Source organism: Lonchura striata, chromosome 4, assembly GCF_046129695.1.
Source record: "Lonchura striata isolate bLonStr1 chromosome 4, bLonStr1.mat, whole genome shotgun sequence".
NCBI lineage: Eukaryota > Metazoa > Chordata > Aves > Passeriformes > Estrildidae > Lonchura > Lonchura striata.
In genome coordinates this window covers 23,326,177-23,580,063 of record NC_134606.1, presented here as the reverse complement: position 1 = coordinate 23,580,063, position 253,887 = coordinate 23,326,177, and the positions used below count along the sequence as shown (strand labels likewise).

The 253,887-nt window shown below is 39.7% G+C and overlaps 3 protein-coding genes and 1 long non-coding RNA gene across 14 annotated transcripts; 2 read left to right on the top strand and 2 right to left on the bottom strand.

Annotated features, from left to right (window-relative positions):
• Window positions 1-21,291: 21,291 nt before the first annotated feature.
• On the bottom strand, window positions 21,292-26,350 carry UCHL1 (ubiquitin C-terminal hydrolase L1). The gene is made up of 9 exons (XM_021540102.3): window positions 26,203-26,350; window positions 26,076-26,087; window positions 25,283-25,411; window positions 24,272-24,422; window positions 22,983-23,068; window positions 22,860-22,907; window positions 22,418-22,487; window positions 22,030-22,088; window positions 21,292-21,717 (listed from the first exon to the last, which is right to left on the bottom strand). Exons 1-9 carry the CDS (start codon window positions 26,233-26,235, stop codon window positions 21,631-21,633), a joined length of 675 nt encoding a protein of 224 aa, XP_021395777.1. The 5' UTR covers window positions 26,236-26,350; the 3' UTR covers window positions 21,292-21,630.
• A 14,118-nt stretch (window positions 26,351-40,468) lies between these two features.
• On the top strand, window positions 40,469-206,196 carry APBB2 (amyloid beta precursor protein binding family B member 2). Of its 11 annotated transcripts, XM_077782813.1 has the most exons (17): window positions 40,596-40,611; window positions 72,566-72,676; window positions 95,541-95,629; window positions 105,169-105,277; window positions 118,721-119,521; window positions 142,729-142,937; window positions 147,826-147,888; window positions 148,336-148,421; window positions 148,538-148,598; window positions 162,179-162,325; window positions 166,635-166,762; window positions 198,000-198,114; window positions 198,653-198,740; window positions 199,803-199,886; window positions 200,383-200,498; window positions 201,251-201,430; window positions 202,008-206,196. In XM_077782813.1, the coding sequence occupies exons 4-17, from the start codon at window positions 105,232-105,234 to the stop codon at window positions 202,173-202,175; spliced, it is 2,292 nt and encodes a 763-aa protein (XP_077638939.1). In that variant the 5' UTR covers window positions 40,596-40,611; window positions 72,566-72,676; window positions 95,541-95,629; window positions 105,169-105,231; the 3' UTR covers window positions 202,176-206,196. The 11 variants fall into 11 exon arrangements, with proteins under 11 accessions (XP_077638938.1, XP_077638943.1, XP_077638944.1 ...); XM_077782812.1 differs by lacking the exons at window positions 40,596-40,611; window positions 72,566-72,676 and adding an exon at window positions 40,469-40,523; XM_077782817.1 differs by lacking the exon at window positions 72,566-72,676 and having other exon boundaries at window positions 40,521-40,611; window positions 142,732-142,937.
• A 497-nt stretch (window positions 206,197-206,693) lies between these two features.
• Window positions 206,694-227,348, bottom strand: NSUN7 (NOP2/Sun RNA methyltransferase family member 7). The gene is made up of 13 exons (XM_077782821.1): window positions 227,278-227,348; window positions 225,470-225,573; window positions 224,384-224,743; window positions 223,796-223,854; window positions 222,354-222,484; window positions 221,025-221,177; window positions 219,599-219,782; window positions 217,375-217,585; window positions 216,628-216,771; window positions 215,975-216,076; window positions 215,359-215,476; window positions 212,025-212,142; window positions 206,694-209,109 (listed from the first exon to the last, which is right to left on the bottom strand). Exons 3-13 carry the CDS (start codon window positions 224,694-224,696, stop codon window positions 208,657-208,659), a joined length of 1,986 nt encoding a protein of 661 aa, XP_077638947.1. The 5' UTR covers window positions 224,697-224,743; window positions 225,470-225,573; window positions 227,278-227,348; the 3' UTR covers window positions 206,694-208,656.
• A 171-nt stretch (window positions 227,349-227,519) lies between these two features.
• Window positions 227,520-236,047, top strand: LOC110484959 (uncharacterized). The gene is made up of 4 exons (XR_002467853.3): window positions 227,520-227,674; window positions 231,698-231,762; window positions 233,415-233,502; window positions 235,915-236,047. It is a non-coding gene; the product is annotated as an uncharacterized LOC110484959 (long non-coding RNA).
• The last annotated feature ends 17,840 nt before the right edge of the window (window positions 236,048-253,887 follow it).

Below are 253,887 nucleotides of genomic sequence, written 5' to 3'. Positions count from 1 at the left end.
TCTCTTATTTAAAAACAAGTGTTTCAGTTTAACTTTTTCTATTTACTTTTCAGAAAAAAAAAAAACTCAGGCCAGCACTTCAACAATGCTTATTAACACACTCACATCAGTATTTATTACACAGGGGAAAATCTATGGGGGTGCAGGTATCAGTGTCAAACTACATATCTTTGTTCAGGTTCAGTTACCCTTCCCAAAAGCAGACTGTGCCTGTGCATAAGTAAAGTAACTGTAGAAAATGCACAATATAGTGGTTATAGGAGAAATGCAAAACAGAGAAAGAAGGTCCTCTCTGGTTTGCAGGGATCTTTCTGCTGCTGTGAACAAATGGAAAAATAGAGGCTATGAGGAAGATACCATTTTAGGTATTCAGCTTATATTAATGGGTTTGGTCTTCTACCTTGTTTAGTTTCCTCTGCTGGAAAGAGGAACTCTCCTGTTTCTTTCTGTCTTCAACTAGCATCTAAAATTGTTAAGCCTCTGGAGTGGCAGGAGCAGAGGTTTAATAAGGCCTGACTGCTGTTATGGCAGGCCTGATCTTATCCCATGGCAGAGCAATGAACAGCTTGCTTCAAGGAAGCTGTGTCCTGAACAGCTTCTGCCACTATGATCTGTCTCTCTGAATGAACAGGTCTGGTGCTCAAGACCAAGTTCTCAGCAAAACTACTCCTAGATGGTATTTTTGTACTCTTGCTAGTCTTTCTGGTTGTATTAGTCTGACAACAAACCTTTTTCTTCAAAGCCAATCTGTCCCAAATGCTTCCAGCAACATGTGTAACCTCCATTTGAAAAACATTTCTTTTACCAAAAAGCATGGCACAGAGAACAAATGAAACAATCAAGGATTTTGTATTCTATTTTGCCTTGCTCATTTATCTTTTCTTTGTAAGCTTTTACCAATGTACCTTAAACCAGCAAGGTCCCATGTCTGTTTAAAGAAGTTATCCTGCTGGCATCAGGGCTTTTTTGCCACCTTCTCTCCTTCACAATCTGCCACTCTGGGCTGAAATTCTCTAAGCAGTATTTCTTTTTTCTCCAGACCATAATGGTGATACTTTGGGATGTTGCACTGTCCTGGGCCAGATCTCAGAGAAATCTGAGCTGAACCATAAGCATGCTGTTCTGGCTAAGTATCTTCCCTGTTGTTTGCTCAAGGGCTTCTATGCATTTCTTTGGTTTGCTCGTCTTTTTTTGTGCCTTTAAGAAATCACTGAATATCATGCAGAGAACTTGAGGTTGTATGGTATTTATTGTAAAAATTGTGTTTGGAATTCCTTCATTTTCTAAAGCATAAGCCAGGGGCAGGCACACCCAGCACAGCTCAGTTTAACCTCCAGATCACTGTGGAGCTGCAGTGTCTGGAGCTGGCATGGGCCTCACAGTGTTGCAAAGAGCAGCATGGCTGCCTGGCGGTGCTGCAGGAGCTGGACAGCTCTGGCAGAAAGATGTTGGTATTAATTCTTCTCAAGATATATTAACCCTGCCAGAGAGTATTCAGAGATTTTTTTACTGACTTTACTGATTTGACTTTACTGACAATGGCGGGCTGTGCATTTTCACAGCCTGTCCTGTGTGGAAGGGTGAGCTGGGAGGTGAGCTGAGTGAGCAGGTGAGAAGAGCCCTTGAAGCAGCATCTATCAAGGCAGAGGAGGGTGGTGGAGGAGATGGTTACCAGGAGTTAGGAATTCTCTTCCTTGATAAAACTAGATTCAGAGACAGTTCTACTCTCAAAGACATGCAATCTATCTTGGAGAGAAGGCTGGTAATAATATCCATTTGGAAGCAAGACATAAAAGATCCCTACTTTTGAAAAAAATTACTCTTTAAATGAGCTTTAGTTATTTTTAATTCTCATGAAAAATCAATGAATCTGTGAACATAAGAGCATTTTGGTTTTTTCCAACCACTCAGACAAATGTTGTGACTTCACATTTTATTTAATCAGGGCAGCTGCTGTGGTATATTTGCAGTGTTCAGCATTTGGCTGACAGCATCTGTTTGTTTATCCAGGCCATGCTGTCTTCTGTCACAGTCACTTTCTCTCTGGTACCACTCATTCAGCAACATATTGTCAGGCTTGGCACTGATGTTCTGTGTCATTTTGGGAATTGCAGGAGTAGATGGATCATCTGAATTTGCTCTTTCCTAGGAGAACAGCATGATTATCCCTTCTCACACTGTCCTGGAAGAGGGTGAAACCCTTCTGTGAAGCAGTTTTTCTCTATTTTTGGACTTATATATATATAGATTTTTGAAAGCTAGTACAGCCAATTGTCATCTGGTAGCTAAGCACCATTTGATATTTTCCTATTTTTCTGTCTTTGCATTTTATTTAATTTTTAGATTTTAAAAGCTGTTGAAAATCCAGGTTTGGATATACCACGTTGCTATTTAAAGAGCTATAAGCCTAATGAACCTGAGTGCAGGTGATTCAAAATGAGAGCTGACATGCATAAATGCATGTAAATATTCAATGTCATTTACAAGCTGTAATTTTGAGGGAGTTCACCATCCTCTCTTTTCCCTGTCTAAGAAATTTGTGATCAATATCTCTTTGTTTTAAATGTTGCTGTGACTTTAGTTGTGAAGTTTTCCTGCCCGGCCTTCCTTTCTGGCTCTGAGACTTGCTTCTACCTCTCCTGGAGGCCTCCAGATCCCAGGCTGATAGTTCTGCTAATGGCACAGAGCACAACCACAACCATGGTCAATTTTCCTACTCACCTAAACAACCATTTCCTTCCTTCTTTTTATTGTTCTCATCAAGATCTGCCTTTCCTCTGGTATAGGAAATTCCTATATCTAGCCTCCTCTTTAACAAGCATCTTGTTTTTTTTTCCTCTGTGAACCTGCTTTCTTTTGTTCCAGCTTGTCATAATCTTGTGTCTTTCACCTCCAGTACATATCTTAGGTACTTCTCACTTCCTCTTGTTCATATGTCATATGTGGATGGAAAACCCAACACATAAAAACCATTAAACACACTAGGAAAGAAAGCAGAGAGAAGGCCTGTGAGAGGAGGAAGATCACAAGTGATAACAAGTTACACAAGGTTAAAAATACATAAACTGGGTTGACAAGTGAGCAGTAATACAAAAAAAAGAAGTGGAGGAGTGGTGAAAAGGAAGTGAAGGAATCCAAAATAAATAGCTATCAAGGTAAAGGGAGAATAAATCTGAGCACAGAACCATTTAATTTGTCAGAGTATCCTTTCATTCTGTATTCATAGCTACCAAGCATTGCAAGGTCCAGGTCCACATATGTTCTTTCCAGATCCTCTCATAAAATATATGCCATATTACAAGAGGAAAATGTCCATATGCCCAGACCAGCAACTGAAAGGATACTCTGAAGGAATGAGTGTCCCTTCCACCCTGCTCTCTGCTCCCAGAGCTGTATAGCTCTGCCCTCTCGACATGTCAAGCCTGGAAAAGGATGTGGCAGGACAATGGGTCTTTCACCAGCTGTTATCAAAGATCTTTTTAGTCCATTAAAACAAAAGTACATTGATGGGGAGCGGATGCTCATAGGTTTGTATACCTGCCAATATGACATCCTGTTTCTTTAATGTAAAGACAACAAACAGCCTTCACTTCTCTGCTGAGCTGGAAGTGGCACAGAAGCTCAAAACAATATTTCTCCTCCAGTATTCTTTCAATTTTGACTGCTTTTCAGCTACTTTCTTAAAGTCTACTTCATTCAAGACTGGAAGTATGTGTGTTCTTCCAAACACAGTCTGGTCCAGAGCAGGATTCCCACTTCCAGGATGTAACTGCAGTAACCTTCCAGTTGATTTTGCACTCTGCTCATTTGAATGCAGCATCTTCCCCTGCTGCCACAGAGCCAGTATACATACTACCTACTCCCTTTTTCCATCCAGAGTAAATTGGCAAGCACATGGAGCTACTAAAAATTTTCTCAGTGAAGAATGTGCTTAGAGTGGTTTTAGTACCCTCAGAGAGATGTTCCTCAACACATCTTTCATTGTGCCACCACCAAGAAAGGGGTCTTTTAAGTCAGCTAACATGCTCAGAGAGCACATGCCAGCCTCAGGTTCCATAAGTGCAGCTGAGTCTGACCAGGCTCAGTCAGACAAGGAAAGACAGGGAGCCAGAGCAGGTGGTTCAGGGCTCTACAAATCTCTGCAGAAAGATGTGGCTTCAAATGAGTGCTACAGAGTTGTGGTATTTGGGGGAAGGGAGGGGGTGTCATGTATGAGACAGCATGCAAAGAATGCAGTCAGAAACTCTTGCCAAACTGGTGAAAAATGGGATGAAAACCAAAACCTGTATGTGGAAAAAGAAGTTGATTTGAAAACCAAGTCCTAGCTTCCAAAGTAAATTCCTGGGTTCCTTTCTCCATTTTGTTGGTGTATAATACATTTTATGTAGTGGTGGCATAAACATGTAGTTCACCAAACCACATTATTTTCATCAAATTTGCAAAAAGAATAGCAAAATCTACTCTCACTGATGTTAGAACAGCTATTTGCTAGGTAGCTGCTTGTAAAAGTTTGAGAAATGTGGGAAAATCCATGTCACAATTAGCCTTTATTTTAGCAGTGACTTGCCTCATCCAGAAAGAACTGGTGAATAATATTTTCCTTCTCCTTTTCTTAGTAAATATTCTTGTGAAGCAGATCAAAAGGTAAAACCTGTACTTGGACTTTATCCAAACTTGTTTGGAGTTTAGCTGGTTTACAGGAACTTGGCATATTCATTCACTCAAGATAAAGAAATAGGCAAACAAAAGTGGAAAATGGAAAGAGAAGCAGGGTCAGAAAACAAGAAAACCAATAAAAGGCTTACCTCCATGCAGTAGGACAACAATATGTCTTATTTAGCAACAATTAGTATTTATTTTCATGACACAAGAATATTAAGGGTGGGTTTTTCTCTCTTGATTGAACATTTAAAGGGCAGAATTTAGCAAAGGATCATGTTCAACTAGGAGCAAGAAAAAGAAGTGCAGTGTAGGATATATGTGAGTTTTTTCCCTGTAAGCAGGTTCTCTTGCTCAGTGATCTCTTCTGTCATGGCAATTCTTGCAGAACAAGACACTCATCAAAGCCTGTGAAGGTGCTTTTGTACCACAGGTTCCATTTCTGGGACAGATGGCATCTGCTGTGCTATCACAGACATGGATGGTCACATATTCATAAGAGTCGGGGAGTCAAAATCAGCCATCAGTCTACATTCTATTGTGTTTTCTTTATTATGTTTTCTTTGTTTTGTTCTACCCATCATTTCAAAAGATGGAGTATAATTTGTAACCCTGCCTAAATTACTACTGTGAGCTATGAGATAATTTCACCACTTAAACACACATACCAGCTAAAAATTCCTTTAAAGTAATTTTCATAATTTTCTTTTATTATTACTTCTGTAATTATGTCTTTCTGTTTGTCCAGGAAAAGGGCCTGAAGTTTTTCCCCTGTTTGGAGGCCCCAGTGCTCTTCTATAGGCCTCCACAAGAAGCCCAAAGGTCAGGAAAATCTCAAGTGATCCCTTAAGGGAACAGAAAATACTTTCTGATAATCCACATTACTAAAATGGTTGCTGATACCTGTTGACTCTTATTCTCAGGCACTTTTTGGCTTCTGGTGGGACTGTCTATCACAGGACCTCCTGATCTAGCCAGAAGAAAGGACAGACAATCCACAGGTTGCAGAACTGTTATAGTTATGGCTGACCCAAGCTACATTTTTTCATTAATGATAGCTTTTTAAAAGGCCCATATTTACTGAGCATTTTTTTCTCCTTGAAATGTAGCACGCACTCATTGTGTGCTGATGAATTATGCCCAGGAAACTGGATAGGGATTTTGATAAGATGTTAAAGGAGTTGGATGCTCAAATCTCAAAAATGAAAGGGGTCAAGCCCCTAAGTACCATCCAATTAAAGAATTCCAGTCCTAAGACACTGGTGACCCCATGTTTGCATAGCATGCTAGTAGGTGAGCAGAAGGTCAAAATGAGGGTGTACCTCTAAGTGACTGGAGTGTTACTGGTAAGGAAATATTTTGGAAGTCATGGCTGAAAGTTCAGGTCAGACAGCACAGGAAACATTTGAGTAATTAATCATTTGGCAGATTTCAGAATCAAGGTCTTCTAAGGGACAAGGGGCCTTCAGTTAACTTTAGACAGCATGTAAGGTGATGTCTTCCTGAGAATTAGTCCTTGAATCAGGTTTCTACACCGAATTAGAATATGCCAGATTTGTGTGTGTGAACTGCTTCCAGATTTTTCAGTCAAGCTTCATTGCAAGTGTTTCTATTTATAGAGCCCTTTGCAACCACAGGGTAGCAAAGATTGTTGTGCAGGAAGAGATGATCAACCCCTGGAGCACTTTATGAGGCTGGTCAGCATCTTACATGCCTCAGTGAAACTGGGAAACCATGAGCCTGTCAGGAATAAAGACTCAAACCTTGTAGACAATCAAGACCTGTGGGATCTTTATCCCTGTGTGTAAGGGAAGTCATGCAAGTGGTTCCACAGAGTGGAAGGTTTTCTAGCCCTACAGAGGGACTGAGCTATCAGCTGTGCAGGCTCTTGTAACATAAAGCTAATTCTACTTTGAGGTGGCTGGTGTCAACACAGCACTCGAGTCTTCATGATCTAAACCTAGAGGAGGGAGACATGTCTGCAAGGAAAATGGAGTCTCACGTGTGGAGTGAATGACATCTTAGAGGAACAATGGCTCTTCAGGGCACATACAATGTCAACCTGTGGGTAGGTCCCAGCATCATCAGGTGGCTATAGTCTTCCCTTCCACTTTCCAGAGCAGTTATTTTCTCCAGCTTCTGAAATGCTGTGAAAATTTTTGAGTACAGAGCACTGAAATTGGCCTAATAGGAGAAGCCAGCTGGAGACCATCACAGTGTGCATAATCACATGCTGGAGGTGCTGTGCAGAAGAGTTAGAGCTGTACATATGCTCCATTAAAACTGACACTTCTTAGGGCTGCTTCATTGCAAATACTGTGATAGCTCTTATTTTCTGAGGACTTGAAAGTGCCAGGGCCTCCAGGAGCAATGTGGGGAGAGAATATTCTGTGAAGAAACTCCAGCCCTGTGGCAGGTGAGGAGCTGTGAGGGAGGGAGAGAATCTGTTTTTCTGTAGGTAGATATGGACTTCTGTTTATTTTTACTAATTCTGCTGCACTCTCCTTGTGAACTTGGCAAGAGCACATAGACTTTCTGAACACATTTATATTTTTCAATGCTTGTGACTGTGAAATCCACAGAAGAGAGAGAGATGAGGTTTCTGCACCCTATCCCAGAGAGGAGGCTAGACAGTGGGAAGATTGTATCCTAACTTCTGGGATCAATTTCTTATCTCCGTCTAAAACTTCTGGTCTTCCCTGCCTGAATTGAAATGACTTAATTGAAATACTTTGTACTTAAAACTTTTGATAATACAAAAAGCCATCCCCTGACTCATCTCTTCTTACAAAAATACTGTGCAGAAGCACAGGATTATGGAGGGAGATGTTTACATCAAGAGATATCCTCAGTTTATAACACGGTGAATGAATATGAAACTTAGGACTGACTTTCCAAACCTGTTTCAGTGATTGTAATGCAGTTAACACATCCTTTACAGAAAACATGCACAAAAATAAGGAAATGAATGCTTAAACACATAATAAATTTCTTGCTCTCCACCAAATAAAAACACTGTGGCTAACAGTTATAAACCATGGCCTATTTCTTCAAAATTGTAACCATAAATCTGGCTCGGTTACTGTATGCACGCTACTATCAGTTTATTTAATTTTGAAGAATACTACTGTAAATTCCCAAAGATAAAGGTATTAATTATTTTCATAGATATTTACAAGTTATTAGTCTGGGTGATAAAAGCAGGAGAACTGTCAGAAAGGAAGTTATATAATGACAGTTCACTCTAAAATTACATTTGCAACAGAAGTTGCATCTGAGATTGAAAATACAATGTGATATTGCTTTTGTAACATACATATAGGTATATATATATTGAGGTTATTGGAAAAGGAACATGAATTTTTGGGGATCATGATTGAAAGAGTTAGGAAGAAATATTTCTTTCATTAGACTTTAAACGTTTGGTGTGAATGTGTAACTACATTTTACTTTGTTTTCAGTGCTGCAGTGGTTATTGGTGTTACAGTAGCTCTAAAGCTGTAACATTAAAAAGGCCACTTTGCTGTAATGTGAGCTCCACATCCTGAGGAAAAGCCAGGCTGCTGGGCTGTCCCTGTGGATTTCATGAAGTGTTTTGACTCTGAATCGAGGTAATTTGTTGATACTCCTGTAAATTTGATGAACAAATTTTTCTATAGAGGTTGTTTTTATTCAATGTTATTTTTAGAAATGTTCAGTGGTTACAAACAGAGTTTATTGAGTTGGTGTATTTGACCTGGTTTTATTGACAATGATGTTTGCTAAACTACCAGTGAGCACTAAGGATGCTGACAGTGCCATTTATTCAAGGCAGTGTTGAGACAAAAGTTGTTTTGTGCAAACAGAAAGATAATGGAGGGAATCACATATGACTTGTCATGTATGAGCAGCTGTTTTTAGTTATCTCCTGCTCCTAATGATTATAATTTCCACATTAATTCTTCAAATGTCTTACAATGCATTTGAATTTATGTTCACTCTGGAAATATTCAGAAGTTATGTTTCAACCAGGATCATCTGATTTGTTATGAATGTTTAAAGTTTATGTGGGTGCAAAAGCAACTAAAGAAATTCATGGAAGAAAAATCTGTCAAACACCACTATATGTTTAGTCTCCTTTGACATTCTACCCCAAGCTTGTATTACTGACCATTCACAGATCCTAAACAAGGATGCTTTTTTATGAGATCCTATAAAATGCTATAATCCTCTTAAGACTAGAAATCACACCTGTGAGCCGAGGTGCACCTCAGTGTTACTGATGGCTTTGAGGGATTTTTTCACCCTCAGTGTGCTTTTTGAGATGGCATAACGTTGACAGCATCAGAAAACAGGGCAGGAAAACAAAGCATTCGGTAAGTTCCAGCGCCATCTATAGAAAAAACACAGCATCAGCCTGCAAACTGGGGTCTCGCTTCCTTCAATAACCTTACTTTACCTTCAGCAACCAGGCCACTGTTTTAACCATCAACTGGGACTAAACATTAAATCCAACAGGAAACTCTGAGTATTCACTCAGTCTTTAGGCACTACTAAAATCCTCAGTAAACTTGTTCAGCTTTCCTGCCTAATGCAGCTTTCCTGCCCTTAGGCCATATTTTTCTACTAGTGTTGTCACAGTTTTGCATTTCTTTTTTTTCTAGAGGGTCTCCATCTCCTGTTAACACAGAATTGCTTGGTGATCTGAGTTCAGGGTCAGGGAACTCTTAAACTCAGTCTTCTTCTTGCCAAGTGAATAGGCTGGTAAAGTACTTAGGTGAGGCTTTTCACAGAACAGATTTGACTAAAGTCTTGTAGTTCTCAGAATGCACATCTGTTATCACCTAGTGGGAAAGGCTCTGATGGGTGGTCAGGGGTCTGCCTCCAGCTTCCTGGGTTTTTTCATCTGATGCTTATATGTTTTAGGAGCTGTATACCACCAGCAGACTATTACCTTGTACAACAAATTGTACAGATCTCTGAAATGCATTTTGCATAAAGAAACTGGATATACATTAAGGCAAGGAGAGATGTCAAGATGTTGCCTTCATGGAAGAAGTTAGAAACGGATGTGAAAGAGTGAGAGTCAAATCTCTATTCCAGGGACTATTAATTGCTTTCAAATGAGGGGCCACTGCAGCAAGAGAGACCCATTTATCATAATGGGCCAGATAGTAGTTAAACTTAGTTAAACATAGAGTGATTCAGTATATGTTTTGGAAACAGAGCTGAAGAGAACACCTACCAAGAGAAGTGACATAACACAGGACAGCCTGTCATGTTCATGTCTCCTTTTCTCATTCAAAAGGACACCTAACCATAGGAGATTATTCACTGTAAGAGTATTAATCAGGGATAAATATCTCTTTCTCACCATCACAATATGTTTAAGTCCTTTTGGGGAAAAACTCTGTCTAGATTTAATATTCCCATCACCTGGTTTAAACAACACCCTCCTCTGTAGGTTTACAACTCTGTATTCCCCTGTATTCCATAAGCCCTTTGCTCTTCCCATTGGTTTTGTAGAGGATCATACTGCCTAACTGAAGGCTGAGATTTCCTTGAGTGACAGAATGTGTTGAAGCAGGGCTTTGCTTGTGCAGCTTGCTCAAGAACAGTGTGGCAGAGCAGGGTGTTGAATGTAAGACTCCGGTGACCTGGTCTGACCACCCAGCCCTCCTGCTTTTTCTACCAGTTGTCCAGAGTACTGTGGCTTGTCAGTGAGCATCCTCATTGCTTTGGATAATAATGGCTTTCTTGCCTCTTATATGTCTGTAGATTTTTGTTAGGTGAGTAAAATAAGACTCAGGACATAAGCAGTACAATGTGCCATTCCTGGGCACTTGGCCACCAGCTGGCTGGCTGGCTTAGGAGTTGGGTTTATGACCCTGTAGGAACTGGATGAACTCTTCTTAAGCTAAATGAAAGGAATGTTTAACTCCACTAATTTTTACTGTCTTCTTGCCCAAACTTGCTTCATTCAAACCCTGATTGTGGAGGACATAAAACTGAAAAAAAAAACAGCTTCCCTGTGCAAGTTAATTTCTTGTGCCTGTTTCATCAGTGTGGTTCAATTTTCAACACTGGCAAAACCCTACTTGCAAAACAACTCTGAGGAAATGAAAACAAAAAACCACAAACCAAAAATTAACAGACATTTTCAAAAGAAAATGTTAAGTCTTTCACTACTGAAAAGTACTCTTTACCTTTATTTGGTATTCATGAAAAAGGCTGTGTTAACTTTCTAAAAGCTGTGGACATAAGCTTGGGGAAAATACTTTGGATGGGCAGGGAGAATCAAAATTTGTCTTCCAGCAGGGCTAATGGCTATGATCTTAGACCCAGGGAGGTAAAAAAATCTCAGTTAAACCCAAAATCTGATTAGCTCAGATGAGAGTCTATATGCTTCCATTCCAGGAACACGGACCTGTAGTTCTTTCAAAGTGATGTTTTTCCTTTGTCTATCATCTCAGTGAATATTTTCTTTTTCTAAATGTCCACCAGGCTGTAGAAAGTAGTTAATACTCAACAAGAATAAGGGCATGACAATATAATTGAGATGAGAGTTCCAAGGAATCTCTTGAGCAGAGGTACTTTTTGCACAATCGAGAGAAACCGTCACTCTTTGAGATAGGGTGGGAATAGAGAGGATATTTTAGGACAGAGACATTTTAGGGAAACATCCACTCACCAGTGGGTGCCAGTTAAACTCCAAAATAGCTCATGTTTTGTGGTTGCTTCGAAGAAATGCAAACCTGGACTGCTTCTGTCCATCTGTTATGTCTCACCCTGAAAGCTTCCCAGACTACACACTTAGAGATGTATTAAAACACATCTGAGCCACAAGGTGTAGGTGAAACTCATTACCAATTCAAGTTCAAAATCTGGGTACAGTAATTTTTTACATTAAAAGACCAGTCCAAACCCTAAGCATTTTCTCAGATTAGCTACAGTTCTAAATTAACTATGAAATGAGAATCATGGCCTTCTGTATGTGGGCTGAAGTTTTATGCCTGAATACCATGAGCATGCACTGGCTGTAGTTTGGGAAGCCTTTTTCCAGTATCCCATTCCAATATTTTCTGTGTCCTTTCTTTTTTTTTAATGCAGAAAGGTCAACTGTAATTCCCTACAAGAAGTGGCATGAGTTTCAAACCATTTTTCCTACACTATAGGTGATTTTTTTTCACAGTTTACAAAGTATATGCACATTAGTATTTGCAGTTGTTTCTTCCAGCTAATTATCTTATATATGCTGGACAGAGCTTCAATGGTGCCACCACGTACCCTTTTGTTTTGTTATAAATTTCACTGTCCCTGCTTTATTTGCAAACAAAAAGTACAAGGATTTATTTTGCCCCAGATAAGAATAAATATAAATAAATAAACAAACAGGTGTTGAAAAGTCTTTCTAGTGCTTGCATCTGTTATTCCCTCCTGAAACAAAAGTCATTCTGAAAGCTTTACTGAAAGCTTGCTTTGAAAGTGAGTATTTTTGCAAACTGCTGACTGCAGTACTACATTTGCTAAAGAGATGCAGTCACACAATGGTTTGCTTCTGTATTATCTAGGTCATGGGCCAGAATTCTCCTGGGTGCTAACACTTTCCATTAAGCTGAATTTGTTGGTGCAGAGTGCAGCTATTTTCCTTTTTAAAGCTGGTCCTAAAAGGGAATGCTGAGTGACCTGCCTAGTTTAACTGGTTTTGGTTACATATAGCCAAGGAGTGAAGTCCTTCTCCTGAGGGGCTGGCCACTTATTCTGCCATGGCCAAGCACAAACCAGGCACTGAAGTTCCCTATTTATGCTCCTCTCCCTACACATTCACCACTGTTGATTTTGACAGTGTTTGTATTGTGATCCCTGAAGGGTTTGCAGTCATCCATAAAGAAAAATAGTTCAACAAAAAATAGCTAAATCCAGTCTCTTTGCACAAATTTTAGGTAGCAAGAGCCTAATTTAAAACCTAGAAAGGCAAACCCTAGAATTTAAAACCTAGTGCATTTCAGAAGTCAGTGTATGATAAACTTCCCCTCAATTCAATGCAGTAATTGTTCTTACTTTTGTTCCTAATCCTCTTCCTCTTACATGTGAATATGCTTGTGAGTAGTAACTCTATCTCAAGCATTTTAAAGCATTACCATACAGGAGGTATTAGCTGTATGGTTTTATGATTACTTATTTAACCTTAAGGTTTTAAAAATCATTCTCTATATTATTATGATCCATTATATTTTTATTCTAATTTTATTATTACTATTATAATCCATATTGGATGATGCATATTTTACATAATGTGCATTAAGTCTCTTATGTACATAGGAGAAAATAATGAATTTGTGTCCAGTCAGTCGTTTGTTTAGGACAGCACAAGAAAATCTAAACTGTGTGACTGGTTCTGGCCCTCATTGTTGCTAGATCTGCTCTTTTCTCTAGAGAGAGCCTTTTCTTCACCTGTTGGTCCATATTGTATGTGAGGTTATTGCACAGATATAGTAAGTATACCTTGGCCTGTCTGCTGAAATACTGAAAGGACAAATATTGAGATATTGCCATAGCCATGAAAAATACTGTGGGACTGGATATAGCATATCCAACTTGTTACTGTTTTATTTCTTAAGAAGCTTTATAGAGCTTATTTCTTAAGAAGGTTTCCATTAGCATTCTTATGGAAAAAGAAAAAGAAAAAGAAAAAGACCCAAAAAAAAACCAAAGAGAAGGAAGTTGCTCTGTTGGTGGTCACTGCTGGTGATAAGTCCAAAAATCTCCTGTCTGAGAATGAAGGCAGAGACAGCCCACACAGGTCTGCATTCTTCTAATACACACAAATATTATCTATTGTATTACAGTGTGCAAATAAGCTAAAAATGCATACATTATTTATACAAACTCATGTTACTGCCATGGTAAAAAAGTATTTGGGAAAGAAGTTGAACTTGTGAATGCTTGCATTTCAGACTATAATTACATTGTTGAGATTCACATTTTCTGGCTTGTTATAATTTATAAACTTTGGATTTAGTCGGGGTAAATCTTCTTACAGCTTAACTGTAATTTCCTGTGCTAAATGGAATCAGATGAGTGAGGATATGAAATCTTGGAAAAGTATAATCATTCCAAGGAAAGTTGTCCCACTTGATGTAGTAGAATTGATATAATTTTGTAAGGACTGGCAGTTTGTTAATTCCCTGTCCTGTCCATAGTGAAAAATACCAAGTGAGGGGCTTCTTCTTGACAGCAAATGGACTTTTTCCCTCCTCATATGACAAGTTCAGGCTCTGAGTCTAAACAGATGTGGAAATATCATCAAGTGTCTGACTGAGGAAATCATTTCAACCTATACATAAATTCAACCATGTGCTAGAGCCTCACTGAAGGCTTGATTTCATTTGAGATCATGGACTAGCCATGAGCTGAGGCGCTCTGTAAAATCAGACCCCAAGTGCTACACAGTACTTAAAAATAAATTTGCCTGTTGCAGCCTAGGAGCTGAATTTAGTGAAGGTATTTGAGCAGAGAACGTTTCCATGCCCCATCAAATCTAATTAACCTAATGACATTTCCTGATATGCATGTATCAAATGAGTAAGGAACAAAACCAATGTTGCTGTGAAGCTAATGGTTCGAATTTTTGAGCAACAGTATTTATTTTTCTTTAATTGCACAGGGATTCAAGTGCAGTTGTGTATTTTGCTTCCAAAAGCTAAGTTATAGGGTAAAAAAACCCCACAAATTGTTTGATGCTGGCAGGAGAAATATCTCAAGTTTTGAAAATCAAAGAGATTTTAAGATTATTTCTTCCTACTGTGTTTTAATCTGTCAATGAGTGTGTGGTTCTCAACCTGCAACATAGCAAGTGCATTCCCTGCAGGAAAGACAGGCAGTGGTCCCAGGCTCTCCTGGGACCATCCCCTACTACAAGCCTCAGGAGTGACACTCACAAACTACACACATCCACGCTGCAGCTAAGCAAAGGATTAAATTCTGTCACCTGACTGACATGGATCCCTGCACAGCTGTGGCAGACAGACCATACACATTGTAGAAGATCCCTGACTGCTTAACCAGCAGTTTCTCATTGCCCTGAAACACTGCACTTTCACAAAGAGCAACAATTTTCCTAAAACCTTATAGCTCGACCAAGGGCCATGAACATGCATCGTACTGATTCAAACCTAACAGGATTTTGCCATCTTTGATAAAATTCTTTGATAAAAGAATTCTGTTTTACAGGAAAGTTTGTTGTCACTGCTGCCAGTACTGATCATTTCTAAATCACAGCAGAGATTACTTTATGACTTTCTCTCAGAGGGTTATGAAAACCAGGTCCCAGACTGTATTTAGGAAAGATCACGTTCATAACAGCACTGGGCTGCATCAAAAACCTGTCCCTTTTCTCACATTCAGTTCAGTAAGAACTGATCCTGAGAAATGTGTTGTTTATTGACATGACTTGACCTTCAGGGGGCATTGTTCACTGAAAGAAGAAAGAATGGTTAGTAAAGTCAGATAAAGCATATTCTTTTATGAACCATCCTGTTCCTTCATCAATACTTCTTCTAACCATCAGGAATATGGCCACAGCCTTGCCACCAGACTCTTCAGTTTGTCAGAAAGCCTGAATACTGCAAACACTCTTCATCTAATCATCTGAAATTTAGATTTTTGCATAATCCTTAACTCCCCGGTGCTGCTAAACATTTTTGTGGAATGGAAAGGGGGAAAAAGAAGGAGAAAGCAGTATTTCTTGAATGTTGAGTTGCAATATAAGTCTACTGGAAAAATATCTTCAGGCATTATAAGGGGACTCACAGGATTATGTATCAATACAGACCTCTTTTGCAGATAGACATGAGTTCACCTGGTTGTTCTCTAAGTCAGTCAAGCTGAGGTTAGTCTAACACTAAGCTTTAGCTACTAAGTCCAGCTGAGAGGGAGGTTGTATGAACTAAGGCCCAAAGCCAAAGTAAAGTAAATATAAGAACTCTCTGAAAAAAAAAAAAAAATCAGGGAATCTATGTCTCCATGCCTTACTTGCAAAGTGGGGATAGTTAAGCTGCACTTCTCCCACCCTCAACACACTAAGAGTAGAAGCTCTTCTTCTAAGATGTTAAATTAACATGCATACATAACTTGAAAAGAAAATGCAACTCAGTCTGGCTACAGCACTGTAAGTAATAATACCTCTTAGTATGGTATTGAGTGTTCCTAAGCAATGGACTAATTGACTGTCATGTTTTTTATGGTACCCTGCTGGAAATGCTAAACTAGCTGAAATACCTTTGCCTAGTCTTGTTTCTCCAACATCATGCAGACCTCACTTTTTGTATCTTGTTGCAAGCCTTGCAATATCATCTAACCACATCTGAAGCTCATCTCAGCAAAAAGTACAGAAGTTTCAAATCAGTTCCACATAGCTCACTATTTGCTCTCTGAGCTTCATCTAGCACTACATTTTTGATGCACAATTATTTAAGGGATTGGGAAACTTCATTGAACAGTCTTATGGTACTGCTGGAAAGATGACAACTGAAAAATGTCCAGGAATTCTCTCATTTTTCCATTTCCCCCATCACTCACTGCTCTTTTTCCCCATAGGGTACCTCTAGGGATGTTGCACACATCCTCAGGGAGGACTCCTCATACTTCAGTTTCTGATTCATTGACTGTGTAAGTGCTCCCTCAGGTCTTTCTTTGGCCTCTGCCTTCCCCCAGTCTCTGTGAAGTGACAGCCCTCCCCATCAGGAACAAAACCTGCACCTCCCCCTAGATGCATTGGCTGCTTTCCTGCAGCCATTCCTTCCATCCCAGACAGAGAAGAAAACCAGCAGTCAGCAGCATCAGCCTCCAGCTCCTCCTCCAGGGAACAACCTCCCCACACAAAGCATTTGTGAGTTCAGTGGAGATTAACTGGGCAAGCTATGGTCCATTTCCCTGCACTTCTTGTCATCCCATTCACTTTTGTTTCCACTTGGTTTCAAATTTTCTCTTTTTTTTTTTTTTTTTTTTTTATTTCAGTTCTTCAATTTTTTCTCCTTTTTGTTTACCTTTCTTCATTGATTCAGAATTTGCATTGGAGTAATTTTGGCAAGGTTTGGTCCTTTTCACTGCCCCTCATTTCCTCTCAGTCCACTTAGTTCTAGTCACTCTATTTCCAAATTTTCTGGGTTTTTTTAAATTGCATTTTTTAAAGTCATCTCTCCAGAGTGTTTGTTAGTCTTTGTTCTCTGATTTCAAGATTTTATTCCCATTCCTGAAAGGGAATGAAAGTTCTGCAGTTCCTCAGGCTGGAGCAGCACTGACCACTGCTCCAAGTTTTCATAATGTAATAGGTAACCTCAGGCAGTTTGACAGAAGCTGGTTGTTAATTTCTGGTCCCTTACACACTTTCAAGGATGAAGATGCTCCCATTTTCCTGATGAATTGTTCCAGTATATTACTTTCCCAGAAAGAAATACTCTTCTTGTTTCCAAATGTCCTGAATTGAACTTTCTGAGCTGCAATCTGGGGTTACCGCCATTTGATAGAACCATGTCCTACTACCAGGACAAAATATAGCTTTGTCATCTTTGCCCTTGATGTATTGTAAGCTACAATTAGACCTTGCCTTAGTCTCCTCCATGCCAGATGATATATGCTGAGCTCCACCAGTCTCCTCATAGGCCACGTGCTCCCTGCCTCTGTAGCCTGCTGCTGGATGCTCTCCAGACTCCTCCACATCATTTTTTGGACTGAGTGGGGGGACCCAGAACTGAACCACTATTCCAGGTGCAACCTCACCAGTGCCAAGGAATAATGGGTAATCACTTCCCTCCACCTGCTGGTCTTTTCTTCCCAATATGACTTCCAACACAGTATGTGATTTGCCTTACAGGAAGAGCACTCAACATATGGGCTTATATTCAACTTGGCACCTGCCATAACACCCAGGCTGCAAAGGCTGAAACTCAGCCCATCACCTCCCAGCCATAGGGTGGCTCTACACCTCACCATGTTGAACTCTTTGAGGTTTCTTCTAACCCATCCTCTCATCCCTTGAGATTCCTTGCCTTCAAAGCATCTGGAATGCCAACCAGTCCCTGTAATTTAATAGCATCCTGTACAATATGTAAAAAAATTAAAAATGCCAGTGATATTTATGTCCTTTGGTCACAAAGGAACTTTAATGCTATTACTCTGCTTCTGGCTGCATTTTTCTCAATTTGTGTTTGTTCTCGTTTAGTTCACAGTTTCACTGAGCCAAAGTCCTGTCACCAGCCTCTTCTTGGCTACTGGCAGCACCAGGAGAGGGATCCTGTGACTACAAGGTTTATTGCCAGTCTCATTTGCTCCCAATGCCCAACACAGGCCCTGCTGTATTTGCATTAATGGTAGATGATATAAGTGTATCTAGTTCCTTTTTCAGTTAACTGCTTCTCCATTTTAAATATTTGATATTGATAAACTGGTCTGTGCGTCAAAAGCTGGATGCTGTTGGAGTTAGTCTCACACTTTCCTTACTTCCCCAAAAAAAAGAATTCTACTTAGTATGGAAATAATAGTGTATATAGTGCACAGCAGTATATATTGGACAAAAATTGTGCATCTGCTGCAAGTAAACTGGGGGTCTAAGCCAAAGACTATTCATATGTGTAAGAGGCTTTGCATGTTGCATTATGCCTAACTTTTAATTAAGATAAGGACTGGCTATTTGGCTCTGAAATCAGAAGTGTGCTTAAGCATGTGAATGATCCCACTGAAAGCAATAGGACTAGTTATGGACTTAAAAATTAAGATAGCATCTGGATCTGTCACTGGTCCTAAATCAGACTTGCTCTAAGTTTCCCAATGCTGCCATCTACAGAGTAAGTCGACTACAGCTTTCAACAGGCAGGCAACTAAATGGTTATGAAAAATATACATTGCACACAGTCAACCCTGGTAGAGCTCTCAATTAGCTCTAAATGTGCATATCTAAACAGAAGCCTAAAATCCTACCTTCGATATTTCTCAAATATTTCCAAGGATAGTTCTATATATTAACTGTTAAATGTCCACCTCTGAAAGGCAGCACAAAAATGGCAAGAACCTGTTAATTCAAATTAATTTGCTTAATAAACTCCTCTGTCTGGAAGAGAAGCAGTTTCTTCAGAGTGGGCATAAAACACAGCAGGCTTTGTGAGGTCCTGCCCTTTTCAACAATTTTCACAGGGAAAATTCAGGAAAAACATGAAGGGCTTTAGATGAGATGTAGAGAGGGTCAAGAGAGTTAATTTGTTTAAGAAGGACACAGGAAATCAAGGAAAAGTAACAGTTCCAAATTAAACTATAACTATAAGAACAAAGAGGAGAAAACAAGGAGGGACAAGAAATTACCCTCATTTCAGATAGATATGCCTAAGAAAAAATACTAAATTATAAGAGCATCTTCTCATGAGAAGTGTTTTGATACATAGCACTCTAAAAAACAACCCGTCACAAACATTTCTGCCAAAGCGTGAAATAAAGATTAAAATTTAAAAACTGGCAAGTAGGTAAAATAAGCTAGAAATTATTCATAAGAAAAAGCATTTATTTTGAGATTATACATGCCTGATATGGCTTTAAAACATCTTCCTGGTTTTCTGTTTATGGCTCATTCAATAGAATTTCAAGTTGTCAAATACACACTTCTATGCATTGCGACTTTTTTTTCTGAATGCAGTAACACATTTGGAACATCTGCACTGCAATATTGCAACATCTTCCATCTATTCAGCTTACAGGTCACCACCCATGGTTTGAGATCTCTATCCCAGTTCCCAAAATCTTTGCCATCCGAAATAACTCATCTTCCTGTGTCTGAAACCCAAGGTGCTTTAAAGTAAAGCCCAGCTGTTTCCTAAGCCCTTGTCATCATTTCTGCAGGGGACAACAGCCTTGCTAGTGGATGTTATACATAAATAGATAACATTAATTCTTTAGTTTTTATTTTTATTTCCATCCTTTGAAACGATACCTGGGACCAGAATGTGAGAAAATAAAAGAAAAGTCTGGCACAAACAACCCTTTCCCTGTTTTTTCATGATGTCTAAATAAAATGTTTCCTTTTGATAACTTCAGTAACCCCATTTGTACTGCTAATTAAAACAAAAAGTAAACCACAAAATATTGGACTGCCGCAACCACTAAAAATATATATAGTAGTATCTCAAAGACATTTTCAGGTTTCTTCAGCATTGACTCTACACAGGCACAACCACAGCATGGTACCCTCAGTAATTGCCCTAAGGGCAAGGAGAAGGTCCTCTGCAGCACTAAAGCTCACTGCCCCAGGTAAGGCAGACAGCTCACTTGGCACTCCCTGTGCTCCTCCTCCTGTAGCTGGTTTTTACTGGACTTTCCACTCTCCCGTGCTCATGCCCCTTCCTGTCCTCTGCTGATGGCTGTGTTGCTAAGTAGCCTGAGCCACAGGCATGGCTCCCAGCCTGTGCTGGAGCAGGGCTACAACAGAGATGCCCCAGGAGGCCTCTCCCCTCACCTTATGACAACTTCCACTAAGAGGCAGAAGCTTATGCTGTTGTAGAGGGCAATGACACATAACAGTGTCATAGTTATATGTCTTTGCCATAGTTTTCACCTCCCTGCTAATAGAAGCTGAAGGCACTGGTGCTTAGAATTGGTGTATGCTGAGGTTCAGCAAATTCCTAGACTTCAAATTAAGAAGTGTTGCAACCCTTTGTCAGCTATCAGGTAATTACAAGCGCAATAACAAGACCCAATACAAAACAACTTCAGCCCACACAGAGCTTTAATAAGAGCTTGAATTACCCTTCAAAAAAGCCCTGTGACTGTGTTACCCAGCATTGTATAAAATGGTTGCCAGGGACAGACTAGGACTGCATTAGAATAACAGACCCAAGTTTAAGGGTGTTTTATTCCTGCCTACAGCTACCTGAAGTATCAGCAGGGAGCTGCAAGATCAGCAAACAGCAACAAGACTCAGGTAAAAATAGTTTCTAAAGGTCATGGTTCATTTCCAAAGAACATATATTATGGATTAACAGATACCTTTCCCTTGAATCCAAAATTTCATCCTGCTAATAAAAATTAATGTAGTGTGGGTTTCTCCTTTTTAGGTAATTTTGGATGGGACAGATAAATACAACCTCTTTAAAGGTCTCCATAACAGAATCACAAGTTAGTAAGCACACATGGCCTAACCCAGGATTGTGTTCTGCCTCAGCCAGCAGGTTTGGTTTAGCTACACATAGGGAAAATACCTGTACCTGTCCCCTATAACAAAACACATCAATCAACTCAGTGGATATTCTGTGGCTTGTAGCACTAATACAGACCACATTAAGGTGACATTTGTATGTTAATTTATCACACTTTACCCCTCCCAAATCAATGTATTCAGGGTGGCAGATTGCAGCTGAGTTTCAGACTGGACATTAGGAAAAGCCTTACTAGAAGGGTAGCGCAGCATGCAGCACTGCAACATGTTACACAGACCAATGTCTCTCCATCCTTGAAAGCCTCCAAGACACTAGAAAAAACAATTGCCCTGCTACCCAGAGGCTAACTTAACTTTCTGCTCAGAGGAGAGCTTTGAGCATCTTTTGAAAACAAGACTTTCAGAGGATGCCAGCTCAACTCCTTTTGGAGAAAATTAGTCATCACTTCAGTCCATTTAATCTTCCAGCAGAACATTTTATTCTCATTAAGGACAAGGAAATATCAACCAACAACTCAATTAACATAACACAGATCAAACAAGCCCTGTTAAGCATTTTCTACTTAACATGTGGAAAAAGAGTCTAAAGGTATCTGATGGGTCCAAACTGTTCACATTAAAACTTGAGCTCATCCTTAGCATAAGCTCAGCTGATGTTGCTTCTGTGTATAGCAAAAGGTGGAAATAATTTAAGTTACCAGAACAGCTGTGTTTAACAAGTACTGAAGCACTGGAGTTTAAACTGCATTTACTGGTGTGCTATTAAACTGCTTTCCGTGCATCTCTTCAGAGTCTTAGGCAGACTTGCAGAAAGCCACAGCAGAAAAACGAACTTCTCCTTTTTCACGCTCTGTAAATTGTCTGCAGATCTTAGCAGAATCCTTGGGGATGAAAAAATACAGCTGCTTAGACCAACCAAATACACTTCCTGTAGAGAACAAGTCTTTGCATTTTCTCTCCGAGTTCCACCAATTAAGTTACATAGACTTATAGAACCAGCTAATAAATACACTGAACAGGTATCTAGCTCTTAGGGACAATACCTTTAGTAGTCGTAAACTTAGAAGATATAAGCACAGACTTGTACAGCAAGTAGGTACAGCCACTGTACACCACATGCAGGCTTCTCACCTTTTTAAGACTTTTAATAAGCCTTGTTTTCAAGGAAACAAGCAGCAAGGGAGAAGACTTACCTTCAAGAGCAAGTCATCCGAGCTTGTGCCATGGTTTACAGGAAATGGCATACGGCCATCTGTGAAAAAAATACTTCTGAATTAGAAGAAGTGAGCATAGTAGACCCAAGAACTACACATATGATGATACTGAGGAAGTCAAAACAAATTGTCAATAGTCTGCATGAGACGGAAACAGTGCTCTCGGCTACACCAGTGACAACATGCTTTAGGCCTTCAGTAAAACCCATCATCAGTTAAAATCTTCAGATGAAGACACAAATTGTGTTTTGGCTCCAAGAGCCTCAGCAAACAGTTTAACTAGCAAAAAGTATCTTGCTTGAGCCCCCAACACTGCTGTGCAGTGTGAATTAGGCCCAGTCCAAACACAGAATTCAGAGGACCTTACCCAATTCATACAGGTGTCCATCCACATTGACAAAAAGGATGAAATGGAAGTTCACACTGTTGTCCTCAACCTTAGGAGACACCATAAGATATATTTGTTAGATTGAAGCCAGCACTGCAAACCCTATTTTGACTACAGAACTGAGAAAATTTCAACAAGAAAGCAAAGGATTGAAAACTTAAGTTCAGTGGAAGAGGCCTGTGGCAAGACTTCTACAAGGTCAAACACCAGAAATCCTAATGAAAAATGATATTTTACAACTGGTCTTGATCTAAATTTTAAATCCATGTTTGAGGAAGAAATCCTGAACAAGCATTCACCCATGAGTCACTCATTTCTCCTTCCTCATAAACTGTAACAGCTATCTGACAAGCAAAAAATAAGCATTGCTCCACCACCTTCATTAAGCATTTTCCCAAGATTTTACACATTCACATCTTACCCGACATTGTCCTTCTTGCGCAACAGAATTGTGGACTTCTTGTATAGCCTTAAAAGAAAGCAGGTACAGGTTACTACATCTTTAAATGCTCATAACTGTCAGCAGTTTTTGTAGTTCATATACCTTATTATTTGCCAAATGCTTAGCTCTCTCTTCAGGAGACAAATCAGCTGTTTCATCAAGAAACTTCTTCAGGGCAGACCCGTCCTCTGCACAAGATGAAACATTTTATTCAGTATAGGTAAAACATCAGTCACAGTTTAGATGCAGCCCACTGTAATCAATACTTTTTGCACTAACTACAAGTTATTTCATTCAGCCTGTAACTATCTCCAACATAAGAACATTATAATTACCACTTAAAGTAAGCTATTAACACAGAAGATATTAGTAACAATCTATACAAACAACCAGAGTTTTTTAAGGAAGAGTGCTTCAGTGTACTCGGGATTTTGAAAATAATTTTCAAGTGGGATTTAGCTTTTCTGATTTCTCCACTGCACATGTGGCAGAAATGTTCAATCCTGTTTTGAAAAAATTCAAGAAAAGTACCAGCTACAGGAGACATAACTAACAGAATATGGGTAGATGAAATTATCTTGCTGCCTTCAAATGAAGGCAACTTGCTCACGACAAGTTGGTTTCCCCAAACATGAATTAATAGTGCAGTACTAAGATGCACATAAAAGATATGCTGCATCATTGCTTCACTCATTAAGAGTGTTACTCCAGTGAATCCTTTTTTTAAGAAGAACAAAGCAAAACTGTGCTTCAATGCTCACTATGACTTCCACATGTTTTTCTTTGTATAAAAGGATCCCACGCCACAGAAAGGGTCCAAGTTCTCTTAGAATAATGGTAGTTGTATTTTGCAGATCTAGTCTCTGAACAACAAAAGAATCTTTATAGTAAAGAAATCATCAAAACTGTTACCTTGGTAGGAAAAATCTTACAAACCTTCATCTATACAACTTCTCCAACAAAAAAACGTGTTTTAGACTGATTTACAGGCTACTCTGAGCATATCAATTTATATTAGATGTAAGAAGCATTAAGAAATCCATCTCATATATTGACATCAAGCTTAATGTCAATAACTACTTCTTATTACAGTACTTCCTAATTAAAGACAGACTTTGGTCAGTCTTGCTAAGTGCCCTTTTCCTCTTGCATTGCTTACTAGGACAATACCTCTGCAGTTAGCAGAGAGGCGTCAAAGCACATTCCCTTCTGTGTTTTAGGCAGTCCATATGCTCCTCTGCAAGAGCTGGAAGACCCACTTACCAACTGAAACAGTACACGATGCCTTAACTTGGCTTGCATAAAAGTAAGCTGTCTCCCAATAGCCCATATCCATTCAATCTGCTGTAAAAAAAATAGAAATTCAAGCACTTCAGAACATTCATACTCACCAAGTTTCAATTTGTCTTTGTTATTAGCAACTGCATGTATCAGACCAATTGTCCCACAGGAGTTACTGACGGTCTGCTTCAGGAAATACACTTTAGAACTGATCTCTTGGTCCTTTATTTTCTCAGTCTGTTGCTTCCTGAAGTTTTCATGCTGTAAACACAAAACTGTTTTAGGCATTTAATCACAGTCCTATCCTTGTACTGTGCAGTGGACAAGTAAGTATCAGTATCAGAACTAGACAAAGATTTATTCAGAAAGTCATATCTGTGGCACCAGTAAAGCACCGTATGCCTAAACTGGATTCAGGCCAACGCTTAATGGACTGACTACCTGCATGGCTCAGTCATATCCAAAGACACTGTTCTTAGCGTCTCCATCTGCACCACACACTGGAAATAGCTTGGGATGGGAAATAATATCTTGGATAAGCTCTTTTATATCCTCTCTCAGTTGCTTCAGTCCATTGAACAAGGCTACTCAGCATGTCTCTACAATAGGCCTTTTAGAATTATTTGCTTTCATGAGCACCTCCCCATCAGAACAATGTATAAACAACTGCAAAAGCCACTGCTATTGGAAAGTTGTAATCTTTCTTTTTAAGAACCTGTTAATTGAATTTGATTTCATCTCATTCACTTCCTTAGCATCAAGTAAATTGAACGTATTTTAAAGAAGCAATGTAGGCCTCTCCAGATCCAATGATTCAGCATGGTAATGGAATTGCTATTCCTCACACTCAAGATCACTCATGTTTTTTTCTTCTCAGTCTGATATATAAAGCAAAATCTCACAGGAGCAGTGGGATGGAATGAGAGCCCTTGGTTGGTTGGTCTGCTCAGCTGAGGCTAATTTGGAGGCTGGGTCTGCATCTGAGGCTATTTGGAGGCTGGACCAAGCACAGCACCGTGCCAGTGCCAAGCCCCATCCACGCCCAACCATCTGATGCTCGGGGGATGGCAGCCGCACTCCAGACGGCGGCCAGCGCCACCCTGCCGGGAGGGGACACCCACCTGCTCAGTCAGCGGGAACAGCAGGAGCAGCGCGCAGGCCGGGGTCGGCACGGCGCGCAGTGCCTCATCCTCGAAGCCCAGTACGTCCACGAAGCGCCAGCCAGGACCCACCCCGAGGCGGGACAGCACCTGCACGGGGCACAGAGAGCGGTGGCCCGGCCGCGCCACGCCCGTCCCCGCGGGGCGCGGCGCCCCGGCCCCGCCGCGCCCGGTGACACAGCACAACGCGCGCCCGCCGCGCCCCCTGCCGGCCGCGCCGCCCCAGGGCGCACGGGCTCAGCGCCGCTCCGCAGGTGCGGCCGCGCCCCGCGCAGCGGAGCCGCTCCGCGCCCGGCGGGGCGGGATGCCGAGGGACGGAGGCAGGAGCCGCTCCGCGCCCGGCGGGGCGGGATGCCGAGGGACGGAGGCAGGAGCCGCTCCGCGCCCCGGCGGGGCGGGATGCCGAGGGACGGAGGCAGGAACCGCTCCGCGCCCGGCGGGGCGGGATGCCGAGGGACGGAGGCAGGAGCCGCTCCGCGCCCGGCGGGGCGGGATGCCGAGGGACGGAGGCAGGAACCGCTCCGCGCCCCGGCGGGGCGGGATGCCGAGGGACGGAGGCAGGAACCGCTCCGCGCCCGGCGGGGCGGGATGCCGAGGGACGGAGGGAGGCGCCGCTCCGCAGGTGCGGCCGCGCCCCGCGCAGCGGTACCGCCACCGCGGCTGGCGCTCCCCGGCAGGGCGGGATGCCGAGGGATGGGGGGGGAAGGGCCGGCGCCCTCCCGCCCGCGGCGGTCCTCCGGCGGCGGCAACTCACTTTGTTCAGCATCTGGAAGACAATGCGGGGGGCGGGGGGCGAGGGGGAAAGCGTGAGTGCCGGTGAGAGACGGCGTCCCACCACCCGCTCCGCAGCCCCAGCCCTGTCCCCGCTGCCCCTCGCGCACCTCGGGGTTGATCTCCATCGGCTGCCAGGCCATGGCTGCAGGGCGGCGGGAGCCGGGAAGAAGGCAGGCTGTGCCCCACGCACGACGATGTCCCCCGCGGCAGTTCCGCTGCCGAGCCGCTGGCGACGCTGGGGCGCGGAGCCGCCCACCCGCTCTTATATAGGGGCGGGCTGGCCCACTCGGCGCGGCGCGGGGGGAGAGGGAGGAGCAGGGCCGGGGCGGGGGGGCGCGGAGGGCCGCGGGAGCGCGGCCGGCCGCGGGGCGGGTGGCGGTTCCGCAGGAGCGGGCGCGGCCGGCAGCCAGGGGGACCGCGGCCTCCTGACGCTGCCGTAAAGAAAGCGCTGGAAGCGGCCCGGCAGCGTGGGCAAGCGGCTGGCATCACCCAGGGCAACAGGTTTCTCCTCCGCCATCAGCCCGGCCCCTGGGCTCCTTGCATCCCGAAAGCCCAGTGTCTACATTTATGCGCCTAGCCGCTCCTAAGCATCAGACCCTGTTCTGTGTACGTCGCGTAAAGTATACAATGGTTTTGATATTCAACAAAATCATTAAACACTTATTTTTAAATTTCCAGTATCATTAATCTGACATGAAAGTCTCCTGCATGCTGATTGTATCTCTGCATTTGGACCAGCCCCTGAACCAGTCCAGTGAAGGTGGTTAAAAAATAGCCGACTTTTTATCTTTTATTCATGACCTGACAGTTTCTGTGCACAATGTCTTTGGACTAGAACATATGTGAACAAGGAAACAAAACCAACCTGCTCAAAATACTAGAAATCACGTGGACTCCCAACAGCTTTTCAGATTTTACTGGTAAACAGCCTGATGGGAGCCTTGTGGATAAGCGAGATGCTTCACAGTTGTCTTTCAAACAATGCAAATACTGAACAAAAGAGTCAGCTGAATGTCTGCAGTCTGTTTGGTTTTGATGACTTTCTTCCTTTGGTTTTTCACCGCGTTTCAGAACAATTTGGGCCCCAGCACATCAGAATTTCTAAGTGCCTGCCTCATTTCAAGCACATTTAAATCACCTTTAGATCTATTGCACTGTAATTTAGTGGGGAATCATTCACATCAGGTGGTTGCACACATGCGTTTTTAAACTGAGACCTAGTGATCAACATTACTGACTTTACCATTAACTCCTTGGGAAAAAAAGCCTATAGTTTATCTTTGAAATATGGCCATAAAAGGTTCAGGATGCAGTCTCACACTTGTTCTACCTATAAGATGACTTAGTGAAGAAAAAGCAGGATAGCAAGGCAGGCTTTGTGTTTTGTAGCCAAAGCTGGGATATTTCCAGACAGGATAAAGCCTTGGGCAACCTTGTCTGATCTTTTAGCTGGTCATGCCTGGAGCAGGAAGTTGGTCTGCAGATATCCTGAGAACCCTTCCTGAAGTACACTGTGATCCTGTGATTTAGTCTATCACAGTAAAGGGAAGAGCAGCACACACTGTTCAAAACCAAAGATTTCTGGGGAGGACAGTGGAAAGTTTCACAGTAAATCACAGTATCATTTACTTCTGCTTTCCTTCCCCTTTACTGTAGCTGAAAACAGTCTTTGATGCCTATAAGCAAGATAAAATTGGCCCAAAATATTAATCCTATATATGGAATCTTTGACTATCTTTCCTTTTATAATGAACTCTTAATGCACTGTAAGATGCAAGGATATCAAAGCACCATGAACACGTCCAATGCTAATGGTCCCTGACAGATATGTGGGAGAGTCTCCATGCAGCTCCTCTGAGAGGATAGCAAACACTTATCTTGCAGTCTACAAAAGAGAAGGCTAAAAAAGGCAAGAAAATCCTATTTCTGAATTGTGCAGCAGCAAATGGTGGTTATGACTCCAGCCTGCCTCAGCAATGGCAGTACTTAGATCCTCCAGGCTAGCCATCCCTGAGATGGCTCCTGTGTCTAGGCTGTTGAGGGAGACAAACAATTGTGCAGTGTAATTTCAGGCTCAGTATGCCATGTACAGTATGCAGGAAGTGATAGCAGAACCGTTTCTATGGAAGAATCTGCCAAATCTATCAATACACTAATTTTAAAATAAACAGTAAGTGTAACAATATCAGACTTCTAAAACTGCTACTGTTGCATAAAGATGACTTCAGAAAGTCACCTAAGAAGTCAGTCCTGTGATGCAGTCCCCATCCACCTCATTGCACGGATGAAGGAAACCTCTAGACCATCTTTCTTCAGAGAAGATAGATGTGCCTAAGACATTTAATCCAATTCATTTCCATTACTGCAACAAAATTAATACTTACCAGGAAAAGTGACTGGACATACTTGTGAACTTTCTTCACTGTCCAAATGTAATAATAGTACTTGTGATGTTCAACTCTGTTCTCAGTGTTAAGGTTTTGCTCAGATGTCTAACCTAGAAAGAGGAGTCTTTGCTACATATATGATCTTTTGGCAGATTGCTTTCTCTTAGACATGGGACTTGGTGTCAGTATTTACCTTCTCACCTTATTCCAGTTGAACGTTTATGTAAGAACTAGACCTACACATAAGGCATGTTCCTGAGTTCAGAGGATCTCCAAACAAAAGCACCTATAACAAGTAGGGTAGTAAAGGAGGAAAACCTGGCCTTAGACAGTGCAGAGCTCCCAAAATGGAAGCTGAGGCTGTATACTGTTCTTTAGAAAATAATTTTCCTATTGTCCTGCCAAAATCCAAGCCCTGAGGCAGTTCAAGTCAAAATCTTCTGCAGTGTCCTCACCTGCCTAGCAAACATCTCAGACACATGTCTTTTTTTTCATTTTCTTATAATGACCATGTCCCAGAAGAAGGTTTCCAAATCCATTCCTGGAAACCTCCTTAATTCCCTACTTCCTTCCTTCATAACAAACAATTATTGTCCGTAGCTGGCTGACCAGGCAGCAGGATGCAGGTACACGGCTGTGCAGGTGCTGGAGCCACAGGATTTACTGTGTGTTGCCATTCTCCTGGTGACTGCACATTTGCATTTACCCTTCCGTGAGTAGAAGGTGTTTGAGATAACTCTGCTGACTTACTGTAATACCTCCACTGGCTTGGGGGGGAAATCCTGCTTGAGGTAAATTCGGGCTGAGGTAAATCCTGCAGTTAGTTCTGTTTTACCATAGCAGTGTGCAAGAGAGGGATTGATTTACACAAAAATGCAGTATCCTTGCATGTGGATGGAGCAATGTTGATGCAGGGCCATGCTCCCTTTGGCATGCCTCCTGCTGTGACAGTGGCCCTGAAGCTGGAAACTTTGTGGGTCTCAACCCTAGCTCTAATGGCAGCTCTGGGCTGAAGCTATGGCCCAGAGAGAAAGGTGTGGAGGGAACAAATGTGTCCCTGGAATGGTAGGATTATACTGCTCTAAATCCTAATCCTAACCCTCACCCAGATCCAAAACACACCATTATGACAGATGCTATGGAGAAAAATATTTTCATCCCAATTAGAACCTGTACACTGTGTCACAATGTATCAATCATAAAACATATCTGAGGCCACTGCAGGGACAGTGAGTGTTGGGTATCTGTGTAAGGCTGTAACATCCCCCCTTCTCTTCTGGTAAATTGTCCGAAGCACAGCAGCAATTCCTGCATGAGAGTGCCCCAGCCTTTAAGTAGAAAATCAGAGGGATCAATAGGCCGAGCAACTGAGTGCTTTTATAGAGGGGCTGGGTCCATGAAAGATTTGAGCAGGAAGAGACACATCTGTTTGTTTCTGAATTACATCCAGGTTAATTTAAATACTTATGTGAGGAGTCTTGGTGACTGCAAGTCATGCAGTCCAGCATGTGGGGAAGTCTAACTCCAGTCACTACTCAGCACCTGGCTGTCAGCTGCTGCTCCCCAGGTCCATGGGCCAGGAGCTCTGGGCTGAAACATCTCAATTGTCAAGCAGGAGACTTGCAAATGAAAGAAATTCAAAGCAGTCTAGAGCTGAGTTGGGAATGGGGGGGGGGGGGGAAGGCCCAAATCTTGCTTTACTTAATGTGAAGGCTGGAAAATTTATGTTCTTGTATTCCCTTGTCCACAAGAAGCATATGTTTTGTCTAGGAAGTTGAATAATTAAGGGTTTATGAGGTGGAGACATACTGAAGGATGTGATCCTCAGATGAAGACCAGCTGGAGAGGGGTAAGAGAAGCAATGCAGATAAAAGCATCAAGCTGATGAAGGCGACTGCTCAGCCAAGGATTGCCTTTGTGTGTATTGACTGCTAGCAGTGACTCTGCAATTGCTCTGAACTACAGCCAAGTCCACCAGCAGGTAAAGAATATGTTCTACAGAATGAAAGAGCTCTTCTGGAAGTCTGTAAGTGGAAGGGTTAAACTGCTGAAATGTAGCTTTGAAGGCTTGCCTTGAAAGTCTCAGTTTCAATGACTGCAGCCATGGTTTCCTTGATTTCAGATCTGTCTGGCAAGATGCTGATAATTCTTCACTTCATCCCTCTGAAAAATCATGTCCACCAAAAAATTATAGTGTCTACCAGAAGCACAGCAACAGCATGCTTTGCTTCACAGTAGGACAAACAGAGAGTGACTTCCACTTTTCACAAGGAAAGGTAGGAGGAACATAATTGTGGACAAGGGTTGCTTATTTTCCAGGAAATTATATACTATCTCGTTATGAAAGATATGAAAGCTTGCAAGACTTGTCTCAATGGATAAGAAAAACAGTATGCTGGCACCTGGGCAATCACCATCTGTCTCCTTTCCCTCAAATGCTTTCTTTGGTGATGTAAGCCATCTATCCTTTTTCCTTTATAGGCAGGAATAATCCATCTGTCTAGTCCTGTAGAAGAGAACAGTCCCTGCTTCCTTCCTCTTTGTTTTGTTGACTTAAATATTTTTAGGATTAGTGCTTTTATCTAGACATGTAAAATATATATTTCAAAAGGACCATATTCTGTGCAATGATTTAGTATAATACATGTAATAACTAATACTAATTAATTTTCATTTCAATGTAATACTTGGATGATCTGTGATGAGGACTTGCATACCTACTTACATTTTCATCTAGAGAATGCTTTCCTCAGATTAACAAAATGAAACAAGACAAGCTGTATCATTTTAAACTATTGGTTATGAGAGATGTAAATAGCAGCACTTGACTCTTGTAGTGCAACACTGTGCCTCTTTCCAAGTACTTTATGCTAGGCCATCCTGGGGTGACCCCAGTCTGCTTCTCCCCATAGTCTTCAGTTTCTTCAGCAAAGACAGCAAAACCTATCCTTAGATTTGTTTCTGAATGCTCAACAACCATACAATAGCACTCAAAAAGCATTAATCTATCCCTGAGCTCTGGGACTGCTGGAAGAGCTTACCCTAGACAGGATGAGTTTCTTGTGAAACAAAATAAAAGGCTGCTTCAAATCAGCTCTGGAGCAGTAGCCACTTCTAAGCTGGAGGAGAGTAGCAGAAAACAAGGAGAGATGAGAAATGTCAGTCAGCTGAAAGAATATCAAGACATTGACTCAATAGTACTTTTACAGTAGTAGAGATGCACTTCCTCAGGCTTATGGGGTGCTGAGGGAAAGACACAGGCCATCTCCCAAATACCTCTTTATGTCAGCAGTCTCCAACCTCTAGACTTAAACTATTTCAGGGAAAGAACAGAATATACGCCTTAAAGAGCTGCTGAGGATCTAACTTTTGGATCCAGTCTATTGTCACCTGCACTCTCTTTACATGCTAATGTAGCTTTGGTGTTTCTGGGGGAAATGTGAGGAGAAAATGAAGAAATTGGCTAGCCTGTTTTTGGATGAAGAAGAGAGAAGTATGGCTCTACCAGAAGGATTTTTGTGTCTGTTGAAGAAAAAAGAAAAAGGGGTTTATCCAGCTTGCGTGACAACAGAGGCCCCTGTAGACAAGAACTCTTATGTGCAGGGGGTTCACTGTAAAATCTTGTAACTAGTCCAAGTCAGCACAACAAACCATCTTACAATACATCCTGGATATCAGCAATCTTCTTTTTGGGAGAAGGAGAAGCAGACTGATAGTGATGGGCAGATGTAAAAGGCTTTTTATCCTTTTTTATGCAAATTGAGACCTTAAGCAGAATTTAAAGTAGTTGACTACTGAAATCACTGAACAACAAAGCCACTTCATGAAAATATATAAATGAATAAATAATAAGAATCCCCAACCCCCATGTTTGTTGTTTTTTTTTTCAGAATACTGAAAGATGGTTGCTTTTTCCACATAACTGACATGGTCCTGTATTCTTGATGTATCTTATGAATAGTCTTCTGGTCAACTGTCTCCACCTGATCTTTATGTATATATTCACCCCTACGTACAGACATTCTGAAATAAGTTGTGCTCAGCTGAACATGTTCTCTAAAATCTTCACATGCATAACAAAAATGTTCTGGGTAGTACAAGCTACCCTGAACTCCTACACATCAACAAGGACAGATGTAGCACAGTATTTACACTAACTTGTGCCAAAGGATTTGCTGCCTAATGTGCACATTCTTGAGAAGTGTGGGGATTTTGATTTTAATTAGAGAAGTGCTCTGATCTAAGCTTTAGCTACAGACAGTCTATGAGATGTTCAAGCATGGTTCTTCTGTTGGAGCTACTTCACCTGGAGAGTGATGTTAGCACAGAGCTGCTGCCAGTCCAGTGAGTGAAGCCAAGAGCTTGGAGTCTGTGGACCCCAAGCTCTGAGCCTGCCCTGAGCCTGCCTAGCTAGTCCTGTCCTGAAGTGGGCTGCATGGGAAAGATGTTTTCTGCATCTGAGACATTGTCAAACTACCTCTTCTTAATCACTCCTAAAGCATACCTTAGAGTTCCCAGCCTCTGCATATGCTTGGTGTGCAGGCCTGCCAGGGTAGTGACTCAGAAGTGACTCACAGCAGCACAGCTTTGACTCTTTCTTACTGTGACCATGGTAAATAAAAAGCCTCACAGACCTAGATCTGAGCTGCTCTTGCTTGTCCACCCTGTAACAGCATATAGAAGCATTAACTGTATCCCTTAGTCATGCTAGCAGAGTGTGGTTTTTAGGCAACAAGATCTTCAAAGTCTTTACTGTACCAATTCCTGTGTTAAAAACAAATAACTGTAGTTATTCATTTGAACTTACAAGTCGAGACTTTGCTTTCAATATCTGTAAGAATGAGACATTTAACCTTACATTAATAGCCACTTTCTAGAAGTACATGTGGCAGAACATAACCTTTTGGTTAAGTTACAATGCTGACACCAAGTGTTTTACACGTGGTGACCACCCAGTGTCTTGCTAATGCAGAACAGTTGTCCTGTATGTGCTGCTCACACCAGCTGGGCTGTGCAGCAGCACAGGAGCCCAGCTGCTCTGACACTGCTGGAGATGTCACTGGTGGAAGGTTATTAGGCTTGGCTCAAGTGCAAGCAATTAACTTTAAAAACACAGTGAAACAAATTCAGTTGGGAAACATCAGCCCTTCCAAGCTGCCTTTGACCCAGCCACTCTTAGAACCTAATACTACAGTGCCTCCTGTGCATCTTCAGATGCTGCTCTCAGAGCACCAGCTGTGCAGAGAAAGGGAAGATTTTTTTTCCCTCTCTGCTTCAGGAAAGAATTTTTTTCACTACACAAGGAAGAGAGTATTTCCAAACATCCAACTTTAGAAAAGTGTTTAGACAGTGTTTGTCACTGATAGAGAAATTTATTTTCTGAAGATTGGTTTAACAAGTGCTGTTTTGAATTGTTTACCAAAAGCACATATTGGTATGAAGAACACCATCATTTGGACCTTGAGCCATACTGTCTCAGTGGAGGAGTTTAGCTTATGAATATGCATACTGAAACTAATCCCTGTCTCAGTGGAGAAAAATATTTAGATAGTGAGGGAAACTACACTATGGATCAGAAAAACAATGGGACTCTATCACATTCTACAGTTGCAAATATAAATACAAAACATGCTGCTCTTTCCTGTGTATGTTTATACACGTAAGGCAAAATTCCCATTGAGTGCAGTTGCAGCCTGGGCTTTTCTAGCTGCATTTAGGACATTAGGCACTGGACTTTTGTCTCTCTTGTTTCAGAGACAAAGCACTGGCCTTCTGCTGTTAGCAAACCTAGCGTTTCCAACTTTATCTTAGCTCTCTGTACCTCTTAATGTGTATTAGTGGATGTGAGTGTGTATATATGCATAACATAGAATCATAGGATTCTAAAATTTTTTGGGTTGGAAGAAACCGTAAAGATCATCTAGTAAGGATGATAGAATCATAGAATATCCTGAGTTGGAAAAACCCACAAGGATCATCAATGTCCAGCTCCTGGCCCTGCACAGGACAACCCCAACAATCACACCATGTGTCTGAGAACATTTTCCAAATGCTTCTTGAACTCTGTCAGGCTTGGTGGTGTCTTGGTGAATCTCTGGGGAGCCTGTTCTAGAGTCCAACCACCTTTTGGGTGAAGACGCTTTTCCTAATATCCAGCTTAAACCTCCCCCTGACACAGCTTCATGCTGTTTCCTTAAGTTCTGTCACTGGTCACCAAAGAGAAGAGAGCAGTGTCTGCCCCTCCTCTTCCTCTCATGAGGAAGTTGTATCTGGAATGAGGTCTCCCCTCAGTGTCCTCTTCTCCAGGCTGAACAGACCAAGTTCCCAAGATGTTCTTGTATGGCTCCCCCTCCTGACCCTTCACTCATCTTCAATGCCCTCCTTTGAACTCTTTCTAATAGCTTTATATACTTCTTGTGTTGTGATGCCTGGAACTACACACAATATTCAAGATGAGGCTGTACCAGCGCAGAGCACAGCAGGACAATCCCCTCCCTTGCCCGGCTGGCCATGCTGTGTCTGATGCACCCAGGACAGGGTTGTCCCTCCTGGCTGCCAGGGCACTGCTGGCTCATGTTTACCTTTCCACTGACCAGGACACAGAGGTCTCTTTCTAAGGTGCTACTTGCCAGCATCTCATTCTCCAGTTTGTATGTATAACCCAGGTGCAGAATCTATCACTTCCCCATGTGAAACTTCATACAGTTGGTGACTGTCCAGCTCTCTAAGTTTTTGAAGTCTCTCTGCAGGACCACTCTATCTTCTAGGGAGTTAACAACTTCCCACAATTTAGTCCTGTTGATAAACTTAGTTTACTTTCAGGTCCTGCTTCCAAGTCAATTATAAGGATGTTGAAGAGCACTGGCCCTCAATTAGAGCCCTGTGGAACCCCACTAGTGACAGGTCCCCAGTCTGATGTCACCTCATTCACAAAAACCCTTTGTGCTTGATGCATTAACCAGTTGTTCACCCATCCCATGATGTGTTTATCCAGCTGTGTGCTGAACATTTTGTCAGAAGGATACCTGAGAAACAATATGGAAAGCTTTACTGAAATCCGAAAAGATTACGTCAGCTGGCTTCCCTTGATTACCTAGGTGAGCTAAATTGCCATAAAAGCAAATAAAGTTAGTGAAACAGGACAGTCCCCTCATGAAGCCATGCTGGCTGTGACCAATGACCATGTTCAATGACCTTCAACTGTTTTTTAATAACTCCCAGAATAATTTTCTCCATAATTTTACCAGTCACTGAAATAAGAATGACAGATCTGTAATTCCTAGGGTCATCCTTCTTGCCCTTCTTGAAAACTGGAACAACATTTGCCAGTTTCCAGTCAACTGTGACCTCTCCAGATTCCCAAGATTATTCAAAAATCTTTGAGAGAGGTCTCAAACCCCCTGCCATGGGCAGTGACACCTTCAGCTATACCAGACAGGTTTCTCAAAGCCCCATGTATATCATGAGGCTATTCTGGCCTGAAACATGGCTTTCCTGACTGCTTCCCAGGTAGCTGTACTGATCATCATCCTTGGTTGCCTGTTGGGCAGAACCTCAGTGAAGTTCTTCTGGGAAAAGCTCCACGATGCCAGAGCAGCAGGCCTAATGCATAGCAGCTGCTGCCAATGGAGAGGTGTTTTCCTAAAACTTCCAAGCTGTGCTTTATTTTGTGCTGTTTGAATAACAAAATATTTAGAGCCTCAAATACAACCTACATTGCAAAATCTCTGTTGTATTCCTGTTTCTCAGTTGTAGGAAAATATTGCTGATCATAAGTTTCAGCTCCCATCAGGGCTAGAGTTCCCATTTTAAGCAGCCAAGGCATGAAAATCTATCTAGATTTCAGCTCTGAAAGTGTTATCTATTCTCTTTTTTTGACTACCTATAATTATAGGCCTTGCTCTGTGACAGCTTTTGAGTATTTTTGTCCACCAGAGCCACATAAAAGAGTAAGCGGAGTTGCAGAAAAGTCAGCTCTGAAAGCAGCTACTGGCTTCTAGCAGTGCCTAAGCAGCTACTGTAGCATTTAGAAACTCAGCATTAATAGCGGCTATAGCAGCTTTTTTGTTACAAAGAGCAGCTTTCACCCATCTGGCCCTTCCAGGTAGAAGGAAGTTCCAGATGGGCTGTTTACCTGCAGTGGTCAGGTGGAATGCTCTCCTGTTTCACATATGGTGATTGATTGTGAGCGAACACAGTCACCCTGCTTGCACTGCTCAGAAACTGCCTGTAATAATAATAAAAAATGGAGCTGCCCGTGTTTGGATGAGTGGGTGGGCTGGGTAAACCCAGCCACACAACCAAGGAGTTTATATGCCTGGGGACCAATCAGGTCAGGCTACATTTCCTTCAACCCTCCCTGTAGGAAATCTCAATATACTGTTGTGTAACAGGCAGAGAAAGGAGAGATCAGAGAATTACATCCAAACAGATGTCTAAGAGATCATTTATAATTACTTTACAACTATTCCTGGATGCAAGGCTTTGCATTCCTGAAGAGCTAGAGAGAAACTTCAAAACTGGCATGTCAAGGCATGAGAGAACTGCTGGCCTACAAATTGTTCCACTTGTACTTGGTCCTACAAAGCCTTCATTAAGGTAGTGACAATGTGCCTGAGATAGCTAATATTGCAAATGGGAAAAGACTCCATGAGTATAACAGGAGGCCTTGGTTTAGTTCCTGGTTTGATTTAAGTACTGGAATAATCTTATCTGAGACTGATGTCTTGTGGCCTTTGCTTCTCTATAAATGACACAGGGAAGTTTGTTCATGGCAGAATTAACCTTTCACTACATGCTAGCCCAGAGAGCACTAAGGAGACAGGAATTCAAAATAATGGGAGCGACACATTCTTTTGCACTGGTCCTGAGAAGCAATGTGTCTGGGGGACTGAACCCTCCAAGCCTGCTCAAGCCTGTAATGAAAAATTACATGCTATGAGTCTAATTCTTAAATCTCCTAGCTGCGGGTGCACTGTGTGTGGTGGTTTTTGCTTTTTCTGGAAAATTGTTTGATTATGTATTTAAAATGAGACTTTGTATTCAAATGGAGACTAAAATGTAGCTGCATGAAAATGTTATAAAAAGTGTTTCAACCATTCTGCTATAATCGAATTTTCTTCGTTAAGTTTCTGTGTTTAGGATCAGCATATTCAGCCAAAGACGGTGTATGTCTCTCTGTGCTAGGGAAGCGCAGTAGCACCACTAGATGGTAGCCTTGCTTATTTCATAGCCACCGCTTTCCTACTGCAGTCCGCCGCAGCAAGAATAAGTTTCTCGAGTTGGGATCATTGCCTCCTGTGACTATCCCTCTACACGGATTAACCCGTAAGTAAAAATCTACGACACAGAAAAAAGCAAGGGAGAAACGACGAGCTCCTCAGAGCACACTCGGGGCACAGTCAGTCCTGCTGCAAGGCCTGCAAACCCGTGTGGCAGTGGGGAAGGTCGGCTGCTGCATCCACACAGAAATGTTTCCAAGAAATGAGTGTATTGGGCAGCAGTCCATTTAGGATGTATATGAAATTCCTTAATTTGTTTCCCCAACACTTCAGTTTTATGGCACTGTTTACTACACTGCAATCCAAAGTGCATTATATAGAATAGGTAACTAAATATTAATCGTAACTCTAACCACATAGTGAAAACCACAATGCAGTGTTATTACACTTATTTTTATTAAAAGAACATGAATTTCTGAGTATCTTGCCTGAGCATTTCCATCAGGGAAATTTATTAATAGGGCATTCACTAGTCATCTTGGTAACCTGCTAGTTGTCTTGCATCTCTAAAGGAGATATAGTGCTTATTCCAGGGAGAGTTCTTATCTAGTATGCTGTCAAAGCATAAAAGCTTTCCCTCCTGCTGGATGATGTGGCTTGTTGAAGAGGGAAGCAACCTGATTTGCAAATGCTGGAATTTGATGAATCACCTTTGGATGTCTCAGGAGGTCGTAAGTCCTTCTAAAACAGATCACAATAACATGATTTTATTACAGATAATTATAACTATTTAGAGGCTTTTCTGAGCCATCTTCTTAGTCTTGAATCTAAAAATATCAATTAAAATGTGAATTTTAGCTTATAAAAGTGTTAGGAGATTAAATCAGGTCAAATTTTAAGACAAACGGAAAAAGTGGTTACCACTACCAAAAAGAAAAATACATTTAAGAGTAAATTATTAAATATTAAAGTATAATTTCTAGGTGCTTTGCTCTGAATTACTTTGCCTACTTGTTGTATGTCTTCGCCTAATTGTTGGTTCTTCTTGTTCATCAGTGTAGCACTTATAATTACAAAGTTTTTTTTCTGATTTTCAGGCTGGTGGATGTCAATATGATCTAAAAACATAAACACTTTTAATTAAAGATGTAATACTGCTAATAACCTTAATGATCCTTTAAATTTTTCTCAGTTCGTGAGTGTTCTGTTATTACAAGGAACATAATTGTAAAGGCAGGGAACGAAACACAAAGGAAGGTTATGGAATGCATAGCAAAAATCATCTCTTGCAGATAAATAGATCTGCTGTTATAAAAGGTGTGATAAATTTTAGACTTGGGCACTTCAATAGGACTACTAAATGTGTTTACATTTACAAGAACATGTCAGAAAATGTTTGAGATGCCAATTTCATTATTGTAATATCCTTATATGTCCTAGGTCACTCCAATGTGACATTATTTTATTGCTGATTGTTTTGCATCTGCTGTTCCAGGGACCTCCTAAAATTGTTAGAAGGTGTAGAAGTGAAAGGTCTATTATGCTTTCCACTGAACTACCATCCTATGTTGAATTTTTGCTTTAGCAATGACCAGTTTCTTCCCCTGCAATCTCAAAAGCCTAGCTTGACAGAAAAGACAATATTCTATTTATTTGGAAGGCATTAAACAGAAATATCTGCTTACAAGTGGTGTTCTATTGTCTTGGGACATTGCTGTAATTCTCTACTCATCCACCTCAAGATGTGTCTAGGGATTTAATCTGAACCATAACCTATAGCAATGCATGCAGGTTAGAGCAGTGAAGTTGCCTGGCCTGGTTCTTTACTCGTTTGTTTTCTGCACATAAGAACACCTCATTCCTTTCCATTCACACTGGCTATCTGAGTTTTGAGACCAACCAGAGCACAGCTGCCTGGAGTGCTATGCTGATGCCAAGCACACCCCATTAATCCATGACCAGAAAGAGTTTGCTACTGCTCATCAGCCATGTGGGTGTGTAACCCACTGCCATGTTGCTACTTGGTGCCCATATCCAGTGTGAAAAACAATTCTTAGAATCATAGAAACGTACAATTGTTAGGGTTGGAAAAGGTCATGAAAAAAAGATCATGAAATCTATTAATCCACACTGCCAAGCCCGCCACTAAACCACATCCCCAGTACTACATCTACTGATACTCTTAAGTACCTTCAGAGATGGTGATTCCACCATTTCCCAGGGCATTTTCCTTATCCAGCATAAACCTCCCATGGTACAAATTCAGGCTGTTTTTTCTTGTCCTATTGCTTTTTACCTGGGAGAAGTGACCAACCCCGAGCTGTTTACAGCCTCCTTTCACGTAATTGCAGAGAGTGGTAAAATCTTCTTCCAGGGCTTCCCAGCCTACTTGGCTCTGTACCTGTCTCACTCTCTGTCCCTCACTATTGCCAGAGGAGCACTGGCATACAGCAGGTGGCATTTTAGGAGAATCATTACCACTGTCTCACCTTGATATGGTTACATTACTACACTTGCCAAGCACGAGACAGACGCTTCTTTTTTCCTCGAGGAAAAAAAAAAAAAAATTTTTTTTTTTTTTTTTTTTTTTTTTTCCCAGAGGGTAGACCTGCCTCACACACACGGCCTCAGCTCCCTCACAGCGGTACATGTGCTCTGAAGCGAGCTGCTGACGGAGAGTCCCCGGCGCGGGCCGGGGCGGGCGGGCAGCCCCGCACGGCGCCGCGGCCATCGCCCCCCTGCGGGCCGCGGCTCTGGGCGGCGGCCGGGGCGGAGGGAGAGGAGGGGCGGTGGCGGCCGGCGGCCGGAATCGTTTCCTGGGTAAGCGCAGCGGGCTGGGAAGCGTTTCCGGAAGGCTGGCCGCATCCCGCAGCGGCTCCGGGCGCCTCCGGAGCGGCGCGTTGGGCAGGTGCGCTCCGCGGCGGGGAGGGCAGCGCAGCGCGGGGCAGGGCAGCGCAGCGCGTCCCGTCCGGTCCCGCGGCAGAGCCCCGGTGCGCGCCCACGGCCCGCTGCCGGTGCGACCGGGCAGGAGGCCGGGGAGGGTCCTGCCGCCCTCGCTCGGGGAGATTCCGCGCATCCCGGTCTCGGGAGTGCGGGGCCGAGGCCGGCCTGCGGTCCGCTGCCTTGCCCCGGTGTGCAGGAGCGCTGCCGCCGCTGCTGCAGAGCGCTGGCCGAGCCTGCGGCGAGCGTGGGCTCTGCTCCTGCGGGCGGCGAATAGCAGCGGCAGCCGGTCTTGTTCTGCTGGTGGTGATGCGGTAAAAAAGCCTGAAAAATTGTTAAAGTGCCTGTAGAAGTAGTTTGCCTTTTTTGGGTGTTTTTGTTTGGTTTTTGTTTGTTTGTTTGTGTGGTTTTTTTAATTAGTAGAGTGAGCGAGTTGAGCTCTGTGATTAAATCGTACCTCGAGGGTTACGCGGGGGGCTGCGAATGGGACCGTGCAAAAAATACAGTCCTCGGAACAAAACGTGCACCCCATTAATCCGTCGGAAGTTGTCAGGAATTTGCTTGGGTCCCTAGGCAGCTCCCTAGGAGCCGCTTTTCGTTGCGACTAGAGAGATAAAATGGAAAGTGTAACGGGTTGTATTTGTACTTCATTGCTTTTCCTGCTTGTTTGTAATGTTTTATAATTCTTGGCTGGGCTCCTGCTTGCTAGGGAGGGTAAGTGTACTTCTGAGCTTTAAACACAAAATAACAAAACCAAGAAAAAAAAAACCAACTCTGCAGTGGTGATGCGCTGATAGGCTTTGTGTGTTGTGGATGCTACTGGTGGCTGTATGTCGCAAATAGTGTCTGCAGTCAGTTGTTCAGGGTAACAGTATCTGCTGTGAGTTTCAGTGCTTCGCTAAGATCTGCTGTGTTGGCCCAGGAGCTGAGGTTGCTGCTGAGCTCTGCAGGTTTGCTGTGTCCTCTGGCCTGGAGGTGTGCTCCTCCAGCTTTTTCTAGATCCTACATGTTGTCATCCTGCCATCTCGTGCTCCAGGATTTTCTGAACGCCTGAATCAGTGGTGTGTCTTGTGTTTAAAACTATTTTCTGCTGGCATAATTGCATTTATTAAAAATAAGAGTGCAGATGTCCTAGCACTTAAAGGAAGAGACATCCTCTTACAGTGACCTTGGGACAAAATCTTGACTGATTAATTTCCTTGCCTGGAACAGTCATGTGGAGTGTGGATATTTTTGTTCTTCCTTTACTGCAATGTGTGATGGAATACTTTTTGGCTTGTATTTTTTGGGTTTTTTGTCATCTAAGGGAAATCAAGGTCTGGAGAAGACTCTTTGCAATGAGGAGTAATTTTATCCTGTGTTATGAAGAAAACATAACTGTAGTAACAAGAAGGAAGATTCTTGGCTCTGAAGCAGCATGAGTGAACGTGCCTTTCCCAGCAAGAGTCATCTAAATAGTACATTAAAACTGTGGGAATCATTTGCTAGGAGAGGATATGCATGACTTTCAAACCTGGATTTTTCTTTTTGTTTTTCAGTTCTGCAGCTAAGTTGGAAACAGTGACAAAACTGGTCATTTTTTGGTGTTGTGTGGGGCTGACTTTGCTGTGCCATTGGCCAGGAGGGATGGAGACTTTCTTAGGAAATGCCTGAGGAGCCTAGAAGGGGCTGCTGCAGGGTTTGAACTGAAGAGTGTGGCGACTTCAGGAGCTTAAGGGGGAATTTGAGTACTTGAGTTTGACTGCTGTAAGGATATTTAGCAGAGGTTGTGAAAAACTGAAGTGAATCTTGGTAGTTGATAGGTAATGGTGAGTAACTGACTGCATCTCTGTCAGATAGCAAGCTTTGACACAGGATATGAGTCGTACTTGAACAAATCATCCACACTGAAAACAAACTATCCTATACCTCCCTTTCTAGTGGGCCACAAAGTCCTACCTTTGTACCCTGCTGTGAGCAAGGAGCTCCATTACTGGGAGCAGTGGGGCCAGGGATGTGCTGGGTGCACTGGCTGGTCACTGACCAAGGTGTTGCTGCCTTGCTGCTATGGAGAAAGTGAAGGTGATGGTGGAGTGTCTTAGGCCAGGACGCAGGCAGGAGCCGTGGTGGAATGGGTGTGAGCTCCTGGGGAGTGCCAGCCATGGGTTCTCTCACCTGTGCTGCAGGTGGGACAGTGCAGACTGAGGCTGGAGGACAGCAGTGTCAATTATTCCAGAGAAGATAAGGAAAGCCTGGCTTGTTTAGCCTAGCAAGTAAGGCTGAGATGGAATATGATTGCAGTCTGCAAGCACAGCTGGGATATAAGCACTAGGAAGGGAGGAGGATCTGTTTAAGCTAAAGAACAATGTTGGCACAAGAACAAATGGATATCAACTGGCATGAATAAACTTAACCTAAAATTTACACAGTTTCTTCCCTTAATGGGCTCAGGTTCTAGAACAACCTTAAAATGGCGCAAATGGGATTAAGCCCTTTAACTGGCTCTTGAGGATAAGGAAGTTGAGAAAGTCTCAAGTATTGTGTGCTTGGCTGTGGCAGTAGGAGAGAAGGCTTGGCGACTCAGGGAAAGCTTTTCTGTATGTCTGTGTTAACTTAATATAGATTTTATATGTTAGAGTTTCTTATTTTAAAAATCTGATGTTACAAAACTGGTATAAAAATGCCTGCTTTACAGCTTGTATTGCTACATGGTTACAATTTGCTTAGTGGCTGCTTTCTGAAATGTTTTGTATGTTAGTTTTTTTCCCCCCTCTAAAATAATGTATTGTCTAACAACTGCATCTAATTGTGTGGAAAATCTTTTTCCTTAAAGTCCAAGCTGTACAAAAGGAAACTGTATGTTTGTATGTATGAGCTGCTTGAGCTTATTAACTTTCAAGTTGAAAAATTAACTGCAGCAATTCCCCCCACCCCACCCCCCATAAAAAAGTAATTAATATATCCTCTCAAAAAGGAGTTCCTGGGGGGCTGTACAGTAGACTCAGAGAGTGGAAACTGAGACCAGTTCTCCAAAGTATGCTGTGACTGGAAGACCAGAATTAAATAAAGTTAAAACAAATTTGAAAACAAGTCTAGTTGAGCTAGTTGTGCATGGGATTTGTCTCATTTGTTGGCCTGCAGAATAGCTGAGTTATCTTGCATGGTGGTTGCAGTAGTTGAATTTGTATGAAGTCTGTAGCTGGTTTGAAAAATATTGTGTGTGCAACACGGAATGCAGCAAGCTGCAGATGCCGTATGATGGGTACTGTACTGTGTCTGTCAGCCGTGCCTGACTGCTTCTCATGATGATCAGTATCCCAGCATCTCTGTGCCTGTCTCCTTGTCTAATTGTGCTTTGGACAGAGCACTGATCTGTGCTGTCTCTTGAGATTTAAGGAGCAGAGGGTGTTTTTGGAATGTTCTGTCTGGTGTCCTGCTTTAGTTGCCTAATTCTTTTTACTCTTCAGCCTGCTTTCATTGTAATCTGTTGTCTTCTGCAACCTTCTTTCTTTCATTTTTTAAATTTTTTTTTTCCTATTACCATGCAAGCAAATGTCAAAGGAGAAATAAGAACAGGATGCCCTTATTCAAAACCTCCTCTACAGATATTTTCTGAACCTCTGGCTGTTCTCAGCTTGGTATTGGGTTGGGTGCAAGCTTTTTCTTCAAAATATTTGATGGCTTTTGGTGCCAAATGCCTATCTGGTCTGTCTGCAGCCTCCTGGGACCTTGTTGCAGCCTCAATGGCCTTTAGTCAGGAGTGCTGCTTGTCAGTAGGTCTGCTCCAGGCTGTGAAAAGAATTTCTGCTTTCTGCTTGGATTCCTCTGTATCCCTGCTGAGATTATTGTCTCTTTTACCATTTTCCATTCACCTGCAAGGGGTGTTACATGTGGGAGACTGTAGAGCTCTGACAGGAGAATTTGAGGGAATTGTTGTTTTGCAGAGAGTGCCCTGGGGTTGCTGATGACCACTGGTTTATCTGTGCCTCATCTGGGAGGTCCTGGTTGCTGAAGTCTGTTGCCAAGGGTGTAAGAGCAGAAATGAATGTAGGAGTCTGCCCTGACAAAGACAGCAGACACTTGGCCTCCATCACTCTCAGGATAGTGAGTTAACCTTGTTAAAGAAAGTGGATTTCTTTATGCCTTAAAAAGATGAAACTCGATTTAGCTGGAGATCTAAGGTCAGCCTAAAAAGTTCTGTCTCCCAATGTCAAAATAATTTTCTTTCTTTAACTGAAATGTTCTGAGCTTTAGTCTTCCCTGAAAATGTGATATTTGTTTGGGTAAGTATTTAGACCATGACTTTTACTGCTGAAAAAACCCTGCATCTGAGTGTAACACTGATTAGTGCATTTTTAAAGTGGTCTGCATACCAATTTGGATGATTAACTAGATGCAAATATGTGCCTTTATCAGTACTCTTTGTTGCATTTGATACTGAACACTGATCTCAGATGAATGAAGTCCAATGCAGTTCAGTCTAGGAATTCATCAATTTAAACTGCTGACTTGAGTACTAGTGCATTGAAAGTAATATGTAACAGAGGGAGGTTTCCTAGAAAATAAAATATGCAAATTTTTATTCTGATCTCTGTCCCAGATAGCCAGTGTCTGCAACTCTGGTTTATTTAAAGTTATGAATAGTGCTATGGCTGTCAAGTACTTTAAGCAAACTCCTGGCAGACTTATATTTGACAATTTACTCTGTCTGACTTCACAATTTAAAAGCCTCCACTAAAATCTCAGTGGTGTCCTCCTGTAGCTATGCCAAAATGAAGTTCTAACTCAGTGATTTATTATTGTTTGGTTGTTCTTATTTTCTGGAGAAGACTAAAGGGGAATATTTTTTTCCTTTGTCTTCCTTGCTGGATTACATCGCACCCCAGATAATATACCCTGTCAGACAAAGAATCAGCTCTGTCTGCCTTTGGGGAAACCCTCCTGGAAGTACTAGTTATGCTTCACTATGATATGCTTTTAAGAAGTTTTGCATCATGTTTAGTTGTTTTGTTGAAGGTTTGTTTTTCTTTGCCTTTAGTGCAAATGCAGTTTAATTTTCAAAGGCACCAAAAGGAACATTTCTAAAGTACTTCTGCAAATTTCAAGTGTAGATGATGTGTTTAAAAATACCATTTGGATTTAATGTTGGTGTTAAAATATGTTTAATGCAGTACTCTCTTAGTCACAACTGATTTTTCCTTATATCCATTAGCTGGCTATGGAGAGAGGTTTCCTGATGTAATTACTGTGTGTGAAGGACAGATTCCAAAGGGAAGGAAAATGACATGCACTAATGTTCCTTACCTCTATGAATTAACTTGTTTTAACAGAAGAAACTACCATAAGCTTTATATGTTGTCATCTGTTGTAGAAACATGTATTTTCTTTGCAGTGCTCTCAGGATAGGAAGCCCCCCCCCGAAACAGCTGTTAAATAGCAGTCATTAGTGTGTCTAATATTGCCATAAATTTGTTAAGACTTTATTTGGAACCTTGTAAGTATAATTTCTCAGATGAATTGAAGGGAGATACTGCATGGTTCCTATAAGCCAGCTGCAGAATTCAGCAAATGAGGAGCTTGACATTAAGCCATACTGTGTATCTAATATAGAATTTCATTTACCCAAACTACTGCTTCCACTTCATAAGGAAGTGGAAGCAGTAGTTTGGGTAAATGTGGTAACTAATTAATTGCTCTTGTGTTTACACTTGTCTTGCTAATTCTATTTGCAGAGGTTTATTGTAAGCAAGAGGTATTTCTTAGTAAGGTGTTGAATTGTGTTTTTATTGGTTTATTATTAGCAAGAGATATTTCTTAGTAAGGTGTTGAATTGTGCAGCTATGGAGAAAGCTGTGCAGAGAATGACCATGAAACATGAAAGGGAACTGCATGGAAGAGAAATAAGGAGGAGGAATGCTCTTCCTTGGAGAACTTGGCATTTGACAGATCCAGTTTGGATTTTAATGTGGCATAATGGAAAGGAAGTTTAATTACATTGTGTTAGTGAGTTGGAAATACGTATGAGTATGTATAAAATAAATCTATAAACTTACAGCAAGATTCATTTGGAAGTAAATACAGTAGGCAGCCTGAGTGTTTGGGATGCACATGGCATTAAGAAAACCTTCAGCACTGTGATGATCTTGTCTCCTTGGCACCCTGCATGCCTCCTATGTAAGCAGGAGAGGCAGATCTCCATGGTTTTTTGTTGATGGGGGTTTTGGTGGGGTGTTTTTTTTTTTTTCTTTCCCTGATACCCATCTGGGTGTAAAACCTTTGGAGAATGTGAGATCTCACCAGGTCAGGCACTCTGGTTGAGTGGAAGGTTGGGAAATAACTCATATTTTTTAAGTTGTGTGGGAGCCTGCTTGTGGTTTTCTTATTTTTTATTTTTTTTTTTCTCTTCTTTCCTTCCATTTCTGCTTTTCCCCCACCATAATTCAAGAAAACAGTGAAACAGCACAGGAACCATCAGTAAAGGGAATGGTTTAACACATCTGTATGTTAAAAGATACATGTATTCAGACAAACAGGGTTTTTAAGTTTTTGAGACTTTGACATTTGTTCCCTTAAAAAGTCCTCCAGTTTAGAAAAAATGTTTGATGATACTTGTGTATTTGGAAAGAGAAACATTGGAAAAACCCCATATTTTTAATTATTTGAAGTTTACTTCTCAGAAACATTTGAGATTTGACTTACTTTTAGATAACTTTGTAGGTTAAGATGACTAACAAAGGATATTGAAGTAACAAAAATAATGTTGGCTTTAAACATGTGTTATTATTTAAGCATGTGCAAGAGCTGCTAGCAAACAATGCCTAATTATGTATGTGTGTTTTAACCTTATTTTTATAATCTTTGCATGCTGTTATGTCAGCACTGATGTGTAAACTTTTTCAGTGAAATATCCTGTATATTTCCTTTTGCAAGTATGGATTTAAACATGGGTAAAAATGATGATTCTGTATCTGCCAAAATATAGGAGGCTTTCTGGTAGAGTCATATTCAGGGACCAGTAATTATTTTCTAAAAACCAATATAGATATGTCCTAATATCTATATGATAAAGATGGTGCTGTTTGTCAGGGAAATGGCTTAAGTGTTCCTTGGAAAATTTGTCTTTGCAGCCTGACAGCATGTCAATATTGTGATACCCTTGCACTAAAGTGTAACTCTTGATGGCAGATCACAGAAAATTCAGGAATTCTCAGTGAGGGGTGTGGGGGGAAGGGAATCAAGAGGGGCAATTGGGAGACTCTGAGGAATGTCAATCAGGCTTGATGCCAAGAAAATCCTGAAATCATGGGATCCTCAGAGCATGGTTAAAGTGTGTTCCTCAGACAGGAGTCACATTTCTGTTGTTTTCTATCTTGTTTTGGGCTAAAACTGAGCCAGCATATGTTGCATGTTGGTTCTGAAATACAGTCTCCATGCTGTGGTTTTGGCCAGCCAGTATGTAGGAACACATACAATGACATGATATGGTTTTACTTGCTTGTTTTTAGGCAGAAAACAGGGGGATCCCTCAGTGCTTCCCTGTCCAACCAGCAAGTCAGGAGGTGATGTTTGTTCTCCCTCCTTTCCAGTGTGTGTGCACGTGTTACAGGGAAGGGAACAGCTGACAGGCAGGATATGGCAAGGTACATCCCTAAATTTGCTGTTTCCCTGGTAGCAGAGGCTCTGGTGACCCTTGTAGCCTCAGAGATGTGGCAGCTGAGAGCTGTCACTGTCCTCGCCTTGCAGGAACCCCAAGGCTTCACCGAGCAGTCTACCCTGCCTGTCTGGAGAGGCCCAGGAGTTGGTGGCTGGCTGCCTGCCATCCTGCAGCACAGAGCCTGCCTCTGCTGCTGCCAAACCAGCAGGTAGGAGTGCTGGCTGGGCGGAAAACATTTTGTGGGATTTATCCAAAATAAATATCTAATTTTGCATGGGTGAGGCTGAAATTCTTCAGCTGCGCCTTCTGCTAGAGAAGAAGAGAAACCCTCCTTTTTTGTCTCAGTGCTTTTCTAAGCTTCTGTGCATATCCAAGGTAAAGCTATTAATTTCTTAAATTTAAAGTTTGGGTCCTCCTTCCTTGAGTTGTGATGGATGTCTAGATCTCTACTGCCTTGAAAACCTGTTTGAAGACATGTAACCCAAACTTCTCTGAACCTCCCCCAAAAGGCTCACAAATGAGGCATTTAGCTGAATTTTTGCTTCTGCTCTGTGCTTCTACATAATCCTTGAAGTGTAAATATAGAGCTGGAAAAAATAGCGCTTGATCTGGTATCCCAGCTTGCACTAGGACTTAAATTAGGAAATATGAGCTTCTGCTATAAATCAGAAATTTGAGTTTGAAACCCCTTAATTTTTGGCCTGATAAATCCTATTACTCCTCAAATGCTGTTAAAGGTTCATGTCTGTAAGTCCCAAGGTTGTTTTAAATCTGTGGGTTAAATAACACATATGCAAAGGTTTAAAATAAGACTGCCAGCCCACACAGCATGCTGGCTGGAAAACCAAGACTGGACCGTGTGGGGCTGATTCAGGACATGCTGATCTGGCTTCAAACCTAGCTACTGTTGAGCTTTAGCTTCTGCTGCCGATGCCTTTGCTGCAGTACAGGGATAGAAAGTTCACAAGTTGCTGGTGTTTGTTCTAGTGTCACAGTTCTCTCAGAGTAATGGGGTGCATACTTTTTGCACAGTGTCCTAGAGAGCTCTTCCATGGCACACAGTGTGAGCATGTCCAGCGTTCTCCTAGAGCACTCTTGCTTGGCACACAGTGTGAGCCTGTCCTGAGTTTTCCCTGCTGCTGAGTGGAAATACTTGATTCCTTCCTCAGGCAGCCAATGTTCAAGCAGGGAGCTAGGCTTTCCCCATTCTGGGCTTGTTCTTTGAGCTGAGGTTGCAAGCAAATATTTTAAGCATGGGTAGATGCAGTGTGCTTTTATGGCAGGATGTGTATCCTCCTTGCACAAGGTGAGCTTGAAAGGAGATGTTGAAATTCTAGATCTGTGATGGTGCAGGATGAAACTGAATTTGAATAGATTTTAAAAACTGATAGAGGAGATCAGAGGGTGACACACATATCCTGCAATTCCAAAAAAAAGATACTGGTGCTCCCAAAGGCTGGGTCAGGAAAGGCACCTGCCAGAGGACTCGGAGGCAGAAGCTAGTACATAAATAGATGAAGAGGAATTTTAATTACACAGAGAAGCTAGATGATAAGATTTGCTGCAAAATGCAACAGTAAAATAAACCTAAGTCACTTGCACAGAATTAGACACTAACCTGGATGTAAAACTCTTCTGTGGAGCAGTAGGGAGGTATAGTCTGTGCTAAGTACAAATAAATCCATTAAAAATGCTTTCTAGATTTCTTTCTTTCCTCTCCTTGTCTGTTTTAAGGATAGGCCAGAGTTTATCCTGTAAGTTTCAAAGTAACCAAATTTGAAATTAATTGTGTTTTATTTTGCAGAAACTGAAGTTCCCACATGGGAGTTTCATATACAATCTATGTTCCTTTGCATTCTCTTGGCTATTCCTAATGTAGTAGTGTCTGTAGCTTTTATTATCTCTAATCCAGAGTGTAAGCTACCCCAAATGCTTTCACAGCACAACAGGGAGTTTTAATAGGCCATGAGAGATCCTGTGCAAACTTCGTCAAGTAGCCACAGCTGGCTGGTAAAAGTGGATGATTAAAAACTAATGTTTTCCAAAGCCTTGTAAGTTGAGTGTGACAGGCTCTTTGATTAGCCCTATTTCTACCTCTCTCAGAAGCTGTGGGTGAAAGAACTTTTTCTTTGGAACAGGGCAGTGCACGCATGAATGCTTGACTTTTGTGGAGGCTGATACTTTCTTACCTCAATGGTATCTGCACAGCATACAGGATATGGTAGCAAAATTATTGGTACTTTTGAAATGGGTGTTCCCGAGGCTTTTGGCCATAAGTAGAAAGCAACACAATATCTTAAACTTGATAAAATGTTTCCATTTGAAGAGGTAGACTTTCTGTGTGAAGAGCACATGACAATTTTACAAGGTGAAATAATGCAGGTGAAATAGAATGGTTTTACTGGGTGCTGAGGATTGAAAGAGGCAAAGCACTGTAGTGAAACAACAATGTGAGTTGGATACACTCTGATGGGGAGCAAGTATTAAAAAAAAAAAGACAGCTATACTGGGAAGTCTTACTCTAGTGCTGTTATTTTAAGGGTCACCAGGGATGACTTCAGAAACTGAGCTTACTTTAGAACAGCAGCTTATCAGAATCAAGATCACAAAATTCACTTCTTGCTTCCAAAGAGAATTGGTGCTAGGAGGCTTTTACATGTTCGTTTCCTTCATTTACTCCATGCTTTTTCACGTTATAACAATATCTGTGTTTAAAGCAACCTTTTTCTTAAAACATTTATCTTCAAAGAGAAAAGCAAAATGCTTTTCAAATTAGATGCTCTGAGTACAAATTTAAGAAACAGCATGCCAACAGGAATTTTAGATCTCCTGGTTTTCCTGTTGTCACATGGATTTCACCACATCAATACAACTTTTGATAATTACATCCTTGACCCAGTTACTCTTTTTATGCTTTCCTTTCCACATCGAGTCAGGCAAGCATAAGCATTTAATGTATATTAGAAATGAGCAGTTTTGTCTTCAGAAATGAATCACCATGGAAGGGTAGGAGGGAGAACAGCAAGTCTTGTGATTTCTTTTCCTGCATACTAAATGAAATGGTTAGGTAGATGCTTAGGTCCTGCTACACTGATGGGGCTTCCCCCCAAATACTGATTGTGATAGATGAGTTTCTTAAACTGTATTAATTTTTTGAACTGAAAACTTTATATGCAAGTTGCATGTTGCCAGTGATTGCATTGCCAAAGGAGGTCTTTTGATGCCACCACTCAGGCAAGTGGCATTGAACTTTACTCCTGTGAGATGGTAATTGACTGCTGGCCCATATTATAAGGGCAGAAGAAAGTATTAAGAAAAAGACAAGGTGATTTTTAAAAGAAGGAGTAATTACCAGAATAATTTTCTGAGTAGTGCCATTGGTAATATGAAAAGAAACTAGTCAATTCTTTTTTTTTTTTTCTTGAGGATAAAAATAGGAGCTAGAAGTGATGATGGCATGCTAGACACTTTGAGATTACTTTTATCATAGATGATCTGTTTTCCTGAATATTCACGGGTAATCATTATCACTTAGGTCCTTCTGTCTTTGTCTAGAGGAAACAAATCTTATTTTTAGCCTCCATCCTGATTTTATGTAAATCATTAATTGCTTTTATGTTTCATTAAGCTGCAGCCAACCATCATATGTGGGATCATATAATTATTAGGGAACTCTGATGCTTTAATTACCTGTGTGCCACACTTTTCAGTGCTATAAAAGAGAGGTTACACACTGCTTGTGCATCCAGGCAGGCATAGTGACAATTGTACTGGGATTTTTTCTGTGAATTTTTGAATGACTGTTATTAAGACTATCACATGTATGTAACCTTTCAGCATATAGAGTATAAATTACTACTCCAACTAAACTTAGAATATGAAAGCAGTAGAGCTTTACTCCAATAAATTAATTCTCATGCTCTCAGGTATCAAAATTGTTTGAAATTTGGTGGCTTAATTTCAGGTCAGTGACCCCTTTGTATGAACATATACTTGTTATCTCAGTGCAGCAGTGTGGGATTTCTGAGGATAAGCACTGCAAGCTGCCAACTGATCTGAAAGGTCCCGTGTGTCTCTTCCCCAGCATGGAGTGACTTAACACCTCTCAAGGCCTGTGACACAATTGTGCTTGTTTGCAATTAGTTGCTTGACTAATTCCCAGTGTTAGTGGCTACTGGTGGTTACAGAGATAGCATTGCTGTTGCCCTATTCTAAGTATTTTGTAAAGAGCAGAAATTAAAAGGTATATTTTGTTGCAGAAAATGTGGATTTCCTTGAAGTGACTTTTCTTATTGGGAGGGAAAACACAAACTTTGAATTTCTCCTTCTCAGCAGACTGCTGCTTCTTGGAGTAAGTGAAACAGAAGCTGTAGGAAAAGCTGTTATTTTCTTGGGTGACTAACCATATTTTTTATTTTCTGTATAGAATCATCGAATGGCTTGGGTTGGAAGGGACCTCAAATCTCTTGTTCCAATGCCCCTGCCATGGACAGGGATACTTTTCACTAATGCAGATTGCTCAAAGCTCCATCCAACCTGGCCTTGAACACCTCCCCAGGGACTGAGCATTCAAAGCTTCTCTGAGCAATCTGTTCCAGTTCCTCACCACCCTCATAGTAGAGAATTTCTTCCTAATATCTACTCTAAACCTACTGTCTTTTGGTTTGAAGTCATTTTCCTTTTCCTGTCATTATAACCTCTTTCTCCATCTTTCTTGTAGACTGTGAAAGAGAACTTCATGATTTTTGGGTGTTTATTTTAAACCTCTGAGCAATGAAGTACTGTGTTTTCATTCTTTGCATATTTCTTGATTTGGTTCAAATAGACTATAAACATGTGTAAAAGTTATTTATTTTCTGAAGTGGTAACAGCCCTGGTGTGTTAGAAGCACAGTGTGTGTTTACAGAAGAAACAATCAGACTGTTAAGTTTTAAAACAGATATTATAGGAAAGAATAGTTAAAGCCATGTATAGAAAATGGGACAAAATGCAAAATAAGTTAATCAGTTAGTGGACTATGTTAGAGTAAATGACCCTTTATTTTCTTTTTCCTACCTTAAGATGTGAGTCAGGATAAATATTTTTATTTAATCTGGTCTTTAATAAAACATTTGTTATGGCAATCATTTGAGTTACAAAGCAGTTAAGGGCTGTAATAACGGAGAAACAATAGAAGAGCAAGGGAGGTGCCTAGATTGGGGAAAACTAGGGGTGGGATATTATTGCCAAAAATAAAATTGTCAGTCAGAAGTTAGGAGTCCTGAAAAGGTGCATTAATCATTAATTAAAATGAGATGTTGCAGATGTATCTAACCCTTATACAGAAGAAGTAGAGCCATTATACAGTATACTGTAGTGTCTTTCTCTAGGAAGAAATTAACAATTTTAATAATGAGAAGTGAGAAAGATAATTTGAAATCCAACTTGGTATAAGAAGGCTCCTTGTTCTGAACACAAGCATTGGCTTTACTCCACATAGTACTCAGCATTTCAGGGGGACACACTTAGAGATTTCTTGTCCCTTCCTTTATCTGGTCTTTCCCTGCCTCCTTTTCAGCTCTGCCTCAGTTTACATGTTTTTGATCTCACCTTTTCTTTCTGAAGTTGTACAGTACATTTTGCGTTTATAGTTCTGGAAAAGCTAATTGAAACAAGATTTTGCTAATTGTCTTTGGAAGTGGACAAATGACTGTACTGGCTTGCTCAGCCTGGGAAAAGAGTGAAGTGCTCTATAGTTCCTGGCTCTGAGCTGCATGTGGCTATATGGTTTCCCAAACTGTGGTTGCAACTTCCTATTTGGCTGCTCAGAGGTGAATTCCAAAAGATTCAGCAGCATTTGGTGTTTCTTTCTGCAAAAGCTTTGGCAAGGACTTCACTTCTTACATAATTATAATAACAGTGTGTTAAATACAAAAGGTTGTATAATACATTAGTATTTATTAAATACTATAATTATCTGAATTTATAAAGTTCATAGTTGTGTTGTGTGTGACTTGAAACCTCCCAGGTTTAGAGCTTAGTTTGTATATTAGAGTTGCCTGTCCTGAAAATACCAAAGGACATCTCCTCTCCCTGATGTTTTTAAGGGTCAGTGTAGCATTATGGTGTAAGTGATTTGTATTTTTGAACACAGTGCTGGAGACAGAGCTGTGCTAGGATTTTCCTGCTCTCAGCTTTCTCCAGTTTGGGATATGTGAGCTATGGGCTGCCATCTCCAACCCATGAAGACAGGGGATGATGATCCCAGTAGTGTGTCTTCTTGTTCCTTGCAGATCTGCATGGCAAATCAAGGCAGCTCTCTAAGGTCGACAGGGAAGATGTTAGAGCAATAATGAGGGTTGGCTTTTCTAAATACTCCACTGTATTTAAAATCTTTATGACAACAATTCAAGATTTTATGTAGACAGTCAGTGGCAAACCTTTAATAAATGTGGTGAGATCTATCCTGTGTTAGACTCAAAGAACAGTGTAGAAAATAAGTTTTTCCTGTCTAAATGAAAGCATTTGCCACCCTCGTTACTGATAGATGGTATGCTGATTCTGAGTAACCCATTATAATTGGCATGAGTAAAATAAGATGGAGGAGAAATGTTGAGTCACTCATGGCCAGGAGTTAAATAAGGCATTGTGCATTCTTAATTCTGTAAAAGATGTTTCCAAAATTCTTAAAAAACCTTTGGATGCGAATAGCTTTGGTTAGTGCTATTAAATTACAACAGGGATTTTGATGTTCTGGGAAAACATTTTTACCTGCCAGGATAATATTTGTTCATTTCTATTAGCAATATGCAGTTCCTTTGGTTTTGCTTTTGCATTTTAGGCAGTCCTTTAATGTCTTCAGTACTTTGATTTTGGCCTGCTGGTGCTAGTAGAATGGATGTGCTGAAGTACTTCCCTCTGCTAAAAGGGGGCCCCGAATCAGGTTTGAAAGCCATGTCACTTTGTTCATGCAAAATTTGCCTCTCCCTCCCAGACTGGACACTGGGTCTTGACATTGGGTCACTGCACAGCTAGGAGGGCACAGACAGCTTCCTTGAAGTATCTGGCTCTGAACGCTTTGGCTTTAGGCTGACAGTGTCCAAGCATCAGCCAAGTTGAAGCATGTTTTTGATGTTCTTTCCTGGCAGACAGTGAGACCTTTGTAGTTTCAGGATTGTTTTTCAGAGATACGCTTGTAGTCCTAGTGGTTCAGCTGGTACATTTAAAAATTTGATATATATCCAAAACCCATGAGAAACTACTTCTCTGATGAGGGGGCCTGGAGTTTGAATTAGATCGGTGATATTTTGAGATCAAGATATGCTTCAATTGAAAATATTCCCTTAATTCTTGCTATAAAGCATATTTTTTTGCTATAGAGCAGTTGAAAAACACAAGGTGAAATTGCCCTAAGATAAAGATTTATTGACTTTGCTTTTTTTTTTCTTTCCTCCCCTTCTAAAACCATCTGCAGTATGTTGTGAAGTAGGGTAGCTGTGTTTGAACTCAAAAGTGTTTTGCAATGCTTAGCTGGTTGCAGTGGGTTTGATACAGAGCAGCATTCAAAAAAAGCATGGCGTTGTGTGGAAGGCAGGAGCACAGCAACAGACAATTACTAATGGGTTTTGTACATGATACAACGGGAGTAGGAAAACTGTGGCACAGAGCAGAGGAGCTGTAAGCATATGTGCTGTTTGATATTTCATTCTGCTGTGGTGGGTTGGACCATAAACATATCTCCCTGTTTCCCTTTTCGTGTTTTGCTCCCTGCCAAGGCAGATGTAAACTTGCAGTGTTATTTAAGGTTTCTCTGTACAGATGTACCTTTTAACTGCAATTAGGGCAGAACACCTCCCTCCCCGATGGGTAACCTGTAGTAGCATTCCTCCTGTGCCTGTGTGACCAGACATAGAGAGAAAGATTAACAAACACTTCCCTGCTGTAAAACTTTCCCCCAGGTTGAAATAGATAGGAAAGTTCAGTGTGGCTGGTTAGTTCTAATTTGCCCCCCCACCCCAAGCAAATAATTAAAGGTTGCTGTTAAATTCACTTCATTCTCTATTAAGGTCATATTAAACTGCCTTACTTAAGTAGTGTTTTTAGTGTTGGTAGAGGAAAGCATTCTACTGAGAAAAAACACTTCATTGTGGAACAGTTTTAAAATAATATGGAACCAATTAAAAATGTTAATAATAATTTATTGCAACCAATAAAATTGTGTTGCAAGACATAAGAACAAAGGACTTATGAATGTTGTGTATTTGCCATGAAGGTGCCTGCCTTCAGTTCCTGCATAACCTCTTTGTGCTTAATCACGAAAGGATCTGTCTACATTGGCAGTGCTGGGGAATTTAACACATGCTCTGATGTCTAGTTTATGTAAGAATTCCTACATATTTTAAATACTTGGTAATTGTGCTTATGTGTTTTGGGAGAAAAAAGTGAATAGAGGTGGCTTGAATAATGATGTTCAGTTGGTAGTAAAATAGTTACACATCTATCTTTTCTTACTGAGTCAGATTTGAGATATAGATGCCCTTAAGGCCTTGCTTTCCATAGTCCCTGGGGAAGTTTCTCCACCTGGATTCTTAGCACTGGTGTTCAAAGTGCCAGCTGCAGTCTAGTGTTTGAGCATGTAAAAGATAACTAGCATGGTACATATATATACAGGGATCATGTGACATCCAGGAATTGACAGAAGGGAAAGTCCTCTGGCTGCTTGTTGGTCAACTTTTCTTATATTATGGATGGTTAAGTGAAGAAAAGACTTCAAGTGAGTGCCAGGCTATGTCTCCTTGAAAGACTAGTTAACAGATTAAGAAATTATAAACTGCAGGAATTTGCAGCCTGGCAGCCTAAGCCTTTACAGGCTTTGAATAGCATGTGCTCAGGAGCATTTTCCTTTGCCTTGTCAGGACAGCTACATTTTACAGTGGTCATTATGCTCCTGGCAGGGTTTGCAAACACATCCAGTTGCATTTGGCTCGACTCCTGTTGCTGCGGTGTTTTTTTTTCCAGAGTGCCTTTAGCTGCTATTCAACAACACCTTTTATCAATCTGGCCTTACCACAGCATGGGAAAAAGAAAGACTTGCATAGAAAGTCACTGTCTAGCCACTGACTGATGTTACTTCTGTGTTTCATCATCGTCTTCTCCAGCATGGATCTTTTTGACCACTGAGGTACGGAAAGCCCACCAGCTCAATGGCAACATGAGAGGCAGCATTGTCATGGAGAAGTTTTCCCTGTTGCTGAGTGGTGGTTTTAAGTTAGAATGGGGAGACTTTATTAAAATTTAAGTTTTTGTGTGTTCTTGAGTAAAAAGAGGACTTTTCTGAAGTTACCTAAAGCCCTGAAAAATGCACAGTTAGAAGTTCAGCCAAAGTTGTGATACATCAGTACATTTCAAGAAAAAGCACAAAGTGTTCATGGCTAAGGATACTTTTCATGAACTTCCTGTTCAACTCTTTAAAACAAATAATATTGAGTTATTCTGTTCCAACTCCTTTCTCATTGTAAAAGTTCTTTTTTTTTTTTTTTAATTTTTTTGTGTGCCTTGGAACTTCACTCTTCATTCTAAAGGTACTTAAGAATTCATTTAAGAGATGTTAAAACAACAGGCTAAAAGTTTCACTTGTTTTATTTTATTTTTCTTTATTCCGTTTTTTTCATACTCCCTGCACTTCTGAAGATTTGAGGCAGAAAGGCAGAGAAGCTGAGGGAGGTTATGAAGTATTGGTTTGGGGATTAGATGTAAGTACAGCCATTCCATCTGCAGGGATATAAGAAGGGTGCTGCTGTTAGGTCTTCCAAAAGATTTGAAAACCTTCAGACTAAATGTAGTGTGTGGTTTTAGATTCATGCTCTTTTTCAAGATATTCAAGCCCACATCACCAAGCACAGATGAAAAGATTATGTATATGGAGAGGTCAAAGGAAGAATAGCAGGCATCTCACTGCAGCCAGCTGCACTCTTTGGTGCTATCTCTTGCTATTACAAAAACAGTGTGTGGCATCATTGGTTGTAAAAGCTGGTTGTGGAGGGGAGTTGCATTCTGCTTGGTGTTTCTTGCTGAGAACACACATATTGAATGACTGAAAGAACAATTTGGAGAAGATGTTGCTTATGTCACTTCAGTGTTGAGCTGTGTTGGGGTAGTTGTGGTTGATGTATCTGTGATGAGAGGATGGTAATAGCCTTCTTAACTTGAGTAGAAGTTGTGCAACTTAGTACTTCAGAGCTTTTTGGCAATTAAGATAAAAGATATACACTGTGGTTAATGAAGGAATAGTGATGATAGGAAAAGAGTACTATCAGACACTGTTTTAACAGCTGTGGTTTATGTCATAAAGACAAATCCTTTCACATAAAACAAACTGCAGTCTAGTAAGTAAGCTTGTTTTGAATAGAAATTTATATTTAAATTCTGAGAGGAAGCTTTCGTCTGTCTCCCTGAAGCTGTGTGAAATCCTTTGAGGGAGAAGGGAGGCAGTGCTTAGAAAGCCATTTCTGATATTAAATGGTTTCCAAAAAGCTAGGCTTATCAAACCCTGAATTTGGGGGATGAGAGTTAGTGTTCACAGGATGGAAAGCTGTGAAAAAACTTTATTGAGAAGCACCTGATTCCAGAGTGGCAGAGGTCAGCTAAGTGGAGTACCCTTTGTGCCCAGGCATCACTCCTTGTCCCCATTCCCCTGCTGAAGGAGGGGCTGGTGGGGCTGGCTGCTCCCTACAGCCACTGGCACTGCTGCAGCCCCTCTGTGGAGCCACGGTTCTGTGAAACTCAACAAATTCCAGTGGTAGCCAAGCTTGTAATCGATTAGGCACAAGGTGAAAATAACAATGAAGAAAACCAAAAGGTGAGAGCTGAGTGTGAAATATCACCAGGGCTTCATTAAGGGACATAGGATTGACAGCTGCTCAGCATCTTCATCCCTGTGTGTGCAAGGTGAGCCAAGGCTTCCATCACAAGTGCTGCAAAGGCTAACTTGGCTGTATCCCTACATCTAAACATCCTTTGCACATTTCAGGGTGTCTTCTGCTTCTAAATAATGGTTTCTGTATCTCTGCTCTATCTGGTGTGGATGTTTACCTCCCCCTGCTCTCAAGAGCCTCTAGTCTAAACATTTAGTCTAAACCTGATTTATTCAGGTCCTCTAACTTTCTACTTAAGTGGTATGAACAATTTTACCCAGTGTTCTGAGAAGTTGTGAACTGCTGTCACAGTTCGTACTCAGCACACTTTTTTTTTTTTTTGGAAGAAGATAAATGCAAAGAGCATGAATTAGAGTTCAGAAATTCTCTTCCTGCTGTGCTCAATGTGAGAGAGGAACCCAAAATCTGGAGGAAAAAGCTGTTGCTATGGCAGCAGAAATAATTTTTAATTGAGACTTGCTATTCAGATGTCTTTTTCATGTTTCCTATTTCAATCTTGAAAGAGGTCTGTGTATTATATGATGAAATAAATGACTTTTTAATATGTATATAACTAGTATCTCCCAAAACTCTGTAATTTAGGCACTTATGTGAATAATAGCACATGATATATAATAGTATGTTGCCTTCAATTTGCCAAACTCTATTAGAAAGGGCAATGATGCACAAATGTATGGCTTCATTAGGTCTTTATATGTAGTACTTTGCAGCCCACTTTATGCAGATACCTTTATCTGTATTGCAGTGCAATTGAATCACTGGCATAATCTTCTGAGCAGTTAGGCTGCCCAATTATAATTGTTGTGAGTCTGCAGAGATTAATGAATGCAACAACTTCTCTAGGTTTTAATTTTCTTTCCATTGAACAAAGTGTGCTAGAAGGAACAAATGGAAAAATAATCTAGTTTTAACTTACTGGATTAGCATACAGCTTCTGTCTGAATGGAAGCATTGGCTCTTAGCATCTGCAAAGGACAGCTGCCTCGTGCCTGGGGCTTTCCTCTGCAATGTTGGGCTCTGACATCTTCATGCAAGGCTGTTAGTGATTCCAGTTCCCTCCGCTTTGCCTGCAGAGTTGCTGTGTAAAGGGGACTTTCACTCCAGTGTAACGGAGAGGGCAAATTTCCTCACTCTTTCTGGAGAGGACTAATAAGGCTCCTCAGTGGAGTATGTTTGGCTGGGAGTCCTTGAGCACCTTGAGTCCTTGCAGTAGGTGCGATTTCAGGAAAGTCAAAATGTTCTTAGTTTAAGTGCTTTTTCCCCCATTTTCTCCTACCTTTATTTTTTTCTTTTTCTTTCCCTCCTTCTAGTGTACTGCCCACAGTGAAATGTTGTATGCAGTGATGTACAATTTGCCACACAAGTCACCTGTATTTTCCTATTGGTGTCCTGCTTGTGTTTGCATCACCTTGCTTTTTGCAGAAACACCCTTTCATTATAGCTGAAGCATAGATTTTCTGCTCAGACTGTACATGACACTTCCTTATCTTTCTTTTGCAAGTGCTTGCTCTTTGTTTCAGACTGTATAAAGTCCAGACACCAAAATGACATCCTGAAAATACCACAAGGCCTCTGGCTATTTTAGAAGAATTGAAATTGAATTCCTATTTTCATCATGACACCATTAATCATAGGCTTATGTGATGAGCAACTCTACTGTATGTTTGAGTACAGATAGCTGTTGGGAACTGGTCTCTTGATACTTGCACTGCTCCCTTCAAGTCCTTATTTATGAGGTGAAGCTCATAAATCTGGACAAGCCATCTTTTTCTATGAGCTGTTACCTGGAGTGATTGGTCTCTCAGAGAGTAAAATCTACCAGAGCCCAAAGGTGAATGTAGAGCAGAGCAGCAAGCAGAAATGTGCTTTTTATGACTGGAGTTGACGAGTTTGAAGAGGGAACAGTGGAGGTTTTTCAGTTGCATCTCCTTCAGTGATGGCAGTCATATCTTGCAACCAGGCAGACTTGTTGAGTGTTGGTATTTCACTTGTCTGTGGGAACAGGTAGGGAAAAAGGAAGGAAATAGCAAGCTACATGTCTATTAGCATTTTACAGTGAGTATCTGTGTATGCAGCTCCATTATTGGAGCATGGCATTCCTGTAGTTCCATTACTGAATATTCCATCCCTCACTGGGACTTAGCAAAACAGTTTGGTGGATAGTTGGGCAGTAGCTGTTGAGCTTTTGCCCAAGTATAGAGAGGCTTTCCTCATATATAAGAACTTAATCTCATGATACTGATATCAGAAGAGTGAGAGAATCTGGCCCTCATCTTCTGTTTGGGGAGAGATGATGCCTGGACCTTCAGTAGGGAGAGAAAGTGAATGGTGTTTTGCAGACTAGAATGGGTTATTTTTCCTGGGAACGGGTCCTGGGACAAAGGGACTTATTTTAAAAGGAGACCCTGGGGAGAAGGTAGGATTTGGATAAGGTAGAAGTGCTAACCCACTGGAGGAGCTAACATCCTGGAAAAGCAATGACTTGGAAAACAGGTTACCTTCCTAGAATAGAAAGGAAGATGATATAACAAATCTTGATGGTTTCCAAGGACAACTTAATTAACTCTGAACAGCAAAAAAAAAAAAAAAAAAAAAAAAGTAATCACATTTTGGCTTGCAGAGTGGCAGAAAAAGGCATAAAACTTATTTTTTTCAGCTGGAAAGAAATTCATCTGGGCTTGTTTTGAGGGCAGATAGATAAATCAATGTCCCTAAGATTAAATTATCTAAGCGTCAAGCTAAGACATTTTTTCTCCAAGAAAATAGATCCTTGCTCATGCTAAATATATGCTTCCTGAGGTGAATGGGTTGAAAAGTCTTCAGCAGCACAGGCAGTACTGAGAAGATCATTAAGAAATGTGCATGTTTCCAGATGCTGAGCATGCAATTTCTGAAACAATTTAAACTGCACAATTTATGGAGGGGGTTCTGGTGTGTGTATTATGTGTGGAACAACAAGAGGAGGAGGGGGTTCTGTGGCTGGGATAGATGTCTGACAAATCTCCAGATGCACCAAAGTGTCATTTTAGTCAATATTTTAGAACTGTGGAAGAGGTAGGTCTAAGATCAGAAAGCATTCAAAGGAAGGCTATTTTTCCTTCTAGAGAGGTGGCCAGCTCTGCAAAAGGTAAGCATTTCTCTGAGTTACCCTTGTGTACTGTTCATGTGGAGCTGGCCTTCCCTCTTGCATGAGGTTCAGTGTGCAGGGCCTTATGATTTTCTGTATAGTTTATATATCTTGGATTATTTTTGTCTCTTGGTAATGTTTGTTGGTGCTCCCTTGTTTTCCTGAACAGGTTGGCTTTGTATGGGTGGTAGCTAGGAAAGGCTACCACCTTTTATAGGGCAGGTAGAATCATAGAGCCATTGAATGTTCTGAATTGGATTGGAAGGGATCTTTAAAGATCATCTAGTCCAAAAACCCTGGTGCTGTGGGTGGGGAAATCTTATTTTTTGCTAGACCAGGTTGCTCAAAGCCCCATGCAACCAGACCTTGAACATTTATTTACAGGGATGGGGTATCCACAACTTCTCTGGCAATCTGTTCCAGTGCCTCATCACCCTCATAATAAAAGTATTTTGCTTATGTCTGGGTCTAAATCTACCCTTTCTCACTTCAAAATCTGTTCCAGTTTCAGCAGGTACTACTGCTCCTGTGTAGGGCTCCTCTTGTCTGGTACCAGAGCCAGACCCACTGTGGAATGAGCTCTATCTATGCCAGACAGAGTGGAGCTGTTTGAGACTGGGGGAGGTTGTCAGGGTGGATCAGACCCTGTGTTCCTCTATTTTCAATACTTTGTCCATGAGGTGTCACTGATGTATGTTTCCAGAGGAAAAAGTAGAAGCATTTCTGGGTTTTATGTGTATCTCTCCCACTGCTGTGTCATGGTCTGTAAGGTAAGAGGCAGACCTCATTGTTGATAAATGAATCTTAGTAATAAACCTGGTCTAGAAAGAACAATTCTCCTGATTCTGATACCCACATAAAATGTCCCATACTTGACTTCCTGCCAGAATTAGTTTTTGTATTTACATACACACTCTTCTGCATATGCAAGCAGAAACTGCCAGGCTTCCTTTTCCAAATGGTTTTCTGTCTTACTGTACTTGAGTGTATTTCAGCAGATTTGGATTGTTCAGGCAGTGTGTACTTGGAGGGTTTTTCCATTCACAGAGCCAGACTTGTTACCTCTTTATGAAAGAGGTAACCTTGTCTGGTTTAGCAGCACGTTTTGAAGTGACTAGCACAGCATGTTATAATAAAGAAATCTGCACTAGTGTCCTCTAGAAGACCTTAATTAGGCTAGCATTACTCTTCATCATAGTTCTGTTTACGCAAAACTATGGAATTTGAGGTTCTGCTTTTTAAACCATGGCTGTATCTTGAACCTTTTGCTAAGCTGTTTCAAGTCTCTTTCTAGATGTTATAATTAATGGTTTAGTTAAAAATCCTGTGAGGTTTTATAGCTAGCTTAAAAGCTTGCATTTAGTGCACATTTGTTAATACTCAGATCCATGGTGTTTTATTTCTTGTCCATTCATGTCACTTACTTCTCTCTGCAGTCTCCTCATGGTCCTGTCAGATACTGCTTTACATCAGAAACTATCATTTTCTGAGATTCCTACCTTTTATATCTCTCTGCTGCAGTCTTCCTTTCAGCTCATTGAATTGTGCGATACTTCAAAAGACAAGGATGTGGGAGATAGGATGCCACTCTCTGCTCTTGTGCACACTGAACCCTTATTGGTCTCCAACCAGGGTTTGGTATGTGTGCATCTCACCACCTGCCCATCATCTGGTTATCTTGGCAAACCCGTGCTGCCTGGGGAGGTGCATGTGGCAGTCCTTGCCTTCTCCTTGGCTGGGTGGGCAATGCAAAGCAGACTTCATTTAAAATGCATCAGGGACTATTGACTGACAGACCTGCTCTCAGACACCAGTGTGCCTGTTGTGGCTGGCCATGTTACTTTGGAGAAGTTCAGATTTGGTAGTTACTAGTGGTATCCACAGAGCAGTCCAGTACGAGTTCTTTTTGCATTGAATTGATTTTGTAAATGACATCCACATTAATACTACTATGCATAGTGCACTACTTCAAAGAAAGAAGGGCAGTGCAGATGGATAAGGTAGTCTTGCCCTGGTAACTACAGCTATTTTAGAATTAGGAAGAAAAAATTATTTTACCTGAAATTACTTGAAGTGTTGTCTTCTTTGGCCAGTAAATGTCAGTTGCTTTGGAGACATAAAAAACTTGGATCTTGTCCAGCTGTTCTTGCTCTTTTCCTCCTCCTTATTTAGCTTTATGCCAAGAAACATGTAATCTCTAATAACTCTAGCATGAGAGCTCTATTTTCTTTTATTTTTTTTTAGTCCACATTTTATGTACACATGTACATCCTGTTAACTTTTAAATAGGAACTGTTTGGAATTAAAGCTGAGTAGTAGTGATGAAACTCTGTGCTTGATTCCATGGTGTAAAAGCTTAAGAGTAGTTCGGATTTTTGGAGAAGGGGTCCCACCTGCAATGAGATGAATGGGAAGCTGGCAGATGTTCTTGGTTGCTCTGAACTGTGTGAGGAGGGGGCCAAGCCCAGGTTTCCAACTGACTTCCACTACCTCCCATGTAAAACTGATTGTTATGACTTAACTATCTCTAAGTACATGGTTGGAAAAACATAGGTTTTGAAACACAGCTTTCCAAAAATTTCTGTGTAGCCAAAACTTTTCAGGAGCATTAGAGGGATAGTTCAGCATTCATTTTTAGTGGCCCACAATGTCTTATTTTATCTCAAAATGCATAGTCCCTATCCTGAGAACTAAAGCTGTATCACTTTATTAAGTAAAACATCACACCAGAGGCCATGTATGTGGTGAGCTTGATGGTGGCTAGAGTTCAATTTGATAACAGCACGCATTCATGTGTTGCTTTGATTTGGCTGCACATGAACCTTAATTTTCAGAGATTCATATCTGTTCTCTATTCAGATGTTAAAAGAAATGTTGAGGTAGCTTCCAGCAATAAAACTAAACTGACCAGCTTTCCTGTGAAACTTCCAGAACTTCCGGCTTCTGTTCTGGCTTAAAATTTATGGTGTTAAAAAAACACCCTTTCTTCTGTCATTTCCACAGCTGATTTTAGCCTGAATGTGAAAACAAGGAAACATTGTAACAGTAACAGATTAACACTTTAAAATCATCGTGATAACTTCGATTTCTAATGAAAATCGTCTCAGGTTTCTCATTTTGTTTTTATTAAAAAAAACTCAAAGTGTCTTTATGCCTGCCTGTACTTCACATATTAAGATCTTGGTGCATACATATATAGATAGAGAGAGGAAAAATGAGTGTAGGAAAAAACAAGCAGACAAATAAAGACAAGTTTTCTCTAAAAATTACATAATTTGAGGAACAGATAATAAAGTGTATGTTAGTGTGTGAATGCTGTCTTGATGTTCATTACGCAAGCATAACTACTGAGATCAAATTGTGTTTGCAAATTGTGTTTGAGCGTTAATCAATAATTCTGTACACACAGGTCAAATATTTTCCAGCTCTTAATTAGTTTCTGCATATGGTGTGCCGATGGTACTCATCATCATAAAATCATTTTGGTTGGTGAGGATCCCAAGATCATCAATCCAGCACTTAGCACTGTCGAGTCCACCACCAAACCCAATTTCTAAGAACCACATCTACACGCCCTTTTAATGCCTCCAGGGACAGTGGTTCCATCAGTTCCCTGGGCAGCCTATTTCTTGCAAAACAACCCTTTCAGTGAAGAAAGTTTTCCTAATATCCAATATAAATCTGCCTGGCACAACTTGAGGCTGTTTCCTCATGTCTGATGATGTATTACCTGGGAGAAGAACCTGACCCTCACCTGGCTGCAAACTCCTTTCAAACTTGGTCTTCTTGTAGAGAGTGAAAAAGCCCCCATGAGCCTCTTTTTCTCCGGATTAAACAGGCACAGCTCCCTCAATGGCTCCATGTAAGACATGTGCTCCAGCCTCTTTGCTAGCTTTTCTGCTCTTGTCTGGACAGCATCTCATACAGTCTTTCTTGTAATGAATGGCCCAAAACTGAACCAAGGACTGGAATTGTGGCCTCACCAGTGCTGAGGACAAGACAATGACTGCCCTGTTTCTGGTGTTTTTCTAGCCACTCTGTTTCTGATACAAGCTTGGGTGTCATTGGCCACCAGGGCACACGCTGGCTCATGTTCAGCTGGCTGTTGACAGCACACCCAGGGCCTCTTCCACTGGACTGCGTTCCAGCCACTCAGCCCCAGCCTGCTGTGCTGCAGGGGGTTGTTGTGACCCAGGTGCTGGACCCAGTATTTCGCCTTGTTGAACCTCATCCGGTTGGCATTGGGCCATTGATCCAGCCTGTCCAGATCCTTCTGTGAAAGCCTTTGTGTCCTCCAGTAGATCAATATGCCCACCTAACTTGTGTTGTATGCAGACTGTCTGCAAATGCACTTCATCGACTTGTCCAGGTCATTGACAAAGATATTAGACAGAGCTGCTCCTGAGCTCTGGGTGCCACCACTTGTGACTGGCTGTCAGCTGGATGTAACTCATCACCCCTCTCTGGGGCTGACCATCCAGCCAGTTTTCTACCTGAAGAACAGTGCACCAATCCAAGCAATGATCAGCATCTCCAGGAGAATGCTGTAGAAAATTGTATCAAAGGCTTTGCTAAAGTCCAGGCAGACAACATCCACTTCCACCATCTCTCCAAACACACAGCTTACAATCTTATGGTAGGATGTTTCTACCAAATTGTAGCCAACATGCAGCAAAAGGATGGGAAGGTAAGATAATGAAAGCTAAGTTTTAACATCAGGGAAGGAATAAGAAAAGGGTTAAAACAGTAAAATAGTTGTTAGTATTTGATATGTAAATAAGTATAATGCCTCAAGTAGGTTTTATTTATTGAGTTTAAAGCTTGGAAGCAAGCTGACTTTAGATGGTGGTGTTTATGGCAAGATACAAATTCAATAATGCGGACCAATTTGCTGTCTCACTCAGCCAAGTGTTGGAATTTTTCTTGTAGTGATGTCCCCCCCACCTTCTGCACTTGGTTGCTGTGGAAGGATTATCTGCATTGCACATAAATGTGCTGTGGCTATGGAGGAGATCTGAGCTGGTTTTATGCCATCTGGCTCAGTACCAGGAGCAATGTGCCTGAGCTTGGGCAGCAGCGTGCAGCCTTGGCAGTTTGGGCTGGTGCCATCTCAGGGATGGATCTCTGTGCTTTAGAGTCAGCATTGGTGATGTTCCTAGTGTACTCCTGTACACTTATATTACTCTTACTCTGTAACAATGTATTTAAAAGAAAAGGCTTTCTAGATTAAAGAATAATAGTCATCACTTGCAACACCAGTCACCCAACCAGGTATTTTGTCCTTTGCATCTTCACTTTTTAATGTGAATAAATTTATATCTAAACAACAACACTTGGACTCTACTATAATTTTTTATAGCACTATATATATAGTGAATATATATATATGAAGGTCTTTAAGCCTTACTGTTGTATAAATTGGCTTCAGGTTTCTATGGGGAAAATAATGCTGATATATTAATCAAATTTAAGGGATTACGATGAAGAGGAAGTTAAATGCTGGGAATAATGTGTTTAAATTGCAGGAACACACTGTTGTATGGAAGATGTTAGGAAACAATCTGTTCTCTGTTACAGTTTTAGAGATCTCAGTGAAAAAGAGGACCTTTGTGTTTTTACACACCCTGAGGAATGCACTCTGGTAGGTGGGGTACCTCTGAATGCTTTTAACAGCCTAATCAGTGCCTAAACAAAACCACCCCATAGGCTGCTTTCTTAGTGAAAGGACTATGCTTGTGTGGTATGCATTTCTGGCTAGATTCAAGTAAGGGTTTTTTGGAGGCCTTTTGCATTTTTTGTGGTAACCCTCTGAAAAAAATATTTGGAGAACACACCCCTAAGGTGTTCCTAGGTCTTCTCATTTGTCAATGATCTGTTTGAATGTGTTTAGAAGAAAAGTACTTGACTACCTTTCCAAAGTGCACCTTTGACTTATTCCTATGCTCTGCATATTTAGTACAAAGAAAATACTAATGCAATGTGCTCTTAAGGTGCTGTTTGACAGCATAAACTGATAGTTTTGGCAATGCCTTTGTAGTGCCTTTGTAGTGAAACTTCAAGTGTTAGACTGCAGTGTTTGTGGCATGGGTTGCTGTGTAGTCGGACTTTTATATTAGAAGCAACTGGATGTGTTTGTGATTTCTGCAGAGAGTAAGCAGTCTGTTCTCTGGGGGGAATTTTCTTGATTAACTGTCAGACTCTTAACTTTCCAAAAGACATCTCTTATCTGATGATAGAAAAGAATGCTTGACTGTTCAGATTTGTGCTGAGAAAAAAAGAAGGAAAGCTCCCTGTTCCCCTTTGTGCCTTGGGGTGGCCAGGCACCTCAGACTTGTGCAGCATGCTGAGCATCTCCTCAGCTCTGTGTGCTTCCCTGCTGTTGCTGCATTTCCCAACTAGCTCTTTCCTAGAAATGGGTATATGTTCCTTTCTAGCTAGCTTACAGTCCTGCAGATATGCTGACAGAATTATTTCAATAAAGTGGAATAGTTATGCTTTAAAGATACTTCAGACTATAGAAGATTCTAAATTTCTGTAATGCTAATATATAACTGTAGCAGCTTTATGGTGTCTACCATAGACTTTTAATTTTTTAGGTGCTTTTTCTGAAATAGAGAGGGACTATTGCTGCCATCTGATTCCCCATTCCTTGGGAAACTGTGAACGATTGAGTATGACCTTGAAATCCAAACACTTGCTGCAGGACAATGCAGCAAAAATTCCTTATGAATACCTGTGTTCACATTGGGTTTTGTTTGCTGTTGTGGGCATATTTGGAGGTGTTGCAGGCCTAGCTTGGGTTTTCTGTGGTTATTTTAATTTCACTTTACTTTCTTCTGTCTTTCTATTTTGCTTATTTACTTACAGAGGCCAAACATTTAATATCTGTGTCAGCCAAGCTGTGTAGATGTGCTCCCCTTTCTTTATATCTGGATACTAGAGATATTTTTCCAGGAAGGTTTTGTGCCCTTTATTATGTAGAGCCACAGGAGCTGCACAGGGATTTTCAATGTGTTTCTGCATCCTAAGCAACTGCTTATCAGTGACATATGAACTCCATGTTAAAAGGAGTATTGACTGGTTCACATATCAAGTTGTTGGATTACTTGTTTGAACAGAAGGAGCATGAGCTTGATCAAAACAAATTAAAAATCTAGATAAAATATACTGCAAACGGAAGAGAAGAGAGTTGTTTTAAATACCTTAGTCCTTTTAGAAACATTTAGAGCAAAAGCTATCTGAAGTCCTGCCTCCTTATTCCCTTGCTCTTCTGAGCATTTTGCTCTGTGCTGGCTGCATTCCTTCAGTAGCAGCCCCTGTGGATTACAGTGCTGCCTGCCAGCATGGCAGAACCTCAGGGTGGCCAGGATGACAGCTGGGCCATTCAGTCCATTTTTTCTGGTTTTCTTTAGTTTTCTTTGTTTGGTTGGTTGGTTGGTTTTGGTTTTGGTTTTTTTTTCCAATGCATGTTACAGTGTTTTCTCTTATGATGATTTCTTTGTTTCTGTGCTTCCTATCTGTGGAGAAAAACTATTATGGATTTGTGGAGTGTTTTTCCTCCATCACCTCACCTTTGGTGTTCAAAAGCAAGTGCCCTTGCACAGGAGTACCGCTGCAGTATTGTGAGTAGCAGGAGGCTGGCTTGTAATTGAATGAACCAAAAAGGACTGGGTTTCCCCCCACTCTGTTTGGAACATTTGTGTATGATGGTGAACTGCTCAAGACACTTTACTGACATGCATGTGTTTAGTTAGTGAAGGAAACTGTGATGGTGAAGTCTGGAGCACGGGCTGAAAGCAGGGAGATTCCGTCCGGACTCTTGTGTTGCTGTGGCAGTGACCTTGCTCCTGCTGTGACGTTGGGAGGCCACAGCCATCTACAGCTGGGTTCAGCTTGCTCTACTCAGACAGAGCGAGGCAGTATTAATGTGGTTGGACCTGCCCAGCGTCCCATAGCTCAACAGTGCTGTTTTGGGTGGCCTCACACAGGGTGATTCTGCCTTATTAGTGAGAAGGATGCTGTGGAGGATTCCTGTCATTCTTGCGATGGAAATTGGTCTGTGTTTTCACAAAACAAAGCATTGCTGTTTATAATAAAAAACAAAGGTGTGCAATCCAACAGTGCAGTCTAAACTACTCTTGATTCTTGTCCTTGGGACTGTTCTTGCTGAGGTGGGGTATCAATGTCTAGAAGCAGCTGTTTCCTTCACTATGTGATGGCTGCTGGTGGCTTGTGTGTTTTGGATCAAAGTGTAAGTCAGCATATGGGTGTATGTGTGTGTGATATGTGTATATATATGTGTATATATATATATATATATATATATATATATATATATATATGTATGTATTTTTATTTTTTTTCTTAAAAAGCGTCTGGGTGCTTCTTTCAGTTCCTGATCTACTTGCTTCTCCTGCTGTTTCTGAGCTCCAGCAGGGACAGTCTGGGTCTAGTCATTAAATATGGGATGAATAGAGCTGGTCATTCATGGTGTGTTTTGTGAAGATGCAGTAGCAAAGGCCATGGAGTCAGGTTGGGAATCACTCTATAAGTACAAAAAGGAATTAGCTGGCTACAGTGACTATCCCTCCCTAGACCTTAGTCAGCGTGCAGCATGGTGAGTACACAGGAGGTGCATTTTTAAGCTAGTGTAGCCAAGCACAGGACTGGTTGAATACACGGGGATGCTTCAGAGTGGCTTCTCTGAAGAGAATGTGCTAGTGTACCAACTAAATGGTGAGTTGTGGTTCTTTAAAACATGACATTAAGTCACCAGTGTGCCCTGGCAGCCAGAAGGCCAATTGTGTTCTGGAGTGTATACAGCATCACCAGCCAGACAAGGGAGGGGATTGTCCTGCTCTTGTCTGCACTGGTGCAGTCTCACCTTGACTGCTGTGTCGGTTGTCACAGGAGGATGTAAAGCTGTTAGAGAGCTCAAAGAAGGGCCATAAAGATGATGAAGTGTCTAAAGGGGAGGTCTATGTGAGGACCAGCCAAAGCCACTTGGTTTGTTCTTGCAGGAGACTGAGATCTACAGCTTCCTCATGCAGGGGGGCAGAGGAACAGGTGCTGAACATTTTCTCTGGTGACCAACAATAGGACCTGAGGGAATGGCATCAAGCAGAACCAAGAGATGTTTAGATGGGATATTAGGAGAAGGTTGGTGAGGGTGGTTGACCATTGGAACAGGCTCCCCAGAGAAGTGGTCACACCACCGAGCTTGACAAAGTTCAAGAAATGTTTGGACAATGCTCTCAGGCACATGATGTGATTGTTGGGGTTGTCCTGTGCAGGGCCAGGAGTTGAATTCCAATAATCCTTGTAGGTCTCTTCCAGCTCAGGATATTCTATGATTATATGACTTACATGAGTTAACATGTGCAAGCACAGAGTGAGGAAATATTTGAGACCTTTGCAGTGCACTTTGCAGAATACAGATACTTTAGCATAGCTCATACTAAGAAGTTTCTAAGGCAAGATTTGCTGTGGTGAGTGTTTTTTAGGAGGCTTGATGTGGAGGTGCAGAGATGAACATGCTGCAGTTTTTGTTGGCAAGGAGCCTGCCTCTGGCTGACACATCGCTTGGGAGGCAATTGTAACTTCTCCCTTTTTGAACTGGTTAGTTACATTAGATAGGACCATGGGGGAGAAGATGAAGTACTCTGTATTCCTTCAGTGATGTTGAAATTAATGGGATTTATTAGATCAAGGGAGGGATATAAGCCACAGGTAGAAAATTCCTGTTCTACTGTATCTAACAAGCTCTTGTTTTTCAAATTTATTACCCTGTGTAATGTTATGCTTTACTAGTCTGGAGTAATTTTAGTGAAACTGAGTGCTCATTCAATGGCTTCTGCACCCAGTGAAACTAGGGGCTTTGAAGGTGCTTTCTGTTCCACAGAACTTCTGTTCTCTTTAATTTTTTTTACTATTGCCTACCGTTGCTCTTGCCATGAAGTGGTATGCTAAAACAGGATGCCTCTGTTTGTGCTCAGGCACCACCATTTTGGGGGGTGGGAGAAGTTGGTGAGAGGGATCAAGTGGCTGGTGCTTACAGGCCCCTGGGGGAACCAGGCAAAACGGTGCCCATTCATGGGGCTCTAGTAGTAAAAGTGTACTTTCCCCAGTGCTTCCCTGCTCTTTAATTTTGGCTCTGCGAGTTGTCCAAGCTGCAGAGTGCCTGGCTCTCAGTTAGAAAGGATATTTTGGGTAGTTGGAGTGCCTCTGCCATCTTCTCTGTGCTTTTCAGGCAGCAATGAGGGCAAGGAGGGCTGTGCTGTGAGGCTGCTGACGACGTCCTGCTTGTCCCATCGCAAGTGTTGCTGAGCGCAGACTGGCCCGTGCTGGTCAAGCACTGCTGGTAGGTGTCTTTTGTCTTGTGCTAAACAGGTTTGGCAAATGGTGGCTTTTAAATGGTCCTCACTGGTGACCCTAGGTAGGTGCAGAGTGATTGCCTTGGCTGTCATCTGCTGCTGCCTGGCCATCTGTCTGGCTTCTGGGTAGTGGGAAAGGAACGTGGTCATGGAGAGCTCCTGCTGGGCTGCGTTCAGTGATTGCTTTCCTCTAGGCAGTTTTGGGCTGTCTCATGACTAAACCCTCAGTGCTCTTGCCAGAATGCTGTAGTTCTCAAAGTCCTGTGCAGTTTCACTTGGGAATTGTGGATGTATAACAAAACTCACAGGAGATGGGGACAGGATTTCCTCTTTCCTTGATAAAAATAGCTTTTGTTGAGGGATAAGTCACAATTCCCAAAAACTTAACTCAATGCACTGGGCCAAAATGGGCTTGCTGGGGAGCACTTGCTCCAGACTTGCCCATGAGATTTCAGAAGGTAGGGGGTATGGTACCCATCTCTGACAACCAAAATGCTTGGAAGAGAGTGGCCAGATGTGGAATGTGGGAGAGGAATATTCTGTAAAAATCATTTGTCATTGCCAGTGGATTAATTTCTCTGAGGGTTTTGGAAATTACTCATGGATATTTTGAGCTAACTGACTAGTGTCTGGGGCTGGCATTCTCTTCAGAAATCAAGACTAACAAAGGGAAGGAAGTGAATACCTGAGAATACATATAATTTTGATGTTGAAATGGACATACCTTATATTTTGGATGAGACGTAGATTTTTTTCCTGCTTTGCAGTCCCCACCTCAAAAGAAATAAATAATAATTTTGAGTTCTGATTATTTGCAAAACAGAGCAATTATATTCCTTTTCCTGATGTTTTATTGTCCCAAAATATAAGTAGGAGAACTTGATGGGAAAACCCATAACCAGGCAGTGTGGGTGCGGGAGCTGGTGCTACTCATGCTGGCCCTGTAGTGTTTACAGCAAGCACAATTTGCTGTTGGACCAGCCTGGCTATAGTCTGTTCTGGAGGTGTAGGATGAGTGTGGGCTGCAGTACATTCTCTGGCCCACTTTTCAAATTAAATTGGTGTGGTTTAATAGTGAGCATGCTTCCTCCCGTGTTAACAGTACAGTACCCCTGCAGCAGGTACTGGTTCTCACAATGTATGTGGTCCCTGATTCTTTATGTGACAGAGGGAGAACAAACTTGCTTGTTGCTTCAGTGGTTGCATTTTGACAGATGAAATGATGTAACAGCAGAAATCCAGTTGTCACAAGTTTTGCCTGGCGGGTGATGCATACTGGACTGGTTTTGTTACTAAATTACTTTAAAAAGGATAACTTAAATGAATTATTTGTTTGTTGCTACTTCAGAGAACTCCACCTCAAGTTAATATGAAAGACTTGGCTCTGAGTCCATAAAATGTTTGCTTGTTGCTTTTTCTTTCTTGAAAAAAGGTTGTAGTACTTCTGCTAGTTTGGACTATGGGGAATGAAAAAATTCAAAATATGAACTGCAGTCCTCTTACTTACTGGTTACCATAGAAATCTAAATAAAGAATGCTCTGCAAATAGTATAAATATACACTTTAACAGCTCTTACTTTCTTAAAAAGACATACCATTGTTCAGATTTCTGTAGTGACTGATCTGTAAGGGCTAAGGGCCACTGCACACATTCTGAATAAGATTGCTATATAAGTGCTGTATTCGTACTATTTGCAAAGTATTCTCAGTATCAGAAAACTTTTCTGTTACTGATTTTTGATATCAGTTTGTTGTTGAGACTGGCTATGGTAAATGAGATTAGAAAATGCTGCTCTGCATTCATGGTGAGAGCTGCAAAATACTTAAGACTTTATGAATTATGAATGAGTCACCTACAGAACTGTTCCTATTATTCCAGCAAGAAATGTGACCCGGTGACATGCAGAGCAGCCACCTTAAAGCTACAGCCAGAAACTCAGGAAGCAACAAGATGTCTCATTCTCTCTCCTGGTCTGGCTTTCTCACTCAGCTTGTTGCGTAGCCTGAGGGTGGGGAATGGAGGTGAGATGGTTTTTTGTGTGTCTCTGTCCTCTACAACTGGCATGGTCTGACACACACCAAGTCAGTTTGCGGCCTTATATCTTTTTAGGAGCTGAGATCTGTTGCAGAGTAAAACTACTCCAGGTTTCCTCCACTATCCTTAGGAACATGTATTATGCATTTCATACCTGGTGGGACTTGATGGTGTTTTCAGGCGTTTACATTGTTTTCAAAGTAAATAGTGAGACATTATTTTTGAAGAAGTCATTCTGGTTGATCAGTTTTCTTCTGTATTCACTCACCTTATATAATGTAAATCACTTTCATAGTCCATTGCTGGTTCTTTTTCTTAACTTACTTTTTTTTTCCTGGGGCTGCTTAGCTGGTAGTAGTAGCTTCCTTGCAGAAAGATGTAAGAATTTTAAATGAGTTTCCATCTGCTGTTGGTTTTGAATTAGAACAGGAATAAAAATGCTATGCATTTTTACAAAGAAGAGATTTTTTTTTTTTTTGGTGATAAGTAAAAAACTGACTTGAAGAAGCAAAATAGCCAGGTCACCAAGTCATGGCCTTACATCAGTATGCAGCTTAGTGAAACCAAAATCTGCACTACGTGGTGCATGTGCAAACTGGGGGGTCTGTGGGAAAATCAGAGCTGGTAGGGCTTTCCAACAGCTCCCTCAGCAATGTGGCTATATGGCTGAGATGCTGTGCTCTTTCAAGTTTCTAAGTTAGATCTACTGGTCTTTGGTAATTAATCCAAATACAGTTCCCATGTGTACATCACATTCTGGACTGGATCATTCTGTGCACCACTTTTTTGGGTGTTGGTATTCCAAAATCCTGGTGCAGGTTTGGAGAAAACTAGGCATCAATTATGGATGGGGAAGTTAGTGTTGATTTCTTGAATTTTTCTTTTTTTTCCCCCTCTTTCTCACCACTCCTTTTTCTCACCTGGCCCCAGCAGCTGTGGCTGGATGAGGTGGTTGGCATTTCTATCTGGGTGTGTGCTGAGGCTTTTGCAGAACTTGGTTTTGTGGTATTTGTCCGGAACACGTGGATACTGTTTTAATGAATGGGACGAGGCTCCATGAGAGCAGGGTTTAGAGGTCCGCTCTTCTTCCTCAGTGACATTATTTGGTGCTTGTCTGTTGCTGTCCTTCAGCTCTGTGCTCTGCATGGTGCAGAAATGACCACGGAAGGTGCTTCGCCTTTGTGCCACTCTAATCTGAGCAATGTGCTTAGCCTGAGGTGCCTCCATAGGGAAACCACATCGCTTCCTATGGAGGGCTGCCTGAATGTGCCTCTGGAAGTGAGGAGGAGCAACACAGTGAGGAGTCATTCACATGGCTGAGACCATTTCCTTTTGAGGTCAAAAGTATCTGGGGGACATATTTAATAGGCTTTTTTTTGATGTTTCAAGTCTTTTTTTCTTGATGTCCTGCCAAAAAAGAAATAGTTATTTCAGTAGTAATTTTGAAAAATCTTTGTGATAAGAAGCTGACCTGAACTCAAAGTGATTTTTTTGATGGATCTGCAATTTTGCTCTTTTTGTGTGTCCCACTTTCTAAAAACCCATATTCAGCAATTCTGGTGACTGTTGGCTGTGTTTTTAGATGCTTGCAAAACCAGTAAATGGTGGAATTTTAGCTAAGCAATCCTTTCCTTAGATTTGTGCTAATATGGCATTGCATTTCTTTTCCTGTACTAACTCATCAAAATTGAAGGAAGTTCTCACTAATATTATAAAGAAAAGTTGAATTTACATAAAACACTAGAGTTGTGTTGTATATAAGTTACCCAAGTAATTATAGTTCAGTGCACAAATATATGTAGCTTGAAATATACTTAATTGCAATGGAAACTATTTCAGCTGCAAACTAATAGTATGCTTTTTTGATTTCTGATTTATATCTGGTGCTTGACAGCTTTAGCTATTATCTCTACTCTGTTCCCCTTTTTCAAAGGAACAGAGATTCACAGAACAGCACAGAATTGCTAGATTGGAGACTGGAAAATAAGGAGAAAATGTTAGAAGTCCCCAGCTTCTGGCAGGGAAGGTCAGTGTGATACTGGGCAGTACTCACAAGCCATGTCCAAGTACACAGGATGTGCCTTAGTGTGGTGTTGAATGGGGAGGTGGAGTTATGCAGCTTTCAGAGAAACAATACTACTTATTTCTGTATTTGTTTATTTTTTAATTGCCACAACTTGTAGTGTAAAGTGAAATCACCCAGCTTTGCAGCCTTGCAGCTGTATGTAATCCATCAAGTTTGGAGCACTTGAAAAAGAGCTTCAGCTGTTTGGGTACACTGGGAGAAGAGTTCGTATAAACAGAAGAGCATCCTTTTAGCCAAATAGATCTGAGTAAATTGAAAATAAAAATGAAATGAAAATTAATGTTACAGCTGAGCCAGTGAATTACTAGTGGAGGAGGCAATCCTTATTCTTTGAGTTTGTTTTGTGGGATTTCTTTCCCCCCGCATGTTGTATGATGTGGCCTTGCCCTCTTGTTTCAGCCAACGCTGTGGCTTGATTTTATATAACACCAAGTGTGAGTTATATACATGCTTAGATTCACTCTACTCCCTGTGGAGGCTGCTTGAAAGGGTGCCAAACCAGGCTCAGGAAGATCAGGAGGTGTGAGAGAAAAGGTTGCCCTGAGCTTCCTGTGGTCAGGGAGGCTCAGGATGGCCTGAGCCATCTGGTGAGTGGGTGAGTGGGAAACCTGCTGAACAGAAGCTGTCTAGAAATCCAAACTAAAGCATTTCTAAGAAAAGGGGAGAAGGACCTATTTGTTGCAGAGGAGCAAAACTTGTGTAGTTCTATTGTTTCACAGGGCACAGTGATGTTGGATTTTTGGTGCCTTGGGTTGTGTTTTTTCAGAAACATCAAGACTTTATTGCAATAGGGAAGAGATCTATCTTGCCAGCTGGAATTACCCAAAATGAAGAGAGGCATGAAATGCACTAGTGGGTATTCATCTCCATTCATCTTCATAGAAGATAAAAATACAGCTTTCTACTCTTGAATCCTTAATATTTTGCTGTGCATATCACCATTGCTGTTGTTCCTGATCTCTGCCTAAATCAGATATTGCTTGTTTTATGCCTGTGTTGTGGGTGTGAATTCCCAGAGGTGTTAATCCTCTGAGTTTCCTTTCAGAGGTGATGAGGAAGCAGCTGATCCCTGCAGCATGCTCCAAGAGACAGTGCTGTGAGAAATTGCTTCTTGCCTCTAACAGAACCTCCAGCAGCAAATGGTTACTGAACGTATTTTACTCACCCTGTTTGTGTTCCTTTGACAAAGTAGATATATACTAATTATCCTGTTGTGATTGCATGGTGCAATTTTCTTGTTCATTCTGTGCCACTGCTGGCTTAAGGACCTTTGACACTAGTTTGGCCTTGGGTTTTTGCAGACATCAGAAATCTGTCAGAAAAGAAAATGCTGCAAAGCAAGAATAAATGTTTCTAATACTTCCCTAGCATAAGCATCAGCAGTATAAAGCTCCTGTGCTGTGGAAGACAGCTGCAGCTGGTGTGGGGGTTAAATCAGTCATCACACTGACAGCTCTTTTGATAGCTGGGCCTGGAAGTGGAATACTACAGAAGCAGCATCTCCAGAGAGAACAACATGTGCATGAGCTCAGGCCTTTCACTTTCTTCATGGAAGAGTTATCCTTTCACAGGGCTTTGTATCAGTGTTAGATGCTTTTGAAAAGCCTGTACAAGTAGATAGTTGTTCAACTATCAACATTGATCATTATTTAGTAATTGCAGGTATTGTCGTGTAAGAACTGGGTTATTCCTGTAAGACAACAAGCAACTTCTCCTGTAGCTGCTATGGGGAAAGTGTGATTCATGACACCTTAACAATTGATCAGTCTAAGTCTAACTCAGTCAACTTAGTTAGCTGCATGTTTGCTCACAACTCAGCCAGTGTAGCAATGTGAGTGAAGATTAAACCTGCCCTGTTTTGAGACATCTTGCTGAGGGAAGTTGCTCCTTTAGATTGCTATGTTGAGCACTAGTGAGCTGGTGCAGTAGTTATGTGAAAGGCTATCTCTGACTCTTACATGGTCCAGTCACTGACTCAGATGTATACATTACCTTGTATTTTGTAAATTCTTCAGCCTCAGATTTATTGTTGTTCAGAGCTGCATTCCACCAAACAGAGCAACTAAAAGGATTGCTTTAGAAGAAATGCAGTGAGGTCAGGGCCATTTGTAGACCTTTGGGTTTTCTGTGAGTTAAGATTTATTCTAATATTAACTTTGGACTTCACTCAAATGGAGATATTTATTGCTTGCTTATTCTTATCCCTTGGAATGTTGAAGTTATACGGTAGATTTGTTCTTCTATTAGCTAGCATAAATTGCTGCTTTGTTTATCACGTAAAACAAGCAATCTTTATGTAGATGCTTTTTGTTTGTTTTGTTATAAAGGGCCTGAAATTAAGGAAACCATAAGAACACAAAATAACTGTGCAGCTGAGGTCTACTGGTAATAATGTGTGCTTGTGTATTATCTTTTGTCAGTAGCTCTGGATATGTTTTGCAGACTTTTGGCAAGCCTCTACTGTCTTGGAAATTAGGAGTTAAGAATATTAGAAGATGCTAAATTACAGCAGTAGGTGACAGTAGGTTCTTCACTCAATTTGCCTGCATAGTGTGGGGAGGTTTGGCTGAATTCCTGGTCTTATCTTGTGGGGGCTGTGGCGTAAGAATGGTTAGTCTTGAGTCTTCTCTGACTGTTGAGATAGTTTTATTTGTGAGTAATAGGTCACTTTGGTTTTCTTTGTGTCTTTTCATGTCTCCTTTACTGGTTTGTCACTTCTTTGGATCTATGGTTCTCTAGTTTGGAAGTCATGGAACTCCTCCAGCTCTGTGTTTTTGCACAGGCTATACCTCAACTGAGGGTCTCCAAGCATCAAAACAAGTTATTAATACACTTGTAAAGGGTGTTACAGATTCTCTCTTCCAAGTTGTTCTAAGACATCTGTCAAGAAGCCACAGGTACTACATGGGGTGGTTGTGATTTTAAGTCAGTTTGTAAATCACCTTACTATCAGCTTAAGCAATTTGTATAAGGCCCTTCTCCTTGTAAGTAGTGAAATAAAATCCTAGATCTCTGTACTGTTACTCTGTGTTTAGCCTCAGCTATGATTTTTCAATGGCTTATTTTAAAGAAATCTTGTAAATGATGCTGGTTCAACTGATAGGTAAAAAAATAAATACAGATGTTTGTATTACAGAAGTTATATTCTAATTAATACAGCTGTATGGTTGCAAGTGTTTGCTTTTACTGTACTTGAGTGGGAGTGATTCAGCCTAAGGAGTCTGAGGTTTGTTATAATTTCTGTTGTTCTCTCTTATTGTGCAAATGAAGGCAACATAATCCTTGCTAAAAGCACATCTCTGAGCAGGAGATAGAGGGTTGAGAAGCAGGTTTTAAGTGCAAAAGAAGGATCTGATCTTTCCACGATCAGGTGAAATAAAATCACTTGTTCAAAATCATTAAAATATCCATCTTTTCCCAACTGTAATAACTGTTCTTATGTTTAATTTCCTTCAGTAATCACCATCGCTTTTTTCTTTTTACATAAAACTTGATTACCACCTTTACCTTGATTATCCACAACAGGGCCCTGTTGTATCTATGTACTGGTGAATAAGCTGGTCTGTGTCATGGGGAATGTCAACAGTGAAACGGGGTGTGTGTGTGTAAGATTTCTTTAGATACAGTTTCTAGATGTTATTTACTCACTAACATAGAAGAAAAGTGTTTTAAACAGTTATTTTTTAAAGGAAGTTCATTTGTTCTAAGCATGTAAAGGCAGTATAGAGTTCTAAATATTTGTTATTTTGTATCTTTGTCAGGTAAAGACAACCTTTGACTAAATTGGCCTAAATTTTACCATTGGTCTTGTTTTGTGCATCAGAAAATTGATGTTAATTGCAAAGCAACAGTTTTGCTTTTGGAATGGAGAATGGTAAGCAAAATTTTTAGTCACTATTTAAAACCACCCCTTTCCTCTCAACTGGAGAAAATGCAGCATATGTTTGGAAAGAGCAGACTGCTATGCTGTGTATTTGTATTTACAGGCAGATGTCCTTTGTTTAAGAATGAAGTTTTAAAATAGTTGGTTAGACTATCTGCAGTGTAAGTACATTTGGCTTCTCACTTGTTGGATGGCACTGGAGTTCAGAAAGGGCAGGAGAAGGCAGATGTGGTTACTGGCCACAGCCTGGGCTGCTGGGGTCTGGCAGTACCTTGGGCCTCTGTGTGCATGTATTGGGTATACATGGCAAGATTTTGGTAGTGGAGGGCTACAGGGGTAAAAAACAGAGAGATGATAAGAGGTTTTAATTCAAAGCCAGGAGCTTCCACCGTGTGTGACAGAGACAATGCCGGCCAGCTCCAAGAGGGACCCACCGCAGGCCAAGGCTGAGTCCATCTGTGGTGGTGGTAGTACCTTCGGGATAGCAGACAAGAGTGTAAAAACTCTGCAGCACCAGTAGCAGGCAGAGGATAGTAGTGAGAATGTGTGTTACCATTAATCTGGAAACCATATGTTACCAGTAGTGAGAAGATGTTACCATTTGGTAGCAGCTCTGCAGACACCAAGGTCAGTGCAGAAGTTGGGGGAGGAGGTGTTCCAGGTGCTGGAGAAGAGATTCCTCTGCAGCCCATGGTGAGGCAGCTGTGCCCTTGCAGCCCATGGAAGTCCATGGTGGAGCAGAGATCCACCTGCAGCCATGGAAGACCCCATGCTGGAGCATGTAGATGGCTGAAGGAGGAAGGAGGCTGTGACCTCATGGGAGGCCCATTTAGAACAAGCTCCTGGCAGGACCTGTGGTGCTGTGGAGAGAGGAGCCCACTCTGGAGCAGGATTGTTGACAGGACTAGGTCCTGGTGAAGGACCATGCTGAAGCAGCCTGTGCCTGAAGGGCTGTGCCCTGTGAGCAGAAACCCATGAAGAGCTGCAGCTCTTGGAAGGACTCAGGCTGGAGAGGTTTCTGGGGTTGTCTCCTGTGGGTGGGACCATGTGTTGGGGCAGGGGAAGAATGTGAGGAGTCCTTCTCTGAGAAAGAAGGAGCAGCAGAGATAACGTGGGGTGACCTGACTTCAGGCCACATTCCCAGTCCATTGGCAAAACTGTGGGAAGGAGGTAGAAAAAAATAAGAGTAAAGTTAAGCCTGGGAAGAAGGGAGGGATTGGGGGAAGGTGTTTGGTTATTTGATGTTATTTTCTCCATTTGATTTATTTCCTTAATCTGATTTAATTGACAATAATTTACAATTTCCCCAAGTGGAGGTTGTTTTGCCCATGATGAGGTGAGGGATGTCTGCCCACGATGAGGTGAGGACTGGTGAGTGATCTCTCCTGTCCATATCGTGATCCTGGACCTTTGTCTCCCTTGTGCTGTTAAGGAGGTCAGTGATAGAATAGCTTTGGTGTGCACCTGGCATCCAGTCAGTGTCAGTCCCCCCATAGAGACCTGTCTTTGGAACAAAATATACCAATTTGAGTGAAAAGAGTATTGTAATTTTCTTTAGAAGTTATGCCTTCAGAAGTCTTTTTGACTGTCAGCATTGATCTTTCTCAGAATCAGGGAAGAGAGGAGATGGTTTGGGTTAACTTTTTATTACCTGATAGCCTCTCTATTTTTGAGAAGCATAAGTAATTACAAATAAGAAATCAGAACATGCACTGAAACCAGGCCAGTGGCAAAATTCAAATTATTTAAAAGTGTTTTTCACCAAGGAGGGAAGTGGACATGACCCTGGCAAGGAAATGCTGTCTCCGGTCTGGGAGGGTCACTGTCTACTGCACTTGAGAAGAGTAAACATGCCACATGACTTGGGTAACATTTATTTCCTCTCTTGGGGTCTGTTTTATTTAAGCCATCATAATAGAAATCTTTACTTAGCTTATACAAAGCACAGTCTCTTTCCTGGTTGTCAGCATTCACAGAATTGGCACAGTTACTACAGCACTGTAGTCAGCCTGGTCTGCCATAACTTAGCTACTCCATTCTCTTAAGTTTGGAGGCTGTGTTTTTGCTGACTGTACCAGCCACATCAGAATTGTGTTAAGTTTAAGCATAAGTCCTCATGTGCCTGTGAGATGACCAGCAAAGAAGGATGTAGAAATCTAATGGTCTGAACCTCTGCAGTGTGAGTTTTGCATACTGGTATCCCTAATTAGGACTTTGTCTTCTGGAGTAATATTTCATTGAGTGTGGTAAGCTCTTAAAAGTATTCTCTGCTGCTTTAATACAGTGATCTTGCAAAAAGATGACCAGGAAAACCTGTGTCATAGGAATACTTGCTGAATAGCAATAACTGTTTTTTGGGGTTTTTTTTAATTCTCTTTGTTAAGGTTTAAACATACAGCAGCATGCCTGTGCTATAGTAATTATGGATTTTTTTTTTTTTTTTTTTTTGCTAAGTAGAAATAGGTTTGACTTTTTATTTATTTTAGCAGACTATCTTTAAAAGATAGTTCACAGGCTCCTTGTTGAAAGTACAGACAGAAAAGAAACAGGATAAGCTGGAAAGATGATTGGCAATAAATATGCCAGGAGATCAGATGTGGGTGATGACTAGCATGGACACACTGAGAATTTTAAGGCATCCTCTCAAGTCAGGTTTTTAAACAGATATCTGTCTTGGTATATTTTATGGGAAATTATTTTAATAAATTATTTGTTTGTACATTAATTTGTCTAAAGTTTTTGTGAATTTCTGGCTAAATGGATATGTGACTGAAAAGGAATGCAAAAAACCCACTGATCTTAATAATGAATACAGGGTACAGAATCTTAGCTCCACTGATTTCATTTGGAACAGTTTTTGTCTGCTAATTACTGCTATGAACAAAGTTTTCTTCTCAGTTACACCAAAGCATTCTTCATTGATTTAAGATTATGCCTAAATTATTGCAACTGAAAGTACCTTTGTGGCAGAACACTTCCCTGGTTTTTTGTTATATTTTCTTAACTTCAGCTGCCTTTGAACTATAATATTGGTGCTTTCTCAAGCTTTGTCTTTGTTTCTACTCTAATACTATTGCCACTGTTACATAAACTTCAATTTGCAGGGGTACTGTCATCTCTGTCAGGTAAATGCTTCTCTGACCAGGTATGCAGTGTATGGGGACTTGCGTGATGTTTCTCCAAGTGAAACCTGGTTGCTGCTTGTTGTACTCTGTCTCCTGAGTCTGCTGAAGCTCCCAGGACTCCTCCTGGGTATTGCCCAGCCTGGCTGATGTTTCTGACATAAGGTATTTCTTTTAAAATGCTTGCTACTGTGGGCAGTAAATGTCAGAAACTTCTAGATCCTTGGAGGGGGCTTTTGCGTGGCCGATGCCGAGATCACCCTTCCCTTTCTTTCCCAGGCTGCAAGGAGCAGGTCTGTCCCTGGGCCAGCTATTCATCCTCCTTCAGAGAATGAGGATGATCTATTTGGCTGTGCTGAAATTAGATCAGGATGTGCGGATTTCTGTAAGCTTCTGATGTTACCCCAATTAAATTTCTTTCTTTATTATTTTTTTATTCTTCTATTTTTAAGTACTGAAAAAAGAGTGGGCAGGGAAGAGCTGAGCACACTGGTTACGTGTCATCCAAACCATTAGTGCTGACAGTGCTCTTGACCTGTCACATGTGCCAGATGTGACATCTTTCAACAAAATTTAGAGGCATGGTGAAAGATTATGGGCATGGTTTCACATCACTTTGGACTGCTCCAAAATTAATGTTTTAAAAGCTGTTAACAGCAACTGTTTAAGGGTGTCAATCCATCTTCTTCGAGCTATTACAGCATGCCTTGTTGAATCTAGCTGTGGCCCCCTGTTCAATCTGTTTAATTTGAGGACCCAGCTGAAAACTAATCTCTCAAAGAAGATGCATCTTTGTGACATGTCTCTGGGATGAGGAGGTGGAGCCAGTCTCAAGGCTAAGTGCTGCTGAAAAGGACAGTCGGCTTAAATCAGTGTAGATGTAAAACTGTACAGTTACCATCACTCTGCTGGCTGTGAAACAGCAACTCTGACTTTTACTTTCTGCAGCTGAATGTACATAAAATGATTGCTTGTGAGCACTGTCTGTTCATACATGGAGTTTGACTTGTTTAGTACAGGGCTGTATTCTTATTTAAGTTCTGCCAGCTTAAAATTAAAGACTCTTCTAGCTCTTGTTTTTGCATATTTCAAATTTATACTGAGCTTAAATATAATACTAAATTTCACTGTTGCTTTTAACTATGGGGATAAGTTAACTTTAAATTGAGTTAGCTGGTCTTGCAGGCATGTAGATTGTGTGCCTGTGTCCATTCACATGCATACTTATACATATGTATATACACATATATACACTCTTATCTCTGACAGGAAGTCTTGAAGCTGCTAGTTCTCCCTCAGTAGCTCTGAGGATAACCAGCTTCCCAGGTGGCTAAACTGGAGTCATAAAATGGGGGTTATTGTTCTTGTCATTTGTGACTTCAGAAGAGATTGTAGATGCTTACTTCACATACTACTATCTAGCCACTTCTGGTGCCATTTAGGTTTTGAAGGGTCTGATATAGAATTTTAATGTTTTTGACTTTCAGGTGGTCCCATTTCAGCTGTCTAGGTTCAACCATGGCGTGTGACTGGTCAGGGATTTTGTTTCCTAGAGCTGTAATTCTCCACTTGAACACTAACAAGTTCCACTTGGAGGTGACTTGGTGGAAAATTATTTTTAAACAACAAAGAGTTTTGAATTTTATTTTCCAGTTGTGACACAGACCTCAGTCTAAGTTTGGTCATTAAATTTCCTTTGATTTATTGCAGGCCTCCTCAAGACCTTTATCAGTATTTCAGTTCAATTTGTTCTATCATATACTTTGCTTCTTGTTGTAGAGCACCTTCTTTTTGATTTCATAATACTTTACATCTTTCGTCACTGTTTAGCCAGAGAGGATCAATACATAGACAGCCCCAGAACTCTCCTGTCCAAGCCAGCTTCTAGCCTTTGTCAGTACTCATTTTAGAAGCTATCCAGTCCTGCTGTATTTCTTCAACGGGTTAGATTTTTTTGCTGTACTGATTAACTTAACTGTTTTGAGTAAATTTGACCACCTGTGGCTGTTGCTGACCCTACATTCCTGCAGTACCTCCAAGCAAAATGCTAAACATAGCTGGCATTCTTGAAAAGCTAGGACAAAGTACTGCAATACACATCCAGGGCAGTCTTTAGGGGGAAAAACCCCTGCTTCTTATTCTGTCTTAAAATCAATTTGAGCACACAGTGTTCAGAGATGAGATTCCTCTCATTGTGGTTATATTTGACTCCCCTTGGTGTCTTACTGAAATGGATGGTTCTGCATAAATTAGAAAAAAAATCAATGTAATTCTCTGGAATTGAGGCCTTAGATAAAACAGAGAGATGATAAAAGGTTTTAATTCATAGACAGAAATTATAGGGATCTAAGTGAGCTAGAGCAAGGCAATATTATTAGTGAGGAATTATTAGGGAATTTTATTGCTTCCTTCTGGAGCATCTGGTAACACCTGCTTAAATCAGGTCTGCTCTGAGATGGCATTCCTGTCTTTTAATGAAAATAATTTAGCAATGTACAGGCTATTTTACTGAAGACTGCAATATTGAAGTGAAATATTAATTTCTGTGGTTTGACTTTCTATTATTGACATGATGTATAAATATAAAACCATTTGACTGCTTAATTAAGTGCGTGAGATGTCCTGTAGGAAAATTTCCTTTCAATTCAAAGGAAATTAATTTAAAACCTTGTTGATTTAATACAGACATAGATGCTTCTTATGTATTTTGTAAACGAGCTTATTTTAAAAAATAGATAGAAACACAACAGTTGTTAATAAAAATCTAGGTCTTAAAACTTTAGGAGTGAAGACCTTGGAAAGAACATAAATGAATTTATTTTGGGCAAAGCAATATAGGTAATAATTGTTCTGCAGTGTTACTGTTGCTTTTCTATTTTAAAGTGGTTGTCTTTTGGAAAAGCTTCATAATCAATATTGGATTTGTATTTATGAGTAAATGCCACATCAGACTTGTGGACATGCATTGTAGTTCTTGGAGGTGTCATCAAACATGAGCAGAAGTTGTTACTGAGAAATTACTTTTTTTTTTTTAACATCTTTTTAAAGAATTGCTGATTGTGGTCTTGGGGCATGTGGTTGTTTGGATTTGATGATTTGTCTGCAACTGTTGGAAAAGATTTTTCAAATAAATTAAGAGTATGTTTGCATGTTTCAGGGTAGAATATGGTTAAGCTCAGAGGAATAAACTCTTGAAGCCAGTAAGATGGTAAAGGAAAACTTGGTATATTTTGGTAGAGGCATAGTTAATGCTGTTCTGCAGTTTGAGTCGTACTGAGAAGAATGGGAACTCATTGGTCCATGAAGGAAGCAAATGTAGGATACAGGACCTACTTCTCTGGTTCTTGTTATGGGACAGCCATTCTTTGAGTTTTTTCTTTGAGTAGTGGTTCTCTGGACCTTTCTGTACCTGATAAGTTTGTATCTTCTATCTTTTCAATTTCTCTTCCCTGGAAAAAGTATTTTATCCTGTTGTTTCTAGAATAGTTAATTATTCTTTTCTCAGGAGAAACTGCAGGATCTCTTCTGTCAGAAGCCTCAAGTTGGTTAAAAAAAAAAAAGACAGTAAAAACAGTAGAAGTAAATAAATTAGATAAGAAATTTTAGCCTCATACGAGTTTTTAAGACAGTAGGAAAAATGTGAGTGTTTTTTGAAGATGATTGGAAAATTAATCTCATTCTTTTTATCAGGTGATTGCACCTGATAACAGGGCTCCCTATAAGAGGTAGTGATTTGAGAAAATACTGCATAGCACTAGAACTAATGTTAAGTGAAAAAAAAACTGATAAAATATTTTACTTACTTAAGAGATCAACTGTAGATAGTGAATCAGCTCACCAATAAATGATGATTAATAAAGGAAAAAGGTAACTAAAGATTTTTTTCTGTTAACCACTAGTTCTTTTGAGCAAGAAATAATTCCAAGTAGTACTATCTGATCCTGTTTTGTTAAAAAAACAAACAGACCAAACAAAAAGCCAACCCAAAAGCCCCCAAACTCTTAACAGTTGTTATATTTGAGGTGATGGAGATAGAATTAAGGCAGAATCACTATTATAAGTAGCTATCAAACCTGTTCTATTAAGCATGTATGCAATGGTCTATTCCAAACCTTTCAAAGGCTTGCATAAACGTCTTCTAGCGTGGGGCAAAAAAATGCTGTAAATTTTTTTTAAAAATTTTGTCCCACAGCAAACTAGAGTGACAGAGAGACTTGTAAGGAAGATAAGATGATCCTTTTTTACAACTGAGCACATATAGGAAAAAAGTTTTGAATATGTTGCCCTGGTGTGCAGAATCAGTATGATTTCTGTTAGTACATGTTGTTGAAGTTAGAAATTCTTTATTGTCTTTTAGCTAGCTTTGAAGCTGAAATTCTGAGTTCTTGTAACAGCATCATTAAAGTTGATTATGACTGAAACTGGAGATAGACATGAGACTTTATTCTGTCTCTTTTTTCTTTTTGTTGCAGTTATTTTAGGCATGCAATCTAAGAGTCTGCCTGGGCATTAATGAATGCAGTGTGCTTTCTTGCTGCATCAGCTTTCCTATACAGATTTTCTTTGGTATATGAAAATAATGTCCAAGAAATAGCATGCAACAACACAGATGTGAGACAGAGATGTGCCCTTCCAATGGCATATTAGATCTTCAGTATGAGTGGATGCCCAGGTAAGGGAAAAGCTGTGTGAAGGCCAGCCGTGCTGGCAGTGGCTGACTAAGCAGCACACTGAAAGGCAGAGTGTGCTAGAGAAGCCAAGCTGGCATTGCCAAGTGCCTTGTGTCATGATACCTGTTGTCTCTGTGCCTTGCCCTGGTGTGATGGGTCTCATGAATGCTCTAAATCGAGCACTTTGTTGTGTGCAGCATAAGCTGTGGAAAGTACTGAAGAATATCAAGAAGGGTTGTAGAGAAGTATACAGTGGTAATAGTGGTATACAGTGGTAATAGTATTCAGAATAGGAATTAATAACTTATGTGACTTACTGGGAGAATTTGTGCCTTCTTTTATGGAGGTGACTTGCAAATTCAGATTTTCTTTCAGCTTTGCAGTGCACATTTAATAACCTGTCTTCATTAAGGCAGAGTTATAAGTGAAGGCTGAGTGTGGCTCTGTTTTAATTTATCTTAGTTTAGCTAATGCTTTGAGAATTATTGTCTTAATGGTGAGGAAAGTGCATCTCTTGGGAAGTGTCAACAAAGGACTACGTTTTTGGGGAAACTGTTCCTGGTTTATGGAGCTCTTTAACTGAGCAGATGATGTGATATTTTAATATGATCTTGTGAGAGGGTGCACTGCTTTTCTGTGTCCCTATTTCTTCTGTAACTGCTTGTCCTGGTTTGCTGGGTTTGACTTGTTAATGTATATGCAGAACCTGAGGTGAAGAGAGAATTACTAAAGAGCATGCTTGCGCCCTGGAGGGGGAAGGATGACTTAAGTTGAAGTGCTGCCTCCATATCCCATGGGTATGTGATGTGGTAGAGTGACTGGATCTCCTGCATTATTCATTGCCTCTAGCTTCTACTGTGCCGTGGGTGTTTATCACATGGATAGTTGTGCTGTGGGTTGCTGCAGAAGAGGTGTGTGTGTGACCTGAATACTCATCACCCACAGGTCTGTAAGTGACAGATAAAACCTGGTCTCAAGTATGGTGTGTCTGCTAAGAAGTCATGTAACTTGGAGATGTTTTTCTCCCTAGGCAGCTTATGGAAGAGCATCTTTAGTTGCTTCTAACCCTCATGGTTGGTCTCTGTCACATATATTAGCTTTCAATTCCTTCTTCAAAATATGATGCCTGTGTGAAAGTTACTCCTAAAATATACTTGAAAATTGTTTGGTTAGTTGTGCTGCACCCCCTCATGCTAAGAATAAGATTTTTTGAGAGAAATGCCAGACTGCTTTGTTTTCAAATATTGATTCAAGTTTTTATTTCCACTTTTAAGGCTTTTAAAATTCTTCTAAACTCAGCCGCTTAAGTGTTTTCAAAGCATACTTGTTTTGCTGCTGAAGTGCTATCATCAGATTGTGTATTGGGCTTTTGTGAGCTCTAAAATTTGGGTCAGGGCAGATGAGGAAACAGAAAATATGGCTTGATTGCCATCCGCTGGGGGGAAAATATGCTGCAGTGGTACTTGATTGAAGAGTTGCTGTTGATGATAACGTACCCGTGCTGATCGTGCTGTGCTTTTGGCATAACAGCCTGGAGACTGTCAGCCTCAGCCCAGGTGTTTGCTCAGACAGTTCTGTATTAGCAGGAATTGTCTGGTTCTTGTTGTGAGTCATGATTGCAATGATACTGAAAGCTGGAGAGGAGTGGACTCAGGGACAGAAAGGGGGACACAAGGCTTAGTTGTGCTGCTGGGACGATGCTCAGCACATTGCAAACCTGCTTCAGGCAGGGCCCTGAAGTGCTGGAGCTGTGTTCTGGATGTTTCTAAGCTGTCCCTGTTCCAATGGCTTTTGCATGTTGGATATATGTGTGCTGAGACCTCACACCAGAGTAGCATGTGTCTCTCTGGAACAGCTCCTTGCCATGGCTGTCTGGTTTACTCTTAGGAGTCTGAATTACTCACTAGTGAAAATACCAATTCTCTCAGGCTGTAAGTGTAGGGTATTTCCATGAAAGCTTTTAATGGTGAGGTAGTATGATTTGTATGTAACTAGTGGCAGAACACAATTCAAAGTGGGCTTTTTGGAGCATGCAATATGATGGGACCATGTGAACCAAAGTCAGTGCTGTGCACTGGGAGATGTCAACCACTCCAAGGCTGAAGATTAATTCTGCTTCAGTGTCACCCAGTGCTTTGCTTTCTTCTGACTTGGTGTCTGTGCAGCAGACAATAAGACTTGGGAAAAGCAGTAAGTCATGCAGCCAGAGGACTGAAGTAATACCCTGGTGTTTGGGAGCAGTCACTGGCAATATGAAGGTCTGCAGAAGCGTTTTGAAGGCAATGGTGAGGAGGATTTGCTAAAATGAAAATACAGTTTTGGGCCAAAGTAGCATAAATGTTGTAGTCCCACACACATGCGCCACCTTCTGATCAAAACCTTAAAAGGGAGAACAAAAACCACATTTCAGTATCTGCTTTGGATATTTTTAAATAAAAGAATCACTAAAATGAATGGAAGAGACCTGAGTATCCTTCATAAATATTGAGACTTTCCCTCCTCACAGTCTCCTCTGCAGTGAACCCTGGTCAGTCTTCATCGTGGGGAGCAAAGGACACTTGCCCATGTCCCAGGAGGACCAGAGGCCTCCACCTGTCCTTTCCAGGAGGGCGTCCAGAGTATGATTTTTAACCTGGAAGGGGAAGAGAGGGACCCCTCCTGCCAGTAGTGGAACACCAAATCTGTTTCAGTTTCATTGGACTTGTCAGGGTTCATAAATAAAACAGTGCCATGTGCATTTCAGTGTTTTATCCACTAGTTGTGAAAGAAACGCTTCTTCCTGACCTTCAGAAATTTTGGAAGGTAAAACCATCTAAGTGATGCAATTTTCCTTTTGGCCTTGTAGGACAGTAAGTGAATTAGTGTGTTTGATGCCTCTTTCTGTGGATTTGGCAAAAACTACTGCCAAAGAAGGCAGGATGGAGAGAAAGGTAGATGCTGAAAGTGTTGGGGAATTCTTGGGTTGTGACAACAGCCTTCTTCTCCACCCCATGTTCCATGAGTTTTATTAGCCATCATTATGTTGAGTCCCCCATGGTTGTCAGGCTGTTTTGTTGAGGTTTGTTTATTTTTAGACTATTTTCAGACTAAAACCCCTAGAAACCTCACAAAAATTGAAGGTCTTCTTCTCTCCTTTTGGAAACAAACCCCAGCTGCCCAGGTTCTTGGGGTGGTTGCATGAGGCTCACTGGCAGGCTGTCTGATGGACTGAAGTTTGACACTGTTAAAGTACTTTCTAGAAGGAAAGAGAAAAATATATCCTTAAAATAGATGGCCATGCTGTACTTATTAATTATTGATGTTACATTGGATGACTTCTTTCTTCTATTAAGAAATTGGAAGAAGAGGTGAAATTTAATGGAGGGGTATATAGGATCTTGGGATTCCTGTTTAAAGGACAATTTCAGGCAGAGCTCCCTGTCTGATAATGTGAATGTGGCATGCCTGCATGTCTGTGCATGGACAGAGGAAGCTGCAGTATGAAAACTGTCACAAGTTTTGTTCTGATACCAGTTCACTCAGCTCTCTATGATGAATTCTGTACATATGTAATATGCTCAGTCTCACAACTGAGTTCATAATTGTTCTTTCAGTCTAAAAGTGCAGGAATTGTGAAGTCTGTAGTTATTTTTCCCAGAGCAACTGGATTGCTACTGACTTTTACACCCTTTCACCCTGCCCAACAAACAGGTTTGCAGTCCAATAGCAATATATAGCCATCACTGTAATGGATGCAGGAGGAGTACTCCAGAGTGATAGAATTCTTAGAATTGGTATTTCCTGATTCAAATAGACAGATTTATTTCCATATAGAATGAGCCATCAATGTGAAGAAGTGAAAGACTATCTGCTGCTCTCCCTGGACAGATATGCCACCCCCAGGTCCAGTCTGGCAGCTCTTTCCTGCAGCCCATCTGAGAAGCAGTTGCCCATTGGGCAGGGGAAAAGATAAATATTTTTTATGTCAGTTTTTAGATGTGAGATTTAAGATTTAAATCAGAGTTCCTCATTCATCATTGACAGAAACATCTGAAGATCTTGCTGGTGCCAGGTTACTTTATTATTTAAGGACAAAAAGAAAAATACTCTGCGATTGCTGAGCGATCCACTGTTTGTCTAGTGTTTGTACTTCAGGAGAATTTCCAAAGTATAGAACTCATTTTGGTACTGAATGACTTCAGCTGAATTTTGGTGGTTGGAAACCTGCCTCTTTTGTATTAACCTGAACTTTCAAGTTCCTTACCAATAACAAGGAATTGGAAAGGAGAGCTGTAAAACCAGCTACTTTCTTAGCTGTTAGCAGAAAGCCACCAGGCACAAGCTGCAGTGGGGAAGAAGGAAAAATCTGCAGTGATTCCTAGGTTGGTAAATTCCTGCTTAACCTCAAGAAAGTAGATTTGGCCTGAGTTTAAACGTTATAAATCCATGGGGAGTCTTATCAGATAGAAGTCTGTCTCTGTTTTGAGACATGTACAAAAGTATATTGTGCTCTAGCTTCTCAGGAAGACCAATAAATCCCTATTTTTTTCTATGCTGACTGATGTTGTCTGGTTTTATTATTTCTAGCTGAAATTCTGTAATGTGCTCAAGATCAGGTTTCACACTGGCTTCTGTGACATCACTTCATTCTTAGGCTAGGTGAAGACAAGATTGCAGGTCGGTGTCCTATGGAAATCCAAGTACCCAGAAATCCCATTTCAAATATATGTAGCTATCACCCCATTTTTGCAAAAGAAGAAAATAAGGGCAATTTAACTTTTTAAACTTGCACCTATTATTACCTCAACCAGCCAGTTGTTTATTTCAGTAATGGTCATGTTATTTTACTATTTCGTCATCTGTGGGCGTTAAACATTTGCTAATTGCTTCTCTACCAAGGGTATCAGTGCCTGCATGTTATTGCCTTTCAATTTGCTGCTTTTAATAAAGCCCTAAATGAGTTATTCCTGCTTGAATAGGTCTGGGAGGCTGAGCTGGCTCCACTGTTGGCTGTCTGAGCCCTTCTTGAAATATGAAGATTTATAAACAGGATGAAAAAAGATTCCTCTCTTTATTTTCAAGTCTGCCAATTTTCAAGCCAGGCAATGTGGTGAAAATGTGGGTGGAGAAGTGGACATTTTCAGCAGCATTTAGAGGAAAGGAAAAATACTCAGGATGGTGGATTCTCAACTGGGAAATAGAAAATGTTGGGTGTGTGTCAGCACAGTTTCAGGAATTTATGCCATCAGTGTTAAGATCCTGTTTGGTCAGAGGTCAAATATCTGTTGATGGAACTTTGTTTTGCCATTTTCTGCTTGCTGTTTTGTTGAAGAGGCTGGTCATTCCTACCTTTGAGACCTGTATTTTGTATTTCAGGCTTTCCTCTGATCTCAGAACTGGACCTTGTCTTAGTTTGTGTCAAAAAACTGTCTCCTTTCAGAAGTAAAAAGATTTTGAGTTTGAGATTATTTTATAATCTTGGAGTTTATTCAGTTGCAGTTACTCTAGGCGTGGTTTAGAACAAGTTTGATATACAGGATGAAAACAATTAATTAGAAATAAGACAATGCCACGACAGACAGATGCATAATTTTGATTATGTTGGGAAGAAATCCTTTAAAATTATTTGGAAAAGCTGGCATGTATGCTCAGCCTGTGAAAAAGTTTGGGGACTCAGAAAATTTTGTTTATATAAATCCATGTATCTCAGCAAGACCTTGCTGGTTTCTTGGCTTTCCTGGTAGGAAGGTGTTAACAACACATGTGTTCTCTTTCTCTGCCTCTTTTTTTTCCCTGCCCTCTTGAATACTGAAACCTGATAATGTGATACAGAAGTGCACATATGTGCTAAATTGTGTTAGAATATTAGTTTAATGAGCATTGGTATGTTTTCTTCATAAAGGACTTTATTTTTAAGTAAAATTTATTATTGAAAATAAAGTGAGTATATTTTCTTTACTTTTTTAAAAAAAACTATATTTTAAAATTACTTTTTAATCTATCTTAAAAAAGTTCTATTTCCAAGTTTCAAAAGACAAACATATTTTTTAGCAAGAATGTATTTAGCTTTCTTAAATGATCTGTTTTGTCTCAGCACTTTCTAAGATTTATAGTTCTTGGATTTCTGTTAGAACAAAGAAAAATATAAGCCTCTCTTTAAAATGGAATATATTTTGGTGTGATTTAGCCTGGCTTTTGCTTTAACAAAGAAAAAGTAATTGTATAAGCTCTACAGCAGATGAGATTTGTATCTTTGGTCTTGTATATTTATTTTCTCCACATAGGGGAACAAATAGAAAGTTGAGCACCACCCTGAATCCTAGAACATAGTTTGACTGACAGATATATTGCTGCTACTGGAGCATCTTTTGATGGGAGGAGGACCTCATTGTGTGAGGTTTTATATATATTTTGGTATATTTGTGGCATTTGGTACTGAAAAATACATATATATTTTTCAGTACCAAATGCCACAGCATTAATGTAACCACTTGCCATGTGTGAAATGACTGTGATGCAGTGTACAGACATTGCAAAAATGAATTATATACTTGATGTCTACTGAACACAAGCATAATTGAAAACATGATTTTTCATGAACTTATTGTGTACTGAGCACTTGCTGCTTTTTCATAACTTGGGCTCGTGTCTATCATCTGGATCCATTTTCTTCATGATATTCAGTGTTTGTGCAGGGGAAAACTGCAGCTCTGTGTTGCAGTGTGGAGAGATAATTTAAACATGCTTTGCAATGTGTATCTTACAGACCTGAGCTGCCATGGTCTGGCAGCAGATAGTGACACCTGCCAGGTTTGGGAAGATCCCTGCACTGTGATCCATGGATTTTCTCTTCTGCTTTTAGTTCTCCTGTGTGCATATTGTAGAATGTGGATGGCTTTAAGGATGTAAACTGAAAAGTGGCTGCTTGGGTTACTCAGTCATTTGTCAGTGCTGCTCTGATTCCCAGGGTCCAGCTGCTGCTTCTTGTATCCTGCACCTTTGCAAACTCAGTAGTTTTCATTAATCCCTCTTGACTCTTCATAAATTAAAATATATGTTTTGGTTTCATTTTGCAGCTTGCCTGATTTCTGCAGTGACCTGAGAGGTGCTGGTTCTTCAGAGCTTGGTGCTCTTGTACAGGCTTTCCCACAACGAGCTGGGAAGAGTAAGTAACCTGCTCCATGTCTATGGATCCTGGATCCTCTAGGGTGGGGACACTCTTTCTGAACCTTTCATGTCTCACAATTTAAACACTGAAGTTTTAGCACTTCAGTGTTAACGAGAACTGGAGGTACCTGTATCTATGCAGTAGAAATACATACTGAAATATGTATTTCTACTGCACAGAACTGGAGGTTATGTAGACTCTGGAGGTACCTGTATTTCTATGCAGTACTTACATTGTTTATCATGATATTCATGCACAGTGGTAGTCTAGTTCTCCTAGTACTCCAGCAAGAGTTCTTGCTGTATCCATTTTTGCAGATTAGCTGTGCTGTAACTTGCTCTGCCATCTCATGTGGGAAAAAGCTGTACTCAGCAGAGGTGTTTCACAGTAATGCTGTTCCTCTGTGGTTTCGTCAATTCTGTCTGTTAATACAGACACCTGTGCTGGATATCAGTGTTCTGTGCAATCTCCTGTGATGTATCCACATGGTTCTCTGTGGGTCTTGGGGTGGGAAGGAGGCCCATAGCCACAGAGCTTTGTGACTGCAGCTGAGGCTGCGTGTATGGAGAGATTATCTGGTGCTCCCAAATTAATCTCCCAGATGGAGATTATCATGCTCCCCAGCAGCATCTGATACCATGGCTTTCCCTTCCTTCTCACATGAATTTACCAGGCTGGGGATGTATTTTCCAGTACCTTGTATGCCAGCAGGGTTTCTCATCTTCTGAAATCAGGTATGTGAGAAGTCTGGAACTGTCTGTCCACAAAGCAAGTGCTGTTAGCTGGATGACTTGGGCTAAGCATAACTCTTTGTCTGTGCTATACAAGTAGTTGTGCTGGCAGAGCCCTGTGGAGAGACTGTTCTGTTTGCTGATAGAGGCAGGAAGATTTTTCCATCAGTATTGCCCTTCCAAGTTTCTGAAATGCAGCAGCACCCTTTTGGGCTTTTGCTGTTGTGATCCTTACGAGGGTGTTACTCAGTACAGTCCTAATGGATGGAGGTGACCTGGCAGAGCTTTCAGCTGTATGCCAGCCTTGTCAGCCACTGAGCACATCCTACACATGCCATAAGTTCTTGTTTTACTTGTGGGATGCACAGCTGCAAACTCTTACCCTGTAGGTTTCCTCTTTAGCTGGTTAGTTAATATGCAGAGAGAAGATATTATCATAGTACCTAGATACTATGACAGAAGATACTATGAAAGAAGGTATTATCATAGCAGAGAGAAGATTTTATCTAGTACCTAGACCTTGATTTAGCAAACGGTTTTCCATGGTGCACATTACTTTTCCTAGAGAATTTTCTTACTTCTCACTCAGAAGCATTTTACAGGTCTTTATTATTTTGGGCATTTTTTTATGGTTTTGTTTTTATGCCCCTGCATAAAGCTACACTCCAGTGACATATTTCTTTTTAAATTAGTCTTTGTGCAAAGAGAATGATGGGGCTCCAGCCAGCAAGGGCTAGTGTTGTGCTTGTATGTAGTTATGTGAGATGGGAATGTTTTAGCCAGTCCAGTAAAGACATCTTTTAAGGGCTTCTGGAAGGGTTCAGGATTAGTCATGGTCTTCATGGTTTTCATGAATGTTAATCAGGCAGACTCACAGTCTGAGATACATAGGAGGCTGGGCTAAAGATGCAACTTGTCTTTCCAGGTTGTTGTTTAGTCTCCATACCTACTGGACAGACCCTCAATTTACATGGGAATGGGACAGTATTCTTCTAAAACATGGAGTTGCCATGCAAGTTATTAATCAGCCCTGGCTATCACAAAGTTCCTGTTATGCTATCGTCTCTTAAAATCACAGAACCATAGAATGATTAGGACTGGAAAAAATATCTGCTTGTTTGTGAAAGATTTGTTATTCACAAAATCAGGTGAATTTTCTGGTGCTTGAATTTGTTAGTAATAGGTTGAGAAGGAAATCCTGGGGGAACTTCTCTACTTGCAGCAGGCAAAGCCTGTGCTTCTGCTCCCAATGCTGCCATCATTCACCATTGCTTTTGCCACTGGTAACAGATGATGTAGTACTGAGTAGTGTAGGACATGATTCATCCTTTTGCACTACCTTAGTGTATGATATTTTCAAAAATAAATAAATTTCTTGCTATATTGGTAGAAGTTGCCCTTGCAAAAAAGGACTCAGCTCTTGCCTTGTGTGGGGGAAGAGGGTGTTGTGGAGAGGAGAGACCTAAAAAGTAACAATTGAATCATAGCTGGTTGACTGTCTTGAGGTGGTATTGTTCCCATACTCAACTGATTTGTCAAAAAATAGAAAAAGACACCATGAGGTAGAAATTACCAATATTTTAGAAAGTATTAAATAAATTGCTTTTTAAATGGAATTGTACAATATTTAATGTGATTATTTATGGCTGAGTTAGGATTATGAAGTGTGAGCAACAACATGAAACTACTCTGATTATTCTGACAGATGTTTAAATATTTAGTTATTAATTTTTTTTTCTTAATAAGTTTTCCTATCAAGAAAGGCAGAACTTTTATGTGATAACTGCAAGTAATGAACCATATGTTGACATGTGAATCAGTTAATAATTTTTTTTTGGGTGCTGAGAATCCTTTTCACTGCATTGTCCCCAGGTAAACATGGCATGTTGCATCTCAGCTTTATGCTGTTTTTTGGCAATTGTCAATACAATGTAGGTTGTAAAGGAAGAAGGCACCCAGGTATATGCTTACATTATTCTAAATTACTGTCATCCTTAGCTTTGCAGAAAGTACCAGAGCCCTAACAAGAGAATGTCTCTATACTAGTCTTCTATTTATGTAAGAGATTTGGGTGACTGACATTAGGATAAAAGTGCATTCAGGATTCAGATGCTTGTCTCTGTCATTTAATATCCAGAAAGGCTGTCTGTATCTCAGTATGCTACATATGGGTTTCAAATACTTTTTCACTTAAGCAAATCCTGCATAATATGGTTTGTTTGTCTCTTGTCTTTGGAGGGCTTTCTAGTATCTGTGGCAGTTAGAAACAGCTTTGGCTTGAAATCCCAGTCTTCAAGCAGTAGTGGGTTCTGCTGTGCTCACTGCTTTCTTGAAAGGGTAGAACAGGGAGTTTAGATCATTAAGATGCAAATGGACAAAATGGATAAACTGGGAATTTTTGTCTTGAGTAACAATGCAAAGTCATTCTATTTTCAGTATTTAATGAAGGATACTAGCAATATCTAGAAGGTGGTATGTTTGGGTTTTGTTTTTCTGTCTGGACAGTTGACAAAATTTTGGGGTTTAGCAGATACATCAGTTTGGAGAGAGAAGTTGTAGCTCTTCACACTAGTTAATAGAGAGCTGGCAAATGCAGAAATTATAGCATTTTTCTGGAGAATCTGGTTCTGCTTTGTCTGCTTTGTCTCAGCTTCCAATTTTTGTATCCATTCTTGGATGGATGGCAGCAATGCTGTGTTGATTCCTACAAGATACAAGGAAGATGAAAGTGGAGAGTAGTGGTGAAATGCTACAACAGAAAACCTAGCTGTGCTTGGAAAGCTTCTCACAGAAAGCGAGAGCACAGTGGCATCTCTAACTTCAGAAGAAATAAGTACCTTCTCATTTAGAAATACTGTTTTTACCAGACAGTCAGATTTGAAAAATACTTTTCATGGATCTTGGTGTCAATGAGATTCAGAATATATGTCTGAAATATTGCCCTCTTGGTCCAGGCTGTATAGGGAGATCTGTGTTACTAGTGATGACTGCTTTGATTGTGTAATGCCTTTGCACTCCTACAGCTCCTTAGCTGCCAGGCTTCCTTCTGGCACACAGCCCAACCTGCTGCAAACCCAGAGGCTCAGAGCACCACAGTTCTTCTCTTTAATAGGCAACATTACTTCTACCTTAACAAATCCTTACAAATGAGCAAGTAAAATTTAGATTGCTAACTGATACCAGTTCAGATAGCTGCACTGAGTGAATGAGGTTAACTGTATTTTTAACAAACTTGCAAGTGCTATAGACAGTGCTTGGTGTTAAAATATATATGTAGTTATGCACAGAATGTCCTGATGTTTTCTGTTACTGTTTGGTGAACAAAATCTGCTTTAAGATAGTATAGAATAAATATAAAAATCATGTGTGCTTTACTGAGAAAGTATATATTGTCTGTGCAGGGGGCTCTGGTCAGGGGACTATGAATGTTTTGAATTCAGCTTGCTCTGTGTGATCTGGCTGCAGAAGAAAGGCTAAATTTCAGAAAAACATGCTTTTGTTGAGTTGGGGACTGTATGATAAAGCCTTAAACAGTAGGAAATTTGTTCAAGTGATTAACAGTGATGATATCCTCCAGAACAGAGTGGGAAATAATAACATCCATCCCCACATGGTGTATGAGAACCTCAACTAAACAGGTGGGTTGCACAGTACCTGGAAAGGGTGACCAAGAAAAAGAAAAGCCCTCATGAAGGACTGCTCAATTATGATTAAGAGGGTAAGCATCCAAATCAAAATTTGTTAGGGGAGAAATTAGAAGCACAAAGGCAGCCAGAAAGTATACAGGACAGAGAAATGCAAGCAAGAATGTTTGCATGCAACAAGAATTTGAGTACTGAGAATTTGTTGGAAGGAGAAATGATGAAGTTGCCAGACTTTTTGGGCAGGACAGGACTTCCAGATACCTGTCAGGTCCAAGTGTGGTAAAACCATAGAAAATGCAGCAGGGCTGGGGTGCAGGCAGGACATCCTCTTGTCTGTGGGACTGTTCTTGTCTTTCCTGTTCCCAGAAAACTTTAATCCTGCACCAGCGAGCGGAGGTGACGGGGGAGGGAGTTGTTTGGAAAGCAGGGTGGCTCTGCCTCTCAGCAAAGGCAAGTGGAGGGGACAGCAGAACCTCCTTGATGTGAGCAAGCACTGCCAGACAAAACTGGAAGAATGAATGAGGTCTCTTAGGTAACAGCAGACTTGGGAAAAAACCTTCCTGAAATTAAAATACCAATTTTTAAAAACTGTTGGTACTTACTAGATGAAACTAATGGTTAGGAATTGTTGATGACCTCCAAAAAGGTCAAACATTTAATGATACAAGAGATGTGGCTAGTAGACAGCATTGTGCTTTCTCCAAGAGGCAGTTTGATATGAGAGATCCATGTCTGATAGCTGTTCTTAGTACAGAAAATGGAAGTGCTGTCTCTGTAGGTGTCTCCTGAAATCAGCAGCACACCATCCTAATGGCCTGGCTGGCACTTTGCTTGCTTGTTTGAATTGTGTTTGGCTACTGTTGTCTAACAGGTGATGCTGCCAGTCACTACTTTGAATGCAGGCAAAGTGAAAAACAATACATTTGCATTATATATATATAAATATGTACACAAAATCTGTGTGTATATTGAATTGTGATTTCTTAAAATGATCCATCCACCAGTCTTCCAGACTGGTTTTTAATTTTTTTTTTCCCCCCAATTAGCCTCTTTCAGTGCCTGAACCCTTTGCTGTAATGGATCTGTTTTGTAGAGGACCTATGGGCTACATGTGCTTTTAAAACAATGCACAGCATTCCTCTCACCCATTCCTTAGCAGACCTATTTCCTGGTATTCAAATCAAGACACGGCAGGTAGGATTGTATTGTTTGCCAGAATATCACAAAGAGAGTGCTGCAGAGTGATTTCTTGAGTAGTTGTCCCCGGAGAAACATCATGCAATAACCTTTTCTTTCCCCACACTGTGTGCAGCAGTTCCTTGCAAGTGTTGAGTGATGTAGTCAGTCACACTTGGATGACTTCTGTAGCTAATTTGCAGTCATCTCCTTTTTTCATATGCTTTTTCTTGGGTATGTGAGGGTAGGCTGTGTAACAATCTGTTGTATGAGATTATGGCAGCCAGTATGAATGTACCTATATTTATGTTTGAACACAAATGTATTTATAGCAAATGTTGCTTCTAGAGAATCAGGGAAGGTCAAGGAGTTAGCTGACATAAGCATCAGCATGTACGAAAAAATAAATATGGGTGAAATACAACATAGCTTTAATGGCCATTAATAGTATGGAGATTGGACTATGAATTGTTTTTTTCTGAAACAAAAGGGAATTAGTTCAAGCAAACTGGATAGACAGAACTCTTGGTTTGACTCGCTCATTGGAAAAAACAAGTCACAATGACACCAGAATTTAGTTTGTCTTTTGGGTTTTTTTTTTTTCATAGTATCAAAACATGAATACAAATAAAATGAAAATTTTATGTACAATCATAAAACCTGAGAAATGTGGAAGAGTTGCAAGAAAAGCTCAGTAAAGAAAATGGCTTAGGAAGATGACAGTCTCAGTTGAAAGTCATGGCATCTTTCCAAGATGATGTCCTCATTATGTGTGATGATGAGTAGCTGGTAGCTCTCACCCAGCTCCTAAAAGGGACTTGGCCTGAGGTGAAGGGCTTTCAGGTGCTCCCTGGGTAGCAGGTATGCACTGCTGGTGCTCAGGTTTTGTTTCCATGGTTCTCTGTAACTGCTGCACCATGGGGATGACCACCTGAAAGGAATCAGGGAAGATTACCAGGAAGGGACCAAAAAAAAAAAATCTTCAGGCAGAGCTAGATCAGATTTTTTCTTGAAGAGAAGCTATAAGGCTATATGTCTATTGTGTCTTATATGTCTATATGTAGTTTTAAATTTAACTATAAAGATAGAAAAATCACTATAAAACAGTTTGAACCAATTTTGCAGCATAATAGTAAGCAAAAAAAAACCACAGAAAGCTGTTCAGAAACGTATTTGTTACAAAACAAATGTGAGCCAACTAAAAACTAATATGAAGACTTGATCCAGCTTATCAGGTACACTCAAATTTAACTTGATTCATGTGGAGCTGTGGATATCTAAGTTGTGTACAGTTAAAAATAAATCCAAACCTGTACATGCATGATATGAGGATTTTTCAAAAGCAACATTTGAGAACTCCTTCCATTTTGTTTTTCAGTCTTATGGATGTATATGGAAAATAAGGGCTAGTTTTCAGATGATTTAGCTATGGGATTTGGGTACCAATGAGGTTGGTCACATTCTTGTAAGAGTTCCCTGAGCTTGCTGAAGAGCAGAAATTCCCCTAAGGTTCACCTCCACTGTGAGTGGATGTGTTTAAAAGCTTTGGCTAGTCTGAACCAGGAAAGATTGTTCTTAAGGAAAAACGAGATAAAACTAAGCAAAAACCTACAAACAGCAATACAGAAAAACCCCAAAACCAAACACAAGCAGCATCTTCATTGTAGTGATCTGGGTATGTCCTCGCTGGTACATACAACCCAATATCACTATTATTTTGCAGAGCAGTTTATCTTCACTTACTGTCTGACACTTACTTCTTAATTGGCCTTTAATAGTTGACTTTAATCCATCTTGTAAATCTTTGAAGTTCACATTTTATGCAGTAACTGTTGAAACCTTTGCTGTAATGAGAATCTATCTTTATGTTATCTTTCCACTGAGATTTATGGAGTTTTTAAATGTGATATTTAAAAATGGTCATACCTCTACAAAGAGTGGTTTGCTCCCAGAGTGGGCACACTACCTTAGGAAGACAATACTGTACTTTATTTCATCTCTTTGAGATCATGATTGTAAGGTTTGGGAGTCTTAATTTTTATCTGTTAGGATTTTTTCTTATGGTATGGTGCAGAAGTCCCCCTTTAATACTGTGGTGCTAGCAGAAAAGGAATCTCAACTGTAGACATTTGATATAATTAGATATAATAGACATTTGATATAACTTAGTGAGATTGCTTTGGGAAAGTATATACCTTTTAGAATGACAACAATGCATTTATGAAAAACAAATAATCATCCAAATCCGTATGTACTGATCCAACTCTTTCACAAGCTGTGGAAAAGAATTGTAAATACTGTCTTGTTACAGTCTGTTTTCCCCTCAGTAATTTTCTTTTCTAATCCTTGCACAGCTAAGGACTGTTTTGTTGTATTTTGTTATGAATTATGAGTTTGGCCCATTTAGGGGGAGGAGAGACTTAATTTTTTTCAACTCCATGGCAAGGAGTTGTCCCATATTGTCCTGCAAAAGAAATGCGAAGATTTTTGAATCAATGTTAATTTTACTGCATACCACTCACTTTTCTTCTTAACAGCAAGCGAGTACTGTCTCATTGTTTCACTGAACTTTTCCCCATTGAGGGGAGTTGAACAGGACATGCTTTGTCAGCACTGATTTGGAAAGCAGTGGAGATCTTTACCTGTTGTTTGGACCATCAGGTATGCATCCTTATAGGTGTCTATTTCAGAAGTAATCTACAAAGGCTGTGTAACAATGTTGCATTTAAAGTCATTTTAAGCTCAGGCTGCTATGGTCCTATTTCTTCTGCTTGCTCTCACTAGCTACCAATACTTGTGCAACCACCATCAGCCATTTTCAGGAGCCTAATCTGATTGAAAATATGTTTGTATATGGAGTTTTCAGCTGTGTTGGCACCCAATCCACATCACTAGAGAATTGCATGGATGCTAGTATATATAATGAGTTGATCTAATTCAGGAATAAGCTAGCATTGTGTTCAATAAGGGAACTGACATACCTGAAGATTTGGGAAGATCTTCCAGTTTCAGTGTAGTGCTATTTTGTCTATGTCCTGATATTTCTCTTTATTTCCTGGACAGAAGTTTGTGCTTGTAACTGCAGCCTGAGATATTAAAAGTCCTTAATGAATAAGGAAAAACAGAATTTGCTGCTTTTCCTGGTGTTTCCAGCAAGGGAGTAAATGAAATAAGAGGGAATGTATCTTAACAAATGATATGGTTAACATTCAATATATATTGATAGACATCTGAGAATATGAAGGCTATTCAGGTAAACTAAGAAAAAGGTAAAGCTGAAAAGCAACTGAAAGTCATATTTTGGTACAAAATCCTACACCAAAGGAAAAAACAATGGGACTTGGTTTTAGACTAAAACATTTCATGCTAGTGATTTGACATCTTCAGTAGCACTTCAGTTAAGACTTTGGATTTGTTATTCCAAACTGACCATAAGATGTGCCATGCAATTTTTTGTTTGCTTAGGGTTTTGATAGTGCGAGAAAATTGATACATGGGTTAATAGCCTACATTCCTGCGAAAACAATGCTGGATAGAACAGAATAGAACAAAGCAGTCAGTGTTGTGTAGCAAGGATAAGTCTTGCTTCTATAGTAAACAGTTCATAAATGATTGCTTAATGATTGCTTCACAAAATTTAAGACAAACATTGTTTTTAAATCTCACTTTCTGGCTATCTCTATTAAAAGCCAATAGCAAGTTCTTTCTTGCAGTGTTTGTTTTTCTCTGTCATGGACCAAAAGAAGCTACTGTGTGACCTGAGATTTCTTTGTGTCTCAAAATTTATGTGAGCGTATTAATGGAGGCCAACCACCAATACTAAATTTGTGCTGCATGTATAGCACAACAGTTCATCTCCTCTGACATCATGACTGAATAATTTATAGATGTAGTTATCCTGGAATTTGTAGGGATCATTAGCATTTTAATGAAAAAGATACAGCTGTTGTACTAAATCTTCACTTTTTTTTTTCTTCTCCCTCAGTAAGGACTTCGATCTGCACTCTGGAAGCAGCTGGCAGCGTGTGGGAATGTGCTGACTGGCACTATGGGCAGGCGGTACCCAGGGGCTCACTATCGGCCAAGCAGCTCATGTATGTATGCAATCAGTCTAATTTATTTGTTGCTTTATTACTTTTGAAGGCTGCTAAGCCTATCAATTTTGAAATAGTATTTATAAAGAATGCTGACTTATGCTAATCGATGGCAGCCCTTCTGTGTGCATACCCAAATGGTAACTATATTGATTTATGTTTAAACTGCAAAGGTGCTTTCTAGAACTTTAAAAAGTGGCTTGCCATGTGACTTGACCAGATCTACTGCAGTGTGCTGTGGTTTGTGCTGTGGTTTGCATTCAAGGTCTCCAGCTACATTTATGATAGAGTTCTAAGGTTAGCTGCTGTTCCTCTTCCCATCCATCTCAAGCTTTTAATACCAGATACCTTCAAATTAATAAGCTACTGGAGCTCAACCTAAAATGTCACTGTGCACTGTGGCTTCAATTGCTTACAACTGCAGCTAACATCCCCACTTCAGATTATTTATATTCTTGAGTTTAATATTATTCACATTGTTTCTTTCCTCTGAATTGTATCCTATTGGAATATATTACATCATCCCTTGCTGAAGTTTGTCTTCTATAGAAGTACAAAAAGGGAGCTCCTAGAATTTACCACCTCACTCCTTCCATCAGCAGCCACACTGCAGTGGTTCCACAGTGCAGACCATGGGAAGTGAGCTGATGTGACCTCCCTGGAGAGCTGTGGGGTAGCACCCACCTCCAAAAGTCTGCTGCTGGTTCTTGTGCACTTTCTGTTGATCCCTCAGGCTACTGAGGTGAAGTTGTGGTAGGTTAACTTTTGAATGCACTCTTCCTTCTGCTGTGGCAAAAGAATGTGATCCCACTGCATGGTAAGATCCTGCATTTAGAACCTGACATTTGGGGATATGCCTAACCACAGGGCTAAACCCTAGGAAGCAGTAAAGCATGATTACTTTCTGCTGCAGACTAATCATAGATATCATAAGAATGCATGTTAAAATGGTGCATTAGTGCCAGCTTAGATACTGTGTCCAAATTAGTGTTTGAGGGATATTGTCTGTAGTACAATGGCTGTTATAGTTTTGACAGATCTTTGGTGGTCAGATGCTGGAGTACTGAGTTGGACTGATCTGTCTGAATCACTAGACATTAATTCTGGGCATTAGCTTTCAGACGTGGCCTCTCAGTGTTACTGCCAGATATGATATTCACATCCCATGCCTAGGCTTAAAGCTCAGACATTTAAGATATTCTAGTGTAGAATCAATCCATTCCTGCTTAGAGAGAATGAGTAATAGGCATTAGATGCTTACCAGAAGAGTCTGAAATGCTGTTCCTGTTCTCTAGTTGAACAGTTTTAAGTATGAAGAAGTAGAATTGTTTACCTGGGGAAAGGCTGGGGCTCCCACCATCTGCCAGGGCCAAAACTTGTGTCAGAATCAGTTGGCACCAGAATTCCCTCAGTTTGAGGACAGAGATACCAAAACACCTACTTCATGACTGCTTTGTGCTTTTGTTAAGCTAAATTTCCCCTTTCCTTAACCTGTCAAGATTTCTAAGCCAGGAAACTAACTTTGTTTTTTGGTTTTGGTACTGTATGATTTGTTCAGTTTCCTGGTGCTTAACATAGCATGTTTTGGACATCCAGTAATAATGGTATTTAAATTGTCCAGTATTTGGGAAATGTGGATCATAATGAAATCTCTGATAACAGATTAGATCTTGATGGAAGTGCTGGCAAAACACAGGATTTTGCTTTTGTATTCTTTGCATAAATAATGAGTAATTGCACCATCTCTGTTATGGTATTTCATGTTTACAGTTGTTGCAATCTTGATGTCGTACATCAAGGACTTGGTGCTGCCTTAAGCTTTAGTCCCTGACTTTTATCTTCTGTCTGTACGTATACTTATATATAAAAAAATCTGTGAAGGGAGGAATTTGGTCTGTGTGGAATATAGCAGCTGTATTGCCTTTTAGGTGGTAAGGTAACATTTCATCCATTTATGGTATTGACTGTTTTGATGAAGGATTTCATAAATTGATTGGATAGAATAGTGTATGGTCTTATGAGAATAACAAAGGCTTTTATAGTCAGTTTAAACAGAGAATGACTTATCTGAAGACTAATGCTAGGAAATATATTTCCCATACAGGTGCTGAAGGCATAAAAACCAGCAAGGTATTTAAGTTGTAAAATGGAGAGCTGTGAATTTAACAGGTGGCTGCAGGTTTAGACTTCTAAAAAAGTGTAATTAGAGAGCAATGATCTCCCTTGATTATTGTCAGCAAGCAAAACAGTCTTAGGCGTGTCCCTGGTACCGTCTAATGCTGTTTGTGCTGACAGAACACTCCCTCGTGTGCTGTTTTGTTGGATTTTCTTTCTTTTCCTTGTGAAAACATACAGACTAAGGATGGATGTACAGTCTCCATCTACTGAGAAGCTAGGTCTTGTAAACAGATTTCTTTCATTAATTTCTCCTGAGCTTTTTTACTTACATTTTTCTAATTCTTGCTCACAAACTTCACTTTTCTGCATTGGTTGCAGCAGCTCTTGTAAAAACATGGTTCTGTTTGGGATGTTTATGTAGACTCAGATTTTATTTCATACTAAAATTTTTTCTGTGCACCAAGATTTTTGTATGTCTGGCAAAGACCTTTTTAAAAGGCTTGTCCATGCATTTCCTGTCCACAGCATAACAACTCATTTATTTTAATTAGTTGTAGTCTTTTGCATGACATTGAAATCTGACCAAGTGTTTTCAAGAAAATGGGTTTGACTCTAGTGCTTTCAATGTTCCCAAAGGGCTTAAACAGCAGCAGCAGCAACAACAATAATAGTAATAATAACAAAAATGAAAAATGCAGAGTTTTGTGAGACTGCTTTAAATAAAAAAACAAAACAAAACAAAAACAAAAAAAAAACCAACAACCAAAAACCACTTCTTCAGAGGGCATTGGAAGTGAGAAAGTACAGAAGTAAGTGGGTGGTAGTTTTCAGCACTTGCTGACCTTTGGAGTGCTCAGGGGTGAAGGCTCAGTCCTGCAGTGGCACCTCAGCTTTCACTGGGAGGAAGGGACCTGCCTGCACCTTGAACTCCAAGACCAGCCCTCGCTGCCCAAAGACAGTGGTGACACATGTCCCACCCTAAAGTCATCCTCTAGATTTGTGGCAGGTAGAGGTGGATTTCTGGATTTTTGACCTATTAGTGACTCAGACTAAGGTCCGTATGAAATAAATTTTATGTGATTCTGCAATATAATTATTAGAACTAACTCAGGTTTTATTTCAGAAACTTCAGGTGGATAGTCACTTTTCATCCCAAACAAACTCTTTTGGGGAAATACCATTTTTCTGAAGCATTCATAAGTCAAGGATGACAATGAAAGGAAATATTCCTCATGAGATGGCACTCCCCTGGACTGCAGATGGGAGAGATTTGAGTCTTGGTTCTTCACGATCATCTGCTTCATGATAAAGCTGCTCTTATAAAGAATTCAAAGTGCTTGAGGGCAAGAAGAGCAGGGTTGGTTTTATAAACTTAGGGTTTGATTTCCCTTGAGGAGCACTCAAATTTTTGCTCTGCCTCTGTCTATTCAGCTTTACAAGGCATGCCCAACTGTGCCTTTCATTGCACTGAGCTTGCAAGGGAGCTGTTGTTTTATGAAACTGCTTGAAAATCTTAGTTTCAATGCAGTGAGATAAACAAATATGAGAATGGTGACATAAATAACAGCAAACCCCTGAAAGAACCCCAAACTTCCAGTCTTGCAGCCAGTGCTGACAATTGCATTGCTATCATTAGCACAAGATAAGTTGGTATAAAAATGTCTCATGGTGTGGCTCTGTGGGCTTGCAGCTGCTCCTGGAATAACAAAGTACTGACTCAGAGGCACCTAGCCCCTAGGAGGAGGAGTGTATGCACTGTGCAACTCTTGGTAGAAGCATCAGTAAAGTTCTATATCTGCAAAATCCTGTCCTGTATCTCCTGACCTTTTCTTTCCAAAGACATCTTGGTGTAAATGAGATTCAAGCTTTAGCGCTGCTCAGATTGTGCTTGGGCAGGTGACACTTTCCTGTAAAGTTTCTTTAAGAGCTCCACATAATAGCTGAGGAAAAGACAGGAATACAGATGACTGATGGAGTGGAAATTGCAGAAGTACCCAGTGACATGTGTTGCTCTCTTCCTTAAAGTCTTTCTGGTTTCTGCCTTTCCTAGGAAGCTGTGTGGAGACTGGCATAAGAACTTCATTTTCCTCTTGAATGATCCTGGTGAAGCTCTAAAGCATGTGCTCTTGTTGGCAGATAAGAGCTGACTCAGAGCCTGCAGATGAAAAGCTTTCTTTAGGGACTGTGTAGTGCTCTGAATGCCTATCATCACTTATTCATTTATTTCTTAGCATAATTAAATAGTAGCCCTATCTCAGGATCATGACAGGTCAATTTCTTCTTCTTGGGGGAGTCAGAGTTAGGTGCTGAAGGTTCCCTTGTAATTCCACTTGGGGTTGCATATGGTCATGGAGAGTCACCATGATAGCAGATTTGCATCTTGTGTCCCCTTTCACAGAAACTCTAGTTCCTTTGGTATGTGATACCTTGTAGAGATCTGTGAGTTTGTAGATAGAAAGAAGAACAGAGAATTTTGGTTAGCATGTCAAGAACTCAAGATTCTATGTTGTAGTTCAGGCCAGTAATACTGGTAGTTTGTTCTGTTCCACTTTTCAATGTCTTCTACAGCCAAGTTTCTTGAAACTGAATCTACTTTCAGCTACACTTCAGTGTAATTAATATAACTGCCAGTAAGTGCAGTTGCTTTTCTGTTATGTTCTCCTTTCACTTTATTATGGATTGATCTGCTTAGTTTATGGGGTACCATAAAGCAAATATGATAGTTTGATTTCATTTTCAAGCACGTGGTTTGTTTTATATATGAGCACTATGGGCAGAGCCTTCTCAGGGAGCTCTACTGGCTGCATTAGGCCAGGATTCAAGTCATTGCTGTATTCTAGTATCATAATGATACTGGGTGAGTTACTGTAGGGTATGGCTCTTTCAGTCATCCCTTGGCATCCTCTCAGCTTAAGCAGTACTACAACACTTGGTTTACAAACTGTTGGATGTTTAGAAATATTTCTGATTCGTCCCGTTGAAGTTTGGTTGAAGACAACACGTAGCTTTGCAGGGAATTTTCAGCCTTGCTGAGATGTTTGTCTTTGTGTAATGAGCCTTATTTTAGTTCAACCTTTGATGAAAAAAACAGACTGGAAATGTAGAGAACTTTTTTGGTGTGATGTATCTCAGCTCTGTTCCTTTACTGGAGGCAAGGAATATGTGGGTAGGACATGAGTCCAATTTTCAGGCAATTTAGCAGATGTAGTTAAAAGTGCACATATAGACTAACCTTACCTAGGTGAGATACAAGATGTCTTTCATGTACATGAAACACAGACAATCTTTTCAGCATGCAAAATCCTAATTTGCTTTTCTTGAGAGCCCTGATAGTCTCATTGTGCAAAAGCTGACATTCTCATGTTCTTTTCTGTGTCTGAGTCTTGGGCTTTTTATTTTTATTCACTGGTGTAACTAACTAGTTACTAACTAACTGGTTACTAACATACTGTTAGCAATTTGAAATTATTTGCAAACACTTAGGGATTAATGAAATTAGATGTGTTCTTTATAGTGATACTTTTGATAGAAACATACTTTTATTCTTTATTTCCATATAGAGTTGTAGAGAGTAAACAAAAGGATTATTTTCCACTTTTTTTAATATTCAAATCTTCATCTCTAGAGCCTAATTTGATACTAAGTACAACTTAAAGAAAAAACAATTTTTTGCTGTAAAATGCTCTTTCAAATGCTTTCTAAGATCTCAACTGTGAGGCAGTAAAAATAGGTGGCTTAAAACTATTGCTACCAGTCTGGGTAATCTGAGGATAAAAACATTTCTGGATAACCTTGTTTGATAAAAGTTTAATGTATAACTAGCCATAAATTTGTAATATGTGCTTCAGATGAAGTTGTAGCAGGTGAAATCATGATGCCAGGCCATCAGAAGTTTATAATAAATTAGTTTGAAAAGGAAAACTGAAATGTCTTTATTTATGTGCATGCACTTAGTTGTTCTTGAAGAAGCAGATTGTGCTCAGGAGTATGCAGCCTTGTTTCTGGGCTTAGCAGGAACAGGGAGTGTTTGCGAGCTGCAAATAGCAGGGCCACAGACAAGGAGTGTGGGAGGTGGTTACTGATAATAATCTGTTTAATTTTTTTTTCCCAGCACAGCATCTGTGCTGGAGCCATAACCATTCCACCTGACAGGGTTTCATTAACATTCTACCTACTTCTCTAACTGTGACCTGTGCTTTATGTCCTTCCTGCTTTTGGTGCCTGTGTCACCTGATCAAAGAGTTTGGGATCGGTCCAGTGCTGTTTCAAACAGCTGGAAACTGGTTCTGGACCTTGTGGGTTTCCTTAAGCCTGGTAAGGAACAGATCATCTTTTGAGTGGCTCTGTTTCCTGATTTAGGAACCGATCAAAGTTAAATTTATGTGGAGCTGAAAAATCCCTGGTTTGAAATCAGTCTGAGTCAGTCAAAGTAGTTTCATATGCAGAATCTGTAGCACTTGTTTCCTTTCTAATGCTTCATCAAGCATATGGGTAGGCTGCCTGTCCTACAAAACATTTTGGTTAGGTTTTTTCACTGACACAGCTTATCCTAACTTTGTTTCATATGACATTTTGCTTTTGTTTTGGTATTTCTCATCAGCTTTGATTACACACTGTTTACCTTCAGGCTTCGTGAGAGTTATTTTTATATGGCACTTGAGATTAAAGCTGCAGAATACAGAAGTTCTTCTTGCCTTATTGGTCATCTCAATTGCAGAAATTCAGATTACAATTTCTGAGTTTGTGTTTCTGTTTAAGGAGAGTGATATTTATATTTGTGCCCTGTATTAGCATTTAGATTAAAAGTAGGGATATTTGTAAATTAGCAAATAAGTCCGAGGCATGATCCTTATTGTAATTTAATGAGTAATTTATATTGAGTAATTTATATGGCAATTAAAAAAGCGTAATGTTAGGGCTCAGCAGTTTAATTTAAACAACGGGATTAGAAAAAATTACAGCCATTCACTTAGCAAATGACATGTCTTGTTATCTGTGATCACAAGTAGCCAGCAGGTAAAAGACACGCCATCTTCTTGCTGTGACAACACTGGTTTTGCCTACCAAACTGTTCCATTCTACACACAGGGGAAAATCTAATTAAAGGGAGAAAATTGAATTTGGAAAAGACTTAGCATGCCATATTGGTTTTTTCCCTCATTAAATGCAAGATTAGTCTTTCTGGCATGTCATGGCAATACCTTATATAAATAAAAGAATTGCTCTTTATTTCCTAAAGTGGTTACTTGATTTAAGAGTACTGTAGTAGCACAAGATAACCCAGGTTCTCTGCTATATAAAGTTTCAGTCACGTAGTCAAATATACACTGATTATTTAGATGTATCTATCTTAATTTAAAAAAAAGTACAGCAACAGTGGATTTAGCTATTTTCTTTTTGTCATTAATATTTTTTATTTTTTATTATTTTTCTTTTTTCTTTGCATCTGTTAGAATCTGACTCTGAGAAGCATCTTGTCTTGGAATTTTTTCTGGTTGAGGAGTTTGACTGGCTTTGTAGGAAGGGGGAAGGATAAAAATAACAAATTAGAAGGCATATTCAACTTGAGTGCTGCAACTCATTCAGGATCTGAAGGTTTTTTTCCTCAATTGCACCACATAAAGAAAGATCAGCTATATGGATTCTCATGAATAAGAACACCACTAGAACAGAAACAGCACTGCTGCTAGGCTGTTGCAGTTGGCTGGCAGCATGATTAGCTCTAAAAGAAGAAATGTCATTCTTGTGGCAGCAGGGACTGGCAGGGTGCCTCTTGGGGATGGAGGAGCCAGGACAGAAAGCTGGTTACCAGGTGGTGATTTCAGTAGGACTAGGTGAAGCAGGAAATAACTGGAAATGGGAGAAGCTGCATTTAGCAATAAGGCTGAAGTGGCCATTTTATTCTGGTGTGAGGACAGATCCAGGGTGGAGTAGAGAGGGCAGCAGTGATTACCTGCTTGGGCAGGAGTGTTGTATTTGATGATCTGGAGAGGTCCTTCCCACCCTCAGCAACTCAGAGATTTGTGTGTACTCATCTGCAGATAGATTTGAGAGTACCATGTGTAAGGTGCTGGCAGGCTTGCTCCTTTCCTGCTCTTGCATTCCCCACAGTGCTCTGCCCACCATCATAATTCACTTTCTTGGCTTTGCTGAGCTTTTTCTTTCCAGCTTCCAAGCTCAGTCCAGCTAAGATGTCATTGCCAGAGAGAGCAGGAAGAAGCAAATAATTGGCTGTAGTCTCTGATCTACCACAGCACTGCATTTGAATATTTTCTTTCCTTTTCCATTCTGAAAGTGTTAGGTGTTGCCTGGAATTTGTGTAGATATCTAGGTAAGAAGAATCAGATGACATTTGATACTAAGAAAGCTTCTAGTCTCGATTCTGATTTCAGCTAATAATGTAAATCTGGAGTTTATTAGGATGCTTTTGGCTGACATATGTTTAACTATTTAGCTGGTCATAGTTTTAGAATTAATGTTTTAACATTAGAATTCACTCATTGAAGTGAAGGGCGTTAACTAGTGTTGAGCTGCAATCATTGCAGAATGAAGGCGTTCCCTACAGCTGCTTGGAGTTAAACTAAAGCCCAGGTATGTAAGACCTGTGGCTGTAGTCCCATGGCATGAAGTTGTCATTAAATGTTTTGTACTCAAGAGATATCCTTGCAGAAGGGAAATCTGCTTTTTGGAAAGATTTGTATTATTTTTTTCCTATGTTTCCTAGATGCAGTGGCAAAATTTTCATGAGTGCCTTGTCTCTCACTGTGTGTGTCATTCATATCCAAACCAGAGACTTTAGGGCAAAATGGTTTATTTATTTATTTATTTAAGATGGCCAGGAAAGGGTCCGATACTGGAATTCACTGCCTAGTTTTCTTTTTATGATTCCCTTTTGTGAGATCAACCCTGTGCTTCTTAGTTTCATATGCTAGATCTCATTCTGCAAATTTTCTTGTGAACCTGCTTTACTGCTGTGTTCTCTTTTACAATGCTATGGTGGCTTCCTGAGTAAGCTGTGATTGGGTAATTGGGGAAAACCTCATATTTTCCAATGTATTTAAGTTTTTGCTACAGAATGTTGACTAAAACTGGAGACTATTTTTGAATTTGTGCTCCTAGTAAAGTTGTACATTAGCAAAAATATAATAGTTATTTTTAATTACATGTTTGTGTTGCTGCAGACTAGTCTCTCCTATACTTTATTGACTATCAAATATCATTAAAAACTCAGACGATCCTCACTGTTATAGTGTGAGCTTTATTTAGAATGCTTTGTATATCTCTGGAGCTTCTAAAATGTGGTATTTTTCTTTTGTGTTTTCCTTTGGTTTTAATTCTTAAATGGTCCCTCTTTTCAGATTTCAAATTATAATCTATTTCCTGATGCATTGCTGACGCCCCGCGAGCCATGTCAGAAGTACTTCCAGGTCAGACGCCCTTTAAAAGATTCTGCTATGCAAATATGTGAAATTTTCCTCCTATTTTTCTTCTTCTTCTTTCCAGGTCCATATTTCACTTTCATTTTGCACTTACACATGAAAAAGAGAAAACACTTCATTTTTTTTTAACCATGCCTTTTTGAAGAAACTCTCTATTGAACTTTTAAAAAACTTCCTGTAGACAATACAATACAAAAAAAGTCATTAGATGGCAAAGACAATTTGGTCATGCACTATTCTTTGTTTACAATGACATTTTCTCTCTCTTTCTTCTAGCTCTGAAAGTTAGATTATAAGATTGAAAAACATCTACAAAAGCATTATTTCTATTATTATGATCCTTAGAGAATTGGTACTACTCTGTGTTAAACACAGTATAGTGTTAAAAGTATTTTAATCTGTATCTGTAAGAGTGGTAAAAGTATTTTCATCTATATCTGTAAGAATGTTAAAAGTCTACAGCTGAGGCTGGGAGTTCTTTTTAAAAGTGAGCAAGTAGAAACCCTTAATGAATTGCTATGCCAATCTTCTACCGAGTTAAGTGCTGTCTTGAAGAACCAACAATTTAACCATGTTATTATTCCCAGTACTGATAATGTTCTAACTGTTGTTAGCTTTTCACCAGAGAATATTTTTTAGTGCAATACCCTACTTTTACTCACAACTTAACAATGTTCCCTGACTTAAACTGAGATTTATGTATCAATTCAGTGATTCCTGGTCTGGTTGTCCATTTGTGTTTGCTTTTCAGCAGAAGGTAGAGAAATTGAAGATAAGGTGCCCTGTGCCAGTAGCTGGTGGCCAGACAGCAAGGAGCTGTGTAAGAGGGGGATGGAGTCTGCCTGTGGTGGCAGCCCTCAATGCAGGAATCTAGGGTTCCTGCATTTTATTGAAATTTTTAATTAGGAAGTTGGCATGTGCTTCCTCTGGGAAAAGGGATGCGTTTCAAGCATCATTGTGTCTTGTATAAAAGAGGAGGGACAGGCTATTGCTCTTCTTCCTTACACTGTTCTACTATGCAATCTTTCTTCAGTGCTCTTAGGCATTTGCTTGCATTTCAATTTTTCTGACGCTTTAATTAGTCCCAGTCTCGCAGCAACTTCTGCTCTTGCAATGGAAGATCTGTCCATCTGTATTTCTTCTTCTCTTTTTGCCTTCTTTTCTCTTTTTCCCCCTCCCTTTTTCTCATATCTGTCTGCTTCCAAGAGCAGAGGGAAGCTGGCCATGTGCTGGGAGCGCAGAAACAGCATGCCTGTTCATTGATCATTTGATCCTGATGGTTTGATCAGTGGATCACCTGAGATGGGGTCAGGAGAGGAGATGGTGTCTAGTGAAAGGCTTGTTTTGACATTTTTCTGTTCATGGTCATACACTAGCCCAACTTAACACCCAAGTCACAAACACTTTGTGGGCTGCAAAGACTCCTTGGCTCAGGCATTGAACAATGTGCCAATGTTCATCAAATCAATGGAGAACCTTTATCAAGCAGATTAGTAAAATGTGATACATTTTGTTGCGATGTTTCCATGGTCTTATTCATAAAAAATTTTCTGAGTAATGAAACAATAACAGCAGGGGACAAGCTAAAGATAAGCTGAGAGGCAAATACATAAACTTTATCTGGGAAGATTATTTTTTAATAAATATGTTCAGTGACAAAAATAGTGGCAAACACTGCATGAAGTAGCTCATATTGAACAAAGGAGAATAATAAATTTCAGTCTTGTTCCATATTGTGGTAATTGTATTTATTGGTGAAAACCATAAATGCTTGTTTTAATTTGCTGAAGCATGAAGTAAAATGTAATCTACCAAAATCCCTAGATACCATGCAATTACACAAATTCTAAAGGTCAGGCAGTGGCAGGGGGGAATTATCCTGCCCCATTGCTTTACACTTTTATGTGACTTTCATGTTGTCAGAATTTGAGTGATTCAGAAAAGAGTTCAAAGCAGCCAGCTGATATGTAGAAGCTGTTTCATGTAAAATGTTTTGGTAACATCTGATCGGATGTGACCTTGCTTACATTAGACCGGATTGGTTTTGAACAAGATCCAGAAACCTCTGTGTGTGTATATGACATTTTTATCTGAGAAGTAATGTATAAAGTTCCTTTAAATTTTGTAATAGTTGTGTTTTAAAGTCTCTTGTGGCTAAAGTTTTTTCCAGTATGTTTATTAGTCATTACCTAAGATGATGGCACAGCATGTCCATGGGGTGATCTGTCCTAAAGAATTTGCAGAGGTTTAGTTTGACTGACCAGGGCTTGAGAAATTGGCAAACATGAAAAATTGTAAAATTTAGTTTAAATTCTGTTTTTAACAAGTTTTAGAAATTGTTCTTCAACAGCTGGGTGAGTGATTCAGGGAACAAAGGGTATTATTACCTGATCTGCTTTGTTTCAAATGAACCAGAGTGATGTTTGCAAGTGAGCAGCTTTGACAGCATATCAAAGAGGAGGGCAACTGTGCCTGTATTTAGGTAACAATGTGAAGTGCTCCTTTTCACTCTGTTTATGTATTATGTGTTCTTTGGAAACCCATATATTTAATCTCTTGTAAATCTGTATAGCAGTCACTTCTGTCATATATCAAATATCCAAAGATGCAGGACAGCTCAGCTGGAATGATCTGTCATCAGCTAGCTCAAATTACAGCTTTTCATTCCTGGATAAGCCCCTGATACCTTTTTATGTGCAATATAAGCAGTCAAAGGTAACTGAAAATTAGGAACAACAGAAAAGGTGTTTCATGTTGTGGCAGATGGGAGTGATTTATTAATTGGCCTCTAATTTAGTTGCCAGATATCAAACAACTGTGACTACTACAGTAAATTGAGGTGTTCATGGAGTACTTATGCAGATTAGTGGAAACCATAAATAGTGCAGGAACAAAGTACAGGATTTTTTAAAATTAGTTTGTTTAAAGAGCTATATTTTGATAATTTTAATAGCCTAAAAATCCATTCCCTCAATAAATTTAATACTTTTTCAAAATATGAGCTGTGTCCATGGCTAAGAAAAATCAGAAACTTGTTTACAAGCAGACAAAATAATTTAACAGTGTAGTATGTTTACTCTGCCCTGGGATGTATGTTTTATCCTTAAGCTTGAACTTTGTGAGCTATAGAAATAGTAAACCATCTCTGGAGCAAACCCTTTGTTTGAAGTTGATTGAGTTCCAGCAGGGTATTTTGTCAAGGGATTTTTTTTCCTGCCCCTGGAAAACAAATATACTTTTGTGAAATAATCTTCTTCTTGTACTCCCTGACCATCTACTTCCCTCCCCTAAAAAAAAAAAAAAAAAAAAAAAAGAAAGAGGGAGGGGAAAGAAAGCAAGAGAAAATGCAAGTGTTAGGAGTCAACAACTGACCAGCCAGTCAGGTTTAGCAGTAACAGTACTACCAAAAAAATGAAAAAGAAGCAGCAACTATCTGCAGTCTGCTTAGAAATAGTTCAAATTTCTGCTTCCTAGTGATGAGCACTTGAGGACTTATTTCTCTCCTCATCTGAGACAGAGGTGAAATACTGAAAGAGTTATGGTAACATAATGAGAAGCCCAGGCATTTGCAAAGGGCACCCCTGCTGTCCCAGATCATGTCTGCAACAGATTCAGAAATGAAAATCTGCCCTAAAATTGTCTTGTATAGGTCAAGCTTTCTGCTTTTTTTCATCTTAGTGGTCCTGATGATCTCTCTGTATTTTTTCTGCCTCTGTTCTTTCTTATTTAAGAAGATAAGCTTTTGTCTCTTCTCTTGCCCACATAGGTTGTGGTAATTTTCCTCCTGTAAAACAATTACCCAAAGCTCTACATGCATTTACCAGAAGCCCTAGCTAAAGAGTGTATGCAATGGATGTGTTTCACGAGTGTTCCTTTTGCTTTTCAGTCGACTCCGGCGTGGACGCGCTGGCAGTGTTTATGGCAAGCGGCAGCGCGACGGACGTTGTGAACCGCAACAGCCCCGCCACCCCGCCCAACACCCTGAACCTGCGCTCCTCCCACAACGAGCTCCTCAATGCAGAAATCAGGCACACCGAGGCCAAGAACAGCACTCCTCCGAAATGCAGGAAAAAGTACGCGCTGACTAACATTCAGACGGCCATGGGTCTTTCTGACCCAGCCGTTCAGCCCCTTCTGGGCAGCAGCTCTGCCAATATAAAGCTGGTGAAGAATGGAGAAAACCAGCTCAGGAAAGCTGCCGAGCAGGGACAGCAGGATCCCAACAAAAACCTCGGCACCACTGCAGGCGTAAATGTGACTTCTGAGAAGTTTGAAAGCAATGAGCCGATCCCGCAGGATTCCTCTGGCTGTGAAATATTACCCTCGCAGCCAAGAAGGACCAAGAGCTTCCTGAATTACTACGCAGATCTAGAGACATCAGCTCGAGATCTAGAGCAGGGTTTTGTTGGGATGGAAGATAAGTCTGTGCAAAGCAACGGCCAGGCTTCTACCGTTATTGTCAATGGGGAAGTCCTGCCCCAGAAACAGAACAAGATGCCAAGCCCAGAGGATGGCCAGGTTGCCACGGTGTCATCAAGCCCTGAGACAAAGAAGGATCACCCAAAAACTGGGGCCAAAACAGACTGTGCCCTCCACAGGATTCAAAACCTGGCCCCAAGTGATGAGGACTCCAGCTGGACTACCCTGTCCCAGGACAGCGCCTCGCCGAGCTCGCCTGATGAAACAGGTACACAAGCAAGGGCTCCTCACAGCCACTGTTTTAGAAAGGGATTGCTTAGCTTTTCTCAGCTGGTGCCAGGAAGGAGAGAGGTGGTTTAGCAGTTTCAGTGGGGAAGTGGATTGTATCAAAATGCAAGCATTGGCATTGCAGACAGCTGTTGTCTGTTAGGGAATGCTTGGAAGCTTCCTGCTCGATTGTAGCAGCTTTGAGAAAGGCACCAGTAGATGGCCTATACAGGGTCCTAGAAATATGCTGACTGCACCTCTTGTTACTTTATAAAGAATTGCTCTTCAATAATCAGTGGGTGCATCTTGTGAGAAGAGCATGGTTACTGGGAAATGTTGAGCTATGGGCACCTACCTGCACACAACAAAAAAACTTTTCTGAATGATGATTTATAGATTCAATGAAGATTTTAACTTTCGTAATACACAACTTTGTACGTGTGCATTTGATGATGCTCTCTCCTTATGTGCCAACATGGGTAATGAGAAGCCCTCCCAGCTGAGGAGCTGTTCAGTGAGCCCTGGTGGTGTCTGCGCTGGAGGTCTGTGTTTTTGGGCATGGACAGAGCTCTTCACTGCCACTGTATCTGGGGTAGGAGGAGAGCATCGTGTAGGGTCATCACAGCTCAGTGCTCCCCAACCCTTGCATTTATGCTCCAGCAGTAGATGTTAGGGCCCAAAGAAAGGAAGACATTTATCTAGGGGAAAAAATATGCAGTAGTGTTCTAGTCACATGACTTGTGGAAAGTTAAGAAATCCCCCAGTATTGAGAACAGTTAATCCATAAAAGAATGTAGTCAGCAGTTACCTAGGGAATTAATAATGTTCAGTCCAGAGATTATATTTGGCATTTCAGTTTATGCAGAAATATTACAGAAATATGGTTTTCCTGGGAAGACACTGTTGAAAATAGCAATATGCTTCTTTCAGGACTTCTGCATTGTTTTGTCTTGTTCTTCCCACTCTTAACAGTACTTCATTATTCAAATCCTGGAAATCTGAATGTTATTTTGTGAGGTATTTTTGTTGTTTTGTTTTAATGTGTTTTCTTTTAGAGTTGTGTAATTCAAAAATGCTGAAAACTTTATTCTTAATTAATTGCAATCAGAATGCATCATTGTTTAGATAAAATCCTCCTGAAGTCTCCTTAGAGCTGGATACTTCTACATGTGGTCTAATAAAAAGGTGTTTTCAAGAGCCTTGAGCTTCTCTCTGAATGATGAGATAAAAAATAAATACAACTCCCTTTAAAGACACAAAACAACTGACTTATTTAAACAAATGTTAATGCTGATAGACAGATATGATAGAATCCATTAATAAGCACAGAACAGTATAAGAAATATGTTTTGAGGAGACTCTTCTTCTCCAGGAGTATTAGCTGTATGTGCATCTTGGCAAGAACTACATAGACTTCAACTTTCAGATAATCTTATTAGTGCTTTTAGCTACTTAGCCTTTCTGAGCTATAGTACTTAAAAAAAAAAAAAAGTCTGTGGTGATTTTAGTAGCAGAAAAAACCTATAGTCAGCAAAGCAGTGGGATGTCATCGAGATCTTAGCACATGCCAAGCCCTAATGGGTTTTCAGGCAGCCTTCCTAGAGACAGGCAGTGACTTGCCACCAGAGCTGATTGACACCCAGCACTGCAGGCAGTCCCCCAGACAAGGAAACCTGCCTCCCTTGGCCTCAGGCACTGCATCTCCCCTGGGACCTGCTGTATCTATGCAGCTGAATCCTCTGTCATTTGGAGAGTCTTATGAATAACCACACACCAGCTCCAGGTGCTTTTAATACTGCAAATGGACCAGAACTGGTCACATCATGGGGACTGCTTCCTTCTTCTCTCTCAAGAAGCTTTCCTTAGTCTGGCTTTCAAAGGAAACACATCTTGTGTTATTACACCATCTACCTATTCCTTCTTTCTCTGTTTGTATTCGTGAGTTTCACGTGGATAAATTTGTATGTATGTATGTATGTTTGTATGTAAATTCATTATATGAACCTATGTGGTGCAAGCAGCTGCAAAGCACATGCCCCAGAGCTCAAACCTAGGAGAGAATGAGTGATGTTTGTCGCTTGCTTTTTTTTTTGTTTGCCTTTTGCTAAGAAGCTCCCTAGAAGGCAGGCACATATCTTAATCTTTGTATCACCTGAAAAACAATTTCAGTGGAAAGTTATTCCGCCATAGTAAAGTGCAGTGCTCTGTGTAATAGTCTGTAATGAATTGGAAATGGAGATTCTTCAGGAAATAAAAAGAGGTAGTCAGGAAATAAAAAGAATTCTCTTTGTCTCCAAACCAACAAGAAAATTGGAATTTGCTTTTGCTTTCTCTTTTAATTTAAATAAAACCCCCTCCTTCTAGAGCTAGGAATAGCCCCATAATTAGGAAAATCCCTGAGATGTGGGACATACAGTGCTAGAGAGCCACAGATGTTTCTTACTCTATGCCAGCTGCCCTTCTTTGTCTCTTTGGGGTTGTGGGAGGGTGTGCAGGGGCAGCAGCCTCCTCTGCCTCCCTCGTCTCTCAGCCTTTGGGTAACATGGTGCCTCATTTTTCCCCACTTGAAATCAAAGGGGTATTAGAACCACAAGTGTCCTTTTTCAGGAGCACTGCTGCTGTGTGCAACTGCAATATACCAATGCCTGTCTCCTGCTGGTCTCTGAGCAGGTAGCAGAGGGCAGTTTTAACAGCTGGTTACAAATAAAAAAGTTCAGTTCAATACCGTGCAGAAAGGGCAGCTGAGAGAGTGGCCCTTGGGGATCAGGAGTGCTGCTCTTTCAAAGAGAGCCCAGTGTTCTGAAATAACAGCATGGCTGGGGAGAATAACCCTCCTAATACAATAAAAATTACAGTAAATCATGAGCTTGTCAGAAAGACTTATAGCATGGTCAATACTGCCTCTGATTTTAACCAGTATATTTGACCAAATTAAAATGGATGTCCCCTTAAATGCACAATTCTTCCTTTGCAGTACCTATCTGATACAGACAGTAAGTCTGTTAGTTGCTCAGAACACGCTTTATGTGTTCCTGAGTGGGGAAGAAGATTTATGTACTAAAAATACATTTAGTTACATTGTGAATTAACACACATCCTATAAAACTATACAGGGAACTGCCTATACAGTTGTAGGGTTCTACGTAAACACCCAATTTTCATCTATTTGAGAATAAGAGTCTCTGGTTCACACCTGCTGCGCATCCTAAAGGCCTGTTATAATTTTTTTTTAATCCTGCACATTACTGATAACCATGTCTCTAGAATAGTGCATGTTTTTTAGTCTCAGGCTTAACTGTTCACTGACTGCTTATGAAATAAGAAAGGTGACTATTGCTCTATATCCCCACTGTGTGTGCAGGTAACATTCTGCATGTGAAGTTACTAACTGCATGTTTGTCTCTATTTAGCCATCCCTATAAGAAGATTACAGTGTCAGTTTAAAAGAAATAAAGCTTCAAGGGCAGCCATGGTTATACAATGTTCACAGTATCAGGGTCTACTGGTAGAAGGCTATAAAACAAATTGAACTTGATAGTAAATTGAACTTGAAAGATGATCCTCTCAAGTACACATTGCCACTATCAGTTGCACAGGAGGGCTGCTTGCTGTATTTTAGTTGGTCAAGTTGGTTTTATTCTGTGGGTCTCACTGGAGCCACCTAAATCCTTATCTTGGGTGTTTGAGTGCTCTGACTAGAAATCTAAAGATTCCACAATTAAGAGTAATAATCATCAGCCTTTTGATTTGAGATAGATAACAAAAATGGGTATGTAAAAGTGAATTAATGTTCCAGAATGGGAGAATAGATGCTTTGTAGCAGCGATTTAAATACTCTTCAAAACTCTGTTTGCAACTACCAACATTTGGGACTAGAGAAGAGGTTTTTCAGAATGTGTTGTATGGTCACAGTTACAGTTTCATACAACTGTTTGCCAAAGAGATTTTGCAGTTCATCAGAGCCATTCAGTTTCCTCCCTAGAGTGAGCTTGGTTCAACCACCCACCTGGTGTCCCTTGAGATGTCTGGTTGTGTCCAAGACAGGCAGCAGGAAGAGGCAAGAGCTAGGACTTGCATTTGGAGAAACAATCACATGCTGAGCAGGATGCACATTAGGTAACACTCACAGATGAATTAACCAGCTGAATAGAGTTTGAAACACCTGCCCTGTAGTGCAGAAATGAAATTTGTTTGTTTACTGTGTCTTTGCTTTAAAAATATGTTTAATGTTTAATCTCTGCTCTATTTTTCCCAAAGGGTCTAGGATGGTTTGTCATATTCATTGTAAAAACAGTTCTCTCCTATTGTGACATCTCTCCCTGGGTGCCCTGAGGCTGGCAGAGATTGAGTTTGAAGACAGCTGCCTTGTCATGGCTGTGCTTTGACTACTAAAGCATTGCTGTGGCTAGCTTAGTCCTTTGGCTACAAGTAGTGTCAAATGTGGCCCAATGCTGACACAGCTTCATTGATTTTGACCTTACTCCAGTGAACTTCTGGCCACTTGATGGGACTCTAATAACTGGGTTGTTTTGTCCTTGATATTTAATTTCTTGTTTGGTGTTTGTCATTTCAGGGACACTTCCCATGCTACCTTAGTAAAGCACATAATACCTAATCCAGAAACTATCATAATGCTGCTTTGTATAAGTGTAGTACTATGATTTTGAGAGTGTTAAAAATTAGTATTTTTCTATTCAGTAAGATGTGTAGTTGGGGGATAAACGTATGCCTGCAGTGCCTGTGCCTAGAACATGTGGAATACCTGCATGGGAAAGCAAAAAGTGGCAATGGGGCATAGAGGTGCTGTTAAGACAGCACAGGGAAGTAAATACCAGTATCGTGATACTGCCTGAATGGTTCACAAGAAACCAAGAGCACTGCACGTTTCCCTTAACTCCACAATGCACTTTACATTAATGTGTAATGTTAAGAGGTATTAGGACATGCTTTTTGTGTGCTGTAGCAAAGTGGAAAACTCTTTTGAGCTTCCATAGGGCAGACTCAAGTTTCAGAAGTGGCAACATGTCAGGTACTTAATTTGATCAAACTATTTTTGGAAACTTTCCAAACTTCTGAAATTTAGGGATAGAAATGTGTAGTTCTGGGTGCTGCATGTCCTCTCTGAGGTTAAGTGCATCTTGCTGAAAAACCTCTTCTATGCCTAGGATAGGTCCTGGTCAGACACAGGACCAAACAAAGAGGAAGGGAAAAACAAATCACAGAAGAGAAAACAGAGAAGATAATGGGGATCCTGACTTCAGAGGGATGATAGTGCAGGAAGTTGCACAGAAGAAAAGCCACAATAAGCTCATACCAGACTAACCACCTCTCCTTAAAAAAAAACTTTCCAGTTCATAAAGCTGTTCAAGTAATAAAAAATTATGGCCGAAATTGATCCAGAAAACCTCTGCCTCAGCACTTCTGAATGCTGCATAGAAGTCAGGCCAAACTTCAATCCACCTGATTGATGCTTTGAAATGGGTATAGATATCTCTGGGGAAGGGAAGGAAGAAACAAAATTACCTTTGGGAGAATGCTGTATGTGCTGGCCTCTGTTTATTAATGCAAGCTGAGAACAAGGTTATATTCTTCTAGGTTGGGTCTGTGTGCTCTGAAGCTCTTTGCAGTCTGTTTGGGTGCTTGCTTGTTATCTTCTAGGCTCCTATATATCAGCTGCAGGAGGTGTGGCAGGAGGAATGGTATCACCACTCAGCAGAGTGAGCCTCTATAGTCTTTACAGTGGCCCTTGAGCTCTTGGGTGACCTTGCAGTTGCTGGGGTAGCAGCAATTCACCAGGTGTACAAGCTGGGGATGGCCAGCACATCTTGGGGAGTTTCCTGCTCAGAAGATATTCCTGCCTCTTTGCGCTCTGCAGAGTGGAAGTGCAAAGCCTGGGCCCCAGTGGTTGCTCTGGGGAGCTCCTGCTGTGATCCCAGTGTCAGGCCCAGCAGTGCTGAGCCGGTCTCCTGGCTGCTCTCAGGGAAAGCTGATGGGGGAACATGTCAGTTGTGAAGTGGGGTGGATAGGCTGGAAGATGGGAACATGACCTGGAGGAGGGATGCATTGGAGGGGGAAGCAAAAGGAGATAAATAATATGTGGCTGTGGAGATAAATAAGGACTTGGCACCAATGGAAGGAGAGCTGGAAGCAAGCAGGGATGTTTGTAGACAGCACGTTAGGCAAGCAAGACTAGCACAAAGGTGATGACAGTAAATCAGATGGACTAAGTTTGACAGCAGAAATTACTATTGGGGATTTTGCTTATGCTGGGATGTTATTTCACGGAAGTTTTGAAAACTTAAAGAACACAAAAATGGAGAGCTCTGAGTTATTTAATACTGAAGTACTGCTAAGAAAAGGTCAGATCTTAGTTCAGGCCCCTGTGGAAGGAGATGTCTGTACAGTGAACGACACAGACTTAAATCCTCCTCAAGTTCCTGACCTGATATGTTTGCATGTGGAGGTATTTCTTATAATCTCCCCAAGTTAATGGCTCCTTTATACTCCAGTCTCTCAGTGTACTGGTTCTGCCTGTGCTGACTTCTGACATAAGCCAAGCATTAGCTAATTGAAGTTGAATTCAGCTTTAATTAGCAATATGGAATTGGCTGAAGTGGGGTTGTGGGTCCTTTGGGTCACAATGGTGATGTTCAAAGTTACAATATTGCACATACAGAAATTTCTGGATATGCAGAAACCTATAACACGTCCCACCAAGACATGGACTGGATTGTGCTGCAGGCAGCTTGGGTTTGTTGCTGTTGCTTTAGAAGGTGGGTTAAATTCAGAGCAGTACTGAGCATCTCCATGGGCCAGAAGAGGTGTTGTATGATATGACCTGGCATACTGGAGAGACCTTGCTCTGGACTCAGTCCTTGCTTGAGAGTGGATGTCTGGTCCCTGCCTTAAGGGACATGAAGCCTTTTTTAAAGCAAACCCATGAAAGTACCTGTATTTGCTGTTAAGACTCGATTGCTTCATTCTGAGAGCCCCTGGGTACTCAGGGTTAGGCCATAAATGTCCAATAAGTGGCTGCCACAGAGCTCAACATAATGACATAAAGTGGTTTTGTAAACCCCAGCAATGTGTGTCCTTTGGCTTGCAAAGTAGATTTGTCCATGATACTTTGGTGATAAGAAAACACTGGGGAGAAAGGGAGAGGAGAACTACAAATATAAAGCATATATTTTTGCTTCCTGCTTATAGTGTCTCTGGGGCACTTAAAACCATTTTTATATGGTGGTGTGTTATAGGGATTCTTTTTTAACTGCTATTTGTTATGTTGATTATTTTATATCTCCATCATTTGATACACTGGACTGATTTATTGCATATTAAGACTACTTCGAGGCTTTAGCTTAAAAAATCATCCTCAGAACTCTTCAATGAAACTATTTCTTAACAAAACTATTTAATCCTAAACAATAACACAATTTACCTAAATGCATTTTTCCTGGTTTTAATTGCTTTTGAATTGAGATTCTGCAGAGCTCAATTTAAACACTGCATCAGTTATTAACTCAGACATCATTGCAGGGCACTGAGAGAGGAATAGCACTGTCATAATCTACAAGTCAGAGCTTTAACTTTTTAGAGTTTTTTTTGTTTTGTTTTTTTTTTGCACATAACCAGTTAAATACTCTAAATCAAAGGTTATGGCTTTTTCTTCTTGGAAGTGGATTTTGGACACTTCTCTGAATCTGAGAAGTTTTTAGTAAGGAACAGAAGACCCCATCCCTCCTCCCCTACTCAGTAGGAAAGCCAAAAGGCACAACTCAGATTGGCCAAATGAATTTTTAAATTAGAATACATTCCCATTCAGACCTTAATTTAATTTTACTTGTACTCTATAAGAAAGAGACAGTCAAGTTATCCTGGTCATTTTGGCTGACATGATTCTTGGCTTTGCTTAAATTATTGATTATAGCAAGGGGAGGGATTTTGCAATGAGAACAGTGCTCTCACTAATATAAGCCTTTCACTAAATCAATTCCTACCATTCCTGCAATGCACCTTCAGGAGGTTGGAGGTTTGCAGCCTTAAGAAGAATTTTGTCTTTGAAGAGTGGATCTTTGCTTTACATTTTTTTTAAGCTTTTCATTTTTATGCAGGCAGCTGAAGAGGAAAAATCAACGTAAATATATTTCCAGGGGCTGATCTGCAGGATGAGGGGCTGTTCTGGTTCAAAGTTGAACTTATTAAATCTTGATTTGATTGTCATCTAAAAGCTTGTGGGCTGAAAGTACTGTTTCAAAAGCTTGTCTCCTAAACAGAGTCAGTCAGAAAATACATCAGTGTCTAGCAAGCTGGAATGAATTCAGTGGAGGAGGCAGTAAATGCACACACTGCTGAAATCCACGTATAGCCACCCCTCTTTTTTTTTTTTAATTGTTTTATTAGAAAAAGCAGTAATTTATATGGTCAACATGTGGTGTTTCCTCTGTTACATTTACCGGCAGTTGAATGGGGGTGGCTTCTCTTGCCTCCCATCCAAAGTACCATTCCTCATTTGACTAATTAAGTGAGTGTCTGTTCAAACACAGCAGTGTATTTTCTTATATTTGAGTTGGAGATGCTACACAGAAGGAGAATATGAAGCTGTTTGGACATGTATATAGCAAACTTAAAGGATGCTGGTAACAGATCAGTACATGTTGAACTATACAGGAGCATCTAGTAACTGTAAGTAACACTTCTATTTTACTTTTTCATAGCACTGGTTGACAATGTCACTTAGGCCTGGATGCTGAATGCAATTATTTTATCTTTTAATAAAAAATCTGCTCAGTGGAAGATCAGCTGGTATCTGATAGTTTAGGTTGCAGCAGTATCTTCCTGAATGCTCATTATTTCAGTAGTGAATTGACAAGTGATGTTTTATATTTGTGATTCACAGAGCTTGAAGATCTTTACATAAATTTAAAATACATTAAAAATCAGACTTCTGATTTCCCCTTTACTTATGACAAATTCTTCCCCTGTAATTTTATTGTAGTCAAAGGGTAGAAAAAATATCTCTAAACAGTGTAAGGGGACAAGTGTGAAAAGAGAATAATATTCAGTCCCAGTGTAATAGCGGTACCCCCAAAATTCAAGGTAAAGGAACTTTGGCAATATCGAGTGTGGGTTTGGAGGTTAGAAAGATGAGGCAGTTTATAGCCAGTATTGAATTGGGAGCTGCCAAAAAATGTTGACTAATATTTGAATATGTTTTTTTGCCCTTCTTGACCATTCTAAATAAATCAATTTGTTGAGATAGAAAAAGGGTGTCTTATTAGAAAGTTGAGTCACACAAAACCTTTACACAACTTTTTCTCTTCATTTTAGGGGAACTATAATTAAACAGCACAATGATATTTGCTCCTTACAGAAACAAACTAATAATAAGAAACAGTTTGGTTTGGCTTTTGTAAAATTATTTGTAATTTATTTCACTTTTTTCTTTTGTGGGTAAGCTAGCATTGTTTGTCACACTCCAGCTCTAGCAGAATTTCAAGATAACATTTGGTGTTAAACTCAAATTACCTTATTTTTCTTTTGTGCTTAACTAAAACAAAATAATGAGTTTCCCTTTTTTGCCCATGGAAGCTGTCAGCAGATCAACTAAGGAACTTTGTAGTCTCCTGGCTACATTAATTTCCTTTGGTTAATTGTGCTAAAACATAACCACTGTTTTTTGTAACAAAGGTATCTGAAAAATAGGAAGATGACGTCAGAACAATAGGGATTTCAGAGCTAAGCTTCCACTGGCAGGGAAGAGGAAGTTTATTTCATTTTTCTTACAGTTTTGGTTTTTTCCCACTAAAATGGTAAAATTGTAAAATTGTATTGCCTCTGTATTCAGGGTAAGTATAGGAAATAAGACTTTCATGCAACATCAAAATTAATGGCTGATCATTAACAGAAGATTTGTTTTCTATAGTTCTCTTGATTTCATGTCACAGGTGAATTCTCTTTTTCAGAACTATACTCCAGATTTCTGTACTTTGAATATACCAAGCTCCTATTATCTAAGATTTTCTAATCCTTCAATTACTTCACAGGGGAAATGCAGCACCTTAAAAGAAGCTGCTTTAAGAACAGGGTGACAGTGGAAGTTTCCCCATTCTTTGTTCCTCCCAGTGGCTCCTGTCCACATCCACTTTAAGTTTCAAAAAGCTGGTCCAGAAAATAGTGGGGTATGATCCAGTGTACTCAACACTTCCCAGAGGAAATCACCCTTTTTGGTGGATAGGTCTCTCTGACTTGAGGGAGGCTATTGTTAACCTGGGACAAGCTTTAGCTGTTCCAAGATAAAACCAATTGAGTAGTGACTCTACTTAGTTGTGGTTTTCCAGGAATGATGCAGGAGGGTAATTTTCTCTCTGCCAGAAGTAAGTGGAGTTGTTATCTATGTGTTCAACTAATGTTTGAGGTTCACTGGTTCCAAGTTTTAATCTCAGTGCAATAACTGTCGAACAGTATTTAAACAAAAACACAGGCAAAATGTACTGATTTAAAAGTTGCACTCCTTGCAGACCACACTTTAAAAATACTGTGAGAGTAATTATTGGTTGTATTTTAAGTATTTAAGTGTACAACTGAAGCTTTATTGTAGATGGAGGAATACATCTAGTATTTACACAGTAGACCTCTTTTGTTTTCCTCTGCAAACCACTCCATCTGCAGACAGGTCAAATGGACAGATCAAGCATTGGAAGTAGAAGGGAGGGGAGGGACTTTTTTTGCTTCTTTTTTAGTGATACATTTAATTTGAAATCCTCATTTTAATTGCACAGGAATACTTATAGATATGATGCATTTATAAAGGCTAAAGTACAGATGAATAACTTCTTCAATATATGCCAGTAAACCCTGGAAAAGGGTTAAAAACAGAAGGAAAGCTAACATAAATTCTTCTTGGAACTAATACACCTTGTCCCCAAATGGGAGTTTAAAAACAATGCGTACTGAAAAGCAAGAATAAATTTCAGGTTATTTTTTATCTTCTTAGGGATACTGCTTTCATTTTAATTTTGTTTTTTCAGCTTATACCTTTTTTTTTTTTTGAGAGGGAAACATGGGAGATTTGGTGAGTTGTAATGAGAGGCTTTTTGAATATTTGTTGATTTGGATGTTTTTTTAAGTGGACAAGCTGCAGTTTTCCCATTGATTCCAGGAGACGGGGAGACAAAAAGTTCCAGATGTTACAAGACACAAAGTCATAAAAATTTCTGTCAAAAATGCTGAAAACAAGTGTGAGTTCACAAGAGTAGTGTGTCGTTTCTTCAGTGTTTTAAAAGTAAACTTCTTGAAAGGAATGAACCTTGCAGCTTGAATCCTTCAGTAACGAGCAAATCAAATACCTCATCTGGTAAAACACTAAAGCTCTTTTAGTGGGATGTGGTTTTATGACTTGCTGAGGGGTAAGGTGGTGGTCAAAGTTTAAAAGAGAGAGAAAACTGTTTTCTCCTTCTGGTAACATTATTGTAAAAGGGTCAGTGTAAAGGCCACCAGATTGGATTATTTTGACTTTTGGTTTATTGTTTTACAGATGCTATGTCAGGACTGTGTGTTTGCCTGGCCACCGTTTTATCTGTGATAATTCTATTTTCAGGTGGCAGGATTCACTGAGAATTGGTTACCAGTGCGTAAACTGAATTTCTGGCTAACATCTTGCTTACAGTATGTTGCTGTCATCTCTTCTTTCTACTTCTGAAATTTTCTGGAATGAAAATAATATCAGGACAGCAAGACTGTGAACACTTTTTGACATAAGAGCTTTTTTGAACTGTAGTAATTGTTGTGTGTAAAAGCATGTAGTGTAAGCAGTGCTAATTACCTCTCCACAGCAGTTGTCCCTGCACTACTCACCAGACAGATCTACTTTTAGTTAACTGCTCCTCAGTAGTTCAACTATGTTCCCCTTTCCTTATTCATACAGATATTTAAGACCAGCTGTTCTATTTGTCTATATATAAATTTATATTTGTTAAATGGTGATGCATAATTGCTATAAAACTATAAAATCTTCCTTTTGGATACATGGTAATATAAATTGGAAGGGGACAAGTGTGAAAAGATAATAATATTCAGTCCCATAACTCCTGCATTTCTATTGTCAGATGTGATTATTCTGCATCTTAGGGTAGGAAAGTGTGTACTTTTGTATTTATGAAAATAAAGTTATTGTGTATTTTCCTTCTAGGAATATATATCTATATTTATATATAAATACCTCAGAGAAAGCTTGCAAATAATGGTTTGAGAATTCTTATATCAGATGGGGCTTTTTAATCTGATCCAGTATAACTGCTGTGGTAACTTTTATCAAAGTCCTTCAATAATGTTGTTAGTTCCACTATTTCCAATGTAAACTAATATAGTAAATAGAAGGCAGAGCTTTCACAAGAGTTAGTGTTTACAGTTCCATGTTGTACATAACCAAATGGCCCTATATAACAGACCTTAAGCTCATGGAGTTCTCTATGGGTTGCTTCTCCGACAGGGGTCCATAGCAGTTCACTAAAAACAAAAACAGGGCTAGCATAAAGTGGTTCTCTCTCTATTATATATTTTTCACTTTCAGTCATTGATAGTTTTAGGACTTTCAGACTTGTTATGTCATTCATGTTATCTTCTTTAATTGCTCTTGATAGACTTTTCTAACATGAATTTGTTTAATCATTTTTTTTCTCATTTGTATTTCTGGCATCCACAACATCCTGTGACCATGAGCTCCATAATCAGATTATCTATTATATGAAAAAGTATTTCCTTTTGTTGTAAAATTGCTCTCCAATAATTTCATTAGATTCCTCTTTCTTTTCTGTTTGAGGAAGCAGTAAATAACAGTGAATGATGATTTCCTCTCCATCCTTGCCTTCTTCCCACCATTTATGATTTTACAGATTTCTCCGACATCCTCCCCTCCTCCCTGTCATTTATTCTCCAAACTGGAGAGCCCTACTTTACTCAATGTCTCTTCCTGCAGAGAGATTTTAATCTGTCTTCCTTTTCTAATTCTGCTGCATCCATTTTTATAGTAGGGCACATGAAGTGTATGCACTAGTCCTGTGATAGTTCAATCCTACATTAAAACTATATACATGAAGACTTTTATCTTGATCTTGGTTCATAAAGTGTAATTTTTTCAACTTCCAGTGAGTACTAAAATGCTGCCTTCAAAAAACTTTGTGACCTTGATCCTTCCAGAGTGGCAAAAGATAATTAACTGACTGCTGTTGTATATGAGGATTTGATGTAGCAGAAAAGTAACATTAAAAGAACTTGTAAGAAATTGATAAAAAAGAGGAGGTGGCTGTCTTTGTCCATTGAAGAAAATGAAACGGTGAAGGCTGTGCATTGGAAAACAGCTCTTGAAACTGTGTGGATCCTAATCCTGTAGGATCTATCTGCAGTCTTTTGTTTTTGCTCAGTGACAAAGGTAAATAGAAATCCAGAAAGGGCACTCTTCTCATCCTACATAACTAGTTTTCCAGTTTTCCAAAACCACCTGCAGTCCTCTGGCATGTCCACAAATAAATAAGGTTTCCACCAAAGACTACTGTTTTCAGCTGGGGGAAAGGATCATTCTGTTGCTCGTGCATCTCTTGTTTTACTGTTTGTGACAACATGTGATGACAATCAGCTGTTTGTGATTACAAACCTCTTCCAGATTTTTTAACACCAGAAGGTCTTCCCCACAGTGCTTACAGAGCTCAGTGGCTTATGATTTGTCATACACTGGAAATTTTGTCTATTGTTTTCCTGTGCTTTGGCATATTTTTATTCTTAACAAGCAGATGTTTGTGTTTAGGGGTATTCTATCTCAGGGTTCACAGTAAAAAAACTTCTCAAGTTGTTGTCTGGGCATATGCACCTTGAAGGGAAATTTATCCTCGTTTTCAAAGCATCCATTTTGCTAATGGGCTTTGAATTGAATGTGGGACTAATTGCAAGTGAAACTGTTGTGGTTCTGTGGAATTTTAAAATTAATCCGTTCATTTTTCTGTTTCAAATGCTGTCTGGCATAGGACTCTAGTTGCTGTGTGTTGGGTTTGTTCCTGGCTACTGTTTGCTAACTTAGACTTCCCGGGTGATTTAGGCCACAGTTATTTTTTCTGAATTTTCTTCTAATTCTTGCTAGTGCTTATATCAGAGATACTATTTGTATCTCCTTAAATGCAAATTTTTAAGTCCAGCTTCAATTACATATGTGAATCCACTCTGAAAATTACAGAATTTTAGTGCTTGAGTGCCATGAAATAGATATGAGAATTAAAATACTGGTATTTCTAATGCTAGATGGATGCTTTCAAAGATGATTAACATCCTTGAGATTTCTTAATGTCAGAAGGTATTTGGACAGTATGACTAAAGATTTAATAGAAAATTGATACACCAATGTAGTGATGTGAAATATTTGAAAAACAACTGGAGGGATAAGACACCCTGGTGTGCTAGCAGCATGCTTCCCTCTCCTGTGCCAGGTGAAACACAGCCAGCTCCTCTGGAGCTTTCATCTGCTGTCAGAAGCCCCCATTCATAAAGCCTTCCTGCTGTACATTGCACTTCATGTATGGCTCTATGCATTGTGCAGGGAATGACTTAGTTCAGCTGAAGCAAAATTACTTTTGAAAAGGTTAAAGTTGTTTGCTTGTTGGCTTTCTTTTTTATAAGAAGTCTCCAAGTTTGAAGGCTGGGAGGTGAAGCTTGAGTTCACCATCTTCCAAGCCCTCAGCACGGGCTGCAGCTGCCCAAGGTGCCCAAGCTTCCCCCTCAGTGTCTCTGTGCAGGCCATGGGGCCAAGTGCTGCTTCCTAGGCTTGTGCCAAACTCCATGCTTATGCATCTCTAAGTGGATATTCACCATAATAACTGTTCCCATCCCTTCAGTACTGCAGCAACATGAAATTAATTTGCAGATGGGGAAATACTAGGTCTTTAGCTTCTATATTGGAAAAATACAGGAGCCTTCTGTTTTCTCTCTAATGCACATTTCATTACAGCTTTAAAGTGGCAAACAAATCCATTGTCTAGATTACTAAAAGTCACATTCCAGCTTTTACTGAGAGTACTAAATTGACCAAGTTTTGGCATGAAAGAGCAGTCCATACTGCAGGGTGGAGGGGATTCTGATGTGTAGTCACACTGGAGTACAGTGCCTGATCTCTGTGCACTGAGTGTGTTTGTCTGGTGCTTGGGTGCAGGGAGCCTGCACAGACCTGGAGTCTGGCATGACTCCAGGGAGTTATTTAATGCATCTCAGACCTCTCCTCCTACACCTCCCTGACTTTGTTTAAAACAGGGCTTGCACTCTCCTGCCTCACAAGGATGGTGTGAAGATAAAGCAGTCATTTTCATGGCATCCTAGAGCCTCTGCTACATGTGTGAACTGAAGGATGAGCAGAGCTTGCATATGGAAGGGGAAATTACTATTCTCACAAAGTTTGCTTTTTTTTGTGAACTAAAACATTTCATTTCAGACAGTAGCTCCATTATAATTTATTTTAATGTTCTGTTTTCACCTAATCATTAAATTCAGAAAAAGGTTTTTCTATTGTATTTGCACAGTGCTCTAAATGAAGCTGTCAAAGAAAAGCAGATTTTAGTCAAGCCACCAGTTGAATTGTATGTCTGTGCCATTGAGCAACTTCACTTACTTTTAATTAGCCAGTCATATGCACAAAAACACTAATGTGCATGTCCCTAAAATTTCAGAGTATATCAATATGTTTATGCAGGACATCCTCCAGAGAAGTGCAGTCCTTTTTCTCCATTGACTCCTGAAGTTAGTAGGCCTCATTATATTGCAGATAAAGAAAATTACCTTTGCCCAGTACCTGACTTTTAATGCAGATATTTTTTATGTTGTTGCTTTTCTAAAATGGAGGGGAAAAATGGTGGTGACTGCTAGTCAGATTCTTTCTTCCTTACTCTGTTTTACTATTTGTGTCATTCAGATTAAAGAGGCACTTACTGACTTCACTAATACTTGATTTAAACTATTGAGGATACAATAGAAATAGAATAGAGAGGATAGAAAGCTATCCCTCAGTTCAAACAAATGCGATTAAATGATGGAATCCAACCTTGTACCATTATTTAGTACCGTTTAGTCCAACTTTATACCATTCTTTAGTACCAGGGACTAATGGCAAGTATATTGGAGGGATTAAGATCTGTTCCTCTGTCATTGATGGCTTGTATCAAGGTAAGAAGCACTAGCTACTAGCAGAAACTGTAAAGGAGATGGGAACCACTTGTGCCTACAGCCAGTCTCAGTAAAATGGAGAGTTACAAGCTGGGAGATACTGAAATCTATTTGAAGCTTGCAAGACAACAGTGTTAGTTGTAAATAAAGCACTATGGTGCAGGAGTTCCTTTATGGAGAATGAAGCTGTTGAGGTGACCCTCCTGCCATATGCCAGACATTTGCACTCCATCCCCTCCTGCTCTGTAGGCATCCTGTGTCTTGAAATCAGGACATCTGTGTTTAACTGCAATACCTTTTGTGTCAGTATTATAGACCGAACCTTTCTGTTTTGTGTGAAAATTCCTGACTATATTTGTGCATTGCTCAAAGTGATTGGTTTGTTCTGTAGTTTGATACTAACATACCAATTCACTTTGAGAAGAATCAGACTCTTTCTTTTAAGAGAAATTAACAAATCCAGAGCTGCTACCAATGTGATTTTCCCTCTTTTTCTACCGAATGCTTGGCTGCAGCTGTTGTGAGAGATGAATTTTGTGAAGGGAAGGGGGCTGGACTCTATTCATGTGCACACTGCTCTCCTTTGGTGTGCTGTGCAGTGTGCCTGCAGGTTGGTGTGACAGTATGTGCACAGGCTTCACTCTGTCAGTCTAGCAGTCCCTTGGGTGGGGTGGTCATTTAATTCTTTGTCTTTAGATCAAACAAAACCCTGCTTCTAAAACAAGATGAAGTAGTTCAATATGTTAGGATCCCAGATTACGAGATCATATGCTGCAGTTCTGCTCTCTGTGGGGAAAGGCATGGGAGGAAGAGATACTATGCAAAAAAAATTCATATCAGAAAAGCAGATGCAGGTTGCTGTTGGACTGGTTTAGCCCCGAAAGCTAACTTGCAATATTATTTTTAGTAATTTGCTAATAATGATAATGAAAATACTCTTAAATAGCTCTTGATGAACTATTTGCTGCTCAGAGTCCTTTGAGGTAAGGAGACCCTTTGGGTCACAATCTCAATGTGTGATCACAGTGGGTTTAGACCAATTTAGAAGTATACAGTCTGCTGTGTTTTGGACTACTCTTTACGTAAAAGCTTTTGCCATCTAGTGGAAGGAATAGAGAACTAGTATTTCAAATAAGACAGAAACTCACTTATACTGGTTGTGTTCTTTACTGTGAGGGTGAGAGCACTGGAACAGGCTGCCCAGAGAGGTTGTGGAGTCTGCTTCTCTGGATATTCTAAAGCCACCTGGATGCAATCCTGTGTAACCTGCCCTAGGTGTACCTGCTTTAGCAGAAGTCTCTTCCAACCCCAACTATTCTGTAATTCTCTGATATGCAAAAGGTATTTATAAGCAGTAGATCACTAGCTAGAACAGTAGCAAATTGTTCTGACCACTTTTAAAATTAGTTGGTAGATATCTTTTAAGATATTGGTGCACTTTGTTCAGACACTGTCTCATTTAAACACCAAGTTGGTGGAAAGGGCATTCATTTATATGCTGCCCTCACTTGTTTGAGACTCTCATTCCATCCCAGATTGTACCTACTTATTTTTTCCTGGGTCTTAGGTCAGCCAATATGCTTTGTATTCTGTGGTGGCTTGTTTCCTCCCACCAGTGAGATGGGGAAGTGAACTCTAAGTGCAAAAGGGAGAAGAAGTTATGGCTCACGGTAAAGAAAGCTTAGTAAGTGAAGAAAGAAATAATCATATATAAAAAGTGATGCAAACACTAGAACTAACAAGCCAAGGCCTAGCCTATCTGCTTGAGGCTGAGAACAGAGACAATCTTGGGCCTATGCAAGCACTGCTCAGCAATAACTAAACCCACTGGTGTGTTTCCAGCACTTGTTTTGGTTACAAATGTAATGTGCAGTACCTTACAGGCTGCTAAGAAAAAGAATTAGACCAATTCCAACCAGACCCAGTAGATCTTCCTAGTTGCCTGGCTCTCCTAATATCTATCAGCACCCTAATCAAGAGATTGCTCTCTTGTCACGCAGTAATGTTTGTGGAAGAGCTGTAGGATGTGTCTCCGGTACAGCACTTTTCAGGTAGCAATTCATCATCTTTTGCTCAAGCTGACATGATCCTTCCTACATGTCTAATTTCATGTTTTCACTGCTGCTTCACCTGACTAAATAGCCACCCTCCTCCAGCAGGGACAGAGGCTGACTTCTTCCTGGTCCATCTGTTGCCACACAGCTCCCTTGACACAGCAATTCAGGTCCCTTCCAAGTCTTTATTCCTTACTTCACCAGAATCTGCTTGTTTTGTTGATGTTTTTTGTTGGTGAACAGGCTAGTCCTCTTGTGTTTACCTATTTTTTTCCCATTTTCCTGGAAGGAACATATACACCTTTCCTCACAGTCTTACTGCAGTACTTTTTTTGTGCTGCTGCTGCTGTTTAACTCCTGTAAACACAAGCTGTGGTGCTGGCTTCTCACAGCTTCGGCTGTGCACCTCAGACTATACAGCCCTGAGCAGACAACTTGGAGAGCCCCAGAATTCTCCCAGTTGAGCAGGACAGCTAGTATCATCCATCGCCCTGGATTGCCCATCACTATCCATGGTTGTCATCAACAGTTCAGAACCCCTCTCTGAAGTCAGTTGCCCTTGTTTTCTTTGGTAATTGTGCTAGTATTGTATCCTTGTATCAGCAGCATGGGCTTTGGTCGTTGAAAGAGAAAATAAGCCAAGACAGCAAAACAAGTGGGTTTACTTGTGGTCTCTGGATTTTTTTTCCTGAATCTTGATAAATCTGCTTTCCTCTCCTTTCCTTTAGATTAGTCATCTCAGCTTGAATGCTTCTTCTGCTTGTAGTAACTCATTTATACAGCCAGACAAAGATTGCATATCACGAAAAAGAAAAATAGTACAGGCAATTCATCCCAAACTTCCTTAGGATTTTTATGAAGTCAGTCTTTTCTGATTATGGCTGATTTTACAGTTGATCAAAACAGCAAATCATTTTGGCACAGTTAGAGTTTGGTTATGTGTATGCCTGTAAATCCCACATTTCAGCATGTTTTCCTGGAAAGTGTTAGAGAATCTTCCTCTCCCCAAGTGTATGTGACTGGTGGCTGGTTCAGCAATTCGGCAAGGAGGATGACAGGGTTGCCATGACAACCAGATACATGCTGTGAGCAAAGATGGTGACAAATGACCAGCTTCTGGCTGGTTATCATTTCTTGTTGAGTAACATTCCCCAAATTAGACAAATGTGTCTGATTTATGATTATTTGACCTGTTGACTTGTATTTTTGCTGCATATGTTGCTGAGCATTCATTCTTCTTGCAGTGATGCTTAGGTGAGGCTTCTTGCTGGCCATCATTGGTGTGAACTATGTGAGAAGGTGAAACTGTTGATTTTGCTGTAGTGCATAAAAAGTGAGAAGTTATCTTTGGAGACTTCTTTTCATGAAAACCAAACAATTTAAACTTGCACATTGAGCCCACTGCAGGAAATAGATGAGATAAAAATATGCATGACCTGTGTTCTTTCTATTGTGCTATTGAATGGAGAATGCTCCTTGAATTTTGCTTGCCTGCAGTTGTTAATACAGAGCCTTCCTCTTCCTTCAGTTCCTGACTTGATCATCAGTGTGTGTATGGGGCGGGGGGGGAATATGCTTCTCTTAGGATGAAATCCAGGATCTGCTGAAGTCATTGGCATCTCTTCAAAAAGGCTAAGTTTCTGTGGCCTTCTTTTCTTTTAGTTTTGCTTTTATTTAGATGCAGAAGGCTGAAGTAAAACATTTTCATTTCAAGATTTTGGAACTTCAGGAAAGAAAACAATACTTTCTCCCACTTCTTTCCTTTCATTAAAACCTTTTTAGCCTCCTGTCTTCCCAGTTCCTTTTTGTGCTTCCCCTTGGTTGCCCAGAGATGCAGCATCTGTAATACACATGATAGTGGGCCAGCTCTTCATCATGATTCTGCCCAGCTATGAAGACAGACATCAGATATGAAGCTAGTGATTGGTAGCTAAACACTAGGACATTATGTTGGATACTGTTGCTGGCCCATTCTCTGCAATTTTTGACATAGGAAGCTTTGATGCAGATCTCTTACTACAAACAAGGTGCATTTCAGTTTGAATTCTTCATTTATATTGTGCATCCACTGCTGGAAAGTGAGCAATGGGAGGGCCAGAGATTCAGAAGTGACTTTATAGACTTATTGTTGTCCAGATTATTTTTTTTACATTTGGAAAACACTAAATGTTTCTATTTTTACCAACATGCTTCCAGCCTGGACAATGAATACTCCTTTTCAGTTATTTTTTTTTTCTGTGGAAGTATACATTTGTGACAGTGATAAGCAATCAGTCTGGATCAAATCCGGTGTTGGGATGGTGTCCCTTTTCTTCAGAGGATTTTAACAGAAGAAAAATTGTTACAAAAGCATCATAAAAATTGAAGTAGCTAAGCTAGAAATATAAAACAAAAAAGAGATATCTCATCTTTATCTCTGTACAGTGTGGGTATTTTATTACTTAACCTATTTAGATAGTGTAGATCAAGTGGTTGCCAGTATTGTTGAGCCTTGCAGACAAGCAGTCTCACTTGGGCATTCTGCTCCCACACAGTGAAATAAGCCCTCTTTAAGCTAGAAAGACTGACTGAAAGTCTAGTGCTTCCACTAACTCCAGCAGAGCTGTATTTGCATTAGCCAGAGGCTGTGCACTCACATCTGCTGCAATGCTTCAAGGAGACAAAATGAGATCCCTCTGTTGAAACTAATCCCTGGAAACACAAAGCATGTGTCCTTTCAATGATGCAATGATATCTCTCAAATTTTCCTGAATATATTTTCTGTCTTAGTATGACTCTACCTTGCTGCTGTCTTCCAGTTTTCAAAAAAAATGTGGTTTTAGCATGTGAAATAACAGTTAAAATTGTCCTGTGGCATAGGAGCTATTACTGTACTGCACATCCCAGGAACAGAACTCCCAGCACTCTGATAACTCTGTGCAGCATTTTTACAGTCTCTATTTTGAAGTCATGTATGCTGCCAAACTCAAGCCCTTTGGGACTACATTTCCTCTTACTCAAGAGTACTCTTTCTGTCCATAAATTAGTGCCCTAGCCATGCTGATTGGTGGGATTTGTTTTCACCTGAAGAAGAGATGCATGTGCAAAATACAGGCCTATTTTTCCAGATCAATACAAGATTCATTGTGCTAGACATGTTGCCTTACTTAAGAGTATTTTCTTCAGGAAGGAAGTTTGCTTGGCTTTCAGTAAACCAGGTTCCCTCATGCAGGTCCTAAGTAGAGAGGCACTGACTCTGTCCCCAGACCTTGCTTATCATCACCACCAAGTTCTCTTGGAAGTGGAGATAACACCTAGCTGCTGTGCAACAAAAATTGCATTATGAAATGTCATGCCATTGAATGGGGTCATTCAAATTCAGAGGAAGCTTTCCAGTTCATGTTAGTAGGAAATCACAGCCTGTGAAAAGGTTATCCAACAGTCTGCCATTCTGCAGCAGGGGCTGGGACACACATATGTTTTGGGGTTTTTTTTTTAAAGCAGGTTTGCACAGCAAACATGAGGCCCAGTGTTTCAGGATGAACACATGCCCTCTGGTGCTGTCCTGTTCAGCTGTGTTTATCAGATGGTCTGAGGCCAGTCTCTTTGCATGAGGGGCGCCTGCACACAGACATAAATCAGTCATTTGCTCTGGAAAATGCTGCTTTTTTGGAAGTCCTGAGCTATGTTAAATGAAAACTAATCTAATTTCTGTCATTTCTCAGCATATGAAAACATATTTTGGTGTATTTATTTTTGCTAATGGATAAATTTTCAAAATAAATTAGTATTACTAAGCTAGATGATATTTTCTTATCCCAGATATTCTACTTTATTTCCTTCCAGCTGATAATTTCTTGTCTTGTAACTAATTGTTGCAGATATGTTCTTTGTTTAAGTCTCTAGGTTAAAAATTTTATTTTTGCTGTGAGTTTTTCTGTTTTTACTTCAAAATAATTCCCGTTTAGGTCTTTCTGGTACTGCATGTCATTGCAACAGTAAATAACTGTGTTGGTTCCTCTGTGCCTTTGGTTAATTAGTTTGAAATTAGCAGTTTAATGCATCCATATCTTAACACTTTGCTGACTGTGTGTTTGAGTAGCTGTGTATACATCCACATGTATGCATAGCAAGGATTGAGGCTGTGCCTAAACTTCAAACTTACACTGGACTTGGAGATGTTGCACACATACTTCACTGTGATATTTTGATATTTGATCACATTACTTCTTGCATGATGTAGCCCAAATTGTGGAAAGTGTTTTGCATTTATTTGCCTTTTATGTGGTTGAGAAGAGTGCAGTCAATTTATTCAGCTGGAAAACAAAAGTGGGCAAGGTTGAAGATGAATAGGCTTTAAAACATATAAGACCTTGGAATCAGGAACTACATGCTTGAATGCCATAGAGACTACAATAGGAGACATTTAAAAGCAAATGTTTAAAATACTTATGAACTTCTGGAACTGATTATGGTAATGTTGCTGATTTCAGATTTGGGCCATAGGTGATGCTTTTTATTACATTTGAGTGTAATGATATCATCTAGCATTTCTTCTGCAGAACTTGCTTAGATTAGTCCTCAAATGATAAATTAGTCATTTAAGAACTTTTAAAGTCACTATGGGGAAGAAATAGTCTGGTTTGTACCTTGGAGTGTAAGAGTTATTTCAAGTTATCATGACATTTGTGTGTCTGTTTATGTGTATGTGTGTAAATTCAGATTCAGAAAAAAGCAGCCACAATAAAGCACCTAGTAGAAAGCTTGAAGGATAGACTAAAAATAAACTTTTAATTCAAAAAGGGATTAAGAGCAGCAGTGTAACAAGAGGTTATTAATCTGTCATGTTACATTGAGTCTCCATAATTTGATATGTTTTTCTGGTGTTCATTTGCACAGGAACTGTAAAACAGCAGTACCAGGTATGCAGACCCATGGAAGAACTGTTTCTCTGTGTGATTTTTTTTTTTCCTGTTCTCAGCAGATATATGGAGCGATCATTCATTTCAGACAGACCCAGACTTACCACCTGGTTGGAAAAAAATAAATGACATTGCTGGGATCTACTACTGGCACATACCAACAGGAACAACTCAATGGCAGCGTCCTGTGTCCATCCCAACAGATCTCCAGGGCTCACGTAAAGGATCTCTTGGTTCCATTACTCCATCTCCTACTCCAGAAACTGAGGTAACCTGCTGTGTCTTCTTGTGGGCTACATACTGTAAGGAAAATTGAAATAACTTTTTGAACTTGCATGTTTAGCTGATAGTTAAGCTGGCCTTAAATGTAGCTACTTGTTGAAAATACCTCGTAAGTATCTATTTTCTATATTCATTTTATAATGGGGGTGCCTGATTAAACACCCTAAATTTTGGATGTCTAGGATGAATTCAGACATGTCTCTGATAAATTAGACAGGCAGACTCTGATATCAGAGTGTGAAACTTTGGCAGTTCTGAAGCATTGCTGCTTTATATGGATACAGGATACATACAATTTTTGTGTATGATAGAAGGTTTTTGGCTGGACTCTTTGTTTGCATCTTCTTTTTGGCTCATGTGGTAGGAGTATCACAAAAGATGTATGAGTCTTCATTTGAGACACTAGTTCCTTTACAGGGCAGTTTCTGTTGAATAAACATGTAGTGTTCTCAGGTGTAAGTCTCTGTGCATCCTGCCAGTACCAAATATCTATCAGGCTTTCACTAGAAACAGAGAGATGCATTCTGTCCTCCACATGTGCTGAAAGAGCAGTACCTGGTACTGCCTTTTAAAATAATGCTTTCAGACACAATCCAAGGGTTTGCTTGGTGTCATGCAAGTAGAAAAGTAAAATCAATTATCATAAATAAGAATATGCTGCAAAAAATGCAATCACTTTGTTTTAGTATGCTGGGAAGACTTCTATGGAATTAAATACTAATATTAGATAATGTTGGTTTTGAATGATTTTTATACTGAATTTTCATAAAAATGTCCACAGCTCTGTCAAGGGAAGTCTTTGTACTGGCTCTGAGTTTTGGATCAGGCAATCCCTAGGGGTTTGATTTTTTGGTTTTTAATTCATTTAGAGAGATAATTTTTTGATTTTGTTTATATATGCATTAAACTAACTTACATGAAAATTAAGAGGAGTTAAGGACATTCAAGTATGTATTACCATCTTGGTGCTAAAATCTTTATCCTGTGTAGACTTAAATGCCTACAATCGTGTTCATTATTTTAGAAAGGTTGTTCCCACGTGTTTATAAATGCTGCTCATAAGGTCTGCAAACTTGACCACAACATTTCAGTTATGGTTTACATCTGTCAAGATCTCATACTGTGCACCAGGCATGCTGGAAATAATTTCCGAAAGGATTCTTGGAGAAAGAACTGTAATTACAATTCTAGTAGAAAACAAGAAAAAAATTCAGAAATGCTGTATGTAAAGGGCTGCACAAGCTTCTAGTATAAATTCCTCTAAAGTACATGTGAAGGATATAACTTTACTGTTATTATGTTTCTAACTCTAGAATGTACAGAATGGGACCTTAAACAGTAATTTATAGATGGTTTTCACAAAAACCCAGAAATCAGTAAACTGCAGAGGAGAAAACTGTATTTTCATTTGAAATATTTTTCTATGTCTGTTTAAAGTGTCTTTACAATTAAAATTTCAGACCTGCTGGTAATGCATTACATTTATTTTTAACTTTTCATGATTGTTTTCTTTAAATGAAATATAGTTTGTGATTATGAATAATAATCATTAATTCGCAACAGCATCATGAGAGTAAAAAATGTATTAATTATAACAACATAGATTTTAATCCAGTATAGATGTATTAAGTAAGATATACACATATGTGAGTATATAGTAGGCTCACCTACATTTTGTTATGGCAGTTCTAATTCAGCAAGGAGTTTATTCCAGCAAAGACTTATGAACAGACAGTTCTATGGCAGCACCAAGATCATGTACTGTGCTGTAAAAGGTGATATAGAAATAAGCACATCCGCAAAATTCATATTAGTATGATATCATGTAGTTATTTTAATTGTAGATATAGGCAAAAACATTTGCTTTTTGTCAGTTTCTGCATTCATTGATCAGCATCTTAGCATTATTGAAGCAGTACTGGCTTTTTGATTCGGTGATCATTAAGATAGTACTCCAATACAGTACCAGCAGTTTTGGAGTAGTGGAGCTCAAAACAAGAGCGTGAACTGGGCTCAGGATTTTGTCCACTTCCAAATACTGAAACATTTTTACAGCCTTTTTACAGAGGCTCAAGGCATGGCTGGAGTTATAGTGGAAACTGTTAGAAGAAGTCTTGCATTTCTTGAAACCACAGATGCCAAGCTTTATTAATAGGAAGTTGAGGAAGAATCCTTTGTGATTCAGCTGGTTCTGCACAGAAACCCCAGTGCAGAGCAGTAAGAGAGAAATAAGTCACAGAGTGTGTCTGAGATAGGAGTAATGAAATAATTTGACAGTGTCAGCTATCATGAATTTTTATGTTTTAGTCTCTCTGCAGTTGGTACATGCCTACACTGTATCGTCTCCAAGTCACTGGCAGGCAATATTTGTTTAAATTCCTGTTCACTGCACTGCTGCATACCCAAGTGCTCCTCCTTTCCCTCCCTGGGAAATAGTAAATGCAGGTGTCTGTGATAAGGTCACACTTCACAGAAGACTGGGAATTCAGTCTAGACTAGGGGCTCCCAAGTGCCTTCATCCCAGGACTACCACTGACAGCATCACTTGTGGTGAAGAGCTTCCACCTCCAAGCTGAACCCATGTGTGAGCTGTGTACTGCTGGTTCTGTCATTGCTGCTGGAAGCCTGTACTTCAAAATAATTTGTTTTGAGAGGGCTGGTTTAGCTCATTCTCCCATGCTGGATTTGTAGGTTTTAGGTAGATAAAAGAGTATAATCTAGGATTGAGGACTGGCATGGGTAGTATTTGGTATCTGAACCAATTGGCTTCTGTGAGCCTATAAAAATACTTTATCCAAGTCCCATTTGTCTGTAAAGCATCACGTGCCAGTCTTGAAATGAGTTTATTTAGGCTCTTTCAGGTTATGAGTTTGTCAAACAAACATTTAGAAACACCATTTTTCCCACCCCTCTGAGTAACACCTTTTTACCCTTTGTCTTGTTTCCTACTTTTTTTTCCTTCATTTTATTTTGTGTCCCTGTCTCTTAAATAATGTAATATACAGAAGCTTTACTTCATTTGGTAGAATGTGGCTCACAGCTGAGGGCAGTCAACAAAGAACAGATCAATTCAGCCATTTGTGTGTTGTAGCTTAATCTGGATATTTAGCATAAAGTTGATAAGAGAATTTTTTAAAAAGTATAGGGAAGAATGATGCTGCCATGCGTAGAAATGGCAAAATGTTTTAAAAAGGAAAATAAAGTGGAAATGTCTTACTTTTACATGAAGTGCAAGGCAATTTTTCTTTCACAAGAAAGAAAGATAATAAATAAATTTTAATCCAAAGCAATTATGGGTTAAGCATTATGCAAAAATCCTGCTGATTTAACAAAAATGCTAATAAATACTAAATCTGAAGAACCTGTAACATTCCTTCCCTTCCTCCCCCTCAAAAGCATGAAAATGTGTTTTGGTTTTGCACAGCTGTTTAAATTTAACTTAGTTTTAGACCCCTCTTTTCTCTTGTCTGTTGTCAGATTATTTTGTTTTTGAATCCTTGTCTTTTGCAACATTCTCTTCCAAATTTTAGAATTTTTGCTGCCTCTTTCTCATTTCCTCTGCAGAGAAAAATCTGTAGTGCTTATGTTTCAATAAGAGCTTTTTTGAGATCATAGGAGAATTTGGTGATGGTGGTTGTGTCTTCTTACAGCCTAACTCATCCCAGGTCTTGAAGACCTCTAGAGGTTCTGTAGGCAACATAACCACTAACAGCTAATAATGAAAGAGAAGGGGCTTGGGAGGAAAAAGTAACAATTCAATTAGTTCAAAGGCACATTAGGAAGGGGTTACTCTTAAGAGTTGTTTCTCACAAAATAATTCCTCTAGTGGGAATACATTGAGAATGCTTCTGGGGTGGGAAGTCCACCCTGCAGATGAATATTTTGGGCCATATTAGTGGGTACCACTTCACCTTGGGGCTGAGCTGGACAGCCCAGCAGAGCTCATCTTAGAACAGGAATTAATTTCAGGATTTCTTGAATTGGTGAAGCTATAAAGAGGTGGCTCTGGGTCTCCCAGCAATCAAATCTCCTGACTTTTATTGAGGACTGTGGGAATTCTCCCTTGGTGAAACAGGAGAGAGGCACTCCAGCATCGGCTGTTCTTCTCAAGCTTTACAGAAAAGCCTGAACCTCAGGTTGTGCTGAACTGTGTTAGTGCTAAACTTACTGCTACTTGCTTGATTGTACCACTGAACACCTCTGAAAATCTTTGAGAACCCTGAATGGAAAATGAGAGGGTGGGTGCTTTGTTTGGTTTAGAGTTGTTTTTTAAAAAAGCTGATACACATTTCAAGACTACTTTTTTGGCAAGAAATCTCTGCATTCTGTACTAATCCTTCTTCCATTCTTGCTCTTTTCTTGTTTTTTTTTCTCTAGAAATATTTGATCTTTACCTTATATGTATCTTACCCTTGTATGTATATTTTTTGTGTTTCAGTATTTCTAGTTCCAGTACCGTTAGGGTCTTTTAACAAAAGTACCAAACAAATGGAAATCTTAATGTTTCCCCTTAATTGCTGTTGATCAAAGGCTGTAGCAGCTGTGGCCAACATTCATATTCAGATTCATTTTGCTTGCTTTTAAGATCATAGTTAAAGAGTAATTTCATTGTCTGTTCCTAATTTATATTAACTTTCCTTGTTTCAATCATTTGTTTTGGTAAGTAACTGTTAGAGGCATGTCTTCTCTTCTCTTCCCTCCGAATGCCATGATATAGTGGAGTAAGTAGTTGAAGTTTGAGGTGATCTGTTCCCTAACCCATCCTGTAAATATCAATGCTAACAACAGTGTCTTGTGTTTTTTTTTCTTTTCCTTTTTTTTCTTTTTTTTTTTTTTTATCAATGTGCTTCCTGTGTGAATAATTATGTGTCTAGAAACAGCCATGGAGTGATTTTGCTGTACTGAATGGGGGAAAGATTAATAGTGACATTTGGAAGGCAAGTATATTGTTAGATTTTAGAACCTTTACTACTATTACCCTTGTTTTTTGCATGGCAGTGGCTGTTTTCCCCTTTTATTTTTCCATGAATGTCATTCATAACCTAGACCAAAGTGAATGGGGGTACTGCTAGGGATGTCTAGCTCACAAACATGCTGCCTTTTCTGTCTTTCCACTTCGAATGGATTCAGTCTAAACTAGCAGGGCAACTGCCATGATGTAAACAAATAAGATGCCTGCACTGAATGAAATGCAGCTTGAGAACTATATATATATATATATATCTGTATATATGCATGCCTCTTTTCAACTTCAGCCAGAAATACTATCGCTTCTTTGCAGGGAGGATTTAATTTCCCTTTGAGATAAGAAATAACATGATGGTGTACTTAATAGTATTATAATAGTATTCAAGCTATACTAATAGCATTGCCTCTATCTCTAGGACCTGCATGCAGCCACTGTGAACCCAGACCCAAGTCTGAAGGAGTTTGAAGGAGCAACGTTACGCTATGCCTCTTTGAAGCTCAGGTACAATGACTTCAGAAGTCTCAGTGGAACGACCAACTCTGTTTTGTGTTGTGCTGTAATTTTCATATGATTTTAAGACTGATTTATTTTTTGTTTTGGTTTTTTTTATGTCACAGAAATGGTCCACAATCTGATGATGATGACTCTTGTAGCATCAACAGTGATCCAGAAGCCAAGGTCTGTATGAAGATCCACAATGGTATAACAATTAAAAATCTACCAGTTGTAAGTATAAACTTGCAAGGTGCAAAATGTCTCCTAAGTTTTGAAATTACCCCTCCTCTTGGCACAATGTGGACTGACCATGCAAGACTAATTCCATCAAAGGAATTTGCAGATCTAAAGCTTCATTCGGATGGGTCAGGAAAGTGTGAACTATTTTGAAATAATATAAACCAGGAAATTGGATTTTAGAGCTCAAGATTCCACTGTCCAACTGTAATAACTGTACTCTTGCACAACCAAATGAGTGTCTGTCTGAGAGAGGGCTCTGTTTTTTATTATCTCTAGACAGCTTCTGGGGGCATTCAATGGCAGAATTGGCTCTTTATTTTCAAGTTTGTCCCTTTTTAAAGTATTCTTCATTTTTTATGTGTCTGCTTCAACTTACAGCTACTAGCAAAGAAGCTACCTTTTAGAACAAGAAACTTCATTTTTTGCAAGAGAGAATGCAACCTACTTTGAGAATGCACTCCATAGAGAAAAGTTAGACCATTATGTGACAAAGCACCATAATTAAAGCTTTTACTGTTGGAATCTAAGAGTTTTGAGGAGAAAGAAGCAGCAGAAAGTTTTGTATGCTTGCATATCTATCTCCAGATTTGTCTTGTTGATAGTTTTGCCATTTGTTTGCATCTATTATTAAGGGGGTATATGAATCTCTATGATTGAAAATACAAGTAATTCAAATTAGTATTTTGGCTGTGCCACACAGCTGCAGCAACTGACAGGATCTGAAGCTACTTATTTGCAGGAACAAATATGTATGTAACAGAGTTAATAATTTTAATGGCATTAATGATATATTTTAAGAGAGAAAACAGACTGATCATGGCAATTAATTTTCTTTGTCATCTTGATTATTTGACTTGTGATATTTAATTCAGATGTAAATAGTTGTACTTTGCTTGGCTTGCTGGTAATTTAAAAGCAGAGCTAAATTCTGAGCACAGTAAATAGAGTTGAAGGAGTGAGGAACTTTAGGTTCCAGTCCTGAGAACAACAGAATTGTTCCTTTCATGATATGCCTTATGGTATGGAAAGCTTTAAAGGGAGGCAGTATTTTGACATCTCTATGACTTTACCAGGTGATTTGCACTGAATATTTTCGAGCCATTCCTGCATGAAGGACCATGGCAGTAGTTTTTTGTGGACAAATAACTTGTGTCATCACCTCTCTTCCCTCTCCCACTTGCTGTTTAAACTTCAGTATTTATGGATCAGGTTCCTATCTGGTGTCTGTGAAATGGGACAGTGCCAAAAGCTTGTCTTCTTTTGCCTATCACAAGTGGTTTTGTTTTTCCAGTTCAGGCAAAACTATGCTGATAATGCTTATAAGGGTAATCAAAACTGAGCACTGAAGCAGTCATAGAAGTGATTGAGAGAAAGAAATAGAGGAAAAAATAGACATGTTTTTGCCTTTTTAAAAATCATTTGAGTCAAAGCATCTTGCCTGATTTCTGCCCAATGCAGATGCTGTGCAGGGGCAGCAGTGGCCACAGCAGATACCGTGTGGTCCTGCAGGTGAAGCTCAGCAGTGCTGACACTGATTTGCAGCAGGAGAGGCTGAGGGCAGAGCTGATCAGTGCATCTGCCTCTGTCCCAAGGACAGGGCAAGTATGGCCTTATGTCACAGGAATGACAAGTGTCCAGAAACAGCAGGGAAAATCTTCACCTGTGGAAAATCCTCTGATCTTTATTTCTCACATGGATGGGATGGGGTAGGTGGATTCCTTGTTAGTCCATTTTGCCCCAAATATGGAGAGACTGAAAGAAGTCTGATAGGATTTGAAACTGATGACTTGGAAAAATCAGATATTTTTAGCCTTTTAGGCTCTCCCCTGCCATATTGTCTGCCTTAACTATCTTTGATTGAAGTATTTGTGGGGCAGCAAGCACAGATAAATACTTCTTCTGCATTTCATCATAAGAGAAGAAAAGTGTTTTTAACTCATTAAACTCTCTATTGGAAGAATTTGTTAAAATGAACTTTGTTATAGGTATGTTAGAGATCTTAAACCTATTTAAACCTAATCATGACATTAGTGGCCAGTACATTTGTGGAAAAAACCAGCGTCTCTATGGCACATTTAATGCTGTATTTCAGCAAAGGGAACCGTGCCACCTTGTGGGAAGCTTTAGTAGTTGTCTTCCCCCAGAGAGTCAGCTTCTGCAAAGACTGAAGCACTGAAAAAGTGCCTGCTTTGGGAAAAGCATGTAATATAATTAATGTAATTGTTTTTTAAAAAGTGACTTATGCAGCAACACATTTAAGTGTTCATAATTGTCAGTAAAGAATAAATATTTCTCTATGTATCATGTGCTTAAGATGCAGTTCATAGTTTCATGTCCATGATGTCTCAATCAGGTTGAAGACAGAAGGTCATAAAGGTGAAGTGGAAAGAGAAGAATAATTGCATCCAGCTTCTTGATAGCATCAATTTATTTTGGTAGAAATTTCTTGAAGAGGTGGCTTATGGTGTTTGATGAGGATCCTAATTCTGCATGTGAAACATGCACAGCTAGAAATGAGTTTTGAATTGGTGCTTCCCAGGAGACAGATCGTAACCTTCCTGCTTAATTTACAGAGCAATGTGTGCCTTCCTAATTGAGTTTCAAGGAAGGCAAAAGATGCTTTTAACAATCCCAGACTGTAAATTCTTCTGGGTTGTCTTTTTTTTTTCATTGTTATAAAATACGATGTCCCTGTGTAAAAACATAGAAAGGTGCTAAATTTTTTCTTATGTCCATATATAGAAACAGAACCTCCTGGGAAGGCTGTCACTGTCCCTAGGAATGGCACAGATTTTCAAATTCCCTATCCACATTGGTCTGCTCAGTAAAGTTAAGTTTTTTCCAGCCTCACCATTTTAGAGCAGTTTTAGCTATATACCCTTATCTAAGAATGGGAAGAATATATTTAAATCTGTTCAAGTCCTAGGCATATACTCCAAAAGACTGTGTTCTACTTTAGAAACCAATAAATGCTCTGGATCTCAAAGGAAGAGAATAAGACTATTTCTAGGAGGGAGGGCATTAGGAGATGTTGATAACAAGTATTTAAATGCAGTGATTCACCTGTAGGTGAATGAAAACACACTTCGAGACATGGAAAGTGAGTTGGTGATGAATTTCTATGGATTGCCTGGCCTTTAGGGTTTAACCAGATGGTCTTTGGCAAGCTGACTTGTGGCTGTTGTGAAAGTGGCCTGTAAATCAAAATAACCTATCTAAGCACTATCAAAATAGTTTTACAAAATACAGTGTGCTCCCCAAAGATTTAATATCCATATCTTGGCTGCTTTTCTTACTATGGAAGCAGGTGTATGTGTTTTGGAGGCATTGTATTTCTGGTCTTTTCCAGAAGGAAATACCCTGCCTCGACACAGCATCATGTGTAAATAATCAGCGTGTGTGTTTGGCTGTGGACATGAATCTGATTTCTGATCCAAGTGAAGATTTAACCTAAGAGGAGCTTTTGCCATGTCCAGCAATCCCAAGAAAGGATTATTTTCTTACAGTCAAAGCAGCTTCTAAATTCTTGGTGCAAGCAGGAAGTATTCAGCATTTTACAGCAGTCCACCCCAGGCTGCATACAGTCTTCTCATGAGCTCAAAAAATGCTACAAAAAGCATTTTCAATTCATTTCAGTTAATTAAATTTGAGGAGTTTATTCCATCTTAAGTCTCTTTTCAAAAATAGATTAAATCTAAAAGAGAAATAGGGTATCTTCAATAGTTTTTCTTCTAAAGTGGTATTTTTGCTTGGTTTTTGGATTAGGAATTTGTTTCTTTCAAAGCAATCTTTTGTTTTCATTCCCTAGGAAATAACTCTGGAAGAAATCTTTATCTATGTCTTTACCCTTATAAGGGAATCACAGTATATAAATCCATGTATTAATTTCAAGTTTCTTCTTAAGTATTTTTTGTGGGTCTTTTTTCTGCCTTGACTAGTCTTCCTGACAAGCTGATTCAAGTTTAATCTGCCATTCCACCTTTGCAGCTCTTGTGTAGCAATGGTGAGTGGTGGGGGTGGCTGTTTCTAACCTGGTTTGTTGTTCCTGAATTTGGCTGTTTGCCATTAGCAGCATTAAGGCACCCTCACATCTATAGAGCTGCTGCAGGTAAATGATGCAGGTGCTTGAAAATGTTCTGCTTCAGGAGCAGTTTTCAAAATAGCCAACTGAAGCACTAAACTACATATCCTCAATGATGTATTTTTTAAAATAATCTTTTTCATGTTGTCTATTAGACCTTTCAGAGAATGTTTGCTTGTTCTGTGTCTCTGTGAATGATAATTATTACCATTGACATCTGTTATGTCATTAGCTAAAAACTCCCAAAGTTATTATTTGATGTACATAATAATGCAGATTTCTGTCTAGAGGATATTTGCTTCCACCTTGTTCCTAAATGGAGTCTTGTTTAATCAAACATGAAGATGAGTTCAGGGCAAGGAAGATGCAGCATTTCCCCAAAACTCATGGATTTACTTTATAATGGCATACAGAGTTACAGTATGGTTTTCTGTTATGCTACATGTAAAATATAAATATCTGGGATAACGTAGCCTAATTTCTCAAGCCATTCAAGATTATAATGAGATCCTGCAAAATATTACATGTCTTTCACTCCTAGGAATCCCATCTATCTATGGCATCTAATTAACTGTGAACCTAACACGCACGATCAGGACATGAGTGCCCAAACAGTAGGAGGGATGTAGAGGAGACATTTTACTTGTAGTCTTCCTTAGAAAAACACATCACAAAGCCATTCCTCATGCAAAAGAGAATTGAAACTGCTCGAATATTTACCATTATTTTCCAGGTTCATAGTGCAAAATTTACATCTTGAGTTTGGAGGCATTATCAGGATTTGTTTTGTTAAAATATGCTGTACAAAAGGTTTGCACTGGGCTGTGAGATTTCTGCAGGATTGGGAAAAGAGAAGATAAATCATAGGAACACCTTTGTTTCAAATCAAAACAAAAGATCTTCATGGCCAGTAAAGTTCCAGTATTGTCAGTGGCTGTGTCTGCTACAGGTGCGTTGACCAGGAATTATTGCCTGGGTAAGAACATAGATGCCAAATGTGTTACAGGAGGATGAATGATACAGATGGAGCTGTGTGGGTCATGCTGTGCCCTTGGAACAATTACTGCCTTTGCCATGAGTGGCCAGGTTGTGTGGGCAGTTTGGGTGCATGCCAGTGACCACTGTCCTTGTGGGGAGGCAGCTTCCCTGGCTGCCAGTCAGGTGAGGTGACACTGGAGGGAGTCTTGCCTCTGGAATTGCAACTGTGGGACACCCAGTGTGCTGCTGTGGCCTCTCAGGCATGGGATACTAGGAGTGCTGGCGACATTTGAGAAAACATGAATATACCTATTTAATTTTTTTTTTTATGATGTTGTTTCTTCCATGGTGGCAGTTTCTATTGCTTCACTAGGTCAAAGTGCCAGTGTCATCTTCAGTACTTTTCTCATGGAGGTGCACAGTCCAGTTTTTCTTGGCTGGAGTCTGTGTACAGCATCTTGCTGTGTACAACCATATAACAAACTGTGGTGGTTCAGTAGAATACAGAAAACTCCAGGCTGCTGATCTAAGCAATTTTTTTTTTTTAAGAATCTTCAGTTTCTAATATTTTAATGTTGTTTATTTTAGTAGTTTTAAATCACAGTTTATTCACTGATTTATGGTGTGACACAGTAAACATTTCATGGGGCAGCAGTACTTAGTGTGTGATTGTTGAAGGAACCCTCAGGAATGGACGGAAACTGGGAGAAGCAGCAGCTCATCATACTCATGTGCCAAAAGCAAAAAGTTTCTGTGGCCATTCTGCAGACCAATGATTCTGTCAGCAAGCAGCTCCCAGTGTAACACAGCCTGGGCTGATACTGCTGGCAGACCTCCCTGTCAGCTCATCAGCAGCTTTGCTAGTACAGTGCAGAAGTAATCACAGCTTGCAACCCTTCATGCTCCCCACTTGAGACCAACCATTTCATCTCTAAAACAATCTTTGTAGCCTCTGTCAGCTTCAGCTGTGGAATGGCCTATTGACTGTGAGTTGCCTCTTGAATGTCTGTTCATTGTATTGTTACAAAATGAACTGACAGATATTTCTCTTCAATTATTTATGTTACCTTGCCAGTTTAGGGCAGCTCAGGGAAATAGCTTGCTCCAGTTTTTAAATGTTACAGTGTTTACCATTCCATGGCATAGATTTTTAATGGAAAAATTTATATTTATATATAATTTATAATATAGTAAAAATTATATTTATATACACATATGTTATGTGTATTTATGTATATTTAAATATGTGTGTTTATTTATGTTATATATTGCACATACACATTTTGAAACCAGCATGATACAAACTTGGTGAGTTATTTGTCCATTGTGGACTAGCTAAAGGGTACATTTACAGAGGAAGTTCATTTAAAAATCAATTAAAGTGGAACATTGAGTTGAATGACAGAGCAATATTTAGATAGCTCTAGCTAGCATATATCTTTATTTTTAGTTCTACTTCTAAATTTCACTTTAAAAAATGAGAAGTTTCCCTTGTCAAAATTTTCTGCATTTAATCCAAGAGAAAAGGAATAATATTTATCTCTTAAGAGATGTAAAATCATGAGATATACTATATATCATAGTGCCATGTTGCACAGTTATGCATTTTTCCATATGTTTGGAGATGATAACTCCATGGTGCTTCAAGCAGACAGCGTGACCGTAGATGGGTCCTCAAATGTGGGAGGTGCACCAGGGCTGAATATTGCTGGACTCTGGATTCATGCTTATTTGAGTCTCTTTTGAAAAGTGAGAATTGATCAATAGTGCTTTAACTTCATCAACTTTGGATCCTGTTGCAAACATAATTTCTGCAGAAATCAAATTACTTGTAATAATGTTGCTTCTAAGGAGACATGAAATTTTGACTTTAGTGAAGCTGAAAAGTTTTTTGCCATTGATTCATAAGGTCAAGAGTTCACTTAAAGTGGAAGTTCTTCAGGGGTTTTTGTTTCTTTCAAAATTTGGATGTCATGCATATTCCCTTTGAAATTATGCACCACAGTATTAAATAATGTACTGCTGGTGGCATTAGAAGCACTTATATTTCTGTCAGCCTGAAAATATAGGCTGGGAAAATACAGCAGTTATGGTTAAAGTTAACAAGTGCAGAGCATTAGTTCTGAAGAAATAAATGCACACGTTCTTTAGGTTCTGCAAACTCCTGCAGGGCTTGTCTCTGCTGACAAGCATATGTGTGTGTTTCTTGGGGTCATGTTTGTGTGTCACAGAACAGTGGAATCTGCTTGAGTTATCCTAACATTTAATATACTCTGCAAGATAGACCCGAATTTGAATATCCTTTATTAGATCCTAGTGAAAAATATGACTGGCTTTTCTTAAATGAGGAAGCACAGGTTTTATTTCACTGTATTAAAATTAAGCCCAAACCATCCTTACCTCAAAGCAAAGTGCATAAACCCATCCCTTTATGATCTGAAGTCAAGGTACCTGTAAAGCATCTAAAGTGAAAACCTGGTTTTGCTGGGAAGACTGGAGAAAATTATAAAATTGTTTTAATTTCTTCTTCAGAAGGGACTGTTAGAGAATAGTAGTGCTCATTCTATTTTTTGCTCAAATGACTGAATTTTTAAAGATCTTGAACCAGCACAATGTTCCTGCAACATTTTCTTGCCTTGGTAGAGCAGATTTGACCTCTGGCTGTAAGCCAGGGAGAACCATTGAGACAGAAGTATTAAGCTCAAAACAAGAGAGGAATTTTTGTCATCCTACACATTGAGGTCTGGAAAAATGAGACTTGGAGAATGAGTAAGGGATTGAGAGCAGAAAATTGGATACTGACCTCCTCTAAAGAAATAATGTATTATAAATATTATTTTATAGTATTTCTAAAGTCCCCATATTTAATTCTAGGGGAGTTTAGTTTATAAACATCTGCCTGAAATGGCATTTATTAGTGGTTTCTAAATTTTGTTGTGACCTGAATACTTCTGTGCTTATTTTTGTATTTCATGTGCATTTTCAGTAATTCAAGTAATACCAGATGAACTGTAACAGGAAGCTGGAAATGCTGAAAAGTCTTATTAGTATGTTTTTGATTAAGCATTTTGAATTTTTTGTAGCTAAGAACTTTTATGTGACATCTGTGAATATTTATTTGAGAAAGTAGATTCACTGCAGTCTCTTCATGTCAATTAAATGAAAGTGCTTGTTCATTAATTGTGTAAGTTCTTTTTATTCTCTTGTTACTCTTTGATCTTCTCCAGTGTTTTCATCTGAAATCAATGTAATCTTTCTTGCTGTGTAGCAGGCAAATAAACTGGAATATACTTCTTCCTCAGAATAGAAAGATGTTATGTTATGCTTCCAAAGCATAAAATAATATGATAGGTTTTTTTTTTCTTTTCAAACTATCAAAGAAAATGCAAGTGAAATTTCAGAGGTTATGTTGGCTGCATAATAAATGGTTAATTATGTGACCTACATGCTGTGTCTCAGGCACAAACCTGCTCAGTGGTCTGTGATAAAAGGCCTTATTAAATATTGTAGTGATTTACGTGTCTGCAGGCAGATATAACCTTTAAAATGAGAAAATATAAAAGGAAACAAAAGGAAACTATTCAAAAACAAGTCCTGTGGGCTTGGAAGTAGAGAAGAAATAAGTAGCACATATTTAAAGCATCAAGACAAACCCACTCTTAATGCAGATGTGTTCATAGTGGCTGCCAACAGCTGTGTAATATCAAAAGCAATCAGTCTGTGGTCTGGTAATGTACATTAGTTTGTACATTTGTTATCAAACTGATGTTCTAATTCACTTTCACTCTCTTCTGGGATCTTTTCTATCCACACCTTTATCATCCATTCAGCTTCCAACATTACTCTGCCATCAGTCATGTGCACTTGATCTTTTGTCCTTTTTTTAGTAGGGGATTGTATTTACTTTGTCTTTCTCAATTATTTTATTTTTATTTTCTTTAATGCTGCATGCTTAGTACTGCATGAGGCAACAGCTAGAGTGTGAATTTGCTTATGGTTAGAACTCTGTCACAGTTCTCTCTGTCCCTGCCAAAGCTCCTTCCAGAGTTCCTCTTGGAAAAGCTGCTGCAGAGCAGGACCCTGCCCTGTGGTGAAGGGTTTGCAATGCCAAAGAGTAAAAGTGTGATCTATGGTTTGTTCATTTCTTCAATCCTAAAGTTCCACAGCTTTAGGCAATGTTTTGGATCAGAGCTGCACTGCAAGAGAGGTTTACAACTCTATACAGAGTTCCGATGACAGCATTTATGAGTTTGGTTCTTAGGTTACAAATCATTAACCCTGAAATATTAATTGGATTGGCAACTATTCAAACATAGATTCCCCAGAACTGTAAAACCAAGCAGCAATACCCATGTTTTCATTTTTGTTCACCTGTCTTTTCTTGGGCTAATGTGTGATAAGGTGGATTTTTTTTTCCTGTGTGTAACTTCTTTGCACAATGTCCTGTGTAGCCAGGCAGGAAGTGTGAAGTCTCCAGTCAAGATAAAACCACAAGATTATTAACTTCCCATGGTTTAAAGGACATTTTTTTCATTCAGTTCTCTCAGCCATGCAGTGTTTGTGGTAGTATCTTTGATCTTCCCAATCCCAAACAGCAATGTTTGCACAGTATACAATTCCTAAATATCTTTCATCTTGTTGTATGTATCAACTTCTTTTGTTTTTCTTCAAATCTGTTTTTCTTTGCCAGCTCTTGAAAAGATTCTGCGGGCAAGCAGACAGCCCGACCAGGCACAGAAGACTTTCTGTAAGAGAGAAAATAAATTAGATAGACTACTGTAGGACAAAAGTTGACATTGGGATTACTTTGAAATTATGACAGGCCAATAATTATTAATTGCCACTAATTATCTCTAAGCCTTGAGTAGAGATGCATAACAAACTGGCATTGCCAGGAATGAGCTCATAGACCCTTAATGAAGAAAAGCTACACTCTGTGTTTTAGCTTGGCTTGGTTTGCCTCTAGGTGTTAGTTCCAGAAGACAATAGAGTGCATTATCAAAACTCTTTGGGCTCAGAGGGAGTACTGTGTCTCTTGGCTTCTCAGTATTATCAAAGCTCTTTGGGCTCAGAGGGAGTACTGTGTCTCTTGCCTTCTCAGTGTCACTGGGGGAGGCAGCGAGCCATGATGCTGTGTTAATGTGTTAGAGTTCTAAGCCATTCTGCTGTCATGCCTCACTCAGCTAGCCATGGTCTAAAAATTAGGTCATATCTGACTGGAGACACTAGGTGGTTTATTTCTGCTGGGTTTTGTGCTCTTTTGTTTTAAAGAGAACCTGTAAGTCAAATAATGAAAGAGGAAAAAAGCAACCTGAAGTGAAACACGAAATGAATCTCTTACAATCCAGCTGCTGGCAATATGCAGAGAAGACAGACATGCAGGCATGCTCAGACTTCCACCTCTCTCCCATTCCACAGTTGTGTATTTAAATATTTCTGCTCCACTGATGCTGAGTGGATCCTGGTATGTGTCACTTGTTCCTGGGTCCCCCTATTCTACATGAGGGTCAGCCATGAGTGCTGATCTACATCAGCACATGTATTCACTTAACCACAAAATACAAAGTTTTTGGTCTTTAGGCGTATTTTGAGCAAAAGAAAGTTACTTTTATATATATTCAGGTACATGCAGTGCCGTGTGAGTAGAATGTTGAGTCTTTTTAGGGTTTATTGAGAGGTTTTTGTTTGCAGTGACTTTTGGGAAATCCGTTTGTTTTCTGAAGCTGTTCTGAAGCATTTTGTTTGGGTTATGGCAAGGGCTTCGTGTGAAATACACAAAAACTTGTCAGGTGCCAGAAGCCAAGGGCTTTCTCATGCCTATCTCACTTGGAAGCACCAAGAGGGAATAGAAGCAGGGAAGGAAGCCAGGTCCTTCACATGGAAGGAAATATATGGGGTAGACAAGAGTGTTGTGTTCTGCTCCCTGTACAGTTTTGACAGTGGGCTGCATAAATACAGTGGATGCTGCCACCAGAGAATTTCAAACACAGAATTAAAAAAAGGCCAGGGAAAAATAGCAGAACAGTTCACAAATAAGAGATTTACCTGCTGTCAAGTTGAATTGGGAGTCTTTCATAATTTTTGGCCTTCTTAAGATACACTCTGTTCAGTGCAAGGACTATATAGGTTGGGTGGACCTCTGGGCAATCTGGTCTGGTGAAAGGTGTCCCTGCCCACAACAGGGGATTGGACCTAGACCATCTTTAAGGTCCCTTCCAACCCAAAGCATTCTGTGATTCCATGTTTATCCTTGTGTTCAGAAAGCAACTAACAAATTGCAGATGTGAAGAGTAACAAGGAAATAGTGTTATTGTATATATTTAGTTCTTCACCTCTATTATGATTTACAAAATATTTCTCTCTAGTAGTGTTTTGCTATTTAATTTAATATTAAAATACTTGTAAAAAAGAACTTTCTTCTGGTACAGTAGAATCAGTATTTTTAAAGCTTGCAAAGATAAATATTTAATACTCCAGTGAGTATAGCAGCACTTTTAGCAAGATCCATGAGCATCTAATGTGCCTGAAACAATTCTGCAATCTTAAGATTAGACCACCTGAATAATTGCTAAAAAATTGGGTTGTTTTGTCTCTTGTGTAGCCCTGAAGTGAACACCCCCTGAGTACTGGCCCCTCCTTTGTCTCCTCTTTCTCCTTCTTCTTCATGGCCCTCCAGAATTGAAAGTCACCACTTTTGTGGTTTTTCAGCAGAGCTGGGTCAGGAAGCAGCAGTGTAGGAGAAGCTGGAGGCATGAAAGGCTTGGAAAGGTTTTTTACCTACACTTGCTAAATTGCAGAGTGTATTTACTGTCTGCTACCTGAGATGAGATACTGAGATGCAGCGTTAGTGGCTCGTTGGAGTGGGTACCAGCGGTTCAGGAAGCAAGCTCTCATGCTTGGTGGAGTGAGCCTGGAGTGCATTGCGCAAACTGAAAGAAGGCTGAAGGAGAAGTTTTAAAGGAAGAGATAAACTCATTAATCTTTTTATCCACTGGTGAATTTTATTCCTTCCTTAGGTTGTCAAAGTTGACACATTATGCATATTTAAAATACCTTGGTGTTCTGGGGTAGGGTTTTTTTGAGGGCAGCTGTTCCCAAATGACACATCAGTGATGGTGTGTGAGCTTGATCAACTCACTGACTTCACAGCAGGTTTTGGAAGGTGGCAAGTGAAGACTTGGCTTTTGAGCTCTGGAGCTGATTTATTTACTGCATTTCAAGAAGGATTGGTAGCTGCAGCACAGGCCTGCTGTTACAGCTCCCGGGCTGTGTGGCAGTGTGGCAGTGTGCTGCTGGAGGCAGCAGGGCTCCCAGCAGTCACCAGCACCCACTGCCTTCCTTCCTGCAGCTCCCAGGATCATTGGCTGCTTTCCCAAGGACCCGCAGGGTGCTGCTGACAGCAAAGGGAGCTGTGTGGCACAAGGCAGCAATACCAGCCATGAGTGTTGGTCTGCTATTGCTGACCCTTCAGGGACCACCTGGAGCATTTGCTGTGTCTGCTCAGGAGGTGCAACAACCAGCCTGCTGAGCCCATTGCTGTAGCTCAGAGTGAAACACCTATAACCTCCTCTGGAAGAAGCCTTGGTTTCATAGACAAACTGCTATTGACTTAGTGTCAGATCTGTATTTCTCCCACCGTAATGCCTGAGAGCAAATGAGCAGTTTTTGGTGTTTTTTTAGAATAAACACTTTTTATTCTTTACCTTAGTAGGTATAGGGTAGAGATGGTGCCATTCAATTTCTTCCATTTTGTTTTGTTTTCAAAAAGTACCATATGTGCAAAATAGTGTTGCCTTGGCTTGTTCTTCCAACAGAGTGCTCTGGTTGCCTAAACATCTTTCTGCTAACAAATGTATAATTAGAGTGTTTCATTTTAAAGGTAATTTTGAATTTCTTCTAGAAAAAGTCTGCTTTCCTCTTATCATAGCTTATCTTCTTCTTAGCTTTGAATTTGAATTATTGTTTGCTACTTTAGGTAAACTTACTATAGAAGTGATTGCTGTAATCCACAAAAAAGTAATTTTTCTGGTAAAAAGCCAAACAGTCGATATCTCACAGGAGATATAATCCAATAATGTTTTCTTTCTTTTAAATTAGAACTCTAGATTCTAGCTAAAATTTCAATTATACTCTATCTATAGTTGTGGTTTTTCCTTTATTATTTCTGTATTTGTGTGTATCCTAATATTTACTGGTCCCTTGTTTCCTGCTTTATGTTAACAAAATTATTTTATTGGAAGGCATCACTGTTACTTCCACAGACACCTTTCATAGCAAGTAATACATTCTTCTTTGTTCCTTTGAATGTTTTCACCTTGCCATTCACAAATTACATTTTCATTTACTTATCTTTGAGTGTAAGCCCCTCTACAAGGCCTTAATTTTTTTCCAGTTCTAGATGGAGACCTTTAACATTAAGTGCGTAGTTGCTGTTGTATGACAGATGTTTTTTATTTATTTTTAGTGCTTTGCTGTGCGATCTCTGGGCTGGGTAGAAATGGCAGAAGAAGATTTGGCTCCTGGAAAGAGCAGTGTTGCTGTGAATAATTGCATCAGACAACTCTCTTACTGTAAAAATGACATCAGAGACACTGTTGGCATTTGGGGAGAGGTAAGAACAGAATGAACTTCCCCCTCTTGGAACATCCCTCATAAAACATCTCAAAGGAACAATTCCATAGAAAACCACTTCCATGTTCTGTGTTTGGGATTTCACTACCTCAGCCTGACACTGCCAAATATATAAAAGAGTTCAGGGAAAATGTTGACTTTTTTGTTCCAAACTGCTCAGGACAGCAGAGGCCACAAAGAGCTCCCTTTCACGTTACATCTGTGCTAGCACACACCTGTGCCATGGCAGTGTTGGGGACACACAGGCCAAACTCTTGAAATTCAGTGTAAGTCTTCTTCTTGACCAGAGGTTTGAAGGTAATGCTTTGTAACAACATTTTCAAAGGTTTCACAATGCCAAAGGTCTTTAAGGAAACCCACACTGGTAGGGTTGTGGTTCTGAAATGTATGAGGAGATTGGAGCTGATGGACGGATGGTTTATCTTATGATGATTATTTTATCAGTGTTTCAGAATGAAATTAATTCTATGTCATCAGTCTGTGTGTTGGCTCCTCTCCTATAACTCTTGAATCTCTGCACCAGTGTCATCCAGTTTTGAAGGATGCCAGATTCCCACATACTGAGGGAAAAAGAGAGAGCCCAGTTTTCCTCTTTCCTGGTTTGCTGAAGGGTCAGTGTGCCTTCATTGACTGAACCATGGTTGCTCTGTGCTTCTTTCTGAGCTGGCAGCAAAGAGAGGATAACGCTGTGGGAGCTTGGGGAAAACTGAGGGGAGCTTCAGGTTTTTGTGATGTAGAAAATACTGTCAGGTATTCATCTGTCCCCAGGTGTGCTGGGGACAGATGAAGATGTGGAAGATGTTGAGGGGTCAGTACGTGAAACAAGAAGGGAAAAGGTGGGACATACAGAGGACAGAGGAGACAAAGCCACAGGAAGGCATCTTTGTTATTTGATTGTCCATAGAACAATGTAAACTTCTGCCAAATCTTTCTACCTCTCTCCTGACATATTTTAAGAAGAGTTACACTAATGTGGATTGGCCACACAAGAGCTGAATACAAAAATGACAAAAGAGTGAATGTTGTAACTTCCCCTTGTGTGATCTAAGAGAAAGGGCACTGTCAAACAAAAAAAGAAATCAAAAGAAAGACTTGTCTCCATTTCAGTAAAAATTTCAGGAAAACGTAACATTCAGTCTCCCAGGTTATTCGTGCAGTCTATGGTTCAACATCCTAACTATGACCACAGCAATGCTGACATGCTATGGGGGAGCAACTCGGAGAAAGTGCCCTTAAAAATGAAAATTTTGTTTTAAAAAATACATTTATAGTGTTCTATCAATTAAAATTATTTCAGAAGGGGTTTTTATATGTACAAAGTATATATTGTACATATAAATGAATGAACCAATATTGTTTTCCTTTCTTTCTTACACCTGGGAACAGTTTTCTTTAGATAATATAGCTAGACAAGCAATTACTGATGTGTCAATCATGGGCTTTGAACCTACTGCTGACCCCAGGAGAGAAAAAACCAGTATCTTTACATGTATGTAATCTCAACCATATTTCATATAGCAGCACTTTGATCACTTAAAATTTATTGTTTACTTTGAACTCTCATGATTTAAGAGTTAATGTTCACATTTTTTCTATTTCTTTCTGTCAGTCCCCTTATTCTTTGTTGGAAACCCTTGCAGGTTTTTGAGATAAGCTGGTAAAAAGTTTTGGTCCTCTTGAATGGATGTTTAAATTAGGAGTGCTATTCATTAAAAAATAAATCAGCTTGACAAAACAATAGAGACACTGTTCTTGAATAGGTAGCTCCTGAAGTAAATTGTCTTCCTGATTTTAAAATAGCTCATTACATTCAACCACATTTTCCTGCCTGCAATGTAAGGCTTCAAAAGTGATTAGAGAGAAGTCTTAGAGAAGAACCTGAAAAAATTATACTCCATCAGTGATGTATCAGATGGAGCAATTACAGCAGGAATCTATTATGAAGCTAAATGACTACATGTAGGAATTTTAAGAATACCTAAAGATTTACTTTAGCTGGAATGTAATGAAAGTGAAATTTGGGTTAGGACTAGTCCCAGGTTTCTATGATTTAAAAAACTGCAAAACAAACCACAAAACCTCCCACACCCTGGGTAGAATCCTGACCCTGCAGAAGCTTTGTTAGTGACTTTAATGTGGGATTTTGTGTCCTCTGCATGAAAAGAAATTACCTATAAATTTTGAACTTCTACTGTTCTGTAAAATCTAAGCAGAACAACATTATTCATCTGTTTGTGTTGCTCTTTTGCCATTAATTACATTTCTGTGCATTACAATATAACTTACATGAAAAATATACCTTCTTGCCATTGACCTTGCCATTGACCTGCAGCCTGTAACACTTCCAGAAAAACTGCTGGGATTGAGACTCTCTTTCCTTTATTCACTTTCCCTCCATGGCTCTTCCTCATCTTAAACCATCAGATCTCTGCAGCTCTTCAGCAGTCTGAGACATTAAAGCCTACATTCAAGCTCCTAGCCTTCTAAATAATTTCTTTTTGACCTATGCAGTGTTTTCATCTCTAAAATAGCTTTTGTATAATAAGGCAACAAAATTTAGCAAAATATACTGCTTCTGGCTGCAGACAAGTGATCCCCTGAGCATTGCAAGGATCATTTCCTCTGACTTATTTTGCTTATCTGCCCATTCTCCAATTTTTTTTCCAGCTAATTTGGATTCTGTTTTGTTACTCTAATCCCAGTGTATTCTGCATGAATAACATATTTTTCCTTGTTGTAATAATTTTGTTCTGGAACAAATATATAACTATAAAATGGGTCCAAAAAGCAATATTTGTGACACTAGGTAGCATTCTTCACACAATTTATTTACTGCTTCTGTTCTCCAAGCAAATTTCTCCCTTCTTTTCTTTGTGATATCTCTTTTTCTGTCTGCTACTAACTACTATCTCAGTGCTGCTGGTTTACCCCATTTTTTTGCATGGCTATCACAGCTACATCTGTTTCTGCTTCTCTAGAAACAGCCTATATATCCAGCCTTGCATCTCAGCCACAAATGTACTTTTTCTCTCAGGCAGAAAATGTTTGTGTTGACTTTGCTCATACCAGGTGTCACCTAGTCTCCCACATCCCTCTTGGTACTTGCAGTGCCAGCTCTGTGTCACAGCTTCCCTTGGAATCCCTGTTAGGAGGTCTGGGGCTGGGAGAGGAGATGAGCAGTACCTGCTCCTTGCTGCCTTGCCTACAAACAGTGACAGAAAACCCTCACAGAGGGACATGAATGTATTTTTTACACAGACACAAAATTAGATATCAGAAAAACTTGAGCCTCTGTAACCAAGTGGGAAGAGGGTTTCTGTGTCACTGAGGTGAAGAAAAAGGTCTGTTTTGAAACATTAATCAGTAGGGATTCAGATTCCTTCCATTTTTTCTGTTCATGTATACATTCTGGCACAAAGGGGAGGAAACAAATTACTCTGTATTACTTGATAGCTTCCACCTTCTGATCAGCAGCAGCTTGTCTTACTGCTTAGCAACAGTCCTGGATCATTTCTGTGGAATCTCATGGTCTGAAGAATATGTGTACAGCCTCCAAGAAGAGGGCTATTACATATGGTAGAGGAGGCAGCAGATCTATTACAAATGCTGTCAAGAGGAGGAAGATAAGCATTTGTGAATTAGCATCAAAAGGAAAATTTTCTCTAAATTTGTTTCCTGTAAGAGAAAAAAGCAATATCCTTGCTCTTACATGCCAGAAGAACTGTTGAGAAGTCCTGGCTCCAAGATTTTGCAGTCACTAGCAGAATTCACATTCACGTTTTAATGCTAGGTTTTCCCCTTTAATCTTTCTTCAAAGAGTAAATCCTTTGGCATGTACAAATTGCTGTCTGTTCTCATAATCCATTGGTTAAAGTTCATAGAAACAAAACACTTTGAAGGAAGGAACTCTGCCTCAAAAATACAGGTTTTGATACAAGCTTTTACTATGAGGACAGACCATGATTTCTCATATATTTTGAAGAATTTACTGAAAAACAGACAAACACATAGATTGTTGAATAACTCAGTAGTTTGTGTCTGAATGAGTTGTATTTAAAAAACATCAAAGCTTTTTGTGATTGGGATTGTTTAAAAATATAGTAGCAAGATAACATCTTAGATCTTTTTCACACCAGAAGCATATGAAGTTTTTTCTCATTTGCTTTTGGAACAACCCAAAACTTTGAGTAAAGATGAAGCTAGTCTGAACAGCACAGATGTAACACCTTGAGCCCAGCCAGTTTGAGAGGGTGATGTAGTGTGTAATTGTACTTTTTCTGAAACTGCAGGGCAAAGACATGTACCTTATACTGGAGAATGACATGCTGAACCTGATTGATCCCATGGACCGCACAGTTCTGCACGCACAGCCCATCGTGAGCATCCGAGTCTGGGGCGTGGGCCGGGACAATGGTCGGTGAGTGTTCACTCCTCTTCCTTGGTGCTATTTCAGTCTGCTAATACGTAGTGCACATTATTCTGTCCCAGGGCCTATGAGAAGGTGGGTAAATTCTTCTTTTTGTTGCTGGTGTTACTTTTTAAACTCTGCTTTTCCTAGTGTATTGCTTATATGCTGTTTTGTTAAACCTGCATTAACAAGCCTTTCGCTCAGGTGCATTAAACTGCACATGTAACATTGATTTGTTTCAGATATATGTAGTGTTTTTGGTATAAAAGCATGTTTTCAAATATGTCTCGTAGTATGTTTCTTCTGCCTATGTGAAAGCATGTCTTCCTGCTGGTCCTAGTAAATGTACTACCAATGCTCTGTTTGTCTATGTTTATACTTTATTGAGGTATTTAATGTGATGAAGAAAAAAAATGGATTGAAGGAAAAGTAATGGGCTTAAGTCATTATCATTACTTCTAGTTCTTGATGTAAGAAAATCCCCAAGAGTGTTGCAAAAAACTGAGGTTTATCCCTGAAATGTGTTTCCTGTGAGCTGAAGTTGTTCCTTGTGGTAGGTAGCACCAGGAGTGTGTGCTAAAGGCCTTTCTGCCCTGGAAGCAGTCTTTCCTTAGGTTTCCTTCCTGACTGATCTCTTGGTAGCATTCTTGTTTGTAATGTAACATTGCTATGGAAATAGGGTTGCGGAAGTGTTACTTACTTGGGGCAGGACAGTGAGCAGTCTCCCAGTCTGATTGGGTGTTTTGATGTAGTGAAAACATTGCCATTCACATTGAGAGTCCAGGATCTTAGCACAGTACCCATCCTGGCACAAGAATAGTAAGAATTAAGTAACACTAGCAAGCTTCTGCTTTTTGTGTCCATGTTTCATAATGGTCAGGAAAGTCCTGTGTGACCAATACTGGCTGTGATGGAATAACCACATCACTGGACAAGGGAAGGGTTGCTGATGTCATTTATGTGAAAGGCCTTTGACATAGTCTCCCACTACATTCTTGTTTCTAAATTGGAGAGAGATGGATTTGATGGGTTGACTGTTGGATGGATATGAAAGGGGTTGGATAGTTGCATCCAGAATTTACTGGTCAATGGCTCAGAGTCCCAGAGGACATCAGTGATAAGTGGTGCCCTTCAAGGATCTGCACTGGGGCCAGTGTTGCTTAGTATCTTCATTAAAGACATAGATGAAGGGATCAAATACACCCTCAGCAAATTTGCTGATGACACCAAGCTGAGTGGTGCAGTTGACACTTTGAAAGGACAAGATGCCATCCAAAGAGACCTGGACAGGCTCGAGAAGTGGGGACATGGAAATCTCACAAGGTTTAACAAGACCAAATACAGGGTGCTGCATCTGGGTCAGTATCAGCACAGGCCAGAGGGTGAACAGATCCACAGCAGCCCTACCAAGGAGGACTTGGTGGTGCTGTGGGTGAGAGGCTGGACATGACCCAGCCATGGCACTCACAGCCCAGAGAGCCAAACGTGTCCTGGGCTGCACCCAGAGCCCCGTGGGCAGCAGGGGAGGGAGGAGATTCTGTCCCTCTGCTCTGCTCTGCTGAGAGCCCACCTGAGGTGCTGCAGCCAGCTCTGGGCCCCAGCACAGGAAGGACAGGGGCCTGTTGGAGGAGGGCCACCAAGCTGATTAGATGGATGGAGCACCTCTGCTATGAGGGAAGGCTGAGAGAACTGGGATTGTTCAGTCTGGAAAAGAAAAGGCTTCAAGGTGACCTAATTGTGACTCTTCAGTACTTCAAAAGGAACTTACAGGAAAGATGGGGTGATACAATTTACAAGAGTATGTAGTGAGAGGACAAGGGAGAATGGTTTCAAACTGAAAATGAGTAGGTTTAGATTCCATCTCAGGAAGAAACTCTTTACTGTGAGGATGGTGAGTGGTGAGGCACTGGAAAAGGTTGCCAGGAGAAGCTGTGGGTGCCCCATCCCTGGAAGGGATGGGCTCAAGGCCAGGTTGAATGGAGCTCTAAGCAACCTGGTCTAGTGAAAGGTGTCCCTGCCTAAGGCAAGGGAGTTGGAAATAGATGATCTTTGAGGTACCTTCCAACCCAAGCCCTTCTGTGATTGCCAAGATATTTGCAATAGTAGGGGCTTGGGGTTTTTGTCTCTAACTTCTGATAGGAAATGTAATTTCAAACATGAAAGATCTTTATCAAGAAAATATTTTCTGAAACTTGTTCTATCTGCCTCAAAGTTTCTGATTACCAGTGGCTAAATTTCTAAAAGGGAAGGTGACTAATTTTTTAGGTGACTAAAATTTCTAATTTTTTTTACTCTTATAAATGACTGATAGTTGATTGGGCATGGGTTAACTGGCTTTCACTTCCACTGGTACAGCTTTTTGAGAGATCTGAAAGGGACAAATCCAGTTTGAAATTCTGGGAAGTAAAAAGGTTTTAACTCCTAATGAATAAACCATTGGAGTTCTTTGTTTGCATTGAAAATGGGTGCATGACACATTTCCCTTCAAGTCAGTTTTTGTAGTACTTTGCTTCTGTCAGAAAATAAATAGAGCATTTTAAGGGGCACCTAAATGTGATGGAGTTTTACAGAGCAAAGGATGCCAGCTTTGTATTTCATTATTTTTTTTTAAAGCATTTACAATTCTTTTCCCAAATACTTACATTCCTTTGTGAAACCAAATAATTCCATTATGTTCTTTATAAAATAAGATAATGGATCATTTTACTTCAGGCTGGGTACCTGCTTTTCCTAAAGACAGAACTAGTCATTGATGTTTTTAGGAAACATTTAAGAGAAATGTACCTTTTGCAATCATGTGGCACCAACAACATTTTGTGCTTTTGGTGAAACGTGTCTGGGTGTGGGAGGCAATAGCAGACCCTCCTAGATGAACAAAAGCCCTATCAATAGGGCAGGAGTTGGGAAAGGCTGTGTGTGCACAGGTCACCCTGTCTGCTCTGACCTGCTGCGGTGCCCCACAACACTTACCAAAAGCTGTGTGCAGGACACGGGAAATCTCTGATCCCACTCCTGCCCTTCTTCATGCCATAGCTGGGGGCCAAAGAGGAATTCCAGCTCTGCTAGGATTCCTGCAGAAACGTATGTCTCTATTAAGAAAAATGTTTAGATATGGAATATGTGGGAGAAGCACAAATGCAAACAAGAAGAACCCCTCAAACCCAGTTCTTCCTTTTGGTCACAAAAGGTAGTCACTTTCTTTCTTAACTGTTTTCCTGAAAGGAAGTTTTGTATGTGACACTGACAATACAGAGAAACTGGCAGAGGGAATAAACTATTTTTTTCTCATGTTTCTTGTCAGGAGTGGGAGCACTTTCTCTGTTCAAAGTGAACATTTCTTGTTTCTAGAGAGCATGACATTTCTTGACCAGTTACTGTAAGGAACAGCAAGAAATAGTTTATTAAATTTTAATATATATTGTGTTTAGGTATTAAACACAAAGTCAAAACCAGCTTTAATATTTCATTCAGGGGCACTCTAATGTTCTTAGCCACTTTTGTTTGAATTTGGGACTTTTTTCATCATAAGAAATTTTATTTTGGAACTTTCCTATTCGTAGCCATTTGTAAGAATTTTGATAGGTGCTTTTACAGAAATTTTGTGTCCGGAATGACTTTCAGGACTGGAGCCCACTCTTCTTGAAATTTAATTTGTTTAATGTTTTATTGACATTTTTTAAAACATAAGATTGTAGGAAAAGCAGTGTATTTATTACTTGTAAGTAAATTCAGACTGCATGTGATGTTAAATAGCAGAAGATCAAAGTGACAAGCAAAAAGAACAAACTTATGAGTGCATAATCAGATGTACAATATGTTTCGGGTGTAGAGATGTTCAGTGCAGGAAACATGCTTTGAGAGGTAGCATAAAAGATGTAGCATTTGCTGAAGAAGCACTAACACACAACAAAAAAACATTTTGAGACAAAACAAAAGGAGAACACAAGCTGAGAAAACCATATTGTTGAGCTAGAAACTGCATTGCAACTCAAGCCCACAGTCCTTCCATCATCATGGCAAAATCACCTGTTGTTACTAAGGTGAGAAATACCAAAACCATTGCAAAAGCAGCTTTCCCTGATTATGGATTTGCCATCACCAGAACAAAAAACTAGGGATCACATTGCTGCTTAGGTGGATTAAGAGTTCATGAAGTTGATGAAATCCCAGTTTCTGGTGGGAAATTGTTCCAGAAGTTGTTGCACATGAATTTCATTAATTAGTTATATCTTCTAGTCCAAGAACCTGTATAATAAAGCGTATTTGATTTGTTGTGAAAGGTAGTATTTCAATTTTAAAATACTTTAGAAATTTATATTTCCCTGTATTTTGATCTATTTAAACCCCAAAATGTCTGCAGACCCTCCTTTTAACTCTTTTGCTTGTACTAATTTATTTGGGTAATTTCTGCTTTGGAAGATGAAGAGGTTTTAACGACACATGAGCAGATGATTTTCTAAGCTCTGCCATAATGAAAGGTTGATGAAATACAGAGATCTGCTGATGAAAGTTTAATCTGAGGATGTGGCTGCTATCTCACCTCAGGCAGAAGCGTCTTCCAGGAGACTGTAATCACTCTCTCCATAGGCTATACTATTATCCTGACCTTTGGAATTTCTTATTTAACAGCCCTGGGGTAAACAAAGGCTTCCTCATTTGGTTAACTTGGTTTGTGTAGTGATATTGTGTTTCATCCCTTGTTTTCAATTGATCAGTCAGTAAAATATGCTTGATTTTAAAAGGCCTGGAGTGCCTTCATAAAACCATGAACAAAAGCAGATTGTCAAAAATTGGTGGGTATGCATGCATGTGTACACTGAGCTTCTATGTTTGATATGTATATATGGTCATTAAAGGAAGATAACATCCTGCACATGTGCAACCCTTAGGCAGACTTGGTTTCTTAGGTGATACCTTGTGATTTTTAAAAGTCAAAAACCACTGTTCTTTGTACAGTCTTCCTTTCCTGCTCTACTGAAAACAGTCATGATGATTCACTTAGTGTTATTTGTAAATAAGAATGGTCCTTGCAGTTGCATAAATAGTTTGATTTCAAGATCACTAAGGTCATTGTCACATGGAGGTGTCATAGGTGTATCAGTGAATAATTGTCAGTGCTGTGTTTGCTTCTTAGCAAGCCATGCATGCCAAGTTTTTCTCCTCGTCGTTAAAAGCATGTTTACAGCCTCAGCCCACTGAGGCTGTAAAAGGGCTGCTCTTCTCACTTGTGAGCAGCATGACTGTACATTAATCATTCCTCACTTGGGTTTTGTCTCTCCTCCTGGACTGCTGGTGCATGCCCTTTGCTTTCTGAGCAGCTCACTAACAAGGAAGAGAGAAAAGGCAATGGCTCATCAGTTTTGTAAATGAGATTCCGTTAGCACATTTCCCTCAATCCTCCTTTATCTTCATTGGTCTCCCATCAGTCCAAAGCCCACCTCAAATTTTTAAAAATCTAAAGGACTTTAACTGCCTGAAAGATGACTATTTCTTCTCTCCTGGTGAGTTCATACAGCAGCAGTTCATATCCAGCTGAAATATTCTGTGGTCAGCTGGCAAGGAGGGCTGCTGGTGAATTCAGGAGACATCTTTGATGGGTCTGAATATGGAACTGGATGTGGTGGGCACCTGGTATGTTGGACATAACACATAGCATGTGTCCATTTATCCATTAGCTTTGTCATCACATGGAGCAGGTTTGTTTTCAATGTATAGTTTGTGTATTTTCCTGACAGGCAGAGGAGGGAGCCTGGTTGCTTTTGGTTCTGAAGCAATGGGAGCTGCACATTCTCTGATATTAGGGTTTTCTGACCACAGACACTCTGACTGACTGGATGATGTGAATGTATTGTGCTCCTTCCTCTGCCTTAATAATGCCTGTTTTATCAGGTGGGGATGTCCATTGCCCTGCTGCTCTGAACTGCTGCTGTTTTTCAGCTGCCTAGACATAGGAATAAAATTAAGCTGAGATTCAGAAAGGGGAGAAAGGCAGACAGCTTTGAAGAAAGTAGAACAATGGATGCACCAAAGATGAGGCTCAAACTGCCTCAGAAGGGGAGAGCAGACAACTGAATGAATAGATGCCCCAGGTCAGATGAATGTAAATCCTCTAAGGCTGAAAGAGAAGAGAGTCCTGATAACAATATGAATTATCTGAGCTCTGTTATCTCAGGAGCTGTTAGGGCAGTAGAAAACTTTTGGAGTGATGTAAGAGAAAAATGGGACAAATCTGTGGCAAATGAGGACAATATGATGTAAAGTTATGGCTCAAATTCCTCAGAATATGGGGAAGTAAAAATAGGATGCTGTCTTGCTTTTTCCATGGTTAACAAAAATGTCAGGGTTTCAGAGGTGTTTAACACCTGTGCTGTCCACTGACTTCAGCAGGATCTCTGCATATTCAGTGTCTTTGTATCAATTCAGATTTAGTGGTTTCTAGATGCATCATTCAGGAAGGTGTTTAAGTTTTTTTTATTGCCTTCCTTCTGAGGAGATGAATGTGCTCTGAGTCTTTCTTCAATTCTTTGAGAGAAGCTTATCAAAGTGCACAAGATAATGAATAATAAACTTCCTTTTCTGAATTAGCAACATGGTCAAGAAAAGCAGAAAATAAATTAAAACTGAAATGGTGTTTGCACCTGCTCTTCTGAAAAGATTACACCTCTCAAAGAATGTGTAATTTCGGCTGAGCTCTTCAATCTCTGAAACACCATTAATCAATATCGTCTATTCCCTTCGGTCCCTGTAACCTTGGAATAAGGACAAAACATACTGTAAGGAATCACATAAATAGGGCATAGGTGAAGGATTACACTGGAGGAAAAGGATTTTACTGGCTTTTCTGACCTCTCTTCTTAGCTGGGTTTTTGCAGTTATCTTTTCTTTTTTCTTCTTCCCTAAGCCAGCTGCGTTTGAAGACCCTTTTCTGTATGTTTTGGTAGCATTTTCTCTTCTCACTAAGAAATAGTTCAGGTAGTTATTTATGCAAAATTTCTCATTTATATCCAAAAGTTCTGGCATTATTGTTTGGAGGTTCAGTGTGTTCTAGGAGGGAGTAATGAAACAATACTGTGAAAGGGGGGATCCAGTCAATCTTACAGAATTAATATGTTTTAAAGCAAACATGGTCAAGTGGGTGCAAAAAGCTGCATGTGTGCATTCATACTTTGATTCATTAAACTGGTTTATTTTAGCTTTGGGATTTAACATGAAAGACACAGTAGACTGAAGATGCATTGCAATACACTGGCATTACTTGAAGTATTATGTAATTTGAAACACCTGTAGTTTTGCACCAGTGGTTTTCTCTTGCTGGTGGCTTCAACTGGGACAGCATCCCTCTATCCTTGCTGAGTTATCTTGCTAATGAGATGAAAAATTATTACATAGAAACACAGAATCAATTAGGTTGTAAAAGATCTCTGAGATCATTGAGTCCAACCTTAGAGCAATCACCACAGTCTCAGCTAGATCGTGGCACCAAGTGCCACATCCTGTCTTCAACCCCTCCAGGGATGGTTACCCCACTACCTCCCTGGGCAGTCCAATCCAATGCCTGGTCACTCTTTCTGGGAACAAATTCCTCCTGATCTCCAACTTGAACCTTTTAAAATAGCAATTGAAATTATTAAACTGTAAAAGTTTCAGCTAAGACAAATGATATATCTAGACGTGGACTACAAACAAGCACTGTGATATAGTCAGGTTGTCTCAATTAATAAGATGGCATATTGACTGAGTCCATGGCTTAAAGCCTTTATACAAATTTGTGCTGGAAAATCTCCACACATTCCCTGTTATTCCAGCTATTAAACTCAATTCAGGATACAGCTAGAGTAATCCATGAATTTAAGTGGCTATCACAGAGGTCCCTTGAGAACAGCTGAGCTACCTGTGAATGTGTCTGTGGCTCAGGAGAGCTACTGACTGCCATTTTGGGGTGGAAATCTGATGAGTTCTTCTACTGTTCTTTTCTCTGCATGTTAGTTAAAGAGATGCTATGTCCAGGCTGGATTTCTGTAAGTAAATGCTGCTTCAGCTCCATGGCAAAACAGTGATGCAAGTGATGCAGAAAGCAGCTGCTGTCCAGCTCTGTACCTGCTAGCAGAAAACATCCATCTTCCTCCCAGACTCTTTACAACCCAGTTAGAAGCTTTGATCTTACCTCATAGTCAAAGATGGTTTCAACTTACCTTATTTACAGTGTGTGGTCATCACTTGGGTGCATACTCCTTCTGTTGATTCCTCTCCAAGGAGGCTGTGCAAACAAAAACCACCAACTTCCTTCCCAAACCAGCTGGTGTCAATAGAAGGTGCCTGCCTTTCATTCACCCCCTTTATCTTCAGCAGTGCTGAAGTTACTCTTAATTACACATCTCTCAGAGGCTGTATCATAGAGGGAGCCACCTATGGAATAAATGGCTGTCAAATAATTAAATAACACTTTTCTTAAAAGCATAACAAAACAAAAAAGACTCAATAACAACTTTTTTGTATTCTTTCATTCTCATCTCAAGATCTTTTCTAGTCTAAGGTCTCTGTAGCAGATGAGAGAAAACCAAATTAGTCCACTAGTGATTTCACTTTGTTAGTCTACTGTACATTGAAGATGTCCAGTTAGTACTAAGGTGGACATACAAAAATCCTTCTGAGGAGAAAAGCCAAAGAAAGCATAGGCCTTTGAAGAAAAGAGCAATGTTTTACAAAAAAATGTGCCAAGGATACTTACTAAGACCTTGCTGTCTACAAGTTCATAAAACTCTCTGCAACTTTGATTGTAGTACATTTGTATGAACAGTAAAACACTTTTCTCTTGTGTAGTGGTTCACTTGAAAATGTCAGCCTTTTGCAAGACATGTAATTACTTTGCTTATTGTTTTCTATTGTAAGCAAAACTTTGACTTTGTAAAAATTGCTACCGGGCGAATAATTTCAGAAAAAATAATTGAGAAGGAAAAATATTTTTGCAGCAGAAAGTATTTAATTCAATTATCTCACCGTTCTGCTAGTTAATAAAATATGGGAGATTCACAACTTCTAATATTACAAATTAAAAAGCAAAGGTACAGACAGAAAGTGACCTGTGTAGCTCTTCTTCCTGTCCAAACATCTTATGCCAGTATTGTACCTGGTGTGTTAGAGAGAGAGTAGGATGTTTCTATATACACCTTTACTGTGTAAATATTTATATCCACCTACATAAAAACAATTTTGATGTTTGCATGAATGTTTTTTCTGATATCAAGGGGATTTGTGACATCTCTACGTATTTGTAGCCCACTGAGTGTCTTCTGGCATTTGCTATATCTAATAGTAAAATGAGGTACAGGTTTTGACCTGTGTCTCTCCATGCACAGTCACAAACTCAACTGCCTGCACTTATATAATAATTTGAAATGTGCCTCTAAGAGGATTTTTTTGCTATCAGTTTAGCTCTTCAATTATTTAAGTGTCACATCTACCTCTGGATGCTTTTTCACATTTGCTGATAGATGATTGTAATTCAAATATTTATATGCAGTGCATTTTTATGTAAATCATAGCATCTTATCCATTCCATGTAGTTAGAAAAAATTTTCACTTCAGGATTTTAATTCTGAGAATAGTATGGTGGCTTCTTTCCTAACACTGGCTCCACCAGGGAAAAGGGCCTTTGTTTGTTAGGGGTATTCAGCACAATTTGGCCTCTGGCAATGGAGGTAGGTTGCCTGCTGAAGCCTCTTTGATATGTGCAGATTGAATAGCAGAAATTTAAACACTAATTTGAGCAAATTAAAATAGTTTTGTCAACAGATAATTTAATTCAAATGTCTTAAACATTTATGGATTTATTTACTGACTGACTTGGTTGTTAATTTAGAAATTGTTACATTAACATCGTATCTTTTTTTAAAAATTTGTGCCTAGTGACATTGAAAAATTCATATGCATTATACCTCTTCTGATAACAGTCATCTTCACACAAATGCTGTTTGTCTTAATCCCATAACAATGCTTTCAATTTCTAATTTGAATTGATGCATTAAACATAAAAGTCAATTATCTCTAAAATGTCAATATTTTATTGCTTGAAGTTCCCCTCTCCCCACCTTGATTAATTTCCAAGCTGGCTGGATGTACGCATGTGCCCTGAGTTGGACCAAATTCCCCTTATAATTGATAGGAAGTTTTCTATTAGCTTCACCATGAGCTGAGTTAGTCCATAACTTACAGAGGTGGACCTCCAAAACCTGAATATTGCTCAGCAAAATCAAAGTAGTACCTCTGGGGCCATCAGTATTTCTTTAGCAGGACTAAGGTTCTCATACATGCAAAAAGTAGCAGGGGAAAAAGTAAGGAGCCTATGATGATTTTTATAAGAGTATGAAAGAGTTAAAGATCTGCAAGGTGGCTGTCTTCTATATTTGACATAGTATTCCTGATCCTGTGTTTAACATCAACAAAGTGAGTTTTTCCACTTCAGACAAGACCCTGTGAAAGTCAGCTTGCTGTGTTCTGGGATACCTCCTACTGGCACAGCAGTGGTTGTAAAGATGCTGTATTTGCCAACAAGATTCAGAAAGAGTACTGTAGATTACTTACAGAATTATTTTTTAGTAGCTCAGATTGGAAGGGCCTGCCTGGGTCCTTGTGGCAGACAATCTTAGAGCAGTGAATGTCCTTCCTTTGGAAAGCTATCACAGGTGTAGTTCAGTTTGCTAAGGGTAAATTGAATTGCATTTGCTTTGCAGTTGTGTTTCATGAGTCCTTCTTCATCAATTAAAAAGTTTATTTTCTGCCTGTTCCTTTTTTGCAGTGTCTGAAGAAACTACAATACCTTCATATATGTATCTCCAACAATGTAGATATGTGCTTAAGATTGATAGTTCCCACACCCAAGAGAAAATAAATTACTAAGAAAGATTCCAATTTTTTTTTCTATTTGGAAGACACTTGTGTGTATTTATTTAATTAATTATTAATAGCTCTTCATCTCTGCTTTTGCTTAACCACCATCAGAAACATAATGAGGTGGATTAGGCAAGCAAACTGAGCAATTATTCTTGCCCTCTGTTCATTTATGGAGTACATACATGGCTTCAGGGGCCTTAATGTAAAAAAGACAAAGCTCTTCTAGAGTTTTGCCAACTCAGGCATTCACAAATGTTATATTCATTTTGTCACTTTGGAATGTTTAGGATTCAAGGTAGTATTTCAAATTTTCTTCCTCTATCCATGGATTTTGGAAATTCATTGTGTGATGTGTATGGAGATTCACATATACCTGCCTGAATCCAGGATTTCAACCTTCTGAAATGTTTCCTCACTTGCCTCTCACCTTTTCTCCTCTTTTCAAAAATAACAGGAAATTTCAGATAACTTAGAAGATTGGCACTGCTTTTACTGTGTGACAGTTTGTGATGGACGTAGATGTTAACGATGAGGGGAGGTTTTAAGTTTCTAGGTTGTTAAAGACTAATGACTATTGTAGTGCTCTGAGGTTTGCAAAAGGGACAATTTTCTTGTTTCTTGGAAATGCCAAAATGTTTTGTGTCAGGGAGAGGACAGATGCTTCAGAATAGCAAAAGGCAGGGCTAGTTGGGGGTTTCTCTTCCTGTGGGGCAGAAGTGGAGCTTTTGAGTTCTGCAGTAGCATGAGCTGGGATGCAAACCTGCTTCAGCTTTTACCCCAAGTGTAGGACTGCAAGGGTACAGCTGTGAGCCAGCAGTGTGAGTGCAGCTGCTAGGACTGACTAAAATACACTCTTGGCCTCACGGTATGAATATGTTGCTATAATATAATTTTCCTTTTGCTCAGACTGAAGCAAACTGCAACCTGAATCCAAGTTGCATACTCATAAACTCATTTTCTTTTTTCCTCGAAATTTTGTGTATGTGAAACCCTTGAATCCAGTCCTTGCCACATGCTTAGGATGAGTATGAGGTTCTCAGATGCTGATAGTGTTTTTGTTTCTTCAGCCCATCTATAGGTCTGTTAGAATTACATGGGCTGTATGTGATGGGGCACTTGGTATTTCACTCTGAGATACAGATTCTGGCCATGCAATGGGAATATTTGATCAGTTTAGGGAGAACATGATCCCACCTGTGTCTAGAGGATAAGTTAATTTAATTTACTCAGGTGCCCTGCTGTTCACTGGCAGTTTCACCAAAGAATTGGGCACATTATCGCTACCAAGTGCATAGAGATGTACCCAGATGCTTTAAATACCCATTTCCTCATTGTGAGCTTGGCTGAACCTCATCCCCAGTGAGGAACACAGCAGCCTGGGAAACAGACCCCAGCTGTGGACCCGTGGGAGGGCAGCACAGGATAGCTGGGAGAGCCTAGAACAACACAGGTGTCATTTGTACACCAGGCATGCCCCAAAACACCCCTTCTACCTTGATTTGGCATTTTTGGTAGTGCAGGACTTGAATTTCTCAGCTCTTCATGAGCTGAGAGCTCTCCTGGACTGTTTTGACCTTGTCAGGGCTGGCTGCTGGTGATGTTTTTGTCAGTGTAAATTTGACCTGTTACTTGCTGTAAGCTTATTTTGCAGCCTGCAGGTAAATTGCATTACAAAGATCCTTCCTGCCAAGGGATTTGGCTGTAAGTTCGCAGTGCCTGGCTGGCAGTGAGAAATGGGACTCAGTGTGGTGATTGTGCTGGAAATCTTTCCACTATGTTTTTGGTAGCAGTTGTTGCTAGGGAGATCTTGTTGCCAAACTTGGCATCTGGTGGGGAGTTCTGTGACTTCCAGGACTGGTCTCAAAGCTTATTGATGATTATTCTTTACAATATAGTTAATGAAAGAAGACTTCTGTGTGAGCTTCACCTTTCATTTTCAGAGTAAAATTTGTCCAAGTAAACTGGGAGAAATCAGAAACCAGATGCCACTGCCTGAAGCCTAAAACTAAAATTTTTAATTCATGTTTGAATTCACATTTTTATGTGTGATTGAGAATTGGTAAGGCTAAGTTTTGCCACAGCAACACAGTTGTAGTTATTAAACAGTTTGTGCACAAATGGGAAGAGATTTGTCTCAGATTGTTTTTCATTTTCAGAAATTGCCTGCTGGTCAAGCCCTGGGAGATATTCCTATATCTGGTGGCAGAGGTAAATCTGTTGCCCTTTTCTTATGTATCAACTAGAAGTAACAAACTTGGAGGAACAGAGGGTGTGGGGCAAGGGAAGGTGAAATGCTGAAAGCAGGGCAAGTTATTCATTGAAACATACTTATATCTAGCCATATCAATACTGACAGGTGCACAGGCAGTTTGTGTGGCATTTAACAAAATATCAAAACCAACACAGGATTAGAATTTAACCCTAGTTCACTTTTTGAAAAGCTAACTAATAACTTGAAAACTGAGATTTAGTTTTAATTATACTTTTTTTACAGGTTTATAAAGTTTTGCTGAATCTCTTTTTCTCCCTTCGGACTGAAGGATGATCAGAGAAGAACAGTTCTCTCCCACAAACTCTTCCAGCATATTAAAATGGCAAAATCTGGCTTCTCTCCTTAGAAGCCTTCCAAGTAAAAGTCTGACTCATTGTTCTCATGAGTGCTGTTGTTTGGCCAGCTGGAAGGCTACCATACCCTCTTGTATTCTCCTTACCAAGACTAAATGAGGACAACAGCAATGAAGAGGGTTGTTGTAATAGTTAATAGTTATCAAATCAATTGTGTCATCATTTTCAAATGTAAAGAAATTACATGGAATGCATATTGGAACCTAGATAGTAAGTGTATTGTGTTTATATTTTACCCCATTAACCAGTTTCAGGTGCCATTTTGTTTGTCCATAAAATGCCCATTTCTTTCCCCACAAATCAATTCCACACTTGTGTCAAGACTTTTGAGAAATTACTTGAATAGTGCAAAAATTATTACATGGCTTTGAATTCTTCTTAGCACTGGGCATTCAGCACATCCAAGGAGGAGCTTAGGCAGCATCAACAGATTTGTTTATTAAATTCCCTCCTGTTACTCCCTGGAAATAAGTGGAAAGCTTTTGGGATGGCACAGGTTGTTGCTTGAGCATAACTGGTTCTGCCAAACCTTGTTGATGATAAGCTGGAGAAAAGGAAGGAAGGAATCCATCCCACTAGACTCACAGGGTATATTTAGGTGGAGAAAAAACCATCCTGCTCCTTATGCATCTGTGTGGCTGAAAGAAGTGATTGCCAGAAAATTGTCCTTAACTGCTTTTCACCCTCTCAGCTCTGCTGGTGGAAATATCCATGGTCATGTTCCTTGCTCAACTTTCACTCACACTGGGTTCAAGTAATTTAGAGGGTTGTTGGTGGGCATTTTCATGTTGGCTGATTTTCCTGGGAGATGACAGGTATGATCCCACAGATAGCTCTGCTGGCACATTTGAAGGAGAAATTCCCCTGGATGAATAAGAGTGACTTGCAGGGTAGTGACCCATGTCCTTGCAAACTTGGGGTTGTTCCTTGGTCAGAGTTTGCCTTGCCCCAGTCTTCTCCATGCACCGAGGAGAAGTGATGTGCAATGATGCAGGTAGCTGTGAAAGCTGAATAACCTGGAATGGGCTGATATGTTTTAAGTGCAGTCTCTGCCAGAAGCAGCTCTTTGTTGCTGATTGAGCGCACTTGATGGGGATTTTTGATAAAAACTGGTGCTCCAGGAACCTTACCTTGAATGCAAGGAACACGTCTAAATTGGATTTACTATTACGGCGTGTGCGCGTTCTGGAAAATCAAATTATTTTTGTGTTTGTTTTTACAGCTCAAGGATAAATCTCACTTCCAGCATAAGCAGATGTAATTTCATTGAAGTAAATGTAGTTGTTACTTGTGTCTGAATTTTTGGATTTAGCTGTAAATCTTGTTGCCTTTTTAAGGAGACTTTCTGTCTCAGTTGCATTCAGTACAGGGCTACGTTGTGAATGCTTTGCAGAGGTTTTGGAAAATTTAGAGAGGCAAGACTCCCTGTGCACTTCAGCTTTCCCCAAAAGAAAAAGATCTTTGTCACAAAAGATTAGTCTTTGAAGTTTACTGGCTAGAAACACAATGCATAGCAGCGAGGAGAGACCTGCTGCGGGTCAGAGCGCAGGGAGCGCGCAAGGGGCAGAAGGATGGGAAGGGAGGAAAGGACACACCCCTGCTGGAGCCGGGGAGAAGCACCCACTCACTCGCAGCTGGATCCAGCAGACACAAGCATGCACAGTCCGTGGGGAGAGTGGGAGCTGGCATGTTGTGCTTCAGCTCGATGCAAAATGAATGAGCTGCTGTTCTCAGGGATATTTGGCCCCGTCGCTGAAGTGCGAGTACGCGCGGCACCGTGGGATGCCTAGGTACACACTAACGGAGATGGGGACTGACTTGGGTGTTTCGTATGACGTGCTTGGCATTTAATTCCTGTTAGCTGCAACAAAAAGGTAAGAAACTTAAAAAGTGACGAGGAAAATAACCTCAACCCTTCCCCCTTCCACCCCCCCAGACAACAGTTTTGCATTAGTGTAGCCTTTGTCTCGAGCTGTATTTTCAAAGCTATGGTCTGTTAGTCTAAAGCTACTGTGTGGTGCCTGCAAGGCAAATTACAGCTCCTAGTGTGACAAAGGCAAGTCAGATTTCTTTTCTCCAAGAGCTGACACTTAACAACCTTCAGGAGAGCACTGTAGCAGAAATGCTGGACTGTGTGCAGAGTGGTAAGTATTTGATACTGTTCTCCTCTCCTTTATCCCTTCAGATGTTGCTCATTTGAGCAGTAAGCTAACTATGGATCCTGATGATTAATAGGTTTGGAGGACTGTGTTCAGCTCAGAATTACATGCTCCTAAACTGACTGTGGTTACTGGCTGCCTACTGACCAGCCTGATTCTGTAGAGGCTGATCATACTTTGTTTTTCCTGGTAATGCCATGTTAATGCATGAAAAGATGCTGTAGTTAAGAACAGCTACAGTGAAGAAAGCTCTGTGTGTTTTTGCTCTCAGCATACACCACCTGTATAATTATTTATGTCTAATTCCCAGCTAACTTCTAGCTAGACAGTCTGGGCTTTCTTTTTTTCAGCCCATAATTGACAATGAAGATTGAACAATCTGTGTAAATCTTCAGAAGATGTGAACATGTTTAATGGCAAAAGTATTGCACTGTATGTGGGAATACATGCATGTTAAATATATTTAGTTGAAGTGAAATGGTTAACAGCTCTTTTGACAGAAGAGGAAACTTCATGATTAAATGTAATCTATTACCTTGAGGTCTCTGTGCTTGCTTAATCCTATCTGAATTTATAAAGAAATTGCAGCAGGAGAAATTTCATTGATTTGTTAATTGATATATAGCTTTGAATCCTTATTATGCTGCGTACGTGGGGAAGGAAGGGAGGCAATCACATTTATCTTTTTCTTTAAACTCAGCAGCTTCAGTCTTCTGTTATGTTTCTTGCATGTTTTGGAAGCTCATTGCTCTCCCTGTTCTGTGCAGTAATTTTTGCTTTCTTAAAGGATCGCTGAGTCTGTGAGGGGAGTACATTATCTGTTCCATCTTTTAAAACTATGGCTTTAATTATGTTCTTGTAGCTGTTGCTTTGTTGTTAATGTAATTATAGCAACTTGTGAGTGAGGAAAAGAACATTATTTAGCCCTGGAGCATTTCTCAGTAAAAAGTGGCCTATTTATGTTCATAAGGATTTAAAAGAGAAAAAGGGAAAGATAGTGGGGTTTTCTTATATAATACCACTTATAATTTTTAAGTGTGTTTTTTTTTAAGTTTTAGTTTCTCTTACTTTAACTGCAGGTTACTTTTCCCTTTGACAACAAGGGGGTGTATATACATAAACCCTTTCTATTAAGAAATTTTAAACTTAGATCTGTTGTAATACAGATGGAGAACAAACCATTTGAATTAGTATTTTAGATATTCAAGGTGTGTATTGAAGCTCTGTTATTTCTTGTATTGTTGTAGTATGTTGGGAATTCAGTAAGGCTGATTAATCACTCACATTTTCCTGTGTTTCATGATATGAAGTGAAACAGTGGACAAAGTTCTGATAGAGTTGATATTAGAGTGCTAGTATTAATTCAACTGCATTGTAAAGCTTAAATTTGCTGTGATATCCTTAGTCTCCTGATAAAGTTAATATAGGTCAACTGTGAAATTTAACAGTTCTAAATCAGGGATATCAAGTCAGTAAGAATTGTTATGTTTCATTTCCACCTATTAGAAGATAACTGGCATGTCCCAGAACTTTTTTCGGTGTCTGCCAAATGAAACAACATAACCTTTTTTTTTTTTTGGTAGTATTTTGATGTTGATGTGATATTAAAATCTTCTTTATATGTTTTAAAAATTTTCCCAAATTGGAAATACTTTTATGGCTTAACTTAGTAATTGTTTAATAAACCTTAATAAATAAATAAATCTTAAATGGTGCTCTAAGGATTTGGGGGAAGGTGGCCTGCTGTTCAGCATTCTTTTCATGGTTCCAGAAATGTGTTTGTTTTCCCTAACAAGCCAGCATGTCCTCATGAGAGGGAAATGGTCTGCAGTGCATTGTGGAAGATGTCTCTGGTTTACATCAGGGAGGAGGCACCTGAGGTGGCCATGTACTTCAGGGGGCTCTAAGTGCACCCACTCTTTAATCTCAGGTTTTCAGTCACTGAGTGTGTGCAGATGAGGGAAACCCTGAAGGAATGACAAAATGACCTGAGGTTGCTTATTTATGGAGAGGACTTAAGAATAACAAGGAACCAAGCTTGGCTGTCAGATACCAATGTGATGTCAGATACCAAACTGTGAAACTTTCATAGTTTGGGTCCTAGATGTCACATTGATACCTGACAAAATACCAAAAGCCCCAGTAAGTGGGGCTTACTGATTCAGAAAGTCTGTACTCAAAAACAAATTCTTCTGGTTTTAAGAATAAAATTTAGTCTTTACAAAACATGGATTTGTCAGGGTGCCTATTTTTTTTAATTATTATTTTAAAAATAGAATCTGATTTGGTTATAGTAGGCTTCATAATGTATAATTAGCAACAGAATGCTAGATCAAGCCATCAATTTTTAAGCAGAACTCTTCTTTGCTAACAGTGGAGAATTGCTTAAAAAATTGATGGCACAATCTGGCCCACGATGAACAGGGGATTCATGCAGAAAGCATTAGTTGTAATTCTACTCAGCCTCCATTCTGGTGGTGGCAGGGACCCAGAAACTCAAGACCAGTCTGCTAGAATAGTCTGCACTTTCAGTACTTGTTAGGAGACAAAAGGCTTAAGGACTACTTAAAAAAAAAAAAAAACAAAACAAAAAAAAACCACCAAAAAACAACCCAAAACCAAACAGACAAAAAAAAACAAACAAAAAAATAAAAAAGGCAAAAACCCCCACACAAACAAACAAAACAAAATAAACAAAAAAACCCTGCTAATAAGCTACCAAACCCTTACAAAAATTATAAACCACAGCTATTTTCCTTTCATTAAAAAAAACTATTTCTCTTATAGCACACAAAAGTGAAAGGCATAATCATTCTCTAAGCAACAGGAGGGTTTCAAATGCACAGAAATGATGGCTGTTTCCTTTGTTTTTTCATGTTGTGTTGTTGAGGTGTAATTGCATTTTACCTAGGGATTTTGTTGCATTAAGTTCTAGTAGACTTTGTAATTACAAATGAAAGAACCAGAATAGGCCCTCTTCTGTGCCTCAGAGGATGTGCTCAGGCAAATACTTGTCACTGTAAATAAAGATGAAAGACTCATGCAATGGACTGTAATTTTTAATCAAGTTAAATATGTTTTACTCCATTAAAACACTACAGTAATTGACAGCAAAGACATTTCAATTGGTTGCTATGTCGTAAGAAGAGAGATGGTCAGGGCTGCTGCTGGTGTGTGTAGTCCCATGTGAAAATGTTGAAGCACCATAGAAGTTGCAGGGCAGACCTTTGTAGTTCTTTGTGATATAGTTAACATGATAGCCTTTTTTTTTTTCTGATCTGCTTAAAAAAGAGGGAGTTGCAGCATGCCAGACTCCAGGGAAAGCTACAGGAATGAAGAGGTGTGAAGTGTTACCAATGTCTTCACAAAGTTAGCTGAGTGCATCAGTCACATAAATGATTGGGCTGTAGACCTCTGCCAGGTACAGGATATTAAACCCCTAACACTCTCCCAGGCTTTTGTGCAGTGCAGTGCCACACTAGAACATCATCCAAGCATGAGAACATCACCTTGATCCTTAAATACCTTTTTGGAGGTGACAAAACCAAAACCTGTCAGGTGTCTCGGTGTGATTTGCTCTCCATCCCATTGTAGTCTTACAGTGGCCCTTGTTGAAGCAGAAAACACAGCAGTAGCAACTGTGGAGTGTTTGGAGTCCAGGACAGCTCATGCTGTCCCAGCCACAGGGTTGGATGTGTGGGGCACCTGAGCTGCTGAGCCTCATGTTGTTTCATCCCTGCCATCGTTGTTCTTCCCTCTTGAGACAGTCACATAGGTTGGTCACCTGCATAAACACAGCATCACCATGTCCATCAGTACAGACATCTCAGATCTGTGCTCTGAGGTGTTTCTGTTACAGAATCAGAGGAAAAAAGGTGCCCGGGAACGGACTGCAATGGGTCAGCTAGACCAGCCTCCTGCCCAAGCCTGGGCAGGGTTCAGGATTACCTCAGAGCCACTTCAGGTTGATATTTACTTCAAGAACAGAGTGCACAGCCTCTTAGAGTATACATCTCTGGGTTTACCTACTCTCTTGGCAAAGAAACTTGGGTTTGCTTTATTTTTAAACCCTCCCATGAGCAAGTGGGAGACATTAATTAGATCCTCTCCCATTACATCGTCCCCAGGCTAAACAAGCCCACCTTATCTCCAAGCTAAGCAAGCATGGCAAGCCTTGGTTGCCCATGGCTGAGCTCACTCCAGTTTGTCACTCTCCATGGATTGGCGAGCCCAAACTTGCATGCAGAAGTGCAAATAGAGCCTCATGAGCATCATGTCAAAGGGTGTTCATCCACCTCTCAGTGAAATCTCCATCACCCTTTCACTTGTGGGGTGGGCATTGCACATCAGTGTCAGCCCCCAGGATACAGTTTGCATCAGTCACTGATGTACAAAACGTGGCACTGAAAGAAGGAATGGTCTTGTACTCAAGCAGTGCCCCATCACTTACAGTGCTCTACAAGTCTCTTGCCTCCACTGCTTCCCTGGGCTTGGGGACTCTGGAGGACAACAGGGATCAGAGAGGCAGGTGCCCTTCCAGTATTGCAATTCTCTGTCCCTAAAGGCGCTAATCAGAAAACAACCTGGAATAAATGAGCCTGGCAGAAGTGATGGGGAGGGAAGAGACTGTTACCACTTCCCTGGAAGGCGATGTCCTCTCAGGGTTTGCTCCAGGAGGAAGGTCCTTTCTCACACCTCTACAGGCTGTTTTTCTTGGTCTTGGCCTTTTCCCCTCAGAAATTAATCTCGAATCTGTGTAGCAGCCCTGACACAATTTTCTGGGGATTGTCTTCCAAGGTTGTTGGCAGGCTCTGGCTTGACCCGTTTAAACTCAGTTTGGAAAAGGATATGTAGGGTACCACACCAAAGCACATGTACAGCTGCTCTTGCAGCATTTCTGGCACTTAGAGCAGTCACCAGAATCTGCCACTTGAACTGAAACTTTCCCTATCTACTTTTTAGCCTTGGGGCGGTTTTTTTAAAAATTTGTTTCTTTAAGTTTAAAGGTAAATTATTTAACCATATTTGAGCTACTAGAATGTAAAGAAAATATAGGCAAATAGTCTTTTGTATGAAAATAATTAATTAATTACAAGACACTCCATGAGAAGTTGTTGGGTTAATTGCAAAGCTGTACTTAACTGATTAGAAACAGGAGGTAGCCTCCCCTGATTCATATGCATGCCACGGCAGCCAGAGCCCCACTCATTTCTGGATGCCTGAGGAAGTCCAGCAGCTCAACTGCTTGTTTTTCTCTCACCTTCCTGAATTTCCTTCAGTGTTCTTTTCTCTGGGCTGGCAGCTGCAGTGGTTATTGTTCTGTCCAGTTGTATCTTGCATAACAATTGGGGAATTAACAGATCTCCTTTTCAGAGTTTGCTCCAGCAGGTCATGTTTTGTGTCTCTAAGACTTCTTTTCCTTTCCTCCCCACCAGTATGTTAAGTTACAGGACAATTTCTCCAGTATAATGTTTTTTTCTGGGAGATGGAAATCTCTGTTTGTCTACTTCATATAAAATCAGTGATTAATGGACAAAGAAAAATAATGTATGTTTTACTTCTCATACTACTTAGAAACACTGTGTTTTCTCAGAAAGTGAAAGTGATACTACTTTTTCAATTCTGATTTTCATATTGGCATTGACATACAGTGTCAACAGTGTTTAGGTTTGAAAGGCTTCCAATATTTGCAATATTGAGACTCCCAGTTCAGTGTATGACAGGAGTGGAGCAGAGCACCATGTGTTTCTTCTTTACAGTGAAGCTAAGTTTCATGCTTCTGTTGTAAAATTTCTGGGAAAGTCCATTACATTTGTAAATATAGATAATTTTCCCAAGTTGACTGCTTTCTTAGAATAATAGAACAGCACAGATTGGAAGGAATGTGAAAAAAACATTTGATCCAGCCATTTATGGGAAGGGGAGCCTAAGTGAAATAGTCTAGCATCCTGTCAGCCTCCTGTGATGGAGCTCTGACGTGTCCATGGAGAGTTTGTTGCAGTGAATTCCTGTTTGTCACAAGGAGCTACATAGAGACTATTACAAGGGGCAGCAAGTACAAATTGTGACAGAAGTTTCATCTCAGCATGAGAAAAAATTATATTTCTAGTTGCATGCATACACATCCATTTCAGATGGATTCATTAGGGAACCATATACATGTTTAGCTAAAACATGCCTTAGAAAACTTATGTTTATTCCCAATCTATTCACTAAGCCATTTCTAGGCAACAGATCAATTGCTGCAAGCTTGCTGACATGATATGTGTAATGGGAATTGGATCCCTTCTCTTCAGTGTGCTCTGTCTTTAATCCTAGCCTTATTACTTGTTACATAATGATTTTTCCATTCCACTTTTTTTTTTTTTTTTTTTTTTTTTTCCCCCGAGAGTCAGTTACAAGCTTGAATGATGTAGGGTCCCACATTTTTGCACACAGTGTATGAACCATGCTCAGATGCTCACTAGAGTTAAGCCCTTCTTAAAAAAGGGAAGTTGTGAGATGCATGCAGGAGGCAGGAGTAGGAGAGCAGGACTAAGTAGCTCTCTTCTGAGAATGGCCATTATCCCTGTAGAGACACTGTGCCTTGCACAGAGTGACATCCAGTGTTTAAGGAGAGGTGCAAAGAATCATGCAGCCCGCATCCTTCTCCAGTCCAGCCAACCCTCTGTGGTAACATCCCAGGGAACTGTGCTTTCTTCACAGGACAAGCTCCAGGAGCACACGTGTCCCTGGCAGCTCACCCTGCTGGGCTTTTGTGGTGGCTGCATGACCTGGAAGGCAGCAGGCTGTGGTAGGTGCAGGGAGCCTCCTCCAGGCTCCAGGGCAGGAGGCAGGCAGAGCAGGTCTGCGGGAGGGGGCAGGAGGGCAGCCACAGCCAGGGAAACTTGTGCCTCTCCTCTCTGCCTTTGCCTGTGGGAATGGGATGGTGGTCAAGTCACACCAAAAGTTTGTGGCTGCTGAAGTGTGTTAGAAATGAAGGTGTGTGGTGATTTTATACATCCTGGCTTCAGTTCAGTGCTCGTGGAAGGTTGTTCCCTAGGCTGTCACTTCTTCAGGGTGCAACTTTCAGAAAACCCCAAGTGACCTTGAGGTATGAGCTTTTGGGAGAGGCATTTAAAAAACTGATGATGATATTTCTTCTCTTTGAGCTTAAACAATGTAAGGTTTGAACAACCTGAAGAATTATTCTTCTTTCTTTTGTCAGTGTCTGCTGTAGAAAGTATTATTTTGGAAGAAGGAAGGTTCATGCACTTTCTGTGTCTATTTATACTTTCTGCATACTGCTTCCCAGACTTGTGTGTGGTATTTTAAGCTGTATTACCTCCCACCATTGATATGTCTGCACTGCCTCACTGAATTCAGCTGATGCCTGTTGGCTTCATTGCATGTTTCCAAAAATACAAACTTCAGAGCAACAATATTCAATGAAAAAAAGGTGTTGAGAGGAAATAGTGGGTGTATGCTTAGATATGCTGTGCTACAAACAAACAGTGTATGTTAAATGTACAGCACTTTTCAGCTACCCTGTCTTATCATATGCTGGAGCTCTGTCTGCTTGAATGCTTCCTAACTTGCTCTTTCTGTTTCTTCATGCTTCCCTGGATTCAGAGAGAGGTAAATTATTTTCATTTTTCCTTTTTTGTGTTTATCCTTCTGGCATGCACTGAAAAATGTTGTATTGGTTTGCTTGTATCAGTGAGCAGAAGCTCAACTTAAGTGAGTAAATTCATATCTGTCACCTTTTCAATTTGCTGTTAACAGAATTGTCCAATTTATACTGGCTGTTGGTTGTTTTGGGGTTTTTTTTTCCTCAGGCCCTAAACCCTCAGATAACAGAACAGTTTAAAATCATGCAGTGCAGTGGATTTCAGTATTTGCTTCAGGTCTTGGGATTAAATTCAGATGATGATGTTTTCTGGAATCTGAAACACAAAACAGTAGTGTTAAAATCACAGCTTTTATTTAAAAGATTAAGGAAACATGGTACTGAGAGCAGGGGATTTCAGGTTTAGCAAGATTTGAAAAAGTAAACATTTATTTTATATTTTGGTATTTGTTTTGGGTCCATCTGGATTGCTTGCTTGTACTTTAAGTTTGAAGAAAAGTTGTCCCCAGTACTTTTTATTTGTTTGGATGTACAAAGGGATCGTTTGGCATTCTCTACAATGCTTCCTGTTTCATGGGAGCACAGACACTAAGGCATTGTAGTCAGGTGCTTTGCAGCACAAGGGCTGCAGCCACTCCAAAGGCTCTTAGCAATAGAATTGCATGCCTCAGATGAGATTTGGGGTTTATTTGCTCTTCTAAATTGCAAAAACTTGAAAGTGGGACTGGGTGGAAGGAATGTGGTTTAGAGGTGCAGACTATTCTTTGTGTTTGCTTTGTGGAATGTAATGAGATTGATTTCCAGGTCTGACTTTTTTTTAATTAATTCTTCAGGCAGTGTTGGCCTAGGGAAATATTTGAACTTTCTTGATTATGGTTTTGCAGTCTAATGTAGGTTTCATGCATGTGGAGAGTGATGATCCTTCCAGCCTAGCACTGGCAAAAGTGTGCTTCAAGCAGATTCGTGTGTAATGTCTGTGCACAACTGCTGTGTTCTCTGTCTGAATAATAAAGAACAAAGGAGAACTAGGAAGCCTTGCTTATAAAACAAGTCACACTGGAGAGATTAACTATTCTGGTGTAGTCTTCTGTCTCCAGTTAAATGTGTAACAGAGCTTTGAGCGTCTCAACTTGATGCATTTCTTTATTAAATCTTTAAATATTCCTTTTAAACAAAAGCCCATTAGATCTTCCAATTAGAGCTGGAAGACAGAAGCATTGTCAAAAATATCTAAATACTAATTATTTGTCAAAGTCAAATTTACAGGATCTGCTGAAAAGAGGCTGTTCAGAGGTTCACAGGCATAATAACAGATTCATTTACTTAAAGGACATTCAGGATTCATCATGCTGGCCATCCTGAAGAGTTAAACCACCACTTTACAATGCTCCAGGGAGAAGCAGCAACTATAATGGCCTTGGAAAACGACCTAATTTGTGTGCCTTTTCTCTGTGTGTGCACAAGGGTAGGAAGGCAGCCCCCTGGCCGTGCACATTTCAAAAATATTGTGAAGTAGTTAAGGAAAATACCAACATAACACTCTGAAAAATTTGTGTTGACCAAGTCAGTGGCCAGTGATTTTTCATACGATCTGTCCCAGAAGTTCTGCCTTTTGTTAAATGCATCTGTAATACAAGCAGAGGTCAAAGCTACTGATTGACTTTTCAGTCTACCATGCCTGTGTAGCAGTTGGTGAGCAGCTGTAAGCCCTGTGTGACCCCCGGCCCCAGCTAGATGTAATACACAGTCATCTGTGTCTCCTTGGGCTGCCAGACCCACAGGAGCTCAGTTCCCAGGGCACCCCCTTGGTGGTGACCATGGCACATGTGACATTGTCCTCCTTGCCACGATGGTGGTGCTTTGGCCATGTGATTGTGAGGTCAGGCTGGGAAGGAGGACCAACATGGAACAAACATTTAACCTGTACAACCTGTACTGTTGTCACCGTGCTAACAGAGCTCGTGGATCTGGAGAACTGCACTTTGACGTGACTCCATTTGATGCAAACCTGTGGCCCTTTGCAGGAGTAGAATAAAACCCTTGGTAGTAGAGAGGGAAAGGATTTGTAACATCTCAGAGCCACCTTTCAAGCTAGTGAGGCAGTGGTGGCGAGGCTGACAGGGCTCCTGTCCCCTGGGCACGGGAGAAGGTGGCAGGCAGCACCGAGACCCTGAAAGCCCATCTGGGGGACCAGCTTTTGCAGCTGCCTAAGCATCAGGCTGCAGGAGGGAAATTGGAGTGAAAGTCATGCAAATGCTTTCAGGCTTGGAAGTGCTGGGCTCTGAAGGGCTGAGCTGCTGTACCAGACGCATCAGCTCTGAGAGGGCTTTAAGGAGTTTTGGAAGCACACAGAACTGTGGCATTGATAAGACATCAAAGAAAAACCGGGAGCTGTGAGTTTTAGAGCTGCCAGATTAAAGCCTCTGAGTATCACACAAAGTAGCCATAGCTCCTCCTTCAGAGTTAGCAAGTGACATTATCAAGGAATGAAGCAAACAGCCTTTCAGCAGGAGATAATTTGCCCTACAAACTTGATGCTTGAATTAGAAAAACAAGCTACACTCTGTCAATGCCAGACCATTTGAGGATAATTTATTAAAATGCAGAACTGATGTTTTGCTGCAAATTGTGTAAAAACTGAAATAAGAAAAATCCCCCTCCCTCTTCTTGGGAAGGGCATTTTAACTGCTTGGATCTAAAAATCATGGTGGCCATGTGTGCTATGGCTGGAGAGTAGCTAAAGAGGGGGAGGAGCTCTGTGAGGTGAAGTGCTTGGAGTGAAGAAAAATGGAAGGCTTTAATGTGTATTTAGGGTTTCCAGTAACTGTCAGAAACAGGAAAAATTCTTTCTCTCCCACATCACTTTTAGCTCTCATCACCGAGGAGAGAAGGGTACGCGTGGTTACTGTATAACAGAAATGGGAAGGAGAAGACTCTTGGGAATAGTTATTTTTCTTCCTCCTCCTCCTCCAGGATTTGATTCCAAAGGGTTGGGTATATATTCACCTGAAGGGGCTATGAGTTTCATTTGGACCAGGTGGAAGGGAAGCAGTGGTTTCACTTGGTATCTGTCTGGTATCTGGTAGTTGAAAAGTCCTCAGTAAATCTTTTACAAACAGATTTTGCAGCATTTGTAAATGCTGCTTGTTTCATCTAGTTATTGTTTTCTTACCTTTGGATTTTTCTCCCTAACTTTGCAAATTCCTTGATGTGACCGTAATAAAAACACAAGTGAACTGAACAGAGTCACAAACACTATTTCAGCCATAAGCCATTCTCCTTTCTCCTATGTGAATAAGAAGTCTGGATAAAAAGCCTGAAATGTTAATCCAGAGGATCTGTAATTTCCAACATACGTATTACTGCAGGGTTTCTTGCACCTCATCTTCTCTGCCATTCATGGTACTTTGTGTGTCATGGAAAAACCCCTCCCCAGGATGGTCTTGATGGCATTGTATTTACCTGCTTTTATCCTGTGCCTTCTCTCCCTTCTCCCCTTTCCTCCTCCTCTGCTCCCATGGACGTTCAAGCTGACAGTGAGTGGCAGCCCCCTGCCAGGTGCTCTGACCCTGCTCTGCTATAGAGGTGCTACTCTCCCCTTTGTGTTTCCTGCTTTCATAAGTCTCTAGTGAGCTGTTTCCAGGAAAGCAAAGTCAAGCCTGAAAGTTACAGACTCAGGAGATGGTTTCCTCACAGCCTGGCATACCCGTTCTCTGACCCTGCAGTTACAGAAGTTATACACCAGTACAGAGAAATCATCTTCTGTAGGCTATTCTGGATGAATTTCAATCAATTTTAAGACAAACCCAGAGCATATAATTTTGTGATTAGAGGATTCTTGTTACAATTTGTAACACATAAATCTGGAAAGAAATGTTCATTTTCCTGCATGTGTATAATTGCAATGTAGATGTTTTAAACAGCAGCAATTTAATTTTATTGAGAAGAGTAAAAAATTTTATTTCATACTTTAAGGCTAGAATGTTAGGATTCATGCAATTCTACATTTTTCTACAGTCTTTTGAAGAAATAAGTTTAATGTTGGAAGGTAATGGAGGATGTGCTACTCTTTTAGGCTGTACTTAATTGAGATGCCTCCTAGGACTTTAGCCTAATAGTGGCAAATGGTTATAACTGCTACTCAAACAGGACAGCATTAGCATAAATTGCTTTTAATGTGATTATATTCATCCAAGGTTGAGCAGCTAAGTGATGCTTAGCCAGGTGTTAAATAGGTATGATTATCTAAGGTTTAGTCAATGACTGTAGACATTTGCCAATTAAAAAGAGTAAAAGAGCAAATAGAAATTATATTCCCTTCTACTTAGCACCTTACATTGTCCTTTCAACTCTCAAAATTGCTTTTTAAAATGTCTTTCTCTAATTCTGTATTCTTTCAAAATAAATTACTATAAATTTTAACTGTTCAGCAGAACCAGTCTTACCCACTCTTACACAAAGAAATTCTTATCTTTTTTTTTTGTTGTTTATCTAGCTTTTATCTTGATTACTGATTCATATTCCAGTTCCTAGAACTGGAAAGTTATTAGTGGATGATGTAGTGTGTAAATGATTTTTAAAAAATTAAAATTACCTTCTCTGCAGTACTTCTGTATAACCCTCTACCAATTGAAGTGTTGCACTTCAAATTTCAAGACTATACAGCTTTGTTTGCAGCACCAATCTCCCACTAAACACCTTGCTGCTCTCCCCACTGACATGGAATTAAATTTTACTAGGAGCTGTCATTTAGATCCCACCAATTTCATGTGCACACACACTCTATGGAGACAGAGACTCATCCAGCTGGATGAGATGTGATGTTAACCCTGTGCTAGCTCTCTATGCAGCTGTGGGCTTTGTAATAGCTTTTAAACTTATTTTTTCACTTGTTTTTCCTAGCAGAATGTAAAGATAGGGTAAGAGGAGGCATTTGCCCTTTTCTGTAGATTTTTCTATTGCAAACACGTTGCTCAGCACTTCTTCATTATCCCAGGGGCCTTTGGCACATAAATCTCACTTAAATGTTAATCAGCTTCAAGTGAGCGGCAGTCAAATGAAGCTTTATAGATGAAGCAACCCAGAAAAGATCTGAAGTGGAGGAAGAATCAGAGTCTGGTCTTCTGGCTTACTTGGGATTCAAGGCTTTGGACAAAAAAGAAGCTGTTCCATTGTGGTCCAATGTAGGAGAAACACAAAGCTTTTCCTAAGTTTTATTGTTGCTATAGGAAGCAGATGCTCTGAAATCCTAAGAAAGCTGTACCTTTCTTCTCCAAGACAAACCATGGAGCTCTGTTCTCTGAGTGCCTCGAAATTCCTGAAGCAAGGCTCCTGCTGGCAGTGGAGGAGCCAGCTGCCACCAGCTGGTACCCCATCTCCAGGTCTTGGCTGCTGGGCTGCCATGTAGGGCCACTCCTGCAAGCATCTAGGTGACTTCCATGAATTAATGGCATCAGGGGTACTGTCTGTGTGCTGCCAGAAGGGGGAAGGCTGGTTTGTGTGCTAATTTTGATTGATGATTTCAAAACAGATGGTGCTGGCAGGGTTGAGTGTGATGTGGTACCACAGGTTTAGAAGAATTTACATTTCATACTTTGTCTCAGTAGATGCAGGCCCTGATAATCTAAAGCTTTATTATAGTCACAATCCATGAATGTGATTAGCTGATTTACTTTGTTCAAGCTGTTCAGGTACTTAAAGTAAAACACTGGTGTGTGAGTCTGCAACACCACCACCAGGGTTTTATTAGCTCTCAGTACTTGAAACTGATGTACTGGCTGGTGTGTAATTTTCTTCTGTAATTGTGTTACACGGCCTTGTTTATGATTGCATACCATTACAAGCAGAAATATTTACAGAAGCTGCAGGACCACGTGCTGGAGGGGCAGGACACAAGCCTTGCATGCAGTACTGAGGCGTGGGCCAGGTGGTCCTGGCAGCTCCTTCCCAGCACCCACCACCAGTCCCATGAGGTTTTTTACATGGCACCTTGTTTCATGTTTTTTCCCCTTAGCTGCTACATGGGCTACAGGTGATCCATGCCCTCTTCTCTTGGAGTCCAGCTAGCAGTCTTCAGCCTGCTTTTGATGCATTAAGCAAGGAGGAAACCATTCTAAAGCAAGGCTTGGCACATGTCCAGATGAGCCAAAAGCATCAGTCTTTTTCCAGAAGCAAGATTCCAGCTGAAACTCAGCATCTTGCAGTACAGAAAAACGAACAACATGCCAAAAAGCTCTTGTGACAAAAGGACTTGTGGAGGAAGCCTTGGGGCATTGTCTGTAATAGACAGCACCTTCCTGGATTATTGCTTGGTGATTTTTCCTGCAGGTCACCATCAGTTGGGTAAAACACTGTCCCAAAGGATGCCTGTGTCTCACATGCTGGCAGGGCTGTGCTGCAGCCAGTGACAGCCAATGCAGCCCATGGGCTGCATTCTCCATGCAGGAAGGGTTCAGATGGCAGCACATTCCACGTGCTGCCCCACTGCCTCCTGCCCCTGCTGTGCCCTAATGTGTGCCACTGCAGGCTGGGATGCAGCGAGATGGACAGGGGCCTCCAGCTTCACTGTGTTTCTGCATGCTTCAGTCATGTGGAATTGCTTTCAGATCTCATGTACTGATAGTTTTGTGTGGCTTGGGTTTTTTTTAAATATCATTCATCATACAACAACCACCTGTACCTGTTACTGAGCAGCCCTTATATTGCAAGGGCTGATGAAAAGCAAAATGTGCAGCTCAATTAGATACAGGCACAGTACTTAACTGCAGGACAGTGGCTGTATCTTGTACAGAGCAGGATGACCAGCAATCCATTTGTCACAGTCTGATTCTCCCTGGATAGCTTCAGTGTAAAATTCTTCAATTCACGGAACATTTAAAATTCATTTTAAAATTGGCTATCCATGCTACATTAAACCCTGCTCAGAATATTTACAGACTTTTATATACAGAAATACTTGAGTTTATACTAGGTCTGTGGCTTAGGAATATCCCTCCTATCTCTTCATCACTGAGAGCTTTGCTGGTAATTATGTGTAAAGCAGAATGGCACAGAAAAGAGACTTCAGGCATAAGAGGTTGGAGCAAAGTCCCAGAGAAATCTGAAGGTAGCTGGAGAATCACAAAGTAGGAATGAGCAGTGGTTGCTTGGAGGACATGAAAAAGCAGAGGTGCAAGACCAGCAGAGTCTGGTATAGCAAGGATGGCAGCTGGGCAAAGCCAGACTTCTTCCTGGCTCAGTATGTATCACTGTGACTGTTTCAGAAGAGCTCCAACTCTTAAGCAGGCTGAGAAAAAATAAACCTAGTTGTGGCACTTCCTCCATCCATGCTAGAAAGCAATACTGTGCTGCGCTGACTAGCCAGTACTGTGCAAAAATCCCTTTTGTAGGGCAGCTTTATTTAACTTTTGAAAAAATAAGGTCAGAAATTTAGGGCAATTAGTGTGAGCAAAGCTCAGCAGGTTCACATCTCCCTTATGCAACCAGATCTCTAATTACTATCTGCATATTTTAAACACTTCTCACAGTCGTTTGAAATACGATTTTTCTCTAACTATGGTGTTGTATGTTGTTTCTTGGGTTTTTTTAGCAGTCAAGAACTGCATAAGGTTTCTATCTTAATATGTAATTCTCTACTTCATCTTCAGTAACATATTTGAGTAAATTCTGCTATTTAAAATTGCATTTGGAATTACAGGTTGTAACTTGAGTAAGTTGCATGGTTAGGAAACCATAATGAGCTTTTTTATTATATAGATTAAGTTTTTGGATTATATAGATATATGTTTCATGGGTAAGCAGTTTACTGTATTTGTAGACCTGCTTTGTTGAAGGCATGTATTTTATACCTTGAGAGCTGAGACAAGCTGAAGTCGGACTTGCAGTTTTGGAAATGCTACTGATTCTAATGTCATCGAATTTGTTTTGCATGTTTCTAATGTGTCCATTTGTCTTGTTTACACAGAGACTTTGCTTATGTGGCAAGAGACAAAGACACAAGAATTCTGAAATGTCATGTGTTTCGATGTGACACACCTGCAAAAGCCATTGCTACAAGTTTACACGAAATCTGCTCAAAGGCAAGTGGATTTAAAATCAGCTGCATTTGTCTGTTCAGAGGTCCTTGAGTCTTATACATATAATCAGCAGTTGTATGCAGTGTTAGTTTCATTTATATAATTGGCAATGAGAAACAGTGTAGAGAATTTTTAAGGAAAAGGATGAAAATGGATGGGAATTATGGGAGAGTGGGCATTTAGATTTGAGGAGGATGATAGGTGCTTTTGATTTGACAATTGTGTATAGAGGCCAAAGGCTTTCCTGAAAAATAAAGAAGCTGCAGGTTCAAAATTGAAAAAGAACACAGAGGTTCAATTAATGATGTTAAACTCCATAAATACATCAGACCTTGTTTGAATTGTGTTATTCAGTTGTATTATCCTGCAGGACATAGAGGAAAATAGTTGCTAACCATTAAAATCATTATCTGTTAAAAATGTTAAAAAATAATAACCTGCTGAGTCATGTGCCCTCTAACTTATTTCAGATTTCAGAAATAGGATTGTAGTTGCTACTGTACTACATATTTTTTTAATGCTGTATTATTACTGTCTTCAGATTATGGCTGAACGGAAAAATGCTAAAGCTATGGCTTGCAGCTCATTGCAAGACAGGATGAATGTCACCCTTGATGTTCCTCTGCAAGGTACTGTGTGTTACAGCTAGTATCCTCAGGATGGTCCTGTTTTAGATAAGTTTTGTTTCTGATGCAGATTTTGACAAAAATGGAGCATGCTGGGTGGAGAGGTCAGGGGTGTATTCCTGATGTATCTGTAATAAAATCTATTATATCATTAATCTGTAATTAATGTATCTGACTGATTGTAATCTGTTCCTCTATTACTTTATGTATTTTTCTTGGTTATATTGACAGTTACAGAGTCCTGCTCAGTAATGTCATCTTGTGCATTTCCTCTTTTATTTTGAAATGAAAGTGTTTCAAACACAGTCATACTTATTTGTGGCTACTCAGATTATTGTATTTTTCAAATCAAAATACTTCCTGACTTGAGACTGCACCAGTTGGCCAAATCTTCCTTAAAACCAGAATATACTCCAGTTACTCACTTGGATTCAGAAGTGCCATAGGGGTACTCCTAGGTTTCAGCATCTATTTTAGCAACTTCTGAGGCAAGGGTGCCAAGTGGGTTGTCATCCAGCTGTTGCACACTTCACTGCATGGTAGAAGGAAGTTACCTTTGTGTGCTGTTATTTGTCGTATCTTAGTAGTTGCTGTTTTGAAACTATTCCAGGAGAAAAAATATACTTTGTATTACTTTTACAGCAAACTATTTGCTTCTAGATCCACCAGTTTGTACTGAATATCTTACTCCTAATCCATACATCAGATTGTGCAATGGTCTGTGTAATGTGTACTGTTCAGGATGGTATTAAAGCAGATTACAGATTTTACATAGCTGTTGCAGTGAAACTTAGGTTTATACATCTCAGAGACCCATTCATCTTTATTTTCTCCATTTTAATATGCCAACATTATAATGTGATTTTATTCTTAGCATAGACCAAAAATTCCTTTAGAAATTACTGAGGCTTGTTCTTGTTAGAAGGAATAAAAATTTCTTTAAATTGATGTAATACCTTCAGAGTACAATTAATGGGTAAACAGGTTTATGTTATTAATGAAATAAGAGTGTTTTTTCCTGCTGTGAATGCTGATTAATAGAAATTGACTTTTGTTCCCATGCAGTAGATTTTCCAACACCAAAGACAGAACTAGTACAGAAGTTTCACGTCCAGTACCTGGGCATGCTACCTGTAGCTAAACCTGTGGGTATGTAACACTTAAGTGAATTCCAAACTACCTTGCTTAAATTCTAATGGCTTGTCAGCTGCCAGTGCATGACTTTTGGAGTGTAGCAACTCTTCTGTTTCAGTCACATGAATCAGGCATAAAGACATATAATATTCAGGGCATCACATGAACATGTGTTTTGCAAACAGGGTATTCTGGGAGCTGCCAAGAAGGCAGAGTTTCTTTCTACAGCTTTCTCTGAATATGAGCTCTGCTACTAATGAGAAGGGCCCTAAAGAACTGAAACAGTACAAAAGCTAAACAAGATGCTATACAGGTTTTTTTGTAAGCCAGAGGCACCTGCTTTGGTCTTCCAGATGGAGAAATACAACTTCACAATACCTTCTTCCATGATCAAATTAATTTTAATAAGGAACACAAAACAATCTGTTTTCTGTAGTACTGTGTGGAGATTAAAAAATCTGTTACATTTCATATATATTATTTTTAAGTAGTTAATTTTATTCTCTTTTAGGAATGGATACTCTGAACAGTGCCATTGAAAGTCTAATGGCTTCCTCTAGCAAAGATGACTGGTTGCCAGTTACCATGAACGTTGCTGATGCTACTGTCACAGTCATCAATGAAAGAGTAAGGCAGACTGTGTTGTTTAAAACACAATTAAAATGAGTGTTGAAATCCAGGAATACAGAAATGCTAGTTGGGTTAATTTAAACTAAAATTTATTTGCTTATTTTGCATTTTATTTCTTTCCAGAATCTGCAGAAACTCTTACTGCTCATACTAGTTTCAGTTTTATTTATCATTCCAAGCATGTTCTCAGAAATAAATTATTATAAATATTAATTAGATAATTAAATTCAGTGTATTCCTTTCTAGGAATTTTGAGCCTAAAATGTTGAAGGTTAAGCCCAAAGTAGTAGCAATCCTAAATTCCAAATTGCATTTGCCTTACTCTTGGTATGGAAGCCAAGAGTAATATAAAAATTTGTGCTACAGAGGAAAATGTAGAGCATCTTCCATGGAGTGAGACTTACTGATGCTGTATTTTATATATGTCTTTTGATGAGGTACTAAATCAACATCTCTATAACATACCAGTAATAGGGGAGCATGTTTTGGAGTCATTATACCTATGTTGTTTTGTTTCTTCACAAAACAAGTAGTTTCTAAAATGTACAACATTTTAAAATTTTGTGGCAATGCTCAAAGCCTCGCTGACAGCCGGGACAGGGAGATCCCGCCCAGGCCTGAGCATGTTTGGTTTACACAGATGGATAAGAAGGAATTACCAATCTGTATCAGGATATCCTCCCATTCAGCAAAATTGAAAGTTCCACAAAGTATCCAGTAGTAATGTCAATCCTTTGGTTCATGATCAGAATGAAGAGGAAGTCATGGTGGAGTGTCGTGTGCGGTTCCTGTCCTTCATGGGAGTAGGCAAAGACATCCACACGTTCGCCTTCATTATGGACACAGGAAACCAGCATTTTGAGTGCCATGTTTTTTGGTGTGAACCAAATGCAGGCAATGTATCAGAAGCTGTTCAGGCTGCTTGTATGGTAAGTGACCTTCTTCAAAGGCATGTAACAGCCCTTTAGTTTTCACTGCCTCCATAAATAAGCATTTTTTCAAATTTTTAATTATATTAATTTCAAGACAGAGAAAATAAAGATAGAAATAGGAATACTAGGATATATTTAATAAATTAAAATCCAAACATTCTAACGTTTGAAGCGCCAGCTTAGTGAAAAATGCCCCTTTAATTATTTTCTCTCCTAACCTCTGCAACATGCACGTAAATTAGACTAACACCAGAAGATTGTCTAACACCAGAAAAACATTTTGCTTGAAGTCATGTTATGAAATCCAGAAAATAATCCTTTTTCAAGAGTAACTGAACACAGAAATTCAAATGGGTATTTATATGATTTATACCCATATCTGTTGTGTGCCAATGGACATTTTCTGCCTAAACACTGACAGACCAATTTCCCATTAACTTCAGCTAAGCTTTTTGACACAGCCAAAGCAGATGTTTGACTACATTTAATGAGAAAATACTAGAAGTGTATTTAAAATTGTCTGTGAAGTGATTTGATCCAGTAATGATTACAGAATGGCTTTGCTTTGTTGCAGTTACGGTATCAGAAGTGCTTAGTAGCCAGACCTCCTTCACAGAAAGTTCGGCCGCCCCCGCCGCCTGCAGACTCGGTGACCAGAAGAGTCACAACTAATGTAAAAAGAGGAGTCTTGTCTCTCATTGACACTTTGAAACAGAAGCGTCCGGTCACCGACACGCCATAGCTGCTTAAAAGAGAAGATTCTCCTACCATGTGACTGAAGACAGCAGTAGCTACACTAAGGAAAATGAACAGACAATGTCTGGCCTTCCATTTCAGTTGCTGATGCTTTCTCTTCTGAGAATGTACCCCTATCAAAACAATGTTAGATAAGCATGTTCTCTCGTCTTGCCACCATCGTGTGATATGAAAAGAAGCATGAATAATTTTTTTGCTGTCAGTGAGTTACATCATGGGCAATGGAAGGTCTGTTTGATTGTAAATACACAAACATTACCTAAACTCACACAAAAAAGAGAATATGGCCACGTCCCTCCCAGTGAACTCATGCTAAAGTCCTTGGAGTGAATGATGCCCGAGTTAAAAGTTTCACCTTATTGAGCTGGATTTGTCATAAACCAATCATAAATCCTACAGCACTTTGCTCTGTTTTCAACACTGGAATAGGTATCAAGTATTAGCTACCATTTAATTACTGTAGATTAAATACCAAGTTTTATTTTTTACAGAACTGCACCTGTTACTTTTAAATTGTTTGTCAGCATTGGTCTAGCTACTACTTTAACACCTCCCTGACATGTTTTTGAATCATACCATCATTATGTCATCTTCTGGTTACACATTATGGTCTTACAGAAGAATTTTGTTTAAAACCAAACCAATGACGAAAAATCCATAAGTGTTTTCAGTAATTGAGTTGCAGGGTGATCCACTGAAGCTTTTCAGCTTTAAACATACAAATTCAACTGCTGGGTGTTAAATTTATTCTCCTAAATTTATCATTAATTCATCAAAAATAGTTTGTTTAATGGAGGTCTCAAACCAATCAAGAATAAGAAGAAACAGTTAGTGATTTTATTCTCTTACAACTGTTATAGAGACTAAACTATTCCATACCTTTTCCATACAAGTGTTTGATGAAATGTTCAGTTCAGTGTCTGGCTCCACAATTCTCTCTTCCCTCAGAGTTTGTTGCTGAATACTTAGCATGCCAGAAGAAGAACAACTCTGTTTCTTGTTCTTTACAAAACTTCATTAAATTTATTTTACTTTTAGTGCCCTTGTAACAAAATAAAAAGAGAGTGCTTTTTTAACAGGATAGTGTTTCAGGTAGTACAATTGGATTTCACTGCTTTTGCTCCAAAGACTTCATCTAATTGATTTACTTTACACACCTGCAGACTCTCACAAATCAGCTCAGCATTGCCCTTGAAATTGTACCTCAGGCTGATTTTGAAATGCAGTCATGCATCTTCAGTCTCTCCCTTTGTCATCTTCTGTCTAAACCTGCAGATTGGTACAGATTTTGGAAATGGAACATTAAGTGTGTTTAACTAGTGTTAAAAATGTTTTGCCTCCATTTATAGCTAGGTTCCAAACTCTGTCTCCCAAGTCTGCAAATCTTGTGATACTCCAATGATAAAGGAGCCCTAGCAAAGTTCTTGTTACAATAACTCTTTTTTTATTTTAATATGCAAGAGACTGTTATAAACAAAGTATTTTACTTTTTATTTCCTTGTTCGAAGAAATTAATGACCACACCTGGCGAAGTAACTTAGGAACACAACAGGAAAATAATGGTGATTCAAGAAATTTCTGCAGTGAAAAATGCAGGAAAATCATTACTAAACTTTGTGTGATGTATGAGCAAGTGTCAGGTGAAGGCTGGCTATGCAACTATTGTAATTAAATTTAGCTTTGTACAATATCCTCTGAAGAGCTATGGATCTCAGATCTCTTCATGACCACGATTCTACACCTCAGGCACTGAAGCAACTGTTCCCCCCCTCAAGACTCACACTCTTGCCACGTCCTTTGCACCGCCTCTATTGCCTGTACAGATGGAAAAGCTGCTTATGCTGAGTGCACAGGGAGAGCTGGAGGGGAGGGGTGCAAACAAACCCATCCCCCTTAGCAGTACCTGTGGCTGAACTGACCACAGAGCCAGATCACACAGCATGGGGATGGCAGCTTGCATATAGCTTCTATACTTTCCAGTACTGATCCCAGTCACCTCTGTTAGGAGCAGTGTAAAACTCAGTTCCTATCAGAGAATCACAGAACTGTTTGGTTTGGAAGAGACCTCAAAGGTTGTCTCATTCCAATCCCCTATCATGGGGCACTTTTCACCAGATGAAGTTGCCCATCTAACCTGGTGTTGAATATTCCCCGGGATGACTGCTCTCAAACTCTGGTGGCTAACAGGTACCCTTAGGTAGGATTGTGAAGTTAAGAGATAAAAGTTTCCTTGTTCGTCATTGTGCTAGTGATTCACATTTTAATTTATTTTAAATTAAATACTTTGTGTATTTTTAAAGTTCCTGCTGACATTCCTGTTGTGATTTGGGATTGGCAACTGTTGTACAGCAGTGAATTAATTTTAAACAGTACAATTAAATTTTGTCATTGCATCTGCACAGTGCTGATTAACTAGTGTTAAAAAGAGAGATCCAGACTCTCTTTAACTAAACCACACTTAGCAAACAGCAGTGTAAAGGTTCTACATCCGTGTTGTCAAGGCTAGGAACATCTGGTTAGCCTTCATTAGCAACGTGTGCAACTGCAGGCAGGGCAGAGAAGACAGAAAGGTATTGAAAAGCTGTACATCATTCGCCAGTGTATGTTTTAAGAGATTTATGTCTGTTAACGAAATGCTGTTGGTTTTGCAAATATTTAAGTAGTGTGCTTGATGATTTGACTATATGTGGCCTTTCTGCTTCAGTAGAGCTCCTTATTCTCCAAAAGATTTAATATACACCAGGTGTTTGCAGAATCAGAGCCTAATATTACATAGCCTATTATCTGTTGTTTCACAATATATTCAGGCACTCTTTTTACCATGGCCAAAAAAGTATGTATGGAGTGTGGGTGTGTGTGTGTGTCTGAGCAACTGCAACTGTTCTAGTTGATGTTATAGCAACCCTTCAGTTATCTATGCATTTTTTATAATACCTAGTCATTCTGTAGGCCAGCAGCCATGTTCACTATGCCTTTTATGTCTGATGCCGCATTCTAACTTAACCTGTTAAATACAGCTTAAAATATTTTTATTTTATTTATTCTATTTTTACGGAAATATCCTGCTTTATTATGTTGATGTATTGTCTTTATTGGATGTGCTCTTGTAACATTCTCCACTCTGTATTCTATAGGTTGCCTAAAAAAAAGGCAGGCTTTGTAATTATTTGTAGTCACATTTTTATTGAAGTCTGTAGAAGAATCATGTAAAGCAAAGCTAACTTCATAATTTTTTCAATGCAAGTAGTAAGTCAGAGGTATCACAAGTCAGTCAGTCATGTCATTAACAGGTTCCCTTGCAGAAGCAAGGAGATTTATATTCACAGTCAATGACTAATAGATAAAAGCCTTTCTTTTGAAATCTGTAGTGCTGGCTGTAGGCTTTATTTAAGCCACTTACTGTTTCATTTACAGGGGAGCAAGGAGGTGCAGGAGATGCAAGCATATGGAGGCCACCTACAGGCTGGTTAACTGGGGATAACAAAAATAGCATAAGAACAGCATAGAATCCATTCACAGTAAAATGAGGTCTAGTTATATACTTCCTGTGTAGAGTCACCTGTACTTAAAGGAATATTACACACTTCAGTGGCAGAGGAACAAAAATTGTGGAGTACCTAATAGCTCACACCAGTGCTGTCAGAAAGGGTTCTACATTTCTTAATTTTATCAAGCATTTCATAGATCATTTACCATGGAATCGAAAAGTGTTAGTACATCACTGATGGAAAAGAGAACATTCTCATTTCAAGAGCCAATATGGGCTCAGCATTTCAGCATTACCCCTGAATGCATTACTTCTTTCTTGGGCACGTTAATTAACACATTGCCACACCGTGTGCTGTCCCAACAGCCAATGCAGGTTCGATTTAACAGCAGTAAGACAGAAGGAAACACACCACTGTTTATTAGCAGATAAAAGTACATGACTGACAAGAAGAAGGACAATTTTCCCTGCTGTTGACCACTTATGTAATCTGTTCTGAGAATAAATTTAGCTGCATAAAGTGATTGTCTCAACTGTTACTACTCCATGAAACTGCAAAATTATTTTGTTCAAATTAGTGGTTGAGGGAAGAGAAAAACACACCGGTGGTTTAGAGGCACTAGCAGTACTATGAGGGGTTTTGTATGTGAAAAGCTGAATCAACAGTTTCTAGTTGAAAATTACAAATAAACAACTGGATAACAGAAAAACTGTTCCATAAGATACGGTTTTACTGTAATAAGTTATTGACTGTTAGAGGCATCTACCTACAAGCCATCTGAAGTCAGTCCCAGATGTTGCCACCATGTGATGCCCCATGCTTACAAAGTAAGCTGCTGACCTGCAGTTGAAATATTCACTCTCTGATATTCTTGGTAAGACATCAAGATTCTAACTGGTTTAACCTCCATACTATGTCAAAAATGCAAATTCCTGAAAGCAAGATGAGGTCAAGTGTGGGACATCATGGCACATATTACGTAAGTAGCCCAGAAATTCTGTTATTAGACACATGTATGTTGTTTTACAAGTAATTTTAACTTTAATAATGAATGATACAGATCTTGATGTTTTTAAAAAAATCATTCTTTAACTGCAGAATCTCATTTATTTTAAGCATTTAACAACCATATTGGAAAAAAAATATAGTGTCCATTCCTTCCATCCAATATGCAGAATCTCTCCTCCTCCTAGATGGTTTTGAAATAAAGTAATTCTTTTTTCTGGTTCTACACATGGCATGTGTACAGGTCTAAATCTATTCTTACAAGTTTGTTCAGAAATAAGAGTAGAGTTCACTGTGTTACTGGAACAGGTAAGGAGTGTGGATTGGTCACAGGAATATGCAGAAGGTGAGGCATGTATAGCATAGGACAGCTGGCTCAGATTAAAATGCTGAAGAAAATTTTCACTGATTCAGTGAAGCAAGGGTATTTATCAGATGAACAAGAGCCAGCCGTCTACACTGCTGGGGTAATATCATTCACATGCTTTCTTAAAAAGGTACTGCTGATCCAGTGACACTGACTGGGGTGGGTGAAGACAAAATAGAGATGTTATAACGTTCTCTAAATCCAGACCTGTACGTCACATGGGTTAAGTTCCACACTATAGTGGTGATGCTCTGGCAACATTCTTCCCAAGTATCTGAAATGGTTGCCTAGAGCAAAATTTCTAGGCCACAGATACCTTCATCTTTCTGTATTGTTGTGCTGTCTCTCATTTTTACAAGTTCTAGATACAAATCAGATTTATTGTTAAAAGTATCTCTCTGCCTCCTTTTATCCTCTACTCAGATTACAATACAGTTGTAGATATTTTAAAGTTGTTTTATCTTTGCTAGCAAAAGGAAGCAGCTTAGAAGCCCACAGCTGTTTACAAATACAGTTCTTTGTCCAGCCATTATTCAGCTGACTAGCAGTAACATTTATAAAAATGTTAATTTGACAGTAGCAGCTCTTTTCAACTAAGAACTGTTTATGTTAAGAAATAGATAAAAAGCAGTTATGAACCATGACATAGTCTGATGTGACATCATGATGACAATTCAGTGTTTTTAACATGAGAATATTTGATCTATTTTTCACTGTTAGTTATTTCAACACTTAAGAAGAAACCAAGACAACACATACTAGAAAGCCTATGCATGGGCTTTAACGTACTTGGCCAGTTTCCTGTACAGAAGTTCACATCTAGTTTTAGAAATACAAGGCTTATTTTCCATGCATCAGTCTTAAGTGGAAACTCACAAAAATGGTATCCAGCACTTGTAATGAAAAGCCACTTAAAAAAATTCAGTCGCACTTTAAAAACGTCAATTTGAAACTGATTACCTGTACAGGTTTAGATACAGTGAGGAGTTAGGTGTATGATTTAACTTGTCACTTCAAAGTGTACAGCAGGAGGCTATGGTTTTTTGGCCTCACTTCCCCCCAGCAATCTACCAGCCTTAGGCAGCTCCATTCACTTAAAGTGTGATTACAGGATGGAAAGTTAATATCTAACAAGGATGTTTCTATATATGTAGTACATAATATATCTTTCCCAAGGTCAGATTTTCCTTGCATAAGTATATACTGTAATTTAAAACTTACCAATATACAGGAATCTTTACCTTCTTTACAAAGGGAGGCCAGGGTCTGAAGGTTCATACAGCCAAGTTGGCTTGACCATTTTTGACCAGGGTGGTGGAAATATCCAACTAGTTGGACGCTGTGCTCTGGCCAAGAAAGCAATGTTGACAGCCTGGGTTTGTTTCATTACAACCTTTCATATGGCATTATCAGTGAAGGCAAAGTTATTGTTAGGGACTTCAGTACAACCTTGTTCTGTTCTGTTCTGCATGCGCCTTTTCAGCAGATGTCTGTCTCTCATACACCTTGCCCAGAGGTGACAGATGAGATGTAGCCTTCTGCACTTTCAGTGGGGCTGTGTGTCAATTAGGGTTCACAGATTTCTTCAGCTCAACACGGCTGTCTGTTCAGGGCACATTCTTTTGCTGTGTGTTACTGACTGCTTTAGAGGTGGATGTGTTACTGGCTGCTTTTGTCTGGTGCACATTCTTTTGTTGTATGTTCCTGGCTTCTTTCTTCCTGTGCACAGTCTTCTGCGGTGTGTTACTGGCTGCTTTTGTGGGGCACACATGTTTTTCTTGTATCTTACTGGTTGGGTTTTTTGAGCACACTGGGCACACATGCTTTTCTTGTATCTTACTGGCTGCTTTAGACACAGGAACTTCAGCTTTAACTTTAGCTCCAGTATGGAGTTTTGCAGCTTTTGGCTTACTATCACTAACAGTAACCTTACGTTTACGTTGTTTTACTTTCTGTTTTTTCACCTCTTCTTTTGGTTTTTCTTCAACAATGCCATCTAGTAGAGCTTGTGCTGCAGCAGAAGCCAAAATGTCTTTAGCAGACACTTTTTTAGTATCTTTCTGAAAATTTCACAGAAAACAACAATGAATCTAAGCCACAATACAGAGATTCTCAGAATTTACTCCATGAGAAAAAGAACAGAATGTAGCAGAAGGACTGAAGTCACGTAAGATAAATGCTAATCAAACTATTTATTCACAAAATTAAGAACTTCACTTGTGTAAAGAGGTACTGGAGCATTTGCTCTTCAGAGGCTTTCTTCTCTACTGACCCAAAGAGGGGAAATTCAGTTCTGGGCTCTGTAATGTGTGTCTGACGTGTGTTTAACCCCAGCTGGTTGCCAAGCCCCACATAGCTGCTTGCTCAGTCCCCCACCAACAGGATCAGGGAAGGAACTGGAAGAGTAAAGCTAGGAAACTCCTGGATTAAGATAAAGACTGTGGTTCCCTGGAAAGACCAGTGCCATTACTACAAAAGTCCTCCTTCCCCCCACTTTATACAGTGAGCATGATGCCACATGGTCTGGGACATCCCTTTGGTCGGTTTGGGTCACTTATCCTGGCTGTGTCTCCTCCCAGCCTCCCACACACCCCCAGGCCCCTCACCGGTGTGGCAGTGTGAAAACCAGGAAAGGCCTTGGCTCTGTGTAAGCCCTGCTCAGCAGTAACAAACCCATTTCTGTGTCGTCAACCCTGTGTTCAGCACAAATCCGGAACACAGGTCCACACCAGTCCCTGTGAGGAAAATTAACTGCACCCCAGCTAAAACCAACACACTCCCACACTGGCCTCTTCTGTAATGTGCCTGTAAGAACAAAATATTCATTTTGTGTGTGTGTGTGTGTGTGTGTGCGCGTATATCAGAAATTACAGAAATTTCAGTAACATTAAATATGAATAATTTTCACAGTAATGAAACTTCTTGCTCATAATACATGAGTAAAGAACTCTCAAACTAGGAACCAGGTCAACATCCTGTAAGAGGCTGTCTGAAGACCCTGACTATTTGCCTGCTGATTGCCACGAGCAGGAACTCCCTTCCCCCTCTGCAGTTCCAGCTTGGAGAAGGCAACAGTGCAGGTGCAGCTGCTGCACCGTTACGTTGCTGCTCCCAACGAGGCCCGGCAAGGAGTTGGCAAGGACTTGGCGAAGACCCAGCGTGGACCCAGCACGGAGTGCCTACTGCAATTCCTGCTTCTCTCTCCACCTTTAAGCCGAATGAACTGTTGGGGTGACTCTGGTGGTCTCTCACTGCAGACCCCTCATCTGCCTCATTACCACCATGACAGACAGAGATCAAGAACCCTCTCCCCAAGGACTGAGACTGAGACCCCTACCACAGAGAGTGGTGGGGGGGAGAACGACATGACCTGTTCTTCTCCAGTAACTTCAATGGACTTATTCTTCATTGTGTTTGTTCTGCCTGGATGATTTTCTGTAGATACACCTGTTCTCTCCATAGCAATTCCAATAGATTCTCATTGTTCTGCATATTCCCCCCTTTTCCCTCTGTGGACTATAACTGGACCCCTGGGTTAGGTAGGACTTTGGAGACTCTCCTCAACACAACACGGATCCCCATCGTCCAGACCAGTGAGGATCATGCCTGTGTTTGTAGCTATTCCCATCCCCCCTTCTCTCTCTCTCTCTCTCTCTCTCTCTCTCTCCCTCTCTCTCCCTCTCTCTCCCTCCTTTTTATTTCTTTTCTGACCCCACTATCGCATTTATTGTGTTTGGCCCCTAATAAAGGTGCATTTGTTGTGATTAAACTGATAGTCCCCTGCTGTTTGTCTTTTGCACTTTGGGATGGGCTAACGAACCATCACAACACCCTGCTATAAGTGGATCGTGACACATCCAAATATATAAAGAGAAACTATGGGAGAGAAACTATTTACAACTAGATAAGAAGAATGTTTCTGTAAACAAGGAATTTCAGTTTAAATTGTAAGTACATGTTTTCTACTTTGTGGAAAATTTGCTGAATCACCTAAAAATTTGCCATTGGAGCAATTGCTTCTTTGTATTACAATATGACCCAAAAAAATTGGTTGAATTAACTACCTGCAACAAAAGTGTTTGTCTGGAGACAATATGGTGGAGAGATTCACATAGCATGATTAACTGAAACTCAGACCACATTAAAAATATTTAATATTGTAAAGAAAGAGGTCAATAACAGGTAACTTGAAGGGCTTTTCATATCTAATTCTCTTACTTTTAATACAATCTAACTTCCCCCAAGAGGTAAGCTTCTTACAAGCACTGTAATTGGAGTATGACAGAAAATGGTACAAATAACCAAGAAAGAGCTCCTATCTTTAATTTGCAATGAAATTGTGATTAGTTCTTCCCCACAGCCCTTCCACTTTTGATGGAAAAAATGTGTGTTTCTCTTGGAGACAAGAGGAAAATATTGATGCTCAGAGATGCAAACTAGCCCTTTAAGGCCTTTTCTCACGAATAATTACCCAGCAAAAGTGCCCTGCATTTCAAGCTAGATTTGCATATACCTTAGTTTGAAAAGGAAGCATTTTCATACTATTTAATTCAAATTACAATAGTGTCACCCATATGGATTAAGACTTCGGCTGCTTGGATACTGGAAAACCTTGGTGATATATATAACAAACACATTTGCTAGACACCATTTATCCTGAGTCTAATCAAGCTCTGCATTTCATTCCAAAATGTGATAAAAGCAACGTATTTCCTCTAGATCTTGCTGGCACTAACTTGGATCAAGGGTCTTGCTCTGATCACAAGCTCCAGAACAGGCACATCTTTTAAACCTGTGCTCAGTATAAAACTCCAGAAGTGGCACATTTCAACTGCTCACCTGTCCTTTGGTCTTAAGACAACTAAAGATCAGCCAGGAATTTTATTTCAAATGTTCCATTTTGTTTATTCTTCTGTGGAAAGTTGTAGTATCTTCTTCTATGAAGTGATTTTAAATGGTTATTTTCATAGCTTACCTCTCTCTCTAGAACAGCTAGGAAACAACCACTGGAAATTTCTGATGGCTCCAATTTGAAAAATATTTCGGTGGAAGACTCTGAATCGGAGCAAGTATTAAAAACAGAAGGAATAAGCCTGTAAAAAAGAAATGGAAGACCAGCAAATAATATTTAAGAATACAAAAGGAAATAAACAAGGATACATTACGAGTAATTTTCAAATTACGTCTTTCAATAATATAGTTTTATCATATTTTTTAAAAACAAATTCAAGAAAGGAATGAAAATTCATCCTTTTAGAATTAAGTGGGGTTTTTCCATTTTTTTCAGTAATTCTTTTTTTTCCCCCAATTATTAAGTATATTTATTACTGGATAATAAATACATAATATGACAATGAAAAACTATGTTCTTTCTCATGTGTGCAATTATTGAGTTATCAAGTTGTCCCTAAAGTTGGGGAATGGTCAGAAAACACTAAGGAGTTTGCAGAAATTGTAGAGGTGTTAACTTTAAGTTATAATAATAGTAATAATAATAATAATAATAATAACAAATATCATAATAAATACCTATCTAAGCTAAAAATCTTAGATTAGGAAAATTTGCTATTTGTTCTAATTGAAGGCTTTTTCTCCAATTTTACAGTTTTGCAGTGCATCACTGGAGAGGGAAGAACTAGCCTCTTCTCCTGTTCTCCTTGAATTCCACGTCTCAAAGACTTGGCTTATAAAGCTGGCAAACTAGTACTATGCTGTCTCAGTACAGAAAAACACTATCAAAATGTCCTTTTGTAATTATATCCCCCTCCTCTTCACTGAGGACTGTAAGATAGAGTCCTACTCCTTAATGCTCCACTAACCCTCTGGTGACAGAGCTTTATTCAAAGATGGTTACAGAGAAATGCATTCAATATTTGCAAGCAATATCCTGATTTGGCTGGCTAGTTCACTTTTAATTTTTGTTTCCAAGTTCTCACCATGACTTGGATTTTTTTTTTATGTTCCTTGGAACTTGATAAAACAGGCTACAAGGCTCAAATTCTCCTCACAATACTAAATAAAACTCTTATGTTTTATGACACAGATTTTTGATTTTAGATAAGCTTATTCAATGGGGAAAAAAAACCCAGTGGTAATTTTTTATTGATGTATACAAGTTACTGTTCACCAGAAATCCCTTCAATGACCATGAAAAATGATGCAGAAATTAATTGAAATTTGATAGCCAAAGCAAAATGCACAAGTGGTTTAGACTACTCTATACACACCTGTTTGGCATGTGTACCCTTACTTTAGGTAAAGCTGTTGCTGTAATCTGTCATATCCTGAAAATAAGTTCAGCTTCACCTGTGCAAACATGTTTGAAAGCACCCTTAAAACTGCACAGCCCTAAGACCAGCTGTGTGACCCCAAACTCCAACAGAGCCTTATTTTGTTTGGCACCATTTCAGTACTGCATTCCAAAAGATAAAATGCACATAAGCAAAAATGTTGTAAGAGTTTCCTGAAAGCCCTCAATTTTCTTGGAAAAGGGAATTAATATTCAGTAGATCTTTGATGATCATACATGTTTTATTATGACTTGTCTCTCAACAATACTACTGTGAACATGGGGGCTAGTAACTCTGCAACAGCCTTTCATTCTATACTGCACTGTTTTAGTCAAATAAGTTCTCTAATTAATTCTAAGAAAAGTGTAAAATGAATTTTTGTAAGTAGTACATGCATCTTAAATGGCTTCAGCTTTCATCTTAAGCATAATTACTCAGTATATTTTATTTATGGCGTTCTATTACTGCTCTGTTTATGCTGATTGCCAGCAGCTTTATTGTAGCAAGGACTACGATGAAACATCCAAGATACTGCATGACAGTGAAGGAGGAACTGAATCTGAAATTGTCATTCATGAAGTTCAATCAGTCATCAGTCAGAAATTTGCTCAGGTCTGAAAAAATCCTACTGCAATTTTATTGTCCTTTTCTTACCATCCAAGATTGCCTTTTTGAAAGTGTAATATGATCTGGTGGTTTGCCAACATTCATGATGCTTCTGCAAAACTATAAACAGATTTTGGCTTGGCTTTGTGGGGAGAAAGGTGTTTCACATAGGGGGGATGTTTAAAAAAAATATTAAAGCTCCAGGAACTTTTTTTTTAATAAAAATTATTTTATATGTTATGAATTTACGTATTATTTATATTCATTAATTTAGAGACCATTACATTCCAAGGTCTCCTAAGTTCTCCCCATAGAGGTCAAGACAGATTCCAGAAAATTTCAAATTCCAAAAGAAAACACAAGCAAGAGGCCATAAATGCTTTTGATCTGGCACACCATCATTGGCAAGACATACCCCGATTTCACCACATTTGCTGTAAAAAAAAAAAATCAAGCAGGCTGCTGTTTTCTATCAGTGAATTTGAAGAAAGAAGCACTTTGTTGCACTGTGTCTTATGAATAACATACAACTTTTCAACCTTCTTTGGACTGGCCACAATTAAAACGGTAAATACCATTTTAATCATGCAAAATTTAGTTACACTGAATATCTTGAGCCACAGTGCCTTTCCCTTTAATAGCCAGTCTATTAACTAAGGTAATATAAAATCTAAAAATACAGTATTACTCTTCTGTGCTTTTTAGAACATAAACTCTTTTAAACCTGCATCCTGTAATCCACTATTGTATCCATGTGCAAATGCCAACTGTTTGCATTTATGTGACTGAAAGGAAAATCCAGAAAGTCTTTTAACAGTCAGTCTTTTAACCATCAATCTTTTAACCATCAGTCTTTTAACAATTACTCTGGCTGACAGGGGTGACAGCTAACAGGTTATAACTACATATGAAGTATACAGCATACATATTTTTTCATATATATTTATATTTTCCATGATTGCACAGAATGATCTCCTACTGTAACCTGTCATTCATCTGAATACAGCAATGAGCAATCCTACAGCAAAGGGTTCTTATTCTTCTGTATGATTCTTACAATTTAATTTCTTTTTCCTTTGAAAACGATCATTCTACATCAGAAGCAGAGAGCATGCTAGTAAGTTAGTTTTATTCTCTGAATACTAATATAATAATAGCAATAACTCTAGCTGAAGAATGTTATTTCCAACCAGTGATGCTTTCCTCCCATCTTAATTTCAGATGAACAAAAACGTTAGATGAGAAACACAATAGAATACTGCTAAGTAATCTCATAAACATAAAGAATGGCATGACAGACAGCAAAAGCTATTTTAATTTAATGAACGATACATATTAGTCTAGGATAAGAATTATACTACAATTTAAAGTCATACTTTAATTTTTCCACAGATAAAACTACTCATTCTGTACCTATATGGTCGTACTTTATCTCCCTCCACTCCAGATTCCAGTGCTTTTTTCACTACAAGTTCATTTTCTTCTGGGTAAACTGAGCAAGTGCAGTAAACAATACCTTGTACTTTCTTAACTACAAAACAAAACACAACTTTTTTACTCTTCAGATTCTTCATACTGACAGTAGTTTGGTAAGGATTAAAAGCATCATAAAAATTATGTCTCTTTTACCTCTTGATCTCTAGTGTGTTTAAATAATTCAAATATTTTCAAATATTTTAAGATTTCAGCACAAAGTCAAAGCTGTCTCCAGTCTTTTAATACAGCTACCAAAAGAGAGAGGAAAAAAGTGGCAGCACGCAGATGGAGGGAGACTACATTTGCAGGATTTCTAAAGCAGAGCCATAAAGCAGTTCTCTACAAAATACTGAAGAGTATTATAGTGTCTGATGGACACTAGGACACAGGAACAACTTCAGACTGGAGGAAATCATTGTTCAGAGGGTTTGGTAACATGGTTATTCTTAATTAATAGAATAATTTGTGTATTTTTAACTATACTAGAACTGGTGATAATACAATGGAATTGATATGGCAAAGTCTTCCAGAACTGGGAAACTAGCATACTCACATTTCAGTGCATGAATCAACTCGTTAAGCTGTCTCTCAGCAAGAATACTGAGTTTATCCTCAGACACAAATCCTTGTAAAAGGTCTTGTAGCAATCCTGCGTCTAAAAGCAAAGAATAGTAAATTTAGTCTTGCAATTTGTATTAGTGTCTGAAAATTCAGCTGTTTGCAGAAGCAGACCTGGTTGTTACTGGTACAGTGGGAAGGTAGGTTTTACAAATTAGAATACCAAGGAGTGCCTGATTTATTTGCTTTACTTCTTTACCTGTAATTTCTGGTGTCTCTTACTTGCTTCTAGTTAATGAAAATTGTACAGTGAAAGGACTTAGACAAACAGTCAATAAAGGAATGTAATAAAATAGAAAATTATATACATGTTGGTATCTTGAAATAAATTTTCTGCCCACAGTCTTTTTACTTTAAAAAAAGCTATATGCACTCTGCTCCCCAGAATCACCCTCAAACATTCATACTATCAACCTGAAGCAGTCACAGAATTGTGCAAATTAATATATATATTTTATAGTAATTAAAATAAGAAAGGTTTCTTTAATAAAATTATACAATTTACAGAAGCACCTGCACAGTCTAGACCACAATACTTAAATATATTTCCACCAGAAAGCATGAGCTAGATATTGTATCAAAAGTTACCTCTGTGTTCACTTAAAATAAGCTCCATTGGATTGCCAGCACCCAGTCCAGAGCATTCTGGTAGCAGCAAAATAACTTTTGCCTTTTCAAGTCTTGAGTCTGTTGATTGAAGTTCAGTAAAGTCTTCATGTAACAACCAAATATCTGAAAACCAAGAAAAACTCAACACTTACAGACTGCAAGCAAGCCCGCCTACAGGTGATAGAGGTGAAGAGACTGTGGTATTACACAGAATTCGACAGAGGAAAAGTCTGCTAGATTCAGATTCTCCATAGTATGGCCTGTGGATTTCAAACAGATTGAAGGGCTGCATCTGCCATTGAAAAGACAGTTAATGGGGTTGCAGTGTTGCTGCATTCTGTCCTGATACGTCCTCCACGTAAACTGGACAAGTGCACGTGTTTTGGATTAACACTCTCAAACAGCTGGAAATCAGACTGAAAGCAACAGCCAGAACACCAAAAGTTCCCTGCTACCTGCTACACCAACTGCTACGCAGTAGCTACTTTTATGGAAAACACCAATATTTCAGGAACTTGCATCTATGATATGCTTAGACTGCAATTAACTTGATTGTAGCTGAAGAGCTATCAGCCCACCTTGTGACAAAAAAAGTTGTTACTGCCATCCCCAAGCCTCCAAAGAAGGGATCTCTAAGTTCTCATAGAATTAGACAATATTTACAGACATCACAAACTGTAAATGGTATTACAGTAGTTCTTCAATACCAACTGTTTTAGCACCTACTTTTACATCCCATGTGACTTAAACTGTTCCTCAGTTCTTCTTCTTTTGCCGAAGATTTCACACCACAGACAAAAATTCTGGAGCTGCTGTCATTTGTCAGCACTGACATATGGGCAATGGTCAGATGGGAGCCTATGTGAGCCATTATAATGTCACCACCTTCACTCAACAGTGCCTGTGCAGAGTGTACAGCAAGGCTGCGAGACTTATCCTACAAAACAATAACACAAAAATTAAGTATAATCAACTATCTTGGTTTCTATGAATGCTAACCTTCTTCCCCAAATTAGGAAAGTCTTCCATTGTTTTCACAGGAAATGGAAAAGAAAGGAGGGAAAAAACTAATCAGGGATATCTGCTAATATAGAATTAAATAAATTACAAAACCAAGCAGTCACTTGGTTTTTATTTAAATAATTCTAAATAATACATGAAAACACACAGCATCTATAGGTAAAAATATAGCACATATTATCCTCATAAGGAGGAACTCCTAGCAACAGCTTGTTCCAGAAAAGACAAACATTGGCCACAATTCAGGCAGAATTCATAATCTGAGACAGCTTAACAGAGAAATGCAAAACTATTCACATAGCTCTTGATGATAATTACAGAAGAAATCTTGCCCATGTAGTTCAAAGATCAAGATTTTGCTGAAATTTGAACAACAGAGAGGCAGACTGGAATGCAGAAAACACACAGACCGCTCCGCAAGTGTAAATGCTCTTGTACCACTAGTGATTAAGAGAAAACTTTATCAAATTACTTTAAAAGGCAAGGAGTGAAGATACTGACCACAGATACCAGGTCTTGCACCAAATCTGACAAATTGATGATAAATGGAAAGGGACAAAGAAAGTGCTAAGCCTTTAAAGTCACATCATTGTCCATGTACACACAGCACTCAAGCACCACCCCACTCCACCCCAGAGATGGAGGTTTTGACAGTTTTATTTACTCTTTTTGAATACTTTTCAGTAGTTACACTCAGAATCTGTTCCCATTACCTATAGGGCTGTCATTGATAGTTCTTTTCTCTAAGTATTGTATTTAAAATCTACAAACAGAAATGGAATACTGAATGCTGAGTCACTTTTTAAGTTGAGCAATAAATTTTAAGACTAAAGTTTTCAGACATCTAGTGAAAATGCTGTTTGAAATATTTCTGCTAGGAACTAAAGAATCATCAGACAGTTCAGATAATTCCTAGTTATGTGGCATGGTTACTGCAAACTGCTACTCTAGAACAGAAACCTCCCACCAAACTTCACGGGGGAGTCTTAACAATGGCAAGTCAGGAAAAAGACTAGTGGGAGTTATGGAGATCAAGGAACCACAAAGAAGTGTGATCATTCCATCGCAAACATGTATTTGAAGAGAAAGCAATATTACAATAGCATACCACTGTCTACTAACTGGGGGAAAGTATATGGAGTAATATTGAAATTTTCCTCACATTTTCAGAAGTGAGACTGCCTCTTTTTGGCCACTTTTTATATTTAGTTCAACAGCTTAAGATTAAATTTAAAACATTCTAACTTAATTGCACCTATCAATTAAGCACTGACATTTGTATGCTAAGTTTAGTAAATGGATCAGTTTGTTAACCTAATTATTACAAACGTCCAAAACCTTAGTAGAGTTTGCTGCTGCCTGACTGATTTAATACAGTAGTCACAGAACACACAACCTGCTGCTGCAAGCCCCCAGCCAGATAATAATTAGCATTGATTCTATGATTTAGAAGGTTGATCAATTGCTTTACTATTATATCATATTATATTATATCGTATCATATTATATCATATTATATCTTCTCATATCACATCATATTATATATTTCTATTATACTTCTATTATACTATATTACAGTAGTAAGAGCTCTCACTAACTACTAACTCAAAAACTCGTGACTCTCTCCCCTGAAAGTCCTGACACAGTTGTGGATTTGATTGGTTATGAATCTAAACACTACCACTAGAATCCAATCAAGGAATCACCTTGGGTAAACAATCTTCAGAACACATTTCACATGGGTACAACACATGAACAGAGAAAATAATTGTCTGAATTTTGTCTCTTAACTTCCCAGACTGAAGCCTGAGAGAATTCTCTCTGTTCTCTCTCCAACTGAATGGAGAGCCTCCACACACAACCTCTTTCTAAAGCAAAGCAATTATTTCAATTTGCAGATCATCTGACTCAAGGCTGAACAGTAACTCACCTGCAGTAAGAGTTTGCAATCTGCAAAAAGATCTAAATTAAGCAGTTCTTCTCTAAGAGAGGAAGGAAAAACCAATACATCATGGCAATGTTGGTCCACCGCATATGTGTAATGGTCGAAGTCTGACACAGATTCAACCTTTGTGAATCCCTTCATCTCCAAATCTCTGATAACATCTTCAAGGCTGTTAACATACAATTCTGACCATTTAATATACAAGAGTTACTTAAGCAACATAGTTTAAACTGATTATAAGAATTTTTTACTACTGTTATTGTGTGTGTGCATACATATGCATACATATATAGGTATAAAATGCATATGGCCTAATACAGGAGGGAAACTTTAGGTGTGTAAGTTCTGGTTTGAAACACTTAAGTTAATTAGTCTGATACAATTAATTCAAAAAGAGGTATGTGTCTCCAGAGGATGATTCGAACCATCAAAACAGAAATGTCCATGTGCTCAGGAGAGGCTGTAGTAAATTTACTGCTGGAATGCTTTAGTTCTTTCAATTGCTTTCAATCTAGCCCAACTCACCAATAATTTTAATGGCTGACACTGAAAGAATCCTTGTGTAAATGTAATGAAGGCATAACTGCTGAGGTTAGCAATTCAAATATCATAAAGATTTAAAGGTATATATAGAAAGAGATGTTTGTTGAAGTGTTATTTCAGACAGTGCCATAAGTTTATACAGTACATTAAACATGGGATGAAAGGAGCAGTTTTTATTTATTTCCTATTTAAGAGTTCTAAAGTCACACCTGGAATAAGGTACATTATCTTGAAGAGCCTATAACCAAAGCACTGAACACAAGACAAGAGTAGTAAAACAAAATTCTTGAAAATGTTATAAAATGGATTACCTGTCTAACAAAACAGGTAATGGGATAACCTGGTATGGTTCCTGTATCAGTTAGTACAGAACTGGGTACATCAGTGTTACATATATAGTAGGTCTACCAAGTATAAAGATTTTAAAATGTGTGTTTTAATTTCAAGTTTACATTATCCGTACAGAATAAACAGCATTATTGTATTGTAATGTACTGTGATTTAACACCCTTTGCCAAAATTATGGCTTACACTAATACACCTGCTTTTAAAAACATTTTCTCTTATTTTCTGTCACCAAGTTAACTCACCCATATGTTTTTTCTAATTTTATTTCCTCATTTATTTGGTGAAAGACCCACACAAGCAACAGAATAGTAAGAAGAACTGTGTATAAATACCACTAATGCAATAGATAAAAACTACAAAAATATATAACACAATAGCACTGCATTAAGCATACTTTTCCTGTAAGAATTTTTAATTACTGGTAAAAATATGATCTGGAAATTCTAAAACAAGTATGTAGCAAACTATATTGCTTGATATGCAAAAACGTCAATATTATATGATACTTTCAAGACCTTACCTGATTTTATATGTGTTTATCCAGAAACAGACAGGTAAAGCAGAAGTCCTTTGTTCCTGCTTCGATAGGGTTTCTGGTACAAAGTATTCAATTGAAAGAGCATCATATTTGATGCGACATCGTGCTAGTGCAGCTGCCAGTTTGGTCTTATACCTATAAAAAGAGTCACAAGTTTAGTAAGTTTTATAAATGTTTTCATCAGCTATTAGCATGCAATTTCTGTTACAAAACCATCTTGCTCAGAAACCAAATCCAAAAGGGACACATTCTTTTGCAAGCTGTAACAGAAAATACAGTTACAGAACATTTTCTACCCCAGACAACAGCAGATGCAAGGTGGGAGTCAATAGCTAAGATTATTTTATTTAAATCAGGCAAGAATGGAATTATAGCAGGGGACTCTCAAATACATCCATTTTCTCAGACAGCTAAAAAAAAATCTCAGTATGTTTTGGAACTGCAATGTGTGGAATACAACCATCAGATTCATTTGCATGTTTGAATATTTAAATACATACATGTGCAGAATGAGCATTTGATGAAAGCTGGCCCCTAAGCATGTACAAAAACAATACAAGTATGATGGCAACCAGGAGATACTTTCATTATTATTACATGAAAATTAGAAAATATTTCCAGTCTTTTCTTCCCACAAGTTTCATGCTTATTCCTGAGATATGATCATTCAAAATAAATAAAAATTGCTGGTGAACTACTTCAGATACCTTACTTACTGCCCTCCAGAAATACCTTGCACTTAGAGAGTCATTAATTTTTTGGGCCATTCTAAATCCAGCAGTATCTACCACACCAGCAAAACAATTTTGTCTAATAAATGCCTTTTTAGTTAAACAAAATGTTGTTTGTAGTTTGGTGGAAGAGATAATAAATATTAAAATCTTTATGTATCCTGGTTTTTGTTCTAATTATTTAAAATAATAAATCTTTAACAAAGCTTCATAGTAGCAATACTGCTAAATAAATATTATTCCTTTCCATGACCTCTTGATTCTATTACACTTGCATTTATGAATATTTACTGAATATTTAATTTCCTTTCTAGAATTTCATGAAATTTTTAACAATACCAAAATAAGAGGAGATGTCTGGAAAATAATCCACAATATAAGGGTGGTTTCTTATCTGTATTTTTCGTAACTATATAAATATGAATGTTTGCCTCTAAACTAGTCTCTCATTAAAAAAAAAGGCCCACAAAAATTTATGGTGAAAGACAAATTTAATAATTACCTTTAAAAGGCACTAATTAAACAAACCTTCAGTTTTGCTGATCTATATCAACTTAAAAATAGCTCTTTGTACATATACCTGTATAAATAATGCCCTATTTCCTGAACCTCTGCTACAAGTTCCTCTTCATCAAAAATCTTTCGTTTTTGAAACTTTCGGTCTTGTAGGTCATAAAGCATCACAACAAGCAAGCTGGTTAACTCATCTGGCTGCAAGAGAAAAGCAACTGGATAGAGAAAGTGACCCAAAGCATGCTTTATTTCTGCAAAAAGATCCATATCAAACAGCAGTCTTCCATGTAAAAGGCATTAAAAACCCTTAAATGCTTACTTGCAAGAATATGAAAGTACTTACTTGTGAAGAGTTAATAAAACACTTTTTTAAATTTTCTTTTTAAAACTCAAATACATAATTTACAAGTCATTTAGATTATCAAAATTAAAAACATTCTCCATGCACACAGATAAAATACCGTATCTTAACTTCCAATATTATCAGAATTGAAACTTTGACATTATTTTCTCTTAATAAAGTAGTTTGTTAAATAGCTAAGCTAACAAAAACTTCTCATCTGTCAATTCCTCTCTTGTGGGAGTCTTCCATACATAGCATCCAATACACTCAGACTCTGTCTAGATGTTTAAACCAGGGAGCATCTCCTGCTTAAGGACAATAATTTCTGCATTTAAGTTATTCCTGTCTGCCTCTTTACATGAAATTCTTACAGTTACTATGCCTTCTCAAATTCTCACCTTCTCATAATACGACCAAAACTAGTTAGAAAACTCAAGTTATTTGGGAAATACCACCAAACACAAGATGCTAGCATGAAAGTCTTATTTCCTTACAAAAACAAGGCAAAGATAATGGTATTGATCATTTGCCTACTCATATCAACCTCCACAAACTGCATCAGCTCATGTTTATCTTGCAATTTTCAAAGGCATAAAAGACAGAATATTCTGCACCAGCAGAATATTCTGCCAGCTCTAAAATTTCTTTCCATATTAAAGCAGGAAAGCATGTTGAGAGAGTAAACTGGAGCAGTTTTTGCCAGTATAATATTTGTATACAGTACTGTTTGCCCAGAAAATGAACCATGGGGTCAATGCATTTTTTGTCTTTTTTTTATCACTCCACGTTTTCCAAGTCCCAAGGATTGGAAGGAAACAATCTTTTGCCCTGCTCACGAGGGGACACAACTGTGAAGGAAAGCACATGGACATGGACAATATCACTGGGCAAATACTGTCCTGCAGTGAAGCTCATGGCTCGCCCTCCCACCTTCTTTCTTTGAAGGTTTTGACTTCCAGCAATCAGTTACAACAGAATCCCACAACAGCCTTTGGAGATGGATGCTTTGGACAACTATGTAAAAAGGTCAGCAATATTTCAGTCTAAGGCTGTCATGTAGTTCAAAACAACACAGGTTGTTTTGAAGAACGTTGTAGAATCCTCAGACAAGGTATTAATTACATCAACATAGAAAACGAAAATACCTCACAAAAATGTTCACTTACTATTGAGTTGCATGGGTAAACTTTACTATCTAATAACACTTCTTCAAGAAGACTTTGATCTGTAAAAAGAAGAAAATGTTGAAAAGTTATGCCACTCTCCAGAACATTCTATGGAAGTAAGTAACTAAATTGTAATTTTAAACATCATGAAAATTGAGGACAAATTCAATCACCAACAGTAGCAACCCTATGTAATTATTTTACATGAAAAATAATAGGCTTCAAATGTTTGATTTCACAAATGCTAATAACACTCAGCTATAGTGAAATATTTGAGAGATATGAGTAATCTAGTAAATATATATTCATCCCTAATTAGGATCTGAAAAGAACCACTGAGATGAGCTCAGTTAGTCAGAGCAACCACCAAAGTTGTGGATTCAATCCCTTTATGAGCCATTTTTTATGATCTTTGTAGGTGCTTTCCATATCAGAATATTCTGTGAATTTGTGACTCTGTAATAACCTGAAGCTTAACAAAAATTTCCCTAGATCTCTGCTGCCAGGCAGGCACGGAACATTTCTTTTTCCATGTTTTCTCTGCTGCATCATTTCTGTTAGCAATTCCTGGGTAAGTTTTATACTTACATTTTAAAGCATTGAAAGCCAGTTCGTAAGATACACGCCTGGAATGCTCATCTTTAAAAGCCACCATGGGAGATTCTGAGTTGTTGCCATACTGCACCAGGATTCTACCTGTACTCTTTTCAGTATGAATGCCTTGAAAAATCTTGGCTGCATTTATGTATATGGAGTCAGGATAGCCCTTCTTCCCAATCTGAGTCACTGTTTTTCTTTTAACAGATCTCTTTTCATCTGAAATTTTCATTTCACTCAAGACTGAAGTACCATTTATAACATCCACATGTGAAGACACCAAATTACTTTCAGAATCTGGCATTTTTCCAGTTGCTGACTGTGTAAGTGCAAGTCACAATCCTGCTGCCTCTGCAAAAAATGAAGTTTGTATTGAATAATGAAATTTACTTTCACTAGAATACATCTTTCCCTTCCCTTTAGGGTTTTCAATTTCCAGGCTCTAATCTTGCAAATATATATGTGTATCTTCTGCATTTCTATACATCTATCATCTTACACGTCACAGAGAAGTATTTTCTTACATTATTTGTTTTCACCAATGCACATGCAAAGACTGGTTACTTGTTTCAAAAGGCCAGTGCTTTACAAGAACCAGTCCTTTACAGAGTATACACACAGATCTGATTCTCTGTGTCCAATAAGAACCATTATTATTGCAGGCAGAACAGCATCTCTTACTAGGAATTTTCCTTTAATAAAAAAGGCACCAAAATTTCAAAGCAGACATCATGTCTTTCAAAGAACCACCTTGAAAAGAGCTGCAGTGAACTCCAAATGTTTGTCCACTAAACTGCGTATCTGTTCTTAAAAGTGGAAAACAGAGATCACCTAAATGTTAATGTATTTAATTTATTACCTAAGCACAATTTTAAATTAGCAGGAAATCCATTCTGAGACTCTCTAGAGATATTATCCAACTCTAAGCCCATCTGCATTTCTTAAATTTTCTACACATTTTACATTAACATATATAAAAATCACCTTCCCCAGAGGTGGAATAAGGCTTCAAGAAAATGAAAAAGTCCCAGAGTTAGTTGAATGCAAAAATATTCTAAAGTTCCATGTAAAACATACCTCAAGTGTTGGATTTATCCTACTAGCTCTGGTTGTTATAACATGCATTTATGATAATGCCTGGAGATGCAGAAGTCATATTAACTGTTCAGAAGTGGGTTAATCTAAAACAAATTTAAACACAGAAGAAAGATTTTAAAAAGTCTAGCTAGTCTTCCTGCCTAGGGAAGAATAATACAAAAGAACTATGAGGAATTTAGTACCTATAGCACAATAAGCTAGGTGTGGATTTACTGCTGCCAAAGAATTCTGAGTATTTTAGGATTAATAGCACAAAATACCAGAATTTGATGGGGAGGGTACCAGTTTAAAAATCAAGCAAAGAAGGTGCTATTCTGATCAAATGGAAGCCATCTTCTTTTTTGCTACATGATTTAGTTAATTGCAGCAATTCTACAGCTTTTTCCCTGCACTCCACAGCATCAGTAAGAATAAAATACATACCTCTTCTCCCCAGTTCAGACACACTTGCTCAGCATCCTTTCTTCCTCTCTCCTTTCCTGCCCCCCATCACAAAAAAACATAGTGGCAATGGAGGATGGCAGTACACAGAGTTGGAGGGGCAAGGGGAGGGGCACAAACTTGCTTCTCCAGCAGGCAGCCATGAAATGGCTCCCTGCTGAACCAGCATTCCTCCATTCAAACTCCTTTTCCCAAACATGGGTGACACTCAGCCCATCTCTCCCCTCTCCTAGACCAGCACAAGTCAGTGTCTGACCAGTTCAGCATGCTCCACGTAATGGACCAGTGTGGATTCCTGAATTCTGGCAACTCATCTCGGGGGGGCCTCATCTCATTCTCCTTCCTCGGGATTTGCTCTCCAAAACTGAGAACTGGAAACCCTGCAGAAGCAACTCTTACTGTTATTTTACAAAGGCCTCAGACAAACAGTTTCTTCTAGCAGGAGTTTTGCTCCAACATCCCCATTAGATGCAGCAGTGATGGACCCATGGAGCAAATATAAATTTAGTTTATGAAGCCATGTTGAAAGAGAACAAGCAGTGCTATCAAAAGAAAGCCCTATTCTCCGCTAAAATGAAGCACCAGATCACCTAAACCAAATTGAAACACCTGTGCTTAGAAAGGAAAAAAAAAAAAAAAAAAAAAAACCATAAATGCTTTCATGATCTTTTACACTATTTTGACCAGCAAACATACACCTCACAGAAACAGGCACCATCTCAGAGACTCATATGTCTTCTTCAGATGAATGCAAATATTCCATTTTAGAATATGCAGCAAGTGAACTATGTCTATGGAGAACTTTGAAGATTATTGTGGAGTTCCCAATTACTCTTTGTGACTTCTTTGCCAAAGCCATTTTTGCTGAGCCACAACACACACTGCTGATGATTTGATGAATATACTTTCCCAAAAGACACATGTCATTCTAATAAAGATGAGATACCAGTGCAGACACACTGCATGTGTGCAACACTGTAAATCACAGTCTGATTTGAAGGCTGTGCCAAGCAGAGGACACCAAGCTGGACTAATACAAAGCTCAGCTGGGAAGAGCTTCCCAGACAAGGGAGAAAAGATCCTGCTTTTGTTTGTGGATCTCAAGCAGATTGTTCAGTTGACAGGGAAAAAAAAAAAAAACCACTTAAGATCCCAAGGTGTCCAAAACCAGAATGGCTTGAAGGATATCTCCAGCTTTGACTTAATAAACTCAAGCAGAAAGAATTATGACATGTTTTCATTGCACAGCATAGTAAATGATTCACACACATACATCCCCATAAAAATCACTAATTCTTTTGTTTATATACCAGTAAGTGTATTCTTCCTATTTCTTCAGTTATCACCTTTTTCAGTCGCCTCTACAAATAAGGACGAGAGATAGAGAAGAGCCCCACGGCACTTGTGTTGCCTCAGGTACAGCAGGCAGCCTGACCAGCCAGTTCCGATCCGCATTAACAGGGACCCCGTGAGAAGCGGGTACGCCAGCATGGACGTGACCGCAGGTGCTCCGTGGGTTTCGGCTCACTGGCACTGTGGGGACGCACGGCGGCATCTGCCTCCCACCATCCCTGCGACCGACGCTGTGCTGCAAACCTCGGCTGCCCCTGCCCCAGCCAAGCTGGAGGGCGGCGAACACCAGAGAGCGGCAGGGAAACGAGCCAGCCACCACACCATTCCCCTGCTGCGCTCTACTTGTGAGAAACAGCTGAACTCGACTCACAGGACAAGCGTCTGGGGCAGGTGGGGGAAAGCAGCTATTTCGCTGTAAAATCAGGCAAAGCGTTCGTTCATTGAAACAGTGGCCCCGAAACGCAACCAGCTCCGCAGGGCCGCGGCAGCGGGCAGCGCCCGCGCCCTCCGCCCGGGCAGGGGCCGCGGGGCTCGTACCTGGCCGGGCTCCTGCGGCTCCCTCGGGCCGCCGCGGGCGGGGCTGCGGGCGCCACCGCCGGGCCCGTGCCGGGCAGGGGCCGCCCCATGCCGGGCAGGGCGGCGGGCCCGGCGCGGCCCGCACGGCCCGCGGCACCGCTGCGGGGGGCCGGGCGCCGCCACCCGCCGTGCTCGGGCGGCGGCTCCGCCTGCACAGGCCGCGGCGGCCTGGCAGCCCGGCTCCATGGGCCGGGCGCGGAGCGGCGCCCCGCGGCACAGAGCGGCCGGGCAGCGGCGCGCACGGGGCTGCGCGGGGAGGCGCTGCCGGCGGTGTCCCTGCACGGACCGCTAAGCAAATCCTTCGCGGGCGCCAGAGCTGCTGGCACGGTCCTTTTGGAACTTTGGGTTGTTCTGTGGGGTTTGTTTGTTTGTTTGTTTTGTTTTGTTTTGTTTATTGTTGTTTTGGGTTTTTTTAAAGACCCTTCTGTTAAAAAAAAAATTTAAAAGTCCAAACAGCATTAATTGTCGCAAACTCCATGAGCACATTTACAGCCAAGTGTTACCGACACTCACATTCCTGACAGCATCGAAACACCACTAGTCACAGGACTGGAACCCCCCCAAGTACAGGAATAGCCCCAGATAAGGTGCTGGGGTTTCACTTGCACTTGAAATTGTGATGTTTTAGCTGTATCAGCCTCTGCTTTTATTCAGCGTTTGAAAATAGAATTGAAACATGTTTTAAAGTTGTTTCCAGTTGTTTTGTTTTTTAAAAAAGGGAAAAGGGGAAAAAATATTGAAAATATTCCAATAATCAATAAATTAGCCATAACCTTTGTCAAAAACCAGAAATCTGCTTTTTCCCTGTAAAAGGATTTTGTTCCTGTTACATCAATTCTTTCATGGACAACTTTAATTTTCCTGAATAAGGGGGAAACCACTGTGATTCTGTTAAAATCTGTGATGACTTTTGGCATGTTATTTCTCCAACAAGATCCTACCTAGCGTCTGTCGCAGGTACGAGTGCCCTTACACAGAGAAGATAGAAGTACACACTTCTGCAGCAGGGCTGCACAAAAGCTAGGTAACCAGGGCTTTGGTATAAGTTGGCTGCACATTTAATAAAGCTGAGCTTTACCAAATGTATACCCGTGTTTTTACAGACTGAGAGGTTACAGAGGTTTTGGGGACAAGCTGCATTGAAGCACGCAAGCCAGTGCTTGTTATTCCTGCCAAAAACTTGGGTGTTAGCCAGATCCCTTTCAGGTATCAATCTTATCAGATATCTAAGCAAACCAAGATGTGACTCTATGCAATCACATGCATCAGGACTAGAAAATTCAGGGAGTTAAAAACAGTGCTTAGTTTGTTGATGCCATCCCTCTGGTCTGGATCTGCTACGTGCTCCAGCACAGCTGGTCCAACTTTGACAGCAGCAATTAGTTACAAACCGAGCCAAATATGCTCGGTAAACTTAGAATCCGTCCTGATAAATGGGTAAAATACATGTTTAATAGGTTGTGTGAATCAATAGGGTACTATGCTAGCTACAGTATAGATAAAAAGAAATTTTTTGTGCTGTTTTTTCTATTTTGTCCAAATAGATATGGCAGCTCTTTTAAAAAGACACAGCTGAAAATTGCTGCCCAAAGTCAATTTCATTTATGTGTACTAATATTTCACCTTCACTTTGAAGTACTCTATTTTGCTAAAAGTTCTGCTAAGAATTTTCAGTACCTGGAGCTATTTGTCTTTTGAAAGAAATAAATATGTATTAGCACCGCTATCTCATTTCCATTTTGTTTGTGATATTTCGATCTACTGTCCCCTCATAGGAAGCCCCTGTAAAAATCCTTCATATTTTAAGTTGGACTTTTTAGTCTACATTAACTTATTCATGGACAGAGAAAAAAGGAAACAGTGTTCTGTTCCATCTGGGGCCTTTCTTCCCAGAGTTTAGGATGCTCTGGAGCTGAGCAATCTCATTTGGGTTCATTTGATGCAAGCTGAAGTGGCTCACTAGCTTGCAGGCTCAGCAAGAATAAAGTGCTGATAAAGTTAGAGTAGAACATTTAAGAATGAGAATAAAAGATTAAATCTCACTTCCTTTCAGTGCAACTTGTAATATTTGAGTGTGTTTGTTAGGCTAAATAATGTCAGAGTTGATAAATTGTTTCATTGAAAGTGAGCAATTGAAAACCATTAGGCTGTTTTATGTAAGATAGTGGTTTAAACTATATCTAGTAATACTCAAAGACTGGATATGGTAAAACTTGAACTTGGTGGCTTGAAGATGACACAATGCATTGAGTTGATACTTCTGTGGGAGTGAGATCTTGCTTCTAAGTCACAACTTTCATCTCAGAGTCCACCTGCCTATATTTGAAGCCTGGGATCTTTTTTTCCTATGTATATAATTTATCTGATTTTTATCTGACCATTCCCTCTGTATCATAAGGTCTTTCTGACCTCATTTCTAATGCCTTCCCTCATCCTCAGTACTCTGAATAGTGTTATGTATTTGCAAACTATCACATCGCATTGCTCCTCTCCCTTTGCAGATTGTTGCTGAACAAAAAAAAGTCAGTATATAATGACTTTTATAATAAGACATCATATTCCCTTCACACCTTCCCTTACCATCTTTTTGCCAATTATCCATCCATACAAGGACATTATTTCGTACCCTTCTTATTTTGAAATTACAATCCCAATATAATACATTGTGCTGTGGTAGAAAGATCAAAATCTGCCATACTGGTCATGCCCACAAACATCTACCTGATGATATTGTCCATGCTAATTTCTGAAACTCTCAATTTCTCCAAAAATCAAGAAACATCAAATATTTGATTTTTCTAGTGAAGTGGTAGGTGCTGACATGGTATAGAAAAACCTAGGAGATCATAGGAGTTTCAATCATCTTAGCCTTTTACATTAGGGAAGTTTTTGATTACTCATTGAATCCACAGGAACTTGGGTTTAATGGCTTGTGAGGTTCTTCATAATTAAAGACCAGTAAGTAAATAATTTACTTAAAGCAAGTAAGATGTCATTAACATGCTGTACCAGGATGCCATGTGTAACAGGCACATCTGTTCTTAGCCTCACACTGTTACTGCTAGCCAGGGAACCTGACCCAGTGTGGGGTTGCTCTCTTTTGGTAGCTCTTTCAGACTAGATTAAATATGTGATAAAGGCTGCTACTTTTTTGACCAAACACAGGTTGTCAAATTAATATGTAAACAGACATATTATGTAGTAAGTGAACAGAAACTTCCCCAGTTTTGTCCCTTTTAATCACTCTGTAAGTAACTGTGGTTTTAGTGAAACTGAAAATAATTTTGATGCAGAAGTGTTAAGAAATTTAATTGTTCAAAACTCATAGTCACTGTAATACTTTGTTTCACTCAAGGGTGTCTTTGGTTCACTTTTCAAACCATTTAACAAGTATCATGTATTAAAACCTTTGGGGAGCTATAGTGGGGAAAAACATATGAGATGTTATCTTAAATTCCTTTTCTCTTTTTTGTCTTTCCTTCTTGATGAAGTATTACATTTAGTGTAAATTTCTGAAATACTCATCAGTATCCTGGTTATGGTCAGCTTTCCTGTCTCACAACTGGAAGATTTAAATTCTAGAGCAGTGTCTTTCATTAGATTTAGCCACTAATCTGAATTGAGTATAATAACTTCAACGTTAAATCCTCAACTATTCAAGCATACACAAACAGCTGCCTGGACTCAAATGTAAACTGAGAGCACAGGACAGACAGAGGAAGTTCAGGTGATAAACAAATCTTCCTCCTTTGCTTTTCTAGTCGATTTGCAAATCCAGTCAAAAATGTAAGGGGTTCATTTAAGCCCCATTTTTTACATTTTAATTTTTTTTTAAAGGTAATTGCCAAATGAGTGCAAAAGTTGCTAATGGCTACTGAATTATCAACTCTTCACATGCCCAGGTATGTTTTATGCTTAACAACTGAGATTTTATTTTATTTTTATCTCATTACACTTGCAAGAAATCTTGTATTAGGCTTTATAATAAGGAGGGCGGAAAGTCTGTTTTGATATGGAATGTTATAAATTTACCTCATTCACATTTCTGACCAGTTATTTTACAGCTGGGAGGACTGTTATTCAGAGTAACACAGAACAACTAACAGGAGTTTACTTGAAACTAACAAATGCCCTGGCAGAAAACAGTAGGATAACTAAAACATTATTTTAGCAATTGGAAGTGTGGAGGACAAGGGAAAGCTGATGACAAGGAAAGCTCAGGAAGAAATCTGAAGATCAGGCAACAGAAGAGTTGCTATTAATCAGATGTATAGGAGCTTGAAAAAAGAATGGAGAAATATGAGCTGCTTCAGGGATAATAGGAGTAAAAGAGGATAAAGAGCCAAAATTTCTAGCCAGAGGCTATCCAGAGAAGGAGCAGAGCAAACTAGTGGAGTTTTCAGTCACACAGAAGCAAGGGGTACAAAAATCATTGCAGCAATAATTGATATTTTGGTCATTCATGACTTTAGCTTTCAAAGACTTCAAATATTATTACTATCGATATTCTGTAAAAACATAGCAGCCAAGGTATTAATAAAACATTCCTCTTCAAATATCCTCTTTCATTACATTATAGATTATGTAAAAGTATTGCTATTGTTTATTTACCAAGACCATGCAAAACTGAATTCCTTATTTCTCATGCTTATGACTTCTAGCTAATATAGTAATCATTACTGCTAACATTAAGATTCAAAAGTTATTTTCTGTTCACAAATACTTTTCATAGACAGACAGGCATAAATTCCCGTTGTCATGCATGGACAATTATCAAAATAATATTGTTTAGCAAAGCTAGACTTTGACTTATTAATACAAAAACTCACCCACTTCATATACTCTTAATATTAATATGCATATATAATTTATATAATAATATATATTATAAATTTATATTTTGTGTATATATTTAAAGTATATATTTATAGTTTATATATAAATATAAATATTTTATTATTCCTGGAATTTAAGAACAGGAGAGAAATTACTAGTACAAATATTTCCCTGTGTAATCTAATTACAGCTCAAATGTAAGGACATTACATATAAGTCACCCCATTTACTAATGCTTATATTTTACCAAGGAAAATAAAGCTACTGCGTACATTCCATAGAAACCATTTCTGCAAGACAATGTTCACTTATGCAAATACTAATAAAATTGCAAATATGTCTGCCAGGAAGATAAAGGAGATACAGCACAGAGAAGTAAAGCACAGTCAGATAACTTGACACCAAAAAGCAGCAGCTATGTGGTCTGGCAAGATATAAGAGAAGATGTTCTTTCACCTTTCAGGGACAATGCATTCTGGTTTTAGTGACACAAACAGCTCCTTTAATTTTCATCTTGTACATGGGTAAGCACAGCTATACAGAATGGAGAGCCCTGAAGCTGTACATGCATAATGAATCAAGACTCAAAAGATTTGTTCACATCTCTAAAGTTGCAAAATTAAATAGCCTGCTTCATTAGTACATATTTTGTGGTACATGTCTAAAGTGGTGCTCAACAGTTCTGTTGTCTGTTTTCTTCCTTTCTTCTATAACTTAGGTTCAGAGACAATCTGAATGTCTAGGACAACTTGAGCAGGTGTGAAGAAATGAGACTTTCTGTTCTTTTCCAAAGCACCCCTGCACAGGTAACTCTAGACACCAAGACAGATTTAGGCTCTTGCAGGGGGGCATTCAGCCTTTCACAACTTGCATCTGCTAAATTTAAGCACTCCTACTGAGTTTAGTGATACAGGATCAGGCTTTGCCTCTGCCCAGGTAATATCCTCCTGTTGGTTTTGAGAGTCTTAGTTCATTGTACCCATTGTTCCAAATTAATTTCATTCCATTCACAAGGAAATAGTAACTGTCCAGTTCTGTGAGAGGGTTGGTGTTGTAGGGTTGTGCATTTTCCCTTCCCCACTCTGACATTTCACACTGTTGTTGATACCCCTCTTACTGTAATGGCAGTTTCAGTTGCAGAGACCACAAATCTGTGCCTGCTAATTCTCCCTAAAATACAAATTTACTGCTGCCTATGTCTCTCCCCTGATCTTGCCTCTGCTCTGTAAATCACATGTCAAGGCCAAGGTATACTCTAAACAAGGCATTGAGGTATCTGTGATCTAAACCAAATGAAGACCCATACTGCTAATGCCCACAACGCCCCACTTCACTATGTTTAATTTTTTTGTTAGCATAATCAATGATATGCCCAAGAATCTTCTTGAGCTTGGTTATTTTTTTCTCCTTTTTCTGGAGGGGAATTCCAGCTTCCAAATTCCTTCCATCTGTAAATGGGTCTCCAGCCCCTTTCTTACAAAACTGAGTATCTATCTGCCAGATCAAACAGCTTACAGCTCTGGATGTTTATACTGGATACCTTGTAAGAGCAGGGGTGATTTAGCAGAAGAGCCTTACATTCCAGTAGTCTTCCCTGTAACTCACTATCATCTAATAGCACACTTTTCAGCCCAGACTATTTTCGTGTGTCTCTTAAGAGTTTGTAATATGTGTTAGGCAGTGTTATAAATAAAAACTGCAAAGCCTAAAAAGACAGACATCAATACTCTAGGCACATGTTGTTGTTATTATTATTGTTGTTATTGTTATTATTGCAGTCCAGTAGATTTTACAGGATCAGACAGAAAACTGCTGTGTTTGTGAGGGTTTTCCTACTTTTTCTCCCAGCTGGAAACTAAATAACATAGTACCCAAGAGCTGAATCTCAATTGAATGTCAACATGCTGACCTTGCAACTTAAGATACACACCTGTGTTACACACACCTTTCTGATTAACAGCATTCATCACAGTGCCTGTATGCAATTTTCTCTGCTGATGAAGCTGATTTCTTTTTCAGAAATCTTTGGCACTGCTCTGCAGATAATATTGCAGAGAAATCTGTGAGTCTAACTCTCCTTGGAATGCTGCCAACCATTTTAAGTCTCAAAATTAACTCAGCCCTATTCACAAGATCAATCACTTCTCTCTCAAATGTACTTTATGTGAAGCAGATTTGTGAAAAGTGGTTTTTAAGCAGTGCGCTTTCAATGCAGCTATTATGGCAATGCATACGCATCATCAGATCATTGCCTGGGAATGAGATTGCTTGACCCATTATGCAGCCACAGCCATAAGAAATACACTGTGCTCCTATTTATTACTTTTTACCATTTGCAACTAGCTTGGTAAATTTTTTGAGTGAAATTGTCCATTTTTTTCCCTTTTAAGTACTTCATCACAATTTTTCAGCAATAATGACAGAACAGGCTGTTAATAACATGAATGGACAAGTTTTTTAGTATGACCGTTCCATTCTCACCAATACCTAGCAGAACTGATAATAAAAAGGCACATTCTTAGTCCTGGCAAGTCACAGTTGCATTTTTGTGTTCTTGAACAAACAGAAATGAGACAGTCCTCCCAAACAAAGATTAAAAGAATTTAATTCACTGAACAAGCAGAGGCAACATAGGAGTATTCATCAAAGCCAGGAGGATAAAGAAGAGAAACAGTGGTTTTGAATCACATTTCTGTTCTGGTATTATGCTGAAGCTCAGTGTTGTTCAGGTCATAACCTAAAACTAGAAGCAAGTTGTCACTGTTTGCCTTCTGATACATCTTAGATTAGTGGGTTTTTTTAGACTTTTTGTCTGTAAAACAGGTAACCTGCGTACCCCAATGACTTTTAAAGCTGTCTTTATGTTGTGTAATAGAACACTTCTAGGGCTTGGAGCCTGTTCTCACAGTGCCCATCCTTTCCTCTCTTTGTGTTACTCACTTTAAGCCTGGTTTCTTTCAGAGAGTGAAGAACAGATGTGACCTGTTATAAAGTCTGGCACTTCCCTAGCCTGTATCCTGCAGTGTTTAAGTACTCTAAGAAATGGGGCAGGCTTTAGAAAACGCAGCCTTCCAACTGATTTCATGCATCTAATAATAGCCTCTGAGGCAAGGAACTGTGCATGTGCCTCATACAAGCAATCACAGTGTCAAAGTAGACAGAGACATGCAAGCTACAGTTTTACAGGCTGCTGATAGGTTTCTGTTCTTTCCTTGCAGGAAAAGACATCAATTCAATACTGGAATGGCCAACATGGAGATAAGAAGACAATTTTCTTCCCCACCGTTTCAGTATAAAAGGATTTATGCAGTCCTCACTGAGGATTGGCCTGAGTCTTTCTTGAATGTGATTTTATGGCTTGTTTGCTTTTTTGCATTGCTCAGTGGATGTTGGCGATAAGGTTGCACTTTCTGAGTGGTTAGATTTGTTAATATTAACAGCTGGAGATACCAAAAGCTGTTGTGCACTGATGTGATCATATTAGCTTTCCAAGCAAAACTTTCCTGAACAGAAATAGCTTGTCTGTCCTAGATCAAAACAGCTATCAGGCTTCCCTTTAAAATGTCACTGATTCTGCATCTGTATTCTAGTGTGGTTCAAGCCAAAGAACACTGTGTACATTAGCATTTCACAACTTAATAATTGTTCTCAAACATTATGAGTTTCCTTTGAGACTGTTGGAGTTAGATCTATTGCTTTTTGTAAGAGAAAAAACAGTTCTATTCAAAATACTGCAAGGAAACTAACAGGGAAATGCTATAAAAAGGATGAGGGTATAGAAGATTGAGAGTATATTCCCATTTATCATCATCTCTTTTTTCCCCAAATCTTTACATATATTAAATTCTTTGTGAAGCACTCATTCAGTTGTGCTAGCAAAGGATATCATGTCATTAATTTGCAAAATGACATGGAAGATTGTTGCTCCTCTGTTCTTCCAACTGTTAAAACCTTCAATGATATTGTTAGTCATTATAGAGACACTGCAGGGCCCTGAGTTTTCATCTCTTTATGTAGGTGGATTAAACACTGTTTGATATCAGTGTATTTATTGGAAATTTGAAGATTTTGTTCTTTCTGACATTTCCCTTGATCTGTAGAAGTATCATTGAGAGGAAAATATAGGGATGCAAGTCTAAGCAACTTTTTTCCTTTCTGAAACAAGAGTTCTGATAGGTTTATATTTAAGTTACAGAAAAAGTCCTCAATTATTTAATCTTTATTTTCTAATTTTTAAAATCCCTCTCTTGTTCATTCAGGTCAACTTCACTTGGATTCAGTGGTGTATTATTGGTCATAGGAATACCTGGGTAGTCAAAATACTACTTAGATCACCCAGTTTGAATTAAAAATATCTTTGTTACATGGAATTGCATATTTTCTTAATTTATGTGTTCAGGTGATTGGCAGTTAGAAAAACTGACAAAAGTTTCTAGAACAAATGAGGAGTATTTTACTTTTGCTTGAGGATATTCACTCTGCAGGTTCATATCACTTAATTAGTGCAACTTTTTATTTGAGATGTACCAGTGAAAAGGAGAAAAAAATTAATAATGGTCATTTCAGTGATATTCCAATAAGGAATCTGAACATTGTCTTTCTAAACAGGCATTGGGTTACTGCTAAGAAATCTTCCAGATTTAATCTCTCAAGTTTGTGTTGCAAGTTCACAGCATGAAGTCCTATGATCCATTCAGATCTTACAGCAAAAAGCTCATACTCCTTTTGGAGATTTCAGTTCTGGCACGTGGCTGCTTTGGCTGGGCAGTAACCTCCTGATGATGTGAATGCTCCCAGAATGAGTGGAAAGGATATCTGTGGTGTAAGGGGCTACTCTCCTCATCTGAAAGATTTCTAATAGTGATTTGTGTTATAATTTCAGCCAAGAGAACAGTTAATAGTAGTTTAAACCTGATCTGATTCTGGTGCTGAATTTCCTATGGTTCTGCTGCTTCCTGGCGCTGTTCAGACTCTCAGTTTACTTTGCAGAACTCAATCCACACTTGTATCCTGATACCTACATTGAAGGAAATTGAAAAGTACAGCCATCTATTTCTTTGCATGAGAAGAATTCCAGAGGAAAAGCAATATTCCCAAACTGAACTTTGCCAGAATGCTTTTAAAATTGAACATTACAATGAAATTCTGTAATATTACACTGAATTTACCATACAAAACATGTATATCATTTCAATAGAAGACATTGTCAATTTGGCAGTGTTTCATCAGACATCTTAGTTATCTGATTGCATTAATCCTACATATCCAAATTCTCCTTGTTCTGGTGTTATATCTCTCCCCACTGGAATCCAAGCCCTGGAGTCAAAGAAGAAAATATCCCCTACTCTTTGAACGTGTTGGATCAAAGGAATGAATGGCATCTCTGATCTCAGAGAACAGAAAAGCACACACTTTGGTAAGATTTTGCTCTCTGTCAAGAAACCATGAGTGGAGACACAGCACATGGTTAAAAGAGTTAGGGCCAACCCATAAAGTCCAGAGCTCAAACTTCATCTGTAACTGAATTAATGTGATTTCTGGTGCTAATGCTCATTCAACCCCACACTGAAAATTGCAGATCCAACATTTGTGTGTTTGGAACATAATGTTTAAATATCATAAACGTCATTAAGCTCTTCTCTAGCTAAACTTAATTTAATCAGCATTTCTGAGCCCCTTACAACAATCTGGGGTTTTCTGCTACATTCCTGATGCACTGACATCACTTCAACTGCTATGAAGAAATATCACCTTCAATCAAATGAAACAGCATCATTAGCTGGTTCAGCAAGCTCCTCGGGCATTTAAGGAGATGTTGCGGAGTCAAGTGCTCTCTGTTAATTGGTGCATTCAGACTGCTGGGAGAAAAGTGTCCATCTGCAGCGTGGCGCATCCCAAAGTGCGTGCAGTCCATCAGCCCTCAAACGCTGGAGCTGTGCGGAGCAGACGGGGAGCTGTAGCCCGGTAAGCAACGCTGCCGTGCCCCCGGGAGCGCCGGCGGTGCCCGGCTCGGCATTGCCCCCTCCCGGGCCAGCCCGGCGCTCCCGGCCGGCGTTCCGCTGGTTCCTGCCCGCTCCCGGACAGCCCGAGCGCGGCGGCGGCGCCGGCCTCGGGGCCGCCCCGCAGCGCTGCGGGGCGGGCCTGGCCCCCCTCTGGCCATATAGGGAAAGCTGGTCAGCGGGAAGGATGGGACACAATGGCGCTGGGAATCCCTGCGTGGGACGGCCGTGGGACAGCACAAAGGTGCTTTCATGTATGTGATGTTTTTGGGTTCACATAGGACACTGCAGGTCCTCACTGTATTTTCAAATGCTAAGCTATGCTGAGAATCCCTTGTTGCACCAGAGACCTTACCCTTCCACTTGGCTTTACATGTTGCTGTCTGACTTTTGGACAAAGTTCAGTGTTTCTTAACTAACTCCCAGAACAAATGAGCAGTAGCCTCATTTTCCTTGCCTATGCTTTTCCATTTATCTCACCCTTCTGTGTAACCAATAGTTGGTAGGGACATACAACATTTGTCCATCACAAAAGTAAACGTAAGCCTTAAACATTTGTTCATTTGACACATGGGTTAGAGCTAATGCCTTTTCACCACGCCTCTTATCCTAGGATTCTTATCACCTCTGTATCAGATATCACTAGTGTAATGGCACCTGAACACTCTGTGGCCATATCAGTGCAAAGTCTGGCAGTTTAACTTAAGCTGTTGTGCAAGGCAGTTCAAGTGAAGCTGGGGCATATTGCATAGATGATAGAAAATTCCCAGATATTTTCTTCCACCAGCAGAACTGAGAGGGACACACATTCAGAGGGGAGCATACAGTTGGGAGCCATATGTATTGTCAGTCTCTGGTATTTTTTCAGTAGATTCTTTGTGTAGGACTTCCATCATGCCTTTCACTGGGGGCTTTTCATGAAAGTGTGCTTAGAGCTTGGTCTTATTTAGTGTAATTCCATTTAAATATTCCTCAGCTTGCTGTGTATGAAACATTTTAGCATCAAATTTAGAAAATGCACCCTCCCCTTGAAATTTTTCAGGTGCATTTTCTATTTAAATCTCATTAATACATGAAAACATGAAAGTGCTGAGTAGTTAATAAATATAACAAAACCAGCAGAAAAAAATTATATAGTTAGCATTATATATATTTTTTCTTCTGTGCCTCTGGTGGGATAAATATGCTCAGCTCTACAGCAGTCAAGGAGCCATTTTAATTAGAATTTTAATTAGATTTTTTAGACCTGTGAAGAAGAAGGAAGCAAAAACAGTCCAAAAGATACTACCAACTGCAGAGAAACTCATCATGCACCAGCAGTGTCCTGGTAAATAATGTTCTCTAGCATGATGGCACTGGAGAACAAAGGTGTTGCAAGCTCTATCGCAGAAAGAGTGCTTATGTAAGGACCATCTTATATAAGACCAGCAGGTATGAAGAAGGTTTCTACATATTTGAACCTCTCAGGAAGACACGTAAGAGAGGAAAAACTGAGCTATCAGCAGTGGTTTAGATTTCCTGCATCAGTCGTTTTAAATGTTGTTTTCCAAATGAAAAACTAATTGGATTAAAATTTTGTAGTGTCCTATGTCAAAGCTAAGGCTAATTTTTGGACACTTTTTTCCTCTGGGCAAATAGTACATGCCAGTCTTCGGGACTGGCAGTTCAGCACTTTCTCCATCTTTCCATTAAAGGGAATTTAAATGTTAAAGTAAAAAGTCTATGGGTCTGCTGTTTCTCAAATGGAGCAGAGGTCATGGTGCTAATTGATAGGCAAATCTTCTCAGATCCTGTTTTTTCCTAGATGCAGGCCTTGAACTGAAACTTAGCTAGATTCAAGGTGCTGAGTGGGTAAAAGCATCAGCATTTGGAGTCCCACAGATCATAATGTTTACTGCAAGGTCAATAGCTGTAATACAAATACTGACTTTTGAGCTGTTTTTTCAATTAGTCATCAGAGTGCTGTGAAGTTAAGTGTCTGGAATGGTACTGACTAATGTGTGCATCACAGTAATTATAAGCGCATTTTGCCTTTCTTTTTTTTTTTTTTTCCATAGAATCATCACAGTGTCAAACACACATGCAAGCCAGAAGCGAACATTTTTTTCTTCCATAAGGGCTAGTGGTACATAACTGCACTGTTTTATATCTGCGGATATGTTCAGGGTTTTCCCTTTATGAAATGATGAAAGGTTTCATTCAGCTCGGGTAAATGACTGGTTTTGGCAGCTGCTCCCAGCACAGAGAGCGCGGAGCCGGTCCCTCCTTTTTTTCCTGCAACTCTGCTGCTTTTCCAGCAGGAGGAGCTGAAGGAACAAGGAGCCAATTCCGCTCAAGCTGAAACTAGGGAAAAATACCTGGGCTCATTTGTCAGAAGAGTTCCCCTTCGTCTGTGCTACTCTACAATAGGTCAAATAGACGATGTTTTTGAGAGAGTCATTTATTATCAACTGATTTGTTCTTCGTTTTGCAAGGAGTAAAAGGTTTATCAAATAATTAAGAGAGTGTTTTCCAAACCCCAGTGTTGACTACTCATATATAGCAAATATTTTGAGTTTCAGCTGTCGGTCATTAGCCACTGAGTACATGACAGCTGTGTAAATCCAGGTAGAAGAGACATAAATATGGTTGAAAGGGACAGTATAGGTTTAGCTTTTTATTACTTAGGGCAGTATTTTTAAACAAACAGAATAATGCAACTAAGCAAAAGAAACTGAAATGGCAACGTAAGTAAATTGATTGTGCATAATAATAGATATTTAATTATGGATGAAAGGAAGTTTGGCTATCTATTCAGCATGTAATTTTTCCTGTACCTTTTTTGTATATTGGTCTGTTTCATTACTAAACGTATTCATCCTGCTGGCATATCTTCATCTATATCCTTACTCTTTTTCATGGAAGTTTTTTTCTTATTGTTCATTTGTCTTACCTTAGGACTCTGTAATGACCAGATCCGTGGGCACGTTCTCTGCATGGATTTGATTTCATTCCTACACATGTGCCAACAAACACTTTTGTACTTGGGAAAATTATACAATGGCAGCAAATAAAGAACTTACATGCTCTAAGTTAAGCAAGTGCAATGCTCTCTGTAGGATTTTGGCCTTATTCATAGCAGGTTTATCAAATAACTTACATCTGGTTAGGTTTTGCTGCCTGATTTGGTCATTATCTTTGCTCCTCATGGCTCTTTTGCAAACTATGCAGAGTCACAGTGATATTTTTTCCCACTCTCATTAGGTATTTGTTAGACCAAGACATACTACATTTCATTTACCAAGTTTGGCCCTGTAATAAACGGGAAAATAACTGGCCAGATCCTAAAAGCATTTGGCATTCTTTCATAAGGAATTAATATAAAGTTATTTGTCACCCCAATGCCTGGATACTTATACCATGATTTTTGCTTGCTCCGTTTTTTAAATGCCCAGTGTACAGCTCTGGTAGAGCTTTGCGTTCTGGCGCATGGTGTCACACTGCAACTTCCTTAATTAGGTGTGCATTTACACTGTGCAACAGAAGCAGTCTCCAGGCCAGGTAGAAAATATCCAAATCTAAACTTTATGGAAGAGTGGGTTTAGATATGAGTCCAGAACTTCACTATCTTTGAAGCTGTCTTTTAGGATAGTTTTCTCAATGCTTCCCCAGAGTTCCAGGACCATGCTAATAAGTGTTGATGTGGCAGTTTGCAGAATATATCAGCTTCCAGTCATGTTCATATGCTCTTCTGCCTGCTGGTTGTATCAGCCTGACAAGCTCCGAAATATAGATAAAATAGTTGCAGAAATCTTACTGAGGTGAAGTTTGTCTTATCTTCATGTTTCATCACATGGTCAAAGGATGCATTAGCAACCACTTCACTGGGAATTAATTTAGGTTGGTCCTGCCACACACAGAGTTACTACAGTCACGAATTGTTTCAGTCAGGTTGAGACGGACAAATCCCCTTTCCAAAGAATGGGTGAGGCAAAGCCAGAGCTTGTTCTGGAAGCTTTCCAAGCCAGACTAGGCGATAATGTCAGATCCTCTCCTTTTAATCAAAAGAGTGAACTTTCAGCATGTGTCACTGTGAACATGTTTATTTGTTTAGTTACTTGATGAGGTGGAAACAGGACATGGTCACAAGGGATAACCACAGAGCAGCCAGGCTGGGAGTGGTCGTCACACAACTGTGCAAATCTTGAACTAAAAAGGAAGAAAATATGAGGCTGGGCTGCCTCTGCCGCAAAAGACAAGATCACCACAGTTTTGAGGGAGGAGATAATGAAAGGAGGCTGCAGCTGCACATATGTCATCTGGAGGGGTTCTGGGAATTTCCCCATGTCTGCCTGCCCAGATCCCGATAAGTGCAAAATATTGTGAAACTGTTGTGGATGTTCGTGTTTAAGTAGGAAACTGAAGACCAGTGTGTTTGGCCTCTTTTCTTCCTGACTTCTAATACCTTTCAGGCAAGAATCTTAGGCTGGAAATAGATGGATCTTGAGGTGTAAATCTGGTGTTGTTGCATCCTGATAGCTGCATGCACACACATACTATCTGGGTATTGAAATGCTGGCATTTGAAAATATGGAAGGGAGAAATAAAGTGGACCTACATTTGATAGTATTGTGAAGGAATTGCACTGCTTCTGAAGATTGCCTGATGTCTGCACTTGTTTTGAAGTCAGGGCAACTAGATTTTTTCCAGTTTCTATGCATGAATTAATGTGCCTAGAGAAATATAGGAACTCTGTCCATCCTATTCTAAGTCTAGTTGATGCTCAGAGATGGATGCCCACCATTATCTTCCTCACACTCATTTTTCTGGAGGCCCTTCCTTTGTTTACTGTCTCCTGAAACAAAATTCTCCTGCCGCCCTGTTCAGACTACAAAGAAAGTTATTTTCATTCCCCTTTAATCACTTGTATTTTATCAATTATCACCTTATCTGCAGCCTAAAAGGTGTCTTCATTTGAATACAGCTCCAGGCTTCCACTTAAAACATTACAGACCGTGATGCTTTTGAGTCTGTTAAGAGCAGTGATCCTGGTCCAATGATCCTTTAAAATATGTAGATATAAAAAGTCCATGATCAGTAATCCTTCACCTCTGTAAAATAATTACTTATTATATTTTTATCAAAAATAAGGATGCTTAATTTTCTCTCCGAATATGTCTAGAACTTACACAAATTTTTTCATCACCAGTGTTTTAATTATATAAAATAGATATGACAAAAGCATCTTTTCTCAATACTTAGAAAAATATAAGTAGATCTAAATAAGTATAATATTGTGTTTGATTTTGAAAGATAATAGATTTATCATCAAATGTCAGATAAACTCAGAGTTTGGTTTGATTCTAGCTCAATTTCACAAATTAAAGGCATTAAAATATAAGTTCATGTACTATCATTTTAAATTCCCATCCCTGATGGATAACAGTTTTAAGGAAGTAATCCCTGTATCTTTTTATTTTACATACAGTTAACTGTGTCAAATTTCTGAAGAAATGTTGCATCAAATGTGCATCTGTTGTTAGGTTCCCCAAGCTTGTAACAAACTGGGTAGAGATAAAACACCAGACTCTTTGGTTTTAATACAGAGCAAAAGATTATTGAAAGTACTCTTCTTTGATACAGATGCTTGTAGTGAATGGGTATCACTATCAGAGTGGAGTCTTATTCTGGTATTTCTTGCTAGAATAAGAAAGATTTGCATGTTTTAATAGAGTATCTCTGTATAATAGTCTACACAAATGTAGAGTCCCTAGTTCTTCTGCACCACTCCACCCTGCCCTTGAAAAGGATAAATTACTGCTGTGTATTTACTACAGTTTATCTTTATTTACTATGTGCCCTTTAGATCCCTGATAGGTAATTAATAATATATTTGGTCTTGGGGTTTTTTGTATTTGTAACTTTACTCTTGGGAATCTTAACCAGCTTGAACTGTATCTGACCTCATTTTTCAAGTTTTCTTAAGAGCAAAGTTATTAATCTTCAGATTTCTCAAGCTGAATCACGCATTAATGTTCTCAAAGTAACAACCACAAAAAGTCCCTGCTAGCCTTTCACTTTTTTCCAATTTTGTTTGGGTAGATACCCTACCAGCTAACTAAGAAAGGTAGTTTCAAGCTGTGGCCTCATGGATTTTTTTGCACTTACACTTTTGCTCTGATGTCATGAACAGTACAATGCTGGTGTAATCAAAAGTATAGTCATGTCCTTGAAAGCTATTAAAATTACTTATGCATTCCTTAAATCATGACAGCCATACATGCATGCTCATATGCACACATTCATGAAGATAAGGACTTTGCTAGTTTGGTAGGAGTCACTGCAGTGATGCTTGTTACTAACTAAAACCTTAAAATACAGTAATAATCACTACTGGACTTTCAGCTAAATTTTTTTGTCCATATTTTGTTTGGTTTTTTTTTTTTTTTGGCCACAAAACTTGCAAACCATGCCTTTCTAATGTAAAGAGAAGGCAGAGCACTAATTGTTTGAGTGGAACATAGGGATAACAATTACAATGATTCCCAGGATGTATTTAGTGATCCTGAAAGCTGAGCACTGAGCATCAAAGCATTTCCCTTTGTTTTACATTCTCACAAAACAAATCTATAGAGGTACTTGATGAATGTAATTTTCCCCCTTTTTCTGCTGCAAGGATTGTTCTGGCTTCCTGCTATTGTCCCTGTTCTCCATTTTGTCCCCATGCCTGGTGCATGTCTGTGCCACATCTGTGCCACTGATTGCTTTTGTTGGCATATCACGTGTTGCATGTTGCCACACAACTCCTCGCCCTTCAGAAAACCCTTTAACTCCACTTTCTCCTCTAATAGCACAGCAGAGTGCCAGCAGCTCCTTATTTTTCATACATAAACCACCTAGGTTCTGTAAGAGGCACAATATTGCTTTGGAGAGTTCTTTGTGATTGCTTTTAATATAGGAGAGCACAACCTGTACGTGGCAGAAAAGGCAGGAATGAGAGGTGTTTACCAAACTGATCATTACTAGTCTGACCAGCTGCACCAGGTCAATGAGTGAACAATCCATTTCTCTCTGTGCTTGTAACAGCAAAAATATACTGTGTCTATATTTTTGTGTGCTGTTGATCCCAGTAGCATTGCTAATTTCACCCAAATTCATGTAGCTTGGGTTTTTAACTATGTATTAATTTTAGATGTCCCCACCAGTGGTGGCATTACAGGGAGAGATTTCTATAGATGTAAATCCTACACCAAATTCCTCTGAGGCAGAGAGTGCCCAGCTTTCAAATCTCTTCCATTCCAGCTCAAGAGACGGTGGTTAGAAATTACTCAGAATTTGTGAAACTGGACCCCAACTACAGCCCCTATCTGCTGAAGAGCAGAGGATTCAGGGACTGGTGTCAGTGGCCAGAGCTACTCAGTGGGAAAAGTTTTGCAAGGAAAAAAAAAAAGGAAAAAGTGAATGATCCCTATTCATCTCCTCCAGAACTGACCAAGCAGCTGTATATCCTCTTTAGGGGTCATACACAATCAGCGGCAGGAGCAAGCTCAAGAGTTTCAGAGTTGAAAGCCTCTTGGGCAAACAGAGGCTTTGCTGGTAGATGTAATATTTGTGCTTCCTTAGCCTGCTTCAGTGAATCCATTCTTCACTGCTTGTAATCTTCAAGTATTCTAGATCTTGCTGTTCTGTTCTACAGACCTTTATTCCACGAAAATAAATGTAAGTTGCAGTTTGTGACCTTTTTCTGCCTCTATGCATGCTGAATTTGAAATTACCACTTCAGTAGACCCAGGAACATCCATGTTGGCTCATCCCAATTCGATAATAAATATTTTTGCTGGTTCCTGCACATGCAGTGGAATATTAGAAAACTGAAGTGTTTTCCTGTGTCTACTACCCATGGCTGCTTGTATTTGGGTATGCTTCCCCAACATGTCACTATGGTCTTACTTTGAAGTCTTGGACTAAAACTAGTAGTGCACTGATTTCCAAAGCTTTTGTGTACATAAAAGAGTTGCTAGTGATGCCAAATACCACTAGTAAATGCTGGTTTTCACAATGCAGAAGAGATGGGCTGGAACAGATTTCCAGGTTTCCATTAAAATGCATCATTCAGAGATCTCCTTAGGAAACAGGAGAAGCTTTTAATTTGAAAAAACAAGGCAAACCTTTTCCATGAGTTTACATAAGTCAGGGACCAAATGTCTGCACTTCACTTTCCTCTTAGGAAGCTGCAGGTCCTGGTACTTGTGAAGCTAAAGACTTGCGTTATGTAGCTCTCATCACAATTTCCAACAGATTTCTCTTAATGTGTGAGCTTCCTTAAATATTGTGATATCAGACAAAAGAGCCATTGTTTAATAATGTCAGGGAATGAAATGGGGATTAGTATTATTCTACCACTCTAGTATATGCCTGGATAAGAATTTTATTTCCAGTAAATTTTTTAAATTCCTTTGCAAGGCAGAATTAACTTAAACAGAAAAAGTTGAGCCATACATTTTCTTACATGCTAACTTAACCCTGTGCAGCTCCAGTGCAACAGAAATTTTGAATGGGACCTACTTTTAATTTCACCTCTTCTTTCTTCATAGGTATGCTTAGGTACTCATTCCCACAACCATACAGTCCCACCAGTTGTGCCTGCAAACCTGAAATTTTCCATGAGGGCTGGAAATGAGAACCAAAAATTTTAAAAAGTGGGATAAAATGCTTATATTTGCAATGCTACTGAAAAAAAAGATCTGTGGAACCACAGGTGTACAATGGTACCTGAGCAGCTGTGAGACCCTGGTGTGTTTTTTATTGCAAACTTCTTGCTCTGTGGAAGGTGGACAGATGGTGAGAGTTTATCTCTTAAAAGGAGAACATTTGACTACCTCTTGTCTAGGAGTTTTTGACTGTATCATCTCAGGAACACAAATACGGAAACTTGAAACCAAAACAAGTCTTTCGCACAACACCCAGAAATTACTCAACACCCAGAAATTGCTCAATTAGTTGGTACTTTACAGATCATTGAAATCTGGCCAATTCTTGAAAATAATTAAGCCAATCTAAGTGAAAATTCATATATATTCAGTTAGATTTACAGTATGACAAAATTTCACCAGACTGGATCACACATCAGCCCTGTAATCAAGGAAAGGCTGTTATGCTGCTATTTAATGTAATACTAGATGTGAAACCAGAAGTGCTTCCACACATCACTCATTTAGCAAAGCTCCCACTAACTGCTTGTGACCAGGAGAGATATCTTGAGGCAAGGAAGGATTCTCATGTTGTTATGTACACTCGATTCTCATCTCTCTATGTGCATTTGGTTTGTCTTCTATAAGTTCTCTTTTCTAAAATGGCCTCACCTTTATGTGGCCAGCTCATGTGGCTTAGCAGAAGATTCCATGCAGCCTTCGTGATGGGCTGTATTATACAATGCTGAAGTTCTGGGTTGTTCTGGAGGTTCCTCCTGAACAGCTTCATTTATCTTCCAGATGGTGTCCCCTTCTCTGCCAAGACATCTCCCCTGGTTGGCAGCAGTGGCTGAACTGACAAAGATGAATGACAGCTGCTACCTAAACTAGAATCAAACCAACAACTTGCAGGAAAAGTATCCTGTTCTGAGCAATCAGATTCCAAATTTCAGGAAGAATTATCTGTGACACCTTCACACTAAGGTATATGCCAATTTTTGGGTAATGAACATGGTTTTCTGTCATTCAAGACTTCCAAAGACTTCCATTTTATGGATAACCTAATTTGCTACATATAGGGAGGGAAGGCACAGAATTTCTGAACCTGTGTTTCCTGACAAGTGGTCAGGAAACTAGACTTGACATGTTCTTTTTCCATTAAATGATATTGTTAGCTTTATTTATCTTCTCAACTGTTGTAGAGGATGTTGCAGGATTTGTTAAAAGGCCTTTGCTACTTGGTTGTATGTGTGAATCCATACTACAGCTGACTTTGAATAGATTGCTTTTCTGCATTCACATTCTATCTTTCAACAAGCAGCACAAAAGAAAAAAATCCAAGTAACACTGATGGTTAGAAGTTTCCCCTGTTGTTCATCAAAAATAAGCACATTAAATCCAGCTGCAAGCTTTGGGGAGAGTGCCGAGAGGCTGCAAAACCCTGGTTACAAATAAAGAAGTTTTTAAAAAGGTTAAAAAAAGTGTAAATATAGTTTTTATAGATGTCAGAAGGAATTTAAGAAAGGTGCACTAGATCTTGCATACCTTGTGTATTTCTTTCACTGAAGTTTCCCCACATACTTTACAAATGCTTGCTTTAGCTGATGAATTTAAGACTATTATTCAGTACAATGTGTTTGCAAACACTGGAAGGGAATGTTTTTCTCCAATGAAAAGATTCTTTCACAGAGCTGCGTTTCCATTCTTTGATGTGGGTGAGGTAATCTGTAGCTAGTTAGCGCTTTGGAGTATTTAAAAAGTGTTTAAAAAAAAAAAAAAGGAAAATCTGTTATATTTTCTATATATTAGATCCCTTTTATCCCCTTGCAAGATGCCAAGAACCTAAACAAAAGCCTGACTATGAAGAGAGCCATCAGGCCAAAGAGGGTCTCACTGAGCTTTTGTTCACCTGTTTGGTTTGTCTAAAGCCTTTCATGCGAGTCACATTTCTGAATGCTGTTGTTCATGTTTTATGGGAATGGCTAGCTGGTTATACTGGGTTTGCGAAATGCCTGCAGATAAAAAAAACAGGTGATCATTTTAAAGGCTTTTTGTAAAGGAGCTACCTTGAGATCTAGTCCAAGTTGACCACAATCCTTTGCATTTGGGGCTTGAGGCTCAGCATGTCCTGTGCTGTTCCTGTGGTGTTTGGGAAGGCACAAAGGCTGGAGATCCCTCTGTTCCACCCTTGCTCCAGGTATTAGCACTTAGCAGCAGTAACTAACTGCAGAGGTCTTGAGAGGAGCTAAACCCTATAAGCACAATTTGCATTTACATCACAACCCCAGTTATGGCAAAAGAGCTTAGCCCTCTTGGTTTCAAATGAGTTATGTCACCATTATATGATATAACTCGTTATGAGGAAGATAAGGTTATTCCCCTGTAACCTGAAGTCTGTGAGTTATATTGTTTCTGCACAGCACTATTAAGTCCAGCTTGATAGACTTGCCTTAAATAGCCATGCAGATAGGGATTTGGAACATTTTTCTGTTGAATAGAAAGGATTTAAATTTGAAGGGTGTTTTTGGGCCTCAGCAATGCATTGTCAGAATTCACATTCCTCTAAGGAGCTCATATTCAAAGGCAGCTGGTGCTTCTGAGCAGCTCTGCATTGCCATTGAGGTAATACACCAGTGCTAATACCCACTCTCAAGACCAGATAGGGTCATGGACAGGAAAAGAGAGCTTTTAGCTCTACATCTACCTCTTCCAGTTCTTCCCAGACAGCTTTGTTCAGCTCAGAGCAGGAAAAAGGGAGGTCTGTCCTATCATTTCATGCAGTCACATGATGGACTTCATGGGATGACACCAAGGGGACTCACCTGGAATAACCCTGGGGCTAAAATGCTGCTGTGCGGCTTGCCAGAGGGTTTGAAGGGATATTTATGTCCTTAATAAAAAAAAGACCCTCATTGTCCTGGTGTAAAGGGACAGAGGAAGACAGCGTTATTGTCTCAAGAGCTCCTCATCAGCCTCCTCCTGGTCAGACTGATCTCACATACCAGCAGGACAAGAAAGCTGTGTAGGCACCTTGGTGGCCTGTGTCCACACCTAGTCCTCTTGAGTCCCTGTGCAGAGCAAGCCGGTGGTGTCCTGTCTGGACAGCTTCAGTGAATGGTGGGTGCTCTTGAGGATGCTCTGCTTGCTGTCTCCCTCCAGTCCTCTACAGACCAATTATTGAGTTTGTAACCTTTACACCCTTTCCCTTTTTTCCCCATTTGTTGTCTCCTGGAAACAGTTTTGGTTGGGGGTTTTGTGGGTTTGTTTTTTTGTTTGGAATTTTTTGTATTGTTTTGAGGGGTTTTTTTTAAGGCCTTTCCCTTTTGGGAAGGGCTTGAAGATTTGGTTAGAGCCAGGAGCAGATGAAATGATATACTGTCCTGGGTGCTGCCAATGGTTACTTAGAGAACCTGGGAGCTTGGCTGTGACCCAAAAGGTCTAACCTGCCTGGAGATAAAGTGCTGGGCTCCTGGGGCTGGCAAGAGAACAGAGCATGGTAAAAGCTGAATTGCCCAATCAGGCTGAAGGGCTAGGAGCTCTGCTTGCTCTGGTAGAGATGGGAGGAAATGTATTGCTCTTTTGGAACTCACTAGTTCTGTCAGAAATTTTACATCCCAAAAGAAGTGTGATTTGTGTTTCCTAATAATTGTTTGGTGAGCAGTGTGGGAAAGAACATAGGAATTTTCACACAGTAGCTGTTTTATGGGTTTTCTTGAGGTTAGTAATGGCTGGAATTTGGCCCATGGTTTTGAAACCCCAGGCCAGGACACAGAGAAGAAAATCTTAGCAGAAGTTTTTATCCAGAATTACTTTTTCTTTAGTTAACACTAGTGAGGTCAGCTCCCAAACATGTGATTTCCATAAGCAGAAGATAACCAACCCAGCTGAGAAGTTTGCACTGGAGATGTCAAGTTCAGCTGGAAGGAGTTTATATCTGGACTTTTTCAGTCTGCTCAAACTCAGGAAGACAATTTCTCATGCAAAGCATTTGAGACTCTTAGCCTCAGACTGGATCTTGATGTATTCTGGGACATTTGAAACTACTTGGAGTTGGAAAATATACCTGCAGATTGTAGGCAGTCATGTCTGACTGTGTTGGAATTTCAGTTCTTGTAGCAGCTACATGCACAAGAGGAGTATAGCTTGTACCACTGCTGCCTGCTGGAGCTCAACTGGTGTATGTTTTCTGCCAGGCCCCATAGCTAAATGTATGCCTAAATATTTAAAACACTGTGACAGTGTTTTTAAATATAGGGTGGCATTACAACAACTTTACTCAGCAGTTTTCTGCAAATAATAGCTGCTTTATTAAAAAAATTCCAGATCAGCTTACAGCTTAACCCCAGTCATTGACAACCATTTATAATAACTACTTTTCAGGGAATGGGACTCATGCAAATTATTGAAAGATCAAACTTGTGGCTGACAGACTTTTTAAAGATCTTTAAATTTAGATACCTCAGATATCTTTGCAGAGTGAATTCAATTACACAAGGTCTTTTAATCCTTCTGCAGGGGCTGCATTGACAGCATGACTGAGTCTTGGCCAGGCTTGGGAGACTTGTGTTCCCTCTATGTTTCTGAGCCCAGGGTGACTGCCCCTGTGCAGAGGGGTGCAAAGAAAAGGTCCCACCTGGTACAGGTGTTCATCTGCCCCTCAGCCACAATGATAGATGAAGAAAAGCCTGAAGATTGCTCTTCGTCTACCTCCCAAAGTAATTTTGTTCCAGGTCTGGTTATTTCATCCAGACATTAAATAGCTTTGTTTTATCTTCTTGCCATCACTGCCAAAAGCTCTGAATACTCTTGTGTGTCAAAAACCAGTTTTCCTTTAGACATCAGATAATTAAAATAAAATACAAATAATTAAAGCTTTTTTTTTTTAAGCTTAAAACCTGTGAGCTGAAAAAGCTGGATATTTATTCATTTTTAAGAAATGGCTTCTCCAGTTGACAGGAGTTTGAAAATCTTCTTCAGGTACCTATAATATGTCCATCTCTGAATTTCTTAACCAAGAATTGATGTTAATAAATGGAGAAGACATTCATTTCTTTACACACAAAGACTCATGTTGCCACATGGTTGCAACATCAACAGGGGCAAATTTTTCTGGTTTCACAATACAAAGACATCCATCCACATTAGCTTAGCAACCTGGCTGCACTTAATGGTCTTTCTTTTTTCCAACAAAGGCTCATTCCTGAAAACATCCTGTTCTTTGAATAATGGCCATTTTTGGATGTTATTCTTTGATGGTCTTAGGCTTAGCAGGTTGCTAGTGCTACTGTGTACCAGGCCTTCCCCTGAGGGACTTTGCAGTGGGTGCATTGCTGGTACCTGCAGCAGTTTGAGTCCATCATTTTCCTCTGAAATTTTCAGAAGCAAAATGTATTGCTCTTGCCACAGTTTTTTCTATCGAAATCTATGGAAAATTAAAAGTAAATTTACAAATGTAGCTCTTCCACTGTAGACAACAAAAACCCCTTTTGAGGAGAACTTTAAACCACATTGATATTGCTGTATTTAATCCCTCAAATCACTTCTGTTAACTAATAAATAATTTAAAGAAAGTTTACATCAAAACTCAGGTACTAGGGTATTACTGTGCCTGCATATACTTTTCATCATACTCTCTAGCAAGTGTATCAAGCTGGTCATGTAGCGTTAGGTCTCATGTAATCTAAATCTCCTAAACCTTATGGACATAATCTTCCATTTTGTTTATAAATCAATAATAATGGCGCATTTGACTTTTAATTCTCTGTGTTCTTCTGTTTCAGAACTAGGACAGCAGATAAATGTATAAGTGCCTAAAGAAATCCCATTTTCATCTCCAACTGTCTCTTCATAAAAGATTGCATATGCTGACAAAATATGTGACCTTCCTTCTGCATTTCTTATTTATAAGGTTTCTGGAGATGCACTACCAAGATACATTTCTTATTTAGAAAGAACAATTTTATTGAAAGAGCAAATAATGACTCTGAACATTTGCTTATTCCAGAAAGGTGCTTTTTCACATGGGATCACAGGACCAGTCTGCTCCTCTATAGCAGGAGCAAAGAAATCTTTCTTGCTGTTAGATTATTGGATCTTCTCTCTGCAAAGTTTGCCATCACAGAACTGCACAGGGAGTGATGGGACAGTGACAAAGATGGGGTATACCACAGTTAAAACACACTTCTTCCCATGTGAAAAATGCAAAGCAATACCCAGGAGTAATTCTGGTAGTCGGGGACTTCATGGTCCCCTCCACTCCCAGTGCACCCTCTAGATCCTGGCTCTCCAACTCATGCCCAGCAGTGGCTGCCCCTCTGGCCTGGGCAGCATGGTCTGACAGGAATTTCTAAGGAATCCTAAAGGATAAGGAATTAAGGAAGCTAAAACAGAAATAGCACAGTGGAATAATTCACTGATTCACCACTTCACTACATCATCAACTATCCCAAGTGATGCCCAAGATATCTCCTACATTTAATATGGAATTCTGTGCATTTTCTCCCCCTCCAAATAGAGGTTTAAA

What these genes read in the sequence shown, in the direction of transcription:
- UCHL1 (XM_021540102.3), bottom strand. Translation starts at nt 26,235, where the DNA reads ATGGCCTGGCAGCCGATGGAGATCAACCCCGAG. An exon ending in CAAAGACAAATTGAAACTTG is followed by an intron (nt 23,069 to 24,271) that starts GTGAGTATGAAT and finishes CATCTTGTGCAG; the next exon opens with AGGACGGGTCTGCCCTGAAG. An exon ending in TGGACACCTGTATGAATTGG is followed by an intron (nt 22,089 to 22,417) that starts GTAAGGTCCTCT and finishes TTTTTTTCACAG; the next exon opens with ATGGCCGTATGCCATTTCCT.
- APBB2 (XM_077782812.1), top strand. Translation starts at nt 105,232, where the DNA reads ATGGGCAGGCGGTACCCAGGGGCTCACTATCGGCCAAGCAGCTCAT. An exon ending in CTATCGGCCAAGCAGCTCAT is followed by an intron (nt 105,278 to 118,720) that starts GTATGTATGCAA and finishes TTTGCTTTTCAG; the next exon opens with TCGACTCCGGCGTGGACGCG. An exon ending in GTGGGCCGGGACAATGGTCG is followed by an intron (nt 166,763 to 197,999) that starts GTGAGTGTTCAC and finishes TTGTTTACACAG; the next exon opens with AGACTTTGCTTATGTGGCAA.
- NSUN7 (XM_077782821.1), bottom strand. Translation starts at nt 224,696, where the DNA reads ATGCCAGATTCTGAAAGTAATTTGGTGTCTTCACATGTGGATGTTATA. An exon ending in ATAGGGCATTATTTATACAG is followed by an intron (nt 221,178 to 222,353) that starts GTATATGTACAA and finishes CTCTTTTTATAG; the next exon opens with GTATAAGACCAAACTGGCAG. An exon ending in GTTGATTCATGCACTGAAAT is followed by an intron (nt 215,477 to 215,974) that starts GTGAGTATGCTA and finishes TTTGTTTTGTAG; the next exon opens with TTAAGAAAGTACAAGGTATT.